General features: G+C 46.6%; 8 protein-coding genes across 24 annotated transcripts; 3 read left to right on the forward strand and 5 right to left on the reverse strand.

Annotated features, from left to right (window-relative positions):
- The first annotated feature begins 3,289 nt into the window (after nucleotides 1-3,289).
- FNBP1 (formin binding protein 1) lies at nucleotides 3,290-100,717 on the forward strand. 15 transcript variants are annotated; one of them, XM_068414180.1, is made up of 18 exons: nucleotides 3,290-3,559; nucleotides 36,193-36,308; nucleotides 39,085-39,141; nucleotides 41,619-41,766; nucleotides 52,205-52,267; nucleotides 53,083-53,187; nucleotides 66,913-67,041; nucleotides 68,778-68,924; nucleotides 72,920-73,117; nucleotides 74,483-74,665; nucleotides 80,000-80,086; nucleotides 83,351-83,365; nucleotides 87,252-87,361; nucleotides 90,184-90,316; nucleotides 91,141-91,262; nucleotides 91,787-91,926; nucleotides 92,335-92,493; nucleotides 97,507-100,717. In XM_068414180.1, exons 1-18 carry the CDS (start codon nucleotides 3,536-3,538, stop codon nucleotides 97,512-97,514), a joined length of 1,944 nt encoding a protein of 647 aa, XP_068270281.1. In that variant the 5' UTR covers nucleotides 3,290-3,535; the 3' UTR covers nucleotides 97,515-100,717. The 15 variants fall into 15 exon arrangements, with proteins under 15 accessions (XP_068270281.1, XP_068270278.1, XP_068270279.1 ...); XM_068414177.1 differs by lacking the exon at nucleotides 97,507-100,717 and having other exon boundaries at nucleotides 92,335-92,513; XM_068414178.1 differs by lacking the exon at nucleotides 97,507-100,717 and having other exon boundaries at nucleotides 91,790-91,926; nucleotides 92,335-92,513.
- Nucleotides 100,718-103,299: 2,582 nt separating this feature from the next.
- USP20 (ubiquitin specific peptidase 20) lies at nucleotides 103,300-124,372 on the reverse strand. Of its 2 annotated transcripts, XM_068413782.1 has the most exons (24): nucleotides 124,290-124,372; nucleotides 120,615-120,729; nucleotides 120,174-120,227; nucleotides 119,410-119,472; nucleotides 119,141-119,272; nucleotides 118,462-118,558; nucleotides 118,202-118,271; nucleotides 117,501-117,614; nucleotides 116,304-116,382; nucleotides 114,512-114,953; nucleotides 113,474-113,611; nucleotides 112,114-112,226; nucleotides 111,497-111,669; nucleotides 110,913-111,007; nucleotides 110,322-110,355; nucleotides 109,839-109,884; nucleotides 109,383-109,563; nucleotides 108,790-108,916; nucleotides 108,515-108,684; nucleotides 107,802-107,883; nucleotides 107,338-107,446; nucleotides 106,849-106,951; nucleotides 106,517-106,588; nucleotides 103,300-105,460 (listed from the first exon to the last, which is right to left on the reverse strand). In XM_068413782.1, the coding sequence occupies exons 2-24, from the start codon at nucleotides 120,693-120,695 to the stop codon at nucleotides 105,300-105,302; spliced, it is 2,736 nt and encodes a 911-aa protein (XP_068269883.1). In that variant the 5' UTR covers nucleotides 120,696-120,729; nucleotides 124,290-124,372; the 3' UTR covers nucleotides 103,300-105,299. The 2 variants fall into 2 exon arrangements, with proteins under 2 accessions (XP_068269883.1, XP_068269884.1); XM_068413783.1 differs by lacking the exon at nucleotides 120,174-120,227.
- A 2,233-nt stretch (nucleotides 124,373-126,605) lies between these two features.
- LOC137670859 (dual specificity testis-specific protein kinase 2-like) lies at nucleotides 126,606-148,943 on the reverse strand. 2 transcript variants are annotated; one of them, XM_068414001.1, is made up of 9 exons: nucleotides 148,885-148,943; nucleotides 137,659-137,858; nucleotides 134,878-134,999; nucleotides 134,687-134,735; nucleotides 133,786-133,935; nucleotides 133,404-133,577; nucleotides 132,752-132,835; nucleotides 131,638-131,724; nucleotides 126,606-129,936 (listed from the first exon to the last, which is right to left on the reverse strand). In XM_068414001.1, the coding sequence occupies exons 2-9, from the start codon at nucleotides 137,845-137,847 to the stop codon at nucleotides 129,835-129,837; spliced, it is 957 nt and encodes a 318-aa protein (XP_068270102.1). In that variant the 5' UTR covers nucleotides 137,848-137,858; nucleotides 148,885-148,943; the 3' UTR covers nucleotides 126,606-129,834. The 2 variants fall into 2 exon arrangements, with proteins under 2 accessions (XP_068270102.1, XP_068270103.1); XM_068414002.1 differs by lacking the exon at nucleotides 148,885-148,943 and adding an exon at nucleotides 138,220-138,256.
- Nucleotides 148,944-153,174: 4,231 nt separating this feature from the next.
- DPP7 (dipeptidyl peptidase 7) lies at nucleotides 153,175-175,781 on the forward strand. The gene is made up of 13 exons (XM_068413850.1): nucleotides 153,175-153,298; nucleotides 153,444-153,557; nucleotides 157,504-157,643; nucleotides 158,367-158,530; nucleotides 160,064-160,199; nucleotides 162,422-162,503; nucleotides 163,105-163,271; nucleotides 164,515-164,575; nucleotides 172,676-172,794; nucleotides 172,879-173,035; nucleotides 173,354-173,418; nucleotides 174,181-174,251; nucleotides 174,877-175,781. The coding sequence occupies exons 1-13, from the start codon at nucleotides 153,232-153,234 to the stop codon at nucleotides 175,016-175,018; spliced, it is 1,485 nt and encodes a 494-aa protein (XP_068269951.1). The 5' UTR covers nucleotides 153,175-153,231; the 3' UTR covers nucleotides 175,019-175,781.
- On the reverse strand, nucleotides 165,406-172,420 carry LOC137670794 (kelch-like protein 9). The gene is given in 7 exon segments (XM_068413881.1): nucleotides 165,406-165,804; nucleotides 166,581-166,741; nucleotides 168,548-168,800; nucleotides 169,986-171,061; nucleotides 171,064-171,136; nucleotides 171,138-171,277; nucleotides 172,369-172,420. Coding segments are annotated over 7 exon segments (2,154 nt in total).
- On the reverse strand, nucleotides 175,654-194,341 carry MAN1B1 (mannosidase alpha class 1B member 1). The gene is made up of 13 exons (XM_068413849.1): nucleotides 194,153-194,341; nucleotides 191,739-191,847; nucleotides 190,940-191,073; nucleotides 189,679-189,839; nucleotides 189,027-189,136; nucleotides 186,859-187,044; nucleotides 184,545-184,693; nucleotides 183,681-183,869; nucleotides 182,484-182,674; nucleotides 180,908-181,028; nucleotides 179,786-179,983; nucleotides 179,343-179,474; nucleotides 175,654-178,484 (listed from the first exon to the last, which is right to left on the reverse strand). Exons 1-13 carry the CDS (start codon nucleotides 194,321-194,323, stop codon nucleotides 178,281-178,283), a joined length of 2,055 nt encoding a protein of 684 aa, XP_068269950.1. The 5' UTR covers nucleotides 194,324-194,341; the 3' UTR covers nucleotides 175,654-178,280.
- Nucleotides 194,342-196,532: 2,191 nt separating this feature from the next.
- On the reverse strand, nucleotides 196,533-210,335 carry UAP1L1 (UDP-N-acetylglucosamine pyrophosphorylase 1 like 1). Its single transcript, XM_068413754.1, has 9 exons — nucleotides 210,059-210,335; nucleotides 206,166-206,370; nucleotides 205,565-205,740; nucleotides 205,047-205,219; nucleotides 204,019-204,212; nucleotides 203,069-203,209; nucleotides 201,313-201,498; nucleotides 199,855-199,921; nucleotides 196,533-198,875 (listed from the first exon to the last, which is right to left on the reverse strand). The coding sequence occupies exons 1-9, from the start codon at nucleotides 210,333-210,335 to the stop codon at nucleotides 198,789-198,791; spliced, it is 1,506 nt and encodes a 501-aa protein (XP_068269855.1). The 3' UTR covers nucleotides 196,533-198,788.
- Nucleotides 210,336-215,248: 4,913 nt separating this feature from the next.
- SAPCD2 (suppressor APC domain containing 2) lies at nucleotides 215,249-220,626 on the forward strand. The gene is made up of 6 exons (XM_068413755.1): nucleotides 215,249-215,657; nucleotides 218,246-218,379; nucleotides 218,802-218,948; nucleotides 219,097-219,198; nucleotides 219,734-219,847; nucleotides 220,288-220,626. The coding sequence occupies exons 1-6, from the start codon at nucleotides 215,249-215,251 to the stop codon at nucleotides 220,414-220,416; spliced, it is 1,035 nt and encodes a 344-aa protein (XP_068269856.1). The 3' UTR covers nucleotides 220,417-220,626.
- Nucleotides 220,627-233,656: the final 13,030 nt, after the last annotated feature.

The raw sequence follows: 233,656 nt of genomic DNA on the forward strand, positions 1-233,656 counted from the left end.
GGGAGATGAGCGTGATAACACAGACAACAGAGAAGGAGCCTCACCATTCCAGGGTCCAGTCCCACGGTCCCCAAGGGAGGTGAGCAGGGCAGGCCCGGGGATGGCAGCTGGGAGCAGCCGAGAGTCCAGGCAAGCTTGTAGCAATAAGACAGGGACAAGGCTGAGCAGAGAAGTCAATCTGCAGTTCAGGTGATGGCAACCTAGGCAAGACACAGTCTAGCAATAGCTAGACAGGTCTGCAGGGATGAGGCAGGTCTAAGATGAAGCTAGATGTGAGCCAGGCTCCACAGGAACAGGGTCTATAGCCAGGCATAGCTGTGGCTGAGCCAGAGACCAGCACCTACTACAACACCACTCAAAGAGAGACTGAACCCTCAGGCTGAAGCTTAAATGGGGCTCCTGGGTCCATGGGCAGAGGGTGTGGGTGGAGGCCACAGGTGAGACTGATCAGGGCCATTAAGGTTTACCAGGTCTTAATCAGGCTTTAATTAGGCCCCTCTGGGCCCTGATAGGGAATTTAAAAAGAACCAGGGTTCCCCCCTGTATGTCTGAATGATCTGTGTAGCGTTCCAACAGCAGAAAGGAAACAGCTGTGATGGTGATGGCCTTAGGGAAAGGTGTGTCCTCTTCCTTTCCCGGGGCTGTTTCGGTCCTAGTGTATAAGAGGTTACAAGCAACGTTTATGTTCCTTGTATTGGATGTAGATGATCTGGGTAGAATTATAAAACTAAAAGGGAAGCAGCTGCAAGGGTGATAACTCCAGGGGGGAAAGGTGGGTCCTCTTCCTCTTATATTCTGGAAGCTAGAAATGCTTTTTACGTGTTCTGAAAGTTGTGATGTTCCTTGCTCTGTGTGAGTAAACAAACCCAGAGAAAAGGGTTTAGAATGGACACTAGGGATTTATTTTATCTTCTCTAAATACCTTCTGAATCACTCAGCAGCTAATTTGGCTGTTTTCAAGTAGGATTGGTGTCTCCTAAACAAAGGCCTGGCCTTCTAAAAAGGGAATTGCTTCTACTTGGGTTTAGGATCAGCCTCTGGGAGTTCTCTGAATCATAACAACAGGAGAGGTAAACACAGAGAAGTTACAGGAATAGGCCCATATCTAGAGAACAGATCTGCATGGTCTTGTTCTCAGTGCTGCTGAGGGACAACTCCCACCAGCTTCTCTGAAGGGATAGATAATGTAATTTCTAAGTGTCATTTTGAGCTATTCTTTTGAGGCTGGGACCTACTGAGCCTTCCAGCATCTATTTCAGCATAAAGGGCTCTTAATGCTCCCATCCATCGTTGTTAATTACATTAGTAATTAGGGACCAACCAAGCTGCAGGCCCTGCTGTTTTGGGTATTGGACAGCTGAAAGTAATAACGTACAGGGTAGTCCCTGTCTTGGAGAGCTGCAGGGTAAATAATAAGACAGGAATAATAAAGATAGGAAAAGGTCCTCTTCCAGAAATATCCAGAAATAATTTTATTTAGTATTTGTCTTGAGTCTCTGTCCACACAAATTTTAATAACTTTCCATAGGTTGTGGCATGGTTGATTCTAATGTACCATCATAATACAAAACTTGCATTTCTGGCCTTTATCTTTCTGTAACCGGTTAAGTGGTTTTATCTTTCAGTGTGGACAGGTTTCCCTGCCCTTGCTGGTGTAACAGGTTTGCCTTGTTCCCCTCCCAGCTCTTTGTGCAAAAGGAAATTCCACAGCAAATTTACCTCAGATTATACTAGTGCTGCTTTCTGTTTGGTCCCTGTACATTCTTTTTTCTCAAGTATTTATGGGTTAAGCTCTCAAAAAGTTGTGATGCAACCGTGTTGTCCTCTTTTGCAATGCGTTCTGGATGGACGTAGGTCTAAGGACAGCGGGCTTTGGTGCCCCTTCCCTGAGAGCCTGTGAAAGTACAAACCCTTGGAAGATTGTGGTTGTGCTTTAGGCATCATGGCAGGCTCAGATATTTAAATATGTTGGCAGTAGCAGGAAGAAGTATTCTCTAAAATGAGTTGAACAGCATGTCTCTGAGTTGTTATGAAGTCAGTCCTTAAAAGTAGTAACTTCTAATGATAAACAAAAGTGTTGCCTGTTCTCTGCCTCTTTTCAAAGACAGCTGTGTGAGGAGCAGCATTCTACTCTTATGTTCAAATCAATTGAACTAGGATAAAAATAAATGCAATTCAGTTATTAACGTAACACATATCTTCGTTGTTGTTCTAAATGTTGGAATTGCTTAATAAGGTATTCTTTTCTTGTCCTTTCTCACGTAGGGGAATATCCAGGCGTCAGTGAAAGAAGTGCATTAATCTGAAGGAGGTAATACTTGTTGTAGCAGCTGGTCAATTTATATCTTCTGACATCAAAAGGATCCCCACCTTCTATAAGCAGATACCTTTTTCCTCAGGTGAATAAATGTGCTTCCCTTTTGTTTTCCCGCCATGTAAATCTTTCATGAACAGATGCTGCGATAAATATAAAATATCAGTCTAAACCTCTTTTTACATTTCTTGTCGCTGAAAACCAGAGACGTAAAATCAGATTAAGTGATGCAGCTCAAATAAATGCTGTTACAGAGGAGGATGAGCACAAAATAAACCTTATTTCTCTGGCAAGGAAACGGGCCATTTTCTGCAAGGCCTGCGTAATTGCTACAATAACCCACATTTATGCAAAGGCAGATAATTTGGTTATTTTCCTGCTTGCTTGTTGAGCGTGTTGGTGACAGATGGCAGGCTTAATATTCCCGGATTTGGGTTATTTTGGGGGTATGTGTGTATATACATATTTGGGTAGCTGAGTTTGGAGAAGTCAGCCCTTGCTTTAAGGGTGTGGGTTTCCTTCTTCTCTAGGGCGGTTTTCCCCCTTCCAAATGATCAAAACAGAAACATTTCCTTAAAAAAAACCCACACTCCCACTCGCTCGGGGAGAGGGCGGCAGGAAAGGGGGAAGCGACACCTGAGGCCGGGCCGGGCGGGGATCACCACCACGGCTGCCCTCCGGGCGGGGAGCGCCCGCTTCACCCGGCCGGGTGCTCCGCTCCCTGCTTCAAAGCGGGGCGGGCTGAGAGCTGCCTGCCGCGCCGCGTTCCCGTACGGGGACCCCGGGGGTCCGGGCCGGGGCAGGGGCCGGGCGGCGGCGCGGTGCCGCTGCTGCCACCTGGGATCGGGGACGCGCTGACCGGAGGCCGCGCCTGCGCGGTGCGCGCCTCGCCCGCTCTCCCCCCCCGCCCGCTCCTCCCGGGCCGCGCCTGCGCAGGGCGCCGGAGCTGTCAATCGCCCCCCCCCGCCCCGCTCCGCCACCGCCTCCCCGCGCGGCGCCGCTCGGGCCATTTTGCGGCGCGATGAGGCGGGAGCGGCGGTGAGCAGCGGCGGTGAGCAGCGCCCGGCCCCGTCCTGCGCCTCTCCGCGCCCCCCGCCTCGCCGGGGCCCGGCCCTCCGTGCGCGGGGAGCGAAGGGGAAGGAAGCCCAGCCAGGAGACAGAGAGACCCCCAGCGTCCCCCGCCCGCCCTTCAGTGCCGGCCCTCGGCGGCGCGGCGGAGCCATGAGCTGGGGCACGGAGCTGTGGGTGAGTGAGGGAGGGCATGAGGGGGGGAGCGGAGTCGCCGTTGCGGCGGTTACTGCGGTTACTGCGGTTAGCGCGGAGAGCCGCGCCCGCCCCGTGTCATAACGGTCCGTGCGGAGGGGCCGACGCCGGCCCCGCTGCGGTGCGGGGCGGTGCGGGGGGCCGGGGCTCGGCTGCGCGGGGCACCGCGGGGGAGGCCCGGCCCGGGGCTGCTCTCTCCGGGGGCGGGGGTCTCTCCTTTCTAGAAACTTTAACGTGCAGCCTCCGCAGGGAAATCCCAGCGGAGACTTGTTAGTTTTACTTATTTCCTTCAGTAAAATTGAAAAAAAAAAAATGCTCAACGGCACAAAAAGCAGCGGCGGCTCTAGAGCAGAGGGAGGCGTTCAAGCAAGGACTGGGAGGGGGTTTGCGTGTGGCTTCTGCAAGAGCTTGGAGGAGAGGCTCCGAGGTGGATTTATGTACAAGGGGGTCCAATTTCAGGAGAGGGAGCTACAGGTAAGAAAAGCCAGATGCTAAAATTTCCTTTCGCTGTTGTTCAGGGTTTTCTCTCCGCGCTTGTTTCGAAGGAAGGACGGAGGTTTTTATTGTAAGAGTTTTCTGTTGTGTGTAAATCAGAACGTTTTAATGGTGGGGAGGGTTTCAATGTATAAAGCTCCTTGATTGTTTTTGAAGTGAACCTGGAAAGTGGGGAGTATAAATGCATTTGGTTTACATTACTAGAAAATATAGAACTGTTAAAAAGAATGAAAAGTGGGTAATAGCGATTTGAAATGATCCCTTGCTCATCTGAGAAAATAAGGGTAGGCAGATAAAAGAAAGGCAAAAGAGATATACATATTCAATCACAAAGAGGACGTGATGCAGCCATGTTTGGCAGCGTGGTGGTGGAGCATGGAGCAAAACCTGTTATTGAGGGCTTGTAATAGTGGACAGGGGACTGTGCAAGCAGTTTTTAATTTAATTATGGGACATAAAAGATCTTTGGACAAATCTCTGCTCAGGAGGGGGGGGGAGAGGAAAACGGAAATAGTATTTTGAATGGAGAAGTCAAGAATGAGTGGCAGACGGTCATCTGGATTGCAAAGCACTGCAGGATTTCGCTCCTGTGTTCATCTCTTTGTGGCTAGTAACCAGTGCAAGTTAAGATGTAAACGTATTTAAGCTTTTAAACTGTCTCTGTGTAGAAATGGTTATTTTAGATGTGCTAATTGCTGTCCTTTCTGGATGCATTACTGGCCTGTTCTGACAGTTAAGCAAGCATCCCGTTTTGCAGTGACGTTGTAGTCATGTTAGAGCTAGATCTGGTTAGAACGAGACAGTAAATTAGGGAGCAAGTGCATACTGAGGTTATTGTGGTATGTTTGTATATTGCAAAGAAAGAGAGGTGGTACAGAATGCTGAAATATTGTCGTGATGCTATATTGATTCGTCGGTATTTAAACAGCTCTGCTGCATGGGAGTGTTTATGGGAAGATCTGCAGTTGCTTTCTTCTTCTGCATCTTGGATGCTTTGAGGGGAGACGAAATAGTTTGAGTGGAATTAAACTAAGAGACAGTGTAACAATTTTGACACAGGAAAATACATTCTGAATTCTTAAGATGGACTTAGTTATTTTTGCATTCTTGAAAGTGCGATACCGAGATGTTTCTGCACAAGAACAGTAGTATAGTGCTTCTAAATAGTTGTTTCTGGTTTATGTAATCTTTGCAGGTGTGTATGCAGTCAACTGTTACAGAAGACAAGCATATACAAACTGCTTTTGTACCATTTTTTCCCTTTAAAATTTTATTGGTGAAATTATTGTCTTTAGCAGCATCAAAGTGTTATTTTTCAATGTAGTACTTTGATAAGCATAGCAGGTTATTGAGGAAAAGGGTTGGACCACCAGATTAAATAATTCTCGGTACAAAATTGGCAGGAGTTGCTTTATTTTCAGTTGGGCAGAGCTTTGAATACACGTCGGTGTCCAGTGCTCTGGGTATTTAGGCCAAAACACTGATTTCTCTCACCATGTTCTTCCTGTCACTGGGAAAGGAAGCCCCACTAACAACCTGTATTTAATATATGCTGCCTCCTTTTGTTGATCATGGCATGCTTGTTTTTAAAACAAAATTAAATTTCTGTTTACCTTAGAACTTAGTATTTGTTTTAACAAGTCAGGGAATGGGTATTTAGGAACAGGTGGTGTAAGCAACAAATGCCTGTTTTGTGATGTGACTGGTATATCATTTGATGGACTGAAAGCTGAGGCAGTAACAAGTGTTTCCAATTGTGGTTTAGAAATTTGAAATTTGCTACAAAGATCGGTGTTGTTTGATCAGGCTTGCCTTGTGCCCTGTGCGGCTGATGTGCTCATCTGCCAGACTGGATGCGTGTTCATGATTCCTCCCTTTAAATGTAGCAAAGGGGAAGTAAAACTGAGCTTGCTCTTTAAAACATGTAGAATGTTAATGTGCATGGATTTATGTAGAATTTCTGTTCATTCCTGGAGGAAAAAAAGCTGCTTGCAGAAAGCCTCATACTTCAGAAGCAATAAAATCCCTTCGGCAACACGTAAGTTATTCTCAAGACAGACTTTTAGCCTTGTGCTGTGATGTGAGTGTATTCTGTGCCTCTTGCTTGCAAGTCCTATTGCAAGGTTCCTATTGATGTTTCCCTTGAATCTAGATTTCTGAGTTTCATCTTAAGATTGGCCCTGTGAGTGTAAATGGGCCCATAACCAGCAGAATTATTAGAGGTACTAATTCAGCATTTATATCCTGTATGAGGCTAAATGCTCGGGATAAGGAGATCTGTGGCCTCCAAGCAATCCAGCATTACAGAGCAAAACCTGAAGGTCTCCTGTCACCGTTGGTGTGAGTTTCCTGTGTGTAATCACGCTGTACAGGGTGGCAGCGGCCGCTCTGCATGCTGTGCTGTTTGTCAACGTATCCAACCCCTGCAGAAGTCCTTCTGCCCGTTATACTTGAAACATCCAGGAGCTGGAGGAAGAAGTGGTGGGTAAAGGACAAAGTACAGTCACAGACCAAACCATTTTGTTTTTCACCCCCGTTCAAGAGTAACGTTAAGGACTAACAGCTAGGGGAGTATAGCAGATACTTATTTCATGTCTGATTCTTGAAAGTGACAATGTTTTCTAAATACTTAGCTAATGCAAGTAGTAAGTGAAGATTATGTGTACAGGCCCAACTTGTACCTTCAGTCAACTACCCTTTGGGGACAATAGCCTGTAAAAGCATACTCGGATCTCTTTCACCCTTTTCCTCTCTTGGATAATGGGGAAGAACACAGAGCATGGCACATACAGCTGTTCTGAAGGGTGCTTTGGCTGGTAAAATGCTACTGTGTGCTATGTTTCCCACCAGTGTCCTTTTGTGTGGTAGCAATCACATAGCAAACGGAGCTAAAACTAACCTCAGCGCTTTGGTCCTTGTCTTTGGAGTGGAAAAAGCTGTGGCTGCATGGTTGGTATATTGAAGGGAAGGAGCTTTCTTGATGATGAGTTTTGGTACAGTATGTAGTTTGGGGGAGCTGCATGCAAATTTGTGGTTAAGTGGTCCAGGAAAAACTGTTTCATCAGAACGCTGTCACACAGCAAGGCAAGTGCAAGTGGATTAAATGTGGGAAGATTTATCTTTTTGTTATGAATGTTTCAGAGGTGCAGACGCTGTGGGTTTGTTGTTGGGGTTTTTTCCATGTTCAATGTAAAGTTTAAAAAAAGACTGGGGAGGAAGGTGATTTAATAAAATTTTTCTTTGACCTTTGTGGAAATCTGGGTGTCTGCTAACAGCTGTCACTGTCCTTTCAACCTGTGAGAAGGTGAATATTCTGTATTTGCAAAGGACTTAATTTGCTGTCCAAGGAGCTCTGTTGGTCAATTCCTCGTGTGACTGATACTTTGGGGACTGCGCCTTTTGTTTGTAGAGTGTTCCAGTAAGCTTTAGTATGAAAAAATACCATTTGTGAATATGGTTATTTTTGCCTTACAAAGTTCATTCCACTTACAAATGTGAATTGCCATTAAACTTTTTATGGTTTAGAAAACTATTCTTTTCAGTAGTAGTAATTTCTTAATTCACAGTGTTAAAGCAAGTGGGATTCTTGTAGACCGTGTTCTCTTAACTACATCCTCATTGTCAGAGGATGAAACATAGGTACAACTCAGAACTTGAAGGCCCCATTTGCTATCTGTAACTGATAAATCCTTTCCTCTTTCAGTGCTTGTGACTATTTCATCAGCAAAATTTGTGTTTAAACAGCTGTGATCTCGCATTTCTTGAATTTGCTTCAGTGAAGTTCTTCAATAGTAGTTATAATGTTTGGGTGTTGCATATAGTGGTGACTCACATTCCGAAACCGTCTGGAGTACCTGGGTGATTTTCGACCTTGGTGGCATTTCATAGTGGTGTCATCAGGGCGCAGTAGTCAAATGTGATCTTCAATGAAGGCTCTTGTTCCCTATAAGAGGATCCGTGGAGCTGGATCTAGGTTTCATGTATTGATTGTTTTTTTTTAAGCCAACACCTACTTTTATTGTATGCACCACTATAGGTAATTGCATACAGTAGAAATATGTGTGTGTGTCATCCCACCCATCCCATTCTCACATCCCCTACCCCCCTGCCTATTTTTTGCTTTTGGGTGTTAACTGTTACTCTCCAGGACTGAAAGGAAAAGGAGCTGGTTTCTGATGGGACAAGGACACAGATTAGAAGTATTCAGTCTTTCTTGCAGGCTAAATCACAAGTTAACAACTCCGATTATGAGTTGATAGTTTCCATTGTATGAGGTAATGGGCCTAGCCTTCAAAGGTGGGTGGATGAATTGTTTGCAGTTTAGAAGATCTTCTTCTGTAGTGACAGCAAATGGCTTCTGAATAGTGTGTTTTGTTTTAAATTGGCTGTGAATTGTTGCAACTTATTTGGCATCATTCAGACAACTCCTAGAGGCGGAGTTTTGCATCCCTGACCCCCTTCTCTTTGTGTTTAGTAGAAACTTGGTTTCTATTTAGTAACATGTTAAAACTTCTGTATATTTCAGAGACGCTCGAATTTACCCACAAAAATATACTCATAGAGTAAGACACCCTATAAGCCAGTACAGGAGAGGTTGGAAAAAAAGCTGAGGTCAGGAATAAATTCACCATATTTATAATTTTGGCTTCGTTATTCTAAGGCTCGTAGTAAAAGTTGTGTACAGAGTGCTGGAGATGAGCACTTCAAAGCAAAATAACACATTTCATTAGCTAAGTATTCTTCATAGTTATTTGGACAGTTTTGAGGTAGCAGAATTGTCTGACATTAATATCTCCTTATTTCACAGTGGATCACTCACTGTTTTAAGTGGTCAGCCTGTATATGCAGATTACTGAGTGAGAAATTGTTTATAGACGTTGAATCATTGCACAGTATCTTAATGCTGCAGTGCACACCTTGGTGCCTTTGCCCAGCACAGGATGGTAGTTCAGGCTGCTGCAGCCTGTAAGTATGTGCATTTCAAAACTAGTGCTCGTGTAGTCCTTTTCATTAGTTTAAAAGTAGTTGATTTTTAAACTTTAAGATGATGTGTTGTGTGGGAGCTCCCCTTCTCCTTGCTGGAGCTGGGTGGTAGGAGAACGGGGTTACGTGTGAGGTCCCTGCGTATACCCCTTGGTACTTCCAGGCACTAGGAGTAGAAAGACTCCCTTCTGGTACCTGAAGGAGTTGCTGGGTCTTTAATGCATGAATGTCTGAGTAATTCCGTTTACAATTCTGCTTTGCTTTAAGAAAGAGGATTTCTATAATATTGTCATCGACCTATTCTCGTATTTCCTACCTATTCATTAGAGACTGGGGGATTTACGGTCTTTCAGTGTGAGTCAAGACTGAAGAATATCTTTTTTTTTTTTCCTTTCAGTCACAGACTCTTCCCATTTGTATTGTGGCTGCTTGAGATCCCCCGCTTCCTTGAGCCATATGGGAAGGCAGTTAAACATGAGATGATGTTTTTCTGGACTCTTTTCATCTCATTAGTGTTACTCATGTTGTGAAACATTCTTTTAAAGCAGAATTTCAAAAGCCATACTCCACATGAAGAGTAGGAGCCATTGCTGCACTGCAACATAATAACATGCTTTACATTATTGACTTTGTTGATTGCTGGAAAGGTAACCTGCTAATGAATTTTTGGGAATTCACTTTCATTCTGTTTGAAATAATGTTTCTGAGATTGGTTATACATTGAATCCAATCCAGACATCAAAATCCAATGCTCTGTTGAGAGTTTCCTTAGTGTTCATATAAATATTTTAAAATAACTTCCCCCTTCAGTATAATTGTATGCTTTTCAGACGAAACTTCTCTTCCTCCTTCCACCCCTAGAAACTCTGCTTTTCTATTTCACTCTTTTTTTAAACAATAAGCTGGTGAAAATAATGAGAGGAAAAACAGTCTCTTGGCGTATTGCAGGCTTTATCCCTCTTTTCAGTCAATAGCTTTGGCTCTAAAATACAAAACAGGGGAAAAAGTAATATGTATATTGTATGTATGCACATACGTATGTACAGGAAATGATGGGTTTAGTCTTTCTTCTCAAGCAGGTGTGGTGGGGTGATTTGGATCCCTTTGGAATTTTTACATGATTGTTTTGCCTCTGAGTTGTCTGGATAATCTTATTAACCTGGTCAATAATTTATTTTGGCTCAGTTTATTAAGAATGGTTTCTTGGCATTATTAAATAAAATATTTCTTTTTGCATCTAAAAATGGAAAAACTGTAGATGGGGTTTCTAGATTACTTACAGCACAGAGCAGTGGAGTTAGTGCAAGAATGAAACGTTGATTGCCTGGTGTTCATTGCTGGTCACTGAAGCAGACATGCATGTTGTAAAGCATGTAAAGAAGAACTTCTGTTGCAGTATTGTCCTTAATTTATTTGGGGAAGAGTCAACCTAATTGGAAAAACAACCAAAAGAACAACAACGATCCCCCCAGACACCCTCAGAAACCCAGTAAAGCAATAAAACTTGAACTGGAGTCTCTGAGGAGTTAATGCCAGGTTTAGAAAGATGGTCCCCAATGAGCTACCAAGTCATCCAGATAGTCCTTAATCCCAGGGAAATTCCATAGTGGATTATCATTCTTGTTGTAGCTGAAATAACATAGGTTTCTTATGTTAAATGTGTCGCTTGGCCGTCTCTTGTTCAGTATTTTTCACATGCTTCTGCTTGATACTTAAAAAGGTTTTAAAGCAAATCCTTGAATTCTACCCTTCTAGTGGGGCGAGCATGAGTGCTGCCAGAGGCAGTTATGTATGTGAAGGGGAAGGGTAGCCTGGAGTGTTTACACTGACTCCTCTGTGAACAGCAGGTACCATTGCTCTCATACATTTTTCATTCTATAGTTCAAAAATTTTACTTTCATAGGACTGAGTCTGTGGATATGTAGATAAAGGAGTATTACCTATGTGACAGGAGAATGTTTGTCTTCCAGAGTGTCCTGGTTTTGCAGGGATAAAATTTATAGAATCACTTTTCTGTTACGTTTTGTTTCAGTCTGTGGCCAGCTGTGGGCTGGTGATCAGGGCCATGAGCAGTTAAATCCAGGGCAGCTGCCCCAGGCTGGCCCACAGGTGTGTGCTGTAACATTAACGACACCTTCACTATAAATGGGAAAGCTGGATGGGGATGGGGAGGGCTTTTTGCTCCTCTCTCCTCTCTCTTTTTCTCCTTCTCCTCAACAGTTGCTATCCCTGGAGGGACTTGCCACCAGTCTATGAACTAAGTATAATTTTGTGTCTTTTGTATTGGTATAGATATTGGTTTTCTTATTTTGTTAAATCTGTTTAAATTTCAATCCACGAGTCTCATCCTTTTCCCAATTCCCTCTCTTGGTTGGGGAGAGGAGAGTGGGTGATAGAAAAACTGGTTATTTTTTAGCCCTGGGTGTGGGCTAAACAGAGACACAGATATTGAGAATACTGCTTTTTGCAAACTGGATTCCTGGAGATTTTGATGTTCAGCTTCGATTAACTCTGAGAAATTGCTTATTGGGTGCCTTGGACAGTTTTCTTAGTCTAGGATATAGGCTGAGACAGAGCTGGTAGCTCTTCTTATTATGAAGGTATTTAACACTTTCTGTTGAAGTCGCTTGTTTTCTGCTTATTTTTTTTTCCCAAATTGGCATATTCAGACCGTAGTTTTCTTTTTTCTGTGCCTGCCTCACATTTTTGTGTTTCGCATTAGTCAGGATTATTCAGTTGTTACCAGGGCTGGTGTCTTGCACATACAAAACACGATGCTTCTTTGGTTTTGGAAAGCAGTAGAGCTCCCATTTGTTGGAGCAAGGTTTTGAAATTTGGCAGACCGTAGCTGTTGAACAGGGCTGTGCCTTCTGTTGTTCTGGAGAAAATCTGCCCAAATTAGGCAAACTTGTAAGTCTTTGGAAAAATACCACTTTGTAAGTACTCGATGAAGATGTTAGTGCTGAAGTCTTCAGAAATTCCACTGTGTGCTGAGTACGTTTGGGCCTTGGAGGGCTTTTTGTGGGACAAGATGATGCAGTCACCCACAGGATAATTGAACATGCCTCAGTCTGGTCCCTGCGAGAGTGCAGCCAGACTTTCCATGCCATGGCTGCTGAAGGCCAGGGTGGAGTCTGGCCGCCTCCTCTGCTCTCCAACTCCTTTATTGGCACAAGGTGGTGTGGAGGAGAAAGCTGGCTGGAGCACAGTCCTGCATGATTAGGGTCTGGGCTGTATTAAGGGAGGTTAATGTGGGTCAGTGAGTTGGGAGAAAGTGGACTACAGCTAGGAGGGAAAGGGGTTGAAAGGCATGGCTGCACCGAGTCACGCTAGAGGTCCATCTGGCCACTTACACTTCCTTGATGGTAGAAAACTGGTTCTTCTCTTGTTATGGCCTGGTTCTTCTCTTGTTATACTCACTGGAGGGTGAAGGAATGGGGGAAGAGATGCTGTGGTCAGAGAGGAACGTAGCTGATTCAAGAGACCAAATGTGGTGGGGAAGAAGTAGAGATCAGACTAGGATCTAGTTACAGAAACTTGGAGCTGCTTGTCTAAGAGCCATTCCTGTGATTGGAGTGCCAAGGATGATGGGAACGGGGTTGTTTGAGGAGAGACAATTCAAAGTGGCAGTTCTGATAGTGAACTTGGGGAGGATGAGAGAACTGGGACTAACTGGGCAAAGGAAACAGCAGAAATGAGCTCAGGAGGAAAAAGGGAGTTTAAACAAAGGCGGCAAGGAACCAGTGACAAGGAAGCAGCTTGGCTAAAGAGCATGTGGGGAGAGCAGGGTTGGACTTTGGGTGGGACAGGGAGGATCGTGACTTGCTGTCAGACAGGATGTGTGATGGGATTAGTGTGTTAGGAACAGCAAGTCAAGAATTTGATGGGATCAAGAGAAAGGGTAGTGGGTGCACAAGGGGAAGGAGGAAGCATGGGGCAAAGGATGAGGGTTAGATAAGAAACAAAACAGTAGTGAAGGCACCTAGCAGTCCTCTTTTGCATGCTTGGCTTTGTAGCATTGCTCTCTTCACGTGGCTTTTTCCATGTAATATTTAAGTAGAGTTGACTTACTGGTTTGAATGTATGTACATTGATTTCTGTGGCTGCATTTTGCATCTTTACTCACTGTGGAAGAATATTTGATCACATCCCCAAATGAGAGCTTTATCCAGAAGTGTGTGCACTGCTGTTTCTCATCCACTCATTCTGTGTGGAAAGCTTTGAGGAATTGTTTAGCAAATAGGTTTAAAATGCATTTAGAAAATATGTTTCACTCTGCATTATGCTTTCTCTTATGCAGAGATAAATGCTTTAACATGTTTATCTTGTATTTACAAAAGGAAAAAATGATTGGCACGCAGCAGTGAGTGAATGGAAGTGTGTTTTCTCAAACAAATGAGGAAGGGAAATATTTCTTGCCCTCTTGAGGGCTGTTGATCTGTCAAATGTGGGTCTTACAGGAGTGGCATTCATTAAGAATGTGTAACTAAGGTTTTGCTGTAGTAAAAGAAAAACTGGCAGTGGATGAACCAGGAGAGCTGTGATAGAGCGCTACATAAATATTTTTTCACCTCTCTGTCCCAAGTATAACAGTCTGAGAGACTTTTGCTCTTGTGTTGTCACTGGGAAAGCCTTAAATAAAGGGTGAGAGGGTTGTATATGCTGGTCAAGAGCCTTTATTTCCTTACAACTCTTTAGAGTTGTGAAACATCTGTGTTTCACCGAGGATGCTTTTTGGCATGTGTTTGTAACTTAGCATGTCAAAGGTGAAAAACTGTAGCACAGCTTTACTTCAGTTTTTGGTGTGCAAAAAAAACCTCTGAGCAAACTTTTCAGTAGTGTATATATTGGTTAGAAGTTTCTTTGCTACTTTGCTCAAAGACACTGTCACCAGCTGATCAGAAAGGCTACATTCTCCCCAAGGACAGCCTACCCACGGCGATCAAGGCATTCAATGCTTATTGTTGCATGCCTTACCTGAAAACCAAAATTGGAGGCTGAGCAAATGCACCAGCCTATCCTTTAGGTAATGAGAATGGGTATCACATGACATGTGTGACTGTTCCTATTTAAATCAGTGCCCTGGGGATTTACAGCCTTATTTTTGGAATGGAGGGGGATAGCTAGGTTCCAACTCTATTTAAAGACAAAATAATGTTTCTCTGGCTGTGCGGCTGCATGCAGTCCTCTGAGATGCAACGAAGTAGCCCAGGAAACAGCCCTGGAAGGGTGGAAGCATGCATCCATTCCTAGTATAGTGTATGAACTGTGGGCACCTCTGCCCCTCCTCTTCTGGAGAGTTGTGGGCTGTTTTTTCTTTTGCATTGTGGCCTTTGCTCTGATTCTTGTCTGCATCACCCTTATACTTGTATTATGTATAAAATTGTTGAAAACTCCTTTTCCAGAGGTTCGGTATGACTGACATGAAACTATCTTGCAATAGGAAAGCTGTAATTGTTGGAAGACAATTTTTGCAAGGAATGTGCTGTTGTGAAACGCATGCACCTAAAGTAGGCATCTTTGGAGACAGAGATCTTTATAGTTGTGATGCTCTTTGAAAATACTTGAACAGAAGCTTGCGTATCATAGTGCCAACACTGAATGTTTGTGGGACCGTGTTGAATTTTTCCAGCTAACAAAAGCCTTCGCTGAGCTGAACAATACAAATACAAATATTTCACTTGGTTATTAGTTGAGTTGCGGTACTTGATGGTTAGGAACAGCATGACCAATTAGCACACTCCATTCACACAAAGGTCAGAAGACCTTTTCTTTTATATATGTGTGTTTTTCATGCATATGATTATAGAAATTTGTATTGACTTGAGTGTTGAATCTGTTGTTGGCTTGATACAGTTATCTTCTGTGGTTTGCTTGTGGGTTAATCTCTGGGAACAAAAAAATGTGGAATATTGACAGAGTAGTAAAGAGCTAGAATCCATGCTTCTTGAAGAGTTTTAACAAGTAAAGTATCAAAATAGTGGAAATTCAGAGCCTATTTTATAATTAGGATGCAAGAATTAAGTGCTGCTTTCTTTTTTCATGATGCATCGGAGCATGCAGTGTTTGGAAGTTGCTGGTCAGTGGAGCAATATTGATTTCCCTCTGGGGGCAAGGCATTCGTCTAACCTTCTCAGCAGGGGGTGAGACTGATTCCTTAATCAGAATAGCAACAATCCATCCTGAAGCTTCCTCAAGGTATTAGGGTTAAATTAAACAGTCTGGGACTAATGTGTAAGCCCTAATGCATTTCAAGAGGCTTTCTTGGATAAGGAGAATTTTGAAAATAATCAGAAGATGAACCCAAAACTAAAAGAAAAAAGCCCCAGGCACAAATCGCCCTTAAAAGAGGAGACTATAATAAATTTCCTTTGTGTGGTCCAGTGCTTAATGCTCAGATTCTCTTAGGGAAGAAAAGAAAAAATGCATGAACTATAGGGCTCTATTCATGGCATTGCATTTGTAACTGGTTTTCTCTCCTTTGTTTATGTGTTCCATAGCTGTTCTAAAAATAGGTATGGTCACAAATATTATGTTAGAATTAAGCATCTTAAAGCCAGGAAATACACCGTTTTTAAACAACAGTCACTACCGAGGAGATGTCAGTTCCTATGCATACTGTATTATGTCCTAATTTGCAAGATTTTAAGATTGTGTTTACTTGTGTGCATTTACAGAGTCTAAAATTACGCATTAATTTGTTAAGGATAAAAATGTCCTGGTTGCATTCAGCATTTCTGGAAATCCTTTCATTAACTTGAATGAGGAATGAAACATTATGACTGAGCTTTAGTCTGTATATTACATGCTCACAAGCAAGAATGTGTCAGTAACCTTGTTGAATGTGCTTATGATCATTATGAATGTCATTGTGTACAGGGGTACTCAAAAAAAAATGGGGTAGACCACATGCCATTTCTTCAGTCTTGCTCTTAGTAACTTTGTCTCGTTCTACCTGTCTGCACACCAACTCAGGTAAGCAGTAATTTTCCTTTTACAGAATATTGGGATCCTTCCATAGGAGAACACATATATCCAGAAAGCCTGAGGATTTTATAAAAGCTGGAATGTTTTAAGGTGGCTCTTTGTTAATAATGTCTGTGAAGACATACTGAATGTCCCTGGTAGAAGTTGGCAGATGCTCTAATTTCAAAGACCGCCGACTTCAGAGATGCTCTGCCAAAGTATTCTATCATAACATAAACTTCTTTGGTCCTGCTGCTACATGGCCCACCAGTTTGTGTTAGCAGCCAAAGCTCCACTATATGGGGAGGTGCGTTTAAACTTTAGGGTCTGTGAAAAATAAGGTCTTTACTTTCGCTTTTTTTGGCTGAGCACAACAGCAGTTTCAAGTCAACCTTTGGACCAGGGTTGTAGCTTCCAAAGACTATTTTAAGTGAAAGGTATTATCATTATAACAACTGAAGAGCACCAAATGACCTCGTTGTCCTTGTGGGGAGGGGATGTTCTTGTCGAATTATGAGAAACTCCCTTTCTTTCCCTCACTCTCTATGTACATGGGTAAACATGCATTTGTTCTCCTCTTTCCTTCTCCTCTGTATCAGTCTGGTTCAGAGGCCAAGCTTGCTTTCCCTGCTTGGCAGATAAAGCATCTAGTAGATTCAAGTCAATATCCTCTTTCATATTTTTTAGATGATTCAACTGCTCATCAAGCAAATGGTCTATCCCTGTGTTATAAAATAGTTGGGGAGTCATGGGACGTTCAGGGAACTGTGCCCAGAAGCTCCAGTTGCTGTATGAAGATCAGTAGCTCTGATCCATCCAAGTCAAAGGTTGGACAGGAGGTTCCTGTTTGTTCTTCTTCAAACAAAGCCATTTCTTCTGTGTTTGAGTGCTCTTTAATCCAACAGACAAAGCTGCAGTAATGTAATGGATGAAAGCTGAAGTAAGCAAAGCATAGATATGAGGAAGAGTGAAAGGGGAAGAGGCTGGCACATTGTTACTTACTTTTAATAGTGTGAGTTGATACAGATTGCCAAGGGAGTGGTAGATGTTCTGTCAGAAGGAGCAGCTGTATATTGAGATTAGAGTCTCTAGATCCACCGTAAGCTTTGGGGATCCTTGGATGTGTTGTCCCAGCGGTCGCTTGGAATTGCTGCAGCGGTCACCCGTCAGCTGTGGGCTCTTCCTCTCGCAGAGTTTACAAAGATCTGAGCTCTCGTGTGTCAGTCCTGTGGAGAAGTTTCATCTGTGTGACTGCTGTGGATTGCTTGTGATGATATTGCTGGATGCTTATGATAGTGACTCATTCATTTTGAATATGATAGATGCTCTTTTTCTTGACATCGCTTTCTGGGTAAGCGATTCTGAGCATGAGCATTCTGAAGATTTATTTTTGGGTTGTCTTTTTTTTTTTTTTTTTTTCTTCCCTAAGACAGTTCCGTTTACCTAAGATTTGTATTTAAGTCCAGATTTGGAAGATTATATTGATCCTATATTTTGCATTCACATTAAAAAGCAAATGGAACAAGAAGTATCTCTTTTAGTCTTTGTTCCCAAGATAAAATGCTAATTACTGATGTATAAATGAGACAATATATGTTAACGTAACATCTGTATTTCGAAATACTTGATTTAAAGTTTGTAAACAATATGATTTTCTTCAGCCTACAAAGAAAGGTACAATGGAAGAGGAATTATAAAGGTGACAAGAAAGCAAAGATGTGAAAAGTCTATATACGTTTAGGGATTTTATCTGTAGTGAAATTTATTTTTACTTAAATTACAGCCTTTTAATTTTAGAGGGAGGATAAACTCATGAGATTTACTTTACTTTGCTGCCGCTATCACTTCTAACATGAAGGCCTTATGATAAGCTTCATCTTGCAAAGCACTTGCACTGGTGTAGAATGTTGCTTAGACTGGTTTTGTTATTTTAGAAATTATATATCTGTTATTTTAGAAATTGCTTATATTTTGTACCATTGTTCAACTAAACCACATTTTATAAAGACTGAATTTTTATTCTTCAGCCCTTACCCATATGAGTAATTACAATTATTTCAGTGCAGATAAGAGCTGAAGCCCTGGGCTTTTTGTTTTTGCATCCATTGTGTCTCTGCATTATGGGTCTTCAGCTTTTTTTTTGAGGTTAATAAGAAATTCAGATCATTGTGTTTAATTTAGTAATGCTGACTCTGCTCTCTGAACATCTGTCGCTCTGTTTGCATCAATGTCTCTGCAAGGCAGGGCAATGTTCAGAACCTTCACTCTCATTTCAGCCATGTGTTTTTCTGAAGCATATGTGTCTCTAGCATCCTGACTAAGAAATTTTTCTCTGATACATGCAGATCCCTTACACTTTAGTCTTGAGCTCCGGTAAAGTAAATTTCCTCTTTTCTGATGTTCTGCACCAGGACTAGTTGTTTTGTTAATATCCCATACCTTCTGCTTTTCCCCCACGCCTCTTTCTTTCCATGAGTACATTATTTATTCTCAAAGACACTGTTCTTTTTTTGTTTCTCTCTTGTGTTACTCATAAGATTAAGTCATCTCAGCATGTACCTCAGAATTCGCAACATATGTTTCCAAAAATGTCAACTCAAGTGCAGTGGGATAATCTCTTGCAGGCTTGAGTGCCAGCTCGGGAGGTGTCACGTTTAATGAAGGAGGGTGTCTTACAGATCAATTGAATGTACCAAGTGTCATGGAAGCAGCAAATAACTTCCTCTATTTATGCGAATTCAGAGCACTGGAAGGAGGCTTGCTGATAGTAACTTGGTATTTTAATAGAATGGTAAGACTTTACAAAAAAAAAAGTGTTTTGAGGTGGAGGGTTTTCCCAGGTTGCATTTGCTCTGATGAACTGTAATATCCAAAGCCAACATCTCTTACACAGAAGATGAGAATTTTGCCTGCAATATCTTCTGCTTTGAAGCTAAATGCTCTAATACCACCTCATTCCAGTAAAAAATAAGTTTGAAATGCACCTAGCAAGCCTTTTGAGGAGTGCTCTCAGTGTAATTTACAGGATGTCAACCCTTGTAGCACTTAAACGTCTGCTGTTTTAATAAGTGCGTTGCTGAAAGTGTTGTGCTGCTCCAGAAGTCCCCCTTACTTTTTAATTTTTTTAATCTTATGAACCTGGGAGGAGTTGTCATAGCAGTTGTCGGAGATCCCATCCCCGTTGTGCTAGGTAGGCATTGTGCAAACCAGGCATTGATGGGCCCTGTCTTGCAAATTGTATAATATGAATTAAAGCCAAGCAAGATTGGAAGGATGGAGCGCGTGTTACTCAAGGACGTGGAAATTGTACGTGGGTCTCGAACCTCTCCCATCTTGTGACTCTTCCGGTCTGGGGAAGAAGATAGTAATTTCTCCTGCACCCACGTTTGTTATGAAAGTTCTTATGTGTTGTGAAATTGTAAACTACTGAGTAGTTCCTGTACTCTGAGACAAAGTTAAAAAGTAAAATAGAGGGTATCTATTTTATTTTATCATCTTAGACTGAAAATCAATATAGTACACTGATAGATACCAAAATATTCTCTATACCAGAGTTGCAGTGTTTGCTGAATGCTATAAAAAGTCTGTATGTCTGACAGCCACGTTTCAAAGAATTATTTTTCCAATGCACTAATTAATCTCCTTCAAATAAATAGTCATGCAAAAAATGAAATTCAACATCAATATTTAATGGCATCTGCTTAAAACCCTCCTGGTTTAGACTTTTGAAGTTGTGTGGGGGTGATATTCCCAAATCCCTGATAAAGAGAGGATGGGATTTGCGTGTGTGTGTATATGTTTTCTTTTCATGTAAGGAATTAATTATTTGCTCCTTAAAGATATAATTGTGAGATGCCCTACATTGTCCTGCTCAAAAATAATGAGTTGTAGGGAACAGCTTCATCTCTCTCTTTGGGCCGTTGCACCACGAATACGCATTTGGATGTTACCAGAAAGAGAGTTTCTGTTTCTCAGATGGGATGAGCTGGTCTCCACCCTTCAGCAGACAGGCTCCTCCAGCTGAAGCAAGTGTGCAGAAGTAATACTGAAAGTGGGCTGTAATTTTTCTCTTGCTTCAGGAAAGAATGAGCCCAAGTGACCGACATCTTATTCTGCACATCACATTGCTTCCTGTTCTGCTGCTGGAGACACGCAGCTACAAGCTGACCTAAATTTACGGTTCTCTTGTGAGATGCCAGTTTATTCTTGAGCGGTTTGCAGTATTTTTATAAGTGAACTGGCTGTATTCATCGTTATTGCTATGTTATCAGCTGCTTATTTTGAATGGCAGGTTTATGGAGAAGTGAATTTGTAGCAGATTACCATGTAATTTGTAGGCACTGTTTATTCCAAATAAACCTGTAGAGTTGGGGAATCCATTTCTTTCTGGAAATGAAGCGAATGTTTGTTATATTTCCTCCCATAATAGTGGTAGAAAAGAGCAGCACTATGCTTGCCATCCTCTTTTGATACTTCATGGTTTGTTATTTCTGTGATAGGAAAACACAAGTAGCACATTGTAATGTAAGCCTTCCCTCTGTTTATTTTTTGTTGTTGTTGTAGCCTTCTACTTGATCTTCTAACAACATGAGAAGAGTGGAAATCAGGATTGTGTAGCTGTGTAGTTTTATTCACAAAATTTCACCACATGTGCTCTGCGCACAGCACACTTTTCTACGACATAGTCTTAGTAAAGCAATTCATTAAGAAATATTCCTGTAAAACGTGCTATAATACTGGCTCACAACTTGACCAGCAGCTCTTCGCTACTTCTATCCTGAAGATTTTAATAACATTGAGCTGTAGTTTGTGTTAGACCTTTAACTAATAGCATCACGATTTATGTAGTGTAGTGGTCTTGGTTTTGTTTGTCTTCAAGACAGAATGCTTTTTATCGCTGTCCCTGTAATCAGTCCAAAGTACAGCAAGCAGCTTTAAGCTTGAAAAACTGTAGCACCCTTTCAGAAAATATCTTTGGCGCCTCAGATTTTTTCAGCCTGCTAACACATTCAGAACACAGGACAAGCAGCTTAAGATCTGAATGAGATTGTTCACCAAATGAGTTGGTGCAGCATATTAATTTGCTAGCACTTGTAAATGCCTGCAGTGTTACAAGAGCCTGCAATGTCACTAAAATACCAGGAGCTTTGTTGGTTCTAAACTCCTTAAAGAAAGTTTAAAATTCTTGTCTGCTTCCCGTAGCCTTACCAGCTTTGTAAAGAATTTCAAGATCTGTATTTGAAAAATGTGCGTCCTGGGCTTAGCAAAATTAGTAACAATCTTTTCCTGGTAGTATTAATTGTCTTGGAGTTTCATTGTGCTCTAGGTTTTACTGTATAGCTCATTATTGTGGGAGGCTTCTATTAGTGCTTTTAGCTAGATGCCAATGGATACATTTATTGCATGCTTTGGCATGTGCTTAATCTCAATGGAAATTCTAGGATTTATGTTGAAAAAATAGTTGCCTTGCAGTTGGTAAACTAACAGAATGTGGTTTTAATGAGACTGTATGCAGTCAACCTGATTTTTTTCATGTGTACTTTCCATTCCGTCTCAAGTTCAGAAGCTGGTATTTAAATGCCAGACTAGAACTGATACGACACTAAAGCATTTTTCCTTTTTCCTCTTTGGTAAATCACCCCACCCTCCCCTCCAAAACAGTGTTCTGTCTGGCAGTTCTTGGAGAGAGAGATATGAATGGGGTCTTAAAACTACAAGAAATTTCAAACTTTTTAGGGGCCTGTTTTTAAAATGGATGCTTTTATTCAGAGATTGAACCCAAACATTTTAGTAAAAGCTGCTTGGATGGGTAAAGCAAATTTTATTACCTCCTGCAGCACAACTTCCATCTGAGGTTTATGATCTAGTACTGATTCACTGCTCAGAACTGCATGCTTAAAGCAGGAATGAAATTAAGGGAAAAAAACCCCAAACATTTAGTGCTTTCCATTGTTTCACTGATACTGGATTTAGGCAAATATGAAGTACTGGAAGATGGGATGGACAGAAGGAAGTGGTCAGACTGGTGTGATATACATGTGGCTTTCAATCTTCGCTCCAGTAAGCACTGGTTTAAATTGGGTAGTGCTTTTCTCTCTGTCTAAAAACTAGATTAATAGAAAAAGACTGTTTACTGGTGTAATTCCCATTAGGATTGTGAGGATGTATGCTTATTCAAGCATTGTGAAGGCTTGAAATCTATATCATGGAACCATCATCATTGTTACAGCATGTGTTATAAAATACATGGGGTTTTTTTTTTGGAGCCCGAGGACATGAGATTGTTGTCGCAAGAAAACTGAGTTACCCCTTTTGCTCAGCTAGACTCGCCTATCCAGCTTGTGAGCAGAATATCCTTGCTGAGGAGAGCAGTCCTTAAAGGATCAAAGGATGTTGCTTTTCTTGCTCAGGATCATGAAACATTATTTATTCCTGCTGCTTAGGTTTCCAAGTCATATTGGTTACAAGAGAATGTAATTGTTGATTTGTTTCCCGAAAATGTTCTGACTTTTACTTTGAGAAGCTTGAGGCTTTGTAGAGAGCCTGGCTAGAAGGTTTATACAGTCAGTAGATGCCCTACTTTCTAGAAACTGTAATTTTAGGTAATCTTGGTTAGCACACTATGGTTAACACACTGAACGTGAGCTTTGTATGTCGGGGCTCAGAGTGTTGCCTCACTACAGCATCTTTGTGGGACAGTCAGCAAACCACTGCGTCTCGCTGCGCTGTGGTTCCCTGTTTGTCTCTGATTTTTCTGTGAACTTGGTCCCTGTTTCAGAGCTGTTAGGTGTACAGGCAGCACTTGGCACAACGGGGCTGCTGTTAGGGCTGGAGGATCTTTGCTGCTGCTCCAACTTGCTTCAGATGCTCTCTGATCAGGTGGTTGGGCACTTAAAATTTATGGGTGGTAGAGATAATTGTGTTATAAAACTCTAGTTCTGTGTGTTTCGTGAATGTCATGTTTATAGGGTAGGAAACTGATTTCTTCACATTTTACAAAGCTCAGTGACACAATCTCTCTGTTCTTCTTGTATGAATGTTTGTTTAGTGAGATGGAGTTAAATTTACCTCTTTCTCTTTAGATGTTTGTAATTGTCTCATGTCCTCTGGAGAATCTCAAGTATCCTTGAGTGAGTAACTCAGGCGGCTCCATCACAATCCACAGAGCGTTGTGCTTGGCTGTCTGCGTGCTGCCCTATTGATCCTGCAAACCTGAAATGTGTGTGGGAGAACTTTCTCTTGTATTCTAGCATGTCATTTAATTGATGTTTGTTTGGTAATTTGCCTCAGATTAAATTATTCGTTGTCACTACTGAACAAATGCTTTGTGTGCTTTTAGTGGGTCAGCATTTTGCACAGTATTTCCCCTTCTTTATTCCACCTACTTTGCATTCATTTATTTTTGCTGCGATCTTATTACTGAGGACTGAGAGAGGCTTCTGTTGGGAGGAGGGGGTAGACCCAGTGGAGTGTCAGAGACGCTTTATACAGTGATTATTTGGTTAAGGGAAATGTGATTACTTTTCCTCAGATTTAAACTTTGATTGAACATGAGGTCACACTATAGTTAATGGAAGTTGTTACCTGAGGATGAACTTTATAGAAATGGAATAGAACTGAGCATGTGAGAATATGAGTATGTGCTCTCTCCAAAGGAAAAAAAAAAATTGAAGTTATCAGAGAATCCTTGTTTTTTGGTAGCAATATATGCTTTGATGCACATGTGGATATTTCTCATCCCTAGCAAGATGTGTCAGCGGTACAGTTGCCACATTAGCTTTGTTTTGACCATATATTAGTTTGTTAATCGTAGATAAATTCTGTGGCCATACGGGTGACCTTGTGTTTTGCAGAGAAGAGGCATGGCAAGATTCAGCTTGAAGTTTGGGTATTTTATGCAAGTGGGATCAGTCTGAAACCATGTTGTCAAAATCAAGACAAATGACCTGAAGTACTGCGGTGTGCAGGTGCAGCAGGGGTTAGTCCCTTTTCTGAAGCATTTATCAGCTGAAAAGCTGAGATGAGAAAGGTAGTAGGTAATAGGAAAAATGTTTGACAGGATGTTAGCTGAATGTCTTGGTTGCCATTTTCAGAGCTGAGGGAAGAGTTGGGTCTTATTGTAATAAAAAAGCTGTGTGACAAACCCCGATAGATGGATTTCAGGAATAGTGTCTCAGCTTTTCTTGAGCTCTTTGCTTATTTTCTATTTCTGGCCTAGTTCCAGAATGAATCTATTTTTTTTTGACAGTGTTACTTGACTCCACTCTGCAGAGTGGAGTGTGACAGTGGGTAACACTGAATGATGAAATCAACTTTGAACAGAGTTTGTTAACAGATTTTGAAGTGATCAACTTTGTTTTTAAAATTTAAGTCAAATTTATACCTATGTTTGCAGACATTTAAAAGGCTGTGTACTCAGAATGACAGTGTCATTCCATCTATTGCATTAGATTTGCTGAATCATATATATCTATCTGAGAAGTCTCCTGTTTTGGAAATGTAACTATTTCTTGGATCAGAGCAGAAGCACCAAATCTAATTTCTGGGTTAAAAATGGAATGCAATGGCAGATAGAAATACTTAGGGCACAGCAGTAATCTTATTTGGTCCTGAGCATGAAGTGGCCCTTGAAAAATCTAGGACTGTATTTGTAATGTCATGGTATTTCAGATATTAAATGCTTTTTGAACCCCGTCTGCAAAGGAGTGCTTTAGTCTTTTCCACCTGTTAGTTCCATTTAATTTAGAAAAGAAAGGAGGGAACAGTCAGTTTACAGATTTTCATTTCTGATTTGAACTTTAGGGAAGGGCTTTGGACACGCTTGAAGGGGTGCTTATTTTTTGACCCTAGATATTGACATTGCTCCAGTGGTTCTAGGAGGCAGCCTCTAGCTAAGTAGAATTACAGTGACTCTTACAACATTTTTCTTTTCCAAGTAACTTCATAAACATCCCATAAGGACACGATGCCTGCAGTGGAGTTGGGTAGTCAGTTCTGAGTGCTTCACAGCCAGAGAAGGAGGCGAAAATGAGTCAGAGGAGTAAGGGCTGTTCTCTTCTGTTTTAATAAATAAATCTAATACATCCTTGCATTAGCATTATATAGAAAAGACTCGCCCATACGCTCCATTCTACACCTGACAGGTGATTTACCTAATGGAGATCAGCAGAGCAGAAGTTTTGCTATTGAGAATACCAGGCATACCTGGTGAGACCTTTACTTTCTTTTTAAAGGGCTACAGTTAGATAGAGGGAGACCAAGGACTCTATTTTGCAAAGTTTAACGAAGTCACTGATATATTTTTAAAGTTATTATATAAAAAAAATAAAATTAAACCAGACCAAAAAAATTCTCACCCAAATATTACTCCTCCAAAGAATTCAACTGAATGGGACTGAAATTCAGGAGTTCCTGAACTCCAGCTGTCTGCTTAGGGCAGCAATGTATTTGAAAAGTTTGATATTAATGACAGTCACACATTTTGAGGATGCATAGAACAGCTTAAGATATTCTACATGATAAATCCAGTATGGCATTGGTTTATGAAGATGTTGGGCAAAAAGCTAGTTTCCCCAAAATATGTTCCCACAGACTACTGCAGTTTGAAGTATTGTTCTTGTGGGTAAGATTCTACTATTGTCATTCAGTATGGTTTGGGGTAAGAGGGCAGAATTGCCTTTCTTCCATGTGTGTGTCTTCTTTTAAATGGATCAGCAGGCTTGTTTGTTTTTCTATTGTAGTTATCCGTGCAATAAGCAGGAACACTGTATGGTTCATTTTTAATAATTAGTACACAGCTGCCCAAAGGGGAAACTGTGTGGGCAAGAGATCTTGTTGATCTTTGTTTTAACAGCTGGTATTATTAAGGGAGAGCTTCGCAGAACGGAACAAAAGAGAATGAAACATCAGTCAACAGTTAATCCAAAGATGTAGCCAGGCACCAAAAGGTTTGCTGGGAATTAGTTCTAAAATTGCGTTTGTTCAAATTATTTCGGAGTAAAAGAATGGGTGTGTATTAAATCAGGGAAGTGGGATGGTGCTGGGGAACAGTGAAAAGTTGCAACATTGTCAACTGAAAAATCTTACTGGAACAACAGCATATATTTAGCGTTGTTACCATGCTGCAACTCCTGAGGGAGGCAGCTCAGATCTGGAGCTCTGCTGCAGCTCTGTGATTTATCCCATCCCAGCAGCAGAGCAAGACACACTGGAATCTGCTCATTTTCAAAGCTCTTGTTTATAACACGCAGAACAGTGAATCCCTGTGGGTCATTGCAGCTTTCAGTCTGCAGCTCTGGATACTGTCAGCAAAAACTAAATCCTTGTCCCATTCCTGTTCCCCCAGACTGAGCTGAAGGAAGAGGTTGGCTTTGCTTTGTTTTGTTTCTCTGTTTTTTAAATGAGTTTCGTGGGTATCATTAATGCTAATAGTAGAGATGCATCACCTCTCTCTGGGCCTCAGTGCATTTTAGTAGTTATGAGCCTTTGCTTAGATTTTGCTTAGCTAATGAGTCTGGATTTTAAGGTCTAGATTCTGCTGCTTATCCCCATACCTAGTAGGAATAAGTCTGCTGAAGTTGGTTGAATTGCACTAATATTGCCAAAAGGAGAAGCAGCATGTGCATGTTTGCCTTCAGTTTAAATAACGTGTACAGAAAAAGGTTGCAATGCACTCAGTCCTTCATTAAAAGTAGTTGGTTTTTCTGACCTTACTTCTGGCTTTAGTTGGGGTTTCTCTCTTATTATCTTGCTCTTTAAGAGCTTTCTTATATCCTAGGCTGTAATTTGCACATTATAATGTATTTTGAAACAAAACTCTGTCCCATTCTGAGGTTTCTTGATGTATTTTATAAGCAGAATTGTATGCTTGAAAAGAAGTGTTCATTTCTGAATGGTCTGCTCATGACAGATGGTTTTCATTGTGGCGAAGTCATGCAGTGCCTCAAACCTCAATGTATAAACTTATTTGAGTGAAATGAATTGCTGCTGCAGCATGGCCATCTATGAAAAGTATCCTTGGACATTGCGAACAATGTTTTTTGAGCCTTGCCTTTCCCGTATTTGAAGAAAATTATAATGTTCATTTTCAAGAGCATGAAATTTTGACACCTCTAAGATGCATGTTCCTTCTTTCAAGAGGTGTAACACAACTTTCTTAGAAGTGATAACAGCAGATGACTTGTGTCAAGTCTCCAACGCCTCTGCATGGCCTTTTCAGGTAATTAAATAAAAATGAAACAGCACCTATATAATGCTGTATACTGGATGGACTTATGTTCTTCCACATGTGGCATCCAGGGCATGTAACCTACATAATTTCACATCAAAATCTCTGCTGTTCCAAGAAAGCCAGGCTTCCCTGGCCTTTTGCCTGCCTGTTGTACCTAGCTATCCAGTATCCTTTGATTCAGTTGCTGTTTCTTTTCACCACCTATTGCTCATCAGCTCTGTCCTGCTCTGGTTGAGCTGTTCACATCCTCATGCCTTCCCACTCCCCAGAATTAATCATTCCTCTCTGTTGTCTTACCTCTCGCAGCATCTTTTTAAAGCTGCTGCAGCACCAGCAACCACATCCTCTCTCGAATGGCACATCCTCTCTCTCACCTTCCTTCCTGGCTGCTGTGTTAGCACTCTTACTTGCCCTGTTGCTATAGAGGGACCACAAGTTCTGCTTTACCACATCCTTTGTAGGATACAACAGGCTAAGGGCGAGGAGAAGGCTTGGTTTGGCACCAGGATGGCAGAGGTGGACGTTTTGAGCTCTGGTGAGGAAGGCTGTTTGCTGTAGTGGTAAGGGCAAGCCCCTGATGCCAAGACCAGGAGGTTTCTTGCAGGAGCACCTGCTCCTCCTGGAGCTCCACCACTCCTGCACTCGGGGCTGGGCGGCAGTGGTGACTCAGAGCCTTCTGGCTGCTGCAGGAAGGAGTAGTTTCAGTTCACGGTTTAAGCTGTTAGCAGAGAGCGCTAGACATTGAGAGTGTGTGTGTGAATGTCTTGGCAGTTGATGACACTGGTTGTACTCACACAGGGAAGCGTCCTCCCGTGAGGCACATGTCCGGTTTTGCAAGGCTTCCATAGTAGGTGTTAAAGTGGGTCACCAACGCGAGGGCTCGGGCTGTGCTCCCAGTGACCTGTCAGGCAGGCGGAGGTGCCTTGGTGCAGACCTGGTGCTCTGTGTGCCAAGGGAGTCGCTCGCCCTCCCTCCCTCCTTTCAAAGCTCGCTCGTTGGCTTTGCCCTGCAGCTCCTTGTCCTGCTCTCTGTAACCTCTGCTGCATCTAGAGTCTGGTGGTGTGCATCACCTCTGCAACGAGGTCGTAGGCTACACTAGTATGAAGACAAGCTCAGTGTTTTAGTTAGTGGGGGATGTACCTATGCAGCTTTACTGTAGGTGGGTCTTTTTGTTAGATGCTGCAGTTTAATTTGTTCCCTGTCAACCCTGACAATCTGGTGGTACTCCCAGAACTGGCCTTGCCTCAGCCTGGCTGCAATACTAGTTTTGCTCTCCACGTGCTGGCCTCTGCGCCACATGCTCAGGTGGCTTTTTTAAGAAGTGCTTCTTGTTTGACTTCAGTCAGGTTTCCATCAAGGTTGGGTCAGGGTCTGGCCAAAACCTCCTTGTAAGACAGCACTTCAGCTTAATTAGCAGGAGGGGTCACTCTTGAGTTTGTAGAAGGTGGTTTTCTGGGTGGGGATGAGTGTGGTTGGTCTCAGGAGCAATTGAGGAGGTTACTCCCTCTTGCTACCCTTTGCTGTGCGAAGGGCATTGCTGTTATACTGGGGCAACATTATTTAAAATCCAAATTCAAATTGGCATAAATATTAGAACTTATTTTGCTTTACTGCTTCAGCAAAATGCTGAAGAGAGTAAGCATTTCCAGGCTGAAATATAGACCAGAAACTGCTTAATTCATAGTGTTTATTGGAACAAGTAGGACAATTAGAGGTGAGTTTATCTAGCAACATAAAAGATGTTTCAACATAGAACATAGTCTGTTTCCACTCGTGATTTCTGGGATTTCTCCCTCCCCCCCCCGGTTTGAAATGCACTCAGTTACCTAATGATGCAGCAAAGAATCTTATTTTTATTTCTGTTTTCTCCTTACTACATCAAGTTCTGAGGTGAATCAGAAGAGATAAAAGAATAGTTAAAAACCTTTTGGGCTTTAGGGAAAAATTAGTTTAAGGGATGGCAATAAAGGGAAAATGGAGATGGGAAAGTGGATTTTTTTCTGGGTATTTATTACTCACATCGAATGGAAATACACCTGTTTTAGGTGAAAGGTCAGGAAGAATTTATTTAATACTTAAAGGGTAAAATGAAATTAAACACATGGATGAATAGGAGATCTGCATGAAAAATGCATGTGATCATAAATAGTTCTGTGAGCGAGAACCGGATGTAACAGCGGTAATGGAAGGGCAGATTTGTAAAACAACCCGTAAAGCCAGAGTGTCATTTGAACGTAAACCAAAAAGAGATGGTCTCCCTGTCCCATCGGTGTGTCTTCCACGGTGCTATGAGTCCTCCTTGTCTGTGCTGCGTGAAGCAAAAGGTTAGTGTCCTGTACTCCATTTCGTACTTAACATACTTAATGTGTATAAACACAGATGTTTGTTGAGTTGTCATTAACTGAGGATTTCACTGACTATAGCTGACAAGTTTTGTGTGGGCAGTTGTCTCTCATCCATAGTGGCTGAGTCAACAGATGCCAAAGTGCTTTCATATTTTCTGCTCATCTCTGTTTTCTCAAAGGCTCTCGCAGTGGTAGCCTGTACTTTATGTGCTTTCTTTCATTATTAATTTGCCTGAAGACTGTTAAATTTGCATATAGCTTTATTGTAGGTCTCTGAGGATCTGTGATCTGGATTCTGTTGTATTCTGCTGGTGCTGTAGTGCCATATGGGACTTAACCGAGCCTATGAAGGTCTCATCATCTTGTTAATTATTCTTATAATTTGAAGTTGTTAAACCATGGTATCTAAAAAAGTAATTTAGAATTTTAACACTGTAATGTATTCTTGATCTCCACTTTAATTCCTTTTTGCCTATGGAAATAGGTGAGTGTTTTAAAAAAAAAAAAAAGGGGTGTGGGAGGAGAAAGTATGAACCAGAGGTGAAAATTAGTGTTTAATTCCCCTATTCTACTTATGTTTTTAGGACAGTGGATAAACAAGTAATCTCAGGAGGAAATTGAATTGAACTCCCTGGAGAATGAGGCAGTAGAAAGTTTTCAAATACTCTTAATGTTTAAGAATCATGGGTCTTTTCCTATGTTGCCAGATTAGAATTATAGGAGGAATATGCTAAATATAAGGGCTTTGTTTTCCTGTTATTACCATGTGAATTTTCAGCATACTTTCTTCACTTCTTGTCTCTGGATTAGCATTCTTCTTAATTTCACACTCCTGCACTGCTGCCTGAGGAAATAGCAGAGAGTGACAGTTCAGCCTGGTTACTGGTACAGTAAACACTGCCACCTAAGTATAATCTGAGCAGGTTTGACACGATGATTAAAATTGCAGAATTAATTGGTAAAGTCTCCCAGAATCTAGTGTTTTGTTTACACTTGAAACCAAAGAGAAATCCCAGGACTCCTGGCCTAGCTGTGTGATGGAGTTGGGACTCATCAGCCTTTCTGTTTGTGAAGAGCACTTACCAGACACGGGGAGCACAGCGACCTGAGCGAGTGTTGCCTGGCTGCAGACAGCCACGGGACGAGTAGGGACACCCCCTTTATTTCAGTAGGTAGCAATGCTGAAGCCCCTTGGTGGCAAATTAAGTTCCATCCATCATTGGATCTGACCGAGCTTTGGGTTGAACTATTTCGCAATAGGTGGAAACACTCTTGAAAGAGGAAGGAATATCTTACTGAGCTGATCTTCAAAGACCGCAAGAATAACACTTTCTTTATTGCTCAATAATTGGTTGTACTCCATGTTATATGGCTTAGAAATGGGAAGAAAGCTTTTTTTTTTTTAATAGCTTTCTTCTTCCCAAAATACTTTGCATTGCTGGGAAATGTGACTTCAGGAGAACAGTTGAGAAGTGAGGGGATTTGACAGCTTAAAGTAGCCGTTAAAATGAGGAAAAGCGAACAGGCAGCACTATTTCCATTTTAAGCATTGTCAGTGTAACAAGCATGTAGCCGAGTTTCAGAAAGAATGCATGAATGTGAGGTTATTTGGGCAGCGTTAAAAATACCAGGAGAATTAATGGAAACAGAAATGAAGTTCAAAACACACTTTGCCTTAGGGATAAAATTTTCAAAGCATTCTGGGTACTTGGATGTCCAGTTCCCATTCAAGTTAATGACTAAAGTTCCTCTTTGCTCCTTTGAGCTTTAGTTTTTGTGTGCATGCTCAAGAATGTGTTAAGCTCTGAGCAAATACGAAGGCACTGTTTGTTTCGAGCAGCTTGCAGGAGAGGCTCTGGTTTCCCACCCATGTGAAGTCAGGTGGGTCAGCTCGTGTATTCACACTCCTCCATTGCTTGGGGAAGGCATGAAGTGTTTGTACTGGCACACGTTGCTGTCGTTGGGAAGCTGGTGGAATCTGATGAAGAGGAATAAGTTACAGCTGTATGAGTAGTTTAATTATGTGCACATCTTGATTGTCAGTCGAAAGTCTGTTCTTTTTAATAAGCTGTTGATATCAGTAAGTAAGTATTAGGGACATGAAACTGGGAGAACATGAGATGTGGCAGGTTGGAAGGCCAAAGGACATAGACAATAGCATGAAGGCTGTGGTGGGAGCCTGCTGAGATACATGGCTCGTCAGTGTAGTCTTTTGCTCAAGAGTGTTCTTGCGTGTAAACCAGTCTCTGAGTTAGAGGAAAGTAGTGAATGCTTCTAGAAAATGTCTTGGTGTTTCTTTTCCAGAGAAAACAGGTGCAAAGTGACCTTTTGTTTCTCCCCTCACTGTGGTCTGGTGGGAGCGTTCTCACTGAACACTGTGTCATGCTTCTTGTCTTGTTTTCTTGCTTTTCTTGAAGATTGCTAAAGCCTTGTGGAATTTATTGTTTTCTAATGTTATCCCTAACTCGAAGGGTGAGGAGGCTTCAAAAACAAACAGAGGAGAAGATGTAAAGTGAAATCAAAAGCTGAAAGAGTGGCTCATGGATGTACCTGAGACGACTTCCAGCTGATGACTGAACCTGCACGGCTGTAGTGTCACACGTCATCTGCTAAATGTGGATCCGGACACTAGCAGGGATGGTGGGCTTTGTGCTGAAACCATGTGCTGCTCTGATTAGACTGCTCCTGGTAAAGTAAAGTTCCTTCAGAACAGAGACACATAAATCCTCCCAAGCTGCACTCTTGCCTCTTTTTGTAAGGTAGATGCTTCCCCAGCCACCAGCTTCTTGCGGGCTTTCAGTGCAACGCTGATACCTTGATCTTGGTGTTTGAAAACCACTTCTGAGTTTTACTGTTTGAATATGAGAAGCTGATGGCATTCCCTTCTTCATGAGCTCTTTTTTGCTGGGGTTAATTACTATGAAGAGCTTGTTTTAAGCTGTAAAATTATTCTGGAGTTCAGTGAAAACTGAAATGAAACATAGTACTGGAGTTTGGGAGTCTTCTGAAGAAGTCTTCTATCAGCCTGCTTCTGGGAAATCTTTTACGAGAAGCAGTCTATTATGGGAAAGGGTGAAAATCTCATTGTTAGGGATACTAAAACTAGTCCAAATTTGTTACCGAATAGTTGAGGTTTTTTTAACTTTTCAGATTCCATGTGATAATGTATTTTTGTAATAAACTTTGGATATACGAAATCAATGTAAAAAAAATAATCTTTTAAATGTTGATTGTTTGAAGGCATGACATTGATAACTACTTTAAAAATGTCCTTTTTAGAAGTTCTGGTTTTGCATTAATTGCATGTATCCCTGAACTTGAGGATTCCGTGAATTAAAGGTTATGCTTTATGATCAAAGCATTCCGTGTGCTCTGTCATCCCTACAATTCATTAGCTCTAACACAGAGCCTGTGCCTACCTTCAGCTTGCTGAGCAAATCCACGAAACAAGGAGGGACCCATCTGTGTTATGTCCCTCTGGCTGCACTGCCTTTTCTTTGACTCTCATGCTCGGCAAGTGATGGTGTTGCCAATTTTACCGACTTTTTTCATCCTTAAGGAACACAGAAAAGAGAACTGATAATGGAATAGATGACCCTGGTGTAACACACTGTTCTGGGGCGTTGGCTGCTTAGGGAAATGGCACTTGGGCCAGAACTGTTCCATGTCCAGAGCCGTACAGAAACTCTTCTCTTTAGCAAAGTCTGCAGGAGGCTAAATTTCACCTTGCATTGCTTCTTGATAGCGTATGTCAGTGCTTGTAGTTTATCTGGTTGAGGTTCTTCTGGTTACAGCTTGGCACAGGACAAGTCTCTGCTACTTTATAAATAGAAAGTTAGCATCTTCACACAGCTGGTCGGTCTGGCAGCTGCACCACAGTATATTCGCCTTTGCGCTACGCATCATGGAGATTGCTTTCGCCAAACTTGACAGAGTGAGGCTGCTGAAACAGTCCAGCAGATCCATCTACAGGATAACAGACCAAACGAAGGCAGCTACCTGGGGCTGTTTTCAGGTGTTTATTCATACTCTGATCTAACTGGTGCTCTGAGAATTGAGTCAGGGTGGTGGTGATGGTGATGGAAGAGGTTTGGGTGAGCCACCACCAATATTGCCTTCCCAGGGTGAACCTGCCCTATCTTTCTGTGCAGTCAGCAGTCTGAATTCTCTTGAAGGGCAAGATCTCCTCGAAAGGCAGGCTTTGCTATAGGAAACCATGACCTTTCCTCTTTGGATGGGGTTGCAGTAGGATGCCAAGTTAGTTTCTTGCTTCTAGTACAGTATATCTGATAAAAGTGGTTTGATTTGCTTACAGGGATTAGTGAGTTTTCCCTTCTCAAAGTTGGGAGTGTGTGTGAATGCATGTAAACTTGTGAGTAATGGACTACCTTGTGGGGTATTTATTTTATATGCATGTGTTTATGATAAATGATGTAAATTCTGGAAGAGCAGAGTGTGGGGTAGCTATGAGACTTCTTTATCAGAACCCTTAAAAAGGCCATGTTTGCACTGCTGCCTGATGCCAGCATGGAGAGGTGTAGGGGCTGTGTATTTGGAGGAGAACAGAAGGTGCCTCGTCTTGCTGGGATCGTACTCCAGACAGCACACCATGTTCCTTCCTGGTCTGAGCCCTCTGAAAGGAGGAGTGGTCCGTGATGTTACCCATGTCCTCTCTGTATTCTCTCAGCTCTGAAATTGTCTGAAATAAGGATTTGTGTATATGCAAATATGTCCTGGCTTCATACATGTCTTCCTTTTCTGCAGAATACACACATCCCTTTTTAAGTGAACGATGTTACGTTGGTTTAAGGGTGATTTATATTGCTGGAAGTCAGGCTTTTATTATGTGTTCTTCGAATTTTTTTTTTTTCTCCCCCAGTTACGCTTAACCACTTTTTCTTAGTTCCTAGAGCACAAGGCTTAGAAGTTCTTTACTATTTTTGAAACTTTATACTATTGCCCTTTTGCTGTGCCCCCTCTTTAACTGACGCCTAGTCTGGTTTGGCTGAATTAGTTTAAAATAGTACCTTATGCTAAACCAGAGCAAATATACCTATCTACAAACCCTGTGTGTCCTATTCCATGCATATTACCTGCTGTTTTAACTTGTTTCTTGCTAGGGTTTTGCAAATTTCCTCCTCTAACATGGTTTTATTTTTCTCCCCTTCAAAATACAGTTAAAACGGTTTTGTTAGCAAGTAGCAGCTTCTGTGTACGTGAGCTGGAGGAATCTCTCCTGATTCCAATCTAATTTACTGTCAGAGCTGCACATGCTACGGAGCAGAAAGTGGTATTTGCTTAAAAGCAATGTATTCATAAACAAGGCTTTGTGGTAGTTTTCTGTTATTTTTCTGCTCTGTGCATCTAAGGAAGTGGGCTTGTAGGGCTTTGATAACATTTGATGATAGCTCTGCAAACTGAAAGTCGCAAGAGCAAGTCTTTGGCAGATAGAAAGAACATCGCTTCTGTCGGAAGCTTTAACTGTGGCAGCTACGCACCTGACCCAAATCTACTGGTGCGTACAGTTTTTTGGGAAATGTTGTAAATGCTGCAGATGTACAAACTTATTCTTTATTTTCCATGTAAAAAACCATAACGGAACCTGATGCCAAATAAGTCAGGCTGATATTAAAGCCCTTGTTTATGCTGTGTTTCTGTCAGGATAAGTACTGAGTGTATCACAGCTTAAAAATATTTTTCAAGTCTTATGGAAACATTAACTTCTGAAATGCTGTGTGGAACGGATGATTATGGAATTTGTGTGGTGTTGGAGTAACCATATGTTAAAAAATAAGGTAATTCTAGGTTAAATCTGCAGACAGTAATAAGCTGGCTTGGATAATTAATTTGGATTTAGAGTTGCTTAATTTCTCTTGGCATTGGCAAATCCCAAACTGACTTGTGGAATGTTCTTGATTGAAAAAGATTTTATTGCAAACATGTGTGACTGTTTTTGAGGGCAACAATATTTGAAGAACAAAGTAGCATCTGTATATAAATGAAGGTAGACAAGAAAACTTATTGTAAACATAGCTAATGTAATTGTTTGTGGCATCATTTGTTAGCATGAATTCTGGTTTGGAACAAAACAGGCCGTAGGGGAAGTCTGTGCTGTAAAAAGATTGTTAGCTGTTCTAAATGATATTTTAAATTCATGACACTGACAAAGCTGGAGTATAAGTGTATGCTTTTTCAGAGGGAAATCAGAATTATTAATTAGGAGTAGACCTCAAATTCATAGAACTTCTGTTAACTCTTCAGAGTTAATAAGTACTTCAGAATAAAATAAAATACTGGCAAGAGTATCTATTTCTTATCCTTTGTCCAAGTATGTTTTTTATGTTAGAAGATTTTATTCAGTAGAATTGCCAGGATTTCTGAATCAGTTTCATTTCAGAAATAAGGAATGAAGAACGTTATTGAATTGGTCTCATGTTAAAAGACATATTTCCGTTGATTAAAAATCTGTGTCGCTACAAAAATGTCTGTGGTAATGGAAAATATTAATAACTCTTTATGGTGATACACACTTTGGAAATTATTTTTAGCTATCACTATGTTCAACAAGACAAAACTCTTCTTTTGATTCATTGCAGGACCAGTTTGAAAACTTAGAAAAACACACGCAATGGGGTATTGATGTTCTGGAAAAATACATCAAGTTTGTAAAAGAAAGAACCGAGATCGAACTCAGCTATGCAAAGCAGCTTAGGTAAGTGGATATGTAAAGTTCTGGACCTTGGGTTGCATCTGTTCAGAGCCTGTAATCATCTGTAAGTTTACTGTTTCAGTGGTGGTAATTTGTTTGGTTTATAATAATGGCTTTTAGAGAGTAGCTTTAATTTAGAGAATGGAAAGCTAAAGTTAATTTAAGATACTGTTTTATTATCTCTGCTAAAAATCATGTGCTCTGCAAAAAGAAAGGTTGTTTAGGTGACTGAGTAGCATACGAGGTCTTACGATTCACGCATGATTAATGGCTCAGGCTTTGAGGATAGCATTGTAATGTTTTCCATGAAATTAGGACTGCTGCGCATAAATGCTGAAGCATTTAGGAATTCAGCAGAATAATGATCACTTGTTGTAAGGCAAAGTTTAGGGTTTCTTTTCATAAGACAGGCTCTTTATGAACGTGTGTTGGAGAAACTGCAGGTCAGAAAGTCAGTCTCAGCCCTTGGAAATTTTGTCTATGTAGTTAGCCAGGTTGCAGCCTGAGATTTGAATTTTGACTGTTTCATAATCTTGCCACTGTTCTTGTGATGTATCTCCTGAAGAGAGCAGAGATCCTGTGAATTTGTCTCAAGCAGCTAAATTACTGAAAATTCTTGCTATGTACATTCTACATGTTTGGTTTGACTGTCAGGTTGCAGGTAAAGAGACAAGTATGTGAACCAGACCCAGAAAACATATTCCTTGAGGTCAGATCCAGTGTAAATGGGGAAGGGGAGGGGTGCTAAGAACCCTCCCAGAATGAGTAGTTCTTACCCTGCTTTTCCCAGGAGGGTAGAAAAAATGAGAGGTAAACAGGGCTTAGAAGGGAGTACAACACACAGACAGTCCCACTGCTGCGCAGAGAGGCTGTGGTGCAATATTATTGGCAGCCACTAGTGTCCAGGGTGATAAACTGGAGGTGGTGGAGCTAACTGGGCAGGGGAGTGCAGGACGAATCCTTCCTAACCTCTCCAGTAAATCCATACCTTTTTTGTTGCATGACTACAATACATATTATAACTCTTTCCATCTACTCAGTATTTATAGAGATAGAGATCTGAGATTCTAGTTGATCTGTATATATGTAAAGCACAATGTCTATTAAAAAAAAATAACCCAGAATTTTTGATGCTTGTGTTAGATTGGATTTGAGATGCACAATGGCCTGTTATTTACAACGAGCTAGTAGCTGATAAAACCCTGCCTTTGTGGTTATGTGCTTTCTCAGGGGAATGCCACAAGGATTCCCCAGGGTTTCTGCTATAGACAAGCAGGAAATAGAAAATGACTTGTGCAGGAACAAATTGCTCACATCCTATGGAGATGAGAAGAGATTGAATTACAGAGGCCAAATGAGCTGGAAGAAAGAGAGTGTGACTGGAGTGGGAAACCCCAGCAGAGTATCTGTGTGAGCAGGCCTGTCTTATGAAGAATCACACGCTAGACTCAGTTTCTTAGGATGTTAAATTTCATGTGTAAAGACCGTAATTATGAAAATAAACACACAAACAAAATGTTTAAGGAAAGTAGGAGATAGTTTTACCTGTGACTATCTAGAAACTCTGAACTCCTGAGTTTTATTTCTCATTCTGTCCTAGACTTCCAAAACAGACTTGGTCAATTGTTTTTTTTCTCTCTGTATTTTAATTCCCCATGCATAGCTGCATTTGTGCTTCCTCCCCCCCCATGGATATGATTTGAGGACAAATACATTAATGCCTGAGGAGCTCTTAAACAGAATGCTGTTTGGAGTCATCTAAAAGTTAGAGGTATAAAAGAAGAAACAAAAATGTATACTTGTCAAATGTTGAGATAAAACAGTGCTGGGCATTAAAAAAAAAATAAATAAATCATGTATCTGCTTTTAATAAGTCTCCCCAAGCCTGGTGCAAACCTTTCCTATATCACTTCCATTTGATGTAAAAGGGCTGCAGCATATCACTGCATGTCATAACATGCAGACATACTACTAAAAAGGGACAAGTTAACACAAGATACTCCTGTAGATTTAACTCAGTTTTATTTATAGTATAAGTAAAGTTGCTGAACTTTATTTTCTTTTGTGAAACTTGTATTTTCTGCTTGGTCTCTGGGCTCCCTAGCTAAGTATTCCTCCTCTCTGACTGTCTAGAGTCTGAAGTTTAATTGGCTTCTATTTAAAAATGTTTAAAATTTCCCATTTCTCCCAGCATCAGTTGATAATCATAAAACGATCCCCCTTTTGTCATCTCAGTGCAGCTTCCCACAGCTTTAGGAAGATTTTTGTCTTCCTTGGAAGCATTCTGCTAAAGGCAGGCAAATTTGCCTGCCCATGAGTGTCATCTGCTGCAGCAAATCACACTTTAATGAGCAGGATGACCTTTGGGTATGGAGTAGCACCTTCTACTGGGTGGAGTTTGTAAAGCATGTCTGTGTGTCTAAGGACAGGTATTTTTACTGTAAAAGGGTCTCTCCTTTAGATCAGGTGAAGGAGACTTGTGCATTAGCAGAACCAGAACTTGGGTGTATTGACTTCATGACTTTGATTTATGAACTTCTTGAGTTCATAATCTACTACTTTATTGCAATTATAGAGACTGAAGCACTGTGTGGCCCTTTCTTTGAGTGCTACTACAATGCAGTCAAAGCTTAATCACAATCATACTTCTGAAAAGGTGTCTAGTCATTGCAAATAAAAACTGAAGCCCCACAGAATGTGTGTGCATGCCAATATTTTCCAGTTCATTTAAAGGAGATTTAAAATTTAATTTCTTATATATGTGTATTTTTAATTTTAGGAATCTTTCAAAGAAGTACCAACCCAAAAAGAACTCCAAAGAAGAGGAAGAATACAGGTATGTTCATGATCCACTGCTGGGCAAGCATGTGTTGATGGAGGAAGGGGAATAGGTTGGGTTACCACTAGGATTTGGCTTGTAAACCAAAGATTTTAAAGTCAAGTTAGAGTATAGAAATCACACATGCAGAAACAGGCTGATATGGTAGATACTAAGGAGTGGATTTTCAAAGTTTGGATTTGGGTTGTAACTACTCAGTTCCCTTTATATGTTACGGTTTCTGGATGCCTGGTTTGGTGTGTTTTGTTTTTTTTGTGCACCTTAAAAATTTTAAGCCAGACTGTATGATCCTGGCTCTTTGAAGTGAATGACCAAACTCTTCAAGTACTTTCAGCAGGAACAGAAACAGTTGGTAATTTTAGCATGAAACTTAAGCAGTCTGCATAAGTATTAAATTACTCAAGTGGACTGACAACACAGACTAGTAACTTAATAAAGGGATAATGCTATAACAGCACAGAGAAACCAGCAGTTCTTGAAGAGTAAGGTGAAGGATGTAGTTTGTACTCCCAGTATCCTGGGATGGATTGACGCATGACTTGCTGCTGTTGAAGGATGTTGCAAGGCCTCAGCTGTCTGCTGTTGATTCACATACTCAGACTCTTCTATCCCTGGTGGCAAGGGACTAATGTAGTGCTCGCAGATAGTGACTGCAGCGTCAAAGCACAGCTCCTTCACTGAGGAGCTTTCCAACAGACAGGCTGTGAGCCAGAGCGAGAACCTTTTCCTTAGAGTACTCTGTGACTCTAAAGTTTCTCAACATCAGTGTTTTGTAATGCATCTGCTTTGAATGAAGGCATTGCAGAGTCTGACCCTGCAGCCGTGTATTGCAGGAGGCTGCTCTGCCTCTGGAGAGCCCAGCAGCAGACTCAAACCCTTGACCTTGAAATTTGAAACATATCAAATGGTTTTGAATACAAGTCCAACTGTATGATTATATTACTTTAGATTTTTGGGTCAGACCCCCAAGCTGCTGTATACAGCTACTCTAGAGGCTTGTATTAACAGAGATAACAGCCTTTTCATTTTCTTTTTAATTTATTTTTAGTTATCATTGTTTGGGAATCAGTTATTTATGCCTTTGTTTCCTGAGATATCGATATTTACACGAGGAAGCTTATGTTACCAGCACATCAGCTGTTTTGGTCTGTACCTGGGATTAGGAATAAATCTGCCTTTGGGTAGCTGTACCATAAATAGGTATTTTGAGTTTACTACAACCTTTTTTTGACCCATCTTTCATTGCTGGAAAAGGATATTGGAGTTAAATGATTGATGCGATGTGGTACAGAAGATCCTATGTATCCTTTGCCCTTTTAGATACAGTGTTCACCTCAGTGTAGTTTCCTCACGTCTCTAAATAATGTCTGAGGATTTGTCATGCAATCTTTGGGTGCCTCGGACACTACTTTGAGACAGCCTGTCTAAAAGTGATCTATTTTCAAGCTTACTGTCAATCTGTAGTTCTGTGGCTTTGATCCTCTGTCTTTTGCAACTGGGGTTTCTCTCGAGGCACCACAGCTTGACTGTGAATGTGGCTGCTTATACTGGACTATATTTTTAGTCTCTTTTTAGTATCTTTTTTTCTGTTTTTACTCTGATGCCTTTTTCATCCCTACTTGTACTACTTCTGTCTATTTCCTCTACATCTCTCCCTCTTTGCTTTGCTTTTTCACCTTTAGGTGATGCTATTAGTGTAGACCACTACCATTTAATATTAATAGTTTTTCTAGTATGTACAAGGGCAGTGCTTCAAAGCTGCTGTTTTCCAGCTGACCAGCACAGCCAGCTGGAGTATTTAAATGCAGCTCTGTTGGCACTATGCTGAATATCCTACTGACATAATCTGCTGTTTTGAAATTGTGTGCACAGATGTTAGTTTCTTCCTTTTAATAATACATTGAATGTTGTATTGAAAGTTACTTTGTATGGTAAATAAACCTTGCAATGGAAGGTACTAAAAAATATGGGTTGACAATGAACACCTGGTTAGTAAACTCACAACCTTTTTGAAAACTTTATAAACTATAGCTGATTTAAATCCAATTTACACTATGAAAAGTTTTCTTTTCTGCACTAGCCAAAAAGTTGTTTGCTTAGGATTTTGCCAGGCAGGGTACACTGATGACTCTGTGCACTGAATTGTAGGAGTTGAAAGAGCATAACTAGAAATGTTTGGTGAATAGAGGGGAGAATAGTGAAGTCCCAGAGCTGTGCTGATAAAAAACCTGGCACTCTAAAACTGTGATATTTTAAGAGCCAATGTTAAACTCTAAATCAAGATTAATTTGTCAGACAGCTGTCAGTGTGTGTGATAGGCTTCCTTTTGAGAAACTCCTTCAAGTGAATCTGTACTAACCCATATTCAGTCTCATGTGGCAATACTAAATGCTTGCGAAGGATACGACCTCCCTTTGCAGTGTGTCTCTGAAAAGAAAGAGACTAAAAGCGAAATGCGTTTTTGTCCTCTGCAGGTACACATCAACTAGAGCCTTCCTAGCCACTTTAAATGAAATGAATGACTATGCCGGACAGCATGAGGTCATTTCAGAGAACATGACCTCTCTTATCACTGGAGAGTTAACACGCTATGTGCAGGAGCTGAAACAAGAGAGGAAATCGGTAACTGATCATTTTTTATCATTCACTATTAATTGCTATTTAAGACAGATAATTAGTGGCAGTGGAGTTCAATGTTAAGCAGAATTTATTTGTAGTTAATAAACATGAGCTTTGCTAGTGAACCAAGCATTAAAGAAGTGGGTGTTGTGCCCTGGCCAAGTCATGGAACCATTTGAATCAAATGTTATAAAATCAGACAGCAATGCCTTCAGGAGAATCCCTGCTGAATAAGGTCAGAGACCCATCTGGGCTTAAGGCTCTGTTAGCCAAAAGCTGGTTTAGGGAAGAGTCCAGCAGCACTGTCTAATGCCTGAGTTTTATATTAGGATCCTGGTTCATATTTAGGTTCATATTATTAGGATCTTGGTTCATGTTTTGCTGCTTCTCAGCCAGAACTGATCAACAGAACTTTCTAAAAAATTATTCTAATGAGAAATATGAGGTCTGTTTTGTTTTGTGGTGGTGAGGAATCTGTTTTTTGTCCTGTTATTCTTCAAGATTGGTAGAATTAGGAGCTTTGTGTTACTACACTCTTTTAGCTAGTAGGTTAGGAACCTATGTGCCTGCTGCAGCAAATGTTCAAAGCTGATTAATTTGCATGTCTCCAGCTCTGAAAGGCATATTGTTGAGATGTGATTTTTCTTCCTTGCCTTGAACCCTTTTATCCCTGGGATGAGTGGGCATAAAATAGTGATTCCAAGCATTATTGTTACAAATACTTGTAACACAGGTGTAAAATAACTAAGCAAGGTGCAACAAGGGAAGGGAGCATCAGGGCATGGTACTTCATTTCCAAACTGTTGGTCCATTACGGAAAGTAAAATTACTCTGTCTCAGTCCAGCAAAACAAGCATTTATAAATAGTCCCACTCAGCATTAAGCATGTGTTGAGGTGCTGTGCAGGGCCAGAGTCCTGGAAATTACCGTCTTTTCCTAAGTGTAGTATTAGGGTGGTAAATCTGTTAACAGAGGAGTTGAATATATAGGCACACCTTTAATTTGCAGAATGATGTGTAATCTTTCAGGGACATAATATTTTGGCAGCAGCATGAAAGGCTGTTTTACATAGAGCTGTGATGAGAATGTTTTCTCAGCCACTTCTATGACCTTTTATTCAGCGTGCTCTCTCTACAATGAGCAAAGCAAATAAAAAAGCAGCATTCTACTATGGCATTTTTCTGTCACTGCTAATGGCTTTACCTAATTTTTCAATTACATGGGCATATAAGGTGACTGGAATATCTGCTAGACATTTTAAGTACAATGAAAGAGGACTTGCTGTCTGTCTTGTGAAGAATGTGAGCAGTAACTATTGCTTTTTTGTTTGTAGACTTTTGTAGTAAGTGTGAATCATAAGTAATGGATGACTGACAGGAAAATTATTTTAATATTGGTTGAATGATAACAGCATGGTAACAGCAAAAAAACAACTGGCAGTGTATTTACCTGCTGTTCTGATAATTCTTAGCCTTTAACAGAAAACAGTTGTCAGTCACGGTTGGTTGATTTGTACTTGTAACATGAATATAAGTTATATGAATTATGAATCTTTGTCTGATTCCTGTAGATTGCTCATTTATGAGCAAATGGTGTTGAAAAGGAAACTGCTTCTGCCTTCAGGCGTTTTTAATACATAGCCTCTCTCACTTCATACTGTAAAACACAAATGCATCCATCATGCTGGGATCTTCAGGAGGGGAAGGCGGTGGTTCTGTAAATGTCACGAGAGGGCTGATGCTTTGGCAGAACCTTTTATGATACGAATTGATGAATGGCTTGGTATTTCCAGAAATTTTGCTGACAGTTCTCATGTTCACTGCTTGATATGTCATCAGCTGTTATGCTACAAGTTCATAGAATCGTTTAGGTTGGAAAAGACTCTTAGGATCATCGAGTCCAACCATTAACCTAACACTACCAAGTCCACCAAGTTGCTATAAGCTGTAAGAAGATATGATTACTTCAGGGGCTAGGGCCACACATAGGAATTGGGAGACCCACATTCTTGTCCACAGTCTTGTATCATTTGGATTAAGTCATTCAGGTGTCCACATTCCTGTAAAATGGTACAAATTTCTAGTGATTTCAGTATGACTGAGACAGATAAGCACCCTTGCTCTTTTTGTTGTAATTTCCTGCCTGGAAGATGGACATGGTACACAGAGGTGTCATAAGTATGAATGGGGGAAAGATGAACTCAAGTACAGCAGAAAGTGTCCAGGCAAATATATCAGACTTAAGAGCTTCTGTTTCCAAAGGAAACCCCTTTGATATGCAATAGGAATTGTGTGTTAGAGTCGTGGGTGATGAGGGTAGTGATCTTTAAACACGTGGGGTCTGATGCATGCTTTCATTACTCTGTTTTCATGCTCATTTAGCTCTATTGATTAAAGTGGAATTACACCAGCAGATGATTGGGGTCACACAATAATAAATCAGGTGACTTTGTTTTTCCTTGACAAGTGCAAGCCTGTGACCTGTAAGCAGTGCAGAAACTGATAGTATGTAAAGCCTTACATTGGTTTTATGCTGGATGGAATTCATTTGGCACGCGATTTTTACATATGTTGGATTTATTTGACTACTGTGAAAGGTGTACTTGGTGGCTGCCTATGTCATGTTTTTCCATATAAGATAGTTGCTGATGGTGAAAATAAGGGAAGAAGCAGCTAATCGAAACTAAGCAGAATGGTCTGGAGGTTGGACAAGTGGGATGGTTTGCAAATTCACTGCGATTTGGCACTGTTCAAAAGACAAATACCTTTATTTTGGACTCGTTTGGAGCTTGGGAGGGTTCTGGGTTAACTTTATGTTTTTACAGGTCACGTGCTTTGTTGCATGATGATTTTTGATCATCACAAAGCGGTAAGAAAAATCAGGCAAAGACTCTTTTTGTGAAACTTTAATATCTTTAGCAACAAAGGTCAATCAGTGCATTAAACTTTATCATGTTACGCATTCCTCTTCCATAGGATAGCCCTCACTGATGTTATCACCGTACCAGATGAGTTGTTTTGCCCTCATGGTCACTGAAGTTAGGCGAACACTCTGCCTGCCTTTCGCACACACTGTGCGTGCGTGAGAAGAACTCCTCGCGCTGTTTCAGTTCTTCCCAGCTGTCTAGTGAAGTGAAACTCTCTGTAGTACAGTTCCTCACTTCAACTTCTTGTATTCGCTTGATCTTAGTGTGTCCATGCTCTCATTCCAGTTCTCATCTTCAACCAGGATCTTGCTAGCTGCTTCAAAGCTGAAATTTCAGTTCTACGCTACGCGTGAAGGTCATGCCCCATCCAACTTCCTTTTGAGGTTGTTGAGACCAGATGCATGCGACTGAATTCCCCTTCCCTGTACAAAGGCCTCCATCACCAAGCCACACAAACGAGTTGAGGATCGCCTCTCAGAGTGGTTCAGGGAAAGAACTTGCTTCTGCGGTCATTCTTCGTGCCACCCCAATTTCACCAAAACCTTACTTTAGGGTGGCTGTGGAAGGTGTCAGGTTTGAGCTGGGGGCTCTGCAGTATTACAAAATTGGGTCTTAATCTTGCTTGTCTGTGACAAAAGAAAAGGAGATGATCCCAGTAATGTCAAGAGGGGTACGTGCACTTTACTTCACGAGCATTAACAGTTAATACATTTCCAGGTTGGAAAGGTACTCCAGAGTTGTTCTACTCCCACCCATTGCGACTGTTACTGGTTGTGACAGCAGCTCCTAAGCAGATCAGTTATTCTCTGTATGAGAGAAAGATGACCAGCATTTTGATTGCTTAGGCGAGGGAATCTGCTTCTCCACTTTGTTGTGCCTGCCAAGTTACTCAGCGTGCTTTGTTCTATTTAAAAAAAAAAAAAATCTAGACACTGAGGGGTTTTTGCTACCCTCTTTTTGGGTGACACTTAAGAGGCCTTCTAAGCAAACATGTAGCCAGTGCAGCCCAAGCATTGAGAATTTCCTTTTTTTTTTTTTTTTTTTCTTAAATCTTCACAGGAGATAGCTTGGTTTGGGTCTTCTCTCAACTATGGCTGAGAAAAACCCTCAGTACTGTAGTTTGTCTGGTTAGAAATTGAAGAATTTAATTCCTGGGACAATTCTGATTTAGATCTGTGGTCAGAAACTAGGTCTGACTCACGGTCTCCTCTGGCAGCAGCTGCTCCGTGTAGCTGTTGCTCTTGTCAGCTTTGCAAAAAATGTATTTGGGAGTCATGAACTGTCCATCTTATTACTGCTGCAGCTTTCACCTCTACCTCCACCTCCCTTTGGGGGTAGGCTGGCTCCATACAATAAAGCATGAAAGTCAAGTACAAGCCAAGAGCTTTGCTGCAGACGGAACTGGTGCAGCACTGGGATTCTGTGGTTGGGAGAGAATTTACCTGATGTCAATACATTCCATTTTGTGTCAGGATGGAGGGGAATGGGCAATGAATGCATCCTTATGGGTACTGTGAGGGCAAAAATAGTCTGGTTCTTCATGGTGGAGCGCGTGCGCCCTCCCTGTGCGTATTCACACGGGGGTGTACATGTCAGAGAACTTTCTGTTTCTTGTAGACTCTCAGGTGTTGATGAAAAGTAAATAATTGGAGGAATTCTGCCACGTTCATTCACTCTGAATAGTGCCCTGTTCTGCAAGTGGTCCTGTGGTTTTCAACAGGATTTCTCACGGCATAATGCACTGTGCAGGCGTGAGACAGGATGGCAGGATACGACCCTATCAAGTGCACAATGGATTTTTCCGTGTTGCATTTTGGATGTGCCTCAAGGTCTCTGTGTGTTTGGAGCACAGAGACGTTCCTGCCTTCCAGAAATGACAAACCCAATAGGCAAAGTGGGTAGTAGGAAGAGGAAAAGCGAAACAGTGAGAGGAAGTGATTTGCCAAACTTTGGGTTGACAAGATTCAAACTGAGCTTTCCCCAGCTCTTGTTCTGTGACTGACACACTTCCAGCTTACTGCCAATGTAAGGCTTTACATACTATCAGTTTCTGCACTGCTTACAGGTCACGGGCTTGCACTTGTCAAGGAAAAACACAATAATAAATCAGATGACTTTGTTTTTCACTGCAAGAGTTGTACGGGATTGTCACAGACCGTTTCTATGGAGGGAGGAGGTGTTCTGTTGTGATGGCATCTCTTGGTTGTAGATCAGTGGAAGAGAAGCTTTGTGACAAGGCTGGGAACTAGAAGAGGTATAGGCTAGAGTAGCATGTTCCCTTGTTCTTGTTGAAGGATTTAAAACTACAGACATCTTTTCTTCATACCTTAGGTTTTACTAGTAATGTTGGGTCTCCCTTTGAAAAGCCCACCGGCTGGCTCTCATAGAGCACTTTGTGGCACAGCTGGGCTTTTAAGGGCATGATTAGTCCCCAAGGATGGATTTGAGAGTGGGGTACATGGTCTCCAAACACACAGTTGTACCTGTGTTTGTGCTCACAGAATCCAGGGCCTTCTGGCCTGCTGCCGTGAAGCCAGATGGGTCAGCAGGACTGCTCGAGGAGTTGGCCAGTGTAGCAGAGTGCGCTCAAGGATCCCTGTAGCTTTGCTGCTGTGGAGTTGCCTTGCTAAGCTGTAGGAGTGCAGTGCTGCTCTGCTGAGAGGAGCAAAATGCACAGTTGTCTCTGCCTGAGAAGGAGTTACTTGGTCCTGAGTTACGATTCCCAGTATAAGGACTTAATCTGTCATATGTAGCATGAAACGGCAAGTTACCATCAATAGTACAGCCACAAAGAGTCTTTGAGCTTTATGCTCTTTCTGTCGTTCTGTTGTTACGTCTCCCAGTCGGCCTGGACAGTTAGTTCTGATTGTCCTGTGCAGCTGGTCTGGTCTTTGAAGCCTAAGAAACTCTGTTCTTTATGGTCTGTAACTGGGATTCCTTTGGAAGGCACCATTTCAGGCGGAGACAATTCCAATCGAATTAACATCAGCTTTGATCAGATATTCATCTATCGTGTTTCAGGTTTGACCTAGTTGACAGGTACATGTTAAGAATAACATTCACATGGAAGGTTGCGAAGGAGAACAGGGTTATGCCACAATCTTAAGTAGCAGCACTGATGAACAGCAAAGATAGTCATGTGTTTCATGTCAATGTTCACAGGACTGTCTTATGGTACTCTTGTTACAAATGAGAGTGATAAGACCTCAAGAGCATGTTGCTATTCTTGGAAACAAAGATTTCTTCTCAGGAGACTGTTTCCTGTCTTTGCAGCCGGGAAAAGAAAAACATTTGACAAGGCATTTTGTGAATTGAGCTGGGAAAATTAAGGAAAAAATAATGTTCTCTGATTTCCGTCTCTAGTGTGCTTTAATCACTGGCCATTATTTTAGGAATCGCTTGTAACGAAAATGGAGATAGAGTTGGACTTGGAGGAGGAAGTACTACATTGCTAGGACTGTGTTTATATTGACTATCAATATGAGCTGAGAGTGCCAGTTATAGAATCAAAAGTAATTTTTTTCCCAGTGTGTTATATTTTACCTAGTTTGGAATGAAGCAGCCTTGTCATATATCTCTTCTTTGAAAATTCATAAATAGGATGTTGTCAAATGAACCATGTGTTATGCTTTAACCATAAATTAACTACGATTATTTTTCTGACTATTTCTAATATAAACAGACTGTAGATGTGCAAATCTTAAGTTTAACCATGGAATCAATTGCTGTTTACTTTCTTAAGAAAAGAAGGCTGTCTTGTTACAGCCTTTCTTAAAATGTTTCACGTGGTCAGTTTTTAATACAGCATAAGCAGCCCTGTTGTCATGCTGGTGGTCTGTGTATTTCAGGCAATTATTTCATTTAAAACTGCCCAGGAATTCCTCGGCAAAATTACTGGACTGTATTGTGCTGCATAAGATGCTTTTAACTACATCTTGCTTTTCCACTGCTCCTCTCAAAAGGTCAGAAAGAAGATAAGAGGCATCTTCTAACAAGCTTTTGTTGTCTGCTCTGAGCTGTGTGGCCATGTAAACCCTCTTGCATACCAAGGAAGTTTTGCAAAAATATCCCACTGCTACTTATTGTAACAGCACTGGCAGTAACAGGCGCTGTATTGTAGGTAGCTCCCTCGCTGCTCCCAGTGTTTTGGTCAGCATGGGTGAAATGTGAGCCTGACAAAAGTCAATGAGAGTTTTGTCTTTGATTGCGCAGCAGGCAGGATTTCTCCCCAGCTGCTACAAACACAGTCAGCCTGGTAATGAGGAGAGCACACCGCTTGGGATGCCTTGATTTAAAAAGGAAAACTCGTGCATACAGCGTGTCTTCCTGTGGATTTCCTTCGCCAGGGGAGGTTCAGGTTGGACATTAGGAAGAATTTCTTTTCAGAAAGGGTTATTAGACACTGGAAGGGGCTGCCCAGGGAGGTGGTGGAGTCACCATCTCTGGATGTGTTTAAGAAAAGACTGGACATGGCACTTAGTGCCATGGTCTTGTTGACATGGTGGTGTCAGGGCAACGGTTGGACTCGATGATCCCAGAGGTCTCTTCCAACCTGGTTGATTCTGTGATTCTTCTTCCTTTACTCTGTAGCTGAGTATTCCTTGAGCTGGCAGTTTTTAGAATATAATGAATGTTTTTTAAAAAGTTGATTTAATCCACAGTCTTCATATAAGCAACTTAATACTGTGCTGAAAAGCTCTCGAGTCTTAACAACCCTCATGAGATCCTAATAATCTAGGTTTTAGGTGTCTTACCTTGTGAGCATAGTCATAGATGGAGACATCCAGTCAAAATATGGCTAATTATGGATTGTTCAGAGCACCCTGCGACATCCTAACCGCGTTCTGCTGTAACACCCAGGAAAAAAGGACAGTCGTGGCCATGTAGCCAGTATGGGTTGGGTTTGGGTAATGCTGTTATGTTTTAAGCGATTTAGTAGGTCTAATGCTTGGATAAAATATTTTTCAGGGAAATCTTAAAGTTGGCATGGGGATTACTAGTCTAAGACTCCAAAGTATAGATTAAAAGGTGATTTAGGGAGATCGAGTAATGAACACTAATAAAAACAAAACTTTCACTTTACTGTGTTGTGAATGTGTGCTTCAATTGCTGTGGATACGGCCGAGAAGTCTGGAGGAAACGATGGCGTGGGACCAGCCAGCACCACTGCTGCAAATATCTCACTGGCACGCTTGAAGTGTGATTCATTAATTTGGTATCTTGCTTGTAATCTGAGTTTTAAAATAGAAAGCAAGATTAGGGTGCATTAGTTTGGGCATTCAGTTTGGGGAAAAAAATAGTCTATTCTGTATCAACTACTCTTAAGTTCGTTACTGTGTGCTGCTGAAATGTGTGTGACTAATTAAGAATGTTGGTTTTTCCATATGATTTGCTAAATCATTTGTCGTGTTCCTGTTTGCTGAATCATCAGGTGTAGAAAAACCAATTATTTCATTTGATTAGAAAAAAAAATTCTTTAAATGTGAACTTGTGTCTTGAAACCTTATCAAAGAAGAGCTGATCTTAAAGTTATTTTTGCTGAATTTTGAGGGGGGAGTAAAAGACAGTTGCTGTTTAAGAAAATTTTGAAGTAAAGGAAATGAGTTTGGGGAAGTTGCAGATAGCACAGGGTTTGAGGAAACGGGAGGCTTCCTGTATGACTTTGAGCAGATCACTTAACCATACTGTCTCAGTTTTTGTACCCATAAAATGGGGGCAGTGAAGAAATACAGGTGGTTGGAAGGTACCACTTAGTTACTTTATATAGAAATGAATTTTTGGAAGGCAGAAGTCATCCTTTGAGGGCAAAAGATTTGCAAAAGCAGAAGTGCTGTCAATACATATTACATCTGTTATCACATGTAGCTTTATCTCTGATAACAAGGATATATATATGGGATAATACAACAAGAATTGGGGGTTATAAATATATTTAGAAAATGGATGAACTGAAAAAAAAGCAATATTGCACTGAAATCTCCAAAATGTAATGCACCTGTATTTGTCAGACTGTCACTTGATGTTGGTTCCTTGGTTTCACTATTTAATAATCCTCAGGTTAGTGTGGTGTTATGCTGTGCTTGAAGGCAAGTTGAAGGTTATTGTGATTTTTACGGCAATACAAGTCTATTGGACATGGGGTGACAGAGAATTGCAGTTTTGGGGCTTTTTACTGGTGTGTCTGGTGGAGCCAGAAAGGTGGCTAGGAAATGTCACTGACACGTTTGCTCCAGAAACCTGCCGCTGACAGAGGGAAATACCACTTGCTTTAGTGGAAGATGCAGGAAACCGAGTAGCTGCCAATTATAAAGTGCTTGCAGGCACGTTTTTTTTTTAGCTTTGGCAGTTTGTGACAGGCTAGTGTTCTGAATTTAGAGGTTTTCTACCCAAACAGACTGTTAATATCACGTTGCTTAAGATATATCTAATGTTTGATTGCGTGCGGGCCTGAGAATGCATGAATTCTGGTGAGCTGCAGTGGGATTATCTGGTAATATCAGACCTTTATTTTTCAAGTTTACTGCGTGAAATCATATCTGTATTTGAGTAAAACATCCTAATTGCCAGTAAATAAGGAATATCTCTTCCTATTTGTAGCTTGCTGGATTATTTATTATGCAGGGTGGTTTGTAAGGGGAGCGACCTGTTCTAGCAGTCAGCTGAGGGCTATGTTAAAGTTCCTATTTACAGCTGTGTCGTTGGCTTATGCAATGATCCTGAACGAATTGCGTACCCTGAGGAAGATGGAGGCATAGGGAAGATAGAGGGAGAAACACCTAAAGCATATTAGATCCTCTGGTGAGGAGCATTGTGTAAGGGCTGAGAATGGTTATTTAAACCAACTGCAATTAAAGAGTCTTGCTCCAAAAGGCGTGTCAGGAGAAGTTCCTTGTCGTTCCATCTCATATTTAAAGCTTCTGTAACACCTTAGTGTGTGCATGCACGCACGCACCCAGCATGTGAGAGAAAAGGGTTTCTGGAAGGACCCAAAGAATTGAAAACCTCTTAAGAGAAATGAACAGCTGGCCTCACACACGCAGCCAGTAACTAGGAAGAAGAGAGTTTTATGTTGAGCCTGAATGAAAATCAGGGCAAACATCGGTGTTAGAATGTGCCAATCAAGGGCATCTTGGTAAATTCCATGTAGAGAGAAATTTTAATGTAGAGCTAGTGTTCAGTCAGTAACCAAAGAAATACTCTTCAGCTAAAAGTGCTTCAGATTTCGTCGTATGGGAAACCAATAATTATGAGATACAGTGAACAATACAAGGTAGAATTGCTAAAGGGATTAATTAGCCTTAGTCTAACTAACCACTATAATTGATGCAAATATAAATCTGCAGCCTGCTGAGACATTAGATAGTCATCACCCACCTGCTCAATTTACTAGTGTTGCAGAACACAGCTGTCAGAATAATTTCTGAGTTTTTTTTCTGGAACTCCTTGAGCATAATTGGCTGTTTGTTCTTTTGTTGTTCAGAATGTTTTCTTTTTCTCTTTTCTTTTTCTAAACAGCACTTCCATGATGGCAGAAAGGCACAACAACATATTGAAACTTGCTGGAAACAACTTGAAGCAGTAAGTGGAAACTTCCTTAGATGTGACATTTATGAAAACAGTATAAAAATGAGTTAGAGATGGTTCCAAACATATTTGGAAGAAGAAGGGTGTATAGATAAAAGCTGTAGAAATGGTATATTTAAAACTCTGCTGTCTTAAATACACTGGTAGACATGAAAAAGTCCATTTTAATAATACATTTGGCTGTCTGTGGGATCTGTGTCTATCATGAGTAGCATTTCATTTGATATGACTTGAAAAGTGTGCAAAGCGTTGCTGGAAATGCAGGGTCCCTAAGGGTCCTATTCGCTGTAAGCTGAATAGCTTCATACTGTGTGAATAAATTGAATGGGGCCATCTCTTGAGTAAGGTGCTGTTTCTCAAAACTAAATACATTAGAATTGTCATTCATGTGATGAATGAAAAGTGAGACTGTAAGTAGAGGAGAAGATAGTAATTTTTCAGTAACCAAAACTCCCACTTGCAAATGTATGAATCTTAGTAACTCTTGTTGTGCATTATAAAAATGAGGGAGTTAAGTGTTGGGAGGGAGTGATTTGGTCTACAAGAGCAGAAGAGATGCTAACAGGGGAAAAAAAACCTGAAATACTAGTGATGTTGGTAGAATCAAGCAGCCTGACACAAAAAATGCGTTTCTGGTACCTTTGTTTTTTGAAGTTCTTTGATATGGAAATGTATTCCAGTGTAAACAAATGAGTCCCAAAATCTGACAGTTGTTGCAGCAGATCAGTTTAGGGGCAGGTATTGATTTTAGGTAGATTTTGATATCGTGTTTCTTTCCCATGAGGAAGGCTTCTATTTTTCCTTTTCAGAGTAAAAGGCGGTTTGAACGTGATTGCAAAGAAGCTGATCGAGCACAGCAGTATTTTGAAAAAATGGATGCTGACATCAATGTTACAAAAGCAGATGTTGAAAAGGTAAGCCAGAGGGTGGAGAGACTGTTTGTAAACATGGATGTGATAGGTTTAGTTCCTCAGTCCCGCTGGTAGGATAAACCCTCTGATGCTTGATGCCTCACTTAAGTCAGTCTGTAGGGTAATTAAAAATAGGGAGATCTCTGCAGCGACCTATATTTGCGTAAAAATTCTAACTAGATAGTGTCAGGTTTTTTCAGTAAGGTGATACCAGAGTTTAACATAGCTGACGTAGCTCTAAATGAGCTTATGCAAAATCAGTTTTGACTCCAGAGTCTGCGAGAGTCGAGCTTGTGAGGGCTCCCTCAGGGGTTCTTGCAGTTACCACACATCGGTTGCTCCATGAGCCAGGTAGAACTGAACTTCCTGCCTTTTGAGCAGCACTTCGGTGTCATTGGTTGCAGTGATGTATTACCAGGATTATTGTTCATGATTCGAGTTTTACAGCAGGACAGCTTTTCATGTCATGCAGAATCCTGGAATCCATGCTTGGCACAGATGGTACATAGCTTTTATTTCTCGGTTGCTGCCTGGTTGCAGTCATTTGTAGCTTCTGGACGTTGATCCCCATTCAGTGAAGCTTTTGAACTGATGCTTAATTTTAAACATGCGTTTCTGTTTCAGCATATCAGTCTTGAAATATTTTCTCTCTTTAATTTGATTCAAAATTGGATGTGCAGAAGGATGCTTAAAGTTTAAATGGCCAAGTTCAGTGGTGTACCTGTAACTTAAGGAAGCAATGGAGAAGGAAGAAAGCGTGTTTAAATTGCTTCTTTTTTTGTTGTTACACATCTGCTCAGAAGATGCAGTAACATAGATCAGAAACACCATATTACGATGTGTAAGGGCAGTTTTGTCTTCCCTGAGTTTGGTTCATATAGTAGAAAATAGCCAGAACATTTGAAAAGGTTTGTTTCTTTAAAAAAAAAAAAAAAAAAGGCAACAAAAAAAGCAACCAGTGGGGAAAAAAAAAGCTAAAGCTTGAAATACACGAAACTTTTTATTGCAGGGATAGGAAAGGAAACTGAATTATAGGTAAGGAGTCTTTTCTAGTCCAAGATAGCCCTTGTGAAATGTAGCTTTTGCTCCTCAAGAGATCTGCTTCATTCTATTCTCAGTTAATTCAATCCTGGGAAGCTATCAAATATAAATTTTTCTTCCCATCTGTGGGATCTTAAGATGCTTCTAGTATGCTAAGCATCACGGAAGTTGTGTAGCAGATAGCATCAAGGATGCTATTGGAAATGAGGACAGCAAATGAAAAAAAAGCTCAGAAAATTTCATGGAAGTGCTATTGCATATCAAAGGAAAAAATACCTCTGTGGTCTTGTTATTTGCTTGGCTATTAGTTGTAAATTCACCATGCAGATTTGATCCTTTGTTGCCTTCTGGATTTGCCAGGGCACTTTACAGATGAATGCATGTACAGGATTGTCAAAGATGTAACACCACATGTGGGTTTTTCTGACAGAGGAGGATCATCTCTGCTTTATCTGTATAAAGTGATTTTAGAATACATTTTTTAATAGATAAAATTAGGAATTGCCCTAGATTTTTTTCAAAGCTGAGGCCATGTCAAAGGGATAGAGAGACATGACTTACTGTTTGAAATAGAGAGCTGAAACTTCTTCTATATCCATTTCTACGGCTGGCCTTTTCTGGTCAGAGTGAAAGGCTGCATATTGTTGGTATATCAATCTGATGGCATTAGGTAAATTCTGTGAAGCAATCCCTACCCTGGTGCTCTTTCTCTGTAAAGTGAAGCAGAGGGGCTTCCCTTCTAAATTTCACTAGCTTTTTATTGTATGTGTTTGTAAATTATTTATTGCAAAATGAGGCTCAGTGGTATCTTGAAAGGGAAAAAAAAAAAAATCTGTGGCAGTTATGCGTGTTGGGTAATCTCTGGAGAAGGCATTAGTCGACTTTCCAGTCAGTCAGCGGAGTAGATGGAGAAGGAAAAGGTTATCAAAACGAGTGGAATGTGAAATAATATTACCGAACAGAGAGAACAGTGTTTTCCAAGTGCATGTGCTAAACTGGGTTCATCCATGTCAGGCTGTGAATAATGCCCTTTCTTTGCTTCCCTCTGCCCGTGTGACTGGGACCGCTCTTACATAACTCCCAAGTGCAAAATAGGATATTGTTTAACCGAGCGCTGCTGGTCGGGGCAGCTCACGCCGACTCGCTCAGGGAGACACAGAAACTGCTCAGCTTCAAATGAAGCAATACGATGACTTTTACCTTCTCCCTCTATTGCAGTGGTTCTGATTTCTCTTGCCCCTTATGGCTTGGCTGCTGCACTCCTACTCCCAAAAGCTCCCAAAAATCTGTCTGGCCAGGAGAGCAGACAATTTGGCTGTGTTGAGAGCCAGTGCTATTCACTTTGGCGGAACAAGGTGCTCTTCAAGCAATGGGATCGGTTGCCCTCATTTCCTCGGCTTGAGATTGACACTTTGTCTCCTTTAGGTTGTACCTGCAAATATGAGCAGACACTAGAGCTATTTTTTTGCATCATGCATTATAGAGTAATAGAATTAAAATTCTGCAGTGATCACAATGACACATGCAATCAAAAGAATATATAGCTGCAATTCCCTGATGCGCCTAATGCTAAGCTGTATGAGGCTCTGACATGCCCGCACCTCTCAATCTTTCAGTCCTTGTAGGCTTTGACAACTGCAGCAGGAAATTCTGTGACAGAGCTGCCAGCTAGCAGCACTTAACCTGGCCTTGCCTAAGGGATAACTCTTGGTATTACAGTTTGCTAGGAGTAAGTAACCAGAATAGTGGCAGAGAAGCAAGTGAAGAGTTACTTCCCTCGTTTCTCCAGGACTGTTTCACGAAGGGCCTCAGGTGTGTGCTTAGAGGCAGGGCTGGATGTGCAGTTGGGGTGTCTTGCACCTAGGTCCAAACTCCTTCTGTAGGACCAGCTCAGGTTTGATATGCAGAAGGCACGCGTGCCACTGTGCCACTTCTGTGGCCAGTACGGGCTCGATCATCTTTGCAGCTGGCCAGTCAGGTAGTTGACCTCAGAGAGAGCAGGGTGTTTAGCTTTGTTTCCTCCCATCTCCTTTTTTTTGGTGGTAGGAACATGAACCAAAAAGCTGTGTTCAGTCTCTGCACTGGTCATGGTCTTTATGCAGGAATCAAAGGAGAGTGGATTAGGGCCCTTGAGCTCCCTTCCTGTGTTTGCCCTGAGCCTCTAAATTACCAGCAGCCGGCATTTGCAGAGAGATGTTTAAGTGTCAACACAAAGTGCAGTTTGGCACAAAGGTTTTGTCAGTTCAGTTTAGCAGAGTCAGGGTAGGAAGCTGACTGTGCTGCAGAAAGCTGGACTCTGAAAATATCCTTATAAACCAAGTGATGCAATATGCTGATGCTAATACTGGGAAGCCTTGTAGTTATCACTGTAAGCTTAAGCTTCATTTGGATCGCAGGGGGCTGTGTGCTTTAAAGCAGTTCTCTTTCAAAAACCACAGTGGAGCCGCTTCAGTTTTTTGACCATTTGGGGAAATGGTCTCTGCCACCAGCGCAGAGCAGTGTACATATAAGGAAGCGCTCTATTGTTTGCTCCTTCTCTTTAGAGCTGCAATCACTAAAAAGCTGACATCTTTATGGGATAATGTGGTACCCAGTGGTGCCTTTGCAGACTCCTTGCAATTAAAAAAAAAAAATCAGGTGGCTTTTCTAAAGGTTTATTTTCAAAGTAGACTTTTCAGAATGTGTTTTTCAAGGGGAAGTGGCTGAGGGCAGCCATGGGAAGGGGTGACTGCTTTGCCTCTTGATTTGCACAGCAGTTGAGGGGGAGGACAGTGGTTTGAGGTGTCAGGCAGATTCTGTCCCTTTGAAAAGTAGCACGGTCGTGTGTTGGTGTCCTGCATAACAATTTTGCCAGAAAACAACTTCAGCTTTGAGCCGTAAGAAATGAGCTGTGCATGAGTTCCCAGAACTGCTGTCCTGAAGTCGGGGCTCATCACCTCATTCTGATTTTTGTTCCTGTTATGTCAGGAGGGTTCCACCTTGAGTGGTTTTGAGATTAATGTAAATGTGTTGTGGGTTTGGAAAGACATAAAGTACAAATTTGAGCCCAACTCTCCTAAATCAATAAGCTTCTGATACTGCTAAAAACATGAGGTGCATATTTTGTTTTGGTGTGGGTTTTTGATTGACTTATCTTTAGTACGTCTTCAACTAGCACCCAGAAAGGAGGAGCTTGTATTAAGATTTTATTTGTATCCTGTGACATTCAGACATCTTCTCTGGGGCAGTGGGGGTTTCCTACTGAATTTGCTTTCTTACATGCTTACAGCTGCTTGAGCTTGTTGCAAGTTAGCTGTCAGTTTGAAATCAAAATTACTCCAAAATTTTCCAAACTTACATGCAAAATTATTATTACAGAATTATCATTCCATTCCTTCCTCTCTTCTCTGCACAATCCTATGTAATATCTAAAAACAAGAGAATTGAAAAAGTTGATAGTTCTATTCATGTGCTGACTCTGAGATACTTATGAGTTTTAGATGTACTGGCCTTTTTTTGTTTGGTTGGTTTTGTTTTGGTTTTGAAGTGGAGAAACTGAGGGAAATAGAAGTAATCTCAAGTTTATTGAAATCTCTAGGAGCTTTTCCCAGTGAAATGTGACTTTCAGATAGGTTATGTCTGCTGTATCCAAGACTTCAGGAGTCCCAGAAGAGCTTAACATTTGCATAAAGGCATAAAATCTCATAATACGATATCACCATGACGTTAATTTTCTAGATTGTAAATATAACTACTGATGATACAGACGTTTCATGCTTGAAGTTTCCTTTTCTCTTCTTTTATGCCACGTTCCCTGGGTGCTCACCATCAATTTCAATGCAATGCACAGAGTCTGTGTCTCCCTCCTTACCCATAGCAGACATGTCCTCTTACATTGCCTTTGGTAGCCGCGAGCTGAATCCCTGGCAAAGTCTTACGGGACATAGATGTGGAAATACTGCTACTTAGAAAGATTCTTGGAATAAGCTGATCTTCCTGCCTGTGCACACGCAGTTATGCTGTCAAGTGGTAAACTGCTTTTCCAGCCTGTAGGCTGCTGCGCTGCGGGATGCAAATCTCTTAATTAAGAATTTACACACCCTTACAATGAAGGGTGCACTAAGCTATTTTTACTTGGGCTCTGGAGAAATATCTGATCTGTCTTTCAGCACTGTCCTGCTTACACCGTTTACAGCACGCTTTGTCGGAACAGCAGTCAAGTCACGACGGAGCTGGATGCAGGGTGCATTGCTAAAACCCCACAGACAAACCATAGAGGAACGTCTCCAGCTTCGTGCTGTGTTGTTGCATTGTGCGTCACTGAGGTTTTAGTCAATTAAGACTGTCAGCAGTAAACTCTGCAGCATGACCTGAGATCGTGGGTGCCTGCCTTCTGCAGACTGTAACTGCTTAATGGGCCTAATTTTTCAGGAGATGCTGAGTCATCTGCACTGTTGTATCCCCTCCTTCTGCCCACCTCTAGGCACCTACTGGCATAATAAACTTCTTAGCATTTTGGAAAATGTAGTGCCATGCAAAGGTAATGTTAGAAGGTGGACAAACTCTACAGTGTTTGTGTCATTAACATGGTGAATACTTATTGCACTGAACAGTTGCAGAGGCTTTGCTTTTCCTATACTCTGCTGTGGATTTATAAAAGTGCAGCAGCAGCGTCTCAGTGAAATACGCAGGCGAGGTGCATAAGCCTCAGTCCTGAATATAGTGCAAGAAGGCCTGGCCTGTGCATTTCTTATTTCAGAGTTGGATTTTGCATAAGGTTTCCCCATGTTCTCTGCGTGGTGGTGAGTTTTACATACTTCGATTAGGCAGCTGCTTTTATTTTGCTCCACAGATGGAGCTGGCTAAACCCTTCTGTGTCTTTGCTTATGACGTGGGTCAAATTTCCCATCAATTCAACTGCAGTCTTTTCTTGGCAAAGTGATTTAAGGCAATTAGATTCACACTAACGTTATTTCTCTGGGTTATGCAGACCCCAGTCTCCTTCCTGAATGGCTTCCTTCCTAATGGATGCTGCAGTGTGTGTGAACGTAGGGAGTCCCTCAGGACAGTCGTTTGCATTTCTGGAAGAGTAAGCCTTGTTTACAACCTGCTGTCTGTGACACCGCACATAGCAGCTGTTTCCCTTTTGGAATCATGACTAATTTAGGAGTTTTCATTTCTAGTCAATAAAGAGTTAATGACTGCACCAGGAGTGGCTGGAAAACTTAATAAATATCCATACGTATTCCACGTATACACAGTGTTTGGTGTTGAGATCAATGAATAGAAGCAGCAGTCAGTTTTAGTGTAAAATAAGCAAATCCATCTGAGCTTACATTTCCTCTTAGCAGTGCTCCTGCAGTAATGCTCTATTTAGCAATTTGAGTTTCGTAACAATACAGCTCTATTGGGAGGGAGATTGCTGAAGGAGCAAACAAGTTAGGGAGGGAAAGAGGGTGTGAAGGGGAGGCTTAAGAGCAACTTCTGCATTAAGGATCAACTGCAGTTTGAATCAGAAGTGTAAGAAAACCAGCGTTCTTGGCTAATGCAAAGCAAATAGTTTATGCTATATACAGTTGGAAAGCTTGTTTGTAGTCATTTGTACTCTGTCAAAGTAGTAGAAGTGATATCTTCACCTGTTTAAGAACTGAGGGAAAATAAAGCAGTTTAAGTGAATGCACTGTACCCATAAAGTTGGGTTTTAAGGCTAGCAAATTCATGCTGGTAACTTTTCTTCAACCTTGACTATCCATTCTCCATTGGCTGTGTTTGTAAATTCTCTCTTGGAGAGCGATGACTAGAACCGTGCCCAGTATTCAAAGTATGAGCTAAGCTATTATACAGTCTTGAAATAATTTCCATTATTTATATTCGATACTTACATTTATACACCAAAGAATTTAATTGCTTATGTTAGTACAACTAAACAAATCTCAAGAAATCATTTGAACATTGTTGGCCACTGCTCCAAATACATCTTTTCTTGTTCCCTCCTCCCTCAAGCCCACATAGCCTTCCACCCACCGTGAACACCTCATTCTTTTGTAATAAACTTTTATTAGGTAACCTCGTGGAACTGCATTTCTCTGAGCTGTTGGCAAGCTACTGGATGTTAGTAGGGGGTTGCAGTTTGGTCACCCAGAGAGTTGGAATATTTAGCATTCGTGACATGAGAATGGGAGTGTGAGGAGGCAAACTTTGGGATTCAGGGCAGTTATTTCATTAGGGCCTTGGGGCAGTGTGCTGAGAGGTGCTTCTCTGGCACATGTCGTGGTGGCACTTACTGCTGTTCTTAAGTCTTATCTAACAATCCTCTTATACAACCTTTAGACTGCTCTGAACGCTTTTCAGACCCAATTGAGGCGATTGATTGGACGTGATAGAAAAGAAAAAGCGATACACTTGTTTTATAACTGGGAAATACAGCACTCAAGTTTGTGCAAGGGAGTCTGCAGCGGAACTGAAGTCTAAAGCCAGGCAACCGAAGTCTTGGGCTCATTCTCTTAAGTAAAATTTCAAATAACCTCTAGCTGTCGGACCCCATTAATCATCAAGCAACCGTGCCTTTAGTCATGCCGCAGGACTGGTCCTATGAGTATAGGACTGATACAGTTAGGTGAGTCCTTGTTGCAATACAGGTTTGTTTTCTTTTCAGTAGTGCAGCCGTGACCAGAGCAATTCAAGAGCTGTGCTAGAGCCTCATGCAGCGTTACTGTATGTGTTACTGTCCCAGCTCCATTAATTTGGTCCATCTTTCTCGTTAGAGCTTCAGTGATGTTTCGTTGCTATAGTATTCTCTCTTGTTAGTGAGCACTTCTATAGTCTGGCACAATTATATGCAGTGCAGCTGCACTAGATAACAATTCCTGAGATCTGGTGATGAAGACTTTTCCATCCCCTGTCAGCGGTTTGCTCATTTGTGTATTATATTCAGGCAAAGATTTCAGGGATCCACAGATTCTCAGATTTTTTCCCACCTCTTCTAATGTTAGAAGTAAGGATTTTTCTCTTTATTTTTTTCCTGCTTGTTATTTTGCATTCCCCATTCTACCTTCCTGCTTTCAGGAAAGCAGATTTCAAAACCTTTTTCTGCTTGCCAGTTCAGAGAAACCAAACTGGTTATTGTAAAATAGTAAACAATGGAGCTTGATTTGGAGGCTGTGTAAATCAAAGCCTGAAATCCTGGCTCTGTTTTGAAGTCCATGGCAGAATTCCCACTGTTATTAATGATTCTGCAAATGCTGCCAGTGTTGTTGCTACCAAGAGGCGCCCCGCTGCATTTCGTGATGGTGCCCGCTCGTAACAGAGCGCGGCTCTGTGAGGTTGTCTGTGGAGGGAGGACCAGAGCCTGCAGCTGAGAAATCTGTGAGCAATTGAAAGCATTCCTGAAATTGGTGAAGTGTTTCTGAGTCTGCCTTTATCATTAAGTTATTTTGAAGGGATTGGGTAGTTGAGGGGGGGTAGGGGTGATTTTTTGTGTTTGCATTTTAGTCTGATCTTGGATTTACCAAAGATGGATCTATTTTGGCAGGCAGTGGCCTGGCAGTGATGCATCTCACATGCTGTCTGGGTTTATAAAAAAATAGGGGGGGGAGGGGGGGGGGGTGCGGGAATGGGAGAAAAGAAAGAAGAAAGAAAACTACACCAAAGTTTTGACTGGAAACTCTGCCATTCTGGACAAGAGTCACTGCTGAGAAGTTGAACTGTTTCACTTAGTGTGGATCAGCTGAATAGCAGCCAAAGCTTTTTTCTGCCCTTTTCAGTTATTCATATCACTCCCACCATAACAGCCTTGAGGAGCTGCATTTTTTGTCTGTGTAAACTGAGAAGACAGTGTGTCTATTGACCCTCTTGCTGTTTCTGGAATGTATCTTAGAAAATTGCTCTCAGCAAAATATCCTCCATTCTTTTCTGTATCGGTGACTGAAACGGCAGAAAGTGTACTTGTGTTTTAAAAATTTGTCCTACATTTAATCACCAGTTGCCTTTCATATTGAACCGGATTTTGGGGGGAGAAGGTGTATGCAAGTAACACTATACAAGGATTTATTTTTTTAATTCTCTAAGAGGCAGCATGTAATGCATAGCAGCTTACTAACATTTCCTCACACTTTCAGGATCGACAGTGCCCATCATGAAGATGTCCGTGTCCCCTTTATCCATTAAATTTTCCTTTTCTGACTGCTAGCATTGATTTCAGATCAGTATATAAAGCTTTACTGGTACTGCATGTTTTCAAGGACTACGGAGAACTTTCCCTGTCTGTAACTCTATTGTCTCTTTCTGATACGCAGTGATTACTTAAGTTGCATCATATTGCTTAATTGCAGGATTTTCCAAGCAGGTGATGAGTAGGTTCAGACTAAATATATCTCCCTAACACTGGTTACTTCAGAGTAAAAGGGTTGCAGGGTTAGCTTTCTTCTAATTTCTTATTTTTGTAGAGGAAAGAAATACTTCGTAAGTACTTCAGTCATTAAAGATCTCAGAGCATCAATGTCCCACCCTGGTGTCCATCACTTAGCTCGAACATGCTGTCTCTGTATTCCTGGTGGAGTCATTTAAACATCTGGAACTAACTTTTGATGCTGTTTGAAAGTCTGGTTTTTGCAACTCAGTGGTTAGGTAGAAAATCTGCAGGAAATGTGGTCAAAATAATCTTGAGAGCATAGTGTTTGTTTTTTTCCTGCTACCTTGTAGCAGAGAGAGAAGCCGTAGCGTGTGTTGCAAGTTCGTGTGGCTATTGACTTTACTGTTGTTGTTCACATAATGTAAGTGCTGTTGAGGCCTGATTTTGCTCTGTTTTGTTTTTTAAAAAGCGCTGAAGTCAGCCACAGTTCTACTGATTTTTGAAAATCAACAGTTTGAAAGTTACTACTGCCCTGCAGTTAGCTACTGCCCTACATTCTCCCCCATCAACTAGCAAGGCTGTCTAAAGGAAAGAAAAAAAGATGGGTTTTGATTGTGTTTAATGGCAATTCTGTGTAGGTTCTGTGAGAGAAGAGGTCATACATCATAGGCCTTACCTGCTGCTAGTGTGCTTTTAACTAGTTCAGTATATCAAAGCTACACTTCCTTTAGCTGGAGTTTTCTTTCATAGTTATAGAAAACAATCCTCTGGTGCGACTGTGTTTAAATCTGATTGCCATGGTGGTGGAGACATGAAGGTTAATGGTGGTGCAGATACTGGGCTGTCGTTCGTTCTTGGGAGGGCTTTTCTTGATGAGACGTGCATTGGCGCATGTGACCTTTTGGTTTTGTTGCTGTCATATGAGTTCAGAGAAGAACTGCCTTACAGAAACAGACTTTGGAGAGGAGGCAATGTGTATATACACTGTGCACGTTTATTTGGGGACAGAAAGATTCTGGGTTCTGGGAGGTTCTGGGAGGGCAGCATGCAAAATCTCTCTGTCTTTTGCAAATGTGTGCAGCAGTGTGCATTTGAAAGCAAACTGCTTTTCTTCTTCTCAAGTGTATATACCCTTTTCTGCTTTTTCATGATGCCAAAAGGTGACCTCATTCCTCCTTTCAAGAGGGGAGGGGATTTTTTGTGGCATTACAAGTACCTAGCCTTGACATCTCTTACAATTGAATAGTCTGGCAGTCTGAAGATGATCTGGATCATGGTTTCACGTGGGTGCTGGAAACGTGAGCTCTTAATCATCCCTGCCCAGTTAAAGGAGAGAGTATGTTGACTGAAAGCTGCATCACAGAATTATCCTCTTATATGTGAAGTCGTGGTCTGGTTTTCCAGAGACCAATTACTCCAGAGCCTTTCCTCCCTAAAATACTGTTCAGAGCAAATACTTTAACATTAACTCTAAGCAGCCCAAAAAAAAACGTTCTCTGAAGCTGTTTGCATGCACAAGTGATCAGTAAAGAAGGCAAGAATTTATTTTCTGTTAAGCTCAACTATAAATTACTCCTGAAATAGTTGCTGTGACTCTGTGCAACTCCAGGCCACGCATCCATTACTCGGAATGTGACACTTAATGTCATCAGCCCATTTTTATCATTCTGTGCTCCAGCAGAGTGCAGGAACCTAGCTATAAAATAGAATTCTGTTAATACTAGAAGTCATGGTGTTACAGTAAGTGACATACTCAAATGAAGTAACAAAAAAATTGTAGACTTTCTTCATATTTTTATTTTAAGATCCAAATACCTCATTGGAAAAATATTTAAACTGTTTGAAGCTTGCCAAATGCATTAAATGGCCAGGAGAAACAAAACATCACTGGGGCTCTCACACAAAAATTCTTGGTTTTGGAATGTACCCAATCTTACTTACTCATCTGCTGCCTCCTCTGATTTGGGGCCAGTTAAGATAATTTTGGAAACTGACCATCTACTCCTGTATACATTTAGCTCAGAGTTACTTTGCTCATAACTGACCAATGAGCTTGCTCTTGAAAATGAACTCTCATGGCTTAATGTTTGCTGGATCTGCCTGGAAATGTGTAATAATGGATTTATTGTTTTTCTGCCTCAACAATAGAGTCAAGGGACAAATTCCTGAGTTGCATTATTTAAACAAAATAAATAAAAGAGAAGAGACAGCTGTATGAGTGGGACTGGGGCTGTTGTAGAAGTCAGCTCAAACAATGGGTTGCTCTTAGGTAGATGAAGAGAATGGGCCTCACAAATGGATATTGATCTGTAGCAGCTGGGACTTGAGGAAGGGGTTGGGAGACAAGCGGACACTACTCTTACAGCTGTCCGCCTTTCCATGGCTGACTTTGTTTTGCTGGTAAATTTGTGTTTGTAGCACAAGACTATATTGTTTTCCACTCATATTTAGTGTAGCTATATATGAGTGTGTTGATGATAAAGTTTAATAAGCTATATAGCACATGGGCGGAAAAAATGATTGATATGGCTTCTGGAAACTTCCCTGCAGCAGGTAAATTTTCTGAAGTTATATGTGCATCCTTTAAGGAGTTAGTGGACAGTTAAAACTCCTGGAGAACAAGCGAAGTTGAAAGTATGTCCTTTTTTTTTATTGTTTATTTATTTGGTTATAGTTGCAGTCTCTTCCATTTCATGCTACTGTTTCATCTTCTGTTAGGCACACAGTGCCCAGCATTTTCTCTTTGTGCATGAATTATTTTTGTAGAAAGAATGTGAAGGGGATCTAGGAAATTCCTACAACTGACCGTGCTTGCAAAAGAAATAGCTGAAGTGAGGTGAAATAAATTATTAGGTGAGATGTGCGAGCTGGACAGATGGGAGGGAAGCCTATTTCTTTGCAAACTGATATTTGAAACCTTCTGGCAGGATTTGTTACCTTCCAGTTATGATTATTAAAATATTCCATGATTTGGTATTTCATGGATTTATTGTCGGGAAACTATTGTCTGCTTGGAACAGTTCAAAAAAATAACCCCGTTTTTAATGGGAGCCCACTTAGAATATGCTAAAATTGTTGTGCTGTTTTCCCTGAAACACACAGAAGTCCTTTAAATAATTTTTAAAGCAGTCTTTCTTTCTCCTTTCTTAAAGGGATTATTCTGAAGTTGAGAGAGTGGAACACAATATTTTCTGGACACTCACAGCACTGTTCCAGGGCTAGGTAGCAGCAGAGGGTGAGGAGGCTCCGTGGGTGGGATAGTTCAGATTTGCAAAGCCAAATCCTGGGCTCACTCGGATCAATGGCAGAGCTCTCCCTGGAGCAAGCATTTGGTCCACAGCCGTGGGGCTGCGTGGGAGCAGGGTGAGCAGCAGAGCTCCGGCAAAGTGGGAGAGAGGGGAGCTTCAACACGTGGATGCAGGACAGGGGGTGAAGGCATATGGGTGCAGGGAGTTGGGTAGGAAGGGAAGAGAAGGAAGAGCTGCTGTGTGAGGGCCAACAGCAAGGAAAGAAAAGGCAACTAAAATAAACAGATGGGATAGGGAGTAAGGGAATAATATTGGGCAGTGAAGCAGATAACAGAAGGCCTTGGGAAGCAGAGTTGTAAGGGGAGGAATCTGAAAATATAAAGGGGTCACTCAGGGACAGATTGTTCTAGGGAAAGAAGTTAATTGCCCAGTACTCTGCTATGCTGGGTAGCAAAGCACATCATCTGTGTGGGTAAAAATAGGAAGGGAGTCGTGTCTCAGCTGCTGCTCAGGCTCCCCTTTCCTTGTGCACTCCATGCCAGCGCTGTTCAAGGAAGTGCAGACGAAGTGCAGAGAGCACAGTGGGGGCGTGAGTTAAGATGTTTTGTCACAATTACGTTGGCTAAGGCATGTGAAATGAGACAAAACCATGTTGGGTTCCCCAAAAAATGCTGCTAGCCCACGGGTAAGTAGTTCATTAGAGAAAAGCTGGTGCCATCCAACGGGGCATACGGTGGAGCAAGAAGAGTGTCCACACGCGCACAGAAAACGTGTGTGCCTGTCAAGTGGGCTAGTAGAGGGGCAGACTTGTTTCGGTGGTTTATATTCAGTAGGAACAGAGGTTGTTCGTGGAATGCAAAATGGTTCATGGAAATAGTGTGTTGTAACACAAGAAAAGAACAGCAGCAGCGTGCACGCTGCGGGCTTACGCTTGACATAGATGAACTGTTTCACAAAATAGGAGTAAACCAAAAGCTGAAGTGTTCAGAGACCCATATGCTAATGTTCCTCTGCTGCCTACTGGTAGGGATAGTAAGACAAGGAGTAACACGATGCATTTTTTTTATTCCATGTAGAATAAATTAGAAATCTCTTTTGACATTTCTTTAGGCAAGACAGCAAGCCCAGCTGCGACATCAAATGGCAGAAGACAGCAAAGCAGAATATTCTTCCACTCTACAGAAGTTCAACAGTGAGCAGCATGATCATTACTACACACACATACCAAACATCTTCCAGGTAAGGGGCCCTGGCACTGATCTGGAGTAGTTCATAATCTTGTGATAAGAACAGAGGGGCATATTGCACATTGCCTCAATTCTATGACCCTGTCTTTTACTTTTTGGTGATTTTTGTTGCTGTTAGCAAATTTTATATGCAGTCTGCCGACTCAAGAGATGGAGAGCTTGGTAGGATGAATTGTCCCTTTCTCTTAGACTAGATATCAAGTGATCAATAGTATACGAGGAGGATGACATTGAATTGTCATGACAGATTACGTTAGTCTTTGCAATCCTGACAATCTTGCTCTGTTAAACCCTTGTGTCCATGCAGCTGGGGAATGAGAGCGTTATTTGCGTTGTTGGGGCAGGAGTCAGCTGGGCATCGTTACATCTGTAAAGCTTCACAGCACTTCATAACCTGTCTTCAAATCAGACTTCACAAGATGTTTAAATTTAAACCACAATCAATTCTGTAATAGTGCATGTCAAAGAGTTTCAGCAAGCTTGCTGGTCATGTCTTAGGGTGCCTAAAGAAAGACTGTAGAGAAAGAACACAAAAGCCATCAAATTTATACTGACTGAAGATCTGAGTTTGTGCTTGACTGAAAGAGAGATTAGTGGAGTAGAACAGAAGTTCTAAATGACTGTTCCATTGTAATGGGTCATAAGCATCAGAAGTGGAAAGTACAACCCCTTTAAGGGAGAAAATGTCACATGCTTATCATCTGATGAGAAATAACTGATACTGGTGTAGAAAATACACATTTACTTATCCATAGATGGAACTTCTTAGCTAAATGGACACCTCCTCTTTTGCTTCATGGTATTTCAAACCAGTGTCTTGAGATAAATTATCCCTGCCATCAGATATAAATTTTTTTCAATATATTTGTATTTAACACCAGATCTGGTAAGTGCTCTGATTTGTAGGTGAGCATGCTTAAAGTACTGCCGATGTATCCTTTTCACTGCCAGTGCACCAGTAAGCTCTGGTGCTTTCTTTTAGATGTTGGAATAAGTTGTTTTGTAAAGAATTTGTTGCTTGTAGATTAGTCAAGGCAATGGGGATTTTTAAGTTGACAATGCTCCGTAAGATTCCTGCAGTCTAATGTGAAACAGGCCATTCCTGTTCATGCCCTTCTGTATCCTGTTATAATCTGTCATAATAGCGTTATGCCACATCCAATTTCCTTCTGTTGTAAATCAGAGGCCTATGGAAGAGGTGCTGGAGATCGTGGCACTGAATCCATTGAGCAGCAGAGAACATATGTTGAGAAGCCCTGGTGTGAACACTACATGATGTATAGGACCGCCTGTACATCAAAAATTACCTTCTAGGGAAAAGGAGAAGGGGAGACATCAAGATTTTTGTTTGCTTGGGTTCTGCAGTGGAATGAAAATAAGATCTTTCAGAATGTGCACAGAAAATGAAAGAATTTATTGTTGCAGAAATTCTCTTCAAAGCCTTAGGAACCATCTTTACAAAAGTCTAAAGCTGAGTTTTTGACAAATCATCATTTTTTAAAATAAAAAGTTAATTCCCAGTAACAGAGATTACTTTTAGAATGGTGTTTTGATGTTTGAGGGAACAATAACACTTGGTGCCTTCATGAGAGCAGCTGTCCTAGTTTGTTCTTAAAAATATATTTAAACCCTAAATTTGAAAGCAGCTGATATATGCTGGGGAGAAAAATTGGTTGAAACTGTGAAGTTAATCTTGATATTTGATCTGAATGAAATGTAATGTTTTAGAAAATACAAGAGATGGAGGAAAGAAGAATTGTGAGGATAGGTGAATCCATGAAAACTTTCGCAGAGGTCGACCGCCAAGTGATCCCTATCATTGGAAAGTGTCTGGATGAGATAACGAAGGCTGCAGAATCGATTGATCACAAGAATGTAAGTGTCGAATTGTTTGGATTGCTGATTGTCATCTTTAATATTGATCACTTATATATGGAGACTTAAAACCTGGGCCCAGGCTGCAGCACAAGAGCTTTATAGTCATAGAACTAAAACAAATAGCTTCTTGTCCCAAGCTACTTTGTCTGAGGCAAGATGTGCTCAGATTATTTCCCAGATCTAATTAACACCCAGAAATGCCTCTACTGCCATGCTTCTTATTTTTCTTTTTCTTTTTTTTTTTCTTTTAGGAATATTCTCTCCTTTTACTAGGATAATTACTTTTTGAAATATTGTAATTAAAAAATAAGCTTCTGCGTAGTATAAGGAAGATGGTGGGCCTAATTCCAGATACCTAATAATCACCAGTTCTTATTTAGATGGGTTCTATGTCTAGCAGTCAGAAAACTGAATGTTGCAGAAGTATCTTCATTCCAGTTAGTTTTATAATAACAGAAGTATTTAAAGTGTTGGCTACATAAATTATTGCAAACAACTCTGGCAATATTTCTACTTTACTGTAAAAATCTTTCTTTGCAGATTTGAGGTTTGCTAGCAATCTGTAAATGAGCTCTCTCAGGTCTTGATTTCTGAACATCATTGTAGGAGTAAAAAGAAGCCTTCCTGATAAAAAGACTGATGAAGAGTTCAGTTGAGCTTCCTGATGTACAGTTAGCACAAGGGCAAATGTGTTTTCTATTTTGTTTTCAGAATGATCTGCTCCCTTTCTAAATGAAGCCTCTGCTTGCTCTTTCAGCCCTTCTTATGGATCACATTAGTGCTTCAAATACAAACAGCATGTGTCTTGCTGGCTGTGTGAATTTCCCATACATCTTTTTCACTGGAGTCTTTTCTGAGCTATTCAGTGCCCAGAGCCTGGAGACTGCCATTAATTGGCAGCATAAGCCTGAGGCTGAAGTTTTAAAATGAATCCGCTACTTTCTGCTTGGCAGTTGCTCTCACAGAGAGCAGAATAGGAAACCAAGGAACTGGAAAATTACCCTTTCAGGGTGGGAGTAAGGGCACAGATTCCCATGTTAGAACAACGTCCCTTTCTTGAGGTACAGCTTTTGGTGCTGCAAGGTGAAATCGTGTTGGGGAGATTCATATCTGAGCCTACGCTCTGCTTGAATCTTCAACTCTTAGCAAAACACATGCAAGGCTTAAGCTAGGTGTTTGAATCGCCGTGGGTTTTATATCCAAGACAGTCTCTCTTGCACACAGATAAGTCCGATTGATGGCTTGTGCACAAGTATGACATTAGGAAATGGTGGCTCTGAGCATCGATAACTGAGGGATCTCCTGTAAAAGTTGTGCTAACAAAAGTGTAGTTAACCAGATTTGTTATATTTGAACAATTAGAAAGGGTTTAGCGTATTCCATCTGGAAAACAGTTATGTCTATAAAGGGTTCTTTTTTCTTAAATATCATAAAGGTTTTTTTTAATCTCTGGAACAGTAGTTTCTAACTGTCTTGATTCTGATAAAAGTGATATGCTTGTTCCTGCCCTCCTCTAGGATACAGACCATGCCACTTTATAAGGATGGCCATAGGTCCACGCAGGAGCAATTTAAAAGCTGTATTTTCTCTATTTCCGGATAATGTACTGCTTTTGCCACTAATGCAGAGCGTTACAGCAGACCTTTCCCATCTCACCCCTTAGCATTGTAAGAAGCAAGTTTGGGCTCTCTTAGGCTACCATCAGGAGAGTTTCTCCTTTTCCTCAGAAGATTCAAATTCAAGGTTGTCTCCTTTACTCATCTTTTTCAAGCTTGAAAAACTTTGGATAGGAAAGTCGACTAGGTCTGTGCTGTAGTCAACTTTGAAAATGAGGTCAGATTCCAGGAAAGTTGAATGCAAGGCCAGCTGGTGATAATATAGCTAGTACAATGGTGAGCAAAACCAAGAGCCTGCTGAGCAGGAAAAGCTTTGTGTGAAACTCTGGGCCCACACAGACATGTGTTTCCCAGCTGGGAGGAGATCTCCAGGATCTGGTAATCATAAACAAAAGTACACTATCACCAAACTTGAAATGTGTAAGGTCAGACACTATGGCACTGACAAAAGGCAGTGATGCATTTGGAGTTCTTACTTAGCTCTTGGTAACCTTTGGTTTTGTTTTCCCTTTTTCTACCCAGCTATCACATACAGAGTTACTGAAGAAGAAGAGAGGGTAGATGAAAGCCCTGCTCTTTGTGCAGTAACTTCAGCTCAGAAGCCAGGGCTTTAAACGGAACAACTACAATTAGTACAGGAAGATGTATTGGTCAGAAAGAAAAAAAAAATTAGAGAAAACACCAATTCTAGTAATTTACCTTGTGTACCAAACTGTGTGTCAACTCTAGCTAAAAGGACGTAAGAACCTACAAGTTCTGCAGCTTTTGTTGCTGTCAGTAAAATATTACCAGCTGATGATGAGGCATGACTGTTTAAAAAGGAAAAACAAAATAAAAGCAGCAGAACATTGCACTTCATGTAGGTATCTCGGAGCTTTTTGATTATCAATTTTCAGCTTTGGGTAGGTTTATTACAAACATTGGTCTGTGAAGGTGGGGTTCCTGTGGTATCTGTGAACCACTATGATTTCTAGCATCAGAATTGTGTAGTAAGGAAGGATGTATTTCTGTAGTGACTTTGAAACTGTGGAAGTGCAGACTGCTAACAGGTTTCCTTTCCACGGCCAGCTCCGTGTTCCCTCTCTCTGTGGATGCCAGCAGGATTCTGGAAGATCATTTTTCTTCCAGAGCCCCTGTTTCATTGGATAGTGTTAAGAACTGGAATGACATATGGGACAGATTTAATACTTTCTATATTCTCTGCAGCTTAAATATTACAAAGTTCTGCCTGATGCTTGCTTGCAAAATGGCCACTCTTTCAGGCTTAGTTACTAAATTTACAATTATGTAAATAGGATTGCTTTATACCCTCACTGAAGCGTATAGAATTCCTGCTAATAGCAATAGAAACTGACTGGATTTAGCTGGGAATACTGGCTCGCCCTGTGTTTCTAGTGCAATTGCAAATATACTTCTTTTTCATCTCCTTTTTCTAACAACTCCGACAACACAGAGGTCATGTTGCAAGGGTAAGCTGTGGTGACTGCTGGGTGAACCTATGCAGAACTTGCTGCAGCAGGCTCTAGCAGCAGATAAAATTAATTTGTTACGGACTTCGGAGTTCCTGTTATGACATTATCTCTGTGATATATGGAGCATGCTGGTTAATTTTAGCTCCATTGTAGTGGAAGGATGTTTTGACCAAATGGAAGGAACAGTAAAATTAAGAGGGAAAAATGAAAAGCTCCATGTGTAGGATAAATTACCAATAAGGTATTTAATGTAGCCTTGTGTGTGTTTGTAGTCTCTTCTTTCTTCCTTCTTTATCTTGCTTTCATGACCATTATTGAAAATATCTTCAAATGTTTAGATCTCAGGAAGTTTTAATGTCAAACTAGGATGAGATAATGGAAAATGGTGTTCTACCTCCCTAAAAGTTGTGTAAGAATTAAAGCTCACCCGTTCATTTCCATAGATTGTTTGTTTATTTAGAGATCTGTTATGAAAGTGAGATTGTAGCCACTTATGTTCCCAGTTGTAATACATTCTGACTGACATAGGTTGGAAACTTTTGTTCAGTGTGCGGTGGTAGTTGTGTTCTTAACGGCATTTATCACTTCAGCATCTGGGAGTATTAAATTTTACACATTTAGAGTGCCTTGTTTTGGTAGGATACTATGCTATGCCTAGGTGGGTTTTTTTTTGAAGTACATAGTCCAAGAAACGTGCCCTGATTTTGGAGCAGAAGGGGGAGAGACTTGTATTGATCCTGGGCTCTGGAAGGGTGTTTGTTCCTGGGAATGAGACTGGTCCCTGTAAAGGTTGGTTCCCACACAGGCGAACTCTGTTGTCCTTGTACTGTTTTTCTATGCCACCAATTTGATGACAGCCCTCACCTGAGATGTTTACACTTGTACTGGATCTGCCCCATTTCAGGACTCGCAGCTGGTAATAGAAGCCTTTAAATCAGGGTTCGAGCCTCCGGGAGATATCGACTTTGAGGACTTCACGCAGCCGATGAAGCGGACTGTCTCCGAATCCAGCCTTTCCAACTCCAGAGGGGACGGGAAGTCTGAGCCGAAGTTTGGTGGCAAATCCAAGGGCAAGTTATGGCCGTTCATCAAGAAAAATAAGGTACTGACTTGCAGATGTGAGCTTGGTGCTAGTATGTGTGTAGTCAATAACCTGTGTCTTATCTAGTAATCCTGGCAATTACAATTTTTAAAAGAGAATTTTAGATTCAGAAAGTTAATAACAGATATCTTAATATGGTGTTTTGTTGTAGTCTTTGGTTACTTAAGTTTCTTTATATCTTTAATTTTTTTTCTTGTATAATTTCTTTAATTATGTTGCAGTTTTTATATTAATTTAACTTTTGTTGTCATGTCTCTGCCATGGTCCATTTCTGTTCCTAACTCAGCGAAGGAATTGTATACCCACTTACCTAGTGCCATGTGTGCTAACTAACATTGTTACTTTCGGGAAGCTTTAATGTCGCGTTACTGTTTTGACACTTCTAAAACTCTCCTTGGCTTTTCATTTGCGTTATCTTTTCAGTGTGTGCACTGGGTTCAGCAGTTGGGTGGCTGGGAACAAGGAATTCCCGTGATTCATTCTTAAGCACGACTAACGGAGCATAACTAACTGAGCAGTTGACTTTTTAAAAAGACCATATTAACTTATGTATCCATTAAACTTTTTTCATTTCACTGTCATATTTTACACCATACTGCATGGCAGCGTTTATCTGGAGTTACCAGAACGTGTCAGGGTGACTGGACTAAATCAGTTTTCAGTAACACTGATGGAAGCCCAGAGTAGCTGTGTTGTTTTCCTCTCACCCTTGCTCTGACCCATACCAAACCACTTCTGCTAATTAGAGTCAAAAAAATCTACCTGTTGAAAATGGATCATTCCTGTTGTGCTGGTAGATAACACAGCTGTCTGGTGCTTACATCAGTGTAGCCAGAAAAAAAACCCCAGGACTAACCCCTGAGCAAATTCATAGAATAATTTGTAAAAGTGAAGTGTGATGCACGTTTATTAGGTATGATTTGAAAGCAGGAAGGAATGTGGTTTGTTGTTTTCCAGATAATAGAAACGCTACTGGGCACTAAGGTACCTTCCTTATCTGATCCATTTAAATTCAGGTATTTGAAAGCTCTATCCATATGCATTATTCTGAGCTGTCCACAGAGCGAGAATAGGGCAATTTATGGGGATAGTGCTGCATGGAAGAGTCTGCATGAGCCTCCTGTCAGAATACTTTGTGTTACTCTTCTGTTGCGTCACTAAAACTTCCATTTATCACATTCTTCATTTAACACGACTCTTAAATACTGCTTTCCCCCCTCTTTTGAACCATGGCCTTTAATATTTAATTATTTAATTGGTTTTTTCTCTGGATTTCAAATATTGGTTTTGATGCTTATTTTTGTTTTGTGTTTTATCTTTTTATTTTGGTTTTTATTCTGTCACTTCTCCATCTCTTATACGTAGCTTATGTCCCTTTTAACATCCCCCCATCAGCCCCCTCCTCCTCCCCCTGCCTCTGCCTCACCCTCTGCTGTTCCCAACGGCCCCCAGTCTCCCAAGCAGCAAAAGGAACCCCTCTCCCATCGCTTCAACGAGTTCATGACCTCCAAACCCAAAATCCACTGCTTCAGGAGCCTAAAGCGCGGGGTAAGTTCTCCTCTGGATACCTCTCTCTCTCTTTCTTTCTCTTTGCTTTTTCTTGCGCTTTTATTGCACGTTCTGTTATGTAAAAACTTGTTTTGCTTTGTGAATGAATCCATGGTGTTTTATCATAACATGCAGACAAATCCAAGGAATCCCAACCTATAAAGCCATTTGTAGTCAAAAACCCCACAATGAAACCACAAAAAGTACAGTTGCTGATGGAGATTACCCATTCGGGGGTTTTGGGGAGGAGGGATTGTCCAAAGTGTGGAAGGAAGAGCTGAACATTAAGTAATACTCAGGTAGAAGACAAAGCCATTAACTTAGTAGCCCTGCATATGTCTGTGGCAGAGTAGGTTTGGAGGAGCACCATTCAGAGGTTTACTCTGATCCTGGTGCTGCATGTTGTGTACCTTAATGTGAAAAGTTTTCTTCCCTGCAGGGTGGATTCAGCTCAATATCTGTGTCAGAAGGAGAAGAGTAAATTAGGAGGGGTTCTAGAAAAGAATTCTTCTGACCTCAGTTGGTGCAAGTTCAGGCATTTCCCTGAAAAGATCTGACCCCTCTTGCTGTAGTAGTGGGAAGATGACTTCCCTGTGTTTTGTGGCCAACTACGCCTGTGTGCGACTTCTGTTCCAGAGGCTCAGCCTCAGCTTGTGCTTCAAGTGCTGCAACGTTAGCTTGCTTAGTGAGTCTGAGTCTTAAGATAAAAAAACAGGTGAGATATGAAAGGTGAATTGATTCTAGGTGGTAATAAAGTTTATATAGTACACGTGTCCTTTAACCCAGGGCTGCCATGTGGGTGAAGACTGGGGAGGGCACTGAATTTAATGTTCCCTGCAGCTACCTAGATGTATTGATTGCAGTTGGCTCCCAATATTTGAGGCCGACACTTCTCAAGGACCTTAACCACGTCCTGTAGCGTGAAGTTTCAATAAGATAGGAAGGTTTGGTTTGATTGCTGCAGAGAGCCTAAGAAATCCTGCTTCCCAACAAGTTCCTGTCTGCATTTGGGCCTCCTTGAACAGATGATGTGGCTTTTTCCCCTGGCAGCAGGTGAAGTGCCATGTGTTAGATGCTGGTTTATGCATTGTACAGTGCAGAGAAGCTGAAAGCCTCCATGGGTGACCTTGGGGATTCACCTGGGTCTAGACCAACTGGATCAATGTTTTGTGACACATCACCACTGTTATAAGTGCAGTGTCCCTGTCTCCTTTGCTGCTGATAGAGTAGGAAGCATGGCCTGAGTTTTCCCAGGTCAGCTGCTCTGTTCTTGTCCTTGACAGCAGCTGTGGTTATATTGGTAAACTGATGTTGAAGTGTTTGTGTTTAATTAAATGCTCTCATGGTGGTCTTCATAAGCAGTAAAAAATGACAGGTCCCTGAGATAAAATTTTCCATTTCTCAAACAAAAAGAAGAGTTTATCTTCCCAGAAGCTCGCACGTGGCACAGTTGTGCTGAGAAGTTGCTGGCATAGCATGGCTTTGGCTCCTAGGTTAAGGTCCTTAGAATTATTTCCTCATAGAAGAATTACAGGAAGGAGACACAAGTGTTCAGTATTTTAAAACGTTTTTTAGAGCAGGCTGTAACAGCAAGGAAATGACTACTTTAAAAAGCCCAAATTCTGCTCCAGGGACTGCACTGACATTTAGGGCTGAGGGCTGGAGTTGTATAAAAGTGGAGATGATTTCAGTGGGGAACTTCAGTGGTTAGTTACAGAGAATTGAGAACAGTGCTGTAAACAATATTTTGTCTCATCTGATTGCAGACGGTACACTTTAAAAAAAAGGTGTTTTGTATAGAGTGGTTTTCAGTTCTTTGCTAGGGAATTGCCATTTAATGGGACATTCAGAACCCCAAAAATCACATTTCTGGTGCTTTTCACTGGGGAAGCGGGAAGTTTCTAAGTTGTCCAAAGGCATGTTCTGTAAATGTACCTCCTTCCCTCAGTTGCACTTTGGCTCAGAGCATCTTTTCTCAGTGGCTTTTGTGGGGGAAAACAAGTCTTTCAATTCTGCTTCTGCAGCAGCAAAGCTGTGGCATGAGCTAGGTGGTGGCTGTCTTGGTGGCACCCACTGTGGCAGGTGGGCACCTGGCAGTCTGCTTCGTACGGGGTAGCAGTGAGACATTTTGGAGAATCAGAAGCTGCTGGAGGTGAGGGTTTGTACTGCGACCTAGTGCTCCAAAAGTGCCATTTACAGAAGAGAATAGTGAAAATAGTGCTGAATATTTCTAACTTGATTTAAAAATACTACTTTGTAGTTCCATGGGCACTTCCAAGTTTGTATTTCAAATGTACAAATTCTCCTTTAGTGAGTATTTGGCTGTATAAGTAATTATAACTAATCGCTTTTAATATTTCCTGAAGAAAGACCATTATTTTATGTATTAACTGTCTGAGAAGTCCATGTGAGTCTTACAAATTCTGCATACCATATTGATTTTAAGTGTGAAAGGTGAAATAATGAGAACAATTTCCTATAGTCTTCTCTGGAATCCCCCAAATTTCTGCTGACACTTTCATTAAAAATGTGCAAGGAAAGGCTATTGCTAAATCTTCATTTCAACCTTTCACTATATTCTCTTTCATTTCCTTCCCATGTTAGCTACCAGGATGTTTGTATGTAAACACTTTTCCTGCCTGATTCGTCCCACAGAGTTGGAGGCCAGTGTTCAGATCATCGTCTCTTTTTTTCCAGAGGGACGAATTCAGGCCACTTGGTTCATCTAGAAATATGGAGTAGGAGAGGCTGCAAAGCTCTGGCAGCTTGCTCCATCTGATTTGAAAACTTGTCAAGTTCCCATTTCATAGGTCCTTGGTGATTTGTATACAAATGCTCAGGCTAAAAGATCATGAAAATGCCGTATGACCTTCAAAAACAAAATAATTCAAACTAGGCAAAAAATAAATCAAGAACCACCCCCAAATCCTGTTAATTTATCAAATGAAAAATGAGTGGTTGGCATTTGTTTCCGCTGATGTGGTTGATATGACCCACTTTATATTCAGTACAGCCAGATAATACTATTAATTCTGCTTTTACCATAATAAGTTTTATAAGATTTCCTTTTCTCAGTTCCTCACTGTCCCCCTGCCAAATACAAAAGCATTTGGATTTTGCTCAGGAGCATGAGCACTAATGTTACAAATACCAGATTGTGATGGTACCAAAGAAATTAGGAGGACGTAGAGGGAAACTGTCCTCTACGCAGAACATTTGATCTGTACAGAAATACATCAGTGAAGCAACTTTTGGAAAGGTCGTGCAGGGAGCCAGCAGGACAGCACAATGTAACGGGTGTTTGGCTTTGGACACTGAATAATTTCATTTGCTCTGAATATTGTCTCTGCACTGCTGGTTTTGTTCAGAGACAAAATTCCGCTCCAGCCAGACACCTCACAGTAAAGGTGGCCACAAGGAGTTTTAAGTCTTATTTTAGAGTATTCAACCAACTTGTCAAGAGGGTCCTTCCTGGATTTGTTGATAAACTGAGCTGTGAACTCCTACAAAAGCCAGGAGTTAATTAAACAAATAAACAATTTGTTTATTTCTGAGGAAACTGGATCATACTCCTTTTTTGCAATGGCTTAAGGAAGAAGTGCATAAAAAGGAGCTACTTAATGTGAACAAGTCCAGTAGATACTAAGACCTTAACAGGATAAATACTGCCAGCAGAACTGCACATTGTAATTGATCCTTGAAACATAAGCGAGTGAATGAATTCCTATGCAATTCCTCCATGAAATCTTTTATATCAGAACATGTCTGGAGGGGCAGTATGTTTTAGTAATTTCCTTATAAAGTTTTGGTTTAGCATCTTATGTTGCATTTGGAAAGAGAACTTAGGAAACTAAAGCGGAAAAATCACTGGTGACTGTTAAAATGAATTATATAATTAGTAATGATATGTCCTGTGCTCAGTCTGGTTTTAATTTTGCTTCCAAACCAAAAATCCAGTGAATCTTGTTTTCATGGAAGGAAGCAGATGCCTGAACAATTTACAACAGATGCAAGGTTAACATAGAGGCGCCAATACCACCATCAGTGGTCACTGCCAATATGAAAGCCTAATCTGTTTATAAAAAAAAAAAAAATAAATTAGGTGCTGACTCTTGTCAGTGTCTATGGTTTTCTAATCACATTTTTGTGTTTTCCTCAAAGCTTCTTTCTTCTAACCCCAACAGCAGAAATGTCCATTGTAGAAAATACTGTAAAACCATTACAGCACTTGTCATGGATCAGAACTAGGAGAGGAGGGGGGGAAAAAAGTCTTTTACACAGTTTTTTGAGTGCTGTTTCTAATAAGTCTTTAAAAAGGCACTACTAAAGTAGTATAACAGTTAAAATCAACTCTGTCTCTTTAGGGAAGTTAAAGCCAGAAGAGTACAAAAAATGAGGAACCACTTACATAAGTCATAATTTCATTTATGCTTGCTCTGCTTTTTCTAATTCCATTTTGAGGACAAAGGAGACTTGATATTCTGCTAGTTGATATTAATTTTGTGTTCTTTTGTTTTATTGCTATAGCAGCAGTAACATCAGCACCTTTATTTAAAGAGCAATACTTCTGATCTAACAAAATCCAGGGGCAGAACTTACACCTTTGAATTGTTGTGTTGTGCAGACTTGCCTTTCTTCTCCTACCTCAGAGACTGGGTTGCAATTAAGCAGAGAGGATGGGTCTGGGAGCTGGGACGCAGATATTACTGTCATTACCCAAGTTCCAGTCTCCAGACGGTTCCAGAAGGCACACGGAGGGACTTTTGTGGTTTCCTTTTTAGTGGAAGTTGTTGACTTCATTACAATGTGATTTTATTTCCATTGCACCGGTTAATGTTTTCCCTTACCATCCCGTCTTGCCCCTGTGACACACTGTGCAGTCTTCTCCCTCGACACTTAGCTGTTGGTCTGCCTGGGTGATCAGTACTCTGTTCTGTGAGCATGCAGAAACAACAAACAAAACAAACCACCCCTCTTGTACCTGCTCTGTTCCCTGCCCCCGGGAATACTTGTTATTCTAAGATAACTGTATAAATCTGTGCCAAGACCAGGATTTTTTGGTGGGTGGGGTCATTAAAGCCATGGTTTATTCTAGCACAGAGAGAGAAATGTTTTCTGACCTTGCGTGTTTAAGCTAGCATTTAAAAATATATTTTCTGTTTTTTGTGAGAATGCTAAACTGTTAATATTTGCCTAGTTTCTAGGAAGCTTCCACTTTGTACTTAAAGGCTAGTTAAACACCCAGCTGTCTTTTGCTGTAGAAGCAGTAAACACAGAGGTGCCGTGCTCGTCTCCAGTGTAACGGATGTGTGTTTTCTCTTGCTGACTCACCAGCAGACACAGTCTTTGTATATTCACAAAGAACTCATGAAGAGGACTTTAGGGACACCCACGTGTGCCGTTGAGGCTAGGGAATATGTTGTAAGTCCGTGTATGGTGTGATCAGCCCATACCGTTGCTACACAGTCGCTAACCCCACTTACAACGCCATTAGAGTGTGCTGTGGAAATGTGCTTTGTAAAAGATAAAAGGGAAATTTGGTGGGAGGCAAGTTGCAGCTTACTGTGTTATGTGCAGGAAAGATGTGTCTGCTAGTCCTGGAAATGCTGAAATTGGCACAATTAAAGCAGCTGGACCTGTGAAATTCAGAGTAAGTACTACAAACAGGTTCCATGCACTTATTCTAAATTCTTTAATGAATGCAGTCTTGAGCATCATGAGCCAACCCCTGATTTACAGCATTGCAGTGACACGTTCTGTGCCTCGGTCGTGGAGCGCTCCGTGGAGCTTTCTGAAGCTTCCCTGAACTCTCTGTAATGATGATAGTTCATGGAATCAAGATATGTGACCTCTAAATCTGATACCCACATACAGCAGAGTATGGGGAGATTGTTACAGGACCACTAAGAAAGAAAATTACCTCTTGGTTGTATGGAAGTCCGGTGATTTATTTCAACCTTGTTTTCTGTAAGTGAGGTTAGTGTCCGTGACTGTCCAATAACACATGGACTTGCTGGCTTTCATGCGCTCTCATGTGTTATTGAAGCTTGTGGCTCTTAGGCTCTTCATTTTTTCCCTGCAAGATTAAGCTAGACTTGTTTTAAATTGACAGCTTGAAACAGATTTGCTCATTTTGAAGAAACATAATATATTTGATCATTTAGGGGAAAAATGCCCCTGTTCTCCCAGGAGCTGTGAGCAAGTTTCTAGCTGTGAAAACCCAATAGAATGGGCAAAAGTAGTTAATTAGTGTTTAATGCAGATTTATTTTCAGTCTGCTTATTTGTGTGTATAGAAACTGAATCGCTGCCATGTAAAATTATGAATACATTTCAGAAATGGAAAACTGAATATGACTTATTTCAGCATTTCATTGTTTCCAGTCTATGATCTGCTTTGTTATTTGCACTGGTTATAACAATCCCTGATGTACTATTTGGAAATGCTATTAATAAGTTCTCTATTTTTGTCATACTTAACAGTGTAAGAATTCGGCGTACAGTGTCTATAATCCCTTTCAAATTTGCTGGATTTACAGCAAAAGAATAGTCTTGATGCAGATGATTCTTCGCAGTAGTATAGTGCCTTTAGAGTGAGTAGTGTTTAGAAACTAGCGCATGTAGCATACATTTGTGCCTTTTCTAGAGTGCTTCATAGGTAAATATTTATTCTGCACCATGAGTCTTGTCTGTATATCTGTACAAGGATCTCGATTTGTGCTGATCACGTCTATGCTAAAGTTCACAGGAGTGCTAAAGCAATTACACAAACAAAAGCTGCCTACGCTGAGTTTCTTCAGCAGCGTATTTTAGCTCCTTTTTTCTCCTTCCTGTATGGTTATGCTCTCAAATGGATTGCTTTTGTTTGCTTTTTTTAATGGCCTCCTAGCTGAGAGAGTGAATTTCTCCGTTGCACTGTGATGATTATCATGTGTTTACTTCCTAACGGACTGAATTTCAGAGGGAAGTCTAACTGCTGCATTGTGACTGAATGCATCAGTTCAAATGGAATATTTCACTGTTTATTTCAAGGCCGTATATTTTCCTTCAATGGTTGGCACGTATTACTGTACAAATTCGGGTAACTAATGGTAATTGTTATTTTTGAAAACTTTTTCTTTCTTAAAACACACTGTCAAAAACATTGTAGGTGTGGAACCACCTTTATTTTAAACCCAATCCTAAAGAACTGTGCTTTTGCTAAAAATGGAGTGTCTCTTTGAGAGCACCATACCCGGGAGCTGTTGGTAGTAAAATAACGGAGAACTCTTGAACTGGAAGGAGGTTCCGAAGTCTCACAGGACAGATCATTGCCTGGAGTGAGAGGCGTTTCCAACTGAGATGTTTCACCTGTCTTTACCACCGAGCATGTGCATTTGTGCACTTTACAAGTTTGTTGTGTAGTTTGAGCATTTCACAAGTGTCCCCAGAGAGCTGGGAGGACAGGCACCGTGCAGGTTGCTGCAGGAGGAGGCTGCGTGCAGTTTTAATTCTCCCTTTAAAATCTGGCTTTAGATCTTGAACACCATCTAACTTGTGCTCCTTGGCACGGAACAGAAAGGCACTGTAACAGTTAGTCTCTCTATCTCTTGGAAAACCTTCTGCATTGTAGCTGTTATAACGCCTTGCAACACCCTGGAAGAGGCTTTGGTAATTTTGGTGGTCGCTGCCCCGGGCGCATGTGTTCACCTGGCAGTTTGAGACCCTCCAGCGCTGTTGAGAGCCGTGCGTGCGAGTGATGTAGGGCGGAGGCAAACCCTGCTGCTGTGGAGGCTCTTTAAGCATACACTTCTTTTTAGTCTTCCTTTCCCAGGGTAACTAAAATATAATGTTTTGGCTCTGTACCAGTAAATGTGGTAACCTTTGAAGAATTAGACCGTGTATATTGTTTAAATAGCTTGAATAATGTCTTACCATGCTGTCACAGAACCAATTTGGTGTAAAGAGAAGAGATTTTTTTTTTTATTCTTTCCTCCTTCTTGGTCCTGACCTTGTCTGACTGTATGGCCAAAGTACATTTGAGACCGAGTACTTGTTTTTGAATTGTTCAAGAACACAAACTGACTTTATGTGACAGCACTGTACGCAATCAACAGGGACATTTCAGGGATGTTGTCCTTTGGACGTAGGCCCGAGAGCTGGGAAATCACTGGAGATGCCGTGGTGCTTTTTGCAGCTGGAGGCCAAGGGCAGTGCCTTACCGCTTCACTGAGTTTTGGCTAGGTGTTATCCCCCCTTCTCCTAAGTCCCTGCGTAAAGGGGCTGATGCTCGTGGCTGCATTTCAGCACGTTTTTGATCTGAAGTGACTGCATACATTTGCAAGTTCTGAGGTTTTTTTCCGCTTGAGAGGTGTTACTGTAATACGAAAAATCTCTGTAGTTGTAGCCGCTATAAATAAGGCGATCCAGGCCAGATTTGACCTGCAGTGCTACAGCACATGTGTGGAGGTACAACACTCTTCCATTTCTGTTTCTGGCGAGAAAACGGCAGCTGACTGATAACCCTGGCCCATCTTGTGAACTTTTGCACAGATCTGTTAGCGTTACCCATTTTGCCTTCCAACAGCAAGGGGATTATGTGTCATTTTATTGTAACATCAGTCAGAAAAAGTTCCTCTTCTACTGATGCACTGTTGTTTTTTCTCTTTCTCCCCCCACCCTGTATCTCTCCAATTTTTACATGAAGCTTTCTCTCAAGCTGGTAAGCACATTTACAGCATGCCTGTCCTGTGTTTTAATCACAATTTTCTCTGTGTGTTTTAATGTGCACTGTGCCACATATGACATGACACTGAAATTAACTGTTAAATTTGTTTCTTCTTTGTGTTTGCTTTTTTTTGACACTTATCAGATAACTCTGAATACACAGGTCTGGAGTCTAATAGAGGTGATCAGAATTCAGTCTTTCTAATAAGCTGCTAAAAATTAACTCTAATACATAGTTTAGTTTTCACTGATATAATCTAGGGCTATGAAAATGTAGAAAAACAGTATCAAGTAATTCTGCTATTGTGTAAGTATACATTAAAACATTTAAAGAAAAAATAATAAATAAAGGTCTCTGTGCTTGCTGGACCTTTTCCAGAAAGAAATGCATGTCTTTTGTGTAACATAGCTGCAAAGTTTGCTTTCCATGTCCAGGTATTACTGGAAATCTGCATCTTTATCACCTACATTTTACAGCCCTACGTAGTCCTTCAGAATAACTAATAATGATATTAATTAAAGTTCTGTAAACCTTAACCAACAAGGTTAACTCAATCTGATTTGAATTTGCAAATGGAGATAGGTATATATATATGAATCCTAAATTCTATCTTGGATGCAGCTGGGAAGGTTTCTTGAACTACGGTAAGATAATATGTTACTGAGTTGGAAAGGGAAGGGGTGAACACATTTGGGAAAGCAAATTATGTGCTGAACTTCATACACAAGGTACCACACTGCTTGAGATACTCCACACCTTGACATGCTCCTGACAGCTTGTCTACATTCCTTTGCCCTTCGTGAGCCCAGTCACAACTGGGCGACTGGTTTGCTGACCCTCTTCATGCCAGCATGCGAGAGCCACACGTGACTGATTGCAGCTTCAGAGGATCTGCAGTAGCAACTTAACTGCATTAGCTTGAAAGTTTTCTCTTTCCTCACCAGTCAGTGCCTTTAGGTGCTCTCTCCTCCCTACACATTTATTGTTCTTGGATACATCATTGTGGGCCTGTTCTGTTCATAGCAGCTTACTCGAAGGAAGTGCATGGGCCGTGAAAGCTGCCTGCTGTAGCTCTGGAGGTGTCAGGTCCTGCCGCTGGTCTGTCAACACAGCGACTTGATTGGGCTCCGTGAGCAATATTGCTTCTCACTGAAGACCTGTGGTGGGCCTTGAGGAGGGATGGAAATCTCTAGCTTACTTGCAAACCTTTTGGCTGGTAGTCCAATGCCTTTATACCAGGGATTTCCATTTGTTGTTTTTCTAGTCACAGTGCTAGTATGATGTGTAGCTGAGCTAAGCCTTTGTATGTAGGAATAAATCCTCCCAAAATAAATGGCTGACCTGGCCTTTCCCCAAGAACTGCACAAATCAAAAAGGTGTGCAGAGAGGGCTGAGACCTGTGTGCGCCTAAGCTGGAGGAAATCGGTTTGTTCACAGTTTCCTCTCGGATCATAGCTGTACAAGGGCCAGAACCGGGGCTGATAAACCTTGTGCTCTCCCCATATGTAGCTTCAGCCCAGAAACTGGTCCTGGCACGGCCTCTTTTTTCACAGCCCTTCATCTTGGGACAACTTGCATCCTAAATCCCAGTATCTTTATGCAAGGAGATCTAGTGAGCACTCGCTCTGCTGCTCCTGTGATAACACATCAAAAATAGCACAGATTCCCCCCCCGCCACCTCACTGTTGAAGCATTTCTAAAAATGTAGGCAATGTTCACTACTTGAGAGAGCGCCCAGGTGTGGTTTTGCTTGAGAGCATGAAATGTGCCCAGCATGTGCAAAAATTGCTCCTTGACTCTTCCTTTTGGAAGAGGAACTGTAGCTTCTGTTATGATGGAAAATTATTGAGCATGGAAGAAATTACCTCCTAGTCTCAGGCATGCATTTCTATGCAACACTAATGCTTTGGTCTGAAGCATTGTGAACAAAGATACTGAATTTAGTCCAGCCTAGAGCTTTTGAATGAAGTTGAAGAATCAAAATGAAGATGCTTCTCCAAATTTTACTACATCTATTGCATTCTCCTAGTGTATAACTGGGGATATTTTCAGTCATCTGTCTCTTCTGCTTGGAGTCGAGAAGAATATTTTCTATAGTCTTTCTTGTAACTGCTTTTTTATTTACAAAGCTACATCCAGATGCTTTGCCTTAAAAAGATGTATGTATGGCTTTAGTGTATAGATTACCCATACAGTATAATCATTCTCGTGTTTAATGTGATATGGGAGTTACTATCAAGCAAAATATTATTATCATTAAAGAATGAATTAAAATAGATCTCTCCTGTTCCATGCACAGCAGGCAATGTAAGCACTGCTAGGACTTCTTGTAGCTGAAGTTTTAGAATGAGTTTAACTTATTTAGGTTTCTTTTTTTTTTAATTTGTCTTAAATTTGCTTTCTCGTTGTCTCATGAAATGGAATTTTAAGTGTATTATTACACAGATGATCCTTAACTAGGTGCATATGCCATCTTTTACTGAAAATCAGTATGGCAGCGTTTTCCTTAGGCTTGCCTGTTCTGCTGTTTTGAAATTTCTAGACCAGAGGAGGAGATGACCTGTCTGTAGTTGTCCTACATCCCTCTGACACCCACACACTTTCTTCTAAACAGCTTTGTTCTGCAAATGCAGAAGAAAGAGCACATTCAGTGCAGAGCTGAAAGGGGTCTGACGGGCAGCTTTTGTGGCAGCATGTCCACTAAATCATACTTCTCTGGGAGGGAGATTTGGCGTTTTAGTAAGCCTAATGTCACGACTCTGCTCAGAAGCTTTCAGTAAGCTGCTGGGCCGTTGAATGTGGTTACTGAGCTTTGTGTTTTTACCCTTCTTTCTCCCATAGGCCAGTATTCCCCCTTAGAAATGGGACATGGAATGAGCAGAAACCAAACCAAGGAAAACCTGTACAAAGTCAAGATTATGTACAAGAATCTCATTCCCTTATGGTGCAGATAATTAGTATTGATGTGTGTTCAGCATAGCCCACCCAAACTGTCCCCCTTGCCTTCTTGCAAGAGAAAAATAGGTGGTACTTTGAAGAAAATAGTATGGATGTATTTTATGTGTCATCTATCTGCTATATCAAATTGAGGCAATCAAGAAGAGGCATAGCAGTTTGAAGGCAGAAAAGGGCTTTTCAAGCAGAATCACACAAAGGTAACCACTGTGGTCTTCAATTTTTTTTTTTCTTTGGTTATCATTTCAAATTGATTGATTTGATATAACTCCTGATTTTTATGCCAGTACAACTCAGAGGGAAAAATTGAGAGACTTTGACATGGAATATGGATCCTAGAAAGTAAGCAGCGTGTTTTTAAATTGCAGAATCCCAGAGGAAGCACTTCTATTACCTTAGTGTGTTCAGGAGAGCTCTGACATAAATTAACTGTATTGGACCAACACTCAGACTGTGCAGAGCAAGCCAGCAATTAGTGGTGTACAGGAGAAGTGCAACTGTGACATGGGAGTAAAAGCTAGCAACTGCTTTTATGGGGATGCTGTCTGTAGCAGAGTAGAGGAAGGCAGGAAAGATCAGCTTTCCGTGAGAGTGGAACTCTGTTAAATAAAATCTGATTATAACTATGGATAAAAATAATTTCTCAGCTTTACCATTGAATTCTGGCATTCTTTAGTTGGTGATCTCCCATTAGCCATTTGGTATGGAAGTGGGATGTGGTTCCTGGGATTATTTCTAAGGCATCCAGATTCCTAACCATTTAGGGACTGATAACGCTTAGTACAAATGATAACAATGCTTCAGACCACTGTGATTTTGCACAGATTTTTGTGAGCTGTCTTCAAAATGCAATCCTGAAGGATTCTTTCAGGCTCTTATTTTTTTTCTTTCTTTCCTTTCCCTCTCTCCATTCCCCTCTGTGCAGGGAGCAGGGCCAGAAGACTTCAGCAATCTCCCACCTGAGCAAAGAAGAAAGAAACTTCAGCAAAAAGTCGATGAACTAAATAGAGACATTCAGAAGGAGATGGATCAAAGGTATGTCAAACCTCTCCAATGAAGAATGAAATGGGTAGTCTGATATATAACAGAAACAATTAAAATATAAGAAAGGACAAATAAGAACAAGGTTCTAGGTTTGTTTAGTGTGCTGTTCCAAGAAAAGAAGAACCAGAGTTTACATATGGCTAAAAACACCCGAGAGATGCAAGGTTCTCCACAACTCAGATTCTGAAATCAGTTATTTAATTTTGGCTGATGTAGGTCAGAGCTGGGGCAAAAGCTGGCTTTCCCTTTATTCCATTCTCTCCCCTCAGTGTAATGCATATCCTGCCTTTGGAATCGTGAGAAGATCTTAGGATGGGAATTATATATAAGTGTAGCAATTGGAGACAGTTTTTCCTTCTTTCTGGAGCTGCTTTCTGGGGCTTTCTCAGGAGAGCAGCGGTTTAAATGTGAGCCAAAGGTCAGTTAGCTACACTAAGTTTGTTTCTTGATGTGAGCTGTTCCTGAGGGTGTTCTTTAGGAAAGAACAGGATGTAAATACAGCACCACAGAGGTACAGTCATAGACCCCTTAGCACTGAGCAGGGCGCCTATTACTGTGATGGGCATGGGTAGATCCCAAGAAGAGAGGCTATTACGAGCATAACATCGTCAGAAGTGCTGATTGATTGGTGTGTATTTTAAGACTCTCTGATCTGTAGCTTACATTTCCTGGAAGCAGAAAGATAATGACTCCTGGGCTTTTGTGCATGCTTTTTCTACAAGGCTGCATTTATTCTGGTTGAGAATAAGGCTATTTTAGTTACACATTTTTTATTGATTCTGGCAGCCTGTATTTGTTGTTTTGTGTTTGTTCACATTCTGCAGTTGCATTAAAGATTCAGCATGTTATGTTTGCAAGAGACAGAACTTTTCTTCCCTGAATGATTTCAAGACTTGCCCTCTCTGGTACTAGTCTATCCCTAAATATTGCTTTGCATTTGTACAGATGTGCCTACATTTTCTGCTAGCTTGCTTTGGAGAAGCTGTTTATTTGATCTTGTAATCCAAACTTTCTTCTTTGTTTTGTATTATGAATAAGAAAGGAAAATTGCACCTAGTTATATGATTTCTCATTGCTTTGGTTTTTTTTCCTCTGTGGTAACTTACATAGGTCTCTGTATAGATTTTCCTTTCTGTTCTGTATTGATTCTGAGGTAACCCAATGTTAAAATCAGATATGAAATCAGAGCAGAATGAAGTTATTTTAAATAAAGATAGTATGTGGATGAGGATGTAGCACCAGCAGTTAAATAAGAGTTAAAAAAATAGTAATAATCATGACTCATGTGTTTGCAATATTGTCTCTTAGGGCTTCAACCACAAAGCACTCCCACTTCCTCACCACCCACACTTTTTCCCATTTTCTATCCACACAAAGCAAAGGCAGGCACAAGATTGCAATTGTCAAGAGTTTGGTGGGAAACTCTAAAATATGAAGAGTGTTAACTCGAGTCATGGGACTCGCATTAACCTTTCTCCCCCCAAGTAATGCCTAGAGAAAAGCTGAATAGCTGTGCCAGTAATGCAGGAAGTCAGCTCGAGAGTCCACCGTTCTCTAAGCTCTGAAATGTTCATAATCACACAGAACTTTTTTCTTTAAGTTCAGCCTCAGCTTGATGCAGGTCAAAGGCAGCACGCTGCTGTCAGCGAGATGCTTTCCTAGGGGAGCTCATGAAGGCATGTACTAGGTTAATCTTGGCCTTACAGTACCACACTCATCATAGCAGGCCTTAAAATTAACATCTCTGAAACCCTAGGCGTTTGGCATCTGGGTGGATACAAAACACAGCCCCCAGAAAGAGTCTAGTAAAAATCCTGTGTAACTTAACAGGATGCAGGGTCACATTATGTGGCCTAAGGTCCATCTGTCCCTGTACTGTGACAAATGCAAACCATCTGGATTTAGCTTCGTTTTAAGCAGTGTGAAATAGATATCTTACAAATTGTTTGGGTTGCAAAAGACAAACTGCACCAGGCAGGGCAAGAAGTTCTGGTTAGCACTCCATTTTTATTATTAATACATTCATGTCCAGCTCTTTGTCCCAGTTTCTCAACTGGATTTCAGCCCATGATGGAGAATAATGATGCAACTGTTTATCTGTGCCCCAAAAACTGGCATGATATTCATCTAGAAAGCTGAAGCTGTCATTTGTTGCAATGGTAGCGAGATTTTTTTTAAAAATTATTATTTTTTTCCCCAGGCTTGGCACATAGATATTGTAGTACTAAATAAAAGAATGTGTCAGGCTAAAAGTCAATACCAAATTCCTCCTTTTGCCTTGCAGAAAGCCACTGTCCAAGAATTCAGTCATTTTTCTGCTAGGATTCTTCAAGTGGGGCACATGGAGCTTGAATCATTTGGTCTAAATATGTTGTGTGCTTGTACCGACACAGCACATCTCCTGTGTAGCCTCACGACCCACTGGTGCGGCTCCTCCTGCCAGCCCTGCTCACATGAAGAGCCCTCAGCTGCCTGTAGAGTGAGGAGCTCCTTTTGATGTAGGAGCTTGAAGAGTTTGGCTTGTGTGCAATGTCTCTATCATGTGACATTGTAGGAAAAGGCGTCACTCTTTTTCCATCTCTGACATTGTAAATTCTCTTCTGGCAAGTGATGTTACTGTTATTTTTTGATGGCTGGTTCTATACAGGGCAAAAGCCCCTGTCTGGATGTTCTCAGTTACCTTTGTAACAGATCAGGCTGGAACCACAGAGTAAAGAAGAGGCAGTTTATTGTCCTTTCATTTTCCCTTATTAAAGGCATTTGCCCCCAGCTGCACTAACATTTCCATGTTTTATTTTTCTTCTGTCTCTCAGAGATGCCTTAACGAAAATGAAAGATGTGTACATCAAGAACCCGCAGATGGGAGATGCAGCGAGTGTGGACCAGAGGTTGGCAGAACTTGGACAGAACGTTGAAAAGTTACGATTAGAAGTTCAGAAGTTTGAGGTAGGGGAAGAACATTGCAGTAAAAAGTAGCTCAGTGTATGCTCGGTTCTAAGCAAATGCTTCATTGCTTTTCCAGATGTATTGATGCATTTTCTTACTATCTATGGGTAAGTGCTACTTAAGCACGTGCGTTAATTGAGATCTTTGAGCCTATTTGTGTAACATAAATATGCACCATCTCTTGTGACCATCAGCCAACAGTCCTGCTGTTTAATTTGCCACAGAAAACAAATTGTTCTAAGTGGAGGATAAGAGAAAATGTAATGCTCTCTGGACTGCCCAGAGGGGTTCAGATGCTTATTTAATTAATTAAATAATTTGAAGCATCATGTTACAGATGTCTGTGGAAAATCAGAGGAACATAAATGCAAAGCACCATTTATAGTCTAACAGCAAGACAGAAGCCATCAGATGAAATATGTCTTAAGAAATAGTCTGCCATTAGCAGGAAGCTGCTTAGAGATACAAAATCTCTAGAGCATAAGGAGTAATTGGAATATATGAAGCCATTATAATTACACGAGAAAGATTTTAGGGCCGAGAAAAGACTTCACTCTGTAAGTTATGCTATGTACATAAATAGATACAGCCCGTTAATTTTAGATATTTCTTACAGTCGTTGGCTTTACTATCCATTGCTTTCTTACCCATTTGAAATCACTGGGTCTTTCACTCTCCCCAGCTTTAGTCCTCTTGCGTTCAGCAGTCGCATCTGGTTTTAGTTTTGTAGTCTGAATGTCAAACGTAACAAAGCGAAGTCAAAGCGACATATTCCCTTGCAAGTGGAAGCACGAGAGATGCATGAGACTGCTTTCCCCTCGCAGGGCTGGCTGGCCGAGGTGGAGGGCAGGCTGCCCACGCGGACGGAGCAGGCCCGGCGGCAGAGCGGGCTGTACGAAGCCCAGAATACTTCGGCAGTGAACAGCTGCGCGCAGGACCGGGAGAGGTACAGTATCTGTACAGAGCTGCCCCGCTCGGGCTGAGAACTGGACCCGCTTTCCTTAGCGTATGAATCAGGAATACTGGAGCTCTGCAGCATTCAGAAACTCACTCTGTAACCAGACTAAAGGCAGGCACTCCATGAGGGGCCTGGTTTTAGCATATAGGAGATCCCAGCTTCGTAGAATCACAGAATGGTTTGGGTTGGAAGGGACCTTAAAGATCAGCTAGTTCCAACCCCCCTGCTACTTTTCTTGAATACGATTAAGTGGGTAATAGCCCCTACACTCCCTGCTGTGAGGGTGAATGAGGTAGGTGCAGTTTTTACAGTTTTTGATGGGAAAAATGACTGGTCTCACCCATGGCGTTGTGGCAGATGCTAGTGGTAACAGCCAGTTCTGAGCACGCTTTGGAATTGCTGAGCTGCTCCAGCTACAGTTGCTCACCTTGCCTTAAGTGTCTGGTAACCAAGTCGTTCTTTGTGCTCCTGAGACTGGTTGCTATAGTTGCTCTGTATTTTCCTCTCTTGAGCAGCCCAGATGGCAGTTACACAGAAGAGCAAAGTCAGGAGACTGAGATGAAAGTACCTGCAACGGATTTTGACGATGAATTTGATGATGAAGAACCACTACCCACCATAGGAACATGTAAAGCGCTCTATACATTTGAAGGTATCACTCAAGCACTTTACTCTCATTTCACTTACTGTTTTCTTTAGTTCACATGCGAAGGACAATGGGAAACCTTCATCTAACCCCTGCAGTGCTTAAACAGACAGAGAAAGGGCAAGTGAGGCTCTAGCATGATTCTGTTTTGTAGAGAGACACTAAGGCAGTGATTTGTCTCCCGTTATGCAGGGACTCTGCAAGAAAAAGAACCAAAACTCTGATGTCAGGATCACATTCATCTGGTTCTTTGTGTACACAATGTTGTCTCGAGAATCACGTGGTCTTGTTTTGCTGCTAGTGGTGCAACAAAGGTCGCATCGGCATGTCGTCAGTGAGCCCTGAGCCCTCCCGCTGCATTTGTGATTCCTGTCGTGCAGGATAGCCTAAACTCCGTGTTACTGTGTCTTTCAGGTCAGAATGAAGGAACGATTTCTGTAGCAGAAGGAGAAATGCTCTATGTAATAGAAGAAGACAAAGGTGATGGGTGGACACGAATCCGAAGGAACGAAGATGAGGAGGGCTATGTCCCTACATCATATGTTGAAGTCTATTTGGACAAAAATGCCAAAGGTGCTATGACTTATATTTAATACTATTATTATTACCTTATTTGCTTTCACAGAGATATCCAACCCTGAAACTGCTCTGTGTTGGCAGATAGAGCCTTTTAAAAGTCTATACAATGCCACAAGGTGCATTATTTTGTACATGGACTAATACGGCTTGCTGTACCGCATACGTGCTTTTTATTGATCAGGAGGGTAGTGTGATAGATGTAAAACTAGAGGGGAGATGCAGCCTTTGCTAGACAGTGCTTGTTCAACTGTCGCTGCCATTGCATGCCCAACTTAGTGCAGGAAACACAAAGCCATTTGGAATTACAGGGCTCTCCTCAGATATCCAGGTGGCATCTCAGACACATTCACAAGTCAGCTGTTTGTCCCAAACCGATTCAGGGAAATGTTAGGTAGGAAGTATTTAAACTGCTGGTTTGTGTGTCAGTGTGGAGCCTTTCAGAGCCTAATGTGTTCTGTGGACCTTTTGGATTGAAACCTGGTTGTCATTTAGTTTGTGTGTTTGGAAGGGGAAGGAGAGATCTTGCCAAAACCTGTCTACACAGCACTATGTGGTCCTTGATAAATTGGTAAAACATGAAGAAAAATCCTCTAATCTTTTCCACCTTGATACATTTCAGAAGATACATTTCATTTATTGTTTCAGATGACCATAACTAATGGTTTAATCTTTTGCTCACACAAGATCAATGGAGACATTCAGAGCTTAGACTCAGCAATCTTCTGGTTTGTTATTGCTTTTAACTCCTCACAAATAGGTGTGTTGTGTAAGCAAGCAGTGCTGCAGGGGAATCCTCGACAGAGTATATGCTATAGCACCATGAACACCGGGTAACGTAATACACCAAGAAATCAAGATGTTAGTCCTGTTTCAAATCAGGATGTCTCTGAAGTCCATGTTAAATAATTTGTGTGTTTTTTCAGTCACTTAATTCTTCAGATTATTGTTATGTTTCCTAGACTTCAGAGTTCTTGGTGTGAAACAAGCTGCCTCACCCGATTTAAAAGAAAAACTGAACCATTCTCACTGGGATTTATGGACAGTAGGAAGAGAGGAGTAGGACTGCCTCTGTAAACAAACACTATAACTTGAGCAGTTCACTGTCTTGGATTCAGTATTAAACAGTGCAGTACCCTGCCTGCTGCAGGCAAAAGTCTGGGGACTTCTTTTATTTTGCCATAATACAGTAGTTTTATGTTTGTGTTGGCAAATACAGCGTCAGTTGAGATGCAAAAGAGTATAAAAAGCTCAGCCTCTCTGTCAGCTTTTACTACCTTTGAAAGAGGAATGTGGATCCTACATTCTCCTTACTTCACGTTGAGAACAAGGCAGAAAACACAGAGTGGGAGATCCCATCTCCTATCCCTGTGTTCTCTCCTATGGAGACTGCCTGCTTTGTGTGTGGCGACAGTTGAAAGCAACATTATTATTCTGCTGGAAAATTTGTTGTTCAGCGGTGTAGGCTGCTTGCAACAGCTAAGCTAGTGTGGCATCTAGATCTGCCTTAGGTACCAAGCATTGCTCCCCTGCCCTCAGACACACGGCGTGGTTCACATCAGCGAAACGTTACAGCAAATCACTTGTTTAGGAGCAAAAGTTTGTCTTTAATTTACCCTTCTGGAGAGAATATTGCAGGAGTATTGCAATAGCAGCCAGAAAGTCGTATTAGTACGTTAATGGTATTATGTAAGTTACAGGGTGATGCTGAATGATTGTAAAAATGTGGTCTGTGCTAGGAGTGAAGGCTGACACAGTTGCAGCCACTTCTGTAGCAACTATGGAGGTTTTTCAGATCCTTTAAGTTTTTCCATTATTTTTGCTGGACTTCAGGAACAAAATCAAATGTATCTGTGAATATCTAATGTAAGGAACAATAATATTTACCTCTTATTTACCAATTCTCTGGTTAAAAAGAAAAGGTAAAAGAGAACTTTCCATAAAATGTCACAGTAGTAGTATAAAGATTTGGGGGAAGTGCTACTGTGTTTAAAAGACAAACTTTGTTGCAAGCTGCAAACTTCTCATATGATTTTTGATATATTAGTAGAAGTGACTTTATTCAATCCTTGAAACAGAAGCTACGACATTTCTGAAAATGACACTGTAAATACTAAAGCATTTACAAACTTTAGTAGTTCTTTCCTCTTTTTGGAAAGAAGCTTGAGCAGCTGGTACCTCTAAATGTTAGTTGAAGGGGTGGGAGCATTTACACCAGCTCTGAGGACATCTGTGACTCTTCTAGCCAGCCGAATCCATTCTGGCTCGGGTGTACTTGCCTGCCCAGGTTGTGCCAGTGCCCGAGGCAGCTCTGCCTGCTAAATGCTTTGTGAAAAGCCGCTTGGCTGCTGGCGAGCTTTTTCAGTCAGCTGAAGCCAGTGTTGTCAGGGCTCTGCTGCCGAACCGAGGTGAACAGGACAGGTAAGTCGTGCTGCAGTCGCACTCCTGGTCGTAGTCTCATGGGAGCCAAGCTAGGTCTGTGTACTCCTGCGGATGCCTGTGTGAGGGCTGTTTGTGACGTTTACACTGGTACCTCCCATCAGAGGGTGTTAGCAAACCCTATCACAAAAAAGAACAGTAATGTCTATCTTGTTTTGCCTTTTTTTTTTTTCCAGATGTGTACAAATCACTTCAGAAAATCTCTGAGTAGGGTTGCATAGGCCTGTTCACCTTTTATTCTACTGGTTTGCTGCTACGGTTGTTTTAAGAGCTCTGTTTCAGAAGGTTTTCTTTAGAAGAGATGAATGCACATGTCATATCTCCAGCAATGAAAGACTCTGTTGGGTACCATTCACTCAGCTGATGGCACCTCTTGAAATTTAACTGTGCATCACTACCAGTGAAAGTACTGGCCCAACTGTACGAATTTAGTTGTAAACTGCATTATTGTCCTTCCTAATACAAGTGGGAGCCAACACAGTTCATTCTCTTTGTGATGCGTGCAAGAAAATATTATAAATGCTAAAAAACATGCAGACTAAGAATTGGATCTCTTGGATATAAACTCATGTTTTGGGGCTTATGCCAACCTCTAACTACTAGGGGACGAGGAGGAAAACTCCTCTGTGCACACATGGGTGTAGCTTCTTGCAGGGCTTTTCTGCATCTGTCAGGTACCTGGTGCTGACAACTGTTGAATACAGGAACTAGCTGGGCCTTTTTGCTCAAGACTGACCATACCGTGTTCTTGAATGTGGTCCCTCATGATCTGCCTGGGAACAAAACTGTCTTTCACTGAGGGATGTTGTGAAATGGTGTGATGCACAAAAGAACTTGCATTAAACAACCAGCTTTATATAAACTCTCCGTCGTACCCAACAAAAATACCACATTCATTTCCACCAGAAGGACTGGCTGTCGTGCAAGGGATAGAGGCTGTCTTGTGAAGTAAAACTTCCTGATAAAAAGATTTTGGAGCCATGGGCTGATTAGCATTTCAGCTCCTTTGCTGCTGGGGGTCTGTTCCTCCTCACCTCCAGTTAGAGAAATAAAACCTTACAGACAGCTCTGTGGTTCTGGGTGTTGCAGCTCTGCTCTTTGTTTGCTCTAACCATTATGCAGAGCCTTGACTTGTGTAAATAAATAGGTAAAAGTTAACCATGCTGATGCACTTTTTATCTAGGATATGTCTGATTATTTAATGCTTGCCAAATTATTTAGGAACCAGTAATTATAAACTGGACTGTGGCTTTTTTAAACCCTTTTGTTAAATACTTGCCCTTAGCTCTCCCAGTATAAAAAAAAAATGTATATAACATAACTTAAAAACTAAAGTTACTTGAATTTGAATGGTTTTTATCCTTTTATATATGTATAAATATAAGTGGTTTTACAGGCTGTTCTGCTTAACCTAGCTGTTGTGTTGATAACTATTCAGTCTCTCTTACGTTGATGAGCGTTTTTGGTTGCTCGACTGCCTGCCTCTGGTTGGACTTGCAGAGAAGCTTTTGTTTTGTGTTAAAGTTTGTTAAATCTGGCCCGTGTGGTTGTTTTGTTTCTATTCTTATTTTTTAAAGAATCATCATTTGTCAGGAATCTCTTTATAGCTTGATGTACCATGGTGTCTTCTGCTAATAAACATTATATTTTCTCATTCCTGTGAGGTTTTTTTTTTCTCTCATGGCAATTCATTTAAGCTTATCTTTACTAAGGGAAAGCAAATGGCCCAGAGCTGCTTTTCACCTGCTTCCCACACTAGGTACAAATGTAATTCCTTTTCAGGAAAAATATTTTGTTGTGGCTCTGTGAAAACATCTTCGTGCTGTCATTTGGATTTTTTTCTTTTATGGAAGTGGGTGCAAAGGAGATTGAAGGTTCCCCTGCTCTCTCAAATGCGGGGGAAGGTTGGACTCCTGTATTCCCTGGCATACAGCAGCCTCTGTGGCCAAACCACACTTCTGGATTGCAGCTGCACTTGGCCACAGAGAAAACTGACCCTCAGCCAGAAGTCTGGGGGTACAGCAGTGTGACAAGGATGGGTTGAGAGGCTAAGACTGCTTTCACTTACCTGTGTATTTCTGCACTTCCCTTAAGAATGAAAGCTCTCTGCAGCCTGTTGTGGGAAGGATAACTAGTCTGGGTTCGTCTGCACAATTCGGTGTGTTTTAGCTTCCTGTGGTTGTTATTCAGGACCATTGATGGTCTCTGGAGCTGTCACTTGAACAGACGCAGTGCTCCTTTGCAGATTGACAATTCAAAAGCTGCTTGTTTTCTCTGTTGTGCTCAGTGCTGGCAGGGTCCTGCTCCCCTTTACATCCTCCTCCCAGAGGAGAGCAGTGTCCCAGGGATGCTCATCCCAGGGCTGGAGGGAAGGGCTGAAGGTGAAGGTAACCGAGTGCTGGCAATGGATGCCCGAGTTCAGGAGCTTTCCTTAACCCCTTGTAGCCTGGTAGATGCTTGGATGGTGTGTTTCCTTTAACCTCCTGCAGGCAGGGCTACTCTTAAGGCATCCCGTTTTCCCCAGCCTCTTTCTAATCCCATCTCTTTCTTTTTGTCTTTCTTATGTTTTAGATTCCTAAAGGTGTTTGTGCTGGTGCAAGAACCTCGGGGCGAGCTTGTCACAGAAGGAGAAACAAAATGGTCTGTTTACCCTGCAGGCAGTTAACACACACCCACGGAAAGCCAGACTCCCAGTCTTGTCTGGAGTTCCCACTTGAAAAATTCAGACCTAAATTCCATCCCAGTACCGTTCAGACGCTTGCTCTTTTTCATGGCATGCTACGTGTGGCTCAGATTAACTTACCAGCCTTTCCCACTCTTCTGCCAGCTTGGCACAGCCCCTCTGTAAAGCATAACCAACACTTTCCCCCCACCCAGTTCCTCCCAACACCGGTCAAAGAACTGGCTGCCCTTTGATGGAAAGGGTAACAAGCGAGTCCCAAGCATGGTCTGTCTTCTGTCCTCCCTTGTCCCTCAGTCCATCTGAATGTCTGCACTGGTCCGTCAGCATTTCACACGGTGCCTTTAGTGCTCATCCTCCAGGTAGTGCCAGCAAACCGCGTGGAAGGGAGGTGCGTGCCCGTGGAAAGCCTCCCCTGGGAACAGTGTTACAGCAGCTGGACTGGGCTCTGAATTGAATTTGCAGATATTAAATTTGATCCACATGCACTATTAAATATTCTGCTTTCCCCAAAAGGTCACTAATACTTGTCAGCCTTTATTTTTTTTTTTAAATCTAGGCTGATGCTCATTCCAAGTATTAAATCCCCATGACCTTGCTGTTTCCTGAAAGCCTTCAAGCTCACGTATGTACGCTTGTTTTCCTGCTTGTTCTCTCTGCCCCCTCCTTCTATTCCCCCCCCTCCTCTCTCCCTCCTCTTTCTCACACACACACACAGACACACACACACAGAGACACTGGCATTTTGGTTTGGAGCCCCGTTTTGCTCGTCACAAAGACCTCCGTTTTGCTCTCGTTTCAGTCTGCATGCTCGCCCTGTTGCCTTGCCTGCGCCCACCTTCCCGAGGGTCACGTTATTTTGTGGCTCTTTGTTAATCTCTTGGCAGTTTTTCTTTTGTTGGTTTGGTTTTCAGTGTTTCAGACCTGCCTTCTCCTTTTGCATGACCTCTTGTGCGTTCTCATCAGTTAATGTTTGAATAACAGAATTTTCTTAGAAAAATAAAAGAGAAAAGAAAAAAAAGAAACCGCACTCTCTTTCGTTTGCCCACCTTGTCATGGACTGGACCTCGACTCAGAAGCCAGACAGGAATTGTGACCATCCTGTTCTCACATGGTTTTATTTGAAGCAGAAGTAGCGTGATACGTGATGCTGCACTTTATCGTGTCATGCAGTGGACAGAGAGCTATAATATCTCCAAATATCACAGGATCTGGACGCAGCTGCCTAAGAAAGGGTCAAGTGCTTTCTCAACCTCTGTATTCTCTTGGTTTCCCCTGAATCTTTACCATTGCTGGGATTTGAGAGTCATCTTGTACACGTTTGAGCCCCGTAAGAGTCAGTTGCTACTTAACAGCTCCTGAGGGCCTAACTTATTCATAGGTCAACACATCCTTTGGGGGAATCTACTTGCTTTTAGTGAACTTCACCATATTTTGTAAAATCCCCAGAATTTAAGAAATTTTATACGGAAGCAGCTATGGGCAGTGCCCCCTGAAATGAAACCTCTCAGGTTTAGTTTGCAGAGAAATGGGTGTGTTGTGTTGCTGCCTGCTGTGCTGTTGTGCAGCATCAGCATATAGAAACGTGTCCAGCATCAAGTGCTCTCCATGCTGGGGGTTGCCTGGGTTGTCCCCACTCAGGATGAAGTAACTTTTGAGTTGGGTTCCATGTTGTGTTCATAACTCTGTCCTTTTCTCTCCATTCAAGACACCAACTTTTCTTTTTAATAGCACAGAGTCCCTCAGTCCTGCAGATAGTGCTGTAGCTGTTGTATTATGGTGCTTAATATCTGCAAGCATCAACCAGCAAAAGGTTTGGGGTTTTTAATCTTAATTCAAGCTACTCAGGAGCCTGCACTGCGAAGCAGGTGATACCACCACTGAGGCTGTTCAGCTGCAGCGTTAGCAGTGTCGGAAGGGTCATAATCAATTAAATTACCATCCTTATCATTGCTGCTACTGTGGTCACTTAACTGTTGAGATCCATGAGCCTCTGATAGCAGACTGTGATCCGCATGGTTGGCACCCGTGGCTTTGCACAAAGGTTTGTGCAAAGGATTTGTTGCATCCATCTATCAGGGGATCGAAATGGTTAAGCAGTTACCAGGTGTGCAAAAATATCTTTAAAATATTTTTAGCTGCAGTATTTTTATTCTCATGTCCGATGCACTGTTGAATCAGCAGCTGGAAGAATTTGCTTTCACCTATTGTTGTGCCATCTATGTAAAAATTAGATAAAAGTTTGCTTTTATATATTTAATCTAGGTGGACAGTATATTATTGTCAGCCTCTGTGGAACATTTGAACAATTGCAATGTCTGTGTTGCTACATAGCGCTTTAGAAGGAGCATTAGCTTTAGCTGACTGATTTTCTTCAAAAGTTTTATTAAAAGACCATGTATGGAGTTTTTATAAACTTGGCAACTAGTTCCCAAAAGCCTGGATCTTAAATCTTACTGCAAGAAAAAAAAACAGTGACAGTCGTTTATTGTAGCCTACCCATGTTTGTTCCACTGCCTTCAGGGTAACAGACGAGTCATTTTTGTAGAATTTACCTTTTGCAAAAGCTGAAGGACTAAATATGTGACCAGTTTATAAAAACTCTGCTTGAATTTACTAATCTTGCCCAGGAGTGTGGACTGTATGTCCTACGAAATCTCATTCTCCCCAGCAAAAGTCTCTAATGCCCTTTCTTAACACCTGTAAATAGAGGAGAAACATATTTACTGATACCGAAAGTTGTGTTAATGCTGAGTATTTTTCAGAAGTTCATTCAGTTTGATGCATATTGTTCTCTGTTTTTTGTTTTCCTGCCTGAAGTGTCAAAAAGACCTAAAAGAAGCCAAATTCTATTTTAACATGATGACGTTGAGCACTTTTTTATTTGTATATGTGTGTGTATGTGTGTTTGAGCACTGATCTCTGGATTTTGGTGGCATCTCAGTGTTGTGATTTCATTGCCAACGTAAAAGGTTCTGGTGTTGCTCATTCATTTCTGGAGACAGAATTCAACCAAATAAAGTGCTTCCATTTGAAAGCGAATATTGACCTTGTAACAATGAAAGTCATCCATGTATTTAAATAAACATTTAATTCCAGAAATACAGTTTCACTGGACCCTTTTCATCATCCACAGAAGAGGAAAAATGGTTTTGTTGCTTTTCTTTCCCCATAGAAAAGGCTTTGCCTCTTCCCTGGGGCTGCTCTGCTGTGCTCAGGGATTGCAGCCCTTGCTCTCGGGGAGCCGCCTGCCTTCCCCTGAGCCCTTCCAGCTGAGAACAGGAACTCAGCTCTGACTTACTGCTTCAGCCAGATAAAATTTTACAGCTCGAAACTCCCCTAAGCTGCTAGCTTCTCATTGTGCTTGACTATGGCATGGGTTTGGGCTTTATTTCCAGCTGTAAAATGTAGAACAAATAATCAGAAACAGCCTGTTCCTGTGGGGTGCCTTATGTCTGATGACATAGGATGACATATTCTTACTCATGGTACTTTTTGGTTTTGTTTTGTTTTCATTTCATATTATTTCATACTGGAATTCTGAGGTATTTGGAGTATTAAAATTTGGCTCTGCCTGTACCTTTGAGTGACTGTCCCACACAGTTCCCATCAGGTCACTCTGAGGCACAATTTTATCAAACTTTTACCTTTCCAGCTGGAATTGAAGAGGGAATTAAGTGGTTGGGGGTTTATTTGGTCATCTGAGGAGAAAGAAAGATGCAGTGTCCTAGCTGGAGGTGTTGGTGTACTTGGGAAGGGCAGGTGGGTCTTGCTTTTTCCCATTTCAGTAGGAGGCCATGAGAACTGGAAGCAGGGCAAGTATCTCCTCTAACAGAGCTGTCCCTTGTAAGGCCCTTGGTGAATGCTCTGGTTTAACTGAAGTCTTGGCAGATGGTTTTGATACTGATTGTTTATACGTTAAAACTAAACCTGTGGCCATCCCAGCAGGTCATGCATGTGTGCGTGAACACGCAGACGTGTGAAATACTGTCATGATTCCCTTCAGTGAATCACCTGAGACCCAGCTGCGTTTCTCTAAGTCTGGGGGAGGATATTTACAATTCCATTTTAATATGCAGGGTTGGTAAATAGTGTGTGTGTGTCTCTCCAGCTGAGACAAACTCCTGGACAGCTTCTCCCTCACTTGTTAGTCCAATTCATTGGAAACAGCCTCATGCAGGAGCCCTGGGCTTGCAGTTGGTGACACCTGGCTGATAATTCCATTTGGAGCAGCTCGGGAGAGCTTTTTTCCTAAGGTCAGATTGATGACTTTTTTTTTAAAAAAAAAATTTCGGTTGTTCTTTGCCAGCACTAATTAGCATCCTTGTCAATTCAGGACAAATCAGTACTGTTTATGAAAAACAGTCTGCTAGTCTTTGCGTTTTTGGGAAACAATGACTAGGAGGGGGTGTCTGTCTGGCTCTAACTTTGATTTCTCTAAAGTTAGCAATGCTAATGCTGTGTAAAATAGAAACAGCACAACCAAACAAGTGATTGGTGGCTGGAAACCAAAGCCAAGCTGAGCAGTAACTGGGAAGAAAATAAAACGAGCTTTACATACACTGGCTGTGTGACTGAACGGGTCCAACTGTACGGGATGCTGCGTACTTTGGCCAGGCAGGAGGGTGGAGAGGTGCCACGGGCACTGGTGGGCTACAGAGCGAGACTGCGGCCTCGTGAGCGAGTGCTGGTGCAGGGGGAGCTGGGGGGTACCTGTGTGGTACGTGAGGAAGAACGAATTCCCCCTTCCATGGGCTGAGGCGTGACAATGCATCATAAAGGGAGAGCAGGAGTCAGAGAAAAGCAAGGCTGCTGGCAGATTTCAAATGCAACAGAGATGCAGAACTGAGCTTTGAGTGTTTTAAGGGACAGCGGGTATCAAAAAGTCCAACTGTGGCTTTGCCAGAGCAGCACTGGAGCTGGCTGTCTAGACACTGTATAATCCCCTCCCTAGGGAAGGGCGTTATTGACATCTCCCGGAACAGTTCGGGCTGTTCTGCAGTTGCTGAGGTGACGGGTTTGTTTGTGAGATGCAAGTTTTGGCCGTTGACTTGACGTTGCTAAAGAACAAGCTGTGCGTCCTTCCTCACCCAGCTCGAGCTCCAGTTCTTTGGATATTTCAGGCTTTGTCTAACGTGGTGTTGTTACTGCTCTGGCCCACAGCCTCGGGCAGCAGGCACAGCACCTGCCTGGGTTGGCACCTCTGTCACTTCACAGCGGCAGAACACGGTGAGGGGCTGGCACGAGCGTGGTGTTCCCTGGGGCCTCGCAGCAAAGCTGCTCTCACCTAAGTGGCACCAGGGAAGTGGATTCTATCAGGGAGGATGCTTTAGCCACCCAACAGGCTGACAGAAAACTCCCTTGTGAAACTTAACTACTTCCCTTGGAAGTTATTTTCATAGCAACGATGGTCACGAAGAGCACGGGCCTTCGGAGACAAACTCAGATGAAACTGGGTAAATGAAACATAAAGTCTTTGCAAGCAGAGACTGAAGGGAGCAGGCGCCCTCCTCTGAGCGAGCGCAGTACGGCTCAGGGGCTGCGCAGGAGGATCTGGTCCTGCACAGCCTCAAGGCAGGGGGAAGTTTGGATTTTTTTAAATTTTTTTAGATTTTTAAAATTTTTTCTTCCTTGACGCCATCAGCTGTCAGCCCCTCTGGCCACGCACAGCAGGCAGCAGCGTGTTGAATGCACATGTATTTATTGTAACACATTTTCAGCACAAAGGATAACACTTAAGCACAGGAATGTTATGACAACCTGTACAGCACCCTCTGAATGCACAGACACGCAGATGTGCAGCCCTCCAGGCGCTGCGGCAGGCTCAAAGGCGGCTGCAGTGGCCAACAAAGACAGCTTAAAACAATGAGAAATCCCACCAGTGGCTCATTCTCTGACCTCCCCTCGGGCCTGGCTGGGTATATACAAGCATCCAGTAACCAGGATAGTAAAATTAACATGCTGAAACATTTACAGATGTTTTTTTTTTTTAAGTTGCTGTTTGCAGTGAACATTTGGTCTAAAAAAAAAAAAAGCTGAAGGCCACATTTTTCTTTTCAAATTCTCCTCTCCTACATCCTTTCCCACTTTCTATCTCTACATCAAAGTGCAGCCTTTCCCTCCCTCTCCCTTTTACGGGAGGAGCTCAGGAGGTCCCAGCCCCACACCGAGCCTGGTACCACTAAGGCCAGACTTGCTGCTGTGCAACCGTTCAGGTTCCAGCACCACAAACACAGTTTGGTTCCTCAGCCCATGAGAGGCTGCCTCTGCCTTGCTCTGCTTCCATTAAACTGCACTCGAACGCAAAGATTTCACTATTGCCTTGCAAGACAAACCAAGAACTTTTAACAACAGCCCTGCTGAGCAGCGTTTAGCCTTTTTTGTCTTCATTCCTCTCTCCACTGCCTGCTATCGGACGCTCCATGGCTGCGTTAGCGGCAGTAGATTGGGGAGCAGGTGATGTTTGTTCATTAAATGAGCCACTGCATACACAAACATCACCTGTGTTGAGAAGCCGGACTGACCAGCACACCGGTGGGGGCTTGTTTGCAGAAAGCAGCTCACTCCTCAAAAGCTGCTCCACCAGCCCAGGGCTCGCTCAGCCAGGCCCCTTCCCCAGCCCTGACATACTGCCCTGCCCCAGGGTCACCCACTTGAACAGGCTCTGTGCCAACAAAGGGGCTCCTCCTCATCCTGCACACCCCTGCGCTTCTCGTGACAGGTCTGGGCTTACAGCAGGGTCCGTACGAGCGTGGCGTTACAAACCCAGAGTCCTACAGCCTGCAGCAGAGTGGCCCCGTGTCCCAGTCCGAGGAAGCCCGGCCCTTAGCAGCTCGGAGTTTGAGCCACCCGTGTGCCAGCCCTGTGAGCTAATTGCCTGGAAAGCTACACCCCCGAGCTACAGAGCTGCCGGGAGCTTTAGCAAAGAGAACAGAGGGAAGCCATTGGGAAGGAGGACTCATCTTCCAGCTTTGTTCTCTGAAAAACGTGCTGAACATGTGAAATCCGATACAAGGAGGGGAAAAAAAAAAACCTGCAGGCCCATGAAGGTGTGGCTTTAGGGGCTCGGGGAGAAAGAAACGACTTCTTTCAAAATGTCTTAGTTGATTGCAACTGAATTTGCAAAAATTAGACCACGAGCAAAACCAGGAAGTTCTGACAGCTGTGCAGCACCAGCACAAACCTACCGGGGGACCTGGTGGCTTAGTCAGCTTCAAATAACAGGTTTCTCTAGTTGCAACACTGCCCGCTGAAACATCAATGTTTCATTATCTTTATACATGTGAGTTAAAAAGTGCCAAAAGCAAAACCTGCAAAGGAGCAGAGACTCCGTTCTCTGGGGGCAAGCTGGGAGTGCTGGTTTCTCGTAAGCAAACGAAAGGAAGAGGGCTCGGGTCAAAAACATATCCTGGTACAGTCTGGCTGCAGCCTCCTACCACAGCGTTACCCAGAGATGAACTAAGAGAAGCTGATTTACTCCCCGTCTTGCCCAGCACCACCCCTGCATTCAAAGCCCTATGGAAGGACGGCGGAGGAAACCTGCCTTCCCCAGCAGCGGTGGTGGGAGCCGCACCCCCCCCTGCGCGGAGCAGACAATGGAGAGGTTTGACTCCTCAGGATTCCCCAGCCTTCCACCCCACACAGACACGTTTGTGCCGTACCTGCCCTGCCCCACCCGCACACATCACACCACTCGCGTCTCCGCTTCAATCTTCTGCTCCCCGTGTAGGTTTTCCAGTTCTTGGACCTGGGCCACGTTCTGTCTGATGGCGATCTCCGGGCCCCCGCCATACAGTGTGCTTAAATAAAGCCACGTCTCCTCGGAAATCTGCCCGTAGTCAGCACCTGAAGGGGACAAGAGCAGTCAGGTGTGCGGCCAGTGGGCCCGGGCTCTGCGCAGCCGTCGGAGGGAAGGGTGGGTGCACCACGACACAAGGATGTCCTCGGCAACCCCCTCTGCCTGCTCACCCCCAGGAAAAGCAAAGCACGAGTGGTCCCTGCAGCCGCACGGTGCAGACCCACGGAAGCCCCCGGCCCGCTGGCAGCTCTCACTGCACAGCTGTAGCCACAGTGGTCCCCACCAGCCCTCCCCAGGGCCACCTGCTGCTGGAAGCCACTGAGGCTCCACAGCAGCATCGCTGACTGCTGTGGGGTCCTGCTGCCATCACTTCTTCCTTTCCTGGAGCGAAACTGAGCAGCAACAGCCCACAGTACCAGGGCCTGCCTGACCCCCTCAGCATGCACAGCAGTGAATGAGCTCTGACAGCCCAACGGGCTTAAAACCACACACTCAAGACACACCAGTCCCAGGCAGTTGGGGCTGCAGTGCCTGGGTGAGACTGAAAATACTCCTCCAAGCTGTCCCCGGAGGGACAACTTCAGGTGGTCACAGCACAAAGCAGGGAAAGCAGAGAACTTTGCCATAAAGGTTACAGCGGAGGAGGAATGCAGAAAGGGCTGCTTCAAGCGATAGCCAAGATACAGATGCAATTGTTATCAGCTCGGCAGGAGCGCCCAGTGAGGACAGCACAAGCAATGTTACTTCACAAACTGGACCACAGCAGATGCTGAGTAAAGACCAAGTCAAGAGCAACACAAGATCAAAGCTACAACACTGGGCAAAGGCGAGTGGTGGAAGGGGCCTGGGGAAGAGCAAGAGCAGGAGCTGGGGCCTGCAGGCTTCAGTACAGCAAGTCACATCAGCACGTCGGGTCACGCAAGAGCTGCCAACGGAGAACTGCGGTGGCTCACTCAGGGCAATCAGCACAGGGATGTGCAGAGAACTGTCATCCTCTGCCACACCACCCTGGGGTGTGACCCTTCGCTATGGACAGACAGATCCCGTGGAACGTTCTCCCTCACCGTTTAGGAACACGCCAAGACAGCAAGCACGAGCCTTACCCTGCTTAACTTGCACGTGGCCGCCTGCTTTCGTGAGTGCAATCTTGCTGTTGTCAATTGGTCCGGGAGGCTCTGTAAGAGGAAAAATAACATGTCAAAAACCTTTCTGCCTTCCACAGTGCCACCAGATTCAGCTTATTTCCTGAGCTAGTTCCCTTGTTCTTCCTGCCCTGCCCTTGGGGACCTGCAGGCAGTCTCGCTGGTGTCTGAACTCCGTTCAGCCTCAGGTCGTACCAGCGCTCACTCAGGAGCTGCACCCAGCAAACCCAGCAAACAGACTCGTTTCCCTTCTACCTCTCACCCCCGACACTCAGAGGTCTCTGGCTTCTTACCGTTATCCTTCCCCTTGACAAAGGCTTCCCACTCACGGAACCACTGCATGCTGATACAGTAGATGACGCTTGGAGACTCCTCTGCCTGGAAAGCCTTGTTCAGCTGGGAGAGCAGAGACAGGCAGGAAGGATTTAGTCACTCCTGAGCTCTGGAGGAGCCCCTCCTGTTCACTGTAAGGCAGTCTTGCCACTCTTCAGAAGGACCCTGTTATTCCACCACCTTCCTCACAACCTGTTCCTGCTCACTAGAGCAGGCAAGAGACCAGGATGGTTTCAAACCGCGTGTCTGCATGCAGCCACACACAGCGTTACTGTGTTCCAGCTGCCCTCCCCACGCTGTTAGCACTGGGGAACCCCAAGATCCATCTCCTGGCCATGCTGTAGATCGTGTTCTGGAAAACAGGCAAGAGTTTTCCACTAACTGTCTGACAGGTCTCCATCTCCCACTTCTGCCCTTTGCCTTTGCTTCCAGACACTCCCCATACGAACCTTGATGAAGGTGTCGATTTCAATCCTCCTGCGTTTGGCAAGTGCTTCGATCTCCACTTGGCAAATGGAGCACACGTACAGATGGTTCACAGCAGGGCCGCCCCCAAACCTGAGCACAGGAAGAGAGGGAGGGGAATGGAGAACTGCAGGAGAATGGAAGCACTTCCCAGCCCTGAATCCTACAGAGATGATGGATTTTTATACTACTGCAGACGCTGGTGAAGGAGGTGCAACTGCAGCTGGTTTCTGAATGGAGAGTACTGCCTTAGCACAGTGGGGGGCACAATATTGCGCCAGGACAATGCACTGATAGAGCTCATTTTGGTTTAGATGAGGAGGCTCCACCAGACACAAGTTTTTTGCCTTTAAGGTGCCCTGGGAAGGGACTATGTCTTGGTCACTGCCCAAGGTGTGAAACAAAAACCAAAACTCATTGGGAGGACGAATGAAGTGGCCATATTCACCTGTTGTAGAGATATTCCCACACGTTCTGGGGCAGAATCACAACCAGGTCATCGATGTAGTGGTATTTGTTAGGAGGGATCCCTGTGGAGGAAAGGCAAGAGGGAGAGTTAACGAGGGAACTCATTATTGCTGGGTAAAGACACATATAAAAAAAGGCAGAACTTCCTTGCTGAAAACTCCCTGATTCCAGAATCTGCTTCCTCTGCTAATGGAAGACACTCAAGAGTTTATTAATTGTGGACGTTTCTCAATTCACAGCCTCAGTTTCTGCAAGTGCTTTATTTCCAATTGGAGATTTACAAACACGAGGGCTCCCCAGCATGACAGATGAAGAAGGAGAACAGTAAAATGTGGTATCAGCTCTCTTCAGTAGCACGTGCTCCATTCTCCAAACCCTGAAGGCCAACCTTGCTGACAGGGTAACACAGATAAATGCTGCCTTATCTGCTTTCTACAGGTTTGTTTTTAAAAACAAACAAAGAACTGAAAAATGTTGTTTCCCAGCACTACACATCCCCCCCCCCCGGGCCTCTGATCAGCAGGACAATGGGGTAATTGTCTCATCTCTCCCTGAGCAGGCTGGAGTTTCTGCCAAAGAAGCAGATCCTACTGCAGCGTACGCTGTGTCAGGACAGCAGCTGGAGGGTTTTTTCCTGAAGCATAAAGGTGTAGGTGAGAGTTGCTATTCCCAGGTGCAGCAGCGCTGCCTTACCTCCATGGGAGCACAGAAAGGTGTGATTGGTGATGGGACCAGGCTCAGCAAAGGTGTTGAATTTATTGAGCCACTCTCGAGAGATGTAGAACTGCAGTAAGCTGTGCTCCTTCATGCTGGCAAGGGACACGACTTTCTGACGCTCTCGCACAGCCTCTTCACTGCTTTTTCTTAAGTAGGGAAAGAAAGAAAAAATAAGTGATTCCTGAAAACTTAGTTTTCCAAACACATTTCTGCAGCCAGCAAGGGACTGCTGCCTCCAGGGCACTCCTCACCTGTAGAACAAGACATAGGCTTCTGCATTCTGTACCACGGTCTCATGGACTTCAGTGACGTACTGGTCATCAAACTCGTACCACTGGCCATTGATCACGTTCTGGCAATAGGCTATGTAATGCCCACCTGTCACAGAGAAAACATGACACTGCTGGGATTTGGAGTGCAGACAGAAGTGGGCCCGGGGTAATGTCAGCAGCACAAACAGGATTAGCTGCTGGCAGAGAACAGAGAGAGAGCAAAAAAAAAAAAGGCATAATTCCTGTTCAGGCAAGCTTTGCAGGAGCAGGGGAGCCTGGCACCGTCACCCTGATTTGCCTTCCTTGGAAAGGGCCTCTCAGTGAGAGTGAACACTGGGAAAGGCTTTGAGCCAACCCAGCGGTGAAGCTGAAATAGCTACAGGGGATCTGTCAGAAGCTGCTCGGTTCGCTTTTCAAAGGGCAGAGGCTGAGCGAGCCTGGGAAAGGAGGGGGCAGGCCTTACACTGCACTTCACCCAGAAGAGGTGTTGGCTAGCCCTGGAACACACTTCTGCTTTGCTCATGCTCATCTTGTTCCTGTTCACCTCTGCCTCTACTCACAGAAGGACTTACTGCCTGCTGTGCCGTGGTGACAGATGACTGACAGGAGATCGTACGTGGTGATCTGGGAGACACACTCCTTGGCTAGGAAAGGTCGCAGATCCAGCCCTTCCAAGGGGAAGGAGACATGACTGTTGATCTTGAAGGAATACATCACCTCATGCCGGAACCGTTTCAAGTGGATGCAAAGAATCTAAAAGACCAAGGAGAGAGAACACCAAAGCACAGTTTTGCCATTGGTATTCTGATAAAACAGCACATCTCTCTGCGTCTGATCTTTGCAAGAGTTCTTCGCCTGTTACTCATGAATCCTGCTGGCTCATCAGCTTCGAACAGGGAAGTTTCTTCTGTTATCTAGATACAGGACTTTGCCACCAAAACAAACTGCTATTTCTGTTCCACCTCTAGCCTCCTTACCTCCTCAGTGGCTGCTAAAAGAAAACTAGGAAACAAGGTGCTTTTACTCACCTCTGGTAGCCGGAGGACTTTGCAGTACTTTACTCCATTCCGCAGTCTGAGGGAGGAAAAGAAACGAGCTGTGAGAAATCTCTAAAGCAAAGGGATGCCAACCAGCAAGGCTGGGTCTTGCTCGCTTTGAAATCCGAGACAAATCCTCAATTCCAGCAGCAACAAATTCAGGCTCTTTGGAGCATCCCTCCCAAATGAGGCATGGCATGAGCAGTTGTCATCCCTCTTCTTTCTAATACAATAGCTCCATTCCTGCCAAGCCACATCCCTGTTCATATCCTTCTTCCTTTTTTTCCCCCCCAAAGCCAGCACTTTTCCTATCTGTGACCTCTCAAGACCAGCACTCTAGTGTAAGGCAAGGCAGATTTTACATGGCACTCAGCAGATTAAGTGTCCAGGCAGAGGGCATGGCAGAATGTTTGATAGCAGTACAGAGAAATAAAGTTCCAGAAATACAACACGATACAGACAATGCAAACTTACTTTTTACACCGTTCACAACTGTACATGTTGTCCCCTGTAGACAGAGAGAAGAAAGCAATTATGCAGTTACTCACAGCACACAACGCTGATATGGCTATATCTGCATCCAGTGCAGAGAAACCAAGTTAAGCAGCCTCTTGGGGAAGCCAGGGTGAGAAGAGATCAAACCAAACGCTTCTCTCCATAAGCATCGGCAAGAGGAGAATGCAGTCAACTAGCAGAAAAGTATGCAACTGCCCACCAACACGAGGGAATACAGCAAAGTGTTTGAGTCCTCTAGAGCTTAAGGAGTTGATGGAAAAAGCAAAGATACTAAGGCGGCTAAGGAGTCGTGCACTCACACAGAGCCCCCAGCTATGTCTGCTCCTCCCTGAGGACACTCTCACCCTGGATTTCCCACCCCTGAGCAGGTGGAAAACTCACTTCTGCTCAGAGATGCTGAACTGCCAACTTTTGGTACTGCCAGTCTCTAAGCGAAATACTGAGGCAGGAATTCCAGTAGATTTAATCTGCCTCCAAAATGGATGTGAAATACTCCTCCCTGTGGTTTCCCTTGTTTTGTACCATCAGACCCCACTGAAGAAAACTCACCCTTTAACTCATCTGCTGCAAAAAAGGCAGCAAGGCAATCCTCCAGCGTCACAACGGGACCCCAAAACCAGCTAGGGATACAGGACACCACAAATCTGCAGAAGAGAGGAGATTAAGAGAGAGTTAATACATAAAATAGCTGGATGCTTTGGCATACAAACCCCCAAACGGATGATGGGTTTCCTTCTAGCTGTAGGTCCTAAGCTCATCAGACATCCCAGAAGAGCAGGGAAAGCACGATTTCTCTCAGCTGATGTTCCTACTGTCACTGCTGACACTAGAAATTATGTGGAAAACTACACCAGGAACTGATTTGCTCTGGAGGGCAAGACTGAGCTAAAGGCAGAAGTAAGTGAGGGATTATCAGCTGCAGAAGAGATCTCAAGGTCTACGACAGAACTAGAGGAACAGTAGCAACTGGTTTACATGAAAAGGCTCCAAGACCTGTGAGGTACCACATACTATCATCCAAGGAGTGGTTACAATTGATACTCTGCTGTTAACACCACCGGTTAGGGATAGCTGCCTTCCAGCACTGCAGGGCAAACCCCAGAAAAAAAAGAGGTCCTGCCTAGGGAACACACCTCCGGATGTACTCCATGATGAAAGCAATCCAGCCTTGTGAGGCATAGTTGTCCCCACATGCCCCTGTCTTAGCTGGCACATTTTGGTAGATGGCAGAGTGCAGCTTGGCCAAGTCCTCCTTCCCTGGGATTGGGAGTGATAGGTCCTGGAACGTCTCCACTGTCGTAGAAACCTGGAAATATCCAAGAGGAAGAGGTCTGGGTTTCCTGTATGTGTAATGGAGCTCGGACCTGACCTTCATCACCTTTTATCACTGCTTGAATTTCGTCTAGGCTAGAAACCTGAGCTGGTAGTAAGAGAAACTCACTCTGGCTAATTATTCTTCACTGCTGTCAGCAGGATGACTTTTGTCATGGTTTTTGTAGCACTGGAATCAGTTTTCTAATGTGAATGTGAGATTGCTAGGCCAACTCAGTAACATGGGAAAGCCAACAGACCCCTACAGAGAAATACGACTTCTTGGCAGGGCAGGTTTCTCACACCTCCCCCCCACCCACCTACCATCACTTCCACATGCCTGCTGCACCCCACAGTGTTGGAAAAGAGGAGCACCATTTCCTAAGAAGAGATACAGCTAGAAGGCTGTGCTCTGACTGACAGCCACCAGACCACTCACTCTGTCGCAGGTGAGGCACTGCACCAGGCTGAGAATGGAGCCGTCGAAGATGTCGGAAATCACACTGCGATAACGAAGTTCTTTCTTCTTTTTCCCAGAAGCCTGCATCTGGGCTGAAAGACAGACAAGGAAGCCGCATCACGTAGCAACTCCTTCCCAGTCTCCTGTCTCAGTAGAGTCATGCAGCCACACAAGAACAACACAGGACAAGTGCTGTCCTCCATGTTCAGATGCCACTTGCATAAACTGACATGAAGAACACTGCTGCTTCGCGTGGTACAAGGGGGAGACAGCCAACAGAACCAAACCACACACACGTACCAGCTCTCAGCAGGCAGAAATTGTCTTACTGGAAATCCTGTTTCCATCCTCTTACTACATGTTTAGAAGCCTGGCCCTGCCACAGAGGGTCCCTGCTTTTCTGAGGTCTTGCAACATTTTGCTCTAAGCTTTACACTTCCTCTCCCCCCTCACCTGCCTGTGTACTTTGTCCTTTTTTTTCCCCTCTGACATTTACCACGTGTTCCCCAGGTGTCTCGCACTGGAGGGGACTCTCCAGAGCAGGGACTGGCCAAACACACAGTGTTGTTTAATAACAAACCCTCTTCCCCCACACACACGTGCATGGAGACAGAGTGGTTTTATCCAGCCAGAACATCTGTGGCTGTGCTGACCTCAGCCAAGGGGCTGGGACACAGCTGAGGAAAGAATGCCATCACTGGACAGCTGTAGGGACAGCAGTATGAGCACATGCCATTGTGTTTGCAGACTATGCAATGCTGAGGGATTTCGATTTGCAATTTGCCTGGGATGAAAAGATCAGTTTGATAACAACAGAAGCCAGGCTCCACTCTGAAGCCTAACAATGGTCCCAGCACTGGATTGACATCTGCAGCCTTAATTCTATTATTGTGAGCCCAAGACGTCTAAGAGGCAGGAAGGTCTCTCTCGGTAACATCATCTTACAGTTCTTTGGCCCACATGCTATGAAATTCAAGTCTGGCAGACAAATGTTTACACATCTCCACACTCCCCTAAAGGGACAGAGCTTGTGCCTGGGACTTCATAGCCATTTTATTAATAATAAACACAGCATGCAGATGCAGACGTGGGAATCATTTCAGGCTCCAATATAAGAGCATACCAGAACATCTGTTGTGCCCAGAGCTTGACTTTACCTGCAGGTTTACTGTAGCCTTTGCCTAGTACTATTTTAGAAAGCACTGATATCCAGGGGAATCAGCACGTCTTACAACTGTTAATCAAGAATCATGAGGGATTCCTTCTCTCCTCTGTAAATGAAGCCCTGGTCCTCTACCTGCTCCCCCCCTTGCCTCCCAGCATACACCCTTTGCGCTACCTTTCTTGAGTACGTAGGAAGGTCCAAGCCTGGCAGGACTGGAGCGAGGAGGACTGCTGGAGAGCTTGGAGTGCATTTCATGATGGACAGGACTGCAGGGGCGAGAGGAGCAGCGCACGTAGGCGTCATTGTCAGGTTCTGTTTGGGAAAATGGGGAGGGAGAAGAGCACTGGTGAAAACCCCAGTTATGAAAGGCAACCCTACTGCGGTCAGTGTCAGCCCAGCTCTGCTTTCCAGTACAGAATCTTTCCCAATACACGCAATGTATTGTCTATTAACTGTCCTGCTTGCACAGGTTGGCAGATACAGCTCCCTCAGTGCATGGAGAAGAGTGCAGACAGCCATACTGAACAGCTAATAATTACATATAAAAAAACCCCACAACCTGCCATTTTTTCACACTTATGACTAATTAGTTTTTACAGCTTGCTCCTGTATCCCTAATCCACATAAACAGCGTTGCTGTCTTCAGTGCCAGCTGGCAGAGTAAGACTCTTACATAAAGAAGTGTTGAAGGCGTCTTAACTGCTGCTCTTTTCTTTTCCCTGAGACACAGAAATGCACAAACTGTGCCTCTCCCTTTTCTCTCCACAAAGCCCACAGTCCGACATTAACAAATACCTTCTTCCACGCCTTTTCCACAGCTAATATTTCCCCAGGCCAGCCTACCAGATAAAGCAATGTACACATATAAAACCTTTTCCTTAAACTAGGAAAAGGCATAAATACAGCGTTTGCAGGTTTGGCAGAGGCAGCTATCACTGCCTTCAGGATGTAGTTTTAGCTCTGTTCCGTAGCACTTCAGCCCGGCTAAGCACCTCTCTGGCTCACACATCACGTTTTCTTACAGAAGCCATTGTGCACCAAGGCAGAACTACTGCCAGGGACACTGAAGAAACTCTTGGATGCAAAACCTTTTGAAACCTATAGAAGGAACTGTCACATTATGTGTTGTTTGCCACGGCACTACAACACTGTCCCTGCGTAGAATGATAACATGTCTTCTCACAAATAACACGGACTGGAAGAGGTGTATACCTGGTGTCCTACACGGGCTGGCAGGACGGGGAGCTGGGAGCATCTCAGGTGAGGCTCTGCCATCAACTGGCATCATAGTAGTATCAACATCTGCATCTTCATCCACCTGCTCCGAGTTGCTGCGCCGATGGCCACAGGAGAACTTTCTGTCCTTCATCCTCTCTTTCTCAGAGATCCCTCTCCCTGCTTCATCCTGGATCAACAACTCTGTCTCTGCCAGGGAGCTGCTGCCCATGCCCGCTGAGGTCCGGCTTTGACCATCTCCTTCACCCCTGTCACTGCTTGAGTCACAGGAGAGGAACTCATCCTCCGAAGGACTTCGGTCACCCTCTCGCTTGTCATCTTGGTCACTGGTATCCAAATCCCTTGTCTCTGCAACAATCGGTTCCTTCAGTTCTTCGTGAAGCTGATCCATCAGGCACCGCAGGAACTCCTGAGTGTCCTGAAAACCAGGAGTAATTCCATGTTAGTATCCATCCAGAAATGGGCCAAAAGAGGAGATGGGTCCATTCACAGCCTCTTTCAATGCTGCCCACAAAGGTTAGCCACCTCTGCAACACAAGGAGCCCCTACTAAAGCAGAGAGGGTACCATGGAGATGTACCAAGAAGCCTGTCTGCTACATAAATGTTTATAATTCCTAAATGATAAAAGGCCCAATTTTTATCTGAACACCTTCAGCCAAAAGACACTGAAAAGCCAGAGAGCAGCCGCAAGCACGCAAACCATGAGCTTATTTATCAAGGGTTTACCCCTGATAAGAGGCGAGAGACAAGGAGAAACCTAATGAAGACAGAAGGCTGTAGAGAACAGACTTTTACCTACAAAACAAATTTAATGAACACTGACTTCTGCTCATGGCAATCCCTCTCTTGAATAGGGCAGATTAAAATCTTTAATAAATAGGGAATGGAACCAGAAACCAAAGACTATACAGTCAAGGTGCAAGCTCCTCTATTCACAATACGTGGTAAAAGAGCTGATACATTGGCTTCAAAGGACCTGCTGGAAAGTGACTTGGTATTTTGACAACTCCAGAAAGTTAATTATGATGTTTCTGTTATTTCATGGAAGTTTGACATTCAGCCTGCCCTGTCTTCCTTTCAACTTTCTCTTTACAGCTGAGAGTTTTCCAATCCAACATCCTTCACATCAAAGATAAATATAGAAGTTATTTCATTAATCGTTATTTTTATCCTCTGTTCTAACTTCCTGTCAGTATCACAGTTTAGAGGTACTGCCTTACTGTTACTTCTTTTGTAAATTTTCTAATGAAACGTAGTTTTATGTTTACATTTTATTCTAAAAAAAACCCACAAGGAGACACGCTGATAAAAACTTCAAAGAAAAATAGATACTATCTTTAAATAAGATTTAGTTTGCTATAATTCCCCAGAAAAAGAATATAGAACATTCATATGTTTAACTTCTTAGTACAGATTTATCCAGGTTTCCCAGCTCTGACGTGAATAAATAATACCTAACTCTCATATAGCACATATCAATAGGTCTCAAAGCCCTTTATAAAGGAGGTGATCATCATAATTTCAGAGGTGAGAAAGCTGACACAGGAAAATGCATTGATTTGGCACTGGCAAGCCAGAGGCAGAGCCTGGAAGAGAACCCAGGTCTCCTCAATCCCACCCAAGTGCTCTGTCAGATCACTGATACTGACACAAAAGGGGCATGACCCCTGAGCTCAAGCTCTTCCTTCTGAACACAAGCACCACCGCTGCAGGAAGAAAAAATCCCACCACCTTTGGATCAATGGCGTGTTTTTGTTGAGGCCTCACCTGCTGTGCGTAGCCTCGGAACATAGGGTTGACGAGTTTAATTCCGTGGGAAAGACTGCTTGGAACAACATAACTCGGGCTGTTTAGATATGGGGAAAAAAAAAAAAAAGAAGTTAGTTTGCTTCTCAGGCCTGGAGCCAGTTTGTCTAATAAGCCATAGAACAAGGTGTGGTAACTAGTTAAGGAGGACAAAAGATAATTATGCACCTGCAAAGCCTGGGCATATATTTCTCTATTAGCTGGATGACAGACAAATTAAGAGACAGAAAACATCTCACAGTCATTTCAGTCTATCCTTCCAGAGAGAATCTTCCCTAGAGTACATGTCACTTAAAGCTCTGTCCACACTTTGAATTGTCTCAAGTGATTCTTTCCAGAGCAGGGTTTTGCAATGAGTTACTTGGTTTGATCTGGCAGTGCTATGTCTGTCTCAAAATCTGGGTGGGCTGGCCACACAGTGAATGAGATAAATCAAAACCAATATTAAAATGGCTTTATATTGCTTCAAAGTCTACAGTCTTCTCTTCCAGAAAGACACAGTCCACTTCTGCTCTGTATCTTACTTACCCCTTGTTAAGAACTAAAATGAAATGAACATGAAATGCCATTTAAATGCCTAGTTTGATTTTTTCCGATTGATTGCACAGAGCAAACATCTTTAAGCAGAGCTGCATTATTTTATACTGTCCTTTGAACTGGTCTAGAATTTGAACCAACAGCAAACATTTCCCAAAACATCATCTGCATTCTCCGCTCTCTTTCGTAAAAACCTCTGTATCACTTTTCCCATCCAAATCATCAATCCCTGTGCTAATCAAGAGCAGTGCAATTAAGTGCTGCTCAGTCCATGCAAAATACTCAAAAATGGCCAAGAGTATTCCCTGGTTACACCATTTTTACTTCATTGCCAAGAGGAAAGCTATATTTAAAAATCTCTTCCTTTTAAAAGCTATAACATTAAGAATGTATTCTTTTGATCACTGACATCAACATGCCCATTTTATCACCAGGACCAGGTTATGGGATCTCCTAGATACAGGGGAATCCTTGTATACCCGTCTACGGTGGGTTTGAACTGACTGCCTCAGATGATGCACTTATCCCCGAAGATCAAATTTCCTCTTTGCTGATGCCAGACTTCAGAACTAAACATCAGCATGAAACCTGTCCAGGTTAGATTAGGGAGTGACCACTCACCGTTTCTTATGCCAAACCTCAGACACCAACTTCTGGTAACTTTTGCACAGTGCTGGTTTCTTATCCGTACGGACTAGTCCACCACATTCCAGAAAAAACTGTGTGAGAGGTGGGCTACAAGAAAAATGAGACGAATTCAGTGCATAGAAATGTCTCCTCTGCTTCTGTTTAAGGGCTGATCAAAACTTAAATGCATTCCTTTTTGAAAGCATGCTGAAGATACTGTTTTTAAAACGAGGGAAGAAACGATTCCAGATGCAGACTTGACTCCTAGCTTGAAACAAATGAAAAAGGCTGATCTGAATCTGTTCCCAGTATAGAGAAGGGATCCTGGAATTAGTTCCCAGCAGGATGGCTAGAGAATATTTTAGCATATGGGTTGTTTGAATGATATCACTGGGGAGAATAAAGAGACGTGACATGCCTTCCCATGCGATAAAGACATTGCTGTTGCTATAGAAATGATGCAGTTTTACTTCCAGCACTCATCTGAACATGAGTCTTGTATGTAGCCACAAGCTGGCTATTCACTCAGTTTCCTACTGTAAAACTTCTGTTGCCCTAAACAAACACTAATTTTTTCTGCACCTAGCCTGGCTGATCTCTCTTTGCAAGACTCGTGAAGATCTCAGTTCAGAGAGGCCACTTTTGATACTTAGTGAAGTCTAGCAAAGACTCTACTGCAAAGCCCTAATGCCTACCAGTTAGAGAGAGCCTGAAGCGCTGCATTCATGTAGCAGGAGTTCCCAAGATTTTTCATTCCAGTAAGGCCTAAAGCACAAACAAGAGAGGCATGAAACACTTTCCAGATGGTCTGCTTTCTACATTCCTCCCCAAAGGAGAGGGAATTCAGCCCTTTCTAGACAGTCTCCACACTCTGCTCCTAGGAACCTCTCAGTGCAGGTCCTACAGATTGCAGAGTTACCCTCAGAACCCTTTCATCAACTCGATGCAGAGTTACCTCTTGGTTTCAAATCATCATCCTCTGATTCAGATTCGCCTTCATCAGCCACTGCAATTGGAACAGCTTTCAAAGGGTGAGCAGGCAATGGAGAATCCTAAAGACAGCGAAATAAGCAACAGGGAGAGGCCTGCTTTAACAGAAGAGTTGTGAGAGATACCATCTTATACATCAATCGAGCCAGCCTTTCAAAAAAGCACTCTGGAGAGAGAAGAACCAGTTGCACTGTCTACCCGCCTCACTAATGCAAGGAGGGTGTGGAAACGGTACCATTACTGCTTCTAGCACACACGGGAAGAGAGGCATCAGGAATATGCAGTGGTGTCACAAGTACATGTGTTTCTGGTCTGACAGCTAAAATTTCCATGGGCCATGCATTGAAAATGAAGATGTGACAGCTGTTATGGTTCCTCCCAGAAACAGACACCCCATTGAAGAGGCTAGTAAAGGTTAAAAAACAAGTCAAAATGGATATTCAAGTCATCTGGAAGTCTTCTTGCTGGGGGATTGTAGAAGATAAGGCTATTGGTCCTCTGGCTACAGGTAGCCACTCTCAGTGAAAGAGTTCCTATCACAACAAAAGCCTGGACAATAGCAGAAACCTCTTGGTTAATTTTGCAACAGGTAAAGAAAAACCCTGCCAAGTGTTTATCCCTGTCACGTTGTGACACAGACCCACCGGTTCAGTGAACTTCCCTGGCGGTGACTGCGTGTGCGCTGCCAGCCGCTGGTCCAGGAACACCTCCTTCTCACAGGCGTAACACCAGACGCGGAACGTGGTCAGATTCACGGTCAAATTGTGCTTTTTGGCCTAAAAATTAAAAGCTGAAATGATAACTCTGATTTGACAGCTGGCTCAAGCTGGAGCACCGGACTACCAGAAGAGGGTAGAGGAGGATTAGGTAATGGGAAGAATCCAACTCTGTCTGTCTTAAGAGGAAAGCTCACCTGTGCGTGAAGCGTGCTGTGGTCAGCAAAGGACTCCCCACAACCAACGTAAGGACAACCAACCTAGTGAGAGAAAAGAGCAAAAGTACAATGGGCAAAACAAATTAGTCCCTTGACAAAATAGTCTGCAACCCCACTCCCACCAGCAGCTGCAACTTCAGAATTGATCTTGCCAGTTCTCTAACCTGCTTTTTATTCAGGGCCCAGAATAAGACAGAAGATGAGAATCAACTTAAGAAAGAAAACCTGGAACCAGGGTTGCACCCACGCAAAGGCGCCATTCCAAGGCAGCTGCTCCAATGGGCAGCTCATCTGAGCAGTCTCAAAACGTCTGGGCATTCCAGTGTAAAAATAAACCACCCCTGCCCGCCCGCGTGCCCCTCGTCATTCCTTTCTGCCTCGCTGCCCTGAGCAACGTCTTCTGGGGTCTCACACTTGCAGCCTCCCATCCCAGTTGCCAGCAGAGGCAGGGCCCAGCCAACACTCCATGCTGGGCATTTTATTCATTCCTCTGGGGACTACCAGGGGGCAATGGCCTACCAGGAGTGAGCTGTTACATCGTGGCACGTGCTGACAGCGTTGGCCTTTCATCTTTAGAGTCTTTTCCTTGGAATCCATCAAAAAAACAGTGGATAGTTCTACTGCGAACCCCCTTGTTGCTTCCAGCTCTTTTTTTTTTTTCACTACAGTACTTTTTTTTTTTTTTAATTACATTCAAGAGAAGTCCCACCATGTCATGCACACAAATAGCAAGCCGTTTTTACCTGAAGACAAGCCCAGAGATTTGGTCCCACAGCTCCACAAGACTGGCAAGTTCCCTGCATATTCATGACAAAAGAAGGTTTGTTTGCTTGTTTGGTTTTTTAAGTAACTTAGTCCTTCAAGAGTGGAAAACTTCTCTCGAAGACAGGCCTCACCAGCCTGCAGCTCACAGTATTTTGTTTCTTAATACCACGCTGCCAATTAAATACATGCTTTGCAGCATTTTAGCTAAGTGACACATTTGAGCAGGGTAAATGACAGTGAGAAATAGATCAGATGGGGTCGACAAAGTCCTACTTTACGAGACCTGTGCAGGGTACATCAGAAGAAGAGTTCCTGCCTCTCCTCTATGGAGATAGGCAACATTTTCTTCAAAAAGCAAACACACAAACCCATGCACAATAGCTAAAAGGGAAAGGACTGACACCCAGAACACCCTGTACCTTGGATTTGAGCAGCAGATCATCCCTCGTCACCTCTCCTATGGAATCCAGGTGAGGACAGATGTCTCTTGTGTCCCCCATTTTCACCAATGCTCACCTGCGGGGGGGTGCTTTCCTAGGACAAGAAAGGACAGTTCCTTTCAGATACATGTCACATTTGCTCTCACAGATTGTAAAAAGATAAATTAGCATGTTTTGTATGTTAGAGATTACAATATCCCTCTTCAAGGATCAAAGAGATCAAAACAAATCTAAATCTGGAGCCAGTGATATTAGCTAGCACAGTTCTGACCTGTCGTTGAGTGGCTGCATTGTGGTATCCTAGGTAAGTGAGCCAGGCAGTGGGGAGGAGAAGGAAATACATGAATAAAGCTAATAATGCATACAATGAGGAATGTGCGTTCAGAAATGTCGGGAGGTGCTCAGTACACAGGCACAGCTTCAGCAGCACGGCTGCCGACTCTGTTTCAGGTATGGGAATGGATTTGCTGTAGCCTCAAAATGAAAACAGTGGTACAGTGACCCACTGACCACCCTCTTCTTAAACTCCCAGACTCTCTGGATCACGTAGCATCTCTGAATGACGCAGAGTCCTAGAGCAATAAATAAACACTCCCCTTAACTCAGACATGCTTTACATACATAACTTAACTGGTCTTGCATACCATGAATACTCTGTACTCCGTGAACCTGACTGGACTGATAAGCTACGCCTTCCCCCCTAGAAACAGTTCTGTGCTAGCTCAGCAGGCAGGGTGGGAAAACAAATGTGGTGATCTGAACTGACTTCCCCTTGCCAAACACGCACGCACGCAGCATGAAGAGATACAAATCTAATTGGCTGGTTTGCATGAACCTTAGATTAAAAGTGAAAGGGCACAGCAGCCCAAGACACGAGTGGTGTCTAGGGGCTTCATGCTACCCATACTCTGCTGATGTGAATCTAACATTCAGTTATTATACCACTTTATCAAACATCACAAATATGATTACTGTTGTAAATGAAGCTGGGCAAGAGGGAATTAGATTTAAATGATCTGTAACACAGATAACCAGCCTGCAGTCTCTGGGGAATTCACCATCTGATAGGTAGATTTTTAACAGTGTGAGCCTCGTAACTCTCAAAGACTGTACCAAATGTAACAACACACTGTTCCACCCAGCTTGTACGTCCAAGCACTGCAAGTCCAGAGGATTTCATGGCTGCATGCCTAAGAGCACAAGAACACTTTCACGGTGGTCCATGGGTCTGTAAAAGACTTTAAACATGTCTCAGAAACATGCAGCTGTAAAAAAGGAGATGAAAAGAGTTTGTGTGTTTTATGCATAGCTTAAGTAGCCTCACTTGTGGCTGTTAAAGAAAGAAGAAGACAAGTGATATTAACAAGACAGATCAGGATCCAAAACATTACTATTGGCTGGAAATGAAGCCGATATGAAAAGTCCACATCATTACAAAAAAAGAAAATTCTGATAAACTGGAAGTTAACACCACCAGCAGCATGGTTGCTACACTCTCGTTTTCACATTTTGAGGACATTTGAAAGAATTCCCAGTGTTATCTGGTCTGTATCACTGACAGTGGGGAGAAAAAAAAAAATATATATCAACAAATAAGCCCTCTCAGCAACACTTATCTCGGGAGCTGAAAAGCTTTGCCTAGCGCCTTGCCTTGGCAGAAGACAAACCTCAAGGATCATTTTATGACACTGTTTTTTCCAGAGCTCTTTGGAACGGAATAAACTCAACTGGAGGAGCAAAGCAAAACCGAAGGGGGAAGGAATCCTATTTGCACGCCAGGAAACACAACAGTGGTTGTAACCAGACTCTCGGTAACTCGTGCAGAGATGCTTAACAAACAGCTGAGCAATTCCATGCAGCTTCACTGAGAAGCAAACTCGTATCGTGTAATGTATGTTGATTTAAAAGACAAGTGACAAGAGCACAGTATCTTTGACTAACACATAAACCTGGGACACCCTCAGGCTCTGAGTTCCTTCCTCAAAACCAGCCCCTTTTCCCAAATGCATCAGCTGCTCCAACTGTTTTTAAAAAAGACTCAATGCCATGTTTGCTAGTTCACCTTCCTTGATTTCTTATCCCTTTCCCAGAAGAGGTTTCCCAGAAAACCTAATGACAAAATACTGTTTTAAAATTAACTCCAGACCCCTTCATCTTCACCAGCTTCAGCTAACTGGGAACCGGTTTCGGAGCACACTGTCTTAAGTACAGTCTTGTGGATGGTTTTAGCGCACTCCGTGGGACCAGCCCTCTACTCAAAACCAAAACCATGCCTTTAAACTGTGCAGCACTTGCGATGCTGATCTTCCCACCTAGGGCTTCCCTTTTTGAATAAAACAGGGAAAACCCCATTTTCGCCTCTCAGCTCTGACTGAACCATCAGAAAAGGTTCGAGTCCTCACTGCTCAGAAGGAACGATTCAATCCCCACCTTCCCACCACTCTGCCCTACGAGCTTTAGCTGACGCACACAGCTCTCGTGCTGCTCAGGAAACTAGGAATTTAATAAAAGCACTGTCAGAAAGCTTAACTGTGCTTGTCAAAACGTACTGTGTACGATGGGAAGAGAAGTTACCTTAAAACAAGTCCTTCAGCCTGTCTTTCTCAAGCACCACTGTGCAAGAACAGGACACGAACATGTCAGAACAATTCCACGGTAGCTGCAACCTACTTTCAGTTGCTTCAATTGCTGCCAAACCCAGGGTCTCTGCCTTCGACAGTAACGCATTTCTCAGTTGTTTTTTTTTTTTGCTTAAAACAACTGTGTGGTTTTGTGCCAAAGATAGAGCCAGCTGTCAACAATTTCAGATACACGCAGATTCACGGTCTGCAGACTGTTTGTACAAATAAAAGAAATCTTAGCTCTGTTCATCCACAAAACAACTACCAGGTCTGCTCGCTCATCTTGCATAACCTACCACGACAAAGGAGTATCTGCAGCTGTTCTTAGCGACATTTTGTACTTGAGATACCAAAAAAAGAACTATTGACTGAGCTGACCTGCTGACAAGGAAGAACCAGAATTCAGGCGCTTCTGACTCTGAGCTGAACGTTTGCACCGCATCACGTATTGAAAAGCCAGGCGTTTTATGTCGGACAGGCAAAGGAGACCAGGTTTTAACACAGATTTATCACTGGAGGTCACAATGCGACAGCACACCTAGAGATTTAGCTTTTAAGAAAAAAACACCTTCGGGGACTCCCCCCTCACCCCGCTACTTTGCTCCTCAAGCGCAGCAGACCCCCACAAGACAAGTCCTGCCCTAACAGGCGCTACAGCTGTTAGGGGTGAGCGAAGCCGAACACCTGGATCCCCGCACGCCGCCGCGCTCGTGTGGAACAAGCCCCCGGCAGAGCCGCCGCCCGCCCCGCGGGGTCCCGCTCCCAGGGGCGCAGAGGCTGCTGTCGCCCCGGGGAAGGCACTAGCCCCGGGGGGCTACAGGGCCGCCCCGCTGCCCGGGCACCGCGGGACCTCGGGGGGGGGAATCCGGGCCGGAGCCCCCCGTCTGCTGCTGCTGCTGCATCATCCCCGGCCCGGCCCGGTGCGGCCTCCCCACAGCACCGCGTCCGAGGCGGAGCGGCCGTGACAGGCCCCGGCCCGAGGCCCAGCCACCCCCCCCGGCCCCGCCGCCCCCAGCCCACGGCCCGCTCTCACCTGCGGGATGCTCGGGGCGCCGCCGCCCCCGTCCCGCCGCGGGGCTGCACGTCAGGCCGGGCCGCCGGGTAGGCCGCGCCCTGCGGCCCGGCGCGGGGAAGGGCCGCGGCGCCCCGAGCAGCGCGGGGAGGCGGTGGCAGAGCGCCGGGCGGGCCGGGGGAGGGCCGGGGGCCGGGCCGCGGCGGGGCGGGGAGGAGGCGGGCGGCGGCGCTGCCCCTGCGGAGGTTGTGCCCGAGGGCTCCCCACGCAGAGGGCCCGCCCGGAGACCGCGTTACCGGAGCGGTCGGAGGTCAGCCCCCGGCCGCAGCCCTTGGCGGGGCGTCTGCCGCGGCCGGTGCTTCTGGAGGGGAGAACCCCGGCTCTCCTCAGCAGCACGGCCCGGCGGCGAGGACACGGCGCCTCGTACTCCGGCACCAGCTCGACGCGGTGCAGCCGGGCGCCGAGGAGCCACGTCCCGCTCGAAAGGGCGGCTTCAGAACACGACGCACTTCCGAAGGCGCCTTTTCCCTTCGGCACCCCTGACAGACGGGCTGGCGGGGCGCGGCGGGCCCCACCGCCGCTCTCGGAGCAGCTCCAGCAGCTCCCAATAACCGCAGCGCGGGCGGGAGGACGGCAGCTGCCGAAATAAACCCACCGGGGCACGTTTAGGGGCCGCCGGGGGGGGTTAACGGCAGAGGGGCCACGGGGAGGGGGGGCTCAGCCCGACCGGCGGAGCGAAGGCCGCGCTGCTGGAGCCGCGAGAGACGCCGCCGCTCGCCGGGACAGGCGGGAGCGGGGCCAGCGTCTCCTGCGGGCCGCGGTGCTGGCGGGCGGGCGGCACCGCCCGGCGTCGTCGCGGGGCTGTGGCGTCATCGCCGCGCGACGCGCCCGGCCCCGAGCCGGGGGGGGGGGGCGGCCGTGTCGTGTCGTCATGTCGTCCCGTAACGCTGTCGTGTTACAGCGGTGCGTTACACCGTTATATCATTTTCATTTTACTAAGGCCTAAAGCACGAACAAGAGAGGCTTGAAACACTTTCCAGACGCGCTGCTTTCTGCGTTCCTCCCCCAAGGAGGGGGAATTCAGCCCCTCCTCGGCAGTGTTGTACCGAAAATAAAGAGCCGGAAGCAACGAGGGGGTTCGCAGTAGAACTATCCACTGGTTTTTGATGGATTCGAAGGAAAAGACTCCAAAGACGAAAGGCCAACGCTGTCAGCACGTGCCACGATGTAGCAGCTCACTCCTCGTAGGCCATTGCCCCCTGGTAGTCCCCAGAGGAATGAATAAAATGCCCAGCATGGAGTGTTGGCTGGGCCCTGCCTCTGCTGGCAACTGGGGTGGGAGGCTGCAAGTGTGAGACCCCAGAAGACGTTGCTCAGGGCAGCGAGGCAGAAAGGAATGACGAGGGGCACGCGGGCGGGGTACACCACCCTCATTGTAAAAAATTTCTTCCTTATATCTAGTCTAAATTTACCTTCTTTCAGTTTAAAACCATCACCCCTTGTCCTATCGCAACAGGCCCTGCTAAAAAGTCTGTCCCCATCACTTGATCCCCAGGGGAGTTCACTAATCACCTGTGGTCAGCTATACAGAAGCCCTTTGAACATTGATAATTTTTTTACTTTGATTTATTCAGTTCCTCACCCCCTCCCCATATCCATCACTTACAGCATTTGTAAAAATGTCCACTTTAACCGGAAGAAATATTTTTTCCGTTGCCCTGCACCAAATCTTTTACTGAATTTCAGAGAGATTAGAGAGATTGCATCTCCCTTTCCCAGGGAGTCATTTACCCTGTCAAAAAGAGATATTGCCTTGGCACAATAAATCGCAGTCATATTTATCACATTTTCAAAATGCTCCCCATACACACAGAGATCAGGACCTTTATAAAATGCAGGCAGGGTCTGTTCTTCTGAAATCAAGCCAGTAGATGGAGCAGTGACTGCTAAAGCTGAAGTACAGAAGGATCCCAAGAGGGAAAACAAGAATCCCGCTGCCTATGAGGGTCCCACTGCAGATAACCCTACCCGCCAGATGACAGTCATGCTCTTTCTAGCAACTGGGGTGACAGCAAATACAACCAGTAAAAGGAACCTGATAGTCTGGTGGCAACTGCATTAGCTGGGGAGGTGAGACTGAACCCTGTCCTTTCAAGCTTCATTTCAACTAAAAGTTTATTATGCCAGCTGTGCTGATAGAACATGAAGCTGTTTGTGCAGTTGTGTTTGGTGCCTGTGCTTGGAAACACGCCTTTCAGCAGCACCACTCGGCACACCCAGGATGATGAAACACAGCAGCCAGGGCTGATGTGGAAAACAACCACTAGACTTTATTCCCAAATAGCATTTATAAAAACAAACAAATGAAGACACAATGGAGGATGTGGGAACACATGGCCCGTGGGGTGCAGCATGGCCAGGTCCATGCCATCAGCACCTGCAGAGCCAGCAACCAACAGAGGGAAGAGAGGCAGAGGAGGCAGCTCCTGGTCAGGTCCAGCAAAGGCGAGCCTGCTGCACCACCCAGACCTTCCACCCACCACCACAGTTGCTTCAGCTCAGTGCCAGGACTGAGAGACATGAAATTCAACCACTGACCTGGACTTTGCGTCAGACTGGCACGGGGAAGCCAGGCTCTGCGCTCCCAGCACAGGGGCTTGTACCTGGAGGGCATCTCAGCAGGTTTCCCATGCTCGTCTCTACCTCCAGCTCTCACAGTGAAGAGAAACTCTTGGTCCATGAGATGCACCAGACAAATTCACAGACCATCTCTGTTCTCTGCAGACACCCAATATTGGCTTTTCTAGTCTACATGGTGCCTGCAGACAGTCTCTGTCCCACCTGCCCCTGCAGCAGGCACCAAAGGTCCTTCTAGCAAGGACCTGATATCCTTCAGTCACCTGAGATCCAGCATGTGGCCTCACCGTGAGAGTGGACAGGGCACATGGCAAGCCCAGAAGAAACACAGTTCTGATCCATCGCAGCTCAGACCACGATGGCTAATGCTATCATCTGTGCATAATATACACACCCCCCCTCCCCAGATCTATTTAATCCTTGAGCAGGCTTCTTACCCCCAAGCAGATAAATAAAACCAAAAGATCTTCCTTCATACCATAGCATCACCACAGCATACACAACTCCACATGCCCTTTCACCTGTGTCCCAGCCCCACAGTTGTTGCTCTGCAGGACCAGAGTCAGATGTACAGCTGGAGGAAGGATCAGCTCAGTCTGGGGTAGGGCACCACCAGCACCGAGCCTTGCTGGTCCTGGGAAAGGGGTATCCAGCCGGGGAGCAGCCCTGCAGGGAAGTGCCCCTGGAACAAGACACCTTCACCCCATAACAGGCCATTTGAGGGATCGGTATGTTGAGGGATCTTCCTTTAGTCTACTCTTGTGCAGGGGGGGCACAGGAAGACCAGACTCCAGCTTGGCAGATCAGGCAGCATGGGGAAGGCTTTCACAAGGCTTTGTGAAAGCAATGCATCTAGCCAGGGACCGAGCCGAGGTGGACACCCATCCTTCATCCATAGTGGCCTTTGGAAAAGGCTTTGTATCCTTAATGCTTTGGGTGTTAGGACATACTCTTGGATTCCTCATTCTCAAGCCTGTTCCTCTATGGAAGAAGAGCCCAGGGGAGCCTGGGAAGCCTTGGGAGGTTGCAGTTAGCTCCTCAGGTCCATCTCCTGGCAGCCAAATATACACCTGGTGATTTTCATCCAACACATTGCTGTGATGCTGGCGGTGGCTGGTTCTCAGTGAAGACACATACATATGTCAGTGCTGTCTGCACATATATCAGTCTTACACTTCTCGAGGCTTTGCTTTGCCCCCTGCTGGCAGTATCCAGCTGGGATGAAGGTGTTTGCTGGGCAGTTTACTGTTGAGCAGGAGGTTTCTTGTGCAAATAAGTCAGTATCCCACAGAAGCACAATGGCACCTCTGGAGTATAAGGAGCTGCAGATGCCTTCACGGAGATGTGGCTGAGCTGGTGACCCTGGTGCCATTCAGTGCATTTCATGCCAGCTCCCAATTCCTTATGATCCCTGGTGAAAATCCACCATGCTCCTCCACTATATCTCTGTTCCAGCACACCACTGACACTCCCTTGTGCAGGCACCACGGCACAGAGACATTGGGCTACATATGACACCAAATCCAGCTCCAAGAGCTTGAGATGAGGCCGCCAGGTAGGTCTACCACTATGTGGGAGAACAGCCTTCAAGCTGTATGTTGAAGGCCCATTGGGCTAAACACTGTCCAAATACTTTTTGGTGGACAGATGAATGATCCTTGCTCCAAGAGCTTACAGTCTACAAGAACAGAGCCACAGCTCCACCACTATACAGATATTACACCTATTTACACCCACAAACATTTTGGTCCCAGCAGAACATGTCTTTCAGATCAATGGCCCAGCAATCAGCTGATCTGGGGGCAGGGACTTGACTGCTCACCTCTTTCTCTTCATTTGCAATGCCAGACCATTTCTAGCCATCATTCTTTCCACCTCTGGTTTGGGTCTGCAGCCCCAGCACCTTCCTCTGGCCCACAGAAGAAAACACGGTATCAAAACAAAGTCCTTTCCTGGCTATCTGAGCCCTGGGGCCCACAAGGGTGTCCTGCATTGCTGAGGAGGCTACGGGTGCTGGGCCAGGCAGAGAAATGGGTCAGAGGCTGGATGATGATGCTGGCCCCAGCTCTTCCCCGTTTCAGCCTCGCAAGCTGTTGGCACTGTGCTTGTCGCCGTGTTTGCAGCAGGACAAGAAGGGGGGAGGCACATCCCTCCACCTTTGAGCCCCAGTCGAGGGCGGTGGGGAGAAATCCAGACTGCTGTGATGCTGGGAAACGTGTCTGACAAAGCTTTTCTGAGAGGAGATATTAGTCGGTTAGTTTGTATCTCGGTAAGGCACACCCTCCCCATCGCCTCGGCTGGCGCGAGTCGGCACCCTGGGGTGGCCCCAACGGACTCTCCAAAACCGTGCCGGTGCCTGGGCGCACCCTGAGCGCGATGCCAGGAGCCCCAGCCAGAGACCTTACAGAGCATACCTGTCCTGCAAGGCTGCCGGGCGGGTGCTTTAAGGCTTTGAAATTATCAGGTGACCCCAGGGCTCACCAAGCACCCCACAGCTCCTCTCCTTCACACTGCACAGACCCCAGCCCCCCTGAGAGGCGATTCCCCAAGGCCAGGGGATGGAGAAGGGGAAGGCCCTGGGTCCGGGAGGCAGGGGAAGCAGGAGAGGATGATGTTTCGGTCGGGGATTTGGAAAGCATCCTCAAGGGAATTCAGGTCCCTCCAGGATCATTTGCTTTTTAACAAGCACACAGACAAAGGCTGCTCGGTGTCCTAATTACATCTGTTAAAAACCTTAGCTAGGAAAAATATTCCCTTGGTAAGTCCCTTCTCCATTTTTAGCCATGTTTTCCATCCAAGAAATTAGAGACCAAGACTATGATTAAATAAACAGCAGCACATCACTTAGCTCTTCCCTTCCCCACCTTCCTTCTTCACTCCTGACCCCCCAGACAGGTAATTTACAGTTTGGGTGATCCTCTGTCAAGCCTCAGCCCGAAAGCTGATTGTCCCTCCTAGGCTCCAGGCTCTCCGCGACATCCTCCAGCTCATCCAGGATTTCGGAGAAAGACGGTCTCTTAAATGCTTCCACCTGGAATGAGAAGGGAAAGCTGAAGAGGATACCCTGGACAGGAGGTGCATGCTCTGCAGCAGCTCTGTTGGGTCCCCCAAGGCTGGGCAATGGCATCCATCCATGATTAGCACTGGTCTGGGTCACACACCTGCTGGTGGAGCCTTCTGCCATCACCACTTGGTTTCTGGCACCACCACTTGGTGACCCAGGCCTGGGCTGCTGCAAAAGAGCAGCTGCAGGACAGGTCCCATGTTGTGGTACAGCTCAAGCAAAGGCAGCGAGATGCTGAAAAACAGCCTGACGTACCCCGACCTGGACAGGGTGTGGGAACTGCTCATCCCAAAGCCCAGCCAGACGGTGCAGGGGCAGGCGTTGTACACGGAAAGGCTGCAGGGCGGTATCAGGAGGGAGATGTATCATTCGCTGGGCTTTTTCTTGACAGTCAGGCTCTAACTGTCTTGTCTCCCTGATGCAGCTCATCCTCAGTGGGCTGTAATCCCCCACCCCTCCCAGTGCCATCAGGGTGTACCCGAAGTGAGGGACATGGCCCGGGGCACCCCCACCACGCACCCCCACCGTGCCATCCTGGGGCTGCCCTTTGTGCCTGACCCCGCGGTGCCAGCCTGGGGAGCTGCACCAGAAACTCCCCAAATCTGCACATCCCACGAGGGCAGAGAACAGCCCCAAGGGCCATTTCTGGCAGAAGCCCGTTATTATCTCAGCTTGCACTGGGAAGCCGCCCATCAGAGATACAAGACCTGAACACACATAAATCTAAGCCAGCTGCTGACATGAATCACTCCTCTGATTCAGGGCAAGTTACTCACACGTCCTCGGGACCCATGCAAGGATTTACTTCCATTTGCTGCCTTGAGCTCCCAGCAATTAGGTGCATTATGATCACCCAGCTTCTCCACTCTCCGCCAGATTACTGCCTTTTTTTTTTCTCTTCCTTTCAGAGATTAATTTGAATCCTCGCTTTCTCTCTGCTTTGCCTCCCGAGGCTTTTGGCAGCATGGGGAGGCCCCCCAGCTTGCATCACTACTTTTTATGCTAAAGCAAGAAAGGTTGGAGAACTGTGCTCTGATGATACTACATATTAGGAAGAAATTCTTTGCTGTGAGGGTGGTGAGACACTGGCCCAGGTTGCCCAGAGAAGCTGTGGCTGCCCCCTCCCTGTCAGTGTTCAAGGCCAGGTTGGATGGGGCTTTGGGCAACCTCTTCTAGTGGAAGGTGTCCCTGCCCGTGGCCGGGGGTTGGGACTAGGTGGTCTTTAAGGTCCCTCCCAACCCAAACCAGTCTGTGATTCTATGATATCTGTAATGCCAGGGCTGGTAACAGCAAGGCAATGCCCTCCAGAGAGGAGCAGCTGGGTGCCTCTGCCTGCAGCCTGGCTTAAGGAGGGACTGGACATCATCACCAACCTGCTTCCCACTCTGGGGTTGACATGCAAGGGAACAGGCAGGACCTCGGGATGTTTTGGGCTCTAATACACAAACCAAACATTTCTCCTAGTGGCAGAACTGCACCGTGGATGAAAGCATACTACTGGCCCAGGAAGATCTCATCACTTCACAGCTCAAGTGGCACAGCCCTGTGTGCCAGCACTGAGAGCAGCAGGTTCAAGCTCTCCAGACTTCACAACAATTTTGGTCTCTGTCATACAAGCATGATACAAATCCAATAAAATCAAAGGAAAAAAAATAGTAAGAATCTCACCCGACAGCAGCCAGCAGCAAGGTCCATCACCTGCTTGGGGCATTCGCTGATCATCCCTTGGAAGGCAGCAACATCCAAGCCATAATCCTGTGAGGAAGGGGAAAGAGCACGTAGAGAAGACTTCAGCTATAGAGTCCTTTAAAAGTACTTCACCCTTCTCAAGATGTTAAAGCACAAAATGCTCATGGTTTAAAGCTTTTAGGGTCTCCATCACAGCTATTTTAGTGATGGCTACACAAAGGTACCGGGGCAACATCAGCTCTGGCAGGACTGCACAGACAGTAAATCATTAGCAGAGTTGGGAGACTGCAGCATCATTCTGCTCGCTCTGTGCTGTCCCTGCGGGGCGGTACGCGTCCTCCTGGAAAAGCTCAGACTAAGGCAACAAGAGCCACAAAGGTGCAAAGCAGTAGAGGAACCAGCACCGGGTGCTGAGCACAGGAACTGCAGATAATCTGGTCTCCCAACAGCAACTGGGAGTCGAAGGGGTCCAGCCAGCTGTTTCCATAACTACAGCTTTGTCCCTCCAGACTTCAGGGTCTCTGATATGTAATTCTCCTTCATCTTGTGAGCACAGATGGAGCGTTAGTTCCTGCTCAATCTCACAGAAACATGGAAATATCTCTGGTCACTGCAGGTTCTTTGCATTGCTCCTTGGAAAGAAGCAATTTGCTGTTTTCCTGCTGGATTTTTCATTGCTGTTCAGGACAAACTTTCCCTTCCCACCTTGTGGAAGGGAAATGTTGCAAATGTTGAAACAAAAAGGCCATGTTTTTAGGGAAGCCCACTGTTTCCACATGAACTGTGTAATTAACTGCAACGTATTTGAAAATAAACATTTGTGATTTAAGTTGTGTTTAACATGCCACTTCAATGGAGAAGCTGGAATGTCAAAGTGAAATGAAGTATTTGGAATTAAGGTCTTTAAACAGAAGTACTTCATCTCAAATTTTTGATCTAACAAAAGTTTTGAAACTATGGATCACTGAACTCTTGTGCACTGAAAATTTTGAGATGAGATTTTTCTCACAGAAGAACCTCTAGGGAAAAACCTGAGTGTGAACACAAACACCATGGAGAAAACACCGTTAGATCTGGCTGCAGGAATCATTACCTGAGTCCTGGGAAGCACTTCGGGGTCAGCTGGGATCCTGCCCAGGATTTCACAGAGGACAATGCCAAAGGAAAACACGTCCACCTGCAGGAGGGGTGGGAGAGTGGGAGGTGGGACAGGGCATGCACAGAAGAAAAGCATGAGAAAGGGGAGTACTAATGAGAACATCCTGCCATTAGTTATGTAAAAGCCCACTGGAGATGGAGGCAGCAAACCCCTAAATTTCTTCTGGACTTCTGAACCCACCCAGAAACACCACAGCCCCACTTGGAGTCCAGTCTCATCTTCAGGAAGCCTGGCCCTGTGCTCTTGTTCAATGTGTCTGGTGCTTCTACCACAGCTCTGGCACCCCTCACAGGTCCTGCAACAAGCTCATTGGGCTGTAACTCAGCAAGCATCTTCCTCAGCGAGGCTGTGTTTGTCCACAGCAGCAAACCATTTCCCCAGAAGTTTAACTTAACAAGGCCATGTAAGGAACTTCCAAGTTGCTAAGCAAAGCATTATCAAGCAAAGGTCCAGGGCAATGTTTCCTGGGGAAGGAGGGAAGAGCTCTTCTGCTGTTGGGACATGTCACTGGCAAGCAGAGGAGACATCCCCCACGCTCGCTTGGGAACTCTGGGGATGAAAAAGGAGCTGGGAAGTAGTGCCATACCTTCCGGTCGTAGGGCTCTCCCCGCAGCATCTCAGGGGCCATCCAGAAAGCAGAGCCCACCAGAGACAGCTTCCTCTCCACATCCTTCACAGGCAGCTCCACCACCTCCCTGGCCAGCCCGAAGTCAGTCACCAGCGCCTCCCGGCCTCGTGGTGTCACACGAATGAGGCAGTTCTGAAAGGAGCCCATAGGGCACGGCATGAAACGCGTGGCGAGGAAGGGCCTGGACACTTCACTGAGCGGCACCTCACTGGCCCTCAGCCCCACCTCACTGGCCCTCAGGCTCTCCTCACTAGCCCTCAGCCCCACCTCACCGCTACAGGCTCTGCCCTGCTGCATCCTGGCAGCTCCTGTTAGCAACGTCCCCTTTCCAGCTGCGTACCTTGGAGTTGAGATCTCGGTGGTAGATGTTCTTGGAGTGCAGGTAGATCATGCCTCTGGTGATGTCAGAAGCTAAGACCACTTTTTCCTTCCACGTCAAAGCAATGTCTTTGCTGGCCAGGAGTTCCTCCAGGCAACCCCCGTTCACGTACTGCGAACAGAGACAAGAAGTGTGTGGCTGTGCGGCCGGGCACAGGCACCCCTGGAGCTCCCCGGGTGCTGAACCCTCCCTCGCCAACCCAGGAGCCCCTCCTTAGGGATGGAGGTTGGGAATGACACCGCACACAGGGGCCCTGTGCGTGGTACGGTGCAAATACCCCTCCTGGCACAGCAAGTCACTGCCGGTCTCTGGGCTCTGCCCCGCTGCAGGGATGGCTGTATAAGCCAGCTGTGGTTCTCACTCATGAGCAGCGAAATAGAGGCAAAAAGCCTGGCAGCAGCTCAGTGAACACCTTCTGCCACCGACAGCGTAGGAACGAGGTGACACCTCCCCAGTACCAGCCCAGGCTTTTCCATTAGACCACACCACCATTCCAGAGTGACCCTGGAGGTCCTGCCACTCTCCATCTGCTTTATGTTCTACTCCTGCCCTTTATCCCTGGCTCCTCTTCTCCTCTGCAGCTGGCCCATTCTGGCCCTTTGGTAGTACCAAGACAACCTGAAACACTTTTTGGCTATCCTGTCTGAATGTCATGGCCCTGCAGTGACTGTGCCCCACTCCAGCTGTGGGGCAGAAAGGACCAGAAGCCTCTCCAAGGCGATTGTGCTAGTCCAGAGCCATCCACAGGCACAGGAGTCAGAGAGGCGTAGACATGCAGTGTGGGATATCTGCCATCCTCCCTGCCAAAGAACCGCGGGGTCCTTGCCTGCCCACAGCACACTTACAAGCAAGAAACCTTTACCTCCAGAATGGGGTACAGCTTGTCGTCCTTCACACATATCCCAAGGTACCTAAGCAGAAGAACGCACCATAAAAAAGAAAAGCAGTCAGGAAGGTTCAGCTCAACCCCTCATTGCAGAACTGCCTTAGAGACACCAAGCCAACCCCAGCCCCTGGCAGTGCCCACTGCTCATGGCCGGAGGATGTGCCCACCTGACGATGTTGGGGTGGGACAGCTTCTGCAGCAGGCTGATCTCACGCACAATCACCTCTTGGTCCACGTCATTCTTGTAGATCTTCACCACCATCACTTTACAAGCAGCAGTCTGGGTCACCTGGAGCCAAGGTTGGAGCAGGACATCTCTTAGCTTTCAGAGGTCTGCCAGCGCCTTTGGACAACAGCATCCCTTCCCAAGCAAAGGCCTGAATCTCATTTCCCTGCTGCCCAGAGCTTTGCACAGTCATTTGCAGAAGTTTTGAGCACCTCAGACCCCTATGCATGAGAGAGCTGCCAATGAAAGAAGCTTTATGCTTCCCCCAAGAGAAACTTGTACTTGAATAGCTCCTTATTGCACATCAGAAAACTAAGGCAGAAAAAGAGGGAAAGTACCTTGTGCCCAGGTCATGCAGTACATAACCCACAGAGCAGAAGGCTGTGCCCAGACCTCTTGAGTCTGAGTCACCAAGTAGAACCAAGCGAATCCTCCTTCCTCAGCCAACCCACATATAACAACACCTGAGAATGGGCTTAACTGAAGGACAAAGGATGGCAAAAGCAGCAGGCAGCCAGCACGGGCAGTGCCAGCACTTTGGGGAGTCTATGTCCTTGCTGTGGGGGCGCTTTGGAAGACAGCATCTGTTGGCAAAGAGCTTCAAAGGGCCATCGCCAGCGATGCTTCGCAGCAGGAGTGCTGCTGTTCAGGGCTATGGGTCCATAGGGGACTGGCTGACCCAAGAGGACCACGAGTCATCAGAGCGCTCTGTTATGGTCGCGCTCGAGTCCCCAGACAAATGTCAAGTCCCCACAAAGGACTGTCCTTGTCTCCAGTCCTCCTCTGCTGTCTTCTGACTATTTGACCCATAGCGTTTCATTCAAACTTTATTTTTTTTACATTTCTTTTTCTGCTTCTACTTCAAGAAGTCATTTCATTTTCATTCAAGATCCGTGTCTCCAGCCTGCCTACTGCTGGAATTTCATTCATTGCCAGGGCAGGAGGAAAATGTCACGCACGAAGGAAACAGCAACTGTTACTATGAAAATTTGCTAGATAAAGGAAAGAGAAAGCGATGGCAACAGCACGCTGCGTAGGTGGGGAAAGCAATTACTAGAGGGAGGCTGTGATGGGCAGAGGTATTTGTCATGTATTGCCCCAGCCTGCAAGGAGCTGCCATAGACCTTTGGCTGGAGATTCCCCTTGAGCAGCCTTAGTGCACTGTCCCTGCACCTGAAGTTCACCCAAACGCTTTATCACAGAGCCTGGAGAAAGCAATGTGCATTTATCTATCCGACTGTGCGTATTTTCTGCAGTTCCATGGCCAGATCCTGCCAGCCCGGCTCCATTAGTTTCGACTGGCCACATGTGCTTACACCAGCCAGGGATCTCACCCAGAATATGTCAGAGTACTCCTCCGGCAGAAGCATCTTATGCTGGCCCAGGAGAAATGTGCAGTCATGATGTTTATCGCGTGGCTGGTCAAGCTAAGGAGCTGAAGGCAATGGTAGAGTCAGGCCTAATTTGTTTCCACTGGGTCCGTGTCACGTCCCAACAACCAAGACCAGTGTCAGCAGCCACATTCTGGAGGACGCTGGGAGGTGAGATAAGGTGGGCAAACCTGGCCACGCTGCAAAGCAACGTGACATTTGCTCTCAGAGATGAAGGCTGTCTCACTTCCTCACATTAAGCACCTCCTTTTGCATTGCTGTTCATAGAGCAGTGATCCCCGAGGGCTGCAGGGAAAGAGCCCCACATCCCAGTGGCACTCCCGGGCTGAGGAGCAGCACTGGAGAGGGAGCAATGCTAGCAGCACCCTGGACCCTGTGCTTGCTCAGAGAGGGTTAAACACACTCCCACACCGGTGGAGCTTGGTGCAGGGAGTGACTCACAGCAGCCCCGGTGAGAAAAGCAGTTTTGCTTTGGTGACACACGACCCGCATCATGCACTGCCTCACAGGGAGCCATGCGTCCCCTGACACGAAGGCAGCAGAGGCAGAAGTGGATGGACCAGCAGCCTGTCCCAGCCTGACCCTGCTCCAGGTCCCCTGCTCTTCCCCAGCATCACCGTAATGCAGGGCAGCAGCCAGAGAGGGGTGACAGCGCCGGCAGCTCCATGGCGTGTGGGTGGCAGGTATTCTGGGAGACACACGGAGCTTAATTTTACACTCTTTGTCTCTCTACATTTTGCTCCAGTTCTGACAACAAAACCTGCCCAGAGCATAAATACCCTCTAATCACATCCAATACCCAGTTCAGCTCCCTGACAAGCCTGTTGTATGGCTAGATGATGGTATCAATGAACATTGATTGATCGAGTCCTCCCATCTCCTTTTTCACCATGGAAGGGGAGATGTGCATCAAAGGTGACGTGCTGGGTGTGCTGAGGGGGGTGTCCTTTCCTCCCTCGTCCCATCCAACCTACAAGAGTGAACTGCGAGGAATGAAGAAATAAGCTCGGGGACAGGTTCCTCAGGTGAGGCACCAAATACACAGCCTCAGCAGCTGCTCAGCTGCTCTCACGCAGAATCACAGGCTGGCTGGGGTTGGAAGGGGCCTCTGGAGATCATCCAGTCCAACCCCCTGCCACAGCAGGGTCACCCACAGCACGTCACACAGGGTCGTGTCCAGGCGGGTTTTGAATATCTCCAGAGGAGACTCCCCACCCTCCCTGGGCAGCCTGTGCCAGGGCTCTGGCACCCTCAAAGGAAAGAAGTTTTTTCTCATATTGAGATGGAGCTTCCCATGTTTCAGGCCGTGGGCTGCCTGCATGCCAGTTTACCTTGTAGACCTTGGAGAAGAAGCCGCTGCCTATCAGCTCGGCATTGAAGTTTTCCCAGAACTCCAGCTTCCTGACAGCTGTGCGCAGCCTCTGCCAGCGGTCCACGTGGTAGTAGGTGTCGGAGGACTCATCATAGTACTGCATGGTGCTGGAGGGCTCCGGGGCGATCAGCCTTGCCTCGCACATCATGGGGGCAGCAGCTAAAACACAGGGTATTTCACAGTGAGCCAACAGCAGCATTTGGACAGCAAACAAATACCTGCACTAGAGACCAGGACTGGACAAAACCTCAGGAACAGAGGGAGAGGAGACAAGGCACCAAGACAGAATCACAGAATCACAGAATCGTTTTAGTTGGAAAGGTCCTTTAAGATCATCGAGTCCAACCATTAACCCAGCACTGCCCAGCCCACCACTAACCCATGTCCCTCAGCACCACATCTACACGGCTTTTCAATCCCTCCAGGGATAGTGACTCCACCACTGCCCTGGGCAGCCTGTTCCAGTGCTTGACAACCCTTTGGGTGAATAAATTGTTCCTGATAACCAATCTAAACTCACCCCAGAGAGCTGGTGGCTTGCTGGCAGAGCTGTAGCGAGCACCCCTAACTGCTACTCTTGTCACCAGAGACACACTTACCCAGCAGGCTCTGAAAGCTTCTCCCTCCACTTGAGCACCCTTCAGTAACCAAAGAAAGAGGAGCTTTTCCTCAGCACAGCAGCACGCCCGCAGGCACCCCGATCCCCAGCCACCTCCCCAGCCACCTCAGAGCTCCTCCTGCCTGCGGCGTGACCCGGGCACCGGCGCGACAGGTCCCTTGGGGCAAGGCAGGCTGCCTGGGGCTGCCTCTTCCACAGGGAATGGTTTCCTTTTCAGAAGTCTCTCTGTTCGGTGCTTTCCCACGTACCATCTCCCCTCGCCATGACCTAGTTCATCAATTGCCTCTTTGTCCAGTAAAGAATCCCTGCAGCATCCCCAGCATGCTGGGAACGGCCCCTCGCATTATGCCGCTGAGTGGGAGCCGAGTCTTTATTTTCTTCTTATAAATGCAGCTGTTTGTCCCCAGATTAGTGCTGACATGTAGGCTGGAGGAGAAAACGGCCTTTCAAAATGCCAAGATTTGTTTGAAGGCTTCCTAGGAGCTGGGGAGGGAGGGGAAGAGGGTGTAAGAAGGACGGGGAGCAGGAAGGGCGGTCTTGGGGGACAGCCCGCAGCCCCACGCAGCAGGGCAGGGCAGGGCAGGGCAGGGCACATCCTCGCATCACCAGCAAGCCTTTGAGCACCCAAAGCCAGGCTTTTGTCTGAGCAGGCAAAGCACTGGGGCAGCTGCCCATATCCCACAGAATCACAGTCACAGACTGGTTGGGGTGGGAAGGCACCTCTGGAGATCATCCAGTCCAACCCCTGCCAAAGCAGGGTCACCCAGAGCACGTTGCACAGGGTCGTGTCCAGGTGGGTTTGAATATCTCCAGAGAAGGAGACTCCCCACCCTCCCTGGCCAGCCTGTGCCAGGGCTCTGGCACCCTCACAGGAAAGACGTTTTTCCTCATTTTCAGATGGAACTTCCCGTGTTTCAGTTTGTGCCCGTTGCCCCTTGTCCTGTCGCTGGGCACCACTGAGAAGAGTCTGGCCCCATCCCCTTGACACCCCCCCTAAGGTATCTGTGAGCATTGATAAGATCCCCCCTCAGTCTGCTCTTCTCCAGCTGAACAGCCCCAGCTCCCTCAGCCTCTCCTCATAGCAGAGATGCTCCAGCCCTCTGATCATCTCTGTACCCCTCCGCTGGACTCTCTCCAGTAGTTCCTGGTCTTACTTGAACATTTTGTAAGCATCTAGTGCTGGGGTTTACCTGTTGTGCTGCTGATAACAAACCTGATGCCTCACTGACAGTGAGTTGTTTACAGCTCATCAATAAATCAGTAAATCACTTCAGTCCCCAAATCACAGAACCATAGAATCGTTTTGGTTGGAAAGGACCTTTAAGATCATCAAGCCCAACCGTTAACCCAGCACTGCCAAGGCCACCACTAACCCATGTCCCTCAGCACCATATCTACACGGCTTTTAAATCCCTCCAGGGATGGGGACTCCACCACTGCCCTGGGCAGCCTGTTCCAGCGCTTGACAACCCTTTCAGGGAAGAAATTGTCCCTGATCTCCAATCTAAACCTCCCCTGGCACAACTTGAGGCCGTTTCCTCTCATCCTATCACTTGTTACCTGGGAGAAGAGACCGACCCCCACCTCACTACACCCTCCTTTCAGGCAGTTGTAGAGAGCGAGAAGGTCTCCCCTCAGGCTCCTTTTCTCCAGACTAAACACCCCCAGGTCCCTCAGCCGCTCCTCATCACACTTGTGCTCCAGACCCTTCACCAGCTTCGTTGCCCTTCTCTGGACTCACTCCAGCACCTCAGTGTCTTTCTTGTAGTGAGGGGCCCAGAACTGCACCCAGGATTCGAGGTGCGGCCTCACCAGTGCCAAGTACAGGGGGATGATCCCTGCCCTAGTCCTGCTGGCCACACTAGTGCTGATACAAGCCAGAATGCTGGTGGCTGCCTTGGCCACCTGGGCACACATATCCAGCTGTCATCGACCAACACCCCCAGGTCCTTTTCCACCAGGCAGCTTTCCAGCCACTCTGCCCCAAGCCTGTAGCGGTGCGTGGGGTAAGATGCTAAGATGCAGTTTGGCCTCTAGCAGGGTTAAGGACAGTCAGACACCTAAGTCTTCCAAGAAGAACTTGGCTGTTCTGCACTAAGTTTTGGGCAAGTTTAACCCAACCATCTGTGAAGGTCTCTGTGTGGAGTCCTCCCCAGTAACGCTCCCCATGCCCGGAGCGTGTCCCAGCGCAGCCTGCCTCAAGGGAGATTAGTGGGTGTTTTGAAGGAAGAGAAACTAGACAAGAACAAGCGAAAACACACTCTCCAGGGCAGTCAGCAGAGAAGGCTTCGAGTTGGCTCGCCTTGCAAAATGGATGATGATCAACAAGGCACACGGATTCCTTTGAGATGGAAAGGTGCAGAAAAGGGTAGAAAATAAAAAAATAGTCGTAACAACTCAGCAGTCACAAGCCTAATCCCACACATTTACTGTCTATCTCTGCTTCCTTTGCATGCATTTTCTGTGATTTTTATTTTAATTCTGAAGACTCATGGTACAAGACCCCTAATTGATGTCATATGGCACTTATTTCACCAGCATATATAAACCTCATTTTCCCCTGATATTTAATTGACGCTATACAAATGAAAAAGCAGAGCAGGGCATGTGGGTGTTCAAAAGGAAGCTCAGCGTGTGGGAACTGTCAAGTGTTTGAGCTGGCTAGAACATCCCCAGCCCACCCCCTTCATCAAGAAAAACGCATTAGGATGAGAAAAGATACTGTGACCTTACTGCTGAAATGTTTGAGGCATCATCTGATAGCGATTACCATGACTTGCTTCTTGTTACAGTCCAGAGACAAGGGCTGGAGGCTGTGGAGGGACCAGGGAGGGAGGTGGGGGCCATACTGTCAAACAGCCTGTGAAGGGCTGGTCTCCTCGCAAATCCAAAGGTGCTCCACAGCAGGTGAAAGCTGTGCCCTTTATCTTTGGGGTTTCCAACCAAAAGCCCAAAGATAAATCTCAAATCTCAACCACTCTGTGTTGTTCCCAGAAGCCAAGAGATTATTTTTAGCAGCAGCTCACCGCAGCAGCAACGCCTGGCACTAACAGTGCTTCACATGTTCAATAAGCTGCTGGAGCAGTACATGGTCTTTGCCAGCTGTTTCTGAGCAATGCAAAATCTCCCCCCTGAGCTTCACACACAAGCTCTCACTGCACCTGGTGAGTAGTTCTCCTCCTAAGCCTGGTCTCTCAAACTGCTGGACATCACTCGGTTCCTGCCAGCTCTTGTAACACCCACACTGAGTAAAAACAGCACCAAATCCCCCGAAAGCACTTCATTTTGGGGATCTTACAGAGCATTAACTGGGCTTTGCACTTTAGGAGCCATGTGGGGAGAAACTTGATTTTATACATGGAAAACCATCAGGAAATGGCTCAAATCACAGAACTGCCCCAGCACCATTTCGGAGAGGACCCAGCAGACCTGAGACCCATGCTCCAGCCATACCTCTACCCCTCAGAGACACGGGGATGAGTTGAGTGAAGAAGATAGCTAATGAGGACCCAGCTCCTGTTGGCTGCTCTATCTACAGACTCCCAGTGAATCATGGAAAGAATAGCCCAATGGGTCTTTGTTGCATCCTCCAACACTGTGGTGTTGGCTGCCGTTGGGGACAGGGACAGCCTGAAGGGACCACAAAACCCTGCTCTTCTGAGGCTGTTCCTAGGAAAACACTAACCATGATAAACTGAATTAAACATTTTAAGGTCTTTCTTTGAAATCCGTAGGTAGGCAGACACCAGAGTCACCACTGTGACCATGCTGCTCCACAAGATTATTCACGTATGGCACAGAAAAATCCTGCAGAAGTGGCACAGTCCAGTGACTAAGGAGCTGACTCAGGACACCTGGGCTGCAGCCCCAGCCAGCATCTCCTTGGCGTCACCTTTCCTCCTCCTTTCTCTTTGTGGCTTTTCTCAGCCCTTCGGGACACAAACCAGCTCTTAACCCGCACGGAGCTTGCAAACTGGGGCAAATGCTACCAGAGCTAGAGGTTCTTGAGGAACAGCTGCCTGAGAACCATTTCCCACCATTTCTCCCTCTAGTCATGACCCCAAGCACACTGGAAAGTCTGGCCTGGAACCCCCTGCGCACAAGGACCCTGTACGTGGGCTGGGGATGAAGGCCACGGCACTGCCTCAGCTAAAATCACCCTGCCCGGCTGCCCCCCTGCCCCACCATGCAGGAGGTGTGCTTGCCTGCTTCAATACACAGCTTTTTTAACTCAGGCTCACGCCAATGAACAGCCCACTGGATCCGGTCACAACAGAGGTGTATCAAACAGCCTCGCTGTGCATCCCTCCCTCGCTCCAGCATCACGGCTTCCTGTCCTTGCCCCGATGCCCTTCCCCATTCAGCGATGCTTGGGCTCTGCTTTCCCAGCTCTGCGAGATCGAAGGCAAAAACAAAGCATCATCCTTCTGTTAAACAGCAATCATTCATCCTATTCACTTCCTAAAGGGACCACTTCTCCCCTCTCCATGTTTGCAGGTCATGGTTCAAGAAAAAGATAAGCCAAAGAGCTGCTGAGAGGATGGCGAAAAGCTGCCCCCCAGCCTCCTCATCTGCATTGAGCCCCGAGCCCCGCAGCTGGCTGAATTTTAAAGCCTGCGTAATTCAGCAGTGAATTTGACTCATGCTTCCTAATCCTGCCTCCAGCCAAGATGCATGTGCCTCCCTGAGGGGAAGGCTCCCATGTAATTTTAATTACCTCTTGATCCACCATGAGAGGAAGGGCAAAGCTTCCCCTGGGCTGAGGTATGCCAAAATATCCATATTCCCCAGCCCTTTCAACTCAGCTGCCTCCGGAGTGAAGAGGCGATCACTCAGAACTGGGACTTTACATGCCCCAAATTACCCTCTGCATGTGTTTCTCTCCCTCCATCATTTACAGGAGCCTCTGGGGCACTGTGCAGATCATTCACAGCCTCATACTGCATTCCCCATGACCTCCCTGTGCCTCATTTCCCAGTCTGCACAAGAAGAGCCCAAACCTTTGCACCGCCACCTTCACTCCAGCACCTTTGCAGATGGGCCACCTTGGACCAAGCCACCCCTGTGCTGGGCAGGGCAGTGCAACAGGGACAAGGTGGTGATGGGTCCCCAAGCAAGACCTGCATCTAGCAGAGGACACAGACAGGCTGGTAAACCTGGTGTGGGACCTTGCTGGTTCAGAGGGGTCATCCTGGGAGAAATTCTGCCCCTTGAAAGCTTAAGAAGCCCCCAGCACATGTTTCCCCTTGCACATTTTCCATGCTCCAGGACTGTAGTAAATAGCCAGCAGATAAAGCTGAAATCCAGTTAGAGCATCTCAGACATTATTTTTTCCCAGCAGTGAAAAATGAATCATGGCAGTCCCATCAACTCCAGCTGGCTCGTCCCCAATGCTGGAGCTATGGTCTTCAGCAGCTGAATGACTGATCTTTCCAGGCAGCTTAAAACAAATTAATGAAAGACAAAGAATTTGGAGCAAATTTGCTTGACCTTTGATAGATAAGGGGCAGAAAACCCCTTTTCTGCTGCTTAGCCCTCTTCCTGCAAAAAGCTAGAGCAAAATTATTTCAACAGGTCTGGCAGAGACCGCTGTGCTTTGAAGCTTTCTCAACACTGGAAAAACACATTTCAAGACCCGCTTTCGTTGCATTACGCAGCTTGTGCACAGAAACAAACCGCCCCCTCCCACACCACACCGACAAAGTCAGGAGGTGAGGAATCCTCTTAGATTCACCACCATTGAAGGGGGCTCATTTCAGCCAGCCCATTTCTCAGTCTCTGCCACCCAAATCTTCCCAGGAGCTGGTGTGATGGCCAACCGCGCACCTCCGCTGCCCTGGCTGCACCCACAGGCACGCAAGGAAAACACACTGGCTTCGAGACTGTGTTATAAGAAACGTGACTGAGGCTCCAGGTCTCAGCTGTGGCAGAGGTTTTTGAATTGCAAACACAAATATATTAATTCACTTTTTTCCCCCCCCCGCAACAGAATAATTCATGCTCAGGAAAAAAGCTACTTCAAGAAACAGCTGCTGATGGTGGGAGGCCAGCGAGGGAGCACCCCACAGGCACTGGGCACTGGGCCTCTCCATCCCATCTGTACACAGGGACTAAAACCACGGTAATATCCCTTCTGGAGGCTGCATGAGATAAGTAGGTAAGAAATAATTTAAAAGCCCATGCTTCGAGATGGAGGTAACTGGACCCATCTCAGCACGGCAGGCGAGTGCTTTGTCAGGAGTTCAGCATCTCTGCAGCGCTTTTGGGCACCGCGTCCCTGCCCCACGCTTGGCCGTCACCCCTTGGATGCACAGGAGATGGTACCTGCTCTGACAGCCTCCAGGATACATCCTGCAACACACGAGTCCTTCCCAGGGGAGTGAAGGAAGGCAAGCTCAACTCCTGCTATGTCAGGGCAGGGTTTGTCTGTCTGCCTTGGGGGCAGTACCCCGAACTGAGTTTGCCTCACGCATCCACGACTGCTCTCCCTTAACACCCTGCTCTCCACTCTGAGCCTTCCTCTTGCCACCTCCTGCTGTTATCTAATCCACCACTGGCTCACTAAAACCCATATAACTTGTGGGAAGTTGAACTTCAGCTGGCTGACAAGCTGCCCAGCTCTCCTGCACGCCTCAGAAAGCCAGGTTACCCCTGCTAGGGAAATCAATCAATCATTTACTCCCATTAAATCTATTTCTCCATGTAATGCTATATAAACAAGCAGTATTTGCATGGCAACACGTTCTAAGAAGTTCCTCAAGGCGAGCAAGCTGTTTCCAAGAGCTCCACACACGTCACAGCCAGCTAACACTGGGGACACTGAATGCAGTAAAGTCTCTCCCCAGGGAACAAGGTATATATAACTCAGCAGCTCGCAAAGAGCCAAGGAAAGAGATTTGCACCTGTGCTGAGCATTTTCTTATCAATGATGTAGCACAGCAGACTGAGCCCCTAAGGCAACCCCAGCTCCTTACGGATGTTATCTCATACCAGCCCCATATTGCAAAGCACGAAAACTTGGCTGTCGCTAACAGATGGAAAAACTAAAGCGAAAATGTACGAAAAGCAAGTTAAGTGACTTGCCCAAGGCCATGTGATGAGCCAGAGTCAAGGTGGGGTGTCAAGACTGAGCCGTGAGGGATGAGAAGGGCCCCCCTTGATACCGGACGATTTAGCAACGGTTTAGCAAGAGTAGGCCTCAGAGTAGGCTCTAAAAGGGCGACTCTGTGTTACCTTTACACAGAATCAACTTTCTTGTCAGTAATTTTCCTTTCAGCTAGAATAGCAGAGAATAACAGTACGTTCTGAAGCAAACTGCATGTTTTGTAGATAGAGTCTGCTTATGGGACTGATAACAGTGTTATAGTCGTCAATGATTCTTGCTTGCGCTTAGTCTTAGTAAATCCAAGGTCTCTGTTAAATTCCTTGCTAATTATAAAGAAGGGCCAAAGACAAACAGGACTGTGAAAAACAACTTTGTGATGTCTAAATTAACTTGATTCACAAACTCTGGCGCTGGAGGAGAGATAAGTCCAGTGAGAACCAGAACAACATCTTCTCCTTGAGGCCACCTGCACTTGGCAACAAGAAGGCCTCAACCACGCTTGCGCAGAAGCACAATTATGCGGGGATTGCGACCACTAGAGATCCCCAGGGACCACCCAAGACCCCTTCCCCAATTTAGTATGCATGTGCAAAGACAATTACTTAATGTATTAGCATATGCATAAGTTTCGTGGAATAGGTAGGCTTTTCTTGGAATTATATGAATATTCATTTTTCTGTAATGTATATAATGAGTATGCTTTTGTTCCTCGGTGTGCATGCTAGGAGAAGAGATCCCCCATGCACCCAGCGCTGCAATAAACCAATGTCGGCTTTCTAAACTATCATTTGGTTTAGAGAGTTTTCTTGGTTACTATTTTCCAGTAACACAGCAGCTTCAACAAACTTGCAGCAGAATGGAGCTGACCCACAGTACATGCACTGTACCTAATTACAGCTGTCACTGAGGACACTGGACGGATCTGAGCACCAGCCAACCACTTGCTAAGCAGCAGCAACACGACACTTCATGTTCGGTGGCAGATGTACACCTCTAGCCCTAAGCACTTGTGTTGAAGATCAGATGGGGCAGAAGCCAAAGCATTTGCCATCAGTGCTCAAAGTTGAAAGTTGCCTCAGAAACTGTGCTCGAAGTCAAAACCCCAGGGCCTCATAAAGTTTTCATTGCAAAATCTGCCCTTAGAGGAGAAGATTATGCAAGACTTAATTTGAACAGCAGGAATGACCCTGAAGTGTTTTCTTTAAAGACCCTGATGTTTTAAACTCTGAGCGCAGGAAGCCACCAGGCTTCCAGTCCCCAGCAGAAGAAAACCTCTGCTGCTCACAAGGCAGACAAGCAGCAGCTTCTCCATACATCAAGAAGTGGGGAGGTGGCAGAAAAATCACACCTTATGCCGTAAGTGGGCTTCCCCACCTACGCTCCATGCTCTCCACATAACTCCTGTGCCACTTCCCAGGTGCAGGTACATTTGGGTGCAGCCTGAAGATACCAAACATACTCCCGAAAGATTCGCCAACTGGAGTAGAAAGGTGCTTTGGTTAGAAGAGGACCTTCAGTTTCAGCACATCAGCTTACACATTGCTTTGGGATCCCCTGAAACGTCACTAGAAAGCACCAAACCTGACGATCACGGGGTGAATAATTTTAAGAGAAAATAACAACATGCTTGCATCAGCAGTAGGGACTGCGGAGGGATTTCCTGTGCAAGGAGGACCTTGCCTGGGGGACCAGCACAACAGAGATGCTGGACACACAGCATTATCTCACCCCACACAGCCTCCCCGCCAGCTGCGAGCAGCAACACTCCTGGGAGAGCGCCCATTCCCAGCGGGGTAAGATTCAATGGGAAAAGGACAAGCAAATACGTGCTGGGGACCCAGAGTGACTCAGCCCTGACTCCTGCCTGTGCAAGGGCCTTGGGCCAAGCAAGGACCCTCCAGCGAAGTCCCTGCAGGACCCTGCGGGGCTCAGGGTGCTGCCTGCCCATCCCGTGATGAGCTGACAGCCCAGCTTTGCAGCCTGGTGCATCCCTCAGCCTCACTGCTCGGGACCAGCTTGGGTTTAGGTTCTTTTTCTGCTCAGGGACAGGAACACCGTAACTCTCGCCTTGTGATTTATAACCATCCACATGCAGGTAGCTCCGCTTTAAACACTTCAGCTCCAGCTGGTGGCTGCTTGGCCCCTCGCAGGTTCGTGCCATGCCGTGACTGACCTTGCATGATAACAGCAATCCTCTCACTACTCAGCGCTGGCTTTTACCATTTGTTTACTCCACAGCTTTACCTACACACAGGTTTTACACAGCCTTCAACTCAGTCTCCCCTGTTGTCTAAGTGGGGGTTTTTTTAAAGGAAAAACAAGATACATTTGGGATTAAAGCTGAAGGCAGGATCCTGCAGCTCGAGCAAGCTCTCTCCTCAGTACTGTTTCTGCCCTGGAATTGCTGAATTTAGCAGGGAAATGGAAGAAAGAGACCCTGGAGCTGTCGGGCCACAGATGTGGGAGAATCCTGCCCGAGCCACCCGGAGCCATTCCTTGCTGCAGCAGGGCCCTGCTCTGGGACAGATCCATGTCTCCAAGCCAGGCACACCACGAAAGGGCAGGGGAAGAGGGATCTTTTCTGCAAAGCAGAGACTGGGCTGAAAACACACCTCTCCTTCAGAAAACCCATCTGAGCCAGCATGTGCACAGTACGTGCAAGCAGCATCAGAGCAGCATCAAACACAAACTACTTGGACATAGGGAAAGGTGACACAGAGCAACTGCCCAGGAACTCCACACCAAGCACAAACTCTTATTTTTTCCCCTCCTTGAGATCTACTTTTTTTTCTTGCAGTCTTCCAAAAAGCCCTTCTCCAAATTAAGACTAGGGACATTGATCTCCATGGACCACCGAGCAGGTCCCAGGGGCAGCAGCTGGGAAACCACCCCCAGCTCTGCTGAGGACCAGCCCAGGCCTGGACACCCGCTGACCCGCTCCGTCCCGAAGCCGCTGCTCCTCGCCATCACCCCCAGGACAGCTCGGCCCCAGCCCCTGCCCGTCGGGAGGCTTCAGCACCAAGCACCGGACAGGCTCTCGGGACTGGAACCCCCGAGGTCTCCAGCCCTTGGAGGAGCGAGCAGGGCTTAATTAATAAAATAGTGTCGCCTCGCAGCTCGCTCAGGTGCTGTATGAGCGGCAGCGCCTCGGTACCCCGGGTACCCCGGGGCTCCCCGCAGCCGGCCCGGGGACCGCGGGGACCGGCTCAGGGCGCGCAGCGGCTGCGGGCGGTGCCGCTGCCCCGGGCCGGCCCCCCACGCCCGGGGCTCCGCTCCTGGAGAGGGGAAAGAGTCCGAGGGCGCTGGGGGAGCGGGGAGAGGGTACCCCGTGTCCCTCCATGTGCGGCCCGCCCGCTCCGGAGCTTCGCGGCGGCGGGGACACGGCGGGACACGGTGGGACACAGCGCGGGGCAGCCCGGGCCCCGGCTCCGCGCCCCACGCCCGGCCCCAGCGCCACTCACCTGCTCCGGCTCGGCCCCGGGTGCTGCAGGACGCGCTGCCCTCGGCTCGGCTGGGCTCGGCTCCGCACAACCGGCGCTTCCTCGGGGTGAGCCGGCACGGCACGGCACGGCACAGCCCGGCCCCGCCCGCCCCAGCGGCGACGCGCCACCCCCCGTGCCGTGCACCGGCCCCCTCCGAAGGAAGGCATCACCTCCCCAGGCCCCCACCTCCGCACCCCCCGCAGGGCTCCCCCCGCTGCCCCTCCCGGGACAAAGGGTCGCGGCTCCCGGGGCAATATCCCCCCCCGCCCCCCGCCCCGCACCCGGCATCGGCACCGCTCGCGTCCCGCTGCCCCACGGTGCTCCCCCCGCCCGACCTCCTCCGTGAAGCACAGCAAAGGTGACCCCCAACTATCGCCCCCCAACAAACGCTGCTGCGACACGAGGTGAGGGTGCCCTGTGGGTTACAGCAACCCCACTGCGAGAGCACCCAGGACTCATTTAGGTTATTTGATGAGGACAAGACAAAAATCTGGGTCACGCAGGAGCAGGAGGCAGCTGGGACTCAAGGAACGCAGCTGGCGACACGGGAGGCTGGGCAGCCACAGCCAGAAACATCTGTGCTGCACCAGTGACTCTGGTGTGCCCCAGAGCAGGACGGCAGCTCCCCCGGGACGTCCCACGCTGCTGCGGCTGGAGGCACACGGAGCCAGGAGCAGCAATGCAGGCTGCAGTGGAGACACTTGGAGCAGCCACACAGGCTCTCCTGGGTGAGGGTCCTTAAACCCCCTCTGCAGAGGGATCAACCAGCCAGGGTAGTTTCCTCCAATAAGAACGAAATCAGGTGGAACAAAGATGGCTGGTTGGATATGGCAGGAAACTTCATTTTAGGGGTGTCACAGCCCCCCTTCCCCTGAAACACCACAGACCCCCTCCATCATAGCTGGCACTGATGTGTGGGGAGCAACATCTAGCTGCTACAGACCGCAAGTTTTGCCCACATCTCCCCAAGGGCCCAGACATGACGTCTTGAAGCCTCTTGTACTTCTACATGACAACTGCCAGCAAGGGCAGCAACAGAAATCCCTTCTCTCTGGGATGGCCAGGGGTCATGTTCACCACATCAAAGGTAGGTTCCACAGATCACACCACCAGATGCAGTTTCGAAGCCACTTTCTAGTACAGCAAGACAGCATTTAGACATAATAGCTGCTAATGGCTTCTAGATACCTGACTTTAAGAATATTTACTGGCCATTCACTGCTATCTTGTAAACACAACATGGTTGCTAAGATGCAACTGTACAATGGGAAACCATCTTCAGAAGTGTCCTTCCACTGCAGTGCAGGATCTGAGAGCAGCTGGCTGGGCAGTTACTGCACTGAGATTTGGGGCAGCAGTGACCCGCAGAACTGCCCAGCCCACGTGTACTCACAAGTCAGGCTACAACTTTGGGCTACAAGTGGACATAGTGCCACCAACAAACACCACAGTGTTGACGGCTGAGAAGCACCTGCATTACTCTGCAGAAAACCACAAGAAGACCCAAGTGTAAGTGCCACTTACATTTCCTCTTGCAAGACTTTTCTTCTCTTGTCCAGGTGCTTTTCTCCTCGGTGCCCCCAGCTCCCCCCAGGCCAGCATGCCCATGGCCCCCAGGCACAGCTGGCAGGAGCAGGGGCTCCAGCATGTCTGCAGCAGCACGATCAGGCAGCAACTCCACTCTAACAGAGGCTTGCAACCCTTCCTCCACCCCTTCTTTTGCTCACTTTAGGATTATCAAGGACCCTGAGAGGTTGCCAAGGATGTTCTTCTCTGTGTGCTTGCTGTCACTGAAGTAATTAAACAAAGGTCAAAGGGTGTCCCTGGAGGAGCTGAGCAGCCAGATAAGCTTCTCATCTGAAGCTCAGCCCAGGACGCCAAGGGGTCACACCAAGTCACTCCAAGCACTCCCTGCTCTTTTATCCCACCAAGGCCAAGTATATGACCAAGGGTGATGGGAAGGAGCTTGTCCAGCTGGAGCTGCTCAGGGCTGACAGTCTGAAAGTACCACCAGAGAGGCACTTGCCTTCTCAGTTTAGTATCTTTGGATGAGTTTAATATTATTGACAGGGGAGGGACAAAACCAGACTATTTCTTTCTCTTTTCAGATCTTGGAAAGCCTTTGGCTCTTTGTCCCATCCACCAGCAAGTATTTCCATTTCTGAAGATACTAAGAGCCTTTTTAAAGGCATTATTTTATTAGGATTGGTTTACACAAAAGGCTTTGGTGAAAAACATTTTCCTCACCCCAGGACGAATGCCTTTGCTCATGTCACCTCATGGATTTCCCTAACCTCTTCATAAAGCTTGGCAATGAGTACAAATCCTTTCTTCTTCCCTTAAAGCCCTGGATTACACACCTCACAGCCATCACTTACAGCCTAACTCTGCAAAGCTCTTTGGGACAGAATGTAGATAAGCAGTAGTCTAAAAATAAGATCTTAATCCTGCTGTGTGCAGCACAGCCTTCACCCTGAGCCCACATAGGACCCGCTCCAAGGACCAGTTCCAGCCCTTCCTCTCCACTGCAAAAGCAAACAATTTCCTGCTAATGTGTTTCCCTGTCTTTGTATTAGTTCACATTTTAAACTAACGTGTCTGAAGGCTATCCAGTGGTTTATGAAGTAGAAAAGCCTCCTGTGTCACAGCCTTCTTGTCTCTGGGGAGGTGGGAAGAAAGTTGCTTGAGCCTCATCCTTTGTAGAAATAAACCTGCTCAGGAACATCAAGCTGAAACAGTTTTAAAAACCACAGCCCCTCAAAAATCAGGGATTTCAAAGTCTCAATTATAATGACACTTTACTGAAAGCACAAACCTGGGAGTGCAGGAAATTAATTAAAAGATAACGTAGCTGAAATACTGCTCAGAACTCCTCTAATATTTTAATTATATTAAATTCATAAAGAAAACATAATACTGTTTAAGTCCTAATGCACTAAAAAACATTTTTTAAATCAAGTGACCAGTCTATTAGAGATAAATCTTATGCAAGTTTCAGACAAGAAGTAGGCAGGATCTCTGTAACTCCTCAGGTGAGAACCTGAGGACAAAATCAGCCCTAGAGAAGCCCTGGCCAGAGCCACCCATGCATCCCAGGAGCCTGGTGCTGTTCTTTCATCATGCCCAGACAGCCTAGATCTGACTTCCACCTGGTTTTGTCATCTTGTGACTGCCCAAACCAGACCGATTTCCCACGCTGCGGTTGCCACTGTGTGGTTGCAGATGGTAATAGTAGACGTGAACGTGCTGCTTCTCCAGCTCCCCACCCATGACCACATCCTTTAAATCTTCTTCCTGTACAGCTCTTTTGGTCTTAAGTAAGATATAATATATACATTACAGAAAAATTAATATTCATACAACTCCCAAGAAAAGCCCACCTATTCCAAGAAACCTTATGCATATGCTAATACATTATGTAACTGTCTTTGTGCACGTGTACTGAATTGGGAAAGGGTCTTTGGTGGTCTCTGGTGGCCATAATCCCCCCCTAGTTATGCTGTCTGCTGTATGACCCCGCTTCTGCACAAGCATGGTTGATGCTTTTCTGTTGACACATGCAGATGGCTCCAAGGAGATCCTGTTCTGGTTCCTGCAGGATTTATCTCTACTCCTGGCACCAGAGCTGTGAATCAAATCGTTTAAGACACTGCAAAGATGTTGGTCACAGTCTTGTTTAGCTTTGGCCCTTCTTTGTAATTAGTGAGGAATTTAACAAAGACCTTTGGCTTCTCTAATAAGAGCAAGCAAGAGTCAGTGATAGACGTAACTTTAAGTGTTATCACTCCTAGAAGCAGATGCTGCCTGTAAAACATGCAGTTAGCTTCAGAGAGTGCAGTTATTTTAGCTAAAAGGAAAATTACTGAAAGGAAAATTGGTTCTGCCTAAAGGTTACACAACACAGGCCTTTCAGGGCCTGCTTTGAGGCCTGCTTTTACTAAACCGTCTGGTATCATCATCACCCGCCATCACCACGGGTCCCTCAGCACCCCTGCGCCCGCGCTGAGGCTCCTGCCCCGACCCCCCGCACCCTCCACGGGGCCCAGGAGGCGACGCCCGGCCCGACCCGGCCAGGCCCAGCCCGGCCCAGCCCGGCTCGGCTCGGCTCGGCGCCCCAGCAGCACCCGCAGGCTGTGCGGGGCAGCCCGAGGCAAGGGCCCCGCAAGCAACATGGCGGAGCCCGGGCCGTGGCGCTGCCCGGTCACGTGAGGGAGCAGCAGGCGGCCACGTGACGCCGAGCGCCCCGGGATCACGTGACCGGCTGAGCGGGGCTCCCACGCGGGAGGACGGTCCGGGGTGCGCGGAGGCGCGAGCCGGGGGGTTGTCATGGAAACGGTGCTGCCGCTGCTGCTCCTCTTCCCGCCGCTGCTGCCGCCGGCCGGCGCCGCTCCCGGTGGGTGCCCCGGGCCGGGGCCCCGAACCGTCCCCCCGCTCCCCGGGCCGGGGCCCCGCCTGACCCCCGCTCCCCTGGGCCCCACTTACCAGGGCCGGGCCGGGTGTGGTGCCGGTTTCCCCTGTGCTGACTGTCCCCCCTCCAGCTGCCCGGGCAGCGGGGCCCGGCCTGGAGGAGCGGCTCTTCCAGCAGGTTCGGGACCACTTCAGCTTCGAGACCCGCGGCAACGAGACCTTCCCACAGCGGTACCTGGTCTCAGGTAGGTCCCAGGGCGTTGCGCGGCGGCCGAGCTGCTCCCAGCCGCGGCATGGCCCTGGCAGGGCCCTGCTATGGCTCAGTGCTGAATTTCTGTCTGCTTAAGCTTTAACCGCTCCTGCGCTGAGGCAGAGAGCCTCTCCCTTCGGTGCTCACAGAGCTGTGCTGAGCAGCCAGGACTCAGTTGGAGCTGCGTGCCAGCTCTTCGTGAGCCAGTCATTCCCCCTGGCATTGTCCGTATTCTCCTCTCCTCCCCTCCAATTTGTCGTCCTGGCCGTGAGGTGTGGGGTGTGGGTGTGGGGATTGGCCTCCCTGGAGCAAGAGCAGACTAGAAGCAGCAGCTGCGTTAGGCTCGCGCCAGGGCTGGCTCTGTGCATGTGTGTCTTCAGTTGGCCACAGAATAGAACAGACTGTTTCAGTTGGAAGGGACCTACAAGGATCATAAGGTCCAACTCTCTGACCACTTCAGGGCTGACCAAAACTGAAAGTATATTATTAAGGGCATTGTCCAAATGTCTCTTAAAACGGACAGGCTTTGGGCATTGACCACCTCTCTAGGAAGCCTGTTCCGGTGTTTGAACACCGTCTCGGTAAAGAAACGCTTCCTAATGTCCAGTCTAAACCTCCCCAGATGCTCCTTTGAACCATTCCCACACATCCTATCACTGGATCCCAGGGAGAAAAACTGAGCACCTCCCTCTCCACATCCCCTCCTCGGGAAGCTGTAGAGAGCCGTGAGGTTGCCCCTCAGCCTCCTTTTCTCCAAACTGGACAAACCTAAAGTCCTCAGCCACTAATGCTGACTACAATGTGATAATCCCCTCTCTTGACCGGCTGCTCACGCTGTGTTTGATGCCCCTCAGGACGTGGTTTGCCCCCTGGGCTACCAGCGCACACTGCTGGCTCCTATTGAACCTGCTGCCAACCAGTACCCTCAGATCCCTCTCTGCAAGGTTGCTCTCCAGCCACTCCTCTCCCAATTTATACTTCTGCCAGGCATGCTTGTGCACAGCATCTCTTACAAGTGCGACTCGGTGCTGTGAATGCAGCAGGAAAACCAAATAGTGACCCAGACGTTGCGCTCTGTACCTGTCATTCTTACGAGTGAAGGTAACTCCTCTCAGGTCAGCGTTTTACGTTATTTCAAACCCTGCAATTTTAGATAGCTTAAGCCGTGCTGAACAACGCAGCCTTCCAGCAAGGAGCTGGCAGTGTCTTCCTTTCTAGTCAAATAATGAGTTATCTTCTGTGCGAGACAGAGAGAGGAGGCTTTTCTAAACAGCAAGTGACTAAAAAGACAGCAATTTCAGTAACCAGCGTCACATGTTTTTCAGTCCTGACTGCTTGGAGGGACTGGGGAGAGATTTTCAGGGAGAGAACAAAGGTGGAGCTGTGAATAGCACCAGCCCAGAGTGCTGCCCAGCCTGGCGCCTGCCTGCTGCTGCCTTGCAGACTGCCTGCATTTGGGGCTTCATATGCAGCATCTCGCCTTCCTCACATCACCTGTTACTCTGCAGCTTGTTCAGCACCTGCACCCAGTCATATATATTTCACCAAGCATGAATTCATGTATCACTTCAGCCCAAACCTATGGGAACACCAGTGAATGTTGATAGCACGCCTAAGGCTGAAATTTCACTAATTAAGTGGCCCTTTTTGAACAGAACTTTGGGATCACCTGGTTTAAAGCATTGCATAACTTTTTATTTGTTTTCTTTTTAAAGTGTTATGTTTATCTGTATGTCCTGGGCAGAGCTGAATAATATTTGTGAGAAACGAAACCTTAACATTGCAGTTCTGCTTTACAAATAGTTTCTCACTCAAAATTCCTGTGAGTAGTTCCATTCCCCTCTACTCCTGCTTGTGCAATATGAGACTTTTCAGATTACCAGCAAGAACTTGAAGGAGACTATTATTTCACAACCAGGCATCTAACTGTCTTGAGGTTGTCTGGCAGTTCCCCAGGATTTCACTCTAAAAATAGATACCTTTTTAAGCAACCCGTCTGGTGTGGTTTTGGCTCCTGTGGATGGTTGTTTACTCCAGGAGCCATGAAGCATATCAGAAGAAAAACCAGAGTAAAGGTAGCGCTTCAGTTTCCTACCTGATACCCAAACCAACAGCAACACAGAAAAAGAATCAGCCTCTTTGGTAACAAAGAGCAGCAGTTTCGCTAATGAAAGGTTTCAAACCCATTTCCAAGCCAAATCCTGCTTTGGCAAGTCCGTGTTGAGAATACCAAGTATTAAATTCAGGCTTCTCTGTTAATGGAAACAGCCTCGTGTGACATGCTGCAGCAGGGTCCGTAGGACAACCGCTGTCGGAGGGTCCCTTTAGATGATGTGGCAATGTGTTGAAATCAGCACTTCACTGACGGTCTGAGGTCTGTTGTTGAGAAAAGATATTTATTATCCCTCTTAATTCCTGTGTAATTCAAGACTAAGCTAAAATCAAATGTTTGTTAAAGTCAGCAAGCATTAAAGCAACTGTTGGTTAGATCAGCAAGTATTGACATGGGGCAGCTTGTCCTGCTGGTCTCAGTTGGCTTCAGTTATAAACAGCGTCCAGCTCTGGATTCCTCTGTGCCAGAAGGACACGGACCTGCTGGAGCAAGTCCAGAGGAGGCCATGAAAATGGTCAGAGGGCTGGAGCACCTCTGCTGGGAGAGAGGCTGAGAGAGTTGGAGTTGTTCAGCCTGGAGTAGAGAAGGCTCTGGGGAGACCTTATTGTGGCCTTTCAGAATATAAAGAGCTTATAAGCTCTTTTTTAGAGTACAAGTGTGATGAGGAGCGGCTGAGGGAACTGGGGGTGTTTAGCCTGGAGAAAAGGAGGCTGAGGGGAGACCTTATCGCTCTCTACAACTACGTGAAAGGAGGGTGTAGTGAGGCGGGTGTTGGTGCCTTCTCCCAAGTAACAAGCGATAGGACAAGAGGGAGCAGCCTCAAGTTGTGCCAGGGGAGGTTTAGATTGGATATCAGGAACAATTTCTTTACTAAAAGGGTTGTCAAATATTGGAACAGGCTGCCCAGGGCAGTGGTGGAGTCCCCATCCCTGGAGGTGTTTAAAAGCCGTGTAGATGTGGTGCTGAGGGACGTGGGTTAGTGGTGGGCTTGGCAGTGCTGCGTTAACAGTTGGACTCGATGATCTTAAAGGTCCTTTCCAACCAAAATGGTTCTATGATTATAAGAAAGATGGAGAGAGACTTTTTACCAGGGTCTGCAGTGACAGGACAAGGGGCAACGGTTTTAAATAGAAAGAGGGTGGATTTGGATTGGACATAAAGAACAAATTTTTTATTATGAGGGTGGTGAGACCCTGGCCCAGGTTGCCCAGAGAAGCTGTGGCTGCCCCCTCCCTGGCAGTGTTCAAGGCCAGGTTGGATGGGGCTTGGAGCAACCTGGTCTGGTGGAATGTGTCCCTGCCCATGGCAGGGAGGTTGAACTGGATGATCTTTGAAGGTCCCTTCCAACTGAAACTGTTCTATGATATGTGATATAGAGCTTGGCTCTACGTTGTACATCACAGGAGGAGCAGCAGAAGATGCAGGCAATTCCCTAACGTCCATTTTTTGGGACAAAATGATCTGTGCGAATGTTTTGGGATGAGTTGGGCTGAAAAGGGTATATAAGTGGGAAATCGCTCTTTTGGGGGGCAGCTGTTTCCAAATGCCTTGCAGAACCGAGATTTTAGCGATTTTGAGGCAGAAGTGCAGGTTCCAGGCCATGTGCTGATCTCATGGAAGGTCTTATTTACCCCCGCTCAAATGAGAGACTTCTGGAGCCTGGCCTTTCTAACAGCTTTAGTCCCCAGCTTGGGTCTCAGGGATCAGCCTGTTCACAGAATTCTGCCTTGTTAAGCTCCTGCCCAAACTCACCAAAAGTCGAGTCATTTCATGCTTGTGTGTTTGTTTTGTTTTGTTTTAATTTGCTTCTGTCAATTGTCTCATTCAGCCAAGTTCTGGAAGAAAGGATTTGGACCCATCTTTTTCTATACTGGCAATGAAGGTGACATCTGGACTTTTGCTCAGAACTCTGACTTCATATTTGAATTAGCAGAGGAACAGCAAGCACTTGTGATTTTTGCTGAGCATGTGAGTATTTTAGTCATTATGCATACTATAGAGTCTTGTTCTGTTCAGTATTACCAAATTCAGCTTTCTGCAGGTCTGAAACAATAATAACATCCCTTGCCGTGAAGCTGAGGTATACCTGCTGTAAGCTTTCTCCTCATGGTAGCAGCTTTTCTTTACTTAACCATGGCTTCTGAATTTGTTTTACTATGCCTACCAGCAATCCAGGATACGGACTACTGTTTTAGTAAAACCTATGCCACAGTGTGTTTGCTTTAGACCAGTGCTTTTATAAGTAGTTTCCACGGGCCTTGAACTCCACACTGGACTGGAGAGTTATTTTGTTTGGATAATATTTAATCTCTCTAGCCTGTGAAGTCCCAAGACAACCTGTCACACACCACTCTATTAAATCTACTATTCCACAACTTACACGTGAAGACATTACCCTGTTCCCTTTTCTAGCTGGGGATTTCAGGAGAGAGACGTGTGCCGAGAGCCCACTTGGCACCCACTGAAGTAGCTTGTCATGGACTGTCCATCCGCTGCAGGATATGTCCTAAAGGTCTCTTGTTGATCAGATGCAGGAGACAAGGCACTTCCTCAGCTACGAACAAGTTAGAGGACATCATGTGCTCTGTTATCGCTTCCCGTTTGTGCACCCTTATCCCAGTTCTACAGTGAGAACAGAGCAGACCCAGACCTTGCCACCAGCATTTCCACAGCATCTCTCTTTCCTTTCAGAGGTACTATGGGAAGTCTCTTCCATTTGGACTTCAGTCAACACAGCTGAAGAACACTGGTCTGCTTACCGTGGAACAAGCCCTCGCTGACTATGCCGTGCTAATTACTGAGCTTAAGCAGCAGTACGGTGCTGCAGACTGCCCTGTCATCGCTTTTGGAGGCAGGTAAGGGTTGTGTGTGCTCCTTCCCTTCTCTGCATCCTTTCCCAGCCACAGCTGCACTGTTCTCATAGATCTGTTTGGCTCTCAAGCAAGTTCTAAAGGCAGAGCTTTAAGCTCTCTGATAGAGAGCAGATGCTCCTGTGCCTGAGCTCCCTAGAGCTCACACCAGGTCCCAGTGAGCTCTCCCATCAAGAATTAGTCTCGATTTGTGAGTGCTTTGGAGAAGCACCACTGACTGCTTCATACATCTTCAATGTATGAGTCAGCCAGAACTGCAGAAAAGGGAAATTCTTCGTGCAGGATCAGAACACTTTACATTGGAAATACAGAAAACTAATAATTGGTAAAATATTCTTTCCAGAGGCCACCCAGCTTTTTATTAAACAGAGCCTCTTTAACAACATCCAGCCATTTGCATTGTAGGCTCCTTTATAATTCTGCTTTGCAACCTGCTGCTTGGTTGCTCTCGGCTTCCTAGCAGAAGTCCTTCCCCAAAGTGCTTGCTCTGCTGCAGCTCAGAGCTGCGTGGATGCGATGTCCTTGTCTTTTGAATGGCTCCTCTTGCTTATAGTAGAGGAATGCTTCCCTTTAAAAGGCTTCCACCAAGTACAGGGCTTCTAATTCAGTTGAGATGAGCTAAAAAGCATTTGACCTGACAGTTACCATTAAGTTTCCAGCTCACTGTGGTGGTGACTGGACTGTTGATCTCAGGGGTGTTTGCACTGTGACTATCAGGCCAGTAGCTTCTGTGAAAAGGGCCAGGAGCTGTCGTGGGGTAGGGAGGTGGGAGGGGGATTCAGCAAAGCTGGGCTGCATGTTAGGCTACAGCTCCGTGTGTGTAAATCAGAGTTCAGCCTGCAGCAGCCCTGAACAGCACTAAACCCACATGGAGAATACTGAAATACAGCAGTGATGGAGCAGCACAGCATCTCCCGTGGGAGAAAAACCAAAACCTTCTGTTACTTATAACTTTGCCAAACTTTAACCTAAAATTGTGGCAGGTTTCAGCTAATGCCTGTTTCCAGGACCAGGGTTAGAGAAATGCATGTTGCTTTATATGTGGGTGATGTGGGAATGGGATTTACTGCAACCACTTGAGGTGGTGGGGAGGGAGACTTGAATACCTGTGAGCCTGGAGTCAGAGCGGGTGTTACCTGCGTTTTGGGGATCTCATTTGCCACCCCCAGGAGTGACCTCAGAGTAGCTCCACAAACAGTGGCATATGAATAACTTCTGTCACCTTGGGGTTTATCTAGCAGCCCTTGATGTACCTGCACATTGTGGCCCTGGCACTGAAGCTACCAAGGAGGCTTTGAGTTTTCTTGTGGTATTTGTTAATGTCTCCCCTTCCCTAGATCTGTGCTGATCATCTTTGCAGCTGTTATTTGGGGTGCCCAGGGAGAATATTCATATACCCATAAGCTTCTTGTTGCCTTGGCTTAGGTGAGCCTGTGAATGCTGGCCTGAACTTCTGAGTTGTACTATGTTATAAGCTGTCTGTTAAAGGAAATAACTCTTTTGTCTCTCCTGTGGCAGCTATGGAGGAATGCTGAGCGCTTACATGAGGATGAAATACCCAAACATTGTGGCCGGAGCATTAGCTGCCAGTGCTCCTCTGTTGTCTGTGGCTGGGCTTGGAGACCCCACCCAGTTCTTCAGAGATGTAACAGCAGTAAGTAGCATCTCTCTTCAGGAGCGTTATTTTCTTCCCTTAAGAAGGCTGGGTTTTTTTCCTTTTTTCCTTTAAACAGACATCTGTGCTGGGCAGGGAATACAATTAAATGGGAACCCGCAAGGAAAAGCAGCAGCTGCAGCTGTGATGGCTGAGCCCTGCCTTAGCTATGGCAGCTCAGGGCCCAAAGGTGCTGCTCTGATGAGCAGCACAACTCAGTTCCACACCTTTAGTACCACTAAGGATTCATTATTACAGCCTGAAAGTTTTCTGTTGTGCCTGGCTGAACCCCCTTTGGATAATTTATTCTTCAAATCCTCTCTCCAAATGCTGTATTTTGCATTGTTATCAGTGATTCACAGCAGCCCCTTAGTCCCAAGATGGTTGCACATCAATGAAGAGCTTGGAAATCTTCATTTCGCTAACTAAAAATATGCAAGGTGTCCTGGGTTCACTTAAAATTTAAATGTGGCTTTCACATTTTGAGGACATAGGGCCCATAGGAAGATGGTATTGCTTAGAACTGGCTTAATTTAGTTTATGAGGAAAGACATGTACTCCCTGGTAGTACTGAAATCTTGTGATGGCATCTGTTTTGTCTCTTTTTTGACATGAATTTCGAGATCTGGGTGACACAGATGGCTTTGCATGAACTACCTGCGTATGAAATTTGTGGTCTTTTTGCTCTTATTTACATATATGAAAATTTTTTTCAATGCAGAGACTTACAGAACAGATAGCATTACCAGTAAGTGTAAAGAAGGGACTATCATATGGAAATAAACACAATAGCATTTGAAACACTAAGTGTATAAAAGAATAAAAGACATCTTGACTTAAAATTACACATTTTAAACCAAAAAAATGTAGTACCACTTAATCCTCTAAGTCTTTGCAGTGGGAATTCTTCCCTGGTTGAAGGCAATTCCTTCTCAGAAACCCTGTTCAGCTGATAGCTCTGTCTTGCTTCAGCTGTGAATATGCTGTGAGTCATTACACACCCCTGAAATTAAGACTTTGACCTTTTAATGTGAAAAAACTTTCCAATTCATTTTAAAATCTATTCTCTCTGCAGCAGTAAGCCGACCTCTGGGCTGAGATCCTAAGCAAGAACTTTGTGTTGTTGTCAAAGTAATTCTTTCCACCTTCAGTGTGTTTGCATAACAGCAATCTTTGCATCTGAAATCTGAATTCAATTGCTCTTCTTGGTGAGAGAACACCCCTGAGAGCTGTTAATGCTAATGAAGGTACAAACCTTTCATGAATCATTGCGGCAGCTCTCTCTTCCTGTGAGTCAGTGCATTGTCTCAAAGCAGCTTTCTCTGTGACTTTTACTGAGCTTTTCCAGCTCACTTCATAAACCTCCGGCTCACAGGGGAAGTGAGCAAAGGGCAGAAAGTTGATTTTGCGTAAGGTATTTGCATAATCACAGAATGGTTTGGGCTGGAAGGGACCTTAAAGACCATCTAGTTCCATCCCCCCTTCCACTAGACCAGGTTGCTCCAAGCCCCATCCAACCTGGTCTTGAACACTGCCAGGGAGGGGGCAGCCACAGCTTCTCTGGGCAACCTGGGCCAGGGTCTCACCACCCTCACAGGAAAGAATTTCTTCCTAATATCTAATATAACTCTCCCCTCTTTCAATTTAAAACCATTCCCAAGAAAAAGGGTATGGCCTTCTTGGTCATCTGGCTGGTCACTGGCAGGCTTAAGAAGAAAAGCAGGTCTTGGTTCCCAAACCAGTGCTCTACCCTCCATGCATAACTAATTTCTCCATGGCTCCTTCCCATAGACAAAGTGCAGTTGGAAAGACTCTATTGTATGTTTAAAAAAAACCAAACCCAACAAAAAACCTTTGGGCCTAGCAACCTGGCCCTCTCTTCCCATGACCTGGCCAAGGTATGTGTCTCCTCTTGCTGCTTCATGTTCAGTCTAATGGCTCCACCAAGTGCAAAGTGTTTTGTCCAACAGCTCATCCCAGCGAGACCTGGTGAAAGTTGCTGCTTGGTTTGAGCTGTGTTGGCTTCTGCTAGGATGTGCTGATTGTCTGGAGGACAAGGCAGAAGCACTGGTGTCACTGCTCCTGCAGACACAGATGAGGTTCTGATCAGTGGGCCAGTAACCCCTGTCATCTCCTGGTACTGCTGGCAGTTCTTCCCAGTGCAGCCTCCACATGTATCTCCTCTGTGCAACTGTAATCCCGTGTCTTTTCTGTCCCTTCAGGATTTTCAGAAGGCCAGCCCAGGCTGTGTCACAGCTGTCCGCAAAGCCTTCCAGCAGATTAAGGATCTGGGCCTGAGTGAAGGTAAGGAGAGAGCCCTGCAGACGGCTTCCCGCGGGCAGCCAGCAGGCAGTCCCAGCCATGCAGATTCAGTTTTACTTCAGCTTGGTCTTCAATTGGTTCTGCCCTGCCAGTTCTTCCAGCTGTTGAATCCCACTGGGACCTGTACACTGTACCCTGCTCTACTGCATGACAGCTTGCCTGGGGACACTGCCCTGCAGGACACAGCAGACCCTGGGGAGGGAGTCTGCAGGGGCGTGGAGGAGGCAGCCAGGCAGGGCACCAGCGGGGATGGGCTCGTACCAAGCTGCTCTTCTCACTGTGCCAGCCAGGACTGCTTCTGTCTCAGCGGGTGCTGATTCCTCTGGGTTCCCCAGGGAGGTGTCAGTGGCTCTGCGAGGGGCAGGGTGTGGGGCCGTGGGCCGTGCAGGGTCGTGAAGCTGCACAGGAAGGCTGTGGCTGAACATCCACATGTGTGTAAACGTAGATGTAATGTGTCCTTCCCACTAGAAACCTCATCTGTGCGTTACGGCATCTCCTTACTCCTGCGTGAAACAAGACGCTGAAGCCCGGTATTGTTTTCCTCTGTTGACGTTTGTGCCTTTCATTTTCCTTCCTTCTGCAGCCTACGATGAGATCAGCAGCAAAATGGCCACGTGCAATAAGATCTCTAACAAGAAGGATGTTTACCAGCTTTTTGGGTTTGCTAGAAATGCCTTCACCATGATGGCCATGATGGACTACCCTTACAAAACTGATTTCATGGGTCCCCTCCCTGCCTACCCCGTGAAGGTGAGTACCAGGACGCAGGCGAGAGTCGCTGTCTCTGATGTGCGCCCCAGTGACTGGAGCACGGGGGGCTGCGCAGCCTGGGACGCTGTCAGGCACACAGCGTCGGTGATGGTGACGGGGTGGTGGTGGATGGTGCAGCCCTTCTGCTCTGACAATAAATCTACACATTTTAAACTTCTCTGAGAGGGTGAGTGCTGTGTTGGAAATGCACTGCTGTAAGGCTCGTTGGGGAGGGTTTGCTGGAGCCACTCCTACCCTGCTCTGCCTTTGCCTTGGACACAAAGGCCTGTGCAAGCTTGTTGACTTCAGCTTTTAAACACTAAAAACCTGTAGCTTTTAAAAAAAAAAGGAGCTTTGTTGTAGCTCGCCTCAACACACTTTCGTAGATGTATTTTTCTTGGTGGATAGGGATGGAGATCTAAAAATCAGGCTCCTTTCTAAGTGTCACCCAGGAAGATGACAAACCTCAGAGTACAGTGCAGAGGAATGTCTGCTGCTGTGGGGACTGGAAAACCTGCCAACTTGCAAGAGAGTCGGAGATGGCGAAGTGTGGGAAAGGGGCCTGGTTCTCAGGGGGTTACAAAGACTTCTCAGACACCAGCTGCTTTTGAAAGGTCCCAGCTTTGATCCTGGATCACCAGTTGCTGTTGCAACTCTTGGTTTCTTCTGGTGTGCTGCCAGCCTCGTGCTGGTGTTCTCTGCTGCACTCCAGCACACCGCGCCAACGGGACTTTTATTTACCTCTGGCCTTGTGGCATTTATGGTTCGAGTCCTCCTTGGAGCGAAATGCGTACTGGGCAAGAGGGCATACAGGCTACGCTGTACTGGGACTCAGGAGATGCTGTCTGTGGCTTCACTGGGCATCCAGTTCCCTTCTAGGGTCTGTTTAACCACCTGTAAAATGGAAATAATTATTCTACCCCCCCCCAGCCTTGAGAAGGGCATTAAAATATTCTGATTGTAGGAGGAAGGAACTGTTGTGTTTCACTGTGGCCTCTGCACAGCTGCTTAACTTGGTAAAGGAACTCTTTGTCCTAGCCCTGTCTCCCTGTTTCTATGTATTTTGTTGCTAGAAGGGAGGAAAAAAAAACCCCAAAAACCTGTTGCATTAGGCCCTTGGAAAGCTGCTGAACCCTAGAATGTGTAAGTGGTACTTTTAATGAATCTTCCAGCTTAGCCCTTCTGCGGAGCAGAGGCTGTTAGCTGTTCTGTCTGCCATTTGCCTGTAACGTGTCTCATCCAGGTCGGCTGTGAACAAATCCTTGCCCACACAGACCCAATTCAAGGCCTGGCTGCTCTTGTTGGTGAGTTAATATTATCACTTTGGTCTTTTATTTAACACCCTGTTTTCTAGAAGCACCTGGAAGTAGAGCTGTTGCGTTGTGGTGGGATTTGTGTATCGTGAGAGCTGGTACGACCCTGATCTCCTATTGGGACATTTTGCCCTATATTGGCTTTGTCCATCAAGGTGGCCCATGAGTTCATTCTCTTGCCTTTCCAAACTTATCCTCGCCAGGTTTTTCAGCCATTGCAGCCCCTTAGCCTGTTGACTGTCCATGAGATGTGGGCTTCTAAGGTACTTGGTTCTTTTCTAAAAGTTTACCCATACTCTGGCTCAAGCAGTCACAGGTTCAATGCACGTTCACTGAAGGAAGTTTTCTGGTCTGCTTGTTGAGGACAAGGTTGTCATCACGGTGCCCTATTGTCTTAATCCAGTGGCAAGACAGTCTTAAACACATCGTGTATATTTATCTCTGTGAGTACTTGCTTTGTCAGCCAGCAGTGTGTGTAAGGAAATCATTACAGATAGAATTCAAAGCTCTTTTGAAGACTTCCTTATAAAATCTCTCAAGTTGCTCATTAAACATAATTTCTGCATTGGTCATTATTCAGAAAAACAGGTTCTGAGTGACAAAATTGATTTAAGGAATTCTTATGGGTTTAATGCAGCTTAGTAGGATTGGGAACTAATTCCTTTTTTTTTTGCAAATTATGCGTGTCACCAGGATAGCACCAAGTCAGAAATGTAACAATTCCAAGTCACTGTTAAAGATGTTTGGCTGGCAGCTGGAAGAGTTGTTAAAACACTAATGTCTTGGCAAACACTGTCAGATCTGCTTGACATACTCATATCCTACTTCATTTCTGAGGCGGAGTGGGACTCCTGTTTCTTTGTTATGAACAAGCTGAGGGTAGATTTCTTCCTCCTGCCTGCGGGGGACCACTTTGTGCCTCTCCCCATCTCACCAGCTGCATTTACTTGGGACAGTTTAATCATGCAAGAAGCATGATCCACCAGAGCTTTAGGCAGGGGACTGGCTTTCTTCCATACCCGCACCTCTGTGTCATACAGGAAAACACTGTCTTCTTTCTGCATGTGCTGCAGCGACCCACCTCCTGCGAGGTAGAGCGTAGACTCGTGGGCTGTGATACTGAACTGGCAGCAGTTGAACGGGGACAGTGTTAGTGTTGTCCACTGATTCCTTACGGGACAATAATACTCCGTCTCGTTGACGTGAATCCATTCCTCCGCCTGCAAAGAACCGGACCAACACTCACCCATCGTGTCACGCCTCAAGTGGGCATCACTGTCCTGCTCGCTTGGTTCATGATAAAGGAAACCAGTGTCTCAACATCTATTTGAATACCGTGGGGCTCAGGTGCCAGATTTTCAATCCACATTTAACAATCAGAGCCTCAAAAGAAACTGAATAAAATACCAGAATGGCACAGCTTTAAAGGAGCTTTGTTCTTTGTGGAGAATCAGAGGAGGGAGCTGAGCAGGGTGCCCCAGGGACCTGCTGGAACTGGCATAGCCCAAGTCCTGCCTGCTCTCCAGACATCTAACACATTACGAAGGAAATCATCTAAAGAGGGCTGTATTGGATTGAATTGTGGACAGTAACTGAGTTTGTGTCATCTGGGGGAATTTGGTGTCAGCCTTGATGTGCAGTTTCTTTTTATAGATGTCTATCCCTTCCTCAGCGAGCAATTAAGTACTCTAAGGCACCTGCATTCCTTCAAAAGAAACTGTAAAAATCAGGCCAGGCCCTGAGTCTTTACACTTTCAGATGGGAATTGCTGAATGATACTCTAGCAAAGAGAGCTGGACAACAGGGCAGCTTCTAATGCGCATGGTTGTGATAGCAGACACCTTTCCATAAGCTTATTGGCCTGACTTGCACCTGTGCCAGTCCACTGAGAGACCACAAATAATGGTCAACCTGTTGGAATAAAACAGTCAGGGCCCAGCAATACAGAGACCCTGTTTTGGATCAGATTTGGGATTATAAGAGCAAATGGACTTACTCCTTTTAGTGTCCTTCCTCCAATGCAAAAGATCTTGTCCCTGACTGCAGCCATCCCGTGGTCACAGCGAGGAAAAGCCATGGCACTGTTGCCAACCCAGCGGCGGAGGCGAGGGAGGTAGCTGTAAGTGTCTCGTAAGGTTTTACCCCCAGAAAAGCCCCCTAGAAGGAAAGCAGAAGTCTTAAAAATCTATCCATCATCCTCTCTGGCATCCAGCAAACCTTCTGCAAACATCAGCAGAGCTGATTTTTTTTTTTCTTTAAAATACCTAAGAAGCTCAGGTTTAAAACTTCACACCATCCTGCAGAGCTGATGCTCTCTCTTAAAGACAAAAAAGAAAACAAACCACAAACCCACAGTTCCAGTTTTTTCTGTAAATAGTTTTACACAAAAGATTTTTGAATAAAGCTCTTGGGGTATTTCAAGTGTAACCAGGAACAGCTTTAAATAGGGAATCTGCTTCCAGCATGCACAGTCACAGAATGGTGGTTTGAAAGGAAAGTGTTCAAAGCTCTTTGAACTTTGGGCCTTTGACAGGAGGTCAGAGCCGATCTGCCAGTGCTGTTGTCAACTTTCTCTCTTCCCTAGGCACTCGCTTGTGTATTTCATTATAAAAAGCTCCTTGCAGAAGGAAGGTGCTGCAGTGGGGAGGGTAAACGCCTCCAGGGGCCTGCCTGTTGAATTCCAGCCTGCAGAGAGGCTTTGCAAACAAGGAAGGTGATATATTTCAGGTTAACCATAAACCCCAGCTCACCTGGGCACGGACACTTAGTCTGCATGGAGCTGGTGTTTAAATCTTGTACCGAAGTAGTGCTGGTGATTTTTCCGTTTGCGTGGGCAGGGCTGAGGGCCGGCCAAATCAAATTTGCAGTTTCCCCACTAGTTCAGAAGGAAATGAATGCTAGAGGTAGGTAAGGGCTTACACGCGTGGGGTACAGCGTTATCCAGCCTAGATCACTACGGTGTGCTTGAAGCTCTGTGAGGCACTTTTGTCCTTGCTCTCTGATAGGAATCGAGATCAACAGAGGTTAAATGAGCTGCCCGTGGCACCGTGGGCCAGCTGGGTCAAAGCAAGGACCTGAATCTGAGCCTCAGCCATTCCCCCAGCCGAAGCGTTACCCTTCACAGAGGGTACCGGAGCCCTGCTGTCACGGGGGTACATGCCTGGGTAGGACAGCCCGTGTGCTGCCTTCCCTGCCCTTGCGGCTCTGTGTGTACAGCCCAGCACAGAGAAGTGCCCTTCATTGCAACTGTGCAACTGGAGTTAATCTGGACTGGATCAGTACGGCGATCCCAGCTGGCCATAACTGGCTTACGAAGCAGGGAGCCCACAGCGATGGCAGACTGGCTCGGGACTTTTAAGTGCAGAGGCAATAACACAAACAACGAGGGACTTTTCCTAGGACAAACCAAAGATTATCTTCAACTCCAAATTAGTAACTACGAAAGCTAAAGATCCTACAGCAATTTCCTGGAGTGTTTAAACCCACGCTGCTGTATTGTTAAACATCCTGCACCATCGATACAAGGACCCCTTGTAGGGCAAGAGCTGTAAGAGCCTGCATTATCCTTCTTTTTGTCCAGATGATTAACAAAGCAGCGCAGTAGTGTTAGTCCCACGCCTTCCATTCAGATTAATACCAGGGTTTAATCCCATCCCCAGCACTACAGCAGCCTGCTCCTGGTTTACCTTTTCAGCCAGGAAAGCTTTGGGATTTAGCCAGGTTTGCAAGGGCAAAGGCGAGCAGGGGTGTGGATTACAAGCAGGTGATGTCACCTTTAATGTCTTGGAAGGAAAATAATTCCTGCCACTGAGGAGGGCAGTGAGGCTGTGCGAACACAGCAGGAAAGGGACGCTGGAGCTGCGGTCTTACTGGTGTGGGTGCAGGCTTAGATTGTGGCATTAAGATGCCAGCAAAGTGAATGAAACTGTAGGAAAATATGCTGCTTTCTACTTGCTGTATCACCTGAAATATAGAGGATTCCCTTGTGGGTTGTGCCGGCGTGATCAGCAACAGGCGTGGGGAAAGGAGCCGCGAACTCCCAGTTGTTGTCAGCGGGCTGGTACGATTCCACGGTGCGGGTGAGGGTCCCCAGCAGTGTCCCACCGCCCACGGCGAAGATGCGGTCGGACAGCACGTCCGCGTGGAAGCGCGTCCGCCTCTCCAGCATGCTGGCGACCCGGAGCCAGGACGTGTTGCGGGGATCAAATCGGAAAACCTAGGATCACAGCAGATGGGTGATGGTTAGCGGAAGGCAGGTGGCTGGCTTGTGTCTCCTGTGGCTTCAAGAACTGATCAAGGTTTTCCGTGGGCTGAGGAAGGTTTTATATTCAGGCCTGGACAGGCTCAACTTCCAGTGCCAGCCAGCTGATACAGCAGTACCTCCCCAGCTGAGCTGGAGGCTCAGTTATGGCCTTTCTGCAGGTCTGTGGGGGTCTGGGAACAGGTTGTTCCATCTCTGCTATTGCTTGAGTGTGTAGTAAAGAGAGCAGCTGAGCTTTGCCCACTGCTCTTGCCCAGGAGAAGGCAGAAGTGGCTTCCCCTCCCCTCGTCCCTGGTGGCATCACCACAGGGGCGCACAGCACCTCTGCTAAGGCTGGGCTTCATCTTGTTCAGCAGTAAATACCTCCCCAGGCTTGTTTTGTCAGTGCTGGTTGGAAAGCCCAGGTCACTGAGCAAGGGCAGCATCTGCAGAACCACACGCAGTGAGTGCTGGGCTTGGGCTGTAGCCCAGCAGCCAGAGCCGCAGCCCTGCTGCTTCAGCATCCTCTGCTGCTGCTGAGCTGCCTCCTGCCTTCAGGGCAGTGGAGCAGAGCTGCTGTTTGCAGTGGCACTGCTGAACTAAGTACAATGCTGAAATAAGCCCCCTGGGAGCGTGGGAAAGAAAAACATGCTGTTTTTTCTAGCGCACTCACTGAAGCCATCTAGGAAAACATAAAATCCTGCACAAGCCATTTCACTCTCCAGGCAGAAGGAGAAGGTCCTGGCAGCTGAAGCAGATTTGCCTTTCAAGGGCAAAACCAAGGAAGGAGCAGTTCTCAAGTGAAGTGATGGGCTTTAACTATGCTGAGCCTCCTGAGCATGCGTCCCGTGGCAGCCACAGTGGGGACGGGGCAGCACTCATGGGGTTACTTGTGACTGCCGTGGACCTGGCTGAACCTGCGCTGTGGCAGTTGTGTACAGATCAGGGTGACAGTTTACAGTAGGAGCAAGGTGAGACCAGGGCAGGACCTGATTGCTTCCCAGAGAGTTTGGCAGCTGGATTCCCAGGGGCTTCCAGTACTGCACAGAGCGCTAAGAAATAGGTAGAGGTGGGAGATGTGTGGTGGGCAAGAGGAATGGCTCCCGCCCTCGCTTCCTCACCCAGCCTTTTTTCCAAGGCTAAAGTTTTCTTGTGTCTTACCTCATTCAACGGCTGCTTTCCCATGGGATCAAATTTGCACTGTCCCCCGATGACAAAGAGAAAGTCATTGATGATGGCGACGCAGTGGTTGTACACCGGCGCGCAGAGGTCCCCGACCTTGTGCCAGGTGCTGCAGCTCTGGTCCGCAGCCCACATCTCTCTGCACACGCAGTTGTCAGCGGTTCTGCCGCCAGCCACGAGCAGCACGGTGGAACCGGAGCGGAGGCTGGTGCTCTGGGTCTGCAGGACTGGCTGGGCGTACAGCTGGGAGTGGTAATTCAGAGCCTCCTGCAGGTACCTGTGGCAGCCTGGATCGAGCCTCATAAGAGGCATTTCCTGGACATATCTCTGCAGATCCCGTAAAGGGATGAGAGGGAATCTTACACGCCTTAAAACATCTGCCGCGTCTTTCAACCGCGTGCGGTCGTGCTGCAGCCAGCTCACAGCAGCTCTGAACAGCTCCAGCTCGCTGCATCCCTCGGTGTCGGTCCTGTCTAAAATTTCACAAAGGGTTCCTTGGTCCAGGTCTTTCAAGCACTGAGGATCAGCCAGGATCTCTTTGTAATGCTGCCCTACGTAGCACATGGCTTTCTGTCTCAACTCGGCTGGGCCGAGTTTTTTAGCGAGGTTCAGAACGTCCATGCAGTTCTCACAGTCCAGGCAATCCTCCAGAAAGCGAAAGCACAGCTTGATCACCTCCCGAACCAGGAGGGTTTCTGCGGCTTTGAAGGTCTCCTCGATATTCTGTAACGAGAGGTCGAGTTGGTTGGAGTAGATGAAGTTGAGAACGTTCCTCAGCCCGGCAGCACTGATGGCTTTCAGCTGGACGTTCCCATCCGGGCTCCCCGCTCTCGTCAAGTTTCCAACAAACAGGACCTTGCAGTAATTACTTGCTGACGCTAAAATGATCTTGTGGGCTGGAAAGCAAACCCCTTCTGCCTCCAGCGTCACGTCACACAGCGCGCTCTGCGAGCGAAGGCTCCTGAGCCCTTCCAGGAGTTTCTCCGGGTAGGTGTCCGACACGAGCCTGGCCGTGCTGGCCTGCGAGCTGAGCAGCATCGCTCTGGAAGGTGCACGGCCCCAGGACCCTTCGCTGCACACTCAGTGCATCTCCTGGACAGTCTTCTGCAGCCGAACCAGCGGTTTCATGCTTCGAGGGAGTGGAGGCTGCGCTGCCCACGCCGCAGAGCCACCCAGAAGGCAGCAGCCTCCTTCCTCGGTGGGCTCTGCCCGGTGCTTTGCAGGCAGAGCCGTGCACCTCGCAGAGCCGCCGAGGCCGTTTGCAAGCGGAGCTGTTGGTGCAGGTTATCGCACAAAACCCGCGGGGTTTGTGGGTTTTGCCTGTGGGCTGACACTGGCCACCGGCGCGGCCGCATTCCTCCTCCTCACTATCTGGTAACTACCCATCCACACAAAGAGCGGCTCATTCTTCGGCAGCTCCCAGCTATGCTTCGCTGGGCCGCCTGGTCAGGTGCTCTTTCATCTGGGCAAGCCTGCACACGCTGTCTTTCCCTTCTTGAACAACAGTCAAACAAAATCCTGTCTGTGACGTGCCACCCTTGGCCCTCTGACTACATTTGATGCATTCAGACAACAGCTACTTTCGGGGAGGAGGGGTGGGAAAGACTCAGCAGTTGCGTCCCGTTCAGTTTGAAGCATTCAGCTGACGTCCTGTACAGAGCCTGCCCCTGGGTGCATTGGGGAATCAGAGGCTCCGGCTCTCCCAAGGACTGGTGAGCCAGTTGCTTGGCTTTTGGCATGAGCAGAGACAGCAGAGAGCACCTGGGAGCCTCTTCATAGAATTGTAGAATCGTTTTGGTTGGAAAGGACCTTTAAGATCATCGAGGCCAACCATTAACCCAGCACTGCCAAGGCCACCACTAACCCATGTGCCTCAGCACCACATCTACACGGCTTTTAAACACCTCCAGGGATGGGGACTCCACCACTGCCCTGGGCAGCCTGTGCCAGTGCTTGACAACCCTTTTAGTAAAGAAATTGTCCCTGATCTCCAACCTAAACCTCCCCTGGCACAACTTGAGGCCATTTCCTCTTGTCCTATCACTTGTTACTTGGGAGAAAAGACTGACCCCACCTCACTACACCCTCCTTTCAGGCAGTTGTAGACCAAGAAGGTCTCCCCTCAGGCTCCTTTTCTCCAGACCAAACACCCCCAGGTCCCTCAGCTGCTCCTCATCACACTTGTGCTCCAGACCCTTCCCCAGCTTCGTTGCCCTTCTCTGGACTTGCTCCAGCACCTCAGTGTCTTTCTTGTAGTGAGGGGCCCAGAACTGAACCCAGGATTCGAGGTGCGGCCTCACCAGTGCTGAGTCCAGGGGGACGATCCCTGCCCTAGTCCTGCTGGCCACACTAGTGCTGATACAAGCCAGGATGCTGGTGGCCTTCTTGGCCACCTGGGCACACAGCTGGCTCATATTCAGCCAATATTCTTCCTCCTCGTGGATAAAGCAGAAGCAAAGGATATTGTGCAGCCAGGCTTGAGACCATCTGAAAGCTCTGGCATAAAGTTGGATCGTAAGCTCACACTGGTGCAGACCCTGCAGCCTTACACGCTTGCCCAGCTGGGATAGCTGCCCCTCTGCTTGCTCTTGGCCGTGGGGCTTGTGTGGGAGGCGGTGGGTTGGAGAGGTACTGACAGGTTGGCTTTGTGCTGTGTTCCCACCTGACAGGGGTGTTTTACAACTCCTCCGGCTCGGCACGGTGTTACGACATATACCAGCTATACCAGTCCTGTGCTGACCCCACGGGCTGTGGCATTGGCTCGGATGCCGAGGCCTGGGACTACCAGGTAAGGTGTGGGAGACACCAACAGATTCCAGCTGCTGCCCTGGTTATCCCCCCTGCCCCATGACAGCTCTTGTACCTCTCTTAGGTTTGCACCGAGATCAACTTAACGTTCAACAGCAACAACGTGACTGACATGTTCCCCGAGATGCCCTTCACGGAGGCCATGCGAGAGAAGTACTGTCAGAGCAAATGGCACGTGAAGCCACGAGCACGCTGGCTGCAGACGAACTTTTGGGGAGGAGGTGAGTTGTGCTGGCTGCTCGGCCCTTTGCATTGCCCTGTAGTTGTCTGCCTGTCCCCCCTCTGCCCAGCTGAGCTCCGTGGGGACAGGCACAGCGCACTAACAAGTCCTGGCAGAAAGTCGCAGCCTTGTGCTGACTTGAGCCAAACAGACCTTTCTGTACTTCCTTGAGACAAAAGTGGAAAACCCCAAAACTGCCAAGAATTTGTTTTATTCTCCTGTGTTTTCTGTCCTTGGCCATGTTTGCTGCAGTAGCCAAACACGTTTGGGTGATTGGGCAGGAAGGATGCCTCTCAAATGCCATCTCTCTGAATTTCAGACCTGAAAAGTGCAAGCAACATCATTTTTTCAAACGGAGACTTGGACCCATGGGCTGGAGGTGGGGTAAGCATGTGCACTCCTGCACACCGGGCACAGAGCGCAGCCTTTCCAGGTGATACGCCCCCCCCCTCCCTCTCAGAGCACCACTGGCGATTCTTCTTTAGCCTATTTGAGTTTCTGCAAGCGGCTGTTTTATGCTGAACCATTCAGGAGCCTCTGGCCATTAATGGTGGACACACTGAATAGAGTCCAGCAGCCAGGAACACTGATGCAGCAAAGGTGGCTTCACTACTGCAGACACAGCAGGAGCCTCCTGACCCAACACGCAGGGTCTGAACCACAGCCCGTTGTGTCTCTGTGTCAGGACTTTGTCTCAGTGCTGCCAGGGCGTATTTTGGCTTTGGTTCAACAGCACTGCAGAGCGGTGGCAGAGCTGTAGTTTAAAATTTACAAACAAAAATGACCCAGAACTGGATTTTGAGTTAGTTGAGCTCCTGATGCAAGAGTTCCTTGGTTGAGGCTGGCTTGGCAATCCCAGCTGCAGGAGGACCAGGCTGCTCAGGGTGCACGGGCCCAAAGGAGCCTGTTGCTTCAAACCGCCTGTACTGGAACAGGCTGATGGTTCCCACCTTGGGGGAAGCTTCCCTTCATTTGCAACAGATGGTTTGGCTCATTAGGACTGTCAGCCATGCCCACCATACCAGCCCTACCAAGGATCTCTTCCCATGCTTTTCCCCAGTCCTGCCCAGCTTGTCTTCCAGTTTTCAGGACTGATGTCCAGTTCTGCCCGGTAACTTGGTGAGAGTTTGTCTCTGCTCCTTCCAGATAAATAGAAGCCTCAGTCCTTCGCTGATTGCCTTGACCGTTAAAGGAGGCGCTCATCACCTAGATCTCCGGTAAGTACTGAACCCTCCTTTGGCTGACAAAATCCTACTGCCCTCGGTGTTTGAGCTTAGGAAGCCACAGCCTAAAGAATCACAGAATCACAGACTGGTTTGGGTTGGAGGGACCTTAAAGACCACCTAGTTCCAACCCCCCTGCCATGGGCAGGGACACCTTCCACTAGACCAGGTTGCTCCAAGCCCCATCCAACCTGGCCTTGAACCAGGAGTTACTTTAAAGAGCGCTGGAGACCAGACTTGCAGCAGAACTGTGGAAGAGCAATCTTCTTCCCCAGTACAGGCTCTTCCAGCCTTCGGGGAAGCCGCTCTGTGCAGAACTGGGCACTGAGCTCACATGCTTTCATTAGAACATGTTCTCGCACAGGGCTTGGCACAAGTGTGTGACAGCCGGTAGCCATCAGTCATGTGAAGTAGTCCAGCGTCTTTTGGCATTAGCCATCAGCCTTCAGGCCTGAAGCAGAGGGCAGCAGCCACCGATGCAAGGGAGAGCTCGGGGCTGCGGTGTGACACTGTAACTTCTTTTCCAGGGCATAAATCTCACAAACAAACCAGATAATTTCTGTCCTTCAGTTCCCTGGCTTGGCCCCCTGACTAGCTCACGCTGCTCTGCTTTCTCTAGAGGACGCAATCCAGCTGACCCCCCGTCCGTCACAGAGGTGCGCAAGCTCGAAGCGAGCATCATCAGGGGCTGGGTGCGATCTGCAGGGATGGAAAGAGCGTGGGAGCAGCGCGTGGGAGCTTCAGCGGGCAGAGGGCTGTGAGTACGCCCATCCCCACCGCCTCCGGCCGGGTGCAAGGCAGCTACCGGGAGACAAAGACAGCAGCCTGCTGAGCTGCGTTTGAGAATGTGTTACCTCCTCTGTCATGACGGTGGAAATTCACCTTTCTGAAGTGTCCCACCTGCCCCTAATCAAGCATCAGAAGAAAAACAAAAGGCCAAATCACTGACTGAAGCCAAAACCACACTGTGGGGGTTTCATGCTCACCTGCTCCGAATGAGACGGCTTTATGAATCGTGGAAATAATAAAAGCTTGCCTGAAGGCCCCAGAATCGTCACTGTCCTGAACGGTATGGTTGCAGGAGGCACCTTAAGGTTGAAGCTAAGTTATTTTTAGACAAAAAGTAAATATTAGATGACTAGTGGAAAAGCAGAGGTATGGTCACTACTTATGGAGGATCACAGGGGCCTCCGCTAGTGACCAGTTATATAAAAAAAGACCCTGTCAGCCTCATCCAGTGCTGTGGGTTTGGGGTGTTTTGTTTTCATTTTTAAGTTGTACAAGAGATCTCCAGTTGCTGAGCTGGAGATTTACACAAGGTAATGCCGGTGTGTACTGCTGTCCCTCAAGAGCTGCGTATTAGAGACCAGTAAAGCACACTTCCAGCTGAGACATCTTCAGATCTTTTTAAAATAAATTACAAGTTTATTAAAGTGTGTGATATAATTTCATGGCTTGGTAGTATAACCAAAGAAGATTAAAAACAGGATACTTGACTCACCTTCCCAGGTAGAGTAAACTCATCTTTGCACATGAAGAGGTGGATTCTTACCTCCTGGAATTACTATGCACCAATAAATATTAGCATAATTGCAAAAATATTAAATCCTGATAATTGGATGCCTCAGTTGATCCATTTACAATGATTTTGTGAAAGTGACGATTTATTCTTCTCTCCTTCCTTTATCTCATTCTGAAATAGATTATTACTCTCAAGCCAATCATAAGGCGAAAAAATTATCACACAGACTCTCACAGTCCCGTTTGTAAAGTCGATTATATTAAGACTAGTATAAGACTTCAACAACAGCAGATTTTTAATGAGCATTTATATGTATTCCACCCTCTAAGAAATCTCTTTGTTTCCTCAGCAGGGCTGCTGTACAGGTGAAACGCCAAACTCAGGCAGTTTTCCAATCCATAGCAAAGTCATTAATTGAGTGTTCAATACTAGCTTCAATCAAAGGCACAAGCCAAAGTCAGTAGGGCCTGGGTAGTCTCACTTAATCTCAGCTCCTCAGTAACACAAACCTGCTCCACAAACAAAAACACTGAAGGTGTTTCCTCCCACATTTCAACAGCATTTTCCTTCTTCGCTCTTATGTCAAAGAAAACAAAAAGTCTTAGGAGCAAATCAGTTGTGCAGACAAAGGCTACAGCTACTAGACTCCACTGCATGCATAAGTGAGAAACTAATTTCCAGGGTAACTGGTGGCATGTGAACTGGAGGAACATTAACATTCTGCACAAACTTGTCAGGTCTTGCGAATCCCAGGGTGCCTTTGATGACAGAAAAAGGTGCATTTAAATAACTTGTAAAATTTCTCCATTTCCATAAGCCATCATTAGTACATGGAATGTTAAATATTCTTTAAAAGACTTAAAGAACGGTCCCAAGGGTAACTTCTGACTGCAGCAAACAGAACTGATCAGCATAAAACAAATAAAGATGCATCTTACTTTACAAATCAAAAGTTACAAATACAATAAAATACACATACCCCCCTCAGCCACTGGAAAATTAACCACTACGGTCAGATTTAATTAGTTCCATTTAGCAGCCCTGCATTTAGAGGGGACTGTATCCCACACCTGCGTACGTCCCGCTGCTCCCATTCACGTGAGGGGAAAGGACATTTTGGTGAGAACAACCTCTTTAAGAAACATGAGCAAGCACATTTCTGAGAACTCACCAGTGAATACAGCACCGTCCAAATAGCTACAAAAGCAAAAGGAAAAGCCCTACAGAAAGCTGATTTCCAAATTCATGATTTAAAAATACATTTGCACATATAAAAATGAAAGATCCCAGGGTTCCCATAAGATTCTTAAAAAAACCCTGGGTCTGCTTTGTCTTGAAGCAACTGAACAGATTTCACTGATTCTCTTGGGACCAGGAACTGTAACACATTTAGACTGACTGCTTTTAATACTACTGATGAAAATACTTCTACACAAAGTACGCCCAAGGAAAAAAAAAAAAGAAAAAAGAATTGAAAATTTCTCCACAATCCAAAAAAATAATGTATCACATGAACTTTCCTGTACAGTTGTAAGCTTGTTTTGAGTCAACAAACACCTTACAATGCAATACCTGGACAGGAAGGGACGGAAGGAGGCTGACTTGGAATTACACCTCATGTGCTCACAAGCTTTCCCAAGTGCCCAATCCCAGAAAGCCGCTTTCAGTCAGAATACCTGAGTCTAACTGACACAACATATAAAATGCATGTGTAGTTTCACTGGCATTTCACATTATTTCCTGCATTCCTGCAGATAAGTTAAAAAAACTGCAATACCTCTACAAAATTATATACCACTTTGAGCCAAACCAGCAGCAAATTCTCTCCCATCATTCATTTCAGCCACAGCTTGAACAGATTATTCAAAGTGCTCTATAAAACTAAGACACTGTACAACAGATGCTTTGCTGCCACTTCCTTCTTCTGACGTGACGCAGCGTAGCCCGGTAGTTCGAAATGAGATCAGAGTATCGTAGCGATGGTGACAGCTTTGCTTCTACCTGGGACGACGTTAGAGTTCGTTTATTCCATTTACCGCCCGAAACACTACGTTCTTCGGAAGGAATGGTGCTGTAATTGAGTACTTCAGTGAATCCAGAATAAACAAGAAACCTGTAGGCTTATTCCTTCTCTCCAGGGACAATCCTGTGCTGTAAGACAACTTGCTGCATTCCTGATATTTAATGAGCATTTCCTAAGACTGACATATGTGAGTTCTGGTTCACCAGAGCCCCGGGAATGTCATGGTCCACAATTATTCTCTGAGCCTCATTATCGATACCAGGAAAACCAGCTTAGGAGGGCACAGCCTGGCCATCCCAGAACCACCCAGAACTACATTTAAGACTGATGTGACTTCTCCAAACCAGAGGAGCTTTCCCAAAGGTTTTGTTTGTTTTAAGCCAAAAAAGGTGCAATATAACATCTCTCCTCAAATCCTGAAAAGTAAAGTGACTTGAAGATAAAAATGCCACCACTGGAAGGTCTACTGACACCCAATCTATTCTGCCACCCAGATGGGGAGTGGATGAGCTTCTGTGCTAAATACATATTTGTCAAGGTTGATTAAGTCTATGTCGTCTGAAAACAGCAGAAACATGTATTTGAGTGTTTCCCCAAGGAAGAAGCTCTCCATCTTATCTCGTGGCTCTGGATTACTGGGGTTCTGGACGTTGTTAATGGAAGTATAACCACCGGTAGGAACCTGTGCCAAAGAAAAAAGCAGAAATTTTGTAGATTTCAATAATCTAAAATAAATTATTTTAATTTCTTAACATCCAGATGCACCTGGGGAAAATAAGTGCTAAGAAACAGATCAGCATTTTTCATTTCATACTTGTTTTTCATTTATTTTTTCAGTTATAAAAAAAATCTCATTGCATTTTAAAAGAAGTGTGAGGATAAAATAAAGCAAGAAGTTCGTTTATGCTTAATTTAAAGAGGTATCACAAAGAACATTCCACTGAAGTGTCTGGACAAATGTACAGAAAGTAACTAGTGCAATTTCTACATCAGAGCTGGTCAAGTAGCATAGCTATTCTCTTAAGAACAGACCATGGATGTTTAGTGACCACTGGCATCTAGGCCACACTTTCACAGCGTATCAGAGTGGTATCTCCATGAGCACTGTAGTCACAATGAATACAAAAAAACCCCTATTAAAGCATTAATGCCATTTTGTGGCAATTTTTTTTTTCTGCTACTTCAGCCAAAGGGTTCTTTCAATCCATCCAGGTCCTTCTCAGCTTCTGAATTCCATAAAAGCTTGCACTAGAGATTTGAACAGCTTCCAAGAAGACGTAGAGACACTTTGGTAGCCTGCATACAGCCTCTGCATTTTACTTTTTAATCAATGTAATACAAGTTCTTTCCCTGAAGGTACTAAGTAGCGTATCTCAAACTGTAAGGTACTACATGAACTGAATTTTTCTCTGTGTTCTTATGAATTTCCCCACAGGTATATGGTGACTCTTGAAAGATAGTAGGTTTCCAAACTTCTTGTTAGAGAGAAAGTGGCTGAATACAGTCCTGGCAGAACAAGGTCTTTATAAGCTGATCTTACCCGTGTGTATTTATTGAAGTTCTGCAAGATTTCCCAGCCCCAGTCTTGGTATTTCTTATCACCAGTGAATCTGTACATATAAAAAAGACTTTCCACAGTTTCTGGTCGTAGTAAGTTGTGCCTGTCTGCAGGCTGCAAGAGAAAAAAAAAAAAAAAAGGCAAGAATAATTCAGCCAGGGAATTTCCTCAAGGACACGTGCAGGAAGAAAAATAGTGATTCCCATCTCCATCTACCCCAAAGAGTTTATTATGCATAACTCAGCTTCTAAATACACTACAGAGGTAATTAAAAACAAGCCAGGGTACACCTAGAAAGCAAGGCAGGAGAAGAACAAGCTGCTCCACAACAGAGCACATCACCAATATCCATCTGGGAGTGTCAACAGCAGAATAGAGATACAGAAGAATCATCGAGTTACAGTTCAGGCCAGCTATCTGTTCACCTTGATTTCCACATCTTTCTGGTCCTTTTGTGCATGAAGATTGAAGTGTACGATCTCTGGACTCAGGCCTGTCTCTACTTGAGCGTACATCTGGTAACAGGTTTCTATAAGGGCTTCAGCCAATTTCATATGATCAGCAGACAATCCATTGTGAGCTCCCAGTGCCAAAGTACCAGGCAAAAAGCAAACCAAGTGATCCTGCAAGACAAGACAACTCTTACTGGGGAAAAAAATTACACAACAAACAGGTATTTCTGTGCATGTGCCTCTCTGTGTCCCTATGTGTGTGTCTTTGGTTTTGGTGGTTTTTTTGTTTGTTTGTTTGTTTTTTTTCCCTTTCTTCTTTCTCTTCTACAAAACACATTTCAGGTACCAAGAACTTAAGGGTAACTTTTTAACAATGCTGATGTCATGTAGCATGAGGCAGGCAGCATTATTACAGAGCCATCACTAAGCTGGAAAATGTTTTTATGTCAAGTTTCTGAAAGAAAGGTCTGAGGTCAGGGCAAGGGAGAAGAGAGTGTCTTTTGGTTTACCAGAAGTATTTTTTTTAGATCCACTAACACAACATTAGATCACCTGCGTCTTTTGAAGGTAAGTCTAAAAAGGCAGGTGTGCAAGGGTCCACATATATTTTGAATCATGGAAAATAGATAATACATAAAATAGGCTCTGCCTCAACAGTTTCAGACACTGAAATTTTATGACCAAAACAGAAGAAAAATAGAAAGAAAATTTGACTCCAGCATGAAAACGTTCAGTCTTACAGGAACATAAATGGATTTACTCCAGTAACTCAAAGAGAAGGCCCCTGGTTTGCACAGGTGACTAGTATCTACAAACTAGTTACTCAGTACTGCCATCACTCTGGTTATATATAGTCTTTGCTTTTCTTGTTTGTTGTTGGTTTGGTTTCTTTTGTTTGGAGGGGGGAAAGGGGAAAGACAGCACAGAAGCTTTGCATTCGCCTGTCCACATGTTGGGTTTTGTTTTTTTTTTTCCGTGGTGGTTTTTCTCTTTTTTTTTGTGTGTGTTTTTTTTTTGTTTTGTTTTGTTTTTTGTTTGTTTTGGTTTTGTTTTGGTTTTTTGTTTGTTTGTTTTAAATGCAGTTTTACTTCTTACCATCTTGGCACTGAAATGGCCATGAGCAAGCTCTCCTACAAAAGTAAGCTGCTTGGGTTGTGATCTCTGAAGAAGATGCTTTTTCACTCCTTCTATGGCTTTCATATAGTCTTCCAACAGTCTGTGAATTAAAGTCATTCCCCGTTGGCTCACATACATGCAGTCAGAACACATTTAATCATAGCTGATATTCAGCACAATCCTTCTGGACACCATTATTTCAGTCTAAAGAACAATATTTAACCAAATGTGAACACTGACAAAAAACCCATAAAGTCACCATCAACTGGACACTAATTAGTGATTGCTACCATGTATCAATATTGGGTTTGCTTTTCAAGTAAACTCTAAATATAAGAATTAAAGAAAACATACCCCCAACTCTGTTTCTAGGCAGTAACCAGATTTTGTTTCAGGAATCCTTAGAACTACAATAACTGAAATCACAGAAAATCTAGGCTGGTAAGGACCTCTTGGAGGTCTCTACTTCAACCCTCTGCTCTGAAGCAGATTCAATTAGATCAGGTTGCCTGAGGGCTTATCCAAGCAATTTTTTAGTATCTCCTTCCAAAGATGTAGTAGTATCTCCATCCAAAGATGGATATTCAATGACTTTCACCAATCTTTTCCAATGTTTGACCACTCTCATTGTGAAATATTGTTTCACAGTATTTAATTGGAATTTCCCTTAATTCAAAGTACTTTTATGTGGAAAAAAACCCTGTTGGATAATTCCATTTTGAGGCTCACAAAATGCCACCGTTCATGGTCCCAAAGACAACGGTTCTCTTTTCACAGTGAGGTATGGCTTGGAAAATGCTGTGATGCAAACCTTCTTTGTAGAGATGCACCTGCTCTGATATAAAGTAATGCCTCAGAGAGGCGCACGTTGTCACTCTGTATGCACTAAACCCCTTGACATGAACAAGTTCAACACAATTAGCTTATAAACAGACAAAAACTGCTTGGATTTTTTGTCTTGTTTCGGAGAAAACCTCCTTTTCCAATATGTCTTGATTCCTCTGCTCCTTGCAAACATGCTCTTCCACTTATCCAGTGCAGATAAAAGAAACATGAGAGACCTAAAGCAACGTTTACACAAACATCAAACTTCAGCCTCCTCTTCTTTCTAAGAAAAGTTATTCCTTATGGATTAAATCTCCCACCTCAACCATCTTGTAGGATTCACCTTTCCCTAATAAACCCAGAGAAAAATCAGAGACATCACTGGTGAAATGAAGTACCATCAGTATTTCAGAAGTGTCTAATTATGCTCCATATCTACTGCAAAGACTTGATTCTCTTCTCCTGTCTGTAACACTCCTTGCATCTGATGTGCTGAGGAAGAAAAGTTTTCTGAGGAGGAGAAGTTTTGAGACTAAGCCTAACTCCCATGCTGTTTTTACATCAAGTTACCCCAGGTCCCTCTTGCTTGCTTAGCTTGCTTTTAAAGACAACGATATTTTGCGTTTACTGTTGGGCACATACATTATTTTTCTTTAAGCAGCAAACTACAACAGAAAGTTTTACAGCTCACGTAATTCTCACACAGATATGAGAAGTGGAAAGAACTTACTCGTTTTCTTTTTTCCCACCCTGAATCCATTGTTTGAGCAAATACTCATAGTAGCTGTCAGCTCTGGCTCCCAGAGTATAGACACCCAAGTGAGTGAACTGCCCGCTGTTGGTGTTTATGAACATAGGCACTAGTCCATCATTTTTCCCTGAGAGGGTGTGAACATGCTTCATCACCTCATCTACGGCTTTCTAAAAGAAAGAAAATAGCAAACATAAATTACAGGTATAAATGATGCATAAAACTGTGGCTTGTAACTCCAGTCTGATAACAAATCTTTAAGTATTCTTCCTCAAATCAGCATCAGGGACATCAAGTTCAGCTCGTGCAATATATTAAATACAGGATTTGAAACTTTCTGACTCAAAAAAAATGTTCTGGGTCCATTTAAGTACTCTGAAATAATTATAACTATTTCCTTGCCTTCAAGTAAGCCCAGCTGAAAGCCAGGACTATGGCACGGGACTATGATCCGACTTAGTCATATTTGCAAAGCAGAAGTCCAGCTAAATAACAATAGCTAAAACTCCTTTAAATAACTGCACTCTTCAAAACTTGAGCTGTGGCTACAGTTTAAGACAATAAAACACCACCACCAAACAAAAAGAAGAGTGGAAAATATTCCTTTCTCTGGAATTATTTTTATTTCAACTAACTTCCTTACACTGTGACCTGCTGTCAGACCCTTATCTAGTGAGTCACATTTTAGTTCCCTCGATGGCAACACCAAGGTTTTGTTCTTTGCATTTAGATGATGGCATCAGGAAACCGCACGCAGAATTCTAATGACATTAAGCAAGGCACAGTTTCACAGTCCCCTGTTTAGCTTAATATTTTTTCAAAATCTGACAACCTAGTGTCAAACAAAAATGTCAATGATAAAAACTGGGGGGTTGAGGAGGGTGTGGGTGGTGTTTGTTTTGGTTTTGCTGTTTGTTTTTTGTTTGTTTGTTTGTTTGTTTTTAATCAAAAGCTGTTTCTGGGGGAGAAAAATAATTATTCACCCTCACTACTACTTTTTTTGTATTTAAGAACATAATTGGAATTACTTTGTTTCTTCTCCTTCCCTCATCTTGAGTGTCACAACTCATTTAACATCACTTAGAGACTACAGAGAGCATGTTTATTGATGGAGAGTCAGTGGTGGAGCTGTAGAGAGATGGAGAAAGATAAAAACATCAACTGATTCTTCCATACCTGGAATTTGTCATCTCCAGTGAGACGAGAGAGCTCCCTAAACTCCAGCTGAACACTGGTCACCTCTGCCACAGTGCTGTCGGATGTCCAACGAGGTGGGTGCGCAGTGCCCCGGCCAATGTTGACATCAGAATATGGTATCTTGGAGGGGGTCTTGAATGCTGGCATAAGCCTGTTACCAATGTCTTTCTAAAGAAAACCCAAGAGCACAGGACAAAACAACAAACAAAACAATAAATAAATACATACACACATGCACACCCCTTTAGATTTTCTTTCACCAAGCAGACACAAAAAGAGAGAACAGCAGCTTAGTTTTAGATGGTACAAAAAAGCCAAGAATTAAAAAGGGTCATGGATTTATTCACAGTAATGACTAGAGTTTCTACCTTGCTCCTGGATCGCACACCTCATTTGAGTCTGCAACCCTATGCAATGTGTAATGTAATTCATACACATGAATTCATATGATGTAATTATGATATAATTCTGAAGTCATTGACTGCATCAAGCTAATCTAAAGATTAGCTGTTAAGACACACAGAAAGGGTGACGAAAGACAACTATTACTCTTTGCCAACCATTTATTTCCTCTTTTGTTTCATGAACTTTATCAGGGTCAGCTCTTCATCAACAGAAGAACAGGCATATAAGAATACCTGATAAAACACAGCAAGGCTCTGAGGTTACCCAGAGAGCAAAAAGCAGCACAGGCTTTAAAGATTAATGGTAAATCCCCTTCCCACCACTTCAAATATGAAACTGTTACAAAATAGCAACATTTAACTTTCTGATGAACCTTCCCTCAACTTTGTCCAATACAGAATATACAATCCAGTTTCATTTGTAAGACCAGTCACTCACAGCTTTTTCCAGGAAGAGGCTATCTCCGGAGAGATGGTAGGTGCTCAGCAAGCCCCCCAGGATACGAATAGTGCTCTCAAAGAGGTTCACATCCACATTTTTATCAAATACTAAATCATTTGCTACCCATTTTCTTGCTTCTTCAAACTCTGCAAAGTATAAAAGGTAATTCAGTTATGAACTTCAGACACATTCCATGACAGTTACTTATATCTGTCTATAGAGATCATAATTTTAGGTGGAAAACTAACATGAAAAGCACATGCTGGGAGAAGTTTGACTACCATTAGCTTAATTGTTATTCAGCATGCACCACAAATGCATACAGACATAAACACCCAGCAAAATAAAAAGTTTCTAACAGTCTAAAAAAAGGAGAAATTGAGGAATACTTCACTCAAATAGTCCAGAAATTGAGATCCTTTAAGTCCATCCATTTGACTCGTCAGACAATTACTTATGCTTCCACAAGACCCTTCTGAACTTTTTAATTAAATCTTTTTAAACCAAAGCTGTTACCTACCAAGATAACAGATAACATTTTCAGTTAACAGCCATTAGTCTAGCAATGTCCTGGGGAGCCTGTCTCCTGCTTCAGCACTTAACCCATAAAATCCCGACAGTATGGCATTTTTTCTCCAGAAACAAAAATGGTTGTTTATCACACTACTAATCCAAAAAGGAATGTAAAAAAAAAATAAAAATGCTATTTTAGATTCAATAGTCAGCTTAGCAGCAGCATCACCCAACAATTGCTTTTGCACAGGGTCTAACTTAACTCCATGGTGCATGTGAGTTAGCTCGTGCCTCTGACTGTGAAGGCTAAGCTATCTCAGACGCTCACACTTTCCAGAAACTCCTGCTTGCGAGCAGGCGCAGAACAACCAGTTTCCCAGAAACTGAAGGTAATCCACAGGAGATTAACTCCAAAGCAAAAGGATGCCTCTGTGTCCTCATGAGAAAAAATGTCTTGGATGTCAGGTAGACTGAGAAGAACCACAGAAAAATCTCCGCTGTCAGATGTTGGCAGTACAACAGAAAAGGTAAGGTCCTCTTTCACAGAAGTGTTAGCATTCATCAGCTTATAAACAAGACTGGCAATCTCAAACAGATCTTTCATTTATATAATACTCATTATTCAGAAGAAACCCCAGGAGCTTTCTAAGGCAATCAGCAAAAGAACTGCTATAAAATATGAAGAAGCCTTCACCAAGAACCCATTTTCAACACATCTAAATTGCTAATAATTTATTTTAAAAGCTCTATGCAGTTCACAATTAATTTTTATGAAAAAAAAGCAGCACACTGTCAACTTGATGAAACTTCAAGATAGCCTGCTGAGGCCTAGAGCTGCAGACACGATAGGGAGTTTTCATTTGATTTAATATTTTACACAAACTTCAAAGGTACAAGAGATAGAACCATAAAAGACTTTGACTGTTTATTGTCCCCTTACTAACAGCTCTGTTCTTCCTACCTTGACGCAAAAAATTGAGTGATTGATAAAAGTTTACAAAGGTGGCTATGTACCGAGGTTAAATAGACACAGTTCCAGAAATTTTTAAATGCCACTAAAAAAAATAGCCTGCACCACACAAAAAAACAAAAACAAAAAGCAAAAAAACCCACCAACCAAAAAAAACCCCTCTTAAATACTGATTAAGTAAGTTTTTTGCAAGAGAATTGCAGAATTTTTGGCTTAGTTTTTAAAACCTGTTTGAAAGTTTTCTAGCACAGTCACTTCCAAAATAACTGTGAAAAAATACTGACAGCAGAGCAGTTCAGGAAGGAGGTATTGAACACTCCCCTTCTCCATCCACTGATTCCTTACAGAAACAACCTTCTTAAATCCAGATACGAAATATTGATAATAGGTGTGATAAAACACAATCCCTAGATTGTTAGCTTGCAGGCTAACTACCTAAGACTGATGGGTAGAGAGCCTACAGTGGCTGTATAATGGCACAAAGGTAGCATGAGGGTTTTAGTACAGAAACAAAAATCAGGAGGCTTATTAATACACTCCTGAGTTTCTAGCAGGTACATCCATTGTTATATGTAATAGCAGAGTATTTTTTTTCTGGCTCAAAATTATATTCAAAGAAAAATGGTGTCCTTTAATATAGTTGGGAGGTTTTTGATATTTATTTTTATACATATTGTTTTTTTATATATGTATTTACCCTCACAGGAAAACTAAACTTATTGGCCACACATAATAATTGTTCTCCTCAAAGAACTTTGAATGTGTGCTGCCTGAATAGAAAATAAGGAATTATTTTAGAGAGAAAATATGAAGGAAGAAAAAAATTACCTTCTTTTAAGCCTAAAATCCACATGGTATCCAAGGCATCAATTAAGGTGAGCCCAAGTCCAAACCACTCGCTGTAGGACTTGGACAAAGGCTTCAGTTCATCATGGCCCCAAGCAAACTCCTTGTATCCTTTCCACGCGTGGCGGAACGCCTCTATCACAGCCATCTGACGTTCGTTTATGGGCACTGCAACAGGAAAACAGACCCTTGCTCAAGACTTCTGCAGGGGAGTTACACAGCTATACCAAACACCATTTTGCTGCATTCTACCCAAAATAAACTTTCTTCCAAACTAAATGATCAGCGTAATGGAAAAAACATCCTCAGATTGTTCTTTTCAGTACCCCTTTTCCTCTGCAGGGTAAGCAGTCAGTGTTTCTGGACAGTAATTCAGACAGCTAAAAACAGCAATCCCTGGCAAAAAAAAAAAGTCACTTCTGCAAATAAAACATTAAAACAATCATATGCACAGTTTAAATGAGTATCACTAACGGTCAAAGACCTGAAAGTCAGGAAATACCAGAATTAAGATAGCTTAAATCAGCTGTAATTCAGCTGCTGAATACATATGCTTAACAATACAATCCTCAGCTACTTTACCACATACCATTTTTTCCTCATCTTCCCTGTCTTATTCATTGCTTTCTGCTAAATTTAAAATCAGTTATACAAAAGGATTTCTCTTGAACTTTTCATTTAATACAAAAAAAGGAAGAAAATTTATATTTTCTATCTTGGGCAAAGCCATGTCTTTTTCCACAGCTCTACCAAATTTTTGTTTGCAATTTGCTGTAAAGTTGAGCTTATGTTACACATCCCACGTGAAAAATTTCAAGCCCATTAGCTCAAGTTTTGCAAAATTACGAACAAAGAAAGATTTCTAGAATGGGAAACACCAAACAACATAACTAAGCCCATACATTTTAAGCTAGCACAAGCCAAATACATCACATTGAAAATATGCCATGTTTATCATATCAGAACTTCCTCATATGAGCCCAGAAAGCAGAACAACAGGTTCTTTACTCCACAAGGACAGCAACTGCAAAAACAACTTCTGCAGCTTTCTAGTGAGCCTTAAAAATAGTTCAGTTTAATTCAGAGAGGAAGTAACTTTCCCTGTATTTGCAGAAAAAAAGGAAAACCCATTGCTGAAAAATGAAGCTGTCCCTTTCAAGCCCTCTCTCCTTAGACTATCCTTTCCTGGAGAAAAGATGGGAATGTCTGCCTCCTCCCACAGGCTGTACTTCAAAGATTTGTCACTAAAATTTATTGTCAGTACTATTCTAACAGTTTAAGGAAAGCAAAGAGCTGGGCAAGAAGATCAGAATTGAGCGCATGCCCTCCATAGAGAAGAAAAAAACAAAACCAAAACATAGTGCAAAGATTCCAGCACATTCTTTTTGTTTCTCATGTATAGGTTGAGAAGAAACTGATGGGGGAAGAGAAGCACCAAAAATTCAGAAGATAAGGGATGAAACAGAGGGCATCTCCACAGCCCACTCAACATAAAGAGATCATCTTCTGGCAAGGCAACAAAGCAGCCCAAAACCAAAAGCTTCTCTACTTGCAACCCCCTTGTTCCAGAATTTCAGAGGAAGCAATGCTGCTGCAAAAACAGACAGCATGAGGGAATACACACAGAAGTTTGTATGTAAGTAAATAAGCCCCTTGGTAGTTACAGTCCTGATAACATATCCTGATAACATTTTATGTAGCACCTAAGAGAGGACACCCAATGCATTCTCCAGAAGCAGACACATGCATTTTAGGAGAGGACAGAGGTAGCACCGAGCTGCAAAGAACAGCACCTATAACATGTGCTCTGCAACCCACTGACACAGAGCCTGGCCACAGCAAACAGTTTCCTGCCATGGCGTTGGACACATCAGGTAAGTTTTATTTATGCATCAGAATATTCTTTATTCAATACTAAATACTGAGACTGCAATTCAACCAAAATTCTGAAGACTAACAAGCGTGAAGGCTGTCATGGTGGAATAAGGACACTGAAAGCTTGGATGTTCTAGGTAAATAACCTTTCCTACACTTTTGTTTCCTTTAATTAAAATAAATAAATAAATAAAATAGATGTGTGTGTGGAAGAATGGCACAACTTATTCATAAAAGTGAACAGAAATAAAGGTATCATTAACTGTACTATTTACCTGGTTCCTTCTGGTCTTCATCTTCCACAGATGAAGGTTTTTCTGGTTCCTTTATTTTACTAGATGGAGGTTCAGTACTTTGGTCAGGTTCTATCACTGCTCCTCTCCAGCTGCAAATACAAAGGACTGTAATTAAGACTTAATTTGATCACAGAAAGTCATGGAAATGAATGAGACTTATCTCTGCATTTCCTTTTTCTCACGATACTTTGATAAAACAACTGACACTGGTACGATTTTCCAAGTCTGGCCCAGGACAAAGACACTTGTGACAGTATCATTGTATTGATACTGGTACGTTAATATTTATTACAAAACAAACTGCGGAAATATACAGACACTGAGAATTCTCCTGAGCATGAAGGGTGTCTAAGTGCATTAGAAATACAGACAGCCTCGCAGGGCTCCAAATCCTCTGCAGTTCTGTGATGCAAACAGTAAAAACAGAAAAGCTGCACATTCACTGAAATTAAATAAATCGGCCTGGCAATATCAACAGCTGTTCAGGCCAGACCTGAGAACAAATATATGCAAGGAAAGAAATCAACCTCAGACACAGACAACAAAAAGTCCTCACAATTTTCACTCCAACAGCCAATGGATCTTGGGGGAGGTGGGGGGGAGCACTGTAACTTGCTGGAAACACTTCTACCTGATAACAGATTTCTCCGTTTTCTCTTCTTTATCAGCCTGGACCGGCTCTTCTACGACCCTGCTGGTATCACGTCGGATCTTCAGCCTCACATCCCTCCGTGGTGGTTTGAGCTGAAGATTGAGAGGACCACGCCGAACATGAGGCGGTTTTGGCAGCTTCTGACAAAATAAAGAAAAAAAAATATGCTTGGTATGTTGCAGAGATGGTGGTAAAACTTCACACCATAAATCAGCAGCATTCCAGATAAACCTAACTTCAGATAAATCTTATTTTGATATTGTATCAGCATGCAAGTTCTGATGGAAGGTATGATAAAGACCTTGGGTTTTATTTATTTATTTGCTTTAAACTTTTGGTAAAATTATCCAGTTCTTAAGTTTACACTGATAAATTACTTTTAAAACTACCACTACTACTACCAGATAGCAATTTAACACAAGGCACTGCCAAAGGATTGTAGAGATCCTTGATCCCATTTTACTGGGCACAGTAAATCTTTATTAGAATCAGCAAAAACCATGCAAAAAAAAGCTTACACCATGTCAGTGTTAGATAACACCGAGAATTACTATACAATAATACATGTACATTTGTGCACGATGAGGGAAAGATGTAATACAAAATTTTGTATTCATTAACTAGAAATCCCAAAACTCATGAGGTAAATACATGAGGAACAACACAGTTCCCACAGGTCCTCTACTCCACTAATCCACACAGGCAGTTCATGTCTCCTTCCCGTTGCACCCCCCACAAATGTAACCCTTCAACACCTACCAACTGTTTGCTGCTGTTTTGTTTGTTCTGGTTTTGTTTGTTCTGTTTGCTGATATTTTTCAAGCTACCAGAAAAGCTATTCCAATTCAGTGTGACACTGACAGTATCCGAGGTCTCATATTCAGCCACGACTCTATTTAGGCTCCTCACAACAGCAAGACTGACACCCAGAGCACTCCCAGTCCAAACAAATTAATCACAGCAGGAAAGCGAAGCCTCAAGAGGTCACCGTGACCCGAAGTCCTGGTACTCCTAGGTATATCAGTGACTAAGAAATAGTATACACCACACTTAAATAAAAAAGGTAAAGCCAAGAAATACTACACCAAAGCCCTTCCTGAGAGCAGAGCATTCCACCTAGAGCAGACTTTTATTGCAAGTTTTAACTCCTTTTTCCTCAACAAATGTTGGAACCAAGCACTATTTGCAGCTTTCACAAACTCTTTAGTAGGTTTATAAAACTCGTTTCGTCTCATAGTACCTGTGATGAAAGCTCTGGGTAGTCTCCAAGGTTGGCGTCTGCTTTCTGGGGGGCTGGTAGAACGGCTGGATTTGCCAGCTTTAATCCACGAATTGCTGTTTCTGTTCTCTGATCATCCAAATTCTTTGTCAGACCTAGACACACAAAACTGCTCAGCACAAGGAATCAACAGTTTAGGCTCCAGCTAGAAATTTGTGACAGTTTGCTGCATTGACATACCAGATGCACCTCCAAAAAGTGTTTCCATTCACAAAACGTTGATAAACACACACTAATTGTTAGATACAAAGTGTCTTTTGGTATTAACACTCTCCCTAATATACAACTAGGCTGCTAAAAGGCACATTTTTTTAAATTGCTAGTATTTTAGCTTCTCAATACAGGCAGTAAGATAATATCAAAGGTAAATGTACTGTTGTATATTGTAGAAAAGCTTGGAAATTCTAATCTGATGGACAATCGAAACCAAGAGAGGATTATTTTATCCTGCTGCTTAGCTTTGGGTTACCAATATCTACATACAAACATAATAAAAAGACCACTCACAGCCTCCAAATCTTAATCAACTAAGGAAAACATTACTCTAGTCAAGACAGACCATGAAAAGGCATATGAAAAATATCTCTGATTAAACAGAAACAAGTCATTGAAACATGTCACATAAAATCATCTCACAACTGCACTTTAAGGGATACATCCAGGCATTGTCAATAAAAATTAAAACTAGCTATAAGAACTACAGCAATCTCTTAACTATAACACCACATTCCGGTAATTCTGAGCTATACAGAACACATACTTTTCCACTGTTCCCCCATGCTTGTGTATGAAATGACTCCACAGCCTGCCACGAAGGCAAACAGGAAGAGAATTACGCTCCGCTGTAGTCGAGACAGCTGCTTCCATTTCTTTAGGAGAGAAAATAAGTAAGAGGAAGAATATTTAGCACGACGTTAAGAGCTTTCTCAGTCAAAAATAAACTCTTTATCGTTTCATTCAGAGCAAGAAACACAAAACCCAGTAGGTTTAATTTTACCCTCTGTTTCCTACCACAGACATCCGTTGCTTATTTTCTGTGATGATAGAGAAAACAGAACTATAACACGCTAGCATATGGCACAGCAGGCTCGGAGAAACATCAGAGCCACTTGCTGCAAGAACCTCAGAGACTGCCAAGTGCCGAGATTCCCAGAAAGCATCACCTACAATGCACTGACTTTCATCACAACCTTCGCTGGCTGCCCTGCACATCTGCCCAGATGTCAACCGGGAAATAAGCCAAAAGCCTCCGTCCTCCCTTCTGGCTGGGGAGGTACTGCAGAACACACATCCAAAACAAGAAACAGAAGTGGTAGGAAAACTAAAAATGTTACTGCAGCAAAGAAGAAAGGCTCAAAATAAGCTAAGGACCAGTCACTGGACAAGAAAAGGCAGGCATCCGGCCTCTGACAAATGTATACGGAGCTGTCACACGGAACAGGTCCTGCCACCACAAAGTCACCAACCCACAGCCACACAAAAATGACGTAAGCAACAGAACAACCAACAAGACAAAACCACAATGTTTTCAAGTTTAGTCCTGGGCAAAATTGTGTTTTTAAACTGAAGTATATACAACAAAATCACTAAAAGTCAGACAGCACATGCTACGTTAGCCTGAGAGAGATGTTTCCTCCATTTAGAGAGAAAGCAGTTGGAGTTAAACATTAACTGCTAAATAACCATTTTATTAGTTTTCTAACAGTCCTATCAAAATTCACTGGAAGCAGCACTTTGCCTCTAATTACTGGCTTTGGCATACAGAGAGGGCACTTCAGTGCCAATGCAACACTTGGGAACAACCTGCAGTTTCCTACAAACTACTCCCCACAGCACTTCCCATAATCCTCATCCTCTTAATAACAACCAGGGGCTGCGAATGTTTCAGTGAAGAACTGTTGACGTGCTCACGCTGCCAAGCCCCACAGCACACATCTGTTTCCCTCCCACACTGCTGATGGTACAGCAATCCTGTGCGCCCTTCCCTACGCACACTGCAAGATGCTGATCCCACTCCTTCATCTTCAGCACTACCTGCACAGCCAACTGTATCATCATCTCCCAACTGCAGAAGGGCCAGCAGTCCTGCTTTTCCTCAGGGTGGGACGGGAAAAGAGGCACTGACTGTGGTGTCTTGGGATGCACAAGAATACCTGAGGGCATTCACCACCACCTCACTTATTTTTTTTCTGACAAAGAATAAGGATAAAAGGAAGGGTGAAACATTTTGTACCCTATCCCCATATTTCCCTAGCTGTTAATAAGAGAGAAGCTGCCATATGGTGTCCCTAAATAAGTTCTTCATACACTTCATCTGACAGCTGTAAAGCCTCTATAGGTGGCTATACCTCATCCCCTACCTGCATCAAGTGTTATCTTGTCCTTTTGTCTCACACTTTTCCACCCTGCCTCTCCAGCCCAAGACTCCCACCCCCGGTAAAGCTGCCTGCCCACTCCCTACACCCAAGCAGACACGACTTCCACACAGCTCTGCCGGAGGCCTCTCTTCTCACACTCAGCCTTCCCACAAAAAGCAGAACTGTTGCCTTTACTCTACTAGGGCAGAAGACAGGGCTCCCCCTTCAAGCGGGGGCAAAGGCACCAAGACCAAACCTCAACCCCCCCTCCACTCCTGCCCAGAGAGTGCAGTGTTGCCCACCAAATGCCCACTAGCAGAGGGCAGGACTCCCCTCAAACACACACTGTATCCCCCTCCCCAGCTTTGTTCACAAAAATTAACATATGACTTAGAGCACCCTCAACTGCCCTGTACTCCACAAGCTCCTGCCAGGTGGAGAGCTGCCACCCGAGCACTGCTGAGCACAGACCCCAAGCCCGGGGGACCCCTCCCCAAAGCCCGGGGCATCCCCACCGTCAAGTGCCCACAGCTTAGGCCCCCTCCCCAGCTCGGAATGGGGGATCCCAAGCCAGGCCCCCAAGCCGGGACCCCCAACACCCAGCCTAGCTCCACCCAAGCCCAGACCCACCCCTCATTGCCCCCTCCCTACAGCCCGGCGCTCCCAGCCCAGCAGGGCTCCCTCACTGCCCTGCACCCAGCTCGGGGCTACCCACCATTACCATACAGCTCCCCTCCCGCTCCGGCCCGGGTCCTCCCCTCACGGCCCGCAGCCCCCCGCGGCCCGGGTCCCCTCACGGCCCGGCGCCCGCCCTCACCCGCCAGCAGGAGCGCCGCCTCCAGGCCTTGCTGTTATTGTAGCTGCCGGCCCCCACCGCCTCCTCCGGGCTGACGGTGACGGAGATGAAATCCCGTCGCGGCGGCGAGGCGGCGGCCGCCGAGTACATGGCGGCGCCAGCGGGGCCTCCGCCCAGCGCGCCGGCGGCCATGATCCCCCGCCTCCAGCACCGGGCGGGACGGGGCGGCCGCTTCCGGTGCCGCTCTAGGCCGAGAGCGCCCTTCCGGGCTCTATGGCGCCTCCAGCGGCAGCCGCGCTGTCCCTTAGCAATGGCGGCGGCGGGGCGGCCCCGCCACGGGCAGACAGGGCCGGCACGGAACGGCGGCCGGCTCCGGCGCCCCGGGAGCGTGAGGGCTCCTCCTCCTCCTCCTCACCGCGGGCAGGGAGGCGGCAGCCGTGGCCCTCGCCGCCCACCCGCGACACCCGCCCAGGGTGCCGCGGGGGGCCGGGGCTCTCGGCCTGCGCTTGTTCCGAGCCCGAGCAATGCCACCCGTCCTCCTGGCACAGGCACCGCTTTCGGGTACAGGGCTGGTGGTGTTTGGGGCTGAATTTCTTTCCCTCTTTCCCCTTGCTGGCCCTCGCTTTACCTCCTCTCAGCACCACGCCAGGCCCTGCCCAGCGAGGGCTTAAGCTGCCAGGGTGGTAAATGAGGCCCAAGGAGAGGCTGGGAGCCCTTGCTTTTGCTCTGTGTTGTGAAATTGTAATATAGAGACCAGTCACAGAAACATTGGCATGAAAGAAACATAAATAGCAATGTGCATGTGGGAGGTCGTAGGGACAAACAGCTCAACAACAATGAACAAGGGCCTGCATGCTCCCATCAGTGGAGCTCAGGAAGGTGCAGCTCCCATCCAGTTTGGAGAACCACGCTCTGGTAAGACCACAGCACCAGCCACGCAGCAGAAGACACTGGGTCCTGACAAGAGGAGGATGCACCATGGACACCATTGCTCCTCCTGCCAGCCCTCCTGGAATGTGAGCACAGTGAAGCAAAACCCCAAACATCATTTGGGCCCCTCATGACAAGAAAGACATTGAGGTGCTGGAACGAGTCCAGAGAAGGGCAACGAAGCTGGTGAAGGGTCTGGAGCACAAGTGTGATGAGGAGCAGCTGAGGGACCTGGGGGTGTTTAGCCTGGAGAAAAGGAGGCTGAGGGGAGACCTTATTGCTCTCTACAACTGCCTGAAAGGAGGGTGTAGCGAGGGGGGGGGTCAGTCTCTTCTCCCAGGTAACAAGTGATAGGATGAGAGCAAACGGGCTCAAGTTGTGCCAGGGGAGGTTTAGATTGGAGATCAGGAACAATTTCTTCCCTGAAAGGGTTGTCAAGCACCAGCACAGGCTGCCCAGGGCAGTGGTGGTGTCCCCATCCCTGGAGGGGTTTAAAAGCCGTGTAGATGTGGTGCTGAGGGACATGGGTTAGGGGTGGGCTGGGCAGTGCTGGGTTAACGGTTGGGCTGGATGATCTTTGAGCCTTTAAATTTGAAATCCACCTCATAGTAGATTTCCAGATAAAACTGAAAAATTGGTGTTTTTCTAAGCATTTCATTATTAAAAAAAACAAGCAAACAATTCTGGTAGGTATGAACACTCTGCATAAACAAGCGGAGGAACAATTTAACAGAAGCCTGAATCATGCATTTTTAGTATTTATTTTCCTATCACAGGAAACTACTGATTCATGTAGCTTAAAAACACATTAAAAACCCCAGTGGCCTTCATATGGGTGCCAAGAGAGAAACACGGGGTGAAAGAGGTAAGAAAGGAAGAATATCTACCTCTGACCTTTGCTGGGTTCAGCACTAAACCCCCAAAAGAGAGGACAATCTGTCATTTGTGACAAATTACTAACTTCCCCTACTGATTGTTCTATAAATAGAGCCCTGTTTAAAAAGTGCCTGTCAAGGGGAAGCCAAGCAAAAGCTGCATTACAGGGAGCGCTCATTACCTACACAACAGCTGCGAAAGCCTGACTCACATCCAGATCCCTCAAATCTACTTTAAATACAAGAAAAACACACACCACCCACAATCAAACTCCCTCCCCTCAGTAAACTGAATTGAAAAGCTCGAAAAAAAAATAAACAGGATTGCAGGCAAGAACAGGGTCTTCTGTTTTCTGATGAAAAAAATAGATCCCACAACGTCAAACTCCTTCAGTAATTACCCTCTGCCGAGCTGCACATCCCCCTGCACATCTGAAGCGTGGGCACTGCAGCCTCCAGCCAGTGACACTGTCTCAGTGGCCTGCAGCTGTGGTGACAACACCCATGACATGTAGGGACAAAGACAACAAATGTATTTTCCTCATGAACAAGAAACACAGACAGACACATCATAGAAATCACAGTAACTTCTTTATTATAAAAATGCTTAGGTGTCCAAAAGTTTCTGGAGTACTGTGGGACTTCCCTTTGTTTCAGGTACTTTTTCATTTCATAATGCATACCAGAATTACTTTGTTACGTACAGGACAGCTTTTGTTTTTCTAAAAGTTCTCTCAAAATTCTTTCTATGTTCCAGTTTAAAATGTGAGGTGTCACAGAAAAAAAAAACCCAACAGACAAAGCATTCAGCATTCTAATTCAACTTCTCCTTGAAAACAACCTTTAAAAACCATGTCAGCAGCTCAGTGTACACATGATTAAAGCACAGGGGAACTGAAGCTTCAAAAGAGAAAGCGCTTTAGAAAGGATATTTCTTTTGCTCCTTTATAGTACAGTGCAATTTAAACCAAGCATGTGCCTGAATCAACAAGCAATACTCACAAAGATACAACACAATTTGTTCTCAGATGTAAAACTTGACTTGACAAGAATGGAATGACCCATAGAAACACTGTTCAAATAAAAATTACGGAATCGAGTGTCAAGGACAAATGCTTAATACTGGCTGCACATGCAAACTGAGGTAATTAGAACTGTCATTAGCTGGTTTGCTGGTGCAAAAGGCTCATTACTCATGTGCATACAGATACACTTTATACCTGAGAACTCTGCCATTGACATTTAGATGCTTTCTTTGGAAAACATCAGCCTGCTTGCAAACTGTATTTACTCTCAAAGCCATCTTTATACTTGCCCAACACTCTGAATACAGCTTCAGGTCAGGAATTACAGAAAGCCACGTTAAGTTACTTAAAAGATTTATGCTTAATAAAACAGCACCAGCAATTCCTCGGTAGAAGCAGATGCATGAAATAACATCCCAGGTGACACATCTTCCTTAACACCTGATTTAGGGGACAAGCACAGAGTGCTCCTGGAGCGAAGGCCACCCAGCAGTGCACCTGAAGCATCCTCAGAAGGGTGACACAACTTTGGTGTGTGCAGTGCAGGTTCTGCAGCCCGCGGGTGCCCGCCTGGCATGAGCTGCCCAGGACAATGTCCAAAGGCTGAACAGGAACAACCATTTGTGGATCACGGCCACCCTGGGATCCTTCGGCCAGGGCTGAGTTCACATGCTACATAAGTTCTGGCAATTGGCATCCTTAATTAGCTGACACTTATCTTTACATTATGGTTAGTAATATATTTAAAAGGAAGGCATCTAAAGAATTATTCCATAAGTGAAAGAGTGCTGGAAAATTACCTGACCAGAAACTGCAGAAGCAGAGGCTGGTGTTTTACTGTGTACACTGGTTATGCTGGGATTAAGTCTTTTTGATTTGGTTAAGCATTAAATTCTACCATCAGGATTTGTTCCTCATTACTTTCAGGTTAAAATAGTTCCCTTTGAGGGATATGGTGTACATTAAACAGAAAAATGAAAAGTAAAATAAATGTTTGTTATAGACAGGAAGAGCAGAGGGTTGTTGTGAAAAAATTTCTCATCATCTTTTTCTTAATAAAAAAACCAGGTCACTACAGTTGCAAAGAGCAATCAGTCTAACATATTTACTGATGTTTTCTTGGAATGGCACCAGTGAGCCTCGATGCACAAACTAGTCTGTTCTGCTTTGGAGCCCAAACCTCAAGCAAGGCTTACGCACAGCAGCATCCCTACCCACCGCAGACTCCCCTGTATGATCTGGTCAGAGGATGTAATTGCTGAATTGGATCTTCTAACCAGCACAGGATTAGGGAAAAGACATCTCTGGAGGGAAAGGCCCCAGTACACAAAGTCATTCCATACTTTTCAGGATGGGGCCTCAAACTGATCCTTCAGCTGTGCACACAACGCCATTTAAAAACAAACAAAAAAATCCCACCCAACCCCACCAGCACAAACAAGATATCTAACAAGGCACTGAAGTGACTTAATCTTCTCGAATGCAAAGCTGATTTATTAGGCCCTGACTGGCTCCTTCATATATTTGTATGCACAGCGAATAAGAAATAGAAAATCTGTTTGGTACCTGGAAGGTATTAATCTTCAATCACATCCAAGTCTACAAAACAGACTGAGGTAAAAGGCATAACCTTCAAGTTACCAAACAGAACTGGTGAGCACGCACGTGTGTGTAAACACAACTGCTGCAAGGATTTGGCATCGATGCAATACTGCAAAGCAATACTTTTTATAATGCACTTCATAGCTGACATTTGGGTAATGTCAGTTCTTGTAATGGATCTGACAGACAGATATCTGGTGTGAGGGGGAAAGGCCTCCCTCCTCTTCAAGAATTCCCCAGCATTTCCGCTTTGTTTTCATCGAGTACAAAGGGAGAAGGGAAGTCTTTGTTCTTCATGTACGCCTCCAGACCCTGAGAACGTGTGAAAACAGTACTGTTAGGTCATAAATGCATCAGACTGGTTACCTGCACTGTTTTTATACAGTCTATATAAGAGACTTAAAGAACAACTGACTACTCAAAGTTAAAAGGTCATGGGAAAAAGAGATAACAGCAACAGTTTCCCCAGTGACAGAGATGGAAAGCGTGTCGGCCCCAAGCCTGGGGTTCAAGGAGAGGCACCGATGAACCGTAAAACAACAGATCTCAGAAACAAGCTTCCTGGGGAAGGGCAGGCATGGGAAGGTGTGTCCTTAACTCACATTACAATAATCCTAGCAAAGAAAAATCAACTTAAATTGCCTTGTTTTCATTTTGTTCTTACAATGCATTGACTGCGATGAGTTTGCTACTTGCATGCAGAAACCTAGTGAAGCTGTAAAGGTTTATGAATGCCATGCCCACAGACCCTCCTGCAATCCACTAGTTCTCACCCTGTCTGTCCAACACAGGGAAGCTCCTCTTCTCACTACTAAATGGAAGCAGCTTTCCCGGGACCAATTATTTTCAGAGGGACAAACTTGAGAAATCTGTTCTAAGACGTGGTTTCTCTAAAGCCAATGCACGTATCACACTCCTCATTCAGTATTCACCCAGTGTGTGAGAAGGGCACAAATTAGCATACAATCGAATACAGTGACCCCATGGATTTTGTAATTTGAGTATTCTGCACTTTTCATTCAGAAGATCTCAAAGTACTTGTGAGTCTTAATGAAACTGTGCAGCCTTGCTGCAAGTCTCATTTTACAGATGGCTAAAACTGAGAGGGAACAAACTGCTGAAGAGTGAACCATAGTAGAACCATGAATGTTAACGCAGAGCCCAAGGCCTGGTTCCCTTGAACTTACCATTTCTCAGCAAGCCCAGGCTAAAGAAATCCCCTGTGTTTGGAAGGAAATCAGATGCATACATGCACATTCTTCAAAATACCTCCACAGATAATTATTCTCACCTCTCCAAAGTAAGACACTAACGGAGAAATCTCACACACGGCTGGAGGGTCTTCAGTTCCTGAGAGACTAGAGAGGAGAACACAGGATTAACTTCTTGCTATGCTTAAAAAAAAGAGCATCTTCTTCCAAAGATCATCAAGAACAGGATATCCAGAAGGATAAGACATTTGTTATATTCACATGCACCAGACATTATGCGAACACAAAGTGTGAAAATAAAAGGGAATCAGCAGGTCCCAAATATGTCTCATCAAAACGAGAACATGGCTTTTATAGAGGTGCTTTTCAAGTAAAATGAACAGCTCGTGGGTTTATTAAACTATGAATTGATGAAGTAATAGCTCCAGGGAGTAAAAGCAGCTTCCCATTCAGCACGATGCAGGAAGTATCTGACTTGGTAACTGCTATAATAGCTGATCCTTAATCCCACCTGGGAATCTTGCTGGCCTGCATTCTTCAATGCTCACGCACCAAGGGAGGTTGGTGTGCTAACTCTGAGAGAAAGGAGGGGGGAACGGTGTGGAGATAACCGTGGCCAGGCTCTGTGTAAACGAGGCAGGTACAGGAACTCCATGGTACCTTGTAGCCAATAAATCACACAGCTATTGTCAAACAAGAAATTATACCCCGTTACACCCAGAATGCTGGTCGCTGAGCCAGCGATTGTGGTGAAATCATGTCCTGTGGATGAACCTTGCTCATTATAATCTCATTATAATACCAAAACACACCTCCATCCGAAAAGCTACTTCTGGGATCAGTCAATGGGCTGAACCTCTCTTCCCCACCCACAGGGACACCTTTGGGTAAGACTCGTACGCTGGGTTATACCAGGTGCTTCCCTGGGAAGCTCAGAAATCAAGCTTGTGTTTGTAATCATATTAGTAGCGCTATATAGTCATCTTGCAACATATATATGTCCATTGGTACCTAAGCATGCTTTGCAGTGTATTTATCACCAGCAATCTAAAAGAATCTGTATCTGTTGCTCAAATAAATTACCTTAACTGCGGAACTGATCGTGAGGATTTTATTTCAGTGGACGTGCCCAGATTTATGGCATAATCTGGAACCGTGTTATTCATGGACCACGACTGGGCCCTGCACTATGAGTGCATCCGGACCTGTGTTAGTTCAACACATCAGCTGTTGGACGCAGCTGGACTGATAGTGCTGACTTTGGCCTATCTCAGCCAAAATTGAAGGGGTCAAATTGGGCATCACTCAGGCTAAGCTCAGCCGCCTCCAGCCCCTCTGGTATCTTGAGGACAAACTGGAACGCAACGGGGTTTAGCTTCTGTCAAATTAGCCCTCTTAAATGCAACACCAAAATCCTGCTGAGCCACCCTGTGATCAAACTAACACCCGGTTTTGTAAAGCACAGTACCTGCCGTCAGCCAGCCGGCACGGCTGCACAGCCACGGGCAGAGAAGCTGCGCAGGTCACAGGGTTCGTACCTGAGTTTCTCTGGTATCCTGCAACCATTTTCATCCAGAAATGTGGCCCCAGCCTTGAGAGCCCAGTGGTAATGCTGGGCCAGGAGGGCTTGCCGAGCAGTGGTAGGAGTGTCTTTGTCAGCTGTGTCTGCATTTTTTAGCGGCGAGAACTCCTCTTCTCTTGAAACTTCAAATGCCACAAAATTCCTGTCAGCAAAGGGGAGGAAATAATAATGAAAACCAAAGCTAGCCAACAGCCCAGCTGATGCAACAGCAACTTTCACAGGGAAAGGCTCAGATATATTTTAGGGAGCAGTGACGTAGGCAGCCTGGGGCAGTCAAGCTAAGGAAAGCCCACCTCCCATCTGAAGAGCAAAGAAGTACCAGGGCTGTATGATGGAAAACCACAAGAAGCAGCTCAGTCTCTTTGGGAACGTAACAGAAGCCTCCTGACCCTCCAGAGCTGTGCACAGGTGAGAGGAAAAGCAACCGTTCTGCAAAGATCCCACAGAAAGCTCTCCCAGCACGAGAAAGTTCATGGACAAAAAGTCTCAGCTTAGATGACAGCAGGATGGAGAGAGCAGCGCTGCCTGAAACTCGGACCCAGCGCCAAGCTGTGCGGCTCGCTTCAGAGCACCGCACCCCTGCTCCGAGAAACAGCCACTCCGCTGGGGAGTCTGCAGGCAAGGATCAGCTGAGGACACCAGCTCCCAGGGATGAATAAGCAATACGGGAGGATTCGCAGTTGAATGTTAAGTACAGCTGTTTACCAGAAATGGGAATGCAAGTTAAAGCGCACAGCAGCATCTGTGAGTTTCTGCATTTCACGTGTGAAGAGCAGCTGCCGAGCTGGTTTTGCGGTGTTATTAAAAAAGCAGAAGGAATCACTGCTTGCAAATGAGTCCTCAGCACTGTTCCCATCACGCTGGTTTTGCCTTTGGTACGGTACTTCTTTACTGAACGCACGTCAGGGAACAGAGACAGGTTCAAACCTTGAGCTTTCTATCCTAAAGTAAATCCTCTAAAAAGCAAAATACTCTCCCCAAAGAAAGATAACTCAGTTTGCCTGAGGCCTCTTTTTGCCATTTATGTAAGCCTAAAACAGAATCTTCACTGCTGAAGACCTTGGAAAATAGGTTTTATAAGAACACTTATGCTAAATTCCTCAATTATTAAAATCCCACATTCCCTTAACACAAAGTACCCCCGACTGCACAAACGCTACGGCACAGTGCTCTCAGCTATGTTTTAGAGCTTGGCAAGTCAACACTGCCAGCTCCCACAGCAACAGTAACTTGGCCCCACAGCGCTCAAGCAACCCATTTACCGAGCACAAAGGGTGTGAGCTGAGCCCTCGTGTAACACGCACCAAAAACGTAACCAGAGCTGCAGCTGCTGTGGAAGCCACAACCCCCAAAGACCCGATTTTTGCGAGGCTGAATACTCCAGCGCGGGCTTGTATTAAATGTTGGCTTTGTGCTCTTTTTCCTTTTTTTTTTTTTCCCCTTTCTTTCACCGGGCCAGCCAACACGTCCTCGGCAGAACGAGGACTGGGAGCACGGTCAGAGCAAGCCTGGCTGCTGCCGAGCACCCTGGGACTGCACCGCTCGGAGCCTGCGGCGTTACCGCTGCGTTGGTCCTTGGTGTAGACCCAACAGCCTTTCTAACAAGCCACCCACAAACCACGTGCTCCCCGGCAAGGCCTGTTACACCCTACAGTCATTCAAACAAACATTGAGAAGGGAAGGAAAAAAGTAAAATCATGTCTGCCACTAACTTAGAGAACGGGAACACATCAAACACAAACTTCTCCAGCTTTATCCCGTTTGGTTTTAGCGGTTTTACCAGATTTCCCTCCTCGTCAATGTAGGGCACCTTCTTTATGGCTACGTGATACCTCAGCTGCGGCTCATATTTCCTGCAAAAGGAGAAGAAACAGGAGAAGTTGATTTACTTCATGCCCACTTAGAAAAATGCAGTACACTTCTGGGAAGCACATGGCTTAGGGCTCTGGGCCATCTCTCAATTGTTGTGGGTGTTGCTCTCTCCAAATTGATCCAAGTCACATCCAGGAAACACTTCCCTGAGCAGCACAGCCCGGCCAGCAGCACTCCCTGCACCAGTGGGACATGACAGGGTAAAGCAAGAGGAGAGGGAGGACTTAGCATCCAGCTGAAATTGCAGAGATAAAAAAGGTAATCCAAATTGTTATCTGACCGGGATGGCAATGGGGCAGAGCAGATCCCTCACACAAGGGTGGATCAAGCTCTTCAGGAAGGTCATATGGCTGCTCACTGAATGCTCAGCATCACCTCCCCATCCCTCAACACCAAGATGCAGAGACCTTCCCCAACCTCTGTCGTCCCAAGGGATGGCACAGGGTGACGTTGCCATTGAAAAGCCTCAGTGTGGGGCTGCATCACTGACCACAGCACTGACCACACTGCAGCCAATGTGGCTGCTCACCCTTGCAGGCCCAGGAAGGCCATGCACTGATACATCTCAGTCGATTTAGCTACAGCAAAGCATGCAGCCTCTTCATTGGGTACGGCCTGAAGAGCACGCTGGGGCTGTCAGGAAGGGGACACAGCCATTTGGAGGAGAGAGGAGGTGAAGAGCAGAGCAGGAGGTACCCATAGCTGAAAATACAGAGTGGGAAATGGGAACACCCACTCTTGGAGGCGTTTCTGGGCTGCACAGCTGCCTAGCAGCTCTGCTGGAACTTACTGGGCCACCATCTCCAGGAACTCAACTGTGAAGAAATGGTTGCAGATACTGGCAGCGCTGTACATCAGTCCCCCATCGGGGCTCTGCTGCTGCGCAGTCTCCAGGCTGATCTCGCTGTACTCCACCACCTGGCAGACCCCATCCACACAGCACACCACCCCAACGGGCTCTGTGGGGCAGGTCTTCTCCACCACCTGCAGCCATAGGACAGAGGGCTATGACAAGGAGGAAGAAAATCCCAGCACTATTCCAACTCCCACATACAAACAATCCTACAGGACTGCTGCACGCCGATCCTCCAGCACCTCGGGAGCACGGGCAGGGCAGTACTGCGTGTATGGAGTAGACAGGAGGCACATTATGCCCAACAACTGGGCATAAAACCCAGTACTCAACAGCTTAACTGCACAGGTGCTCAGAAGACAAACCAGTTAAAAGAAATCGCCATACTGTGGGGCACTTCGCCTCTCAAGGACTGGGACCTGGCCTTAAATGAAAAATGTCTGCAGCTATTAGCCTGGAGCTCCCTGTTTGCATGAACAGTGTTAATGATTCAAGTAATATAAAACTCTGCTCAGGCACCTGCTGCTTTAGGGTGACAAAACCAGGCTGGTTTGGCTTGCCCCGTCTTCCACAGTGGGGCATAAGGAATGCCTCCGTTAGACTTAAAGGTACATTTATAAAACACAACCCAGTCCAATACGGCTTCTAGGTAGCCTGAGTGCCTTTGTAGAAAGGGCAGGGCACAAAGGGGAAGCAATTCCAGTTTGTAGTTTCCTGTGCAGTTACAGTCCCCGCTCGGATCGAAGTTCATTTTCCACAGTTCTCTGGGAAAGGAGGGGACACCCCCAGGTAAGTGATTCTGAGTGCAACCCAGGCAGCTCCTCTAAACCTGCTTGGAGCAAGCCACTGTCGGACAGAGGTCTGAACACCCCCGTTCATCTAAGCTCACCCTAGCCAGCAGCTTCCAAGTGTAACCAGCCCTTAACTCCCCGTGGGGAAACAGCCCAGCGTTAGCACTGCCTCACCTTCGCACCGCAATCTGCTCCTTTGGAAACACAGAAGCCTATGAAGACTGGATCTGCCATTTTCACAAGGATATTGTCCACACAGTACACATGGACATACTGGATTCCACGCTGCTTCATGTCATCCAAGATCTTATTATCCACCAAAGCACGGTATAAGCCACCATTGCCGTCTATAATGCAAGAGAAAAGAGAAAGCCCTGGTTAATTAGTGACTTTGAGGGCTTTTTGCAGCTATCAGAGCAAAAGCTGAAAGTCCTGAACAAACTTTCTTTAACAGCAGAGCAGAGAATGCTTTCTAGCCAAGAGTCAGTGCTCCTAGGTTTTATTTCCAGCTCTGCCACACAGTTCAGACAAGCCTGTTCCCCTCCACATCTAACTGAACCCTCCCACGCTAATCAGAAGCATTAACACTGACCTCCAAAGACTGCTCCACGTGCCACGGCTAGCTGATGGCTAGCAGCAATTATCAACACGTATTACATCACTGTACCACGTAAGAGTGAACAGCGGCGTACCTGGAGCCATAGCAATTTTCCCCTTCTCCTCCAAGATGGCCTTCCCATCAAAGGTGACAGCTGGCAGCATCCTCTGTTCGAACATGATCACGTTGGATCTATCCAGGTTGAAGTAGTCGTGTTCTGCAAAGAACTCCTCTGTTGGCCCCAGCGTGAACTCACTTGTCATGATGTACCTGGGCAGGAATGGACGCTGAGCGACGAGCAAGAAAAGCCCAAGCGAAAGACAAAACTACGAATGGAACATAAAAGGGAGGAAACTCAAGAGCGTTAAATGAGAGACACTACGGTATCCTGCGGTATGCAGCTGAGCAGGAGAGCCCTCCTCCAGAACTCATCCCACAGGTCTTGTGCATGATCCTACCCGCAGGCTCAGTTCCAGCCAGGCCAGAAGAGCCTTTCCCTAAATGTGAATGGCATCTGGATATCCAGATGAGCTGGAAAACAAGGCAAAGGACAGTACAACAGCCTCGTTCACCCTAGATTCAAACCGATCATAGAATAGAATCACAGAAAAGCAAAGTGCTTCTAGAAGACAACGTAGGCAAGACTGCAACGCAAAGACCCCTGCACAGCAGGTCTGAGGCTCCAGGTCACCTACCAGGGGACGGTACACTTGCAGTGGTGTCTCTGGCCAGCGAGCTGCTCCACTTTGCGGATTCTTTCTGCCTGGATCTGATACAAGGTCTTGCCACTGGGCAACCCCACGTTGTACATGCCCTTGGGATAGCTCACTCCCAGGCGACTTCCTTGTCCTCCAGCCAGGAGCAGCGCTGCCACCTTGTTCTGCGCGATCTGATGCAAGCCTGAACAGGAGAAAGAAGCCCAAGGGAACATAAGAATCACAAAAGCAATCAACGCCCCGTGCTCTTCTCCTGAGCCTTTCTGCAGAGCTCCAGCAGCAGCCAGAAGCTGCCAGTTCAATGCCCACTGCCGACAGTTCAGAGAGTAATAGGATGCTGCATGCAACATGAAATATTCATTTCACCTCTTTGACGCAGCAGTTTCCTCACCTAAAGCAGCGGATGGTGCAACAGCAGGGAACAGCCATGAGTTGCAGCTTAGGAGGGTCAAACTGGACATCAGGATAAAAACTCTTTACTAGGAGGGTAGTGCAGCACTGGAAAAGATACCCAGAGAGGTGGGGGATGTCCTTCCCTGGAGGTATTCAAGGCTTGCTTTGATAAAGCCACAGCTGACCTGACCTAGGGCTGGGTACGGTCCTGTTCCAAACAGGGGTTGGACGAGAGACCTCCAGAGGTCCCTTATCATCAACATTTCTACCTCCCTAAGAAGGGAAGTCTCGTCATCTTCAGTAAAGCATGGGCATTTCTGGAATCTGCCTCAATCGACTATCTGTACTTGTGCTCCAGGCTTCCCAGTGTCCCGGCTCGGGTGGTTGCTGTCCCAGCACCCGGACCTGGCGCTGGGGCGCTGGAAACAAGAGCATTTCAGAGCCTGCATCTCCTCAGGGACCCACAATCCCTGCAAAGCCTGTGCCAATGACACTGGCTCCACTGGGAAATGCCGTGCAGGGGCATGGAAATGCCCCCGGGATGAGGCCACATCTGCAGGGACATGCAACATGCCAGCGCTGCCCGGGTTCAGGAGCACAAAGTCTCGCTCCTGATTGCCCTTCTCTGGGAAATAAAACTGAGGGCTGATTCCCATCTCCAGGATTAAACTGGATCATAAAAAACAAACCAAAGGGAAACAGCAGAACCGCGTCCCCCTCTCCTGGTAGAAATTAAGAAACGCTGCCTGCAGGACTGATGAGGCCCGGGGCCATCCTGACGTCAGGGCCAGGTGACTGCGTGCGGTGCCGGTGGTCCCAAACCCACCAGACCTTCCCGACTCCTGCAAGCATTGCTCGCAGCAAGCCAGGCCAGCCCCGCGCTGTTTGCCTTCCCCTCCCTGCTGCAGATGGTGGCACAAGGCTACAGGCTTGGGACAGAGTGGCTGGAAAGTGCCTGGTGGAAAAGGACCTGGGGGTGTTGGTGGATGCTGGCTGAATATGACCCAGCAGTGTGCCCAGGTGGCCAAGAAGGCCACCAGCATCCTGGCTTGTATCAGCACTAGTGTGGCCAACAGGACTAGGGCAGGGATCGTTCCCCTGTACTCAGCACTGGTGAGGCCGCACCTCGAATCCTGGGTGCAGTTCTGGGCCCCTCACTACAAGAAAGACCTTGAGGTGCTGGAGCGAGTCCAGAGAAGGGCAACAGAGCTGGTGAAGGGTCTGGAGCACAAGTGTGATGAGGAGCGGCTGAGGGAACTGGGGGTGTTTAGCCTGGAGAAAAGGAGGCTGAGGGGAGACCTTCTCGCTGTCTACAACTGCCTGAAAGGAGGGTGTAGCAAGGTGGGGTCAGTCTCTTCTCCCAAGTAAGAAGTGATAGGATGAGAGCAAACGGCCTCAAGTTGTGCCAGGGGAGGTTTAGATTGGACATCAGGGACAATTTCTTCATGGAAAGGGTTGTCAAGCACTGGCACAGGCTGCCCAGGGCAGTGGTGGAGTCCCCATCCCTGGAGGGATTTAAAAGACGTGTAGATGTGGTGCTGAGGGACATGGGTTAGTGGTGGCCTTGGCAGTGCTGTGTTAACGGTTGGACGTGATGATCTTAAACGTCCTTTCCAACCAAACCGATTCTGTGATTCTAAGGCAGACACAGCAGCAAAAGGCAGATAATGCCAGCTCCTCACTGGCCTGGCAGGGTGGAGGATAAAGGATCCAGTTTGGTAAAAATGTTAATTTAACGGCGTGGCCCTGACCCAGCCCCATCTGCCTCTGGGATTCGTGGGTTCCCTTCCTCCTCACCGCGACACCCTCAAGCATGAGGCAGCGACCACCATGTGAGCGGGTCCCCTACCAAACCCCCGCTGGTTACATCTGGGTGGCCGCCGTGGTGCCGGCCGGGCGCTGACACCCTCCTCTGCTCGGCTGGAGATGTGAGCATGGCTGGTGGAAACTTCGGTTGGACCAAGGACACGTGGCCCCTGGGGCACCAGAGCTTCCTCCCACTCCTTCCATCACTGCTCAGCCCCATCAGCAGAGTCTGACGTGGCAGAAAAGCTCTGCCCTGTGACCCTGCCACTTCTGGTTTTGCTTTTGTTCGGAAATTTTTACTCCCCTGCCCACATATCCGCCCCTCTGTGCTGCCAGATTTAGGTCAAGGCTGTGCAGATGCTTACCACAATTTAGGCAAGTGTCTCTCTGACCACAGCTGTTTTTTTCCTGGCTTCCTGTTTTTATTATGATTATTTTTTAATAGTGCCGTTATATTTTATAAAGAAGCAGAGGAGACACATCTGAACCTTTGTAAATAAATAAAACAGAGTCTGCACTTAGAAAAAAAAAGCACAGGATGTCCATGTAAGACATACATGCTGTGGGGGGAGCACAGCACCCCACATCCAGCCCCCGCCTCCCCCATCACCCCCAGCCTTCACGTGGCCACGAGGTGACCAGGGAAAGCCGCCAGCACCTACCGGGCTCCAAAAAACAAGGACGTTGGGCTTTCCTGGGCTTCTTCCACACTACCCATCCATCTCATCTCCCTCCTGCACCACACGTGGCACAGCCCGGATGGGGCCCCGCACCAGCACCAGACCTACTTTCACATCCGTAAGTGGTCTGGGAGGCCACCCGCGTGCCCCGACGCAGCTCCCTGTTTCAGCAGCGATGCAAACCCTCGGCCCCCACCTCCCCAGGGCCTTCACCTCCCCAGCGTTACCCCGTGTCCTGCCGACCACACGCTCTCCAGCCTCAGCCACCCTATTTAACAGTTAAGAGTGAAAATTCAATGTCTCAGCCCCAAAGTGCCTCCACAGCCCCTGTCGTGCGTCGCACGTCTGGCTGCCAGTGTTCAGGGCCCGGGGGTACAGCTGTAACCCCAAATCTCTCCCCACCCTCCCCGCCTTGCCATCACCCTGGGCTGCCGTGACCCCAAATGTCTCCCCACCCTCCCCACCTTGCCGTCACCCCGGGCTGCCGTGACCCCAAATCTCTCCCCACCCTCCACACCTCACCGTCACCCTGGGCTCCCACTCGCCTCCCCCCCGCCTGACACCGAACCCCCCTCAAACCACGGGGCCGCTGTGCAGGCTGCTCGATGCCACCCCAAAGGTGCCACCGCAGGACACGGCTCTGCCCCCGGGATCCTGCTGGGCCCAGCCCCGGGCTCCGCACGGCCCGAGGCGCTGCGGGATGCCGCGGGGATGGACGTATCTCCCCCGAGCCCCCCGCACCGGGGCAGGGGCCAGGCCCGGGGCCGGATCCCGCCAGCCCGGCCCCCTCCCGCCGGCGCCAGGGCCCGCTCTGCCCGTTTAAGGCAGCCCCGGCTGGTTTTGAGGACAAACCTCACCGAGGGCCGCGCTGGGGAGCCCGCCCGGACAGACGCCCCTGCGCCCCCCGCCCCAGCCCTCACCCCGGCCGCCCTCCGGAGCCCCCGAGGGGAGCACCGAGACCTCCCGCCCCAGGGCCCCGCCGGCCCCGCTCACCTTCCGCCTCCCAGCGCTCCAGCGCGGCGGGGCCGCTGCGGCGGGTGCTGCCCAGCAGCCGGGCGGGGAGCGGCTCCATCCGGTCGCTCAGGCCCTCCGGCGGCCCCCGCGGGAGGGCCCCGGCCGCCGCTGCCCTCCGGCAGTGCTCGCCCAGGCCCGGCGGCAGCGCCGCCAGCAGCGCCCCGCGCTCCGCCGCGCCCAGCTCGGCCCAGAAGCGCAGCAGGTGGCTCTGTCCGCACCGCTCCAGCCGCGCCTGCACCTCCGCGGGCGGCCCCATGGCCCCGCGCCGCGACCCGCCGGCTCTGCCCGCCGGCGGCACCGGGAGACGGGGGCGTGGCCGGGAAGGGATGGGGCTGGGCCGGGGCGGGGCGATGGTGGGACCGGGGCGGGGAATGGGCGGGGTCATGGCCTGGCGGTCCCGCCCCCCGGAGCCGCTTTCGCGCTCCTCGGGGGCGCGGAGCCCGTCGGTGACGGCAGCGAGTGCCGCGGGCCCGGGCTGCACCGAGCTCCGGGGCTGCACCGAGCTCCCGGCAGCATCGAGCTCCCCGCTGGGCCCTGCGCTCCGCCCGGGCAACACGTGCTCCCCGAGCACGGCTCCTTCCTCGGGCCCTGCTGTCCCCCGCCGCGGGGTCCGTGCCCGCCGCTCGCCCCTTGCCCTGCCCTGGCTGCCTCCGGCCAGCACAGCGGTGGCCCCGTGGCCTGATCCACAGCCCGTTCTGCAGTGGGCTGTGCCAGCTGATGGCAAGAGGTGTTTGGCTGCTGGGATGTATCTGGCAGGGACCCCAGGGGTGCTGGTGCTGGGACCTTTGTACCTGGGGAAGCCTCACGCCTTTTCTTGCACCTGCACTTGCAAATGTATAGAAAAGTTCTTGGGGTACTTCAGGACAGCAGGCAGGTGGGTGGATCGCCCACCTTTTTCATCAGAAAAGCCTCTGTCAGATCCAACTTATAAATCCAGCCCTGCCTTTTCCTGCAGGACTCCTACAGCTCTTTCTGCCTTGCTGTGAAGGAACCCAGCACGTAGCCGTGGGATCTCGGCTCTCCTAGAAGAACCACGGCGAATCATGCTGCTGCTGGGGAACACACTCCCACCCCCCAAATCCAACCATCCGCCAGAACAGGTTTGTCCTGCTGCACAGAGTCCCCTGGGCTGGTTCCACAACCCGTCATACCCGTGTGGGTCAAAATATTCTTCTGTAAAGCAATAAAAACAATGGCAGGTTGGATCAGATATACTGGGCAGGACAAACAGAGCAGGAAGGAGGAACGCTTGGGCCAAATGAAACACAAACACGCAGGTAGAACAGGAAATTCATCATTAAAAAAGCTCCAGCGCCCCGAAAGCAGACAGATGGCAAACACTGCCGCATCGGGGTAAGGTATTCTACCAGGAGAGAGGCAGAGCTGCTTATTTTCAGGGCCCTGCTTCAGGCTTCGATATGTAAGTATCCACCAATATGTTCCCCGAAGAAATGCAGTTTTAACAGTCATTCCCTGAATAAGAAGAAGGCTGGGTAGTTTATGGCTGTCACTACGCGCTGCCCTTAGCCGCTCCGGTGAGAGCTGGCTTCATTGGCAGCGGAGTGGAACTTATAATAGGACACAGGACAGAGTAATTGCTCTAATTGCCTAAGGGGAGACCTTATTGCTGTCTACAACTACCTGAAAGGAGGTTGTAGCAAGGAGGGTGTTAGTCTCTTCTCCCAGGTAACAAGTGACAGGATGAGAGGAAACAGCCTCAAGTTGTGCCAGGGGAGGTTTAGGTTGGAGATCAGGGACAATTTCTTCATGGAAAGGGTTGTCAAGCACTGGCACAGGCTGCCCAGGGCGGTGGTGGAGTCCCCATCCCTGGAGGGATTTAAAAGCCGTGTAGATGTGGTGCTGAGGGACATGGGTTAGTGGTGGCCTTGGCGGTGCTGGGTTAATGGTTGGACTGATCTTAATGATCTTAAAGGTCCTTCCCAAACAAAACGATTCTGTGATTCTATTAATTGCTTGATGGATTCTAATCGGAGCCCTCGCAGCAGCTATCGTGCTTTCACTTAAGCCCCAGGCGATTCCCTATAGTTAAACTCGTGGTGCTGAGACCCCGTCAGTGGAGGGGCAGGAGGTTGAGACCGGCCACGAGCGTCTGCCATTTCCTACCAACACAAATTCTTGCTCGGCAGACCCAGGCGTGTCGCAGAGCCAGCAAACAAAACCACCCCCCCCCCCCAGCTTCTTTTTGCTTCCCCCCCTGCTGCCCTTCTCCCAGCCCTCGTGACAGCCTGCGAGCCGCCAAGCAGCCACCGGCCTTCCTGCTCACCGGCCTTTCGAGGGGAAAAAACAGTCTGGAGGAAAGAAAAGGAACTTTGTGGGAAGCGCCCGGCCCCCTCCAAAGCAAACAGAGCATGTCCTCAAGAGGCCCCGTAAGCGGCAAGATGGAAAACATCGATGGCATCTCAGGGCTGGGAAGATCAAACAAGATAGTCCTCTCCCGAGGGAAAATGTGCTGCATCTCCCCGACCCCCCTGCCAGATGCATTTCTGGGTTGACACTTTGGTACCCCACTGGAAGGGATTCCCCACACCCTTTGGGGCTCAAAGAAGGGGTTACCACCGTGTCCTGGTTTCCTGGGGATAAAATTTATAGAATCAAGTTTCTGTTAGATTTTGTTTCAGTTTGTGGCCAGCCATGGTGATCAGGGCCGTTAGCGGTTAAACCCAGGGCAGCTGCCCCAGGCTGGCCCAAAGGTACATTCTACATCATTAACGTCAAGCTCACTGTAAAAGGGAAAGCTGGATGGGGAGAGAGGGGCTCTTTTTCCTCTCCTCTCTCCTCTCCTCTCCTCTCCTCTCCTCTCCTCTCCTCTCCTCTCCTCTCCTCTCCTCTCCTCTCCTCTCCTCTCCTCTCCTCTCCTCTCCTCTCCCTTTCACATTCTCAGCAATTGCTATTCCTGGAGCAACTTGCAGCTCTCTGTAGCTCAGAATAATTTTGTGTGTTTTCTCTTATCATTCATATTTGTTTCTTTATTTTATGAAATCTGTTTAACTTCAACCCACGGGTCTCCCTCTTTTTCCCAATTCCCTTCCTTGGTCAGGGAAGGGACACCGGCTGAGAGAACAACTTGTTTATTGTTCAGCCCCGGGTGTGGGCTAAACAGAGACACAGCGATTGCGCTTTGTGAACTGGACAGTGACGGGGTGCACTAGAACTTGGCACCTGGACCGGAACAGGAGTTTGCAAAGCTCCTGGTCTGGTTTTAACCAAACCCCAACCTGCCGTTCCTGGGTACGGTCTGGAAACCTGCGCTGCCTGGGGACCGAAAAACTTGTGTAACAAAGTAGATCACAGGTACGAAACTATTTCAACTACCTTCTGAGTTCAAAGACTGCGGCTAGTAACATTACACAGTAGCATTTGAATTTTTCCCCCTTCCTTCAAAGTTACTGCATTAATACTGGCCAATCCAGCATTTTACACACAACAGAAATTCTCCTCCTCCCTCAGCTGAAGAAAACCTTTTCCTCATAACAAGTTGAGACAAAAAAAAAAAAGCCAAACACAAATCTAAAGATATCTGAACCGAAATTAAGGTTCATTTGTTTTATCCATAAATTCCATATTTCTGGCTGCTGTAATAGCACCAAGACCACTCTGTCAATCAGAAGAGCCTGGGCTGACCCCAAGATAAACTATTCAGTGAGAGAAAAAAACAAAACAAAACCCCAGAAAGCCTTTTCCAAGAATTTTCAAAATCTCCCTCACCTCATTCACCACGCTGAGGATGAAAACATCGGCCTGTCTCGTGGCAGCCCCTTGAGGGCACTTTGTATGGAAAGCGTAGGGAGACCAACAGCAGTTGTGTCCCAGCTCCTGGTTGCCAGAGCACAAGGCTCCACGTGGAGGAGCGAGAGTATTTCAGCTGAAGCACCAGACACAGTCAGCACCAGGAACCATTTCTGGGATCTCCACATTGCTTTCCTGGTGGGACAAGAATGGGACAAGAGACATTAAGGTGATTTTGAATTCCCCCTATTATTCCTGTCTGTTCCATCAAGCCCAGGGAGGTGGGAGGAACCCAGGGAAAACCTCTTTTTCCTGCAGATTTACCTTTTGCTGAGCAAAACAGCCCACGTGCAGATGCTACCAGAGCTGAGCAACGTCACGTTCGCTGCCTTGTTTCTGGAGCAGAAAGGGGAGGAGGGATGATGCACTGGTTCCTTCTCCCTGTATCCTACGCAGGTGTGAACCTGTTCAGTCAAACACAGCTAAGCCAAGCAGAGATCTCAAAACAGGTAGGACAGGTCCGGGAAATTTATGAAAAGAAATAGTTTAAAGAAAAACAGGTTGTGAACAGCCCGGCCATAGCACCGAGGAGACCAGCCAGAGCAAGTCCTTGATAGAGAAAAGCACAGGGAGGGTCTCCAGAGGCTGCTGTGACTTACCTGGCAGCCTGGATCTGACAGGGCTGAGAAACTCCATGGAGAAGAGGAGTTGCAAGAATGGGCTGAGAAGGAGTAGGACCAAGCTGCTGAGGACACCCAGGGATGGAGCACTTGTTGTGCACCAGAACTCCCAGATACTTCTCTGCAGAGCTTCTTTCCAGCTGGTCACCCCCCAGCCTGTACTGGTGCATGTGGTTATTCCTCCCTGGGTGCAGGACCCTACACTTGCCCTTGTTGAACTTCATTGGGTTCCTCTCTGCCCAGCTCTCCAGCCTGTCCAGGTCTCGCTGGATGGCAGCACAGCCTGCTGGGGTATCGGCCACTCCTCCCAGTTTGGTGTCATCAGCAAACTTGCTGAGGGTACACTCTGTCCCATCGTCCAGGTCATTGATGAGGAGAGGTTGATGGATGGATGGATGGATGGATGGATGGATGGGTGGATGGACACCAGCCAGCACGGCTCTTCCCGGGCCGCGGGGGGTCACCGAGCCGTTACCGAGGGTGCAGGGTCTCGGGTGGCGGTGGGATGGAGGAGGAGGCACCTCTCTGTGCCCGCCCCGCTCTCGGGGGTCCAGGGACCCCCCTCCTCGCCCCAGCCGAGAGCGGGGCGGGCGCCGCGTGGAACTCAAACTGCCGTCCTCCTGCTCAGCCAATCGCCAGCGCGACCGGCCTCCGCCAACCAATAGAAGCGCGGGATTTCCCACCACCAACCAATAGGAGCGCGGGGGCGGGAGCGGGCGAGTAACGCTCGGGAGCGACGGTGATGGCACCGGAGCGCGGTGACCGGTCGCTCCCCGCCGGTACCGAGGGTCTCCCGCGGGTTTTCCTGCAGAGCCTGCGGACTCTCTTCGATATCCTGGATGACAGGCGGCGGGGTTACGTGCACCTACGGGAGATCGAGTCCCGCTGGCGGGGAGCGGAGGCCCAGGAGCTGCCCGCCGGGGTGATGGAGGGCTTGCGGCGGGCGGCACCGGCCAGCGGGTACCTCACCTTCGAGCGGTTCGTCCTGGGGCTGCGGGCTGCCCTGCCCGGCGCTGAGCCCCCGGTGGAGAGCGGCGGCGGCGGCGGGCGGAGGAGCGCGGAGAAGGCACCGAGCCCCCGCGGTGCCGAGGAGCGGCGGGGGAAGAGCAGCGGGCAGCGGGAACCGGGGCACGGGCAGCCCCGGGGCCGGGGTGAGGCGGCGGGGAGCGCCGGGCGCGGGGGGGTTGCGGCTGGTCGTCACGGAGGGTCGCTGGGCTGTGGGGTCTCCGGGAGCCGAGCGGCTGGAGCTGCGGTCACGGGGGGGCTCCGCGCTGGGGCTGTGCCCTCGGAAGGGCCGGGGGCACCGGTTCCGCCGCTTTTTGGACAAAAAAAAAATAGCAAAACGGGATCCAGCTTTCTTGTTCGGCTGATTCCGCAGCGCTATTGGCAATAATAGATAATTAAGCAGTAATTAAATGGGAAAGCGGCAGCAGGGAGATGCGCTTTGCTGTCCCCAAGCGCTGCCCGGGTGGCTCAGCCCCGCAGAGCTCAGCGGCACATCCCTGGGGACTCTGCCCCTTCCTCGGGACCGGGGTCTGCCAGGGCCTCCCACCCCCGGGTGGCACGCTGACCTTGGCGAGGGGGAAAGGTGTCCCCTTTCATGGAACTTGATGATCTTTAAGGTCCCTTCCAACCCAAACCAGTCTGTGGTTCTGTTTCACTGGCATCTTCATTTGTTGCTAGTCTGTAGACTTTATAAGGAAACCAGGCTTGTGGACTTACTGGTGTAGGTATTAATTCTTTATCTAAATTTGTGAAGTGCTTTGAGATCTACGGACACAAAGGTCCGTGCGAGGAGCTGGTGTTTGTTATTGCAACACTCGAGCGCGATGACTTCCTCTACCTTGGGGAAGTTGTCTGGGCTGGTTTGCTTTCCCTTCCCACCCTCCCCGGCCCTTCCTCTGCTGGGTGGAGAAGAAACTTCAGCCGTGGCGGAGGTTCTCTGCTTTCCATTTTGCCTCCAGACTAATCACCGGAGCTTGATCTAGGGCAATGTTATTAAGTAGGCTGGTTCTTCTATCGTCAAGAGTGTAAATCTGGAAAAACCTGAAAAAAAAAATCCTGCTTGGTAAATAAACAGCAAATTGAAAGCTCTGCCCTGGCAAGGAGCGAGCAGATGACAGCAGTGACTTTCTGGTTGCTGAGGATCTGTCCATTACAGGCTGATGTTACACTGATGTCCTGAGCCTGCAGGCAGGGTTAGTGCCTCAGCCCTCGCTGCCAGCTTCCCGCAGCGCAGGGCCCTGTTGTGGCACCAGGCTGGAATTTCAGGTTGATTTAGCAGCTTTATGAGTGTTATAACACAGAGTTCTTGTATCTCTTCGAGCTCCAGGTCCTGCGCAGCTGCTCAGTGCTCCCTTCCACCGCGGAGGGTTTCCCGGGGTGTGGTTGAACAGGTAGATGTTCTCCTCAACCTATGGCAGCCCCAGTGTGGGGCAACTCTCCCAGACCTCATTGCCTTCGAGGTGAAGGGGGGCTCCTGCAGCCACGGCTGCCCTCTCTTGCCCCGTATCCCTCTTCCATCGTGTCCTTGTGCTCAGCTGAGGAGCTGGGCTGGCACATCGCGGCCCTTCGTGCCTGCGCAGCGGGGAACGTGCTAGACCCATGCCAGGCAGCCCTGGCGCCTGGGAGCCGGCATATGCCCAACCCGCTGGAGAAGGCTGCGGCGATGGGTGGGGGTGCCTGGCAGATCCGTGGGGATGATCCCGAGGAGGAGATGTTTTTTCCCAGCTGCCTCACTGCCTGCCTTTGCTTGCCTACCTCCCCGCTGCTCTTGTTTGGAAGCCGTGTTGGGAAAGAAACTCTGGAGGAACCCTGTGTGCAGGGAGCGGGGTGAGCATCTGCTGGGGACTCGGCAGGGGACCGGGGCAAGAAGGGAGGTGCGGCAGGCTCGCCGCCCGGGCACGGCTGGGGAGGTGCTGGCTGCACCCCCGGCTGCCCTGGTGCTGCAGTTCAGGGAGGTGCTCGGCCAGAAAGGGGGATCTGAGCTGGCTCGGCCGTGGCCATGGGGCTGCGTTTCTGGTGGCAGTGCGGGGCTTGGGGTGACTTTTCTGCAGGTGCCCCGGCAGTACCTGCTCCGGTGCACGGGCAGCACAGGCTGGAGGTGCCTGATCCAGCCTAAAACCTGCCACTATGAACTTAATCTGCAAAAATAGGTTATGCATGGATTTGCACCAGCGTCACGGGTTTGTAGTGGATCAGTCTTCTGTAGGATAGGACGTTGGGATTTTAATAAAACTTTGGAAAACATACAGCCTGATTTACTCCATGGTTAGACCACAGGCACAGGGTCTGGGGTGGGGAATGTCTGCATGGCCAAGCCTGTCACCAAGCAGGAGCTGCCTTCAGGAGGAGTCGGGTTCCTTGCAGAGCCTGTGCCACCGGAGCGGGAGCCAGGGGTCCCATGAGGACAGGACGAGGGTAGGCAACATCACTAATGGTTTAATTGCCTGTGTCTGGGACTGAAAAAGCATTGCCTGGAAGCTGCCTGCTTTTTGCAGAAGGTGACCACTGACATCATGGTGGTCACTGATCTGTTGCCAGCCTGGCGCAGCCAAGTAAGTTGTTGCTGGAGCCTGCTCTGTCCATTCAAAGATGCGAGTAGGTGCTCGGGCCGGCGCTTTGCTCAGCTTCTCCCTGCCCCGTCTGTTGGCAAGACTACCCAGCAGATAGTCCCATAGAACTGTCCATGGGGAAGTTTTTGTGGCAGCTGGTGGCCTCATGCTTTCCTCTGTTACAGGTGGTGATGCTAAGGCTGCTGGGCAGTCCCAGGGAGATGGTGGCCATCCAGGGGCTGGGGATGCGCGGAGGCATCAGAGGGGACGTGCAGAACACCGGAGACACACCATCACCAACGGCGTGGACTTCAGCATGGTAAGGGGACAGCCCTGCCGTGGGCTCCAGCAAGGGACAGCCGACAGCCACGCGTGTTTGTGCTGCTGGCTGACGCTCGCAGCCTGGGGGGGGTTTGGGCAGCGGCTGCAGGCCCTGCTCTTGCTGCATCCCTGGATAGATATGAGATGGAGAAACCTGCTTCCACAGTGGGGAGCAGAAGGGTGGAGGTGGCCTGACTGTCCTCTACCTGCTTCGGTTGTTCTCCCAAACTGGAGAACTCTTCCCCCAAAGCAGCATCAGGCAGCAGCCATCATCCTGCTCCTCCATGGCTTTTCATGGGGAGAGGGGCTGAGACCCCTGCCCGTATCCATATCCCTCTGCGCCTCATGCAGAAACCAGCTCCTGGGGCTTGGCAAGGCCTTGGTGAGGAGGGGGTGACATCTCTGCGCTCTGTCCTGCAGCTGAAGCACATGAAGGAGCTGGAACAGGAGAAGGATTTCCTGCTGCAGGGGCTGGAGCTGGTGGAGCGCGCCCGGGAGTGGTACCACCAGCACATCCAGTTCATGCAGGAACGCCAGAGACTCCTGGGGAAGAACAAAACCAGTGCCGTGAGTCTGGGGCTTGTGCTCAGGGTGCTCGACTGCTTGGGAGGATCTGGGGCTGGTCTGTGGGTTTGAAGAACAGGGCTGGGACTTGGCTGGACCTGGAGCCGGCCCCATGGTAACCCCCAGCCTCTTCTTCCTCCATGTCCCCCAGGATTTCCTCCCTGAGGGTGGCCAGAGCCACCTGGGGCGCCTGGTCCCCAAGCTGCAGGAGGTGAACCGGTGCCTGGGTGACCTCCTTTCCACCGCCGGCAAGGTGAGAGCTGCAGATTAGCAGCATGTGGTTGTTGGTGTGAGCTTGGGACCCATTCTGTCCCTCCCAGGCTGGTGGCTGGGCTGACATCGGAGCTGTCAGAGTTTCCCCAGGCTTTGGAGAGGTGATTTGGCTCCGTGGGCAAGGTAGGGGATGGGGGATGGCCAAGAGGACAGCACAGCTGGTCCTGAGCTGGACTGGAGGATGCTCAAGGCATTTGGGGGACTAAAGGAGATCCCCAAAAAGGTGTAGCCATTGTCAAATGAATAAGGAACCATCCTGCTGAGGTGCTGAGTCAGCCCTCTCGGGCTGGCTGTCCCGCCGGGCTCCTGGCAGGAGCTGGGCACACTGACAGGAATGCTTCCCACGTCTGTCTGCCGTGCTGGAGACCCTGCGATGGCCTGTACTGCGATCTTAATCCTGTGCTGGGCTTCTCTCTGTTCCCCGTGTGCCACAGAAACAGCTTCTGGCCTTGGGAAGGCTGGGGGGAGGGCCTGGGAAGGAGGTTCAGTGTCTCATCCCTTCATCTTCTCTGCAGCCAGCGAATCCCTCCTCGGCTCTGAGCAGGCTGGTCCCCGTGGCGTCCCCAGCCTCAGGAGGCTCCCAGCAAGCCATCAACATGCTGAAGGAGCAAAACCGGCTTCTCACCAAGGTGAGAGGGGGTACGGGGGGAGGAGATCCCCTTTGAGGGGTGGGGAGAGGAGGCAGGGTGGGATGGGGCTGGGCAAGGAATACGAGGCAGCACAAAGTGTTCCTTCAGCTTGGCCAACCTTGGTCATCCCAGAGAAGGGCGTGTGGGCTGCACCCGGAGACTCCCCTCACCCAGCTGTGTCCAGCTGTTTGCTGGGTGAAGGTCCATGGGCAGGGATGGGGCATCCCTGCTGGAGGGAAAAGCCTGTGACAAATGCAGGTGACGAGAGGGTGCAGAGGCTGCGGCTGGGGTCTGCGAGCAGGGCTGCTGGGGAAGGGGCACCCGTGATGCCCCTGCCAGGGCTGGGCTCACCGCCGGGGTTCACATCCCAGCACCCACATCCCAGCACCCGCCAGCACTCTCCTCCTCTGAGCAGCATTTTCCTCCTCTGTCCTGTGCAGGAGGTGACCGACAAGAGCGAACGCATCACCCAGTTGGAGCAGGAGAAATCTGCCCTGATCAAGCAGCTCTTTGAGGCTCGCGCCCGCAGTAACCACGAAACAAGCCAGCTGGACTCCACCTTCATCTAGCGCCCGTCTCCCCATCCTCGAGCTTCCCTGGGGTTTTGTGGGTCTCTTGCCCAAAACCCGTGGCACCCATTGCTCCAGGTGTCGTATCTCGAGGTCCGGTGCTGCTGGTGGCATCTCTGCAGGAGGAAGCCGGGAAGGCACTTCCCCGACCTTACCTGGGGAGCATCCCCGCACCGCTCTGCTGCTGGGTTTTCCAGCTGTGTGCTCTCAAGCTGCTCCTTTTCTGTCTCTAAAGGGACCGCAGGGACTGTACCCCCAGCCCCGGGATCCCCCGTGTGCTGGGGGGATCAGCCGCTGCCCGTGCTGCCTGCGCGGGGGCAGCTGCTGTGCCCTTGGCCTGACTTTAGACTGAATTTTGGCTGCTCTCAGAAAAAGGTGATGCGTTTTCAACACTCCAGCTGGCATCTCGAGGCAAGCCTGGCTGTTGAAAGGTGGCCTGTCCCCTGCTTCTCCCGCTGCTGGAAGACAAGATTGAAAAATCCAATGGGACATGCCTGCGTTCTGCCCACCAGTGACACCGTACTGGGCCTGAGCAGTGCCCGAGCTGGTGCTCCTCCTGGTGTAATCCCTCTTTTCCAGTTCGTGGTCGTGATGCCATAGTTGCTGTTTACATGTCTGCAGGCTCCTGTAGTTAACGAGCCAGAGACCCAAACGAGGTAGCCCGTACCTCTGAGCTGCTGTTTCAGGCTGTTTGCAGGTCGAGGCAGACACCTCTACATCCCTTCACTGGGCTTCACCTGGCAAATGGCTCCTTATGACTTTATGAGCCTTATGGCTTGTGTTTTCTCCATGTATTTAACTGAGTGTGGGTGACGGAGCGGAGGCTGCTGGGCTCTTTCCTTTGCACGTCTCCAAGTGGAGAAATGGCAGCTTGGCCTGTCCTGGTGGTGTCCGCTGGCTCCCTGGGGTGACTTCCCAAGGGTGAACTGCACCCCTCTCCAGGTCTCTTGGGGTGGTGGTGATCTAAGCGTGGGACCTGTTAGACTGGTGCATCTCAGGACACCTCCTCCTTCCCACCCAGCCCATGATGCTTGAGCTGAGCGATGTCTTCCGCTGTGGCTTGGTACTCGGTATTTCTGGTACTTTCATAGGAGATCCTTGTGAATCCCCCATGTAGCACAGGCCTGGCCCTCCGTAGCTCCAAGACCAGGACCTTTCTCTCCAGGGTTGTTTCATGCTCTGACTCCCCTGGCACGATGCACTGAGCTGGGCAGAAGGTGCTGGACCTGCCCTACCATGGACTGGGCACCACGCAGACCAGTTCCTTTCTCACTCCTGTTTTTATCTCTCCAGTGCTGTCTGTCCCATCCAGCTCCTCTCTTTGAGCTTGATCTTGACCTGAAGCTCACTGCAAGGCATGAATCCCTGCTGTAGGGAGGGATTGGGGAGTGGGGATCAGCAAAGTGCCAAGGAGAGGGAGGAGGAGGAGCAAGGCCATGACTAGTCGTGTCCCCTGTCTGCAGGAGTAGGCTGGTAGTTGTCCCCTGGGCATCAGTGCTTGCCATCTCTTTCATGATGCCACCTCTGGTGTCCATGGGCTGTTTTGCCTGAGGTTTAATTAAAAGCGACCCTCTTTATGAGGAGGGTCACCTGTTTGTAGGTATAATAAAGTGGGGTGAACTATTTAATTTATCCTTCTGTCTGCCTAAATCAGCCCATCTACTGCCGTGAGCCTTGACTGTCCTGTCCTGTCCCACGGGACATGGGGTGAGCTGAGGGTGCACAACCATGGCCTGAGCACGGGGAGCCTGGGAGGTTTCTGCTCCAGGCCATGTTCCCATGGCCTTTCCCATCCCCTCTGGGCTTCCCTGTGCTCTGGGCTTGGAGACCCCCTGGTCTCTCCTCACCGCTGTGGGATGGGGTCATGAAGCCACCTACACCCCTTCCAGTGCTTGTAGCTTCCTCTGGCTGCTCCTCCAGAAGCTGAGCTGGGGGCTCGTACTCCTCGGGTGGTGCTGGTGTAGTTCACAACCTCTTATTTCTTTTTAAGCCCCCTCCCTCAGAACTGGCGATGGGGGGCTGTTACCGGGAGTGGAGTGTGCTTGGCCCTTGCTTGGGCTCAGCCCAGAGACGTGTCTGGCCCCTGAGCTGCCCCGCAGATGCAGGATCTCATCCTCTGTGTCCTTTGGGAAGGATCCGGTCACCCAGGTCTATTTGTAGTTTCTCTCTCTTCTCCTGCCCAGCTCCATGCCCTTCTCACGCCCTCAGAGGCTGGGCTGTGTGCCCAGCTACCCCCCTTAGAGCAGGGCCGCCCTCCCAGCAGAGCAATTATCCCAAATGCCAGCGGGAACAGCCGCATCTCGGGCCCCCAGCCCGTACATTTTGTGCTTATTGCTTTTCTTCCCTGCCCCACGGCCAGAAGCTGCTCTGCCCATCGCGGGTCCTTGCTGCCCTGGGCACTTGGCAGCAGCTCCAGTGCCCGGCGTGCTGTCAGCCTGCACGCTCTGCACCCGCTGTCCTGCTCCTGCCAGCGCGAATCCCTGGGAGATGAACCGAGGGTGTGATGACCTGGAGAAGCCCCCGCTCTGGGGCTGGTCCTCACTGGGACGGGGAGCCGCGCCATGCAGGGCTGTCTTGGCTAAGGGGCTGCCTGGCGCGTCTCAGAGCTGCAAGCTGGCACCCGGTGCCTCTTGCTCATCCCCTCGGTCCCTCGTTGTGGGTGTTCTCCTGCCCCAGACCATCCCCGTGCCTTGTTGCCGCAGCCCTGCCTGTACCCCAGGCTCCAGCTCGCCAGTGCTTTTCTCCTCCTGCCTCAGCATCACTCAGTGCTCCCTGTTCCTTCTCCCGGGCCGCAGCCAGGGGAAAGTTTGATTTTCCGCTGGCACTTGAGGCACGGTGCAGCAAAGATCCACTCCCAGGTGACAAGGGACCAGGTCTGCCCTCCCCTCTGCGGGGGTACGGCAGGGGCGGCGGTGGGTGACCCTCTGCCGCACCACCCCGGCTCGCTCCCGGGGGCACGCTGGGGCCGTGGCTGTGCCAGGTGCCCACAAAACATCTCCATCACGGGGGGAATCGAGTGCAGCATCCTTGCTCTGCTCCAGCGTCCCGCTGGGTCCCTGCCAGGTCCGATGGCTCCCCGCGGCCGTGACCCCAGCCTGGCGCGGGTGCTCGCCGCTGCCTGCGCAGCCGACCGAGCCTCTTCCAAGGTACAGCTGATTGAAGGCAGATGCTCCCTCCCGACGAGACCCGCTGCAGTGGGGAGGGGTGGGGTTCCCAAAATTCCTGCTTTGCTCCGCAGCTGCATGCCGTGGGGACCGTGACTTTACTGCCGCGGGGACCGTGACTTTACTCCCCGCGTTACGTAAAGAGGCAGCTGCCCGTGGCGGATATCCGCCCTGGTTCCTCGCTCTTGGAGAAGCAGAAGCTGGGGACCAGAGCAGGAGCTGTGGTCCTGGCCAGCACGCTGGGTGTGGGGGGTTGCACTCGCTGTGTGGGTGCCCTTAGACCTGAAGCATCCCCTTGTGGGACCCCTGGTGTGGTGGTGGGTGCAGACCCGGTGCGGGTGACCCCCCTCTTCCTGCCCTGCCATCAGGGCACCTTGTGTTGCCCTTCCTAAGAGGTTTAGTGGTGGCCTTGGCAGTGCTGGGTTAACGGTTGGACTCCATGAGTTCTGTGATTCCTTCTGCTGTGTTTAGGGCCAGCTGAAATAGAAAAGCCATTTGTAAAAGTAGCACACAGAGAAATGGCCCCGTCCTGGTACTCCTGGCATGAGCTCTGCCATGCAGAAAGCATCCACCTCTTTGGGATGCTTCCAAAATCTTCATTAGATCTTTAAATCTTCCAGAACGTCCATTAGTCCTTCGGCTGAAACACTTTGCGGGAGAGACCTGGTCCCACGGGCAGATCGGACGTCCCTCTGTGCCGGGCCGGGAGCCGCTCCGGGGTCTGGGTTCAGCATCCCGTCCCCCATGAGGGATGTGCTCCAGCCAGCTTGGAGACAGCTCAGCTGATGGGCCAGGAAGATAATAACTGAATAATCTAACAATTTCATCATTATTTCATATTGATGGCTTAGGAAGAGAATAATTTGGGCTTGTGAGAGACATCCCAGTGCTGATCCTCCTGCACAGTTGCAGACACCTTCTCACCGGTGGCCACGTGGCTGGTCAGTGCCGGTGGCCGCTGCTTCGTGCCGGGCTACGGGGCTTGTCCCCCGGGGACGGATGAGCCCAGCACCCCGGTAGCATCCCCAGCACCCTGGTAGCATCCCCAGCACCCCTGAAGCATCCCCAGCACCCCTGCATCCAGGGCAGCCGGCAGCACTCAGATGGTTCTGGTGGGGTTTTTGGTGGGGCCTGCAGCGGTAGCTTCATCCCCGCAGCTTCCCGTGCTCCGCACCACCCAGGACACCTGGACATGTCAGCTCTCATTTTGCTTTTGTATCCAAAAATCCTAAGGGTTTTTTTCCAGCCCAGCCATTTACATTTTCCTCTGATGAGTAGGCTGTTGCACTGCTGCCAACACCCGGAAAGTCATAAATCTCTCTGGTCCTTTTAAAATAATGAAATTAGGGGAAAAAAAAAAAAAGAAAAAAAACCCAAAAGCAGCTTTTGTAAATAATACTTTTAGGAGAGGGCGTTTATTCCTCTCCAGGGTCCTCAGCCTTCATCACTTCCACCGCTCAGCTTTCCCTTGCAACGCCCACCTTTAGCGGGAGCCCCGTCTTATGAAACCAGAGGAGCTGTGAAAACTTAAATATTGCAAAACTTTATTTGGTTAAGAAGAAAGACAAAGCCACTGGGGCTGGTCGGGCTGGGAGCAGCTCACCCAGCAGGATCTGACATGGACAGAAACGTGCTGGTTGCTTCATGTCCCACGGGATGGCTTGGCTGTGCCAGGCTGTCCTGGGGCCATGCACACCGTGTCCACACTGGTACCATATCCACACTTACGCCGTGTCCACGCTCACGCCATGTCCACACTGGTACCATATCCACACTTACGCCGTGTCCACGCTCACGCCATGTCCACACTCACACCATGTCCACGCTCACGCCGTGTCCACACTCACTCCGTGTCCACGCTCACACCATTTCCACGCTCACACCATTTCCACACTCACGCCTTTTCCACACTCACACCATGTCCACACTCACACTATGTCCACGCTCACACCGTGTCCACGCTCACACCACGCCAAACCGCGCTCCCCACCCCGCACACTGAGCCCCCCGCGTTCCCCACTCAGTTCCTGTCTCCCCAGCAAGGCAAAGATGAAGGCCCTCCTCCATGGGCAACAACCTGCCGGGGCTCGACATCCTCCACTCCAGCCCACTCACGCACCCCATGCACCCCTGTCCACATGCGACAGCACCCGCCACGTGAGCACTGTCCGTGCTGCGGGGTGAACGAGGAGGCACCTCGTCCTGCAGGAGCCTGGGAAAAACAGCCTGCGTATAAAATTAGCCAGAGCTTTTATTTTTAAATGCAGTGGAAAGTACATCGCTGGAGGGAAAACCCAAGAGGTCTGAGCCAGCCTGTGGGATAACGGTGCACGTCGGTCCCGTGGTGAACATCCCGCTCGCCCCGGGGCAGGAGACAGAGCAGGAGTGAGCTATGGGGTGCAGTCATTGGTTGCATTCATGAGGGGCATGCATGCAGTCATTGCAGTCATGAGGGGCTGATCCTGCCCCTGGGACGCACCTGGGGCGGTGTGTGAGGAGCAGCAGGGGTGGGTGAGCCCTGCCTGCAGGCATCATGGTGGCCATAGGGTCCCTGAGAAACTCTGGTGGGAAGGGACGTCCCTATCTGAGCAGGATGGGACCCTCTGGCCAGAGAAGGTACAACTGGGGGTCTGGAAACTCAGGAGGGTCGTGGAGAGGCTGGAGGGGGATGGAGCCACCAGCTCTCACAGCACATGGATGAGGTGAAGGTGGGAGCCAGGTTCAGCCCAACCTGGAGCAGGCAGCTCTCCGTGCTGGGGTGGCAGGAGCTCCTTGCTGAGGGAGGGTGCTGGAGGTTTGCCTGCGCCCAAAGGGAGGGTTTTTTTGGAAAGTCCAAAGAGGAGGGATCTCCCGAAGGGTGTAGATACAGAGAAATCAGGAAACAACGTCTGGCTCAGGAAATCCCCCGAGCTCAAAATAGCTGGAGACTGGGAGAGGGCTCAAGGGAAGCATCATGTACGCTTGCTGTCCTCCTCCTCATCCCCGGACACTGCTAGGTGTCAGGAGGGGACAGTGGGGACATCTCAGCTGTGTCACTGCCGCCTGCTCCTGGGCTTATTCGCTCAGGAAGGTGTGTGCTGGCCATGGTCTAAGCGAGCACCTGGTTCCCAGTGAGCTCCTCACCACGAGCTGCCTGGTGACTCCCAGGGCACCCCAGTTATTCCCGACACTGGAACTGTGGCTCCTTGCACAGACACCCGCTGCTGAAGCCACAGGACCCAGTGTCCATCCTTTCCCCTCCAAGCTGCCCTCCCGCAGGTGTGACTGTCCTGGAGGGACCCTGAGCTGCAGCAGGGTCTCCATCTCGGACCCACGTACCTCTGGCTGGCGTTGGCTGGCATGCGGTAGCCGCTTGGCAGCTGTGCTTGGCCCCGGTTTGTGGAAGTCCTGCTGCAGTTGGGCACCCACATAACCGCAGGAGAACTGAAAGTGCCGATCCCGGTGCTGGCTTCCAGAGAGAGGCACATGTGGGATGTCGGAAAGGGAAGCTGAATCATTTAGCAAGGCACATGCAAGCCTTCCTGTACGACGAGGTGGGGGCAGGACGCGGTGGCAGCTGGGCAGGCTCCTGGCAGCAGTTTGACACTCAAACCAGCCCTCAGAGGATGAGCAGGATCCTGCCGTGGGAAGGTGGAGGTGTGGGGTCCTCCACGGGTTGCAGGTGGGTATCTGCTCCACCATGGACCTCCAAGGGCTGCAGGTGGGTATCTGCTCCACCACGGACCTCCATGGCCTCACCACGGTCTTCCCCATGGGCTGCCGCCGCAGCACCTCCTCCACCTCCTTCTTCACTGACTGTGGTGTCTGCAGGGTTGTTTCTCTCACATCTTCTCACTCCTCTCTCCCAGGTGCTGCACAGTGTTTTTTACCCTTTCTTAAGTATGTTATCACAGAGGAACCACCATCTTTGCTGATGGGCTCAGCTCTGGGCAGTGGTGGGTCCATCTTGGAGCTGTCTGGAGACGGTTGGGTCCAACACGGGGGCAGCTTTTGGTGTCTTCTCACAGAAGCCACCCCTGCAGCCCCCCTCTACCAAAGCCTTGCCACGTAACCCCAATACAGTCCCAAGGACACGACGTCCCCCCGGCAGGAGGGGGATCAGGCTGGAGCAGAGGGGGGATGCACTGGGAGCGGGACACGATCGCTCACCCACACCAGCCTCTGCCCAGCTCCCACCTGGTTGATACACACCGGGCAGGATCATTTATGCCCCGACAGCAGCTTCCCATGTGCCTGGGCTGGTTTTGGCTCTCCTGAGGACACACCAGCCTGGGCAGCTCCTCCGACACCCGGAGCAGGGTGTGTTTCGGGAGCTGGACCTCGCCGGCTGCTCCTTGGAAAGGAGACGAGCGGCTGCTGGCTGCTGAGCGTGCCTCTGGCGAGCCGTCCGTGTCCCCGGTCGCTGCCAAATTTCACACTCACGCAAAACGCTAATTTTCTGTGCTGAGGGTTTAACTTCACTCCTGCCTGGGGACTTTGAGCTGAAAAAATCCTTCCAGCAAAGAAAGATTTTTCCGGCAGCAGGGCAGCATCTCGCTGCGGCTCCCATCAGCAGCACATGAAGCGATGATTGCTCTTCCACCCCCACAAAAAAAGCAAAATCCAGCTGAAGCTGGAAGAATTCCACTCAGTAGTTTCATCCAAGTCACCTGCTGGAACCTGAAAGCAGGAGTGAGCGTGAAGGTGGGACGAGCATTCTTCCCACGCCCTTGCCGGGCACGGCCCCGTCCCTGCAGGCGCAGAGGAGCGCCGGGAGGTCCTGCTGCCAGCTTCCCACCAACGAACCTGGGTGGGTTTTTCTTTTCCTTTTGTCCCAGTTACAAAGCACAAACATATCATAAAAGGGCAGGGTGGTGGCTTTTAATGAGGCATTAGCAGCCCTGAAGGCCTTGGAGATCATCCCAGGACACAGCTATTCTCCATCTCCTTTCCCTTCCCGGTGACTCCATCACCTCTACAACCTGCTTCAGCCTCAGGGACTGGTTTAACTGGTGCCACCCCAGGTGTGGGTCCTGCTTGCCCTTCTGTCCAGCAGCACAGAACATCTATCATGGGACTGTGTTTCTTCAAAACATTTTGCAAATGTTAGTGAAGGAGGGAGCTGGACGCTGTGCTGAGGGTGAGACCCTACCGCCGGCCAGGATGCTGCCAGAGCCGAGCGAGATGTTGCGCCGTGGAGGTGGGCAGGGGACATGGAGCAGTCCCTGACCTGCTTCATGTTGAAGGAACTCTTTTCATTTTTCAGGGCAGCCGCTGGGAAGTGATACAGGAGAGGAAGGGCTCGCTTGGCTGAGCCTTGGCCAAAGGGTCGCAGCACCCGCTCTCCTGCCCTTGTGCTGCAGTGGGTCCCTTTGCTGCCACCCCTGCAAACAGGTCCTTGCAGCCGGCCAAGCATGTCCCAGGCTGCTCCGGGTGCCTCGTGCTGCCCTCCCTGCCATGGCGGTGGGAAATGAAGTCTGTTCTGTGTGTGCCATCATCTGTCCTGCAAGTGTCATCACCTGTCCTGCAAGTGTCATCAACTGTCCTGCCTGTGCCATCATCCATCCTGCACGTGCCATCACGCAGACATTGCTCTGCTGGACACAAGGGGTCCCACTACCAGGATCGGTGACAGCTTGAGGCAGGAATAACGGGCAGCCCATGACCTCCCCAGTGCCCCCCTTCAGAGGGGGTCCGTGCTCCTCCCTTCCCTGCCAAGGACGCAGAGCCCTGGGGCCATGTGAGAAGTGACTTGCCCAGGTCACTGGGAGCTGAGCCCTGGTGCCGCTGGGCAGTGCAGTGCATTTTCAGCTCAGTCAGCAGTGCGACAGTGGGAAGTCCTTGTCCTGGGACAAAGGATGGTCTCCCAGTCTCAGGACCAGCACGGGTGGCTTCGGGTCACCTTCGGCCCTCCAGCAGTCGGCTGGCTGGGGCTGCACGGTGGAAGGCCACCAGGCAGGGAAGGATCTGTCTGCTCACACACCAGTTTGGTGGGGAGAGGATGGGGAAATGCCATTTGGATGAAGTCTGGGAAGAGAAGGCGCGTCACGCTCAGCTGGGGCTGGAGCAAGCCATCTCTCTCCGGCAGAGGAAACGGCTCTCCAGAGATTTCTTGTTGCATTTTAGGATGCGGAAAGGACTGGAAACTTGCCCGCTGGCTGGAGCATGATCCTTGGGGCTGTGTGCCTTTACACAGAGACAGTAACCATCATCAAAAGGAAAATCCGTTGTTAGGGTGAGAAACAACACTATTGATACACTTTAAATTTAGAGATTGCTAAGCCATGCAGCTGGGCTGACAATGGGCTGCCCCAGGCTGGGGGCACCCACATGTGCGGGGCTCTGAGCCGCTCTGCTGGGGCTGTTCTCATGGCTCCTGCTGGAAAACGGTGGGAAAAGGGACCGGCAGAGCCAGGAGTCTGGATGAGATGCCTCCCTGGTGTGGAGCTTTCCCTCGAAGGACTGTGGCATGGCGAGGGGATGGGATGCTGCAGGACAGCACTGCTGGCTGTCCCCAGCCTCTTGGGGAGGTCACCAGGGAGCCCCAGCCTTCATTGGGAATCTAATTTTGATTAAAGTCCTGCCAAAGAAGAGGAGAGACCCCCCTTTCCCTGGGTTGAGTTACCACTGCAGGGTCTTAGATCAAACAAGCGTAGTTTGATGCCAAAGATTTGAAGGAGCAGTCACCTGGGACAGGACAGCTTCTCCAGCCGCAGCACAGCCCAACAGCGTTGAGGGACGTGGATCTGGAGGGATGAGGATCTGGGCAGGTTGGATCGATGGGCCAAGGCCAACTGTATGAGGTTCAACAAGGCCGAGCGTTGGGTCATGCACTTGGGGCACAACAACCCCACACACCGCTACAGGCTGGGGGCAGAGTGGCTGGAATGTGCCTGGTGGAAAAGGACCTGGGGGTGTTGGTGGATGCTGGCTGAATATGACCCAGCAGTGTGCCCAGGTGGCCAAGAAGGCCACCAGCATCCTGGCTTGTAACAGCACTAGTGTGGCCAGCAGGACTAGGGCAGGGATCATCCCCCTGTACTCAGCACTGGTGAGGCCGCACCTCGAATCCTGGGTGCAGTTCTGGGCCTCTCACTACAAGAAAGACCTTGAGGTGCTGGAGTGAGTCCAGAGAAAGGCAACGGGGCTGGTGAAGGGTCTGGAGCACAAGTGTGATGAGGAGCGGCTGAGGGACCTGGGGGTGTTTAGTCTGGAGAAAAGGAGGCTGAGGGGAGACCTTCTCGCTGTCTACAACTGCCTGAAAGGAGGGTGTAGCGAGGGGGGGTCGGTCTCTTCTCCCAGGTAACAAGTGACAGAATGAGAGGAAACGGCCTCAAGTTGTGCCAGAGGAGGTTTAGACTGGAGATCAGGAAAATCACTGACAAGGCAGCCAGGAGAAACCGGTGCAGCTTTTCAGGAGAATCCGCCTATTTCCTGGCTGCTTCGGTGCCCGGGCAACAGGGAGCAGATCTGTGCCCGTGGGGGCAGCCCCCCGGGCTGGCACCGCAGAGTCACTACCCTGGGAAACGGGCGAGAGAAAAGGTTTTTAGAAAGTAAAGCAAGAATGGAGATTTGTGCTTGGGTTTGATCTTCCTTCCAGGCAAGCGTCCTTGCCAGGACAGGGATTACAACCTTGGATACACTGGGGCCCTTCCAGTCCCGGAGCACTTCAATGCCTCTGAGAGGAAAAGCTCTGGGCTCAAAGCCGAGGCTCGAGCGCATCAGGGGAGCTTGTACCCGCAGGGTGTAGATGCAAAGCCACTGGCTCAGTGGGAACTACCCTCAGTCACGCTTTGGTGTGTTGCACCCCCCCTTATTTTTCTCCTCTACAAATGGAAACACTGGTTGGATTTGCAGCCTTGTTGCCCACAGAACCCCCAAAAAAATCCTCAAAAATGCCTTGCATGTGTGTGCTGTGCTCTATCCCAGGTGAAGCTGAATGAGGACGTGCCACCAGCACGCCTGAGGCATCTGCAGGCTCATGGCATGTATTTCTACATCACCTGCAGCCCATGTGGACACTGACTTCAGCTCGGTGGTGTAGGGGAGACAGGGCTTTCCTCCCCCAGCTCCGAGGAGAGGTGCAGGCACAGGCTCCCCAGGAGAGACAGGTCCTGGTGGCAGCCCTGTCCCAGCTGGGTGACAAAGCCTGTCTCCACCCCAGGTGAAATATTCACTGAGGACAAAGGGGCAGGTGGGGAACAAAGACGAGGTGGGGAGTGCGTTAGTCACCCAGCAGTGCGGGATAGCCGCTTTCCCAGACAACGGAGAGAGGTTTTTCTAATCCACCTCTGATGTGGGGCCACCTGGGCAAGGGCTGGCAGGGTTGGATGAGTTGTTAGTAGAGAAACTGGAGCAAGAGAAGGGACTCGCTGGCTGGCCCTGGGAGGTGGTGTCTGGGGAAGGTGGGGTTTGCTGGTGGGGGGGCTCAGGGCTAACAGGGATGAGCACATCTGGCAGCACTGGTGGGCGGCACTGCAGCTCCATATGGGGTTGGGAAATAACAGGAAGAACAGAATGAGCCCGGAGACACTGCAACAGGCTGAGGTCCAAAGGGAGGGGTTAGGGACAGGGTTTTCTGCTCCCATCTGCAAGCTCCTTGGCCAACAGCAAGTGCAGGGGAGATGCATCCAGGAGCATTCAATCATCTTTATTGAGAGCAGCCCTGAGGAGAAGGACTTGGGGGTGATGGGTGACGAGAAGCTCACCATGAGCCGGCAACGTGCGCTGGCAGCCCAGAAAGCCAACCGTGTCCTGGGCTGCATCCCCAGCAGCGTGGCCAGCAGGGTGAGGGAGGGGATTCTGCCCCTCTGCTCTGCTCTCGTGAGACCCCCCCTGCAGTGCTGCGTCCAGCTCTGGGGTCCTGTGGGAAATTGCCAGGCTTGCTGTGTCAACATAGAGTGACCGCAGAGTTGGCACAGAGCTGCTGCAAGAACGTGAGCTAAGCATCATCCTTATCTTGCACCGGCTTGAACAAGGGCAGGAGATGAGCAACCTGCTTACCTGGCCAAAGAACGGGACAGACAGAGAGGATTGTGGTTCAACACTCGGATAAGGGTTGGCAATGGTGACAACGGGGTGATGGCTGGGGTGAGGCGAGGCCCTCACAGCCTGACGTGGTTTCAGTGAAGCCAGAAGAGCAACCGCACCCCTGTACCAAAGGTTGGCCTCAACCCCACCAGTAATCAACAGCACAACAAGCCTTGTTAGAGCCTGTCAGTACACAACATGTGGCCCTGTCCCACCTCGTCAGGAGTGTAAATCTGGTCCCCAGCAAACGCCTCGTGGAGAGGAGACACTTGCTGAGGGTCGACGGGTCTGGCTCGCTCTCCTTTCCCCGTTAGCAGGGACACCCCTTTCGGTAAGTGATTGCACCGCCGTTATTTCACAGATGACACCTGGGTGAACGGTTACTGTAACCTAATTATTGTCTATCCTTAGGATATTTAGCGCTAACACGGCGAGCGTATTTATCAACAGCAATTCCCAACTTGTTGTGTCTGTTGCTTTAATGAATCATTTTTTCAACTTTGTGAAGCTGTTTCGGTGAAAGTCCTTGAGAGGGCTCTGACAGGCAGACGTTGGTTATCTACTTCCGACATTGCGAAACTGTTGCAGTGAGAGTCCTTCTAGTCCTTGTTCAACTCACAGGTTGAACACAATGGTCCTGCAGAGAAGCCCTGCACTGTGGTGATGGGCACCGGCTGGGCGGGGGTCACTCTCTGTGCCCCTATTTAGACATTTTCTTCCCCAGACTCTGCTGCCGGTCACTGCTCCGGGGGACAAAACTGGAGTTCGTCCCTGGCCGTCACCTCCAGCGGCAGAGCCTCTGCGATGCTGCAGCATGTTGGGGCCAAGGGTGCCCGGACCATGAGTCATAGAATCACAGAATCACAGACTGGTTTGGGTTGGAAGGGACCTCAAAGACCATCCAGTTCCAACCCCCCTGCCACGAGCAGGGACACCTTCCTCTAGACCAGGTTGCTCCAAGCCCCATCCAACCTGGCCTTGAACACTGCCAGGGAGGGGCAGCCACAGCTTCTCTGGGCAACCTGGGCCAGGGTCTCACCACCCTCACAAGGAAGAATTTCTTCCTC

This window comes from Nyctibius grandis, chromosome 16 (genome assembly GCF_013368605.1).
Source record: "Nyctibius grandis isolate bNycGra1 chromosome 16, bNycGra1.pri, whole genome shotgun sequence".
Lineage (NCBI taxonomy): Eukaryota > Metazoa > Chordata > Aves > Nyctibiiformes > Nyctibiidae > Nyctibius > Nyctibius grandis.

Coding starts and splice junctions, on each gene's coding strand:
- FNBP1 (XM_068414177.1), top strand. CDS start 3,536: ATGAGCTGGGGCACGGAGCTGTGG. Junction 41,767..52,204: donor TGAAACAAGAGAGGAAATCG/GTAACTGATCAT, acceptor TTTTCTAAACAG/CACTTCCATGATGGCAGAAA. Junction 74,666..79,999: donor TCAGGAGCCTAAAGCGCGGG/GTAAGTTCTCCT, acceptor CTGACTCACCAG/CAGACACAGTCTTTGTATAT.
- USP20 (XM_068413782.1), bottom strand. CDS start 120,695: ATGGGGGACACAAGAGACATCTGTCCTCACCTGGATTCCATAGGAGAG. Junction 119,473..120,173: donor ATCTCTGGGCTTGTCTTCAG/GTAAAAACGGCT, acceptor TTCTCTCACTAG/GTTGGTTGTCCTTACGTTGG. Junction 106,589..106,848: donor TGTCAAGGGGAAGGATAACG/GTAAGAAGCCAG, acceptor TTCCTCTTACAG/AGCCTCCCGGACCAATTGAC.
- LOC137670859 (XM_068414001.1), bottom strand. CDS start 137,847: ATGATGTGCGAGGCAAGGCTGATCGCCCCGGAGCCCTCCAGCACCATG. Junction 135,000..137,658: donor TCTTCTCCAAGGTCTACAAG/GTAAACTGGCAT, acceptor CCTTGGCTCCAG/GTGACCCAGACTGCTGCTTG. Junction 129,937..131,637: donor TTGCTGCTGGCTGCTGTCGG/GTGAGATTCTTA, acceptor TTCTCATTCCAG/GTGGAAGCATTTAAGAGACC.
- DPP7 (XM_068413850.1), top strand. CDS start 153,232: ATGGAAACGGTGCTGCCGCTGCTGCTCCTCTTCCCGCCGCTGCTGCCG. Junction 160,200..162,421: donor TCTTCAGAGATGTAACAGCA/GTAAGTAGCATC, acceptor CTGTCCCTTCAG/GATTTTCAGAAGGCCAGCCC. Junction 163,272..164,514: donor TCCCTGCCTACCCCGTGAAG/GTGAGTACCAGG, acceptor TGTCTCATCCAG/GTCGGCTGTGAACAAATCCT.
- MAN1B1 (XM_068413849.1), bottom strand. CDS start 194,323: ATGGCCGCCGGCGCGCTGGGCGGAGGCCCCGCTGGCGCCGCCATGTAC. Junction 183,870..184,544: donor GCCTCTTCCTGGAAAAAGCT/GTGAGTGACTGG, acceptor GGTTTTCTTTAG/AAAGACATTGGTAACAGGCT. Junction 181,029..182,483: donor GGTGGGAAAAAAGAAAACGA/GTAAGTTCTTTC, acceptor TTTAATTCACAG/ACTGTTGGAAGACTATATGA.
- UAP1L1 (XM_068413754.1), bottom strand. CDS start 210,335: ATGGGGCCGCCCGCGGAGGTGCAGGCGCGGCTGGAGCGGTGCGGACAG. Junction 205,220..205,564: donor GAAAATTGCTATGGCTCCAG/GTACGCCGCTGT, acceptor CTTGCATTATAG/ACGGCAATGGTGGCTTATAC. Junction 198,876..199,854: donor TAGTGTCTTACTTTGGAGAG/GTGAGAATAATT, acceptor ACACGTTCTCAG/GGTCTGGAGGCGTACATGAA.
- SAPCD2 (XM_068413755.1), top strand. CDS start 215,249: ATGGCACCGGAGCGCGGTGACCGGTCGCTCCCCGCCGGTACCGAGGGT. Junction 215,658..218,245: donor CGGGCAGCCCCGGGGCCGGG/GTGAGGCGGCGG, acceptor CCTCTGTTACAG/GTGGTGATGCTAAGGCTGCT. Junction 219,848..220,287: donor AAAACCGGCTTCTCACCAAG/GTGAGAGGGGGT, acceptor TGTCCTGTGCAG/GAGGTGACCGACAAGAGCGA.